Here is a 288,358-nt window from a genome sequence, read left to right on the forward strand (position 1 = left end):
TTGAACCTTTCCTGTTTATATACTTATCCAAATGTCTTTTAAATGTTGTAACTGTATTTGCATCCAGCACTTCCTCAGGCAGTTCATTCCACGCAATACCCATTCTCTGAGAAAAAAAGTCACCCCTCGTGTTCTTTTTAAATCTTTCTCCTCTCACCTTAAAAACATACACCTTAATTTTGAACTCCCCCACCCTAGGGAAAAGACCTTTTCTATTCACTTTATCTATGCCCCTCATGGTTTTATAGCCCTCAATAAGGTCACCCTTCAACCTCCTTCACTGCAGTGAAAAGAAATCCCAATCTATTATTCTACTTTTATAAATCAAATCCTCCATTCCTTGCAACATTCTGGTAAATCATTTCTGAACTCTCTCCAGCTTAATAATATCCTTCCTATAACAGGACGACCAGAACTGCAGAGAGTACTCCAGCAAAGGCCTCACCTACATCCTGTGGAACCTCAACAGCACATCCCAACTCCTATATTCAAAGGTCTGAGCAATGAAGACGAGCATGCTAAACGCCTTCTTAACCACTCTGTCTACCTATGACGCAAATTTCAAAGAATTACGTAACTGAACCGCTAGGCATCTCTGTTCAACAACAGTAACCAAGGCCCTACCATTAATAGTATAAATCCTGCCCGTATTGGTTTTACCAAAATGCAAGACCTTGCATTAATCCAAATTAAACTCCATCTGCCACTCCTCAACCCATTGTCCCAATTGATCGAGATCTCTTTGTAATCGTAGATAACCTTCTTCTCTGTCCACTGTAACACCAATGTTGGTGTCATTCAGAAATGTACTAACCGTGCCTCCTATATTCTCACCTCAATTTTCAATTTCCTAATGAATGCAGCAAGACTTGGACAATATTGAAACTTCACGTTATCAGTGCAAATAATTATTGTGCCAGACTGTTCCAAACAAAGACAACCCCTAACAAAACAGTGTCTTATCACCTCCCCCTAGACATTCAGCAATAACAGCTTATATGTATATAGCATCTAAGTAAAATACATTAAAGTGCTTCATGGGAAAATTATAAAACAAAAATTAAACAAACTTAATGACAGTACTGTTTCTGAAGATCCCGCTGTGTGAAGTCACCATTGATCAAAAACTGAACAGGACCAAACACATAAATGATATAGCTGCTGGAATTAGTCAAAACCTGGTGTTCTGCAGAAGGACTTGCTTCAAACATAAATCCTCATCATGCTCTTCACGGCACTTACATGGATTACCACCAAACAGCTCACAAACTCGCTAAGATTCAACCCTGTATCTTCTTCATGTCAGAGAGTTCCACCACCCAGCTTCATCACATTACCTTCTTCATCCCTTTTATTACTAACAGACCATGTTCCCTTCAGCTGAGCATGTGTGCATGGTCACCCATCAAGCAAACTAAATCTATGTGCACCCTGTGATCGTCCATCCACTTGATGGTCACACACAGATAGCCAAAGGAGGAATCTACCAGACCTCCACTCAGCACATTCCCAAAGGCCATGTACAGAAAGCCCAGAAATCTGAGTCAGAACAAAGCCCAGGCCTTTGGGACTTACTACTCCACTACACAATTACTTCCAGCTCCAGACACATTGTAAAGCCTTGTGAGTGTTGAAGTAGGCACTGGGAAGGAGTAGAAGCTAAGTTTGCCCTGTTCTTGCGCTATAATGGTCTTTGATCTTTTAGACGGCAGATTTAGATAAACGACATGGATCAGCGCAGGCTTGGAGGGTCAAAGGGCCTAATCCTGTGCTGTATGTACTTTGTTCTCTCTTTGTTTACATCATCTCCGGTCAGGGATTCAAGGTGAAAGCAGTAGGAACAGGGTTGGAGAGTCCTGGGGAGTTTACAATCTTCTCAGCTGTGACCAGGAGGATCAGGCATGATGTCCAAGAAGCAGACACCATTTCAGAAGGGACTATTACGTGATGCAAATAGCAAATTACATTTCCTTTCCTTTTTTAAAGTTTCATTTTCTTGATAAGTTTCAAACATATCCAAAAAAATGACTCTTCAATCTCCTTTAAAAAGGAAATCCTGTGCACATAGCTTTCTGAGATCATCAAAACTTAATTACCATCTTTAACACAGAAACAGAACATATGAATTAGTGAGATTTTTACTTATTGTATGCACAACTTGATGTAAGGCAAATGCTGTTGTTGAGTTCAACACTGGGAAAAAAAATGGAGGATTGGAAACTGAACTCCTAAAGCAGCATTTGAGTCAAAAAATGAACATGAATACCAGCGTTAGTTTACAAAACCAAAGCAAAGCTGAGATTATGCCATCCTGTCCTGGACTCTGTCACAAGGGAAACAACCATCTCTTATGGACTAGGCCAGACCACTCAAAACATTCTTAAGCAGGCAGCCCCAGATTATAACTTTGCAATTTGTTTTGATAAGTGTATACCGAAAATTACCCGAAGTAAGATAGCTAGGTTGACGACTAGATTTTAAAACAGGCAAAACTTTATTCACAAAATTACACAATGAATCACAAAGAACAGATTAAAGAACCCCTACAGAACTCAGTCTGTCCAACTAGACTTAATTATGCTGCTCCAAATATACACAACAGTCCCAATAAGCAAACTCCCTTTAAAAACCAGTATAAATGGAACACATGCTTACATTTTGACATTGAAGGGCAGAGAGAGAAAGAGCTAAAGAGAGAGGTCAGACTGAATTAAAATCTGCTCGGCTCAGCTAGCTAAAGAGCTAGGTAAAAACAATGACTGCAGATGCTGGAAACCAGATTCTGGGTTAGTGGTGCTGGAAGAGCACAGCAGTTCAGACAGCATCCGAGGAGCAGTAAAATCAATGTTTTGGGCAAAAGCCCTTCACCAGGAATAAAGGCAGAGAGCCTGAAGGGTGGAGAGATAAGCTAGAGGAGGGTGGGGGTGGGCAGAAAGTAGCAGAGAGTACAATAGGTGAGTGGGGGAGGGGATGAAGGTGATAGGTCGGGGTGGGGGGTGGGTGGAGTGGATAGGTGGAAAAGAAGATAGGCAGGTAGGACAAGTCATGGGGACAGTGGACTTCAATGTGGACTTCAACAGTTTCCTCATTTCCCCTTCCCCCACCTCACCCTAGCTAAAAGCTGACCACTTCCCTTTCATTATACAGGTCACTTCTAAAACATGACCATTTTGACCTGAAGTCTCATCTGTTGACATATAAACCAAAGGACTCTCAAAATCCTTTTCATTTCTGTACAAAATCAGACTGATCGGAGCCCGGCCTGGTTTATTGCCCCTCTGAAAAAAAATCAAGGACAGAGTCTCCTTGAACAAAGAAACAGCTTTTAGCAAAAAAAGAGATTAGCTTTTTGATACTCCTTATCTACCCTAAGAATCCTATATGTTCCAACAAAGTTTCTCTCTTTCTCATTCTTCTAAATGCCAATGAATGTGTTCCCATCCTATTCAATCTCTCTGCATAAGAAAATTATCTCCATACCCAAGATCAATCTAATGAAACTTCCCAGAGTAGTCTCCAATGCCTGTACACCTTTCCTTACATAAGGAGACCAAAACTGTTCGCTGTATTCCATCTGCTCTGATTAGTGCCTTGTATAGTTTAGTTACCCTTCGCTACTTTTATATTCCATTCCCTTTGAAATAGAGACCAACAGTCTATTAGCCTTTCCTGTTACTTGGGAGTCATAGAATCCCTACAGTGCAGAAAAAGACCTACACCAACCCTCTGAACAGCATCCCAACCAGACCCATCCTATCCCCATAACCCCATATTTCCCATGGCTAATCCACCTAGCCAGCACATCCCTGGACACTATGTGGCAATTTAGCCTGGCTAATCCACTTAACCTACACATCTTTAGACTGTGGGAGAAAACTAGAGCACCTGGAGGAAACCTGTGTAGACATAGGAAGAATGGGAAAGCTACACGTAGACAGTCGCCCGAGGCTGAAATCAAACCCGTGTCCCTGGTGCTGTGAGATAACATTGCTAACCACTGAGCTACCGTACTGCCACAACTTGGATGCTGAACTTCTTGTGGTTCATGCACAAAGACCTAGGACCTTACCATACTTGAACCTTAACATGTTTACCCTTGTTGTTAAATTTTTTTATGGCTTCACTTCCTCTCTGTGGCTGTAATCTTCTCCTGCCCCTACCACCCTGTTCTAAACCTCTCCATTCTATTGAATGTGATTTCTTATGCAACTATCCCATTTTGTTTATGCGTTCACTTGTCTAGGCCTCAAATTATGAAATTCTACAAAATTCAAACCTACAAATTGGGGCAGAAATACATCAAGCACTTGATGCGCCATTTGATCAGATCATGACTGATCTGATTGTGGCCTTAATTTCATTTCCCACCTAGGCCTAACCATTTTACTCACTTGTTAATTAAGAGTCTATCTGACTGCCTAAAAATTATTCAAGATTCTAATAAGTTTCTAATGCCATATCATTTGAGTGAAGGCACAGAACTGCCCTTCTTAACTGGATATACCTTGAAGATGAGAACACCAAATGAAATGGAAGCTTTTAGTGAAAATGCAGTTAAGCCAAAAAGACCTAACTACCATTGTTGCAGTTATCTGTGTTTCATGATTTTGATATATTGAGCCATTTGTTGGGCATGCTGAATGGAATTAGATTGGTGAGCCAATCTATTGATAAGATTAGATTACATTACAGTGTGGAAGCAGGCCCTTTGGCCCAACAAGTCCACACCGACCTGCCGAAGCACAACCCACCCATACCCCTAACCTAACACTACGGGCAATTTAGCATGGCCAATTCACCTGACCTGCACATCTTTGGACTGTGGAGGAAACCGAAGCACCGCCACACAGACACGGGGAGAATGTGCAAACTCCACACAGTCGGTCTGAGGTGGGAATTAAACCCAGGTCTCTGGCGCTGTGAGGCAGCAGTGCTAACCACTGTGCCACCTATAAGGACAGCTCCAAAGTGAGTTTTGTGTCTAACAAATTTGGTGGATGTAATATCTTGTAAATATCAGCTGATTTTTTTATTTCAGAATTCTCGAAGTTTGTTTTCCTTTTAACTCTACCATTTCTTTCTTTGATTTCTCTGTATATTTTTGTCACCTTTAAATACCTCCAAACTTTTCCTGCTATTTGATGCTTTTGAAGTATTTTTAATTATCTTAGAGATAACCAGCCTTATAAAGCCATCTGATTTCATTGTTCCAATTCTTCAAAAAATATATTTTTTGTAATAAGTAAAGTGATTAATTCATGGCTTTGTATTGTGTATGTCATTTCTTTTCTGTATTCATTTTGAGGTTTAATGATTCTCCAGCTTCCAATTCTGATGAAAGGTCCACACCTCGAATGTTAACGCAATATTTTTCTGTTTTAAGGTTATGGATTGTGTAATTCCAGATTTTTTTAAAATTTCAGATTTGTACTATTTTCACAAGCAAAAACAGAAATTGCTGAAAGAGCTCAGTAGGACTGGCAGCATCTTCTGCTGCAGCAATTTCTCTTTTTATTTCTGATTTCCACCACCTGAAATTCTTTCGACATTTATTTTGCACCATGTTCTATTTGTCTCTTTTTAAAAGTCGCTAAAAATCATGCCCGAGGAGGATTGACAGCCAACTGATAAGTCCAGGAAAATAATATGATTTCCAATGTCACTTGAAACAAAAAAATCTACAGTTTTCTCCTGCCAAATTCTATGACAATGTCTAGCTATATCCTAAAACATCTTGTCATAATGTCTCGGTGATTTCCATTAAAGACCATAATCTGTTCATCCCTGTGACTGATCACCTCATTAATGGTAGTTTCCACAGCAAAATTGCTTTTCAACAAAGCTGCTTTTCTGTTGTTCTGTGACCCTTAAGCCCCTTTCATTTTTCCGTAGAATATTAGTGTGCACAACCTATTTGTGTCCAATTTCTGCTTGTCTGCAGAGCCCATGGATCAGAACATAAATTCTACACAATGCAGAAATTGAGTGCTTAGAGATGCTATAGTGACCTGTAGTGCAAAGGTTTAATTGTTAGTGATTCATTGAATTTCCTAATATTACCTTTAATTCTGCTGCAGTTGGCAATAAATTGACAAAATGATTGCTGACTGGCAGAAATTAATCTGCTGCTTGACATGCACCTTCTGCCACTGATGGACTTTAAGTCAGTGGGGTACAAAGGATTTGTTTACCATATTTTTACAAGCTCTGCAGTCACCTGATTGTAATAATAATATGATTTTTAATGCTGGATTAATGCCAGTGTCTCTGCAAATTATGAACCTTAAGTAGACAAATGTAATATTAGGACAGGAGTCCACTTTAGGATTATCAGAGCTATAAGACCATCTGTCCAAAAATGATCAGCACTGGTTTCCAACCTTTTAAGCTAGTCTAGTAATTACTGTGGATTATAGTTGTGTTTTAACGATTAACACTTTGGTGTTCATGCAAGTGAAGATGTCATTACTGCATAAGGCAATAAATATCGGCATTGTGCATCCCAGAGTTAGCAATATATAGGTCAGGAACATCACTAGAATCAGTGTGACAGTGATAGTTTGAGAGAAGCAGCTGATTTAAAGATAATTAGTGCAAATTTATGAGCTTTTTTTTGTTGTGGAGTTACATTCATTAAAAACTAGTGAAACCTTGGGTATTTTAAATTTGCAAACATTCCTCCTAATTAGTGTTCTTTAGCCATTTGAAAAATTAATCAACTTTTGTGTGCTGGAAGCAGCCAGCTGAAGTCCACAAAAAAGCACATAATGGAGCATTTTCATTGGGTAACTGTGAAAAACCATTTTTGTTCAATTGTTGAGAAAGATAACTTATGGGCATTGAATTTATAACTTAGCCATTCTGTAAAATGAAAATAAATTATATTCATGTCCAGATGAAACACTAGACTAAGATTTAACTAGAAGTCGATAAAATGTGACATTGGAAAAAAGCATAGTAGGCCAGGCAACATTTGAGGAGCAAGGGAGACGACATTTCAAGCATAAGCCCTTCATCAGAACTCTGATGAAAGGGTTATGCCTGAAACGTTGACTCTCTTGCTCCTCGGATTCTGCCTGACCTGCTGTGCTTTTTCCAACATTATCAACTCTGACTTCTCCAGCATCTGCAATCCTCACTATCTCCTAAAATATAGTGATTATTAAAGAAAGTGCAAACAAAAATTAAGAAAAGTTCACTCACGTTTTTCAAAACATTAGGTTTATTAAAAATTCCTGTAAATTGGTGCTGAAAATAGTAAAATTATTGTCTAAAAAAAAGAAAGACAATAATAGGCATTTTAATCAAGATGTGAGCATTATTAACTCCTGAAAGAAGAAAAGATTTCAATAGCAGGATATGCCCTTGCTGAAACAATGTAGGTTACAGTTTATCAGTTAATTATTACAGCCGTTTTCTCACATTTACAACCATAATTGGTGCGATTAGTTTACAGAGAATGGAGGTGAGATGATGGGATTTGTGGTTACTTGTGTCTATTTTGTTACTCCATCTGAATATGGCTCAGCAGCCTGTTTTAATCCAATGGTACTTTTACAGTGCTCAGTTCCTTCATCATGAACATGTCCAGTACCATACAAATATCCTCTTAGTTTCTTTCAGCATGGGATAAATATCATCTGATTCCAGTAATTTATTCAGAGCCCTTTTAGTCTCCCTGGGGCCTCTAGTTCATTCATAGCAATGTCATTGATTTTATTTGGATTACTGTTTAGTGAGTATGTTGCTCTTGTATTTCCTTGTGAACAACTGGAGGAAGTATTAATTCAGAATATCGATTGCTATGTGCTCATTCTCAGTCTTTGAGAACATTGACACAGGAATAGCTGCCACATTATTATTGTAGTCGGAAATTAATTTCTTGCTGCCATGTTCAGTCTGTTGCTGTATTTTACTTTAGGTCTCTCTTTGCTCTCCAGATCACCTATTTAACATTTGTTCTGCACATGCTGATGTTAATTCCATTAAACCTCTTTTGCTTTCTAATTCTGAATATTATACATTTATAGTAGGATTACTGAAATCAAAAATCTCATTAGATTCAGTAACATTACATTGTACAACTGGTTATATAGAAGAGGCACATAATCTTGTCTGCATTTGCTGGTCAGTAAATGAAAACACAAAATTATTTTTGTTTTAGTCATATATTTGATTACTTGTTTCATGAGTTACAAGTAAACAGTTCAAGTAATAAATTCAGATTAACAATACGAAAGTAATATTTCAAATAGATTATGCTCGTCATTTCCTGTTAAAGATTAGATTTGTTAAAAGGTGTTAATTAAAATACCAATAAAATTAGGACATTATGAAGACAGATTCTTAGCATTGCAGATGCAATAATGTTGCTAGTCAAAACTATTGCAAGCCACAGGATCTGAAATACATCAATACAGTGTTGCAAGACCTAAAGCTGCAAATAATTTGTGCTATAGGATCTATGGTATTAAATGGTTAAGTTGAGAAAAAAATTATCTCCTTGCATAAACTGTAATTATATGCATGATACCATTTCCGTAACAAAGCAGTTACATAGCACATTCGTGACTGTGGTGATCTTAAGTGTATTTGACTGGATGGGTAACTAGGTGTGTGGGTGAGCGATTGCCTAATTATGTTCATGGATAAAACTCGTGGGTGAACAAGTGTGGGCAGATGAAATGTTGACTCTTGTTGATTGTATAGATGTCTGAGGCCTGAATGTATGGAGGTGGATTGGTGAAAAGCTGCATGGAAGAGAATGCATATAATTGTATGATTGTTCAGTGGAGGTCTTTGAATTAAATTTGTTTTGTTAAGATAACTGTACTGGTAGGGAGGGGTTCTTTAAAATATTCTATCTCCTAATGAAAAGAAACATATTCATAAAATGTTCATTTAATATACATTTTTAATGTGCCTAAAAATCCATTATATAATCAGCAAATTAGATTTTGAAATTTTATGAAACAAGAATTATTATCAATTGCTTGGAATATCTGCCATGCTGGGATATGGTTTTCTTTTGTCCACTCAACATGTCGTGCTAGATGGTGGTTTCAAATTTTACAATGTGATAGTGTGATTGCTTCTCTTTGTGGTTATCTAGTCTATTGCTGTCTTTCTTAAAGCATGATGTGGAGGTGTAGATATTGGACTGAAGTAACCTTCACCCTATGAAGGAGCAATGCTCCAAAAGTCTGTAATTTGAAATAAACCCGTTGGACTTTAATCTGGTGTTGTGTGACTTCTGATTTTTGTAAATCAAATTACTGCCGGTATGGTCTGAAAAATGGAAACATTTGCTCGGCTGAAACTTTAATTCCATAGTTTTCTCTAGGATGATTCAGTCCAGATCTCATTACAGCCTGGATCCAAACATGGACAAAATTGAATTTCCGGAGTGAGGCTAATATAGTAACTTCCCTTGACATCAGGCAGTATGCGAGTGTGGCATCAAGGAATCCTAGGCAAACTGAAGTCAACAGGTTTTGATGGGGGAAACTCTTTAATGGTTGGAATCAAACTTGGCACAAAAGAATATGATTCTTTTTGTGAGGCCAAATATCTCATTCACAGAACATTCTTTAGGTCAGCATCCCAGGCCCTCCTACAGTAAACCAAGTCAACTTACCTGCATCTTGAAGTTTGGTGTTCACTGATGACTCACAAGTATTCAGCCCCACAACAGACCATACCCTCATGTAGTAAAACCTGGCCATCATCCAGACTTAAGCAGATAGATGGCAGGTACCATTTCCACCACAGTGCCAGGCAAAGTTCATCTCTAAGATGACAAAGCCTAAACACATTCCCTAAAATACTGTAAGGATAGTGTAGACTTAAATGAGGAAGAGCTCGTGTTTTGGCAAAGGGTGCAGTAAGCACTCTGACACCCTGCCAGGTATTAATTAAGCAACTATTTGAACAAGCAGTAATTGAAGTGTTGCATTGCAGATGATTTGGAGCTGGCGGGAGTGGGGGGGGGGGGGGGGGCAGTGATTTATAGAATGCACATTTTGGTGTCAATAAAAAAGTTGATTGACCTGTGGACTAGTGGCCTGTTATCAATGACTGTCAACTACTGCATGATTGGTTCCCAGGTAACTGAGCGCTTAAATCTGGTAACATGTGACAGAGAAAGAAAGAGAGAGGGAGAAGTGTTCAATTTGCACTCAGCTTGGAACTGGTCTCTTGATTCTCTTCAGTTAAAACACACTTCAAACCTGAAAAAAAAACAGTTTATCTTTCGAGCAACGGTTATTATAAGCTGTTTCTTTTAACCAATAAGCCAGAGATTTTTCAGACGGGAATTGGCCATCTTTTTGTCCCTTACCAACCGGTAGAAGCATTCAGAGAAAGATGTTTGAAGGAACATGCTGGCCATCTAGAAGGTCATAAGGATCATCTCAACCTGGGAGCAAAAACTACAGAACCATCTTTCCCAGTTCTCCCCTCTATCCATAAGCTATTTGACGTTCTCTGTTTGACTGTGTATGTGTGCAAGTGGGGGCTATAAGGGAATTAGAGTTTTAATTATTAGAATTAGAATTCAAATTAGAATTAAAATTAAAATTAGAATTAGGTTTTATTGCCACTTGTACTTAAGCACAGAAGTACAGGAGGACAATGAAAAGTGCACAAAGTTGCCATTCTCCGGCACTATCTTAGGTATAAAGATTTGAGTGAAGAAACCATCTTAGGAACAAAATTCAAAACAACCATCTAGAATTTAAAAAAAACAAAAGGGGAAATACAAAAAAAAAGAGCCAACAATAAAGGGGAATCTTTCAGAACTAAAAGTCTTATCTCCAGTAAGGAAGTTGGTGAGGTAAGTGGGCCTCCCTTGGGCCTTGGGTTTCAGAGCTGCTGCTGTCACTGGCTCTTGGAAGTCATTCCCACTGCCACTGCAGGCCCTAATCAATATCATATTAGCATTATATGTCATGATGAAGGGTTTCAGCCCAAAACATTGACTCTCCTGCTCCTTGGATGCTGTCTGACCTGCTGCTCTCTTCCAGCTTCACATCCATTGATCTTGAATTCCAGTATCTGCAGTCCTAACTGTCTCCTAGTATTATATGCTGATGGTTTATAATTGTTTACTTGTAGCTAGAGCCTAATTACTTGTAATAAAGAGTGACTTTTGTTCAGTACAGAAACCTGGCTTCTGCTTTCTATCAATCTGGGTCTCCGAGTCAGATACAATGAGGAATACTGCATACTTTTAAAAACCTTTAACTTTAGTGATGACTCCAGGAATAGCTGGACTTGATTTCCAGTGAACTATCCCAGTGAGGTGTGACAATTCAAAGATACTGCCAAATTGTCTTTATCTTCGGAATGATCATTCACCAAATACTGAAAAAAGACCAGCCACATAAATGATGTGGTTAACTGAGTAGGTCAAAGGTTAGCTTACTTCCTGACTCCTTAAAGATTTTTTTCACACATCAGGAGTGTGATGGAATATTCTCACTTCCCTGATGGCTTCAACTACAACCACACTCAAGATATTCAGTACCACCTCGAACATAGTATTCCACCTGATTGACACTTCATCCACCACCTTAATAATTTTAGTTCTCCGCCACATGGTAACATAGCTACAGTATGTACCATCTAGAGAATGCACTGTAGCACCTTCCAAATAGATTTGTTTTGGCACATACTTACAAACTCTATCACCTAGAATATCCAGAGCAGCAGGCACATTGGAACACAATCACACGCGAAGTTCCTTATTTAATCACTCACTATCCTGATTTGGACATGAGTCAGCATTCCTTCATAGCAACTAGGTTCAATTCCTGGAAATCCTTGCGAAAAAGCACAGTTGGCACCGCATTACTAAGCAGTTCAAGAAAAAGACCTGCCACCATTATAAAGGCAACCAAGTATGAATAATAAATGTTGATCTTGGCAGGGATGCCCAAATCCCAGAACTTAATCAAATAAAAATGTTGGATTTGCTGATCTTGACCCATTGCAGTTTAACTTTGGCTTTCTGGCTTCAATTCAATGCAGCCTCAATGATTTGGAAATGGAATTAGGTAATAATAGACGTGTACGTGTACTCTACCCACCAGGAATTAAATAAAATGAAGAGCACATGGGAAATATTTCCTCAAGCTTTGACAGTAATAAAAATGCTACAAACATCCAGGACTTTAAAACATGTAAAACTTCCAGTAAGTCTGTGGCAGAGAAATTGGTAGCAGTAAGAAAAAGACTTTTTAAACAAAGTTCGTTGGTCTATTCAAAATAATGGATGACACTTTAAGAAATCTGCATATTAAAATGAACAAGTAAATTAGAGGCAATAAATATGTATTTTCCCAGCTGTGGAATTTTTCACCACAGTTAGTATGTGGTACTGGATTAAAAAATAATATTTTCTAATCCACCTTTTCAGCGATGTAATTACACATTTCTGGAGCAGGTGGGATTTGAACCTGGCCTCCTGGCTCAATGGTAGGGTTACCAGTGACCCACAAGGACTACAAAAGGTTGTTCACTGCCACCAATTCTCCCTTAAATTTGTTTTGTCTCAGATCTTTTTAGGGATTAGTGGTAGAGAATACATCGCAGTAGAGTATCTACAGAAGAAACATTATTCTCAGATAAGAAGAAGGTTTGTTGCACGAAAGCAATAAGTACAAATACATTTCGTCATTACTCATTCATTAGTAGGTCTTTAGGAAACTGGTGCAGCTCCACCTACTCCTTATGAAAGCGAGAATAGATGGCATTGCCTCCATACATGAATTGTGTGTAGCCTAAGTAGAATGGGTGGTGTTAATGTAACATGAACATTAACCAAATAAAAATGAAATAACTATAGATGTAAAACAGAAACATTAACCCCTTGAGAACAATTACCTTATACAACATAATATTCATTAAATCCCTACATTGTGGAAGCAGGCCAATCGGCCCATCAAGTCCACATCAACCCTCCGAAGACTGTTCCAACCAGACCCAAGCCCCCTACCTTATTACCCTGCATTTCCCATGGCTAATCCACCTCGCCTGCACATCTCTGGACACTATGTGCAATTTCGCACAGCCAATCGACCTAAACTGCACATCTTTGGACTGTGGAAGGAAACCAGAGCACTCAGAGGAAACCCGTACAGACTCCACATAGATAGTCACCCAAGGGTGGAAAACCAAACCCAGTTCCTGAGCCACTGTGCCACCTAACATATTCTTCAACAATTAGCATCACTGATATCCAATGAAATCAAAAACAGAAAGAGGTAAGATAAATTGAATAAATTAATATCCTAACAAGTTGGAAGAACTTTAAAGATGAAAAATGTGATCCAAAAAGCAAGTGAATGAAAGCCTTGAAAGAAAGTTCTGATGAAAGGTCTCTGGATTTAAAATGTTAATTATGTTTCTCTCTCTCTCCAGATGCTGCCAGATCTGTTGAGTTTCTCCAGCACTTTCTGTTTTTATTTTCAGATTTTCATTATCCACAGTTATTTGTTTTATTTTTTATGAGTTAAAGTGCTGCCTATGTATCCCTGCTTTGGTTCAATTATTCCTTCTTTCTCTTACCTTTCACTTAAAAACCATACTTAGCCAAGACATATAGTAAAAGTCTTATGTCAGCATACACATCCTGTCATTTTCCAATATAAATTCCTATGAAACTGTCCATAAAAGTTCTGTCCTCCTTTTCCATTCTCAATGGAGGCATTGCACTACCATTTGTAAAATAGAGTAATAGCAACCACCAATAGCATGGTGGTTTAGCGGTTAGCACTGCTGCCTTATGGAGCCGGGTTCGATTCCAGATTCAAGTGACTGTGTGGAGTTTGCGCAATCTCCCTGTGTCTGCGTTGGTTCTCTCCAGCTGCTTCGGTTTCTTCCCACAATCCAAAGATATGCAGGTTAGGTGGATTGGCCGTGCTAAATTGCCCATAGTGTCCAGGGATGTACAGGCTGGTGGGTTACCCATGGAAAATACGAGGTTACAGGGATAGGGTAGGGGGGTGGATTTGGGTTGCATCCTCTTTGGAGGGTCGGTGTGGACTCGACAGGCCGAATGGCCTGCTTCCACCCTGTAGAGATTCAGTGATTCAATGACTGAACTGGAAGTGAATTACATCTGTGCAATTTCAATAAGGCCTCATACAAGAGATTAATATGCAAAGTTAAAGTGCATGGGATTGGAAATCATGTACTGGAATAGATTCAGAACTGTTTGACATACAGCAAACAAAGATCTTCTTCTGAGCGGCCAGCAGTGACTAGTGGGGTGCCACAGGGATCATTACCTGAACTTCAGTTAATCACATTAATGATCCAGATTAGGAACCTTCATGTTATACCTCCACGTTTGCCGATGACACAAGCTGGATAGGATGGTGTGCCGTGAGGAGCATACAGAGGAGCATCTGTATAATGTGGACAAGTACAAGGCAGATGCTGTATAATGTGGACAAATGTGAGTTTATCCAGTTTGTTAGCAAAAACAGTTATGGAGATTACAGTATTATCTGAATGGCAATAAATTGGGAAAGAGAGAAAAATAACAAGACTTGGGTGTCCTTAAACACCAGTCACTGAAAGTAAATATGCAAATATGGCAGACAATGAAGAAGGCAAATGGCATGGTGGCCTTCATAGTGAGAGGTTTCAAGTACTGGAGCAGGGATGTTTTGTTGCAATTGCTCAGGATGTTGGTAAGACCACATCTGGAGTGCAGGTTTATTTCTTTATCTGAGGAAGCATGTTCTGGCTAATGAGGGAATACAATAAAGGTTTATCAGACTGATTCCTGGGGTGGCAGACTGATGTACAGGGAGAGACTGGATAGGTTAAGCTTCATTCACTTGGGTTTAAAAGAATGAAGGGGGATTTCATGGAAACCTGTAAAACTCAATCAGCATTAGACAATGTAGATGTAGGAAAGATGTTCTCAAAGCCTGAGCAGTCCAGAACCAGCCTAAATATAAGGGATAGACCTTTAGCACTGAGATGAGGAAAAGTTTCTTCACCCAGAGAGTGGTGAGCTGTGGATTCTCTTCCACAGAAAGCGGTTGAGGCCAAAACATTGCTAAAGGAATCAAAGGTTATGGCGAGAAATTGGAAACAGGGTTCTAAATTGGATGATCAGCCATGATCACATTGAATGATAAAGCTGGCTCAAAGAGCCAAATGGCTTACTCCTGTTCATATATTCTAAGTTTCTATATAGCAATTGATATATTGATATATAACATAAATATCATAAAAGTGAAATGCACATCCATGAGTATTTTAAAGCAAAAGTAAACTTATTAAAGCACAGTCATTAATTTTGAACTTTGGGGATGTGCACAGAAAAAACAAATAGGGCGTAATCTAGTAATGAGGAGAAAGTGAGGACTGCAGATGCTGGAGATCAGAGCTGAAAATGTGTTGCTGGAAAAGCGCAGCAGGTCAGGCAGCATCCAAGGAGCAGGAGAATCGACGTTTCGGGCATGAGCCATTCCTGAAGAAGGGCTCATGCCTGAAACATCGATTCTCCTGCTTCTTGGATGCTGCCTGACCTGCTGCGCTTTTCCAGTAATCTAGTAATGACCCTGCCTAAGTTTTGAACATCTTTAGAAATAGCATTACACTAAATTGAAACAAGATGAAATCCTATTTGAAGCTCCCAGGAAAGACCAGAAACTAAAATCTGATACAGGAACTGAATTTCTGTAAGCATAAAATAATAATGGCTTTGCAACTGCCATCAGCAATAGGAGCACAGAGGAATCCTTTATTGTGACCTCATTTCATCTCCAAATCACGGTGACTAAATGGAACTAAGGTCACAAAGGCATGGTTAAAATATAGTGCATCAAACAGAGCAAATTCAAAATAGGATCAGGGTTTCACTCTCATCCAGGATATAAAGTAATCATAGAGCTAAGCCGACCCAGATGTTGCATTTTAATCAGTTTCAGCATCAAGGTTGAGACCCACAGCAGCAGGCTGCATTGTGTACGAGAGACATGATTAATGTGGCTACAGTATCCTCCACATTTGGGGACATGTTGTAATTAAAATATTATTTGCTTAGATTAGATGCATAGATCTAAGGTGTAGATCAGAGATATACATAATAGGATAGTTCCTTATACAAAACAAGTCTTTAATGTGCTTTGTTTGTGCTCATGTATATGTGTGTGTGTGAGTGTGGGGTACTTACGGCTGCTAACCTATTGTGGTAATAAATCACTGGGCTTTATGATTGAATTTTCATTAAATTTAGTAAAGAAATAAGGAGTTAATAATTCAATTCTTTAAATTATATTTTTAAATATTATATATTGTATTACATAATTATTCATTTCTGTTCAAATTTGATTGAATAGAAAATGGTTATTTGGCTAAAAATAAAATATTAAGTTGCTGGGGAAGGTGGAATAAAACCTGCTGGAAAATCTCAACAGATAAGGCAGCACATGTGGCTAAAAGAGAAAGATTAGGTTCACTTTATAGGCTGATGTCCTCTCATTGGAATTTTCGTTTCTTGTCCTTTCAATGACAGATAATTGTCTGAGCATATTCATTATAGCCAATGAGATCTTGATTATGAAAGCAGATTGTGAACATCAATCATTTTTAATGGACATTCGTTATTAATTGGAATGGTTGCTGCACAGCACTACCACAAGATGGTGCTACAAAGTTTCTGCAGTAGGTGTGTCCAGTCCAATCAGAAAGGAGATGTTGTTGAATTTATTTCTGGGGAATGGGGTGGACCAGTTGGGAACATTCAGGGAACAGTGATCATTGTATCATAATGTTAAAGTTGGCTATGGGAAGGACAAGGACAATCCTTTAATGAGGTAAGAATGCATCTGGCCCAGATAAATTAGCATCAAAGGATAGCATGCTAAATGAATAATGGGCTGTCTTTAAATAAGAGACAGATCAAGTACAGTTAAGTATATACCCCAGAAAGGTCAACAAATCCTGAGTTTCCCAAAGAGGAAAGATTCTGATGAAGCAAACAAGCTTTGCTTATGACAGAAATCGTGGATGGCATGATGACTCAGTGGTTAGGACTGCTGCCTCAAAGCACGAGGGACTCTGTTCGATTCCAGCCTTGGACGACTGTCTGTTGGAATTTGCGCATTTGCCTTGTCTGTGTGGGTTTCCTCTGGGTGCTCTGGTTTCCTCCCACATTCCAAGATGTGCAGATTAAGTGGATTGGCCATACTAAATTGTCCATAGTGTCCAGGGATGTGTAGTTTATGTGGATTGGCCATGGTGGTTGCGGGGTTACAGGAATAATATCTGGATGGATTGTCTTCAGAGGGTCAGTGTGGACTTGATGGGCCAAATGACCTGCTTCCACACTGTAGGGATTCTATTTCTAATCTCATGTTCTAACTCAAGTCAGGTGGGTAATACAATTGAAAAGCAAGCTAAATGTATAAGGTTCTGAGAGAAATTGAAAAAGGAAATAAGTGAAGGAAATGGAGAGAGTAAGAAAACACTAACAGCAAACATTGAAATGGGAATGTAGAAGTCTTCCAGAAGCATATAAGCAGTAAAGTTTCATAAGAGGAGTGTGGCTGTTCATGGACCATAAATGAGATTTGTGCATGTAGTGAGGGAGTATGGTTGATGCACTAAATGAATACTTTGCATTGTTTTAACAAGGATGAAATGCTGCCCAGGTCACAGTGAAGAAAAAGGTGATTCAGATACTTGAATGTTGTAAAATTGGTAAATGTGGGTACTGGTTATACTTAAACACCAATACTAATTGAGGTGTACCCAAGGATGCTGAGGAAAGTGAGATTATAAATTGTTCGTTGTTTTTGGACTGGAGCAGATTTTATAGTGAAGATTCCCCACAAATCAGCATTGGAGCCTCTGTGCTTACTGATTTATGTTAATGGCCTAGACCATGGTATAGAGGGTACATTTTCAAAGGTTGAAGATTGTAAAGAAAGTTGGAAACATTGTGCTCTGGTGCAGTAATTGGTGCACCTATCAGGACATAATACCCCAGCTCAACTCTCCACACATAGAAACATAGAAGATAGGAGCAGGAGGACGTCGTATGTTCCTTCGAGCTGCTCCACCGCTCATCATGATCATGCCTCATTGTCCAACTCAATAGCCTAATCCTGCTTTCACCCCGTAACCTTTGATCTCATTCATCCCAAGTGCTATATCTATCTACCTCTTGAAGCCATCCGATGTATTGGCATTAACTACTTCATGTGGTAATGAATTCCACAGGTCATCATGCTCTGGGTGAAGAAATGTCTCCTCATGTATGTCCTAAATGGTACTCCCCGAATCCTCAGCCTGTGACCCCTAGTTCTGGAAACACCCACCATCAGGAACATCCTCCTCTCATCCACTCTGCCTAGTCCTGATAGAATTTTATAAGTTTCTAGGTGATCCTCCCTAGGCTTGTATGAACACCATTGAAAACAATCCTGACCTGGTCAATCTCTCCTCAAACGTCAATCCTGCCATCCCCGGAATCAGTCTGGTGATCCTTCGCTGCACTCTCTTAAGAGCAAGAGCATCCTTCACCCCAAGGAAAGCCTTTAAAGATGCTTTTCCAGTTTATAAATTCCTACTTTGGAAATAGAATCAGTCTGACTCAATGTTGGAATACAGACAGACTGTAACTGCACACCTTTAATGCATTGTCTGAACTGAGATGTCACCTTTTTTTAAAATAAAACCTTGTTATCTTTGGAATATGACTTGAAAGAAGTTCTGGAATTTACATATTAATGAATCAAAACTGGCATCCCCATTCGAAGTGAATAAAGACTTAATAGCAATCCAGGTTTGTTCAATATATTGCCTCAGTTGTATGACATTTGATATTTTACTATAAATTCTGTGTCTTATGATCCTGCCCCACTAGCTACTTGACAAAGGAGCAGCACTCCAAAAGCTTGTACTTCCAAATAAACCTGTTGGGCCAGAACCTGGTGTTGTGTGATTTTTAACTTAATCCAGTTGATCAGCCCATTCCTTCTGCAATAGACTGAAAGGGAGATGGACAGGGCCACACTAGCTGTCAATCAGGCAGTGCCCACCCAATTAGAAAATATGAGGGGGTGGGGCATCGGGGGCTGTCGAGCAGGCACAGCCTCGATGGGCGGGATTCGTTTGCAGTCTATCGGACGTCGCCCCAGCCAATAGGATAGGGAAATGGCTTGGACTGCGATGGTTGTCAGGGTAAAGGAGACGACATTGGCTTCAGGGGCTGTCAATCACAATGTGCTTCGACCAATGGTAAAGGAGCATAGGCTGGGCCCGGCGCCTTGTCAATCACGCGTTTGGGGCGGTAGATGGGCGGGGCCACACGTCCAGTCAATCAGATCCCGTCCAAAGGAGAAAGCAGGACCCGACGCACGGGCGATCAATCAAGCGGTACGCCAACGTGGGAGAGGTGGGCGGGGCCACATGAAACGTCAGTCAGGAGACACCCCTGAAGTCGGAGAGGGGGAGTGGGGTTAAAGGCGGTGTCAATCAGGAAGCACACCGGCCAATGGGAGAGGGGGAGCGGGGCTACAGGCGATGTCAGTCAGGAGGCATCCCGACCAATGGGAGAGGGGGAGCGGGGCGGGCCGAGCCGATGGGGATGGGCTGGAGCTGAGGTTGGTGTGCAGCGCGAGCTGGCAGCTCGAGCTCAGGACCGTTAAGAATCAGCAGCGGTAGCGGCAGGGCAGGAGAGTGAAGTGGTACCGGACAGGGAGATACAGGGCACACCGACATAGCTTTACCTGGATGGTTCACAAGGTGAGGCTTCGGGTCAATGCAAGCATGCAGGGGCTAGGTAAAGGGGGGGGTGGGGGCTGTGTTTTTTTTCCTTCTCCTGTTTATTCTCTTTTCTGTGTTCCCAGTTCCTGCAGCTTCTGCTGGGGGAAGGAAAAGTAGTGATTGAGAGCGTGGAGCTGTGTGTGTGGGAAGGAGAACCGGACTAATCCGCTTCTTGTCTCAACATTACAGGCTGAGGGGACAGTCCTCTTGAGTGGGCTCTCAGATTAAAGGATGGCTTGGTGCCAGTCAGCCCAGTGTAGCCTCATGGCTGTCTGTGGCCTTTCTCTGCTTCTCTCTTTCTCTCTCTCTCTTCCCACCCCCCACCATCATTGCAGTCTCTACTTAAGTTTTATGAGAGCTTTGTGCGCTTTCAAATAAAAAAATGTTAACTCTGCCCAGTCTGCCAGCTTTAAATCAGAACAGTGTGCTCTCGTTCTGGGCACTTGTCTCCGTGTGCATCTACAAAGATGATCTGCAGTGCACTGGCATTGCTGCAGATCTTGACATGGGAAGGTTGATTCATTTTGCCACAGTGGCATTTCTTGTTGCCTGGAGATGAGCTGACTAGATCAAAGCTGGTTGCCAGTGGATTGCATGTATACAACTGTGATTGAAATAAATCTCTGATATTTGAGAATTCATGGCAGCTCGAGGATTGATGGCAGTGTTGCAGTGCAGTGGCATCAATTGCATTTTGCAAGTGAGGTGTTACGAGCAGTATTATTACCTTGCTGGGTTAAACTGCTGTGCAATCAAAGGACCTCTGGCTTTCCTCAGGTATTGAGGATGTTATTGAACATGTTGAAGTGTGCAGTGACTTGAGTATCTGGAGGAGTTATGTATAGTTTGTAAGCTGCTTTGTCCAGCTGCACACAGAAACTTAATGACAAGTAAAATTAATCAGTTCTGATGAGAGGAGGAGGTGATGGGAATTGCTGGGGGTGGGGTGGGGGTGATCGTCAGATATACAGTTAGTTTAACTTTATGTCCAGTGTGTGCTAAAAATTAGATTCCCCAGAGTCTTTCATACATTCACTGATTTTTATCTGCTACAGTAAAAATTTCATCAGTGAATTTTGATGTTTTCTACAGTATTTCTTTTACTGTAGTTCTTTTACATTGCTGCATCAGATCTCGATGTCTGTTTCATCATTCTTTTCAAGCATATTTTTGCCATATTTTTTCTTTCCTCATAATCTATTTAAACTTGCATGGCTGCTTTGTGATGCCATTAATTGAAAAAGTATTTTTGCCTCCCAACTACTATTGGGGCTGGTTTTCTCTGATTGGTAGGCTATCATCCTCTTTGTATCTTTTTCATATTTATTACTATCTGCACATTACACTTTGTGAATCCTGCTGTAAGTTTTGCAGAATTCTACATCGGTATATTAGCTGACAACATCCAGGTCTACCCACCATAATCCCTCTTGATTTCTGTTGTTTTAACATAGTTTAACTGCATGTATAATATCATCTAATCCTGGATGAGTAGAACAAATAAATATTGGGAAGACTATTGTCATTTAGGCCCTGAGACCAACTCATTCCTTTGGTGTTATCTTCAGCTTGAATCAGGTCCTCACCACTCAACACCTTGCACCTGCTAGTCTGTGTTAGTACCTCGTTTAAAAATACCTTAATTTTAAAATTATTGACCTTGTTTCCAACTTCTTTTATAGTTTTGGCCCTGTTTGTTTCTTCAGCTCTGTTACCCTCAAATGTCTGTGTTTCTCCAATTCTGGCCTCTTTCACATACCAAATTTTAAGTATTACACCATTCTTTGTCTTGCATCCTAATGTCTCACCCTGAACTTTGGAATTAATATGTATGAGCTCCTCTGCCTGACTTTCAGATGCTTTTGAATCTGCTGATGAAGTCCTCTAGAGGGTGAGAATAAGAACCTCATGGTAGATAATAAAGAAATGGCAGATGGAATGAATGAATGTTGTTCTTGAGGATGGAAAAAAAAATCCCAGTAATAGTTGTAAATCAGGAGGTTGAAGGAAGAAAGGAATTTGGTGAAATTTATTATCATTTAGGGAAGTGGAAGTGAGCTAACCAATGAAGCTCCAGGTTGATAAGACTTTGGTCCTGATGGATTTCATTCTAGGAGCAAACATGAGGTGAGTAATGAGGTAGTAGATGAGTTAGTGCTAACTTCCCAAAACCCATCGGATTCTGGATAGGTTACATCAGATTGGAAAGTAGCAAATATAACCTCTCTACTCAAAAAGGCAGAGAGGCAGCTATATGGTCACCACCACTTCCGCCCTCACCAGCGCCACTCACCTGCATTCTGCTGACATGCCCCCCACAGACCCCACTGTCACTATCCCCACCCCCCAGAACCCCAAGGGGAACACTACTCCTGCTCATGACTCCACCCCCATTCCCCCCACCATCACACCCACTCCCAGCTCTACACCCACACCAGCTCCCAGCCCTGCCGAGTTTTCACCATCCCCCATCCCTCACTGAGGACGAACGATCAGTCCTCAGCAAAGGACTCACCTTCATCCCCCTCCGTCCACGCATCAATGAATTTAATACACGCTGTGACGTCGAACAATTCTTCCGTTGCCTCCGCCTCCGAGCTTACTTTCACAATCAGGACTCCCGCCCACCTTCCGAGGACCCCTTCGCCCACCTCCAACACACTGCATCCACCTGGACACCCCGCGCTGGCCTGTTACCTGCCCTCGACCTCTTCATTTCCAACTGCCGCCGGGACATTAACCGCCTCAACCTGTCTACCTCCCTCCTCCCACTCCAACCTCTCACCCTCACAACGTGCAGCCCTCCAATCCCTCTGCTCCAATCCCAACCTCACCTCAACAATAAGCCAGCGGATAAAGGGGGCGCAGTGGTAGTCTGGCGCACTGACCTCTACACCGCTGAAGCCAAACTTCAACTCGAGGACACTTCTTCCTACTGCCCCCTCGAACATTACCCCACCCCCCCATCACCAAACCATCATCTCCCAGACCATACAGAACCACATCACCTCAGGAGATCTCCCACCCACAGCTTCCAACCTCATAGTCCGGGAACCCCGCACTGCCCGGTTCTACCTCCTTCCCAAGATCCACAAGCCTGACTACCCTGGCCGACCCATTGTCTCAATATGCTCCTGCCCCACTGAACTCATCTCTACCTACCTCGACACTGTCCTATCCCCCCTAGTCCAGGAACTCCCCACATACGTTCGAGACACCACCCACGCCCTTCACCTCCTCCAAGACTTCCGTTTCCCCGGCCCCCAACGCCTCATCTTCACCATGGATATCCAATCCCTCTACACCTCCATCCGCCATGACCAAGGCCTCCAAGCCCTCCGTTTTTTCCTCACCAGATGTCCCCAACAGTACCCTTCCACCGACACACTCATTCATTTGGCCGAACTGGTCTTCACCCTTAACAATTTCTCCTTTGAATCCTCCCACTTCCTCCAGATCAAAGGGGTAGCCATGGGCATATGTATGGGCCCCAGCTATGCCTGTCTCTTTGTTGGCTACGTAGAGCAGTTGATCCTCCGTAATTACACCGGCACCACTCTCCACCTCTTCCTCCGGTACATTGATGACTGCATTGGCGCCACCTCGTGCTCCCGCGAGGAGGTTGAGCAATTTTTCAACTTCACCAACACATTCCACCCTGACCTTAAATTTACCTGGACCATCTCTGACACCTCCCTCCCCTTCCTGGACCTCTCCATCTCCATTAATGACGACCGACTTGACACTGACATTTTTTACAAACCCACCGACTCCCACAGCTACCTGGATTACATCTTTTCCCACCCTACCTCTTTCAAAAATGCCATCCCGTATTCCCAATTCCTCCGCCTCTGCCGGATCTGCTCCAAGGAGGACCAGTTCCACCACAGAACACACCAGATGGCCTCCTTCTTTAGAGACTGCAATTTCCCTTCCCATGTGGTTAAAGCTGCCCTCTAACGCATCTCGTCTATATCCCGCACCTCCGCCCTCAGACCCCACCCCTCCAACCATAACAAGGACAGAACGCCCCTGGTGCTCACCTTCTACCCTACCAACCTTCGCATAAACCAAATCATCCGCCGACATTTCCGCCACCTCCAACCAGACCCCACCACCAGGATATATTTCCCTCCCCACCCCTTTCCGCCTTCCGCAAAGACCGTTCCCTCCGTGACTACCTGGTCAGCTCCACGCCCCCCCCCCCCTACAACCCACCCTCCCATCCTGGAACTTTCCCCTGCCACCGCAGGAACTGTAAAACCTACGCCCACACCTCCTCCCTCACCTATATCCAAAGCCCTAAAGTAGCCTTCCACATCCATCAAAGTTTTACTTGCACATCCACTAATATCATTTATTGTATCCGTTGCTCCCGATGCCGTCTCTACATTGGGGACACTGGGCGCCTCCTAGCAGAGCGCTTTAGGGAACATCTCTGGGACACCCGCACCAATCAACCGCACCGCCCCGTGGCCCAACATTTCAACTCCCCCTCCCACTTTGCCGAGGACTTGGAGGTCCTGGGCCTCTTTCACCGCCGCTCCCTCACCACCAGACGCCTGGAGGAAGAACCCCTCATCTTCCGCCTCGGAATACCTCAACCCCAGGGCATCAATGTGGACTTCAACAGTTTCCTCATTTCCCCTTCCCCCACCTCACCCAGGTTCTAAACTTCCAGCTCAGCACTGTCCCCATGACTTGTCCGGACTTGTCCTACCTGCCTATCTCCTTTTCCACCTATCCACTCCACCCTCTCCTCCCTGACCTATCACCTTCATCCTCTCCCCCACTCACCCATTGTACTCTATGCTACTTTCTCCCCACCCCCACTCTCCTCTAGCTTATCTCTCCACGCTTCAGGCTCACTGCCTTTATTCCTGATGAAAGGCTTTTGCCCGAAACGTCGATTTCGAAGCTCCTTGGATGCTGCCTGAACTGCTGTGCTCTTCCAGCACCAAAAATCCAGAGGCAGCTATAGGCCACTTAGCTTAACATCTGTCATCGGAACGTATTCAAATTGATCATTTAGCTTTTGAAAAATTTAAGCTGATCTTGAAAGGCCAGCATAGTTCTATGTTTCATCTGTTTATTAGAATTTTTGCAGAAGCAACATGTGATGTAGAGAAAAGGAAACTCAATGATTTACTGGACTTGTATTTTCCAAATTACCTTTAAGGTTCCATGTACAATATCCTGTCATAATGTAGTAGCAGCAGTTAGATCCTAAAAGAGGTAGCTGCAGAGGTTGTAAATACATTGCTTGTAATTTTCCAAAAAATGCTTGGAGTCTGGAGAAGTATGAGAGGATTGGAAAACTGGTAATGTTCAAAATAGGAGGGAGGCAAAAAGAAGGTCACTATAGGCTGATTATCTAACATCTATTTTTGGAAAAATATTGGAATCAATTATTAAGGAAGTAATAGCAGCACATTTGGAAAATCATAATCTAATCAAACAGAGTCAGCATGGCTTCATGAAGGGAAAATCGTGCCTGACTAGTTTCAACATTTTCAAGGAAATCTCAGCCAGAATGGATAGTTGTGTTTTATTTGAACTTCTGGAAAATATTTGACAAGGAACCTCACAAAAGATTAAGCCATGAGACAAGAGAACATGGTGTTGGTATTATATTGGCATGGATACAGAATTTGCTACTGGGCAGGAAACAGTGAGCGGGATTAAAGAGTTGTTCTTCAGATTGGCAATCTGTAACCAATGGGGTTACATAGGGGTCAGAGCTGGAACCATAACTATTTACAATGTATATTAATGACTTTGGGGAAGGAAGTGAAAAGTGCTATAGCTTACCTTATAGACAGCAGAAAAAATAGGTGAAAAGGCAAGTTGAGTGGGATACCATCAATTTACAGAGTGATTTATAGGTTAAGTAAAAGTTGGCAAATGGAGTATAATGTGGGGAAAAAAAATGAAGTTCATTTTGGAAGGGAGAACAAAAGAGCATTGTATTATTTAAATGGAGAAAAACTGCAGAAAGCTGCAACAAAAAGATTTGGTGCTTGTGTGTGAAAGCTAGCACACACATGCAGGTAATCAGGAAGGTGATGGAATGTTGCTCTTATTTCAAGGGAGTTGAAGTGTAAGTGTAGGGAAGTCCTACATTCTTTCTTCAAGGTGTTGGTGAGACCCCATCTAGAGTACTGTGAGCAGCTTTGGTCCCCTTCTTAAAAGAAAAGGTATCACTTCATTGGAGGTACTTCAGAGAAGGTTCACAAGGATGATCCCTGGTATAGAAGCTTGTCTTATGAGCAAAGTTTAAACAGTTGATGACTATGCTTCTTAGAAGAATGAGAGATGATCTCATTGAGACTTATTGGATTCTTGAGGAGCTTGACTGGGGAAATGCTGAGAGGACGTTTCCCTTACATAGAGAATCCAGGATTAGAGGGCATAGTCTCAGAAGAGGGTTGCCTATTTAAAACTGAAATGAGGAAGAATTTCTACTCTCTCTGGGACATGAAGTTTTGGAATACCTTGCCACAGCGAGCTGTGGGTGCAGAGTCTTTGTGTATATTTAAGGCTGAGATAGATTCTTGAACAGTAGGGGGATTCAAGGGTTATGGGAAAGTGAATGAGCATGGATGTGAGGAGTGTTGGGTCAGCCATTATCCTGTTGAATGGCAGAGCAGTCTTTGAGGGGCCAAATGGCCTACTCTTGTTCCTATTCCTTATGATCAATGAGCTCATGGTGTAGTGGATAACATCCTAGCATGGATGGCAGATTGTTTTGCAACAGCTAGCCAGAGTGTATGCATAAATGAACCTTTTACAGATTGTCAGGATGGAAGAAGTGGGGTCCTGCAGAGGTCTCTGTTTGACCCTTGACTTTATCCATGTCATTGATATTAATTATAAATTAAGGAGGGCAAAGACATGGTGGCTAAATTTGCAGAGAATGCATAAAAAATATATTGGTTAAGAATATTGTGAAGATGACATAACAAGTAAGCAGGCAGTTACTAATCGGTTGAGTATGCATAAATCTGGCTGAAATATAATGCAGAAAAAAAAGTTTTTCACTTTCGCAAGTAGATTAAATAAGCAGAGCATGATGTAAATGGAGAACAATTGCAGAATTCTGAGGTGCATAATTTGCAGACATCTAGTATATGTGTACATTAAGTAGTTAATGCTAATATAATGTTGTCTTATGAGAGAAATTGAAAATAAAATTAAGATGTTACGATGCAGTTATACAAGGCATTTGCGAGACTACATCTTTAATATTGTGCACTGCTTTGGTCGTCTTCTTGAAGAAAGTGTGTTGGAAACAATTCAGGAGTTTACTGGTTTGATATGTGGAATGATTGGGTTGTGTAATGAGGGAAAATTGGGCAGGCTGGGCTTTTTCTCAATGAGGTTTAGAGGAGCACTAGGTGATTTGCTTGAAGTTTACATAACTCTGAATGGACTTTACAAAATGGATGTGGAAAGGATGTTTCCTTAATTGGTGATTTTTTTTTTTGAGATCAGGAATACCTCTTTTAGAACAGGTATGAAGAGAACCTTAGAGGAGCAAGTTACTGCAGATGCTGGAATCTACTGTAAACAAAAAATGCTGGAAATCAGTGGGTCAGGCAGCATTCATGGAAAGAGAGCAAGCTAATGTTTTGAGTCGAGATGACTCGTCACAGCTTGCTTTGTCTGCATGGATGCTGAAGAGAATCTTTTTGAGAGTTGAGACTTTGGAATTCTGCCTTAGAATGTGGTGGCAGTGGACGCATTTAATGTTTTTAAAGTTGAGATAGATTGAATTTCTTGCCTAACAAGAGTCTGAGGTTATCAGGGGTAAATGCAAATGTGGAATTCAGAACAGAACTGGATCAGCCATGATGTTATTTAATGATTTTAGCAGACCTGAAGTGCTAAGTGGCCTAACTCTGCTCCTAACTTGTAAATCTACCTTTTGAATGAAGCTTTTAGTCTCTTATCATGATTTTGTTACATAGCTTGGTGCCAGATTTTACTTTTTAAAGCTCAGTGAATGTTTTAACGGTACTCTAAGTACATGTTGGGGTCACTTTGTGATTTAAAATTAACCTTGGCAATTTTAGGTGTCTAGTTGAAAACAATCATTGTGCAGTATTAATCATATGTTAATAATATCTTCCATGGGGACAAAATCGCAGTTGTGATCAAGAGGGAGGAATTTATGATGTCATTGGAATGGCTTTATAATCTGTAAAATTAGAATCCTATTTGTACTTTCACTCACTGTTAATTTTTGTAGTTTAAATTACTTTCCCAGCTTCTACTGTTTTAAAAAAAAATACACAAAAGTAGTAGAATATTGTCCATATCCACTTATTGGTGTTGAGCATGACTTAATGATGGTACAACAAAAATGACTTATTTATTGGCAATTCATGAAATCTAATTCATATCCTGTACCTGCTTACTGTACATTTTTTTTTCTCAGCTTTGTCTATTAAGCTATTTGAACAATGTGAAGTTTTTAATATAAATGGTGTTCTGTTATTACAGGCTTGACATGAATAATGGCAAATAGTGAGGAAATAAAGCATTGAACCAATAACTTTATTTTATGTATTTGTTTTTACGCAAGTTGAATGATAAATCAGAATGTAACACCACCTTTTTAAGAGGTGCAATATGCTAGTTGAACATTTCTCACTATTAACTGATTGTATGGGTACACATGAATGCTAAGAATATGGCATTTGTGAGGAACAAACATGATTGTATTTAATATAGTGGATATTATTGTGGAAATCTTCAGTGTATTCTCATGTTCGAATTTTTACACTGGAAGAAAGTTTGAATTACTGTTGATTTCTGGAAATTTGTTGGAATGAATGGATTCGGCAATTTGTTACTGATAAGTATTGAGATAAGTAGTGTCTTAATTTGAAAAATAATCCAATTTAGTTTGGATTGTATTTTGTTGGGTCTGTTCACTTTAGTTTTTGCCAAATTTCTGAATTGATGGTGTAAATATCTTACAACAGTGGTAAATTTCAAGCTGGTTCAACATTTTTGTCATTTTACTCAAATGAATTCTCTTTATTAAAGTTATTGACAAGTTTTGAATGTGCTCGAGAGTTTCATTTTTAGGTTTGAGGAATTTAAATCAGGGTTCAATATTGTTTAACACTTCTTTCACATGGCCTCTACTATTATGCGTCCAGTCCCTCCAGCTAGAATGTAAGTGGTTTTACTGAATCTATCCTCCTCAGGCAAGGAACTGTTTAAATTAAGACAAGTTGACCTATTGTGTATGGCAAAAAAAGTTTTTTTTTAAAAAAAATGTCTGGAGGCAGATTAAATAAGCAAGAAATCATGAAACAAAAGTTTTTTGATCCTTAGAATCTATTTCTTTTATAAACAGATATTGTTTCTTGGGAAAAGTACTACAAAGACTTTGTTTGCCTTAAGAAAAGGTAAATCATGTGTGAATTCACACCCTGATTATCACTATAATGCTAGATTATTTTGTCTTTGAGTTTATGCACAATCCTAGCACATTAGTAAATGTTATGCTTCTCGCAGTATTTTATTTTCTTCTAAAATGTAAAGTCTCTGTAGTCTTACCAGAACGTAATGCTGCTCTTCAGTTAGAGAGGGAGGCAACTGGTGGTGGTTTAACCTGAGGGTCACAATGCCTCCGGCAAGGGGAGAGACTGAGAAAGAGTCCTTCATGGTAATGTTACAGGAATCCAACCCATTCTGTTAACATCACTTTGCATCACTAACCACCTACCCAGTCAACTGAGCTAGCTCACTCCTTCCTTCAATGGAATGTTCTACGCTGGTGGTATCAAATGATGGCTTATAGCTTATGTGGTGGCTAATGGGTGGAAAGTGAAGACTATGGCACTCAATCGTTGTTGTGGGAGGAAGAAAAAGAAGAGACAGACCAGCTTTTCCTAGCTGCTATCAGTTCTAGAAAAGGGTTATTGGCTTTGAAAAATTAACTATGCTATTCTGAAATTGACAGCAACTTCTGAAGTCCATAACTGTGAAGTTAATCAAAGTTGAGAACGTGTTAGTGATCTTCTGCTTTTTCCATCGGGAACCTGTTGAAATATCAACAGACTGCCATGAATTAAAATCACTGAACTGATGCATACTTGTCCTTTTTAAAATTCATTCTTAGAATATGGGCATCACTGGCTGGGTTAATATTTATTGCCCATCCCTAATTGCCCCGACGAAGGTGATTATGAGCTACGTTCTTGAACCCCTTCAATCCTTCAAGTGCAGCGACACCACCTTGCTGCTAAAAGGGAGTTCCAGAATTTCAAATCAGTGCTTGAGAAGGAAAGGCGATACACTTTCAAGTCAGACTGGCATGTGACTTGGAGGGGAGCTAGCAGGTGGGAATCCCATAAATCTGCTTTTTTTTGTTTGAAGTCTTACAAGTTGAGTTTGGAAGGTGCTTTGGAGGAGCCTTGGTGATTTACTTCAGTGCATCTTATTCACTGCTGCAGTATGTCAATGGTGAAGGAAGTAAATGTTGAGAGTCGTAGATAGAATGCTCATCAAGTAGGCTGCTTTATTCTGGATGATGACAAGCTTCTTGCATGTTGTTTGACCCGTACTTGAGGTCAGCGGAGAGAACTTCACCATACTCCTGATATTTGCCTTATTGATGGTGAGCAGGCATTGAAGAGGTATGAGGTGAGTTACTTGGTGCAAATTTCTAGCCACTATCCTACACTTGTAGCCACGTTATTTATTTAGCAGGTCCAATTCCATTTTTGTTGAGAGTGTGTTGGTGGAAAAGCACAGCAGGTCAGGCAGCATTCCTCGGCACAGGATTCTGCCTGACCTGTGGTGTTTTTCCATCACCATGCTCTCGAGTCTCATCTTCAGCATCTGCAGTTCTCACTTTCTCCCAGTTCCATTTTTGTCTGTTTATAATGCTCCTCCATGTTGAAAGTGCTGTTTTATATTATTAGTCTCACTGTTAAAAACCATGAAAAAGTACAAGCTTGTTCAATATGATGTAATTTGGGTTTTAATGGCATGTTACGTTCATAATTGTTGCTAAAAGCTCTGGCCCTGAAGCAATATTTATTTTTATTTCTGGAAAGTCTATTTTTTTTTCTAAAATGACGAAATTTTATAGAGCATTTTTTCTATGTTTATTTCAATTTCTACATGTATATGTCCAATGATTTATGTTGCACTCACTGTAAAAAAAATTATTTTTGAGTGGAGGATAATCAGTGCATTTTACTTCTTGGTTTGCTTTCTGTGGGAATACCTCTTGCATAAGTATTTTTTTAGCGTGCTTAATGATATCACTATTGCAGGGATCCCTGGATATCCTCTTGTCTTGTTCAAACATAAGGCAAATTCATTCTATTACTAGCTATTTTTGCGCTGCTTTATTCATTCATTGTTGACTTCAATATCCAGCCTACAGTCAATGTCGATTTGTTGTAGATTTTGCTCAGGATTTTTTGTGAAGAATTAGATGAAAAATGAATCCAAGTAAACATTAATAATAAATGAGATGTCTTTTCCAGTGTTATGTATTCTATAGAATATCCTGATCAAAGAAACTATCTCATTTTTGACTTATTCAAATTTTAGAATGTCAGGGATGTAACTGAACAGAACAGGAAAAATTGACTTCAAAGACATGGGGGGAACTCAAATTTTGATTAATTTGCTTGCTTGGCTCTTAGGAGACTGCTTTTGTATTTCAGATGTGGTTTTGCTTGGTTCTTCTGTACTTGATGTAGAAATTAGCGAGGAAGGGTATGATCTGCGGTGTTTTATAACAGTTGAAATTACAGGACTTCCACTTGGAGAAATGCACCAGTGAGTAGGTCAGCTAGGAAAAGTCAAGTTTGTAATTTGGTCAATAATGCTATTATAGTCAATAAAGATGAAGGAATTTCAAGATCAAGTTCTGTTCAATGCAGAGGTTTTCAGAACCTTTGCATTGGTTTTTGAAAAGGAAACATTAGAACAATGTTACAAAGGTGGACATGCAGAACTGAAGAATTTTACATTTTGAAACGCTGCCAATTATGTTTATTTACGTCTTTATATTTGTATTTATACAGCTATGTTTGGGCAGCTACCTAAATCATAAATTTACTTGCAAACCACACAGTTTTGTGCACAATTTACAACTGCTTGTACCCAGTACATAAATTCAACTGACGTTTTATATTCATGGTTTCCTCCCACAATCCAAAGATGTGCAGGTTAGGTGAATTGGCCATGTTAATTGCCCATAATGTCCAAGGATGTGTAGGTTAGGTGCCTTAGTCAGTGGTAAATATAGGATAATAGGGTAGGGGAATAGATTTGGGTAGGTTACTCTTCAGAGGGTTAGTGTAGACTTGTTGGGCCGAAGTGCCTGTTTCCACACTGTCTGGATTCTATGAAGACCAAACCTGGTTCATTAAAATATGGTCTACTTTTTACTGAAGTGCTGCTGCACAACTCTTAAGTTCATGAGAAAAGAAGCAGATGTGGGTCACGTAGGCCCATGAGCGTGATCTGCCGTTCATTATGATCACTGCTGATCAACCTCACCACCCAATTTGCTGTTTTATCTTCCTTTGTCTCTTGATTCACTGTTGTGCTCTCAAATCTTTCGGTCTGAGAGTCGCAATTGAAATCCAAAGATATTTCAGTCTAGGTCTTGACTATATTTAACAACTGAGAACCCAAAGCCATCTTAAGTAGAGAATCACTCCAGAAATTTAAAATGCTCAGTAACACATTTTCCTCCTAACTCAATCCTAAATGGTCAACTCTTTATTCTGAGACTGTGACACTTTTGTATTATGCAGTCACAGACAAAACCCCATTGGCATCTACTTCATAAACTTTCTAAAAATGTTGTAAACTTCATTGAGATCATCTCTCATTCTTGTGAAGTCCAGAGGTCATAGAGATGTACAGCATGGAAACAGACACTTTGGTCCAACCCGTCTATGCCAACCAGATATTCCAACCCAATCTGGTCCCACCTGCCAGCAGCCAGCCCATATCCCTCCAAATCCTTCTTATTCATATACCCATCAAAATGCCTTTTAAATGTTGCAATTGTACCAGTCTCCACCACTTCCTCTGGCAGCTCATTCAATACATGCAACACCCTCTGTGAAAAGGTTGCCTCTTGGGTCTCTTTTATATCTTTCCCCTCTCACCCTAAACCTATGCCCTCTAGTTCTGGACTCCCCGACCACAGGGAAAATACTTTGTCTATTTACCCTATCCATTCCCCTCATAATTTTGTAAACCTCTATAAGGTCACCCCTCAACCCATTTTACTCAAACTTTTTTTATAAGATCATTTTGTCCGAGGATTCAATCTGGAGCATCTTTATTACACTCCTCTGCTAGGTTTATTAGGTAAGAGGATCAAAGCTATACTGCTTCAGATGACTCTCCATAAGTTCTGCTTAATTGTAGAAGACTTCCTTACAGTTACATTCCTACGCTCTAATAATCAAAGCTAACATACCACTTGCCTTACTAATTCCTTGCGTTCCACGCTTTTTAACTTTCCTTGATTCATGCACAAGGAACCCAAATCCATCTTAGTACCAACAATTTGTTTTTATTTAAAATGCCTCCAAAGATTTTGCTACCAAAGATTGTAATTTCCTATTTTTCCCCCATATTTTACCATGTTCGCCATCTTTTTGACCACTTTCACATAATCTATCTACAGCCTTTTTTAGTCGCCTTGCACCTCACTTTCCCACCTTGCTTATTTGCTTAAACTATTGTCTTGTTTATTTTGAAGTTAGCCATTTTAAAGGTATATCTGATTTCATGGTCTTGGTATTTCTGAAACCTGCGTTCTCTGAACTTACTTTTATGAAGATATTGTCCAGATGACCTTGCTTCAACTTTAGTTTAGATGTTTCCTATGTAATATATATTCAGTAGATAGAGGGGGAAGAAAACTAGAGCAAATAGGATATCAAAGTGAACAGGAGAAAGTGAGGTCTGCAGATGCTGGAGATCAGAGCTGAAAATGTGTTGCTGGAGAATGCTGCAGGTCAGGCAGCATTCAGGGAACAGGAGAATCGACGTTTCGGGCATAAGCCCTTCTTATGCCCGAAACGTCGATTCTCCTCTTCCCTGGATGCTACCTGACCTGCTGCGCTTTTCCAGCAACACATTTTCAGCTCAGTATCAAAGTGAACAGCAGATTAAACAGAAACTAAATAACAAGGAACATCATTTACCTTGTAAATGTTGGAGGCAGAAAGGGAAAGGGGCCCACTAGACTAAACAAAGGAGTATTGCAGCAATAAGCAAATAATTATAAAAGGCTTGAAAGCTACAATGGATAATAAGTGCAAGACAGTTCATACTTTTAAATGATTGCTTTGTCCAAATATTCACACAGGAAACTGTAAGCTGTATGCTCTCTCTAAATAGAGAGAAACTAAGCTAAAGTGATGACATAAATAAGATTATATGTTTAGACTATCTGAAAGTGCTCAAAGCAAATAAATCGGCTAGGAGAAGTGGTGTTCATCCTCGAATATTGGGGAGAACAAAAGAGGAGATTAGTGAGCATTTTATAACACTGAGGATAGGGAGGCTCTAGCTGATTTAAAATAAATTAATTGCCCATTTTCAAAAAATATGATGAAACAAATCTTAGTTTTTCCTTAGTACTATAAAACATCAGAATTAATTAGGTGTACATTTAAGATTTGTATGCCTAATCACTTGGTAAAAGACAAACATTAATTCAGAAGATGCATATTCTGCCAGTGCTATGCCAGATGTATTTTGCAAAATTCCAATGTGCTATACCTTGACTTACAAAGGCTTTTGATAAAACTTCCTCTTCAAAGGCTTAAGTGGAAGCTATGGAGATTTTGATTGGGTTAGGATTAGAATCTGCAAAAAATTGAATATGAAATTAGCTGGAAAGTAGAAGGTTGGTATTTGAGATATTGTCTGTGAGAGTGCTCTGGGAATTGTTTGTATTTTGCATCAGTGACCTAGATGCAGAAACTGAATACTACTTCTCAGTGCAGTGGGTGAGGGGAGTACCTCTCAGATTGAGTCAGATGACATATTTGTGAAAGTAGAATAAAGGCAGATGAAATTTAATGACTACAAATGTAAAGTGCTGTACATAGAAAGGAAAACCACTCTAAAAGTAGTGTTCAGCATGTTCAATCAGAACCTCTAAGATGGTTGTAATGGTAAGCTTTGAGCATTAATATAAAATGTATTACACGATTAGAATGAGTGTTGTAGGACTACAGCCATGTTTCTCTGAGCCAGAAAACCCAGGTTCAAGTCATCACATCTCTGAACGTGTAGATTAGAAAATATCTAAATTAACAGAACCTTATCAACACATGGAATATGCTTCCAAACAAATTTGTAAAGCAATAACACTCCGCGTTAAGTGACAGCAATGGAGCATTTTGATGAGTATGTAAGATTTTTCTGGATGGATGCACAAGGGTCATACATGCTTGTTTCTCCCATAGTTCAATTTTGCTGTAGTATATTACAAGATAGGTCAGATGTATTGCTTCATAAGGAAACGGACATTATATTGTAGCAAATATAATGTGTGCATTTCCTTAATGTTTGGAGATGTAATTACCCTACATTCTTCTGAGTGTTGGGTTCACATGGAGGTCAACATGTGAATGACAACATTGGCTTTCTTTAGTTGACAGGTTAATTGAGAAGTTGACGTATTATGGACCCATTATTTCTTGGGCAGGGAACTAAAACAGTGTTTTTAAATTGTTTTGCTTTCAGAAGAGTCAAGTGCAAGAAGAATGTATAAATTGTCAAAATCCTAACAGTTACTGCTTATCAAATTGAAAACATTCCCACATTTTACAGTTAGCTTGCAGCTGTTTAATTGTTTCTTACACTCCAGCAAAAAGCTAAAACAAAGTATGAGAATATAAAAGGTGGAGTTATTGTGGTTGAACTAATGGTAAGGCTATCAGCACTTGCTGTTACTTATGTGGAAATTGGACAGCAACCTCCAGTGATTGTGCGTACACAGCTAAATAAGGAAGCCAGACACTTTGAGATGCTCTACTTCTTTAGAAGCTGTGCTGTGATGGTATTTCACTCTCTGACTCATGGTTCAAATGCATTTATCTCGGAGATGAATACTGAACTTGCTAGGAAATAATCAGGCCTTGTCCATTTCAGCATAAGTGCCTGTTATCAACATAATAAGTCTTAATTATGGGCAAACAGCTTCTGTGATATTGAAAATTAACCTATTAGTGTGGAGCTTCATTCCTTCAATATTTCTCCATCTTTGAAGATTTTACCATTGTTATACCATGAGACCATAAGAAATAGGAACAGGAGTAGCCGTTTGGTTCCTTGAACCTGCTCTGCCATTCAGTAGGATCATGGTTGATCCGACATTCCTAATGGGAGAAAGTGAGGACTGCAGATGCTGGAGATCAGAGCTGAAAATGTGTCGCTGGAAAAGCGCAGCAGGTTAGGCAGCATCCAAGGAGCAGGAGAATCGACGTTTCGGGCATGAGCCCTTCTTCAGGCATCAACATTCCTAATGTCAACTTTGCTGTCCTTCTCCCATAACCTTTGATTCCCTTACTGATCAGTCTATCTATCTCCACCTAAATATACACAAGGAGTCTGTCCCCACAGCTCTCTGTTGCAAAGACTCATAACTCTTTCAGAGAAAAAAATCTTAGCCTTAAATAGGCACCCCCTTGATTCTGAGACTATACTCTCTGGTCCTACATTCTCCCATGTGAGGAGAATCATCCTCTCCGTATTTACTCTGTTAAGCCCCTTAAGAATCCTGTATGTTTCAATTAGATCACCTCTCATTCTTAACTCCCAGTGCGCACAGTCCCAATCCGTTTAATCTTTGCTCATAAGACAATCCTTCCATTGTCAGGGATCATTCTAGTGACCCTTCTCTGAATTGCCTCCAATGGAAATATAACTTTCCTTTAAATAAGAATACCAGAACTGTTCACAGCAGATGTTAATTTTCAAAAATTAATCTTCCTTTTTATTTCATTTGAATGCACATTTGATTTTATATTGAAGGTATTCCAACAAATATATCATGGTTAAGACTACATAGCTTATTAATAATTCTCTAATTTGTTTCATTGGGGAGATACGGTGTTACTTGCCTTGGTCTCAACAGGCCTCAGCTGCCAAAGGAAGACCACTTTTCTTTTTGACAGCAAGTTCTGAAACAAATTTCCTGTTGTGTTCTTTAAGCATACCTACACTTCTTCCAATCTGATATTTCTTAGTTTTGGAGAAGGTTTCTGGATATAAGCGTAGCACATGGTTGAACTGGTGGATAACTGGCACTACGGAGAGGCTAGCTCAGGGATGGAGAAAAATTTTATGATAGTACTTACATGTCAACAAACTAAGCATTTGGGGAGAGGATAGTTTGAACTGAATCATGGGTTCTGATGAATGGTGGATGTACAGGGTAATAATAATAGATAATATAATAGATATTAGTGGGGAATTTGGAGGTAGAATGACATCTAAATTTCAGTAAATCCAGCAATTTGAAACAAATGTTAATGATGTTGAACATTTGGTGGTCAGAAGGAAGATCTATTTGGACCAGGGCAATCGCCAAGTAGTACTATGAAAGCATTTCTAACACAGAGACTGACAGCTGCCCTGAAGGAGCAGAGCAGAGGTAGCTAGACGCACCTAATGGGACCAAATAAACATAGGAAGTTTGAGGAGTGAGAGCGATATGGAAGGAAATCCACTTCTAGGAGGAAGACTGAAGTTTGAGGACTGCAGAAAGCAGAGTTATCAGGGCTGAAACAACTGTCATTGAGGACAGGAATGAGATTAGAAAATGGTATTTATTCACAGAAGATGAAATCTGTCCAATTTTTATGCTTTTTAAATTTTTTTTTCGTAGATGTGGGTGTCACTGGCAGGGCTGACATTTGCTACCCATTCCTAATTGCCTTTGAACTGAGTAATATGTTCGGTCAGGGCAGTTAAGAATCAATCATGCTGCTTAAAGTCTGGAATCGCACATAGGCCAGACCAGATAAGATCTCTTTCCCTGAAGAACATTAGTGAACCAGATGAATTCCTACAATAGTTGATAGTTGTCATGGTCACCATGACTAAGACTAACTGGACATTTTCCAGATTTGTATTAATAGAATAAAAATTAATTAATTATACCAGCTTCCATGGTGACTTTTGACTCATGCTCCAGAGCATCAATTTGAGCCTCTGAACTACTTATTATTTCCATTGAATTTATCCCAGTATCTTCCTCTCTGTATCCTTGTAATATAGTGGATGAAATAATAGCTTTTAATAAGCTAACAGTTAACACTTTGGGCTTCAAATTGCTATTTCTCCAAATCTGTTGTGTATTATTGCTGATATGACCATCAAACTTTTTTAAGTTTTCAATTTGGCATGGATTATTTACAACTTTTTTTCTTTTTGCTGACTTCACAGGACATGAGTCAAACGGTAGTGGAACAGAATTCATTAATGAGCCAGGCTTCCTTCCTTGAAGGATATTTGAAAAAAAATGTTTTTGTATTGTTACAAAAATCAATCATAGCAAAATCCCACAATTATTGAATTAAATGATTGAATTTGATCTATCGCCAGTTAGATTTCTGTTCTCATGGTTAAAACACTAGACTTGGAGTCTTAGAGTCATAGTCATACACATGGAACTAGACCCTTCGGTCCTACAAGACCATGCTGAACATAATCCTAAACTAAACTAGTCCTACCTGCCTACTCCTGGTCTATATCCCACCAAACCCTTCCTATTCATCTATCCATCCAGATGTCTTTTAAACGTTGTAAATGTACCTTTATCCACCACTTCCACACACGAACTACCTTCTGTGTAAAACATTTACCTCTTGTCTTTTTTAAATCTCTCTCCTGTTACCTTAATATGCAACCTAGTCTTGATAATCCCCATCTTGGGAAAAAGACCACTACCATCAACTCTATTTATATCTCTCATTATTTTATAAACTTCAATCAGGTCACCCCTCAACTTTCTATGCTCCAGTGAGAAAAGTCTTTCTTTATAATTCAAACCTTTCATATCTTTGTTGAAATCAAATATTAAAAGTGTAATTTAAACACTACTTAAAGTTATGTGGCAGAACCTTATGGACCCCTCTATGCTGAGTTTAGACATGTCATTTAATTGGGGAGAGTGGGGTGTGGCAAGTGGGGACCTGTTAGCTTCCTGCTTCCATCACAACCTTTCCACCCTGACATTAAAGGAGACCCTTAAGTGACCAATTATTTCCTACTTCAAGCACACATCCAACTGGTGCTGGTATCAATCCAGAGGGTTGATAGGGAGCATGACAGACAAATTCTGACACGACTTCTGAAATTCTGTTTGCTTGCAGGCTCCTGGTGAGGTCCCTCATTCAAAGGTATCTGGACACAGCATCCACCATCTCTCTGGTGCTGCTGAGTATAGAAGAGCGTCTGGCCTTTGGCTGGCATCTCTGTGGGCACAACCTCCACCCCTTAAGTTCTCCCTCTTGCGGGAGGGCCACTAATGGGTTGTGAAATGCTTGAATGGAGCATCTTCTCTCAGAAGCAACAGATGTTTTACTGGCACTTATTTTCAAATCCCTCCATGCTTTGATGTTTCCTATACCTGTAATCTGCTGCAGCCCCACATTCCTCTGAGATATTGCACTCATCTAATTCTGACCTCTTGAATATCCCTAACTTCAATCTCTACACCACTGTTGCCTAGGCCAGATGTTCTGACACTTTCTCTGTACATCTCCATCTCTTTTCCTTGCTTTTCTTTAAGACGCTCCTTTTAAAACTTGTTCCTTTAACCAAACTTTGAATCATCTGACTTAATATCTCCTGTATGTGGCTGTCAAAAGTTTTATAATGCTCATGTGAAGTGCTTTGAGATATTTTGTTGTATTAAAAACACCATAAACAGTATGGGTAAATTGTTGAGTTGTAACGATATGATTTAATTATGCAAGGTATACATGTTCTCTACCACTGGAAATTGTAGTCCTTTTTATAGAGGGTAATTAATTATTTTGATTATGTAGTATTACATGCCAATATTAAGCAAGAGTTACAAGCACCTTAACTGACTAGCAAATAGACTTCAGTAAAATGAATACTCTTTGGAAGTATCAAGCTAAGCCTCAGTATTGGGTGAAAAAAATTAAAATCTGGAAAAAGTCGACTTTGTTCGGCTGTAACTCTAATTTCTAAGCATGGTTTGGTTGAAAGACAGTAGCAGTATGAATAGTTTCAGAAGTTTGTCCATAGTAAAAGGACTCTAGTTTGATATAAGCCTTCTCCTAAATACTGGATTGTTTTCAACATTATGAGCCTTCTTTTAAGTTCTGGATTGTTTTCAACTTGGTGAGTCAAGTTTCATAGAGCAGGCACTTATTTCAAGGGCCACTGCTTGGTTACTAAACCCTCCAACAGTCAATCCCAAAATTCTGAAGTTTTCCTTTTTTTTTCCTGATAAATTTGCTAAGAACCACTTTTAGTGATATGACAGCTGTCAGTAAATTTCTACTTCAAGAAATAATACAGTTTTCAAATATGTAGGTTATTGTCAGTTCTGTGATTTCCTTTACGTAAAGAAAGCAATTGATTATGTTCATTGTATTTTCTCTCTTACTGCTTTATCTGAAATATCCAACTGAACATGGTATTACTTGCTTGTCTGATGACTGACTGAAAGATAGCCTGCTCTCATACCAACTTTTAAAAGTAAGGTGACTTCATTACTAGAATAGAATTTTGGCTTTTTGCTTTGATGAGAAAGTGTCTCTCTGAATTATTTCCCTATTTGCTTGTTTGTACCAATTTATTCTACTGTCAGTAACTTTCACTGCTGTGAATGCAAACTAAACCTCATTTACACATCCTAAAAGAAAAGTATTTATGAAAGTGGTAACACACTAAAGTAATGGAAGGAATTTGTATAACTGAGTAACACATCATCGATCTTGTCGTTGTTGTTTAATCAGTTAATTGTTAGTTGGAATCTTGAGAGACGTCTGCTTTGAAATCAAAATAAAGAAAGTTGTAAATGCACAGTGGAATTTTTGATATCTAAAGAGACAGATCAACATTCTGGGTGTAGTTTCTTAGTTGTGTTGGTGAGTATTTCATGACAGTACTATCTTATGTAAGAAGCACTCATTGGCTTGAGTCTGATTTTGTTTTTCTCTTTTATCTATCAGCAATGTGTTGTGGTTTGTGAAATCTTCAAGGATATTTGCCTCGCATGAGCAGCAAAATTGCACATAGGTCAGGTGATTGGCAATTTTACCATTCTGAATATTATGACAAAAGTTCACATTATTCATGATCCATATGCTTGATTATGTTGGTGAGAGCTTCTAATTGGACAGTTGTAAAATAGCCAATCCAGTGGAATATGGATTATTTTAAATACAATAATTGATAGAGTAACAAATCTCTCCAGCTGTTATCTTCTATTGATGACCCTTTGCTTGTAATGTCCTAGAATAATTCATTCCTGTATGTGCTGCTCCCATTGAAGTGAATGACAGCAATGCAGCTGGTACTGCACATTATTGTGGAAATAATGCAGCAAACCTCATTGCAAGCACCATTTTGAATAAGGTTTTTATTCTTTTGGTTGCAGATATGTGGAGAGGAAAGTATCAGTGAGGTCTAAAGTTGATTAACATAACAATGGAATGTGGTTGCCACTCCTTTTGGATTTCCATGCAACAATTCTAATAGCACAATGAAAATACTGTTACTGAACAAAATGCTTTTTGGCGGTTAGCATCTAAATCGGCATCTCTGTATATTTAAGTATTTGTGATTTGGAGTTGCTGCTGTTGGATTGGGGTGGACATAGTTAAAAATCTCACAACACCAAATTGTAGTTCAACAGGTTTATTTGGAAGCACTAGGTTTTGGAGCGCTGCTCCTTCATCAGGTGATTGTGGAGTATAAGACCAGAGTATATATTCAGAGCAGTAGTGAAAGTAAACCGTGAATGAAAGTTGATTTGATGACCAAAAGGGTTGGTTTGAAATTCCCCAACTTAATGATCTATTTTCCAATTCAAGTGAGTGGACACTTGTGACATTTATTTCAACCTGGGGTTTGGGTCAGCAACAGAACTCTTTTCAAGAAAGCTGGTCTTTAATGTTCAAACATCTCTGATACTCTGTCTGTAATCAGGCAAGCTAAACAACCAATCACATTAAAGGATTGCCATACCTACTAAATTGGAACGTAATTAAAGGATTTTATCATTCTCTTTGAATACATTTTGTAGAAAACAGAGCTAATACTGGGAATTACACATGGATTTAAGGTTGAAGCTGAAATATAAACTTTTTAAAAATATATCTATGAAGTTATAATGAAGTATTTGTCAGTTCACAAATACAATTTGTTTATCAAAGCTAGGGTCGTCCAAGGACCACTACCAGGAAAAAGTGAGGACTGCAGGTGCCGGAGATCAGTGTCGAGAGTGTGGTACTGGAGAAGCACATCAGGTCAGGCAACATCTGAGCAGCAGGAGAATCAATGTTTCAGGCAAAAGCCTGACCTGCTGTGCTTTTCCAGCACCACACTCTAGACAAGTACCACTTCCCTCAAGTAGGTTGGCATCCCCTTTTACATTCTCCCACCTATGAAACTGCCTCACCTGATGCTGGTTGAACACCCTCTTAAAATCCTACTTCGGGACTTCTGTTACTGTCCTTGTGGACAAGCCGAAAATACGCTTTCCCACTTTGGATTTAATTCAATGGAGGCAAGATAGCAGTTGGGTCCCCAGGACCACACCCATCTGCTTAAATGTCTCCAAACTTTCCACTGGGGTCTTTAAGTTCTACTGCTGACAGAGCTACTGGTTTTCCATGTTTAACTACAGATAATCGGTTACCAGATTTCGTTAGTTTCATAGAGTAATAAACAAATACTTTTTGGTATCAATACAACTGGAAAATCTAGGTTTTTTCGCTGAAATCCTTCTGACTTTACAGAATTGATTCATATTGTCATGTCAGACAATACAGACATTGTTCATGCATTAATTTAATGTCCGATTCCTACTTTTTGTTTTCAAATCCCTCTTTAGTCAGTCCTTTCCTTGTCTCCATAATCTTGTCGAGCCCAAGCACTTTCTGCACGTTTTTTTGATAGGGTTTGCTCGACCTGAGTTTTTCCAGTGATTTCTGTTTTTTTTTCTGATTTCCAGCATCCACAGTTCTTTGGCTTTTTTCTGATTTTAAAATTGTTGACCTGAAATGTTAACTCTCTTTCAGTCCTCTGTTTGATCTCCTGAATATTTCCAACATTTTTAAAAAATCTCAGATTGCCAGCATTTGCAGTAGTTTACTTTTGAACCCTCCCAGGTAGAAACATAGATATGTAGAAACATAGCAGGAGGAGGCAATTCATCCCTTTGAACCTGCTCCACCATTAATCATGATCATGGCTGATTGTCCAATTCAATAGCCTAATCCTGCTTTCTTCCCATTACCTTCGGTCCCATTTGACCCAGGTGCTATATCTAGGTGCTGTATCTTGAATACGTACAATGTTTTGGCACTACCTCCTCCCTGTGGCAGTGAATTCCACAGGCCCACCACTCTTGAGGTGAAGAAATGTCTCCTCATCTCTGACCTAAATGGTCTGCTCGGAATCCTGAGACTGTGACCCCTGGTTCTAGATGCACCCATCATCTGGAACATCATCCCTGTACCAATCCTGTCTAGTTCTATTATAATTTTATAAGTCTCTGAGATTCTCCCTCACTTATCTGGACTCCAGTTAAAAAAAATCCTAACTTAGTCAATCTTTCCTCATACATCAGTCCCACCATCCCTGGAATAAGCCTGGTAAACCTTCGCTGCACTCCCTTGAGAGCAAGAGCATCCTTCCTATGAAAAAGTGACCAAAACTGCATAGAATATTCTAAGTGTGGCCTCACCAAGGCCCTGTATAACTGCATCAACACGCCCCTGCTCCTGTACTCAACCACTCTCAACGAAGACCAACATACCATTTTCCGCCTTTACCGCCTGCTGCACCTGCATAGATACCTTCAGCAACTAGTGCACAAGGAACCGCGGTCCCGTTACACACTTTCCCCCTCTCAATTTACAGCCACCCAGGTAGTAAATCTGCTGCCTTGTTTTTGCTTCCAAAGTGAATAACCTCCTATTTATCCAAATTATACTGCCTCTGCCATTGATTTGTACACTTGCCCAACCTGTCCAGATCATGCTGAAGCATCTCTGCATCCTCGTCACAGTTCATCTAACATGGTATCATTTGTAGATTTTGAGATGTTCCATTTTGTTCCCTCATCCAAATCCTTCATGTATATTTTGAATAGCTGGGGTCCTAGTACCGATCTCTGTAGCACCCCACTAATTACTGCCTGCCAATTTGAAAAGGACCCATTAATTCCAACTCTTTGTTTCCTGTCTGTCAACCAGTTTTCTTTCCATCTCAATATACTTCCCCTATCCCATGTGCTTTCAGCTTGAACTTGCACAATAAGCGCTTATGCGGGACTTTGTCAAATGCTTTCTGGAAGTCCAAATATGCCACATCGACTGCCCCCCCCCCCCATCAACTCTACTAGTTATATCTTCACAGAATTCTAACAGATTTGTTGAGCATGTTTTCCTCCACTTAAATCCATTGCCGACTCTGTCTGATTCTGCTACTGCTTTCTAAATGCTTGACTATAACATCCTTGATAATGGATTGGAGAATTTTCCTCACTACCGATGTTAGGCTTACTGGTCAATTTTAATTCCCTGGTTTCTCTCTATCTCCTATTTTGATTATTGGAGTGCCATTATCTACCCTGCAATCTGCAGGGACTCTTCCAGAGTCTATAGAATCCTGGAAGTTAACAACCAATGCTTTCAGATGTTGCTGCTTCACTGATTTTAGGCCTTTTTATAATTAGATTAGATTACTTGGCCCTTCGGCCCAACAAGTCCACACCGACCTGCTGACGTGTAACCCACCCAGACCCATTCTCCTACATTTACCCCTTCACCTAGCACTACTGGCAATTTAGCATGGCCAATTCACCTAACCTGCACATTTTTGGATTGTGGGAGGAAACCGGAGCACCTGGAGGAAACCCACGCAGACACGGGGAGAATGTGCAAACTCCACACAGCCACCTGAGGTGGGAATATTGCTAATTTTAATTAGTCCTCAAAGTTTGTGCGAAGATTTGTAGCTCGGGTGCTCGTTGCTGTGGTTCTGTTCGCCGAGCTGGAAGTTTTTGTTGCAAACGTTTCGTCTCCTGGCTAGGCGACATCATCAGTGCTTGGGAGCCTCCTGCGAAGTGCTTCTTTGATGTTTCCTCCGGTGTTTATAGTGGTCTGTCCCTGCCGCTTCCGGTTGTCAGTTTCAGCTGTCCGCTGTAGTGGTTGGTATATTGGGTCCAGGTCGATGTGTTTGTTGATTCATCCACAAACTCCATCAACAAACACATCGACCTGGACCCAATATACCAACCACTACAGCGGACAGCTGAAACTGACAACCGGAAGCGGCAGGGACAGACCACTATAAACACTGGAGGAAACTTTAATTAGTCCTTCCAACTATGATGGCTGTGCCTTAGCTCTGGATTTCTTTCCCTAAATGTCTCTTGCCTCTTTCTCCTCATTTATGATCCAGATTAAAGTCTACCTTTGTTACTAAACCTTTGCTTATTTGTAGTAATATCTCACTGTGTCTCAGTGTCAGAATAGTAATTATGCTGTGGTGGAATTTCAATGTTATGTACATTTAAAGGTGTTGTATAAATCCAAGTTGTTGTAGAGTACAAAAGAATTCACAAGAATCCTGTGATTTGCACAATCTGTACCAGATTACTGACCACCCGAATGCAGGGAGGATGGCATAGATTTAGGTGTTCTCATCAATGCTGATGCCAGGCATTGTCTGGCTGCATAATTTCTCTCAATGTTAATGGCAGAGTTGGGCAATTTGATGCCAAGGTGACCAGGGTTGTGACTCGTGCTGAAACTCCAGTCATCTTTGAAAATGATGGTCCTGTTGTTGAGTTTGAGGGGTTTATTGTTCTTATGTTAGCTATACATCATTTAGCAAAGCGTGCAGCACTGTATTGTGTAAGTAGTATTGCACTACACTTGTCAGGGTGTGCACTTAGAAATAAAAAGTTTCCAGTTATTGGTAAGTCGACTTCACAGGCATCTGGAAACACTTTAATGTATTTAAAAATGCAGTTTACTTTTTTCTTCCGCTTCCTGATGTTTGAAAATTACTTGTCATTTGGTTTCTACTGAAATGTGATGAGGAGGAGTAGGGTAGACAGGCTGTAAATAGAATGAGGAGCTTCTAATTTGTTAAAATGTGACTTAATCTTAGTAATTTGTCAGATGAAATATGTGAAACTTTTAACTTTGAGATAATAGAATGAAAATAAAACTTGTATATTTGGCAGACATTAAACTCAGTAATATTCTGAATCCATTTGTAGTGGTTATTATGGAGTGCAGTGAAATAAATCACCCAGTCTTTTCTCAGTGATTTTAGGGAGGTGATTGCCTAGTGGTGTTATGCTAATCTAGTAACTTGGAGAGAAAATGAGGTCTGCAGATGCTGGAGATCAGAGATGGAAATGTGTTGCTGGAGAAGCGCAGCAGGTCAGGCAGCATCCAGGGAACAGGAGAATCGACGTTTCGGGCATTAGCCCTTCTTCAGGAATGAGGAAAGTTTGTCCAGCAGGCTAAGATAAAAGATAGGGAGGAGGGACTTGGGGGAGGGGTGTCGGAAATGTGATAGGTGGAAAAAGGTCAAGGTGAGGGTGATAGGACAGATTGGGGTGGGGGCGGAGAGGTCGGGAAGAAGATTGCAGGTTAGGGAGGCGGTGCTGAATTTGATGGATTTGACTGAGACAGGGTGGGGGGAGGGGAACTGAGGAAACTGGTGAAATCCGAGTTCATCCCTTGTGGTTGGAGGGTTCCTAGCCGGAAGATGAGGCGTTCTTCCTCCAACCGTCGTTTCGCTGTGGTCTGACGATGGAGGAGTCCAAAGACCTGCATATCCTTGGTGGAGTGGGAGGGGGAATTGAAATGTTGAGCTACAGGGTGGTTGGGTTGGTTGGTCCAGTTTGTGAGAGTGTTGTCCTGAGTTGGGGTAGGTCGAGTTGCAGGGAAGTTTGTGAGTGTTGTCCTGAGTTGGGGTAGGTCGAGTTGCAGGGAATCCTGAGTTGGGGTAGGTCGAGTTGCAGGGAATCCTGAGTTGGGGTAGGTCGAGTAACTTGGAGACCCAGGTAATGTTCTGGGGACCTGAATTCAAATTCTATTTCCCCCCAACAGATGGTGGAAGTTAAATTCAGTAAAAATCTGGAATTAAATGTCAAATAATGACTATGAAACCATTAATTGTCAAAACAAAACCCCATCTGGTTCACTAATGGCAGTTTCTTTCCCAAAAAAGACATCCTTACCTGGTCTGGGCTACATGTGACTCCAGACCAATAGCAAAAATGCGGTTGACTCTCAACTGCCCCCTGGGCAATTGGGAATGGCAAGTAATGTTGTATGGAAAATATCTCTCATGGAAAAGTGTCTTGAGTCCCTGGGAGACAGATCGAGTTGGACTTATTTCAGGATTGTTTGCAGATGGTTTAAGGGGCCACTTGCTGTGACTACAACTGGTCTAATATAATTTATTTTCTGAACTATTAAGTCATTGGATTTTGTGTAATGCAGTTTTATTGTAGAACTCACTTTGTTCTTTAAATGGATTGAAGATACCAGTAATGTTTAGAATTTTGCAAGTCCGTAATTACTTAAGAACAGTTTTTACTGGTGAGGAAAAGAAATTTAGAACAACAAATAAAATAAAAATCATCTCAACCAAAACTCGGGTTATGAAAAAATGTCACTGTGTCTTACACCCACAGTGTAAATCTATGTTAGCTTCTATTCTGGGTTTCCTTTAATCATGGCATCAAACATAAGTTGTAGACCTTCTCAGAAAGTGGCAAATGTGAGGCGGTATGAGATTGGGGTTAGTGGTACATGGCTTGATGCATAGTGTAGGAGAGAGGTTTTCATATTCTTGGCATATTGGGCAGGAAACATCAAATCAAAATGGATGGATTGCCCCTCGAACTGGCACCAGCATCCCTGCCAATATATTTTCCTTCTGCAGGAACCACAGAGATCCAAGTACAGCAACAACTTTGGAACTGGAAGTCAGTGCTACAAGTGGTGTCAGCACGCTGATTACGTGCATGTGCCTCTGTCCTCCATGGGAGATTCATCACTGCCGTTAAGAATGTTTTAACAGTATAATAGTGGAAATAATGAATGACTTGCATAAAGGGATGCAAGTACTGGACTGTAGTTGAGAAGAATAGCTAACCATATTATATAGATGGTTCCTAGTGAACTCCATGAAGAGAAAACAGACCAATTTAGAATTCATCTGTGACTGCGCAAAGTGTTGTGAATAAGGTTAGTGAACTATAAATACTCATAGGCCTAAAGATACAATGTTATGGCAGTTGTCAAATAAGACAAAAAAGCTGATTACCACTGACTGACTGCCATCCTCTCGGTTAATGAATCAGTAGTCCTCCAATTTGAATAATATTTGGAAGAAATAAATATGGCAAACCGTATGGATAGTTGCAATTAACTACAATAGGGCATGGTTAGGCTCACAGAATACACAGACTTGTTAACATTTTAATACAAAGAGGTGTCAAGTAATCAATTTTGACTGCAGGGTGAATCAACCATAATAATTAGGGGCATATTTCTAAAGAGCGTGCAGCACTGAAGACCTGAGGGTTCATGTGTGTTGTGACTGGATTGATAAAATAACTGCTGTCTAATTTATAAATGTGTTTTTCCTTTACAGACAAAATATCTGAACTGAAGAACTTTCCATTTTAAAGCTTATTTAGGGACAAGTTTTGACTGTTTGAGAAGGGTTTTTTAAGCTGTGAGATGTCAGTTCAAATCCCACCTAGAGTGATGTGAAAAACTGTGCCCCCTGCTAATGGTAAAGGTTGTACATAATAGGAATTAGGCCGTTTTAACTTTTATTCTTTGTGTACATGTACACAGTATAAAATTTTTCCTTAAGTTGGTAGTAGATTCGCCAACTTTAAGTGCATTTAAGTTGTCATTGGACAAGCATATGGATGTACATGGAATAGTGTAGGTTAGATAGGCTGCAGATTGGTATGACAGGTCGGCGCAACATCGAGGGCCGAAGGGCCTGTACTGCGCTGTAATGTTCTATGTTCTAAATTGACAAAGGAGAAATGAATGATAGTGAGAGGAATGAGAAAGAGCTTTTTCCAAATAGGATGTCAAGTTGGGCCCATATAGTTTTCAAATGTCTCTTCTGGTGATGCAATTGACTACTATACTATCTTCTGAGATTAGAGAGAGAGAATCTATACAAGCCAGTATGAGCAAAATCACTTTGTTGTTCTGAACAGAAGAGTTAGGTCAGTCATCTCTCATGCATAGAAAGAAGAATTTATTTCGCGACAAACATCCCACTTTGTGACTTGAGCACAAAATAAGTTAAGATTCATTGCAGTACTTGAACAGCGTTTTGAAAGTACAGTCTGAAACTATGTAAAGATACCATGTAAAAACGCACAGAACTGTGGATGCTGTAAATCAGAAACAAAAACAGAAATTGCCTGAAAAGTTCAGCAGGTCTGGCAGCATTTGTATAGAGAAATCAGATTAAGGATATGGTATGCCTGTTTCTTTATTTTGAGTGCCAAAGATCCTGGCACTATTGGAAGAAAGGTGGTGAATGTTTCTGGCACCCTAGCCAGCAATTGACTGTCATGCTATATTGCCCAAAACGAGCTAACTGATCCTTCCAATTTGCAGGATTTTGCTGTATACAGCATGGCTACCTTGTTCATCTAAGCTATAAATCAAAGTAATCCAATCTGTACGAAGTGTTATATGATGATCTTCTTGAGAGTGTGACAAGTTCATTATAACTGGAAGTTCCTACTAAGATTGCTATCAATATGGGAAAGCGTTCATTTTCGTTATCTTTTCCTAATCAATTTGTTGTGGATTATGTTCTACTTCTCCATTTTTCAATCTTAATGTGCCCCTGCTGTTTCTGTTTCTCTCTTAATTAATTCTTAATTTTTACTTCTGCCCGTTGCCTCTTTTTTAGTATGGTAGTCTTTATGACCTCTTATAGTAGCAGCTTCTTTGCCTACATTGCTAGCTTGAAAATCAGTGAAAACTGTAAATGCAGTACAATAACTCTTGACTTTGCTGTAATGCACCTGAATTTATCACCGCGGTCATGAAAATTTGTAATATTTGCCAGAATTGTTGGCATTTTTTTCACTTATTCACTCCAGATTTGGATGTCTCTGGCCAGGTCAGCATTTAACTGTCCAACCCTAATTGCCCAGAAGGGGATTGAATTAACACATTGCTGTGGGTCTAGAGTGATATGTGGGCCAGACCAAGTAAGGATGTTAGTTTCCTTTCTTAAAAGACATTGGTGAGCCAGATGGGTTTTTGTGACAGTTGACAATGGATACATGATTGTCATTAGACTCTTAATTCCAGAATTTTATTGAATTCAAATTCCACCATTTGTCATGGTGGGATTCGAACCCAGGTTCCCAGAACATTACCTGGGTCTCTGGAGTAACAGTCCAGTGATAATAACTCTGAGCCATTACCTGCCCATCTTCCTGATCACCATAAGCATTTGTCAAAATAATTTTATTAATGCATCATAGTGATTGCTTTTATGAACTTTATATGTTGTGCAGGTCACAAAGAAATTTATTCTTCTTGGTCAATGTCAAATCCTTTTGATTTTTTTTCAATACTAGGATATATACCAATGAAGCCAATAGATGCATGTGAAGCTTTAGTATCCCATATATTTTAACGTGAATCAAGATACAGATCATAATAGATTCAACTGTTATGATTTGAGGTTTATTTACCAAAAGGCAAAGCAGTGCACTAGATGTTGGGTTTTCAGACAGTAACAAATTCAACACAGGAGATCTTTTCAAAAAATGATGGCACAAATACTAACGTGGCTCAGTCATATGAAGCTAAGAGTGTTGGTGGACGGCCGTTTATCTAAACTAGAGTGTAGCATTAGGTCTGTCCACAAGTCAATTATGTGTTTAATATTTCTTACAATTGTTACAAATGACCTTTAGTCTTTTTATTTTTGTTCCCAGATCGGCTTCACAGAATTGGAGTTATTCCAGCTCAGTGAACCAGACCTTTGAAAATAGCTTCTTGCGTTTTTAATCTTTTGGTCTTGGATTGTGTGGGATTAAGAAAGTTGGCTGGGGGGGACAGTTTGCTTTGAGGCTTGATCGTTGTGTTCAAAGTTTAAAATTAAGATTATAAAACATGTCTTCTGTTCTTAACCTCTCACTCCCCTTATTCTCATGGCCCATTCATGTTAATCTGTACCGATTTCTCATAGTATCTCATATCTCTGTGCCAATTTATTCTGTGTATCCATTCACCGTGGCTTAATACTCTAATGCAAATCTACCTATCTTTCATGACTCCTCATACCCCAGGTGACCTTGTGTCAGTGTCAACTCAGCTCCTCACTACTACTGCCCTTTGCCTTTCTTTCTCCATGTCAACCCACCTATTATCCTGCACGGCATAACGCAATAGGCATCTTGACAGAAAATAAACTTGTTTGTCTGCTCATGATGTATACATTAGGAAAAAAAGACTAAGTGTCTCAAAAAAACCTCATACAGTAATTAAACCAAAATCCCACTTCAGTGAAAGCAGTGGTCATTTAAATGGCCAGCTGCCTGTGCAAAGCATGCATGCTTTCAGTTCTCTTCCTGCGAAGGATGCGGGGTTCAGGATGGAACATGGGATTCCTGACTTCCCATATTATGACGTGATGGAGATGATCTCTATTTTGGTGAAAATCAACTATAAATTCAAATGCAGGGATTTCTAAATGCTAGCATACTTGGCAAAGTAGTAGATAGTGATTACAATGAAAAATAGGCAGGATGGTGAAGTGTGCAGAAGCTTTTGGGATTTAATGCAGAGAAATATAAGGTGATGCACCCTGGGAAGATTAATATGGAAACCTAGTACCCAAAAATTTTTAAGTATACATAAACAGAGAAGCTTTGGTGTTTATCTACGCATCCTTCCAAATGTGCAACCTCTAATGCCTAGAAAGACAAGCTGCATAAGGATGAGAACACCAAGGGACCTTCAAATTCTTCTCCAAGTACCACACCATCCTTCAATGGTTGCTAGCGCAAAATCTGGGATATCACTAACAGTACTGTGAATTCACCTACACCGGTGGTTCATGACCAATTTATCAAGGATAATTAGGACTGAGCAACATGTGATGGTTTTGCAAATGATGCTCATATCACATGAAAGAAAACAAATACCTAAAAACTTAAGGTGACATTGACAAGATGGCTAAAACAAGTATGCCAGCTGTTTGGGTTTCTAAATAAAGAGGAAGAGAATATAAAAACAAATACCTGTCGATCACCCTCAAAGTTTATAAATTGCTGGTTAGGGGTTCACCTAGTGTAATGTGTAGTCAGTTTTGGACACTACACTTCAAGAAAGATGGAAAGGCCTGAGGATGGGTATAGAGAAAATTTAGCAGAATATTGTAAAGGTTGAGGGATTTTTTTCTTGAGGGGTTAGAAAAATTAGGACTGTTCTCTTTGATACAATTTAAGATTAAGAAGTGACCTCACAAATATTTTAATTGAAGAAATAAAGGAAATAGATCAGTTTCACTCGTGAAAATCTTTCAGGATCTGGCACACGAATAAAGTGGTGGAAGTGGATTCCATAAATAATTTTAAAAGGGAGTTGGACAAGTATTTGGGATTTTGATACTCTTGAACAGTATAAAGGGTGTTATAGGGCATTCTCTCCAGATGGTAAAAACGGGATATGAGAGAGCCTTGGCAAATACGGTTAAGGATAATTCAGAGAGATTGTACAAGTACATGAGCAAAAGATCAACTTGGGAGAAAATAGGACCCCTTAAAGATCAACAAAGTCTTCTGTGTGGAACTACAGGAAATGGGAGAGATACTAAATGAATATTTTGCATCAATATGTACTGTGGAGAAAGATGCAGAGGCTAGGTAATTTGGGAAAATAAATATTGATGTCTTTAAAATCAACCTCATTACAGAAGAGGTGGTGTTGGTGGTCATTTTAAAAAAAAGTGGATAAATCTCTGGGATCTGATCAGGTTTATCATAGGATGCTGTGGGAAGTTGGGGAAGAAATTGTGGGGCCCTAGCAGAGGTACTTGTGTCATCTATAGCCATGGGTGAGGTGCTGAAGAACTGGAAGATGGCTAACATTGTCCCTTTATTTAAGAGAGGCTGCAAGGAGAAGCCTGGGAATTATAAACCAATGAGTCTGACATCAGTGGTGAGTACGTTTTCAGAGGGGCTTTTGAGAGATAGGATTTACATGCATTTAGAGAGGCAAGGATGGATTACGGATAGTCAACATGGTTTTGTACATGGGGAATTGTGTCTAATAAACTTGGTTGAGTATTTTGAGGATGAGGGCAGTGTGGTTCTTCATGGATCTTTATAAAGCCTTTGGCACATTTCTGCATGGTATACTGGTTCGTAAATTTAGACCATATGGGCTTCAGGGAGAGCTTGTCAATTAGGTACAAATTGGCTGAACCGTAAAAGATGGAGCGTGGTGGTGGTGGTGGTGGTGGTGGAAGGTTGTTTTTAGGACTGGAGACCTGTGACCTGCGGTGTTCTACAAGAATCCATGCTACGTCCGCTGTTGTTTGTCATTTATATAAACTATTTGGATGAGAAGTTAGAAACCACAGTTGGAAAGTTTGTGAATGACACCAAACTTTTGTGGACAGATGAAGAAGGTTACCTCAGAGTGCAAAGGGATCAGGAGTGGCAGATGGAGTTTAATTTGGATAAACGCTAGATGTTGCATTTTGGTTAGATGAACAAGGGCAGGGTTTGTAGGTCTCTGGGATTGTTGTCGAACAGAGAGACCTAGGGGTTAAGGCTAGTAGATCTTTGAAACTTGCATCACAGGTAGACAGGTGGTTAAGAAAACCCTTGGCATGCTTGTGTTCATTGCTCAGACCATTGAACATAGGAATTGGGATGGCAAATAACAATTGTACATTGGATGTTGGTGAAATCACTTTGAGTACTGCGTACAGTTCTGATTGTCCTGCTATAGGAAGGATATAATTAAATTAGAGAAGGTGCAAAGAAGATTGACGAGGATGTTACTGGGATTAGAGTGTTCGAGTTAAAGGTGGGGCTGGATAGGCTGGGACGATTTTCACTGGAGTATATGAAGTTGAGGCGTGACCTTAGCGGTTTATAAAATCATGAGGCATAGATAAGGTGAATAGCAAAGGTCTTTTCTCTAGGGGTAGGGTAAGTCAAAACTAGAGGGCATATTTTTAAGGTGTGAGGAAAATAATTTAAAAGGGACCTGAAGGGTAACCTTATTACTCAGAGTGGTTTGTATGTGAAATAAACTGCTAGATGAAGTGATAGATGCAGGTACAATTACAAATTTTAGAAGACATTTGGTTAGGGAGATGCATGGAGTGGCATGCTGACTCAGTGGATGCACCGCTGCCTCACAATGCTGGGGACCAGGTTTGATTCCAGCCTCCAGCAACTGTGTGCGCGGAGTTTGCACCATCTCCGTGTGTCTGTGTGGGTTTCTTCTGGGTGCTTTGGTTTCCTCCCACAATCCAAAGATGTGTAGATTAGCTGAATTGGCTGTGCTAAATTGCCCATAGTTTTCAGGGATGTGGAGGTTAAGTGCATTTGTCAGGGGTAAATGTACACTAACCGAGTAGGGGAATAGGTTTGGGTGGGATACTCTTCAGAGGGTTGATGTGGACATGTTGGGTCGAAGGGCCTGTTTCCACACTGTCAGGATTCTATTATTCTATTCTATGAATAGGAAGGGTTTAGAGGGAACAAAAACAGAAATTGCTGGAAAAGCTCTGCAGTTCTGCCAACATCTGTGGAGAGAAATCAGAGTTAACGTTTTGGGTAAAGTGACCTTCCCCTCAAAACTGGGGAAGTTTTGAGGAAGGGTCACTCGATCTGAAACATTAAATCTGATTTCACTCCACAGATGCTGCTAGACCTGCTGAGCTTTTTCAGCAATTTGTTTTTGTTTCTCATTTACAGCATTTGCAGTTCTTCTGGTTTTGTTTAGATTTAGAGGGATATGGATCAAATGCAGGCAAATGGGACTAGTTTAGTTTGGAAACGTAGTTGGCATGGACGAGTTGGACCAAAGGGTCTATTTCCATGTTGTATGACTGATTCTCCAAGGGATTTGCAGACTTACAGACCAAAAGCTCTAGGTGAAATGCTAAATGTGTGTTCTTTTAAAGAGTCAGCACAGATTTTGTAGGTCGCATTGCTTTTTCAGTGTTATTGGTTTGAATAATTCTATGTATAGTCTTTGTGGAATAAAATACTAGGGCTGTAGTGTCCAACCTATAGCCCGTGAGCTATAATGAGTCTATGCTGTAGCTGGCTGAGTATGCACTATGGTAATGACTGTGAGAATGTTAATAGTGGGTGATCAGGTTTCAGGTGTTTTTTTTTGTGTCAAAATCAGCTGCAGCCCACTCACGTCCAGTAAGAATAAATTGAGCTTTTGCTGATTTAATGCATAATTAAGATGACAAAAAACTTACAGTACAGTAGAAAGTATACAGTAGTGATCCCCTCACCCACAGGGTATACGTTCCAAGACCCATTGTGGATGCCCAAAACCACAGATAGTAGTGAACCTATTCATTTAAATGAGAAACGTACCTCCCTGGCAGCCCCAGGTCCCTGGTTCTGGAATATTACATGTAATATGTTCGGGATGTGGTAAACTGCGGGTAACTGAAACCATGGTAGCCAGACCTGTGGATATTGTGGTTGCCCTGTACTCATTTTGACCGTGCTTAAATTTTTAATGATGATTAAAATAAGAGGCATGTTATTTTGAAATCTAAATACAGATAAATTTCATTTGCAATCAATTTTCTCCATTCTACTTCATATGCTACTTTAAAGAAAATAATCCGTATACGTAATAACAAAAAAAGCTGTAATAATTGTTTTTAGTCATTTTTAACAACATTAACATCCTCTCACAATTCTTTTATCGATCCATAAGATGAAACCTTCCATGTTTCTAAATACTTGCTCCAAATTATTCTATTCTGGATTTAATAGAGCATGAGCATGGAGAGAGAAATCTGCCTGAGAGGCAAACTTCTGAATTTCTTAATAAACTGCAGCACATGCTGCTCGCACCTGTCAAGGTCATACCATTAAAGAAGCTTGCAAGTGACCTTTTGTCACACTATTCTTCCTAACTGAAATAGTCTCTTCAGAGTTTCAGACTTCCTGGGCAAACTTTGCTCAATGCATGTTTTAAGTATTTTGTTCCAGAGGATATTATAAAAATATTTGCCCTTTTAACTTACCTTTTTTGTTACCAGATTGCTAAGGGGTGCTCTCTAATCTTCTCTCTTTCAATCTCAAATACTCTAACGATAAAATGTTTTTGGTTTAAAATCCTTAACCTTGTCATAGAGTCTCAGAATCATAGAGATGTACACCACTGAAACAGACCCTTCAGTCCAAAGCGTCCACGCCGACCAGATATCCCAACCCACTCTAGTCCCACTTGCCAGCACATGGCCCAGGTCCCTCCAAATCTTTCCTATTCATATACCCATCCAGATGCCTTTTTAAATGTTGCAATTGTACTAGTCTCCACACTTCTTCTGGCGGCTCCTTCCATACAAGTACCACCCTTTATGTGAAAAAGTTGCCCCATAGGTCTCTTTTATATCTTTCCCCTCTCCCCCTAAATCTATGCCCTCTAGTTCTGGACACCCCCCAACCCAGGGAAAAGACTTTGCCTATTTACCCTATCCATGCTCCTCATGATTTTATAAACCTCAGCCTCTGACGCTCCAGGGAAAACAGTCCTAGCCTATTCAACCTCTCCTTATAGCTCAAATCCTCCAACCCTGGCAACATCCTTGTAAATATTTTCTGAACCCTTTCAAGTTTCACAACATCTTTCCAATAGGAAGAAGACCAGAATTGCATGCAATATTCCAACAGTGGCCTAACCAATGTCCTGTACAGCTGCAACATGACCTCCCAACTCCTGTACTCAATACTGTGACCAATAAAGGAAAGCATACCAAATGCCGCCTTCACTATCCTATCTACCTGTGACTCCACTTTCATGGAACTATGAACCTGCACTCCAAGGTCTCTTTGTTCAGCAACGCTCTCTAGGACCTGACCATTAAGTGTGCAAGTCCTGCTAAGATTTGCTTTCCCAAAATGCAGCACCTCGCATTTATTTAAATTATAATCCATCTGCCACTTCTCAGCCTATTGGCCCATCTGATCAAGATTCCGTTCTTCAATGCTTAAAGAAAACAATATGCTGGCAAAACTCGGTTGATCTATCATTATCTGTGGGGAGTAAAGCAAAGTTGATTTTTAAAGTGTATTAACTTGTCTTTAATGCTTTGTTTGTGTTTGCTTTACTATAAGTAACCCTAATTCTTAAAAGTATTTTATTTTAACTAAGCCAATTAAACTTAAGTTTTATCTAAATCATCATTCTTCGTACCTTGGGGTTGAGTGTGTGGTGCTGGAAAAGCACAGCTGGTCAGGCAGCATCCGAGGAGCAGGAGAATTGATGTTTTGGACATAAGCCTTTCTTCAGGAGCTTATGCCCGAAATGTCAATTCTCCTGCACCTCAAATGCTGCCTGACCAGCTGTGCTTTACCAGCACCACATTTTCAACTCTGATCTCCAGCATCTGCGGACCTCACTTTCTCCTCGTTGATTCTTGGTACCTTCTCCAGTGACTCTGTTCTCTGTAGGCAGTAAAGTGAAAACAGTGTTCGTAAAATCAGACATAACAGGTTTACACAACTACTTTTAAGTGACTAAAAATCACAGCTTTGAAATACCTGTTACTTCAAGATGCCTGATCTGAAATATGTGTCAAGAATTAAGATGTCTGTCTTCTCACTAATAAATGAACCACATTACTCTTGAATCCATGTGGTCCAACTCCGTTATCAGTAAACTTTTAATGCACTTGAATGAGTGACTCCACTAGTTATCTCCTTTCTCTTTAGCATTCCAGAATCAATGGAGTTAGCTAGAGCAGATCTATTTTTGTCAAACACAATGGTTTAATGCTATTTTAAAAAGTACTTTGAACACAAAGGTGAGGTAATGAATAAAGAAGCAGTTTTGCATCTAAAAATATTAATGAAGATATGCACCCTCCTAGAAATGGCTTTAATATTTGTTATGCCAGAGGAAGTAGTTGAGTTAAATAAATTAACCTGTTGGAAATATTTATATCAAGTTTACTCTATCCATTATGGTGCTGGTGAACATACATGACGGTGAAAGGTTCAAATTTCAAACAGTAATGCGTAGAATACAAAAATGTTCAGTTACACTGCTTTGCAACCATTGAATGTGTGTTGCTCTATTGGGAAAGAGGAGACATACAGTCTTGTTCAAGTGTAAAATAATAGATTTGGTACAGAGTTTTCATGTGAGGAGCTCCCAGTATCATTAACCCAGTGGTGGAGGAGTATGGAGGTTGATGCTAGTATTTGCCTGTTGATATCAAGTCAAGAGACCATATTTATTTTGAGGAGGAATGGTTTGGGGATATTAAAAATGTTGATTTCTACTACCTATTAAACAATTGTCATCTTAATTTAGTACTATTTACCTTTTTTACCCCCACCCCTTTTGACTCTATTCGCTACTATTTTTATATTTGTAGATTTTGTCCCTAACTCTGGGTATTACTACCTTAATAGCTGCCATGCAAAGGTGCAAAACCTTTTGCTTTACAAGCCTATTTATCCCCTCTCCAGACTTAGCCCCCCCTTCCTTCTAATTTGTTTGAAGCCCTATCAGCAGCCCTCTTTATTTGAGTGCCACCGTTACAGCCAGAGTCCCATGGACTGAATCTATTTCCCTCATACCAATCTTTGAGCCACACATTGCATTATTTGTCTTTAGTTACCTTATGCTAATTTGTCTCTGGTTTAGGTAGTAATCCTGAGATTATTACCTTGGAGGTTGTATTTTTTAATCTAACTTCTAACTGTGCAATATTTTCCTATAGGACCTCTTTTCTCATCTGTCCATATCTTTGGTATTAATGTGGACATTGAAGTGGGAGGAGAACAAACCAGTTAAGTTCTTTTCCAGCTCTGAATACGTGTCCTTTAACACTGGCACGGTACAGGCTGTTAGAGATGGCTCAAGTGTCTAGCTTCTGTCCTGATGATGTATAACTTCTTTAGATGCCATGCACAGCAGAAAACTCCAGTCTGTCCAAAAATAAGAATACAAGTAACTTTCTCCAGAGTGCTATAATCCATGTGTGTGCATTCTAGTTTAAAAAATGCATATGTTGTCAATAAGTGTAATCTTGAATGAACTCGGGTACACTTTTGACTTGGATCGTATTTATATGTTGCAATTGGTTAAATATGTGGGATGTTTCATCAGCCAAATTTGATTAAAAGAACCTGAAATTGTAATGAAAGATCTGCTGAACTCCTTATTTGCGGCCGTTGCATCTTGTTTCTTAATTATAGATGACAAAACTTTAATCATTGTTGCTATTGCTGTGATGTGGTTTGTTCTGAAAGTTTGTTTGTATCTTGTGTCAGAACAATACATCAAGAGGGGTAACAGAGGGTTGATGAAGGCTGTGTTATTGATAAAGTGCACACACATTTCCAAGATATTTGATATGTATAAAGACTTTTTATTTTGTATTTTTGTGCTTTTTAAAATTGCAGATTGAAATTAGAGAGAACTTTTTTTTAAAATGTGTTTCAAAAGGATTACTGCATGTTTTGAAAAGCAAGAAACCTGTCACTTGTGGCAGGCACTATGTAAGCAACTGTTTGAATAAAGAGCAATTGAAGTTTGAATTGCAGATGAGCTGGAGCCAATAAGTTATGTACAGATATAGCTAGGTGGCAGCAAGGTGATATTACTAGTCTGTGGACTAGTAATGAGCCATCAATGATTAAAAACAATCTTTTGCCTGCCAACAACCAGGTGATTTTGTTCTCCTGTAACTGAACAACTTAGAACTGTGAATAAGATACAGAGAGAAGTGGTTTGGTCTCAGTCAACACAGGAGCTGTCTCTCTTATTCTCTGCAGTTAGAATCCACTTTAAACCTGAACAAAACAGTTGATTTTTTTTTGAGAAGTTGTTGTAAGCTGAAACTTTTAACTGATAAGTCAGAGATCTTTTTAAAGTGAACTAGCCACCTTTTAGGTCTCGTGCAAACCATTGGGTGCATTCAGTGAAAGATGACTGAAAAGCAACATTCAGACAAACATGAGAATTATAAGAATCATCTCTGCAATGGGCAAATAGGAACCACCGAACTGGTTCCCAGTTTTCCTCTGCTCATGCTCGTAACCTTTTATTTCCCCTGTCTGCCAGTATGTGTCTTATGGTGGAGGTTATAAGTGGTTAGAGTTTTAATTTGTACTGGTATAGGGGGATGGTTTATAACTGTTTACCTGAGGCTTGAGTCTAATTACTTATAATAAATATTAATTCTTGTTAAGCGTAGAAACTTGGTCCATGCTTTCTATCACTCTGGGTCTGAAAATCAAGTAAATTGTTTAGTCTTCTGGAAAGTCTTTAATTTTTGTGACTCAAAAATAGTGGGCCTTAATTTTCCATGTGCTGCCACAGTGAGTCGTGATGTAGTGCTATAAAATGGAGTTACAAATAAAGTAATGACTGTCATGAAATAAAGTAAGTAGCAATGATATGGGTTCAAAATCGGGTGACAAGAAACAATGGTGGTTATTTGATGTTTCTTGGATTGGAGAGAGGTTTGTACTGGAGTTTCTCAAGTTTGATTTGAGCTTCTTGCTTTTCCTTACGTGTGTTAATTATCCAGATGTTGATGTACTGTGCACAATTTCAAAATTTGCAGATGGAAAGAAACTTGGAAGCATTGTGAACTATGAGGTGGATTTGTGTACCATTTCAAAACAATGTATACAATGTTGGAGGAATAAGAAGAAATGTGGCAAATAAAATTTAGTGCAGAGAAGTGTGAAGTGATTCACTTTGGTAGGAGGAAGCCAGACAGTATGAAATAAAGGGTAAAATTTTAAGGAGGTGCAGGAGCAGAGACCTCTGTAAATGCATCAGCCATGGAAAGTGGCAGGACAAGTTGAAAGAGTGACTAATAAAGCACAAACTATGCTGAGTTTTATTAATGTCTACAGAGAATACACGAACAAGGACGTTGTGTTGAAATTATACAAAACATTGGTTTGGTCTCAAGTGAAGTATTGCATCCAGTTCTGAACACTACACTTCAGGATTGATGTGAGGACATGAGAGAGAAGCAGAAAAGATTCATGAGAATGGTCAAGGATGTGGAGTTTCATTTTCAAAGCTTGGAGAAATTAGGGTTGTTTTCCTTCTGAGAAGGGAAGTTTTTGGGGAAATTTTACAGATATTCAAAATGATGAGGCCTTTAGTCAGAGTAGATAAGGAAAACTGTTCTCACTGTTGGAACTGTCAGGAACAAGGTGTCACAGATTCAAGGTAAATGGCAAATGAAGCAAAGCAAACATCAAAATTTTATTTTTGTGCAGTTCATAGTTAAGATCTGGACTGCACTGTCTGAGGATGTGGTGTCAGCAAGGTTATTCAAGGCAATCTCAAGCATTAGATAATCTGGAAAAAACATTTCATGGGGAGAAGGCAGGGGAATGGAATTGGATGCATTCACAGAGCTGGCGTCTTTTTACGCTGTTACACTTATGTAATTTTGAGATTATGCAACATGGTCCTGCACTCCCATGAGGGGAAACATCCTGTCAGCAATTACCCTGTCAAGCTCCTTAAGAATTCTATATGTTTCAATGAAACTTACATCCATCATCTCTGATTCTTCTAAACTCAAGTGGGTAGAGTACCAACCTGTTTGAAACTGTCCCACACCTTCAAACCAGGATTAATCCTAGTGAACTTTCTGAGCTGCTTGCAATGAAATTATATCTTAAAGAAGGGGACCAAAACTGCTCACAGTACTCCAGGTGTGGTCTCACCAGCAGTTGCAGTAAGACTTCCCAACACTTATACTCTAGACCCCTTCAAATAAGGGCCAGTGTTCCATTAGCCTTCCCGGTTACCTGTTAAACCAGTGTGCTGACATTCTCTATACGTGTGTCCTCAGTCCTTTGTGTTGCGGCTTTCATGCCGTTTTTCTCCATTTAAATGATATTCTATCTTTTATTCTCCCTATCAAAATAAACAACTTCACATTTCTCATGTTATAATCTTTGTCAACTTTTTGCCCACTTACTTAATTTACATAGTGATACTGACATGCTATTTGTATTCTTCTCTCAACCCATCTTTCCACCTGTTTTTGTGTTGTTTGCAACTTGGACTACTGTATGTTCTCGTGCAGCCTCCAAGTCATTAATATATCTTGTAAACAGCTGCGGTCTTGCTGTTATCCCTGTGGAACTCTGTTTGTCACAGGTCACCAACCTGAAAAAGAACCTCTTAACCCTAATTGGTGTTTCCTGCCATTACCTAGTTCTCTGTCCATGCCAATATACTGTGTGGGACTGGAAGCAATGGCTCATGACAGCCCATTTATGCAGTTGATACTTTTCGGCAATACCTTCAAATCACTTCAGCATGCAAAAAAACTAATACTCAATCTGAGATATTTATGGAATAGAATTTTCATAAAATTTTTATTTCCGTTTTCTAATATATTAATTTCAGCTTAACTTACTAGGGACACTGCAAATGAAAGGCTGTAGAATAATGAGAATTGTGATGTTGAGTGAATGAAGAACTGTCCAATGTTTGCGCCAATTAAAGCCAATAGCACATGCTATTGAATTACCTTGTTTGCTAATGTTACAAGGCAGTTGGTTCCTAAACTTTTTTTCCTGTGTGACCTAATTTTAAAGCTTGAAAATTACCATAACTTGAGAATGTGTCAAGCTGTGGAAGCAATAGGGAATGCAGGAGTATGTAAAAACGGTAACTGTTTAAAACCTCAGGGGTTCATTAGAGTCATAGAGATATACAGCACGGAAACAGACCCTTCTGTCCAACTCATCCATGCCAACCAGATATCCTGACCTAATCTAGTCCCATTTTCCAGCACTTGGCCCATATCCCTCAAAGCCCTTCCTATTCCATGTATACCCGTCTATATGCCTTGTAAATACTGCAATTGTACCAGTCTCCACCACTTCCTCTGGCAGCTGATTCCATATACTTACCATCCTCTACATCTTAGGTCCCTTAGATCCCTTTTATATCTTTCCCCTCTCACCCTAAACCTATGCTGTCTAGTTCTGGACTCCCCACCCCCACCCAAGGGGAAAGACCTTGTCTATTTATCCTATCCATACTCCACATGATTTTAAAAACCTCTATAATGTCACCTCTCAGGCTCCGACGTTCCAGGGAAAACAGACCCAGCCGATACAGCCTCTGCCTATAGCTCAAATCATCCAACCCTGAAACATCCTTGTAAAGCTGGATGGAAGTTTGCTTGCTGAGCTGGAAGATTCATTTTCAGACATTTCGCCACCATAATACATAACATCCATGAACCTCCAGTGAAGCACTGGTGTTATGGCTCACTTTCTACTTGTGTTTAGGTTTCCTTGGGCTGGTGATGTCATTTGCTGTGGTGATGCCATTTCCTGTTCTTTTTCTTGGAGGGTGATAGATGGGATCCAGGTTGCTGTGTTTGTTGATAGAGTTCCGGCTGGAATGCCATGCTTCTAGAAATTCTCATGCGTGTCTCTGGTTGGTGTGTTCTAGGATGGATGTGTTGTCCCAGTCAAAGTGGTGTCCTTCCTCATCTGTATGTATGGGTACTAGTGATACTGGGTGATGCCTTTTTGTAGTTAGTTGATATTCATTCATAACATTAGTGCCTCACCGGAGGCTCACTAATGATTCTATTCAGTATGGTGACGAAACATCCTAAAATGAACCCTTCAATTCATAGAATCCTGACCGTGTGGAAACAGGCCATTTGGCCCAACAGGTCCACACAAACCCTCCGAAGATTAACCCACACAGGCCTGTTTTCTTCCCTATTATTTCACATCTCCCTGACTAATGCACCTAACCCACACATCCCTGAACACTATTAGCAATTTCATATGACCAGTCCACCTAACGTACACATCTGTGGGAGTAACCGGGGTATCCGGAAAAAACCCACGCCAAGATGGGGAGAACGTGCAGACTCCACACAGACAGTTGCCCAAGACTCGAATCGAACCCGAGTCTCTGACACTGAGGCAACTGTGCTAACCAGCAAGCCACCATGCTGCCCTATATGGCTTATTTTCAAAAGAAGATCTTTGGACTTGGTTTTTCAGAACAGGAATTGGACTTTAAATCAGTCAGTTTTTTTAAAAAAAGTTTAAAGATCTTCTATTACACTTTTGTGTTCTCTTTTTTTTAAATGAAGATAGTGGATTATTATAAGAAAATCTTTCAGGAAAGGAATCTAGCAAGGTGTTTGTGACCTTTTGGTCACTGTTGGTAACATTGGTATCCTACACCCTCCATGGTGACAAATTGTATTTCGCTTTTCAGAGAACATTCATATCCTTTACTTAAACTATTGTGACCTAAAGCTTTATTTAATGGAAATATTAAATCTTTGACCAACTTTGACTTTTCCTCAGCCAGAAAAAATATACTGAAGTTTGCTAATGCAGACATGCCTTCTAATTTATGTTGACGATAAATGAACTATTGTGTCATATTTTGTTGTAACTAATGGTAACTGCAGCTAAACTTTATACATTATATCTCTGAGTTTTGTTAGTTGGAATGTCAACCCATGTATGTTGCTTAAATGTGCATTTAAACCTCTTGAAAAATTCCTGTTGAAGGGTTTATGCCCAAAACGTCGACTCTCCTGCTCCTTGGATGCTGCCTTACTTGCTGTGTTTTTCCAGTACCACACCGTGGGCGGCACGGTGGCACAGTGGTTAGCACTGCTGCCTCACAGCGCCAGAGACCCGGGTTCAATTCCCGCCTCAGGCGACTCTCTGTGTGGAGTTTGCACATTCTCCCCGTGTCTGCGTGGGTTTCCTCCGGGTGCTCCAGTTTCCTCCCACAATCCAAAAATGTGCAGGTTAGGTGAATTGACCATGCTAAATTGTCCGTAGTGTTAGGTGAAGAGGTAAATGTAGGAGTATGGGTCTGGGTGCTATACGCTTCGGCGGGTCGGTGTGGACTTGTTGGGCCGAAGGGCCTGTTTCCACACTGTAAGTAATCTAATCTAATCTAATCACACTCTCGACATTTGAACCTCTTAGACAATGTACCGAACTGCAGGAAAACCTCGTCCCGTATTTTTTTTTAATACAATAGTTTAATTTCCTTAAGTTGTTTATGCTACTACCACCTATCAAGCTTGTAGGGTATTTGTCATTTCTATCATTGTTTCTGCCTGACCTAAGTGATACATAAATATGGTCCTTTTAAAAGATTAAAAATCCATGTGGAACATGTACTTTACTAATTTTTTCTACTTTTGCACTTCAATTAACAATACATTTTCCAAATACATCAAATTTTAATTTAGGAAATGAACAGAATCGTAGAATTGTTACAAAACAGAAAGAAGCTATTTGGGCATTTGAGTCTGTGCTTGTTCTATGCAAGAACAGTTCAGCTAGTAATCCCACTCCCTGTAACCCTGTATTTTTGTTTTCCCTCCAGGTGCCTTATTCAGCTTACATTTGAAAACTTGCATGTTTCAGGTTATAGTTTGATTTAGTGTTATTTGACTACATTCTAAATAAATAAGTTTAGGATTGAGGCTATTTTAAAGCTTTGACTTTCAACACTTTTTTGTGTAATACAGTGCAGTCTGTTTAGTCACGAGGAGAATTTTTTATGCAAGTTCAGAAAAGCTTAGTTGTTTTTAAGTTGGAAAACATTTTACTAAAAAATTAATTTGATTCCATTTATCTGCCTTTTGCAGAGTGAATGTAACAAAAGTGGGAAAAACAATGATTTTAAATAGAAAGCTGCTAATGCTGGAGGCTGCTGCAGCGCCATTGCCATCCAGTATTAAATTTACAATTGCACTGCTGAAATTGTGAGACTGGGATACTTGAGTTTCTACTGTCACGCTGCAAAAGCAGAAGTATAGCACTGTGTATAAACACTACCTTAGTGGGAAAACTAGTTCTTTTGTTTAACCAAAGACGCTGCTTGGCAACTGCATCTTTTGTTAGTAAAGAATGACAAAAAAGGTTTCTGAGCCTGATAATCATTGCTTCAGAAGCCTGTCATTAAATGTAATAAAGATAGTAACACAAAGTATGCAACAAATGCTGGGTAGCAATTTATGGAGTGGGCCAAAATGTCAGGATGGACTCAACTTCTGATGATTGGATTTGTAAATTCCAAATAATGCCAGGTTTTAGTTCTTATTAAGTTACATTTAATTGCCATGGACATATAACAAAGTGTAGTAATACAAGTAAAATAGCCTTTTTTGAATATTATTTCAGGGGTATTCTTAGTTCTGCTGTCTGAAATGATCTGTCACCTTTTCACCCGTACACCAAACCTTACCTCAAAATCTGTCTTGCATCCAACCATCCCTTAAATAATTTTTGAAGTTTTAACATTGCTCCACAGTGAGGTGTGCTGTAATGTTCATTATTTTCATTTTTTTAAAAAAGATGTTATTGTTTATAACTTTGCCAATGAACTGCTACTCAAGTAACATAGAATGGACTTGAAAGGGAATATTATTGCTTGCTGCACTTGCTTCATATTTATTCCAGACAAGTGTTGTAAAGTATGTCTGTTTGTGAGTGATTTTTGCAACTGCTAAATTCCATTCACTACTTATAGAGTTGCCTAAATTGAATTTGTTCTCTTCAGCCTAGTGGGACAGCTCCTCAGATGAGATGCAACGCATATACCCAATTTATTTAGCTTATTACAGCAGGGGTGTATACATGTGGTGTTTTTATATCCATTTGAGACAGATATTCATTTCAACACAGCCTAGCTGTTGTATTAGGAGCTTGCACTCTGAAAGGAAATTAGAGGAAATAACTACATTATTTTACACTCCTCACGTCAGCTACATATTCATCTGTAACTCTTCTGTGTAAAGGAAAAATTATTTTCTGCACTGCTGGCTGCAGTGTGGATGTTTCAGTTTTGTTGAAGCTTCCAGCCAAAACTACTCCCCTGACCTAATTGGCTATTTAGGATGTAAAGTGTCTATTCCCACGGGTAATTTACGACAGTGGCCAGTACAGTTATGACTAAAGCATTGTATTTTTGCTTAAACTAGTATTTTGGTTAAATGATTCAAGTCTGGACAGAATTCTGGATTTTATGTGAAAAATTTGAAATAATGATTCAAAATAAGAGAACCAAAAACATGTATTCTGTTTAATGGAGTTTATTTTATGTGGGATTAAAAACTTGTCAAAAAGATCCTTTTTTAGAAAATAGAATGATGCAGCACAGGGGAAAGCCATTTGGCCCATCCTGTCTGTGCCTGTTCAATGGTAGTGCTATTCATTTAATCCACTGCTGCTTGTTTCCTGAATCACTGTGAATAATGAGGAGTTTGGTCCTGTCAAATATTTATTTATACTTATCTGATTTCCTTTTGAATCTACTTTTATATAAATTCCTGCATTTTAAAAAAAACAAGGATTCTATTTGTTTTTGTACCTCTCTCTCTAATCTCTGTTATTGCTCTCTCAAAATAGCAGTTATTCTGTACGACATCTCCAAACACTTTCTATCAAAATGTACGATGGTACATACCTGATCAATTAATTTTATTTGCCATATGTCTGCCCATTTTGCTAGTCTGTGTCAAGCATAGGATTCTGGATGATCCAAGATGGAGGACAGGAAAACAAATTTGAGGTATTTTAGGTGTTGGAGGTGATTTCCTCGAATTGAAGGTGCAGAAATTACTGTTCTATATGCTGTTGCATTATTTTGATACTTTTCAGAAAGGAAAAGTCAAAACAACGGCACTTTTAAAAGGGAGAACGCGATCAGATAAAAGCAGCACATGGTCAGTGAAGGACACAGCAGCGAATCTGTGCAATTACTGCCTTCAGTGTTTTAATTTATGTATCTCTGGACATCCTGAGTGCATCTAGAAAAAGTTAAACCGTGAAATTCAAAACTGATCTTGGAGGAACCTGTGTGAGAGAATTCGCAGCGCAGGAACAGATAAGTGCACAGTTTTTATAAGTGTAGCCTTCCTGTAAACCTACAGTAGTGTGTAGAGTGGGATTTTTCTTGATTTATGTTTTGATTGTCTATTGATTAAATTTTAAAAAATATAAGCCAGAAGTATTCAGTTAGCCTGGAGCAATTTTTTTTTTTAAAAGAACAAATAAGAGGTGCCATTTTCTGGGTGTATAGATTGTGAAGGAGCAAGATGGCCTTCAGTAGAATGATATGCTCTTACTGTTGGATGTGAGAGTTTAGGGAGAGTTTTCATGTTACTGAGGATTATGTCTGCAGGAAATGTCATTTGTGAATTCTATCAAATCGAATGGATTGGTTGGAGCGACAGTTAGAGACAATGAGGAATTTACAAGAGCTGGTGGTGTGATGGATGACATTTATAGGAAGGGAGAAAAGCTGCAGATACAGTCCCATAGGTGGGTTAACTCCAGGAAAGGTAGGTAGCGCAGAAGTCTTCTGTGGTTATTCCCATTTCAAACAAGTTTGCTTTCTTGGAAAATGTAGAGGGTGATGGACTCCTGGAAGAAATTAACATGAACAGCCAAGTTTCTGGTATCGAGACTGACTACTGCTATGAGGGGTACATCTGATGCCAAGCAATCGATTGTGATAGGGGGCTCTCTAGTCAGAGGCACAGACAGCCGTTTCTGCGGCCAGCAGTGAAAAATCAGAATGGTGTGCTGCCTCCTTGGTGCCAGGATGAAGGATCTCTCGGAGGGTGCAGAATGTTCTTAAAGGGGAGAGGGGCCAGCAGGAGATCACTGGTTCTGCTGTGTACAATGACATAGGAAGGGAAAAGGGTGAGATTCTGAAGGGAAAATATAGAAAGTTAGGCAGGAATTAAAAAAGAAGTCCTCTAGGATAGTAATATCTGGATTGCTCCCAGTGCTCCAAGCTAGTAAGGGTATGAAAAGGAGGATAGAGCAGATGACTGTGTGACTGAGGAGCTGGAGTGAGGGTTCACATCATTTTTTTTTTTTTGGATCATTTGCAATCTCTTCTGGGGTAGAAGTGACTTGTACAAGAAGGATGGATTGCACCTGAATTAAAAGGGGACTAATATACTAGTAGGGAGATTTGCTGAAGCTGCTCTGGAAGACTTAAGGTGTGAGGTGGTGGCACCCAGGGAGGTAGTGAGGAAAGAGATAAATCTGAGACTGGTACAGTTGGGAAATGGAGTGAGTCAAACAGTCAGGGTAGGCAGGGACAAAGCAAAGAACAAGGTAGGACTGATAAATTAAATTGCATTTATTGCAATGTAAGAGGCCTAACAGGGAAGGCAGATGAACTCAGGGCATGGTTAGGAACATGGGATTGGGATATCATAGCAATTACAGAAACATGGGTCAGGGATGGGCAGGACTGGCAGCTTAATGTTCCAGGATGCAAATGCTATAGAAAGGATAGAAAGAGGGGCAAGAGTTGAGGGGGGAGGGGTGTTTTATGATAAGAGATAGCATTACAGCTGTACTGAGGGAATACATCCAGGGAAATTATTTGAGTGGAACTGAGAAGTAAGAAAGGGATGATCACCTTACTGGGATTGTATTATAGACCCCCAAAAGACAGCAGGAAATTGAGAAACCGGTTTGTAAGGAGATTTCAGTTATCTGTAAGAATAATAGGGGGTAATGGTTGGGGGTTTCAAGTTTCCAAACATAGACTGGGACTGCCATAATGTTACAGGTTTAGATGGAGAGGAATTTAAGTGTGTACAAAAAATGTTCTGATTCAGTATGTGGGTGTACCTACTAGAGAAGGTGCAAAACTTGACCTACTCTTGGGAAATAAGGCAAGGCAGGTGACTGATGTGTCATTGAAGAGCACTTTGGGCTCCGCGACCATAATTCTATTAGTTTTAAAATAGTGATGGGAAGGATTGACCAGATTTAAAAGTTGAAGTTCTAAATTGGAGGAAGGCTAATTTTGATGATATTAGCCAAGAACTTTCAAAAGCTGATTCGAGGCACATGTTCGCAGTTAAAGGGACAACTGGAAAATGGAAAGCCTTCAGAAATGAGATAATGAGAATCCAGAGACAGTATATTCCTGTTAGGGTGAAATGAAAGGCTGGTAGGTGTAGGGAATGCTGAATAATTAAAGAAATTGAGGGTTTGGTAAAGAAAAAGAAGGAAGCATATGTCAGGTACAAGTAGGAGAGATTGAGAAAATCCCCAGAGTATAAAGGCAGTAGAAGTATACGAAGAGAGAAATCAGGAGGGGAAAAAGGGTATGTGAGATAGCTTTGGCAAATAGGGTTAAGGAGAATCCAAAGGGTTTGTATAAATACATGAAGGACAAAAGGGTAACCAAGGAGAGAATAGAGCCCCACAGGCTGCCTTGATGATCTTTGTGTGGAGCCGCAGGAGGCGGGGGAGATACTAAATGAGTATTTTGCATCAGTGATTACTGTGGAGAAGGACATGGAAGATATAAAATGTGGGGGAATAGATGGTGTCATCTTGAAAAATCTCCATAATATGAAGGAGGAGGTGCTGGGTGTCTTGAAATGCATACAAGTGGATAACTCCCCCCAGGACCTGATCTGGTGTACCCAAGAACTCGGTGGGAAGCTAGGGAAGTGATTGCTGCGCCCTTTGCTGAGATATTTTTATCCTTGATCGTCACAGGTGAGGTGCAGGAAGACTGGAGGTTGGCTAATGTGGTACCACTATTTAAGAAAGGTAGTAAGGAAATGCCAGGGAACTATAGGCCAGTGAGCCTGATATCGCTGGTGGGCACATTGTTGGAGATAATCCTAAGGGACAGGATTTTACATGTATTTGGAAAGGCATAGCCTGATTAGAAATAGTCAGCTTGGATTTGTGCGTGGGAAATCATGTCTCTCGAACTTGTTTGAGTTTTTGTTTGAAGTAACAAAAAGGATTGATGAGGGCAGAGCAGTGGACATGATCAATGTGGACTTCAGTAAGGTGTTCAGCAAGGTTAAATCTCATGGAATATAGGGAGAACTAGCCATTTGGATGTGGAACTGGCTCAAAGGTAGAAGACAGAGGGTGGTGGTGGAGGGTTGCTTTTCAGACTGGAGGCCTGTGACCAGTGGAGTGCACAAGGATTGGTGCTGAGTCCACTATTTGACATTTTAACATAAGAGGTATAGTTAATGTGTTTGCAGATGACACCAAAATTGGAGGTGTAGTGGACAGTGAAGAAGGTTACCTCCATATAACAGGAACTTGATCAGATGGGCCAGTGGGCTGAGTGGCAGCAAATGGAGTTTACTTTTGATAAATACAAGATGCTGCATTTTGGAAAAGAAAATCAGAGCACTTAATAATAAGGTCCTACAGATTGTTGCTGAACAAAGAGACCTTGGAGTGCAGGTTCATAGTTCTTTGAAAGTGGAGTTGCAGGTTAGTAGGATAGTGAAGAAGGCTTTTGACCAATAAAGGAAAGCATACCAGAGTATAGGAGTTGGGAGGTCATGTTGTGGATGTACAGGATGTTGGTTCAGTCACTTTTGGAATTCTGGTCTCCTTCTTTACAGGAAGGATGTTGTGAAACTTTGAAAGGGTTCAGAAAAGATTTACAAGGATGTTGCCAGGGTTGGAGGGTTTGAACTATAAGGAAAGGCTGAATAGGCTGGGGCTGTTTTCCCTGGAGGTTGGATGCTGAGGTTTATAAAATCATGAGGGTCATAGGTGGGACAAGCAGACAAAGTCTTTCTTTTCCCTGGGGTTGGCGATTCCAGAATTAGAGGGTATAGATTTAGTGTGAGAGGGGAATGATATAAGAGGGACCCAAGGGGCAACCATTTCACACAGAAGGTGTATGGAATGAGCTGCCAGTGGAAGTGGTGGAGGCTGGTACAATTGCAGCATTTAAAAGTCATCTGAATGGGTATATGAATAGGAAAGGTTTAGAGGGATCTGTGCCAAGTGCTGGCAAATCTAACTAGAACATAGAACATAGAAGAATACAGCGCAGTACAGGCCCTTTGGCGCTCGATGTTGCGCCGATCCAAGCCCACCTAACCTATACTAACCCACTATCCTCCATATACCTACCCAATGCCTGCTTAAATGCCCATAAAGAGGGAGAGTCCACCACTGCTACTGGCAGGACATTCCATGAACTTACGACTCGCTGAGTGAAGAACCTACCCCTAACTTCAGTCCTATATCTACCCCCCCTTAATTTAAAGCTATGCCCCCTTGTAATACCCGACTCCATACGCGGGAAAACTAGATTAGGTTAGGATTAGGCATGGATGAGTTGGACTGAAGGGTCTGTGTCCGTGCCATACATCTCTATGGCTCTATGACTATGACTCCACAGACAAGCATAGAATCATACAATACAGAAGAGGCCCTTCAGCCATTAAGAATGTACTGTCAAAACTATTCTAAATCTGCCTTAGTTCCATCTGGCAGCACAAGACCCAAAGCCTTTCTCCTCAGAGTTTGACATGAGTTTTATATCAACTAAGTGCTTGAAGGTCCATGCTGTGATTTTTCTGCACTAATTGCTTTTCCTTGCAATTATATTTTTTATTAGTATCATTTCTGTTAGTTTATTTCTTAAACTGCAGAGTCTTCATAACTGGTATTAAGTCAAGTTTGTTTAGATGCTTTCATGAGGGATTAAGTAATTGTCTAAGAAACTGCATTTTTAAATGAAAAATGCTTGTCAGGTCAGGCGATAAATATGGAGAGCACAGGTAACAGTATTTCAGATGTAGCCCCTTTGTCAGAATTTTCAAAAAGAATAACAATTTAAAAAGAAACAGAATACAAGCAATAGGAGAGGTAAACCACACAAACATAAATGCCAAGAAAATAAATTCAATGTCCTGTTAAAAAGCTTTTGTAGACACAGGAAATACTTGGCACAAGTGATATCAACTTGGGAAAATAGAAGGCTTAATGACAAATCCAAAACATGAATACCATTTGAATACCTGAACAATGTGATTAATGAGGCTCATCACAATCTAGCACAGATTCAGGATGGATTTACAAAACAGAAATTATGCTTGACAAATCTTCTGGAATTTTTTGAGATTTAACAAGTAGAAATGAGGAGGAGCCAGTGGATGTGGTTTTCCTGGACTTTCAGAAGACTTTTAATTGGGTCCCATATGAGATGAGCATATAAAAATAAAGCTCCATGGAATTGGGAACAGTGTACTGACATGGAAAGGGAAATGGTTGACAGACAGATAGCAAAGAGTAGGAATGTTTTTTTTTTCCCAACTGGCAGGTAGTGACTCAGGTACAGAAGGGATCATTACTTGGACCCCAGCTATTCACAATATATCTTATGGAGATACATTTAGCTCCCTCTCTAAATCAATATTTTCAGACAACACAAAGCTGGATGGGAAGGTAAGATGTGAGGATGATGCAGAGACACTTCAGTGTGATTTGGACAAGTTAACTGAGTGCACATTCATGGCAGATGAAGAATAATGGAGATATATTTGAGATTATCCACACTGGTAGCAAAAACACTAAGGCAGGTTATTTTCTGAATGGTGATAGATTGGAAAAGGGAAAGGTTCAACAAGACCTTGGTGTTCTTGTATACCAGTTGCTGAAAGAAAGATGCAGGTGCAGTGGGAGGTGAATAAAGCAAATGGTATTTTGGCTTTCATAGAAGATTAGAGTACAGCAACAAGGATAGTTTGCTACAATAACAGCATCTGGAGTATCTTGTTAAGTTTTGATCGTCTTTCCTAAGGAAGGATGTTCTTGTTAGGGAGGGCATACAGTAAAGGTTTATTGAACTAATTCCTGGGATGGCAGGACTAATGAACGACGAGAGACTGGATCATTTAGGGTTATGTTCACCAAAATTTAGAGGAATGAGAGGGATCTCCATAGTAACCTATAAAATTCTAACAGAACTAAACAGAGTAAATGCTGAAACCAAAAGAGAAAATGCTGGAAAATCTCAGCAGGTCTGGCAGCATCTGTAAGGAGAGAAAAGAGCTGACATTTCGAGTCTAACTGACCCTTTGTCAAAGCTGGAAGGATATTCCCAATGACTGGAGTTCAGAACCAGCAGTCACAGTTCAAAGATAGAAGGTAGGTCATTTAGGACTGAGGTGAGAAGAAATTTCTTCACCCAGAGAACAGTGGCCTGTGGAATTCTCTGCTACAGAATGCAGTTGTGGTGAAGACATTGAATGTTTTCAAGAAGGAGTTAAGTATAGTTCTTAGGGCTAAAAGGAAATAAGGGTATGGGGAGAAGGTAAGAACAGGGTGTTGAGTTGGATGATCAACCAATGATCATATTGAATAGCCGAGCATAATTGAAAAGGCTGAATGATATTTCAATTATCAGTGTAGCTTTCTTGTGGTAGATATCTTCTTGATAACCATCACTCCTGCCCTGCCATCTCCCACCCACTGCCATGGTAAAGGGTTCATAATTATGAGATTTTTACATCTTGAATTTAATCTAGGAACAAGGTCATATATATTAAAAGTATTGCAGTATTTTCTTGTTTTAAGCAACTACCTGCATTGTTGGGTTAGAGATTTCAGCTCCCTCGATGGTGAGAGTTGAAAATTATTAGGCGAGTTAGCCCCATTGCAAACTTGGCACCTTCTCGCCACCAATCAAGTGCTGGGTGTGAAAGTACACTTCAGACTCTTTTGATGTCCCTGTAATTAAGGCTCTTAAGTGGCTAATTAACAGCCACTAAAGGGTTTCAACTGCCATTGTCCTGATGACTTGCCTCCTGAGCAGATGAGAAAAGTGACTGGTTTCCCAATAAGTGACCTGTCTGTTGTTTTGGTAGACCTTTATTTGCTTCAAATATGGGGTAGTTGGAGACACATATGGGGAGTATGGGCCAAGGGGGTAGCCTTTTGGAACCACCTACCTGTCCTTGCCTTTGATTTCTTAAACCTCTTTCTCTACCTGTGAGAAGCTTGCCTCTCACCATTGAATCTGTTAAAGGCTCAGTCTTGGGTGATAGTCTTTAAGACCCAGAGATTTGATTTTAATTGGCCAGTAACTACTGGTGAGATGAGGCTTTATTGTTGAAGCTTGCAATATTACTGTTCCCTCAATATTAATAGGTCAAAATCCTGGAACTCCCTAGTGCGTGGGCCTACACCAAATGGCTTGCATTGGTTCAAGAAGGCACCCACAACCATCTTAAGGATAACTAGTGATAGGCAATAAATGCTGGCACAGCCAGCAATGTCCACATCCTATGAATTTACTCGCATCCCTTAATGAATAAATATTAAAAATAATCATGAAAGGAGGTTCAAATCCAACTTCTCCATCCAGGATGGATGGCCAATCATTCCTTATGAATGCAAGTCATGTTCCAGCAGATGAGAGTTTGATGAGGAGGATGGGGGTATCCATAGTCTCCATCTACACTTATTCTTCAGAAGCTTTAGGTAATGAGCGTGAGGCTGGTAGGTTGAAGCTCGAGTCATTCACCACCACCTTTGGGGATCTTCAGCTGCTGGCTCTCACTAGTGGCTGCAGCAGTCACTCAAGAACCCATCTTTGCTAGGCTTGGTGACAATGTTGTAATTGGTGACTTTTTTTCAATGCTGTTGTCTTATGGTCAGCAAGATCGCAAGAATGTTCCAAGTGTTACTCCATCTCCAGTAAGAGAGCAGTTAATCTCTGGGAACGTAAGAAAGAGTGCAACGTATCAGTGATTGTAACTGATTTGAAGAATCACAAGTACAATGTAACAAAATGTTATGCCCTTGCACAGTGTAGAATAGTGGCTTCACCTCTAAGGATTCCATTGTCATGTCATCGATAAGGAACTCTGAGCTATGTAATCTCATGTAAATGAATGTTGTCGAACCAAAGCCCTGGTGCTGTATTGGGTGAGTTAAATGCAGACATTATAGCACTTTGTTTTCTTTTTAAAAACAAAACAGCTACCTTCAAATATTGCAGATCATGTGATTGCATAATTACAGTTGTGTGGAATATGAACGCTTCAGCATTGCGTTCCTCTGTCAGGTATAAACTGTGATGTAGAAATGGCAAAGTCAGGTGAGACTTTAAATTTGCATTTGCAGAGCTTCACATGTCTACCATTACATGGGACAATTGACGCAAAGTATATCATGGTCATTTTTGATATGGAGGTGCTGGTGTTGGTCTGGATGGACAAATTTGAAATGGCCATTTTTTGTTTGAGGCTTTAGTGATTTAAGCACAATCACAATATCTCTAACATAGAAACGATGTTATTTCTCTTATCAGTTTCTATTCTAATACAAGCTGCTGAAAAGGGGGCCTGAATGGATCAATGGTAAATGAACAAACAGTAAACCAAAATTACTTACCATGTATTATAAACGCAAATGCTTTAGAGTATGTTCAAAGACTGATGTCACAGGAGCTGAGATAATTCAAATGTGACAAACTGGTTTGAGTTGATTCACATTCCTTTGGAATAATGGGCTACATTGAGACTTTGATTTGTTATCATTTGACAAAAGTGCAATTCAAGCATTTTATCACTTACTAAATACATGTCTTCTTTGATAGATGTCTGTATAATGCATCAGCATCTGGTTTTGTGCTAATGGGGAAAGAGAATAAAAGGAGTATGTGGAGATAGAAGCCAGTCGCTGGTTCATGGGGGAGTGGACAGAAGCAGCAGGAAGTCGAAGAGTGAGCACCCATGGATTTGGCAGCATTTGGGATGGGAAAAGAAGAAAACAACTCGTGTAAGACATGCTAAGAAAACAGGTCAGGGTCTGGCCACAAGCTGGAGAGTGAGCAGGAAGGATAAGACTAAGTGGCTGAAACAGTAGAAAGTATCAATTTTTTCATTCTCTTTAATTTTCTGCACTGAGTAACAGTATTCCTGCCAGATGTTTTAAACCTTGCACTTTGTCATTTCATAGTGGAGGTCTTTGTGATTTGATGTTTCTAAAATGTTTGTGGCTTACTAAATAGTTAGCAAGTATTTCATTCATATTGCAACCATTTGAGATTTTAGCAACATTTTGATGAATAAATATTTAAATCTTTTAAAAATAGATTTTTTTTTTCATTCCCCAAACTGAACATTAGTGAGCAGGTATCTACTAAGTAGGTGCTGCTTGACAGCAGTTGAAACCTTTCATCATTGGAGAGAGGCAAATGTAATTCCTCTCTTCAAGAAAAGAAATAGGGAAATCCCCGGCAATTCCAGACCAGTAAGTCTCACGTCTGTCGTCTGCAAGGTGTTAGAAAGGATTCTGAGGGATAGGATTTATGACCATCTGGAAGAGCATGGCTTGATTAAATGCAGTCAACACGGCTTTATGAGGGGCAGGTCATGCCTCACAACCCTTATCGAGTTCTTTGAGGATGTGACTAGAAAAGTTGATGAGGGTCGAGCTGTGGATGTGGTGTATATGATGTGGTGTATATGGAGTTCAGCAAGGCATTTGATAAGGTTCCCCATTGTAGGCTAATTCAGAAGGTCAGGAGGAATAGGATACAGGGAAACTTAGCTGTCTGGATACAGAATTGGCTGGCCAACAGAAGACAGCGGGTGGTAGTAGAAGGAAAATATTCTGCCTGGAAATCAGTGGTGAGTGGTCTTCCACAGGGCTCTGTCCGTGGGCCTCCAGTGTTTGTAATTTTTATTAATGACTTGAATGAGGGGATTGAAGGATGGGTCAGCAGGTTTGCAGACGACACAAAGGTTGGAGGTGTCGTTGACCGTATAGAGGGCTGTTGTAGACTGCAGCAGGACATTGACAGGATGTAGAGATGGGCTGAGAAGTGGTAGATGGAGTTCAACCTGGATAAACGTGAGGTGATGCATTTTGGAAGGTCGAATTTGAAAGCTGAGTACAGGATTAAGGATAGGATTCTTGGCAGTGTGGAGGAACAGAGGGATCTTGGTGTGCAGGTATATAGATCCCTTAAAATGGCCACCCAAGTGGACCGGGTTGTTAAGAAAGCACATGGTGTTTTGGCTTTCATTAACAGGGGGACTGAGTTTAAGAGTTGTGAGATCTTATTGCAGTTCTATAAAACTTTGGTTAGACCGCATTTGGAATACTGCATCCAGTTCTGGTTGCCCTATTATAGGAAAGATGTGGATGCTTTGGAGAGGGTTCAGAGGAGGTTTAGCAGGATACTGCCTGGACTGCAGGGCTTATCTTATGAAGAGAGGTTGACTGAGCTCGGACATTTTTCATTGGAGAAAAGGAGGAGGAGAGGGGACCTAATTGAGGTATACAAGATAATGAGAGGCATAGAGTCGATAGCCAGAGTCTATTTCCCAGGGCAGAAATGACTAACACGAGGGATCATAGTTTTAAGCTGGTTGGAGGAAATATAGAGGGGATGTCAGAGGTGGGTTCTTTACACAGTTGTGAGAGCATGGAATGTGTTGCTAGCAGCAGTTGTGGAAGTAAGGTCATTGGGGACATTTAAGAGACTGCTGGACATGCATATGGTCACAGAAATTTGAGGGTGTGTCCATGAGGATCAATGGTCGGCATAATATCATGGGCTGAAGGGCCTGTTCTGTGCTGTACTGTTCTATGTTCTAATGATTAAGAATAGACTTATAGGATGGTATTTGCCTCAGTTGGATTGTGCATAAGACATTTATCCATGCAATTTTCCATCTTATCAGTGTTGTAGCTGCACTGGAACAGTTTTGCTTGTATAAGGCAAGCTTTTGGAGTACGTATCTTGAGTAGTATTGCTAGAATTTCATTAGATCCCATAGTCATTGCAGTATCCAGTGATCCCAGCACTCACTTGATATCACATAGAGTAAACTGAACTAGCTGAAGACTTCCATCTGTGTTGGTGACCTGTGGAGGAGACTGAGATGGAAAATCCACTCGGCTCTTCCGGCTAAAGATTGTTGCAAATGCTTCAGCCATCCCTTTTACACTGTACTGGGCTCTCGTATCATAGTGGATGGGGATCTTTATGGGGCCTTCTCCAGGAAGTTGTTTAATTGTCCACCACCGTTTGAGACTAGATGTGACAGGACTGCAGAGTTTAGATCTGATTTGTTGACTGTGGAATTACTTAGCCTGTCTATCACTTGCTTATGCTAATTGATGTATGAATAATCTTGTTTTGTATTTTCACCAGGTTAACATCTCAGTTTTAGGTATGCCTGTTGCTGCTTCTGCATGCCCTCCTATGCTCTATTGAACCAGGGTTGATCCCCTGGCTCAATGGGAATATTAGACTGGTGGGTTTGGTGGACCACAAGGTTGCATATTGTGTTGGGAGTACAATTTCTGGAACTGTTTGAAGTCAATCACATTTAACAGGATAATAGTGTCACACAACACAATGAAGAGTATTCTTAATACAAAAAGATGACTTCATCTGCTAAAGAACCTTGTAAAGGTCACTGCTTCCCATACTGTCGTGAGACAAAACAAACTGCAGATGCTGGAATCCAAAGTAGACAGGCAGGAGGCTGGAAGGACTCAGCAAACCAGGCAGTATTAGGAGGTGCAGAAGTTGATGTTTCAAGTTTAACCATTCTTCAGGACTCGGGGGAGCTGCAGATAGAGGGAGAAGTGGGGACAGGATGGTGAAGTGGGGTTAGGTGAAGACAGATAGAATGTATGACCTGGTTGGTCAATGGGAGGAATGAATCTGGTAGATGGCAGAGAGCAGTGGAAGACAGGGGCTGGGAAGGGATTCGGGTGAATGGGAGGGAGGTTATTTGAAATTGGAGAACTCCATGTTGAGCCCTCTGGGCTGTAGGGTGCCAGCTGGAAGATGAGGTGTTGTTCCTCCAATAGGAGCTGTGGTTCGTTTTGGCAATGGAGGAGGCCAAGGATGATCATGTTGGAAAGGGAGTGATTGGGGAGAATTGAAATGGCTGGTGACTGAGAAGTATGTCGGCCCATGCGGACCTGGCTGCGATGCTCCGTTTACTTTCGGTCTCCCCGATGTCAAGAAGACCACATCCCATACAGTCATGAGCAGACTAATCTGCCTGCTGCAAATAGTTGAATTTGTATTTCCTGCTTGCTGGTTCCCTCACCATCTGCTGTAGACCCAGTCTAGCAACTGTGTCTTTTAGGATTTGTCCAGCTCCACCAGTAGTGGTGCTGCCAGGTCACTCTTGGTGATGAACAATGAAGTCTCCCACCTAGAATGCATTCTACACCCTTTAACTATGCTACTGCCTCCCCCTAGTCAAGTAGTCAAAGTCCAACATATTTAGAGTCAGCATTGAGTTGTGGAGAGGTTTGGACCCCGCCCCCCCCCCCTCCACTGCTAATGACAGATGTGTCAAATGAAGTAGCCTTTGTGATCTCAGCCTTTTCGTAACACGGAATGCACATGACATCAGCATTGGAAATAGAGCTCACTATTGACTGGCACAAGCTCGATTTGTTAACTGAGAGAATTCACAAACAATCAATGCTAGAGTTGTTTTGGAAATCTGTCAAACAATGATGTTAGTGTCATAGGTCATGCAGCATTTATATGTGACCAGTTTAATTTATTTAATTAGATTTTCATGTTGGTTCAAAACCTGAACATAGTCTAGTACTGCAAGGTATTTTTTATCAACTTGATTGCCGACCTTGAATTTTAAAGGAAATGTTTGTCTTAATTAGGTTACCTTTCTCCTCAGAAAATATTTCTGCTTACTTTCAATCAAAATTGTTACAAAATGCAAAAATGTCTCAATAAACAGATAATTTGTTGTATGTAATTAAGATTTATTGGTGTTGATTTAAATCCGAAATAGTTGAATTTAAAAAAGTATAGATTTCTGATTCGAAATTGATGAGGCTGATTATTAGAAATTGAAACTTCAGTGTTTTTCTGATGTGATAATGCTGAATAATCTAAAGAACATATTCTTAAATCTTATTTTAATCAGTGAAATGGCTGTTGGCATTTAACTGACAGCTTATTGGGAATTGAAAACAAAAAATGTTGGAAATCACAGCAGGTCAGACAGCATCTATGGAGAGAGAGCAAACTAACACTTCACGTCACCTCTGATGACGAGTCATCTAGACTTGAAGTGTGGAGGGTACAGCATTTATGCAATAGTCTGGGTGGAGTGCTTGGGCAGAACTTAGGGCAAGACCTACACAGTTAATGGTTTGTTAGTGGGTTGTGTTGTTGCACAGAGACACCTAGGGTTTCAGATACATAGTTCCTTGAAAGTTGCTTCACAGGTAGACAACGTAGTGAAGGAGGCATATGGCACACTTGTCTTCATTAGTCAGATCACTGAGTCTGGTAGCCCTGCTACTTGAAAGCTATTAAATTGGAAAGGGTGCAGAAAAAATTTATAAGGATGTTGCTGGGACTGGCGGATTTGAGTTGGAAAGACTGGGGCTTTTTTCCTAGGAGTGTAGGAGGTTGAGCGATGGCCTTATAGAGGTTTATAAAATCGTGTTGGCCATAGATAAGGTGAATAGCAAAGGTCTTTTTCCTAGGGTAGGGAGTTCAAAATTACGGGACACCATTTTAAGGTGAGAGAAGAACGATTCAAATGTGATCGGAGGGGCAACTTTTTCAGAGGGTGGTTCATATGTGAAATGAACTGCCAGAGGAAGTGCGAGATGCAAGTACAGTTACAACATTTAAAACACAATTGGAGAGGTACATGAATAGAGTCATAGAGATGTACAACATGGAAACAGACTCTTCGCTCCAACCCGTCTATGCCGACCAGATATCCCAACCCAATCTAGTCCCACCTGCCAGCACCCAGCCCATAGCCCTCCAAACCCTTACTATTCATATGCCCATCCAAATGCCTCTTAAGTGATGCAATTGCACCAGCCTCCACCACTTCCTCTGGCAGCTCATTCCATACACGTACCACTCTCTGTGAAAATGTTGCCCCTTAGGTCTCTTTTATATCTTTCCCCTCTCACCCTAAACCTATGCCCTCTAGTTCTGGACTCCCCGACCCCAGGGAAAAGACTCTGCCTATTTACCCTATCCATGCCCCTCATAATTTTGTAAACCTCTATAAGGTCACCCCTCAGCCTCCGACGCTCCAGGGAAAACAGCCCCAGCCTGTTCAGCCCCTCCCTATAGCTCAAATCCTCCAACCCTGGCAACATCCTTAAGTCTTTTCTGAACCCTTTCAAGTTTCACAACATCTTTCCGATAGGAAGGAGACCAGAATTGCACGCAATATTCCAACAGTGGCCTAATCAATGTCCTGTACAGCCGCAACATGACCTCCCAATTCATGTACTCACTACTCTGATCAATAAAGGAAAGCATACCATACGCCTTCTTCACTATCCTATCTACCTGGAAATCCACTTTCAAGGAGCTATGAACCTGCACTCCAAGGTCTCTTTGTTCAGCAACACTCCCTAGGACCTTACCATTAAGTGTATAAGTCCTGCTAAGATTTGCTTTCCCAAAATGCAGCACCTCTCATTTATCTGAATTAAACTCCATCTGCCACTTCTCAGCCCATTGGCCGATCTGTGCAGATCCTGTTGTAATCTGAGGTAACTCTCTTCGCTGTCCACTACACCTCCAATTTTGGTGTCATTTGCAAACTTACTAACTGTACCTCTTATGCTCCCATCCAAATCATTTATGTAAATGATAAACAGTAGAGGGCCCAGCACCGATCCTTGTGGCACTCCACTGGTCACAGGCCTCCAGTCTGAAAAACAACCCTCCATCACCACCCTCTGTCTTCTACCTTTGAGCCAGTTCTGTATCCAAATGGCTAGTTCTCTCTCTATTCCATGAGATCTAACCTTGCTAATCAGTCTCCCATGAGGAACCTTGTCGAACGCCTTACTGAAGTCCATATAGATCACATCTACTGCTCTGCCCTCATCAAGCTTCTCTGTTACTTCAAAAAACTCAATCAAGTTTGTGAGACGTGATTTCCCACCCACAAAGCCATGTTGACTATCCCTAATCAGTCCTTATCTTTCCAAATACATGTACATCCTGTCCCTCAGGATTCCCTCCAACAACTTGCCCACCACTGAGTCAGGCCCACTGGTCTATAGTTCCCTGGCTTGTCTTTACCGCCCTTCTTAAACAGTGGCACCACGTTTGTCAACCTCCAGTCTTCCGGCACCTCACCTGTGACTATCGATGATAGAAATATCTCTCAGTAAGAGGCCCAGCAATCACTTCACTAGCTTCCCACAGAGTTCTCGGGTACACCTGATCAGGTCCTGGGGATTTATCCACCTTTTAACAGTTTCAAGACATCCAGCACTTCCTCCTCTGTAATCTGGACATTTTGCAAGATGTCACCATCTATTTCCCTACAGTCTATATCTTCCATGTCCTTTTCCACAGTAAATACTGATGCAAAATACTCATTTAGTATCTACTGAAGAGTCTGTTTGCATGTTGTATGATTCTAAATGGTTGAATGCAGCACAAGTCATATTGTACAAGTGCTGTATGAAGATTTGTCGTCCCACTCCCATATCATCCTTGAAGAACCCCTCATTGTTCACAAGTAGAGACCGCATGCTCAGAAAAAAAGTCTGGCCACTCCAGATATGGCCACAGACATTTTTCATTTACAAGTTGCATGAGTATTGGAAGGCAATTCAGATCACACTTGACACAGTGAGCTGCAGGTTCAGCATGGTAATCACAGCCTCACCCAAAAGCATCCATGTTTCTTTCTTCCTTGCAGAGCCTTTATCCATGCTCATCCCCAACTTTTGACTTAGAGTGTAATATTAAGTTCAAGTCCTGAGTCTTGGCCCTACAGTTTAGTTGTGATGCACAGCTCCCCCTAATGAGTTCAGAGCCAACTGGTAGATGGTTGGTAAAGATGATGTTTGGTTTGCTTGTCAGGATGATCAGTGCATTGAATATAGGAGTCATGTTGCAGCTGTACAGGACATTGGTTGGAATACTGCATGCAGTTCTGCTCTCTCAGCCGTAGGAAAGATGTGAAACGTGAAAGGGTTCACAAAAGATTTATATGGATGTTGGTAGGGTTGGGGGTTTGAGCTATCCGAATAGGCTGGGGCCACTTTCTCTGGCGCATCGGAAGCTGAGAGGTGAATATATAGAGGTTTATAAAATCTTGAGGGGCATGGATAGTGTGAATAGCCAAAGTGTTTTTCCCAGGCTAGGGAGGTCCAAAACCAGAGAACATAAGATTAAGGTGAGAGTGGAAAAACTTAAGAGACCTATGTGCCAACTTTCTGACTTCCTTGTGGATAAATATGGGATGAAAAGAATTAAAAGACCACAATGAAAATGGAATAAATAGACAAGGATGGAGCCTGTTCTCATAATTCCAGATGTACTTCACTGAAAATAATGGTTTATGGATTCTGTTTAACTTTTCTACTATGTGTCTCCTTTTCCTGTTTTCAAATCTTTTTATTACAAGATATTTTGTGCTTCCTGTGGCATAGCTTATCACCAAAACATCTCAGTTGGTTTTAAAAGAGAAGGACTGATTTCATTGTTAGCAAAGTTGGAGTGCAGGGGTCTCCGATTTACAAACATCTAACTTATGAACACTCATACTTATGAAAGCAATCCAATGCTGAAGTGTAATTTTAAAGATGAAATATTAACATTTCTTGCACTTGACAAATGGCTACTTTATATTGTCCTGCACTGTTTTGCCACTTGCATACAAATCAGCTTATGAGCGGACTCAAAAACAGAACTCGTTTGCAACCCAGGAATGCCCATTGATATTTTTCCACTGCAATTATATGTCCTAAGACATTAGAACAGAAATATTAGGTGTATATTACAATTTTCAAGCCAAAGTTTTGTGTGTAAAATAATGACCAAGTCTTAGACTACATTGCACAAGATTACATTTTCAATATGTACACAATGCATCGACATTGCAATCAGTGTGAAAAATTGCCAGTTAGAATTAGCTTTATGCTGTAGGCTATTGCTCATTAGAACCTTGGTCAATAGCTCAAAACATCTCACTTGTGATCAGTTAATAAGAAGACTTTCATTCTGTTTCTTGAGTGGTTTTGAATCAAGATTGTAGAAGTGGAAAAAAAAGTTCATTCCTTCCACCACCCAGTCCCAAGTGCTAATGCCCTTTTACTCTGAATCTTTAGGTAATTGAACCTTAATTTTCCTTTTTACACTTTGCACTTGAACAGTGCATATGCATTAGGAAAATGGAATTTGTGCATAAGTTCCACCTCTTATCTCCATGTACTGAAGGGTACAACTACTTTTGTATTTGTTCATATGAGAAATGAAAATGAGCTTCAGTGGAGGTAGGATGGATTGATTTTGAAATGCCGTGGGAACGTGTTTGCTTATGATATTTTGTTCAAACTACCTGGTAGGGAGCTAAAGAAATTCGGCATGTCTATAAAGACACTTACAAATTTTTATACATGCACCATCAAAAGCATTCTATCTGGATGCATCACAGCATGGTATGGCAACTGCTCTTTCCGAGACCGAAAGAACCTACAGCGTTGTGAACACATCCCAGTCCATCACACAGACCAGCTTCCCATCTATTGACTTCATCTATTCCTCCCTCTGCATCGGGAGAGCAACCAACGTAATAAAAAAACCCCTCCCACCCGGTTATACTCTCTTCCACCCTCTTGTCAGGCAGAAGATGTAAACAAACTGATTCAAGAACTGCTTCTTCCACGTTGTTACAGGACTTTTGAATGGAACTCTGATGTTAATATTGATCTCTCCCTGCACTTTCTCAATAGTTTGAACATTGTATCCTGCACTCTATTCTGTTGCCCTGATGTAGTGCCATAGTATGATCTGCCTGTAAAGCACATAAGACAACAGTTTTTTCACTCTATCTTGGTACTAGTGACAGTACTAAATAAAATCAAATTAAATCTCAAGAGTTAAAATATGCTAAGCAGCACGGTAGCCCAGTGGTTAGCACTGCTGCCTCAGCAGCAGGACCTGCATTCAGTTTCCACGTTGGGTGACTGTTGGACTCTGTGGAATTTGCACATTCTCCCTGTGACTGCGTGGGTTTCCTCTGCGTGCTCTGGTTTCTTCCCACAGCCCAAAGATGTGCAAGTGAATTGCCATGCTAGATTGTCTGTAGTGTTAGGTGCATTAGTTGGGGCTAAATGTAGGGGAATGGCTCGGGCGGGGGTTACCCTTTTGGAGGGTTGGTGTGGACTTGTTGGGCCGAGGGGCCTGTTTCCATACTATAGGGTATCTAATCTAATTTTTAAAAAACTCAATTTGTAGCATGTTATGAATATATTCTCAGCACTTTTTACAAATGTGGCTTACAAAAAACACCATACCTATCCTCTTAATGGCAATGCTGTAGTTCCAAGCCAAGGACTGTATATTTCTCACCGCTTAAAGGAAGGGATTCTGTTCTGTATTTGCATCTGATTGAAAACACAGAAATACGTCTCTGAAAAATCATGTCATTTATAGATGAATATTACCACTGGTCCTGCTGATGTCAGAAAACAGTGCAATATGTATATTGTCAAACTTCTGGTGGTGGATTCTCCATATTTTTTTGCTGATAGTTGAATAATCAAAAGCTTGACCTAAAGATTGGAATTCTCTGTAGCAATTTCATTTGACCTCATCTGTGAAAACTATAGTGTTTGCAGTTGGAGATTGTAAGTTCTTTGTTAACAAAGACATATGACCTGTGATGCTTCATCTGTTTAATTTTTGTTCGTTAATAGTCATGGCATGGTCAGAAATAAAACATGCATATGTCGTAAAAATCTCGTAAAGAATTTGAAGATGTTCTACAAATTGGTGATTCATTTGTCTTGGATTTATTTACTGCTTAGAATTGTGACAAGGATTCATCTTACAGCTGAGTTAACTGTTCTAGGCCTGACACTGAGAGACACTGTTTTTGATTTAATTTTGCTCACTTGAAATGTAGATTGGGCAAAGGGGTGCCGAGGTCAGCTTTTCCAATTTGTGACATTCCAAGTTCCTGGCTATTGAAATAAAATGTCTGGAAAGCTAGGGGCACCATAAGTTTTCATGTAATTTAGTTTCTCAGTTTAATGAAGGGCAGAAGCTGCATTATGTTGTTGTCATCATCAATGTGCATTTTTGAGGTGGTACTTACTCAGCAGTCATGTGTTCGATTTATGTTTGAAGTGGATTAAAATGATCAAAATAACAATATAGAGCTGCATGAATTAAAGCAGAAGACAATATTTTACAAGAATATTGCTTGCATAGAAGTGGCTAAATGGTGCCTTTTGAGGCAAAAAAAGTGCTTAGATGGATAATACTTTTTCTGAATTAGGAATTTTGGCATGATGTTGGCACAATTTTTAATTCTACACTGAAGATCTTCTCTTGTGATAATGCATTTTAAACTTAACCTTTCGCATTTTATGACTGCTATAAAGTACTCCACAGTTCTGCTATTTATGTAATGTTGATGACTGTTCACGCTAAAGTTGGTAATTTTTCAGGATCTTTGAATGACATCATCAGTGAATCACAACGTAAAGGATTGTGCTGTTGCCTTATGTTAAAAATGAATACAGCATTGCGAGGAAACTATGAAATTGAACCAAAATTGTGTAGCTGAGGTCAAACAGAGCTCTCATTTACATAGTTATGTAGGAGGTATAATGAAATGCTGAATTATATGAGAAAATGATACAAAGAACGAATGATTGAATATGCAAACAAGTGGTGGTATGCATGTTTCACATCCATAAGTTGCTGCGTATAGAGTATCCTCAATAGATCTATTGATGATAAAATCTATTACAGTAAATATTGGCTAAGAAAACCTTAAGCATTCAAATAAAAAAGACTATTCCGCATCCCCACACCCTTTTCTATGCCCACACATGCAGTATATTTTCCTCTAGCAAGTTGTCATAGAAACTCACATTTCATCAGGCACTTAAGCATGAATTTAATAAGAAATAGTCCTTTAGCTGTTTCTGTGCTTGGGAGCTATACTGTGGGTGGTTAGGGATGGCTGGTGGATAGATGTGAGCACAAGTGCATATATTTTAATAAGGAGGAATTGAACAACCATTATAATCTTCACCTGCCCTCTTTGATCATTTAAGGTTTAAAGAAAACTGCTTCAATTTTTAAAAATTATCTATATGCATTATCTATAGGCAGAAGTCAATAATTTATTCATTGTGTTTCTTTTAAACAGCTTGTTGTGACAAAATATACATGTTCTTTAAATATCAAGGTGAGAAGTGAAGTCATTTTAAGTTAGAATGTGTGTGCTGCGTTTTGGCACTGCAGACTTCAGAAGGAAAACACATGGGGGGGGGGGGGGGGGGTGAGGGCGGTGCATAGGTCGCATTGTGTTAGTTTTGCATATTGCAATTCAAAGCCATTACATCAGGAAGACTTCTCAAATTTTCCATCTTTCCCATCCACCCCTCTATACCCATAATCCCAAAGTCTAGAGTTAGTAAACCATGTTTGACTGTTTTAATTAGCTTTCATTGGTCCAAATCTTTCAACATCTGGACAGTTGGGGACTGGATGTATCACCATTAGTACGTCTTACTAATGTCTTACTTCCTCAGAGGACCCAGCTGTCTGAACTTCCAACAAGCAGTTACTCTGCTCACACTGACATTGACAGTCAGAAATTTTAGATTGTCAGGCAGGAAGCATTACAGATTAAAACCAAATCTAACTCTTGATTACCTATATAGTTGATGCCCCTTCCCAAAAACAAATCTAAGATTAGCTAATTTGACTAATTTGAAGGACTGGATTCCTAAAGGTTCAGCAGCAGCATCCTTTCAAAAGTGTATTCATTCCACATCTGCCTACCATGCATTTCATATTTGAGCAGATGCTTCTCAATTGCTTGATCATGCAGGCAGCTGATGATTAATTTGGAATGAAAAGCACATGAAAACTTCCTCCCTCTACTCTGTCCTCAGTTACCTGGGATACAGTACCAACAGTGATGAATATACATATGTGAAGATTTCAGTGATTGCTACATAATTATCAGCTTTGACTGTTCTGCATTGAGCAGCATGACATTTTTGCACATAAGTGATGGCATAAATTTGCCAGATGTGTGTAAAGTTCTGGATGCAACATTAAAAACCATTTTACTCATGCAGTAGTTGTAACAATGTCGAGATCAATTTGGACAATAAAATACAAAGAGTTTCAGAATCTTACTCTGACCACTGCATTTTCTCCTTTGGTCTGCTTTAGTTGATAAACCCCACATGCCACACCCATTCCAAATATTATCAGTAGAGTTTTTTTTGAGAGAGGTTTTAATTAAACATTGCACAATATCATATCACATGGATAGGTTGGAGCAGCAGTTAGAGGAATGTACAAACTTCAGGAAAGGTAGGAAGGATAGGCAGGTAGTACAGGTGTCTTCATTTCAAATAAGTATGCTGATTTGGAAAACATAGAGGATGATGGACTCAGGATAAAGTAGCACGAACAGCCATATTTTTTAGTATCGTGACTGGCTCTAATGTATTGAGGGGTACTTTGGGTTCTAAGCGATCGATTGTGATAGGGGACACTAGTTAGAGGCACAGACAGATGTTTCTGTGGCCAACAATGAAAAATCAGAGAATGGTGTGTTGCCTTCCTGGTGCCAGGATCATGGATTAGAATAAAAGATGAAATCCCTACCTTCGGGGTGAAGACATCTCCATACATCCATCAACCCCAACTCGCTGTTCAAGTCCACCAACTGCTTAGATTGCAGAGACATATCTGCAAGACCCCTAGGCATCCTGTCCACCTTGGGGTTAATAATTATGGTTAAAGTCACCCCTATAATTGTATGGCGCACCCAAAGGTCCATCAATCTAGAGAGCGCGTCTGTTACAAATTTAAAGGGATATGCCAGGGGACAGAATACATTCAGAATCCCATACTACTACTCTTGTGTTAAAGCTTTAAGTATAATGAACTGCCCGGACGTATCCTTTATTTGGCCTAGCATTTGAAATGGGAGGTTCTTCCGGATGAGAATAGAAACTCCTCTATTTTTCGAGTTAAAAGATGAAAAAAAAACATCTGGCCAAATCCTCCCTGTTGCACCTTCAAATGCTCCTTATCGGTTAAGTGTGTCTCTTGTAATAAGGCTACGTCGACCTCTTTACTAAGGCTTGGCAGTATCTTTTTTTTTCTCTTGATTGGGGAATGACTCCCCTTAATATTCCAGGTGCACCATTTAAACGAATGGCAAGCCATGATCGTCCGAAACAGTCCGAGACCCTCTGGGAGGAAGAACCCCACTGATAGCGTGCGCCAAGTGAGAACTATAAACAGTTCACATAGTTTTGGAAATTGCATTTTTAAACCTACTGAATCGAAATTACTAACAACCACTTTTACAACATAACCTAAAATGTAACTGAAAGGAGGCTTTCCCCCTTGTCCATAGGGGGCGCTCATACCACTCATTAATCCCAACATGACTCCTTCTCGCTGGAACCATGCCCCCACCCCAGACACCACCAAGTAAGAAAAACAAACACCAGTATCTTATGACAAGAAAGAAAAAAGTGGGTACCCAACTCGTCCCTTCCATTCTGTAACCCTAGGCACTCCTGGTAGAACAATACCATAAAAAGAAAATTAAATAAAATTGTAATCCTGACATATATTAAAAGGGAAACCAAGATCACCCCCCAACAACCAGGTAAACCAGGCAAATTACAGACAAAAGAGGCAGAACAAAATAATTGTCCATTATAATTCAGGCCAATCAGTCTATTTTAAAGCATCCAAGTCCTTTGCCTTTTCCGGCGAATCAAAGTTGAACACGGACCCTCCGGGGCTGAAACACCGTGTTCATGGATATCTCACTGAATGCTGAATATTCAGGTCCCTCAGCCGCATTTTTACCTCCTCAAAAGCCTTCCTCTTGCGAATCATGACCGGTGAGAAGCCCTGAAAAAACATAATTCTTGATCCTTTATATACCATAGCCTGGGTATCCTTCGCCAGTGCTCTAGAGGCTTCTAGCATCATTGGCTTGTCTCTATAATGCTAGTGTTGCACTTGGACCGGGCAGGGGTGCTGGTTCAGTCTGGGCCTGTGCACTGCGACCCAGTGGGCCTGCTTGACCCGCACCTGGCATACCTCCAACCTTAGAAACTGTGGGAGCCATTGCTTCAAAAAGGAAGTGGCTGCCTTCCTTCTGTTGCGGAAGCCCCAGCAACCGGATATTCTTCTGACGACCTTGATTTTCGAGGTTGTCGACCTGCTCCTCCAAGGCCTGACCAGCTCACTGAAGATTCAACAACGGTCTCGGAAGGTGCGGCCCGTTGCTCCGACCCCTGCATGCTGCCCAAGACTCAATCTCCAGGTCATACATCTGCAGCATGATCGACGTCGATTCCCGCCTGGCCCAGGTTTCCTCCATCAATACATCAATCTTCTCTCTGAGTTTTATAAACTCCGAGATCAAACTCTGCTCTGCAGGTGAGCCCTCCGGAACAGCTGTGGAGGCTGACACCGTGGTCATAGATGAGCTGTTGCTGTTTGGGGGAGGGAGGGGTCCTTTCCTTTTTGTCACTTCTAAACTGCACCAAACTGTTTAGAACTGGAGCAAAATAGGCTTGTTTTTAAACAAATTACACAGTGAAGGGCTGGCTGAGTGCCCCATTTTGTCTGGGTTCTGGGGCAGAGCTCAGCAAAAGCAGACCTACTGGGTTGCCGCCATCTTGAATCCCCCTTCAGTTTTTTTTAAGCCTCTAGAGCATCTTCTAGTTGTGCCTTTGGTTGCTTTAACACCGAACTCTGGAATGCTCTCCTTATGTTTTTCCATCTTGCTTTAAGAAGCTCAAAAACATCCTTTGTCATCAAACTTTTTTCCTCATCTGACATAATATCTCCTTCTCTGGCTAGTTGTCATACTTTGCTTTATAATGCTCCTGTGAGGTGCCATGTGATGTTTCATTACGTAAAAAATGATATATAAATAAGTTGTTGCTGCATCAGTAAAACTCGCCTGGGCTTAGAATTGCCTGATTATTCTTCATGTTGAAATTGCCTACTTGCATTTTCTTCCCACACAACAAATACTCACTGGAGCTAACTGAATGTTGGTGATGCTAATATGTCAGTTTAAACATTGCCTTCATGAGAAAATACATAATAAAAACGAAACTTTAATTTTAAAATATGCAAAACTTTTTATATATTTAACTGGTACTTACAAGTGTTTTGTTTTGAAATATTCTTTTCAGAAGAGCAATAAGACTTTTTGTTTTTGCATGTGTGTCTTGTGCAACAGGTGTGAAACTTTCTTTTGAGAGCAATTATTCAAAACACAGCAAGCCAGGAAGTGGTGCGACCAAGAACCATTCATGTTTTGAACTAAGGTATGCTACGATCTAATTTACGAAGTCGTTAGACTGTCTAAAAAGGATGTATTCTGTCAATTTCATTTCAGGCTGTTGTCTCGCATGCGATGCAGTATGACTAAACAACATGCAATGTCTGCATTCATTGGCTGAACCAATTGTTGCTTAAATTTTTCATTTTATTTTATTGCATGCAAGTTGTTTCATATTTGTTATGGAGCCAAAATCCAGTTTATTTGCAGCATTTGAAAGCACTGACAGCATTCTGTTTATTTTTTAAAACCAAAACAGAAATTGCTGGTGAAACTCCGCTGTAATGGCAGTAGCTGTGGGAAGAAAGCAGAGTTAATATTTCGAGTCTGAAGATTCTTCATCAGAAATGAACATTTTTTTTTTTGTTTCGTTATCACGTGTAACTCTGCCATACTGCTTTGCTAAAATAACCTACAGAATGATAAACCATAACTTTCATATTTATATTCCTGGTGTTTTATGTATACCATGTTTGTAATGTTCTGTATTGTATTTGCATGCTGCTGCTGTCTTTGCAGGACAGACTGTATCTGCTTTAAATTGCAGACTATTTCATGTTATTGAGATGTTTTCCAGTCTAACAGTTCCCTGCTGAGTTTTTCTTCCTTATAACTCTAGCCACTGTTATTTTTCTCACTCCTATTGCTTACAACACTACCCTACGTAACAAATATGGTTTAACTCATTCTACAAGTTCAGGCCACCTAGTTATAGCATTCTGTCACTTCCCACATTCCCCGCCCACAGTTTTTTTTAAATTCTGTACTGTTTGTGACAGCTAGAACTCTGCTCATATTTGATTTCTTCAATTCGTTCTCCATGAGAGCTGCATTATTGTTAAGATTGAATCAAACTGAAAGCATAGATTCGATGCTTCCAATCTTTAACTTTTAAGCTATCTAACTTAAGCAGGCAGTTTCCAATCGCTGCTTTTTATGCATTGGGCAGATGGAATATAACATGGAAAACTGTAAGATTATGACCATTTTGGCAGGAAGAATAGAGGTGTGGAATATTATTTAAAGAGAGAGAGAGAGAGAGAGACTGCAGACATCTGCAACAGAGGGATTTAGGATTCATTATGCATGAATCACAAAAAGCAAGTCTTCAGTGGTGATAATTTACTAACAGGCATGATTATCCACCTAGGAAGTTGTGTCAATGATCATGAGTTCTCTGGATCGTTGGATGGCTGATGAGCCCAATCTGACTGCGAACTTGGCCTGTGTTTCCAGGAGGTGGAATTGGTCGAGAGATCACTGGCTTTCCTTTCTTCGGCTCCCTTCTAGGTCTCCTCTTACCGACAGGTATTCTCAAAGAATTGCGTCCCTCAGACAAAAGGCTCCTTCATGTCAGTTTCTTCTGAATGTCTCCCAAGCATTTAACATCCATGTTGGATTTCTTGAGATAAGCCTTGAGAGGGTCTTTGAAGCACTTCCTTTGTGCCCTTTCTCTCTTTTGAAAGCGTTCCTTGAGCTGAGTGAAGAAAGTTTGCTTCGGCAATCGAAACTCAGGCATCCTCAGCACATGGACAGCCTGGTGAGGTTGGTTGTAAATGATCATGTCCTCGATGCTGGTGCTTATTAGGTGCTTCAAGGACGTTGATGTTAGTATGCCCCCAGGTAATGTGGAAAATCTGAGTTGATTGGTATTTTTCCACAGCCTTAAAGTGGCATAAAAATGCAGTCCAAGTTTCGGAGCCATACAGAAGAGCTGAAAAAATGACTGCCTTAAATGCAAACAGTAGTATCAGCACAGATGTTTGTGGTCATCGATGACTCTTTCTTAGGATGTTGAGAGTGGTGCTCATGGATTGGGTGCAGAATTGAAATTGAATGTAGACAGCCTTCGATGTGAAATGGCTTCTCCTATAGGGGATGTATTTGGAGGGATAGACCAAATCTTGCCCTGGGACGTGTTGATAAAGAACTTGAGATTGAGGCTGAGACCAATTCTTTGTTTTTGCTATGCATCTGCAAAGGGTTTTTAGGAAGCTTGAAGATTCTTTTCCTGAGAGTACGGAGCTGGCATTGCCATCTGCATAAAGAAGTTCCAAAAATGATGTCAATGTTTCCTTTGGATGCCAACTGATTAAGATTGTCTACAGGTGGGCAGCAAGCCTTTCAATGTCTATACCAGAGGGAAGCATACTCCTGATGAAGATTGGTGACAATGAACCTTGAGAAAAGAGAATTAGCTGCCTTTAATTGCCTGAGAGAAGGTGGTGGTAAGCCATCTTCCACTGTGGAGTCCAAATGGTGTAGTTAACATCCACTTTGCTGTTAGAAAGGAAATTCCAGAGTTTGGATCTGTAACAGTGAAAGAATAGTAATATTGTTTCAAGTCAGGATCATGTGTGGCTTGGAGGGGAATTTGCATGTGGTGGGCTTCTCATATTTCTGCTGTCTTGTTCTTTTGGAAGGTAGAAGTTGCAGGTTTGAAAGGTGTTATTCAAGAAACCTTGGGAGTTCTGACATTGCATCTTATAGATGGCACACACTGCTTTGGTGATTGAAGGAGTGAGTGCTGAAAGTAATGGATGAGTACCAGTTAAGTGGAGAAACACTTATGGTGTGGTGATGTCACTAGACTAAATGCAGAAAACTTGTTTTTATATCCAGAACATGAGTCAAAGTACCGTAGATGCTAGAGATCTGAAATAGAAACTGAAATTGCTGGAGAAATTCAGCAGGTCTGGTAGCATCTGTGGAAAGAGAAATAAAATTAACATCTTGAGTTTGACATTGAATTAATTTAGAATTGAACTCAAAATAAGATACTTATTAGTCTCAAAATACTACTTCATTTGTGGAGAGAAAAATGGAGTCATAGAGATGAATAGCACAGAAACCGAGAGCCTTCGGTCCAACTCTTCCATGCCGACTGCATATCCTAACCTAATCTAGTCTCGTTAGCCAGCACTTGGCCCATATCCCTCTAAACCCTTCCTATTCATATACCCATCCAGATTCCTTTTAATGTTGTAATTGGACCACCCTCCACTTCCCTTGGCAGCACATTCCATGCATACACCACCCTCTGTGTAAAAACGTTTCCCCTTAAGAACCTTCCAAATTTTCTCCTCTCAACTTGAATCTAAGTACTCTAGTTCTGGACTCCCCCACTCCAGGCAAAAGACCACGACTATTTACCTTATCCCTGCTCTTCATGATTTATACGTCTATTAAACATCTATAAGATCATCCCTCAGCCACCCCTGCTCCAGGGAAAACAGCCACAGCCTATTCAGCCTCTCCCTATAGCTCAAATTCTCCAATCCTGGCAGCATCATGGTAAATCTTCTGAGTCCTTTCAAGTTTCACAACATCCTCAGTAGGAAGGAGACCATAATTGCGCACGATATTCTAAAAGCGGCCTGACCAAAGTCCTGTACAGCCGCAACATGACCTCTTAATTCCTATACTCAATGCTGTGACCAATGAAGGAAAGGGTGCCAAATGCCACCTTCACTACCCTATCTACCTGCACCTCCACTCTGAAGGAACTATGAACTTGCACTGCAAGGTTTCTTTGGTCAGCAATACTCCCCAGGACCTTACCATTTAAGTGTATAATTTCTGCTCTGATTTGCTTTTCCAAAATGCAGCACCTCATACTTATCTAAACTAAAGTCTATATGACACTTCTCAGCCCATTGGCTCATCTGATCAAGATCCCGTTGTAATCTGAGGTAACCTTCTTCACTGTCCACTACATCTCCAATTTTGGTGTCATCTGAAAAATTACTAACCATACCTATTCTACTCACATCCAAGTCATTTATATGAATGACCAAAAGTAGTGGACCTAGCACTGATCCTTGTGGCACTCTATTGATCACAGGCCTTCAGTCTGAAAAGCAACCCTCCGCCATCGCTCCCTGTCTTCTATCTTTGAGCCAGTTCTGTACCAATTTCTCCCTGTATTCTGAGATCTAACCTTGCTAACCAGTCAGCCATGAGGAACCTTGTTGAATGCCTTACTGAAGTCCATACGTCCACTGCTGTGCCCTCATCAATCCTGTTTGTTATTACTTCAAAAAACTCAGTCAAGTTCGTGAGTATGATTTCCCATGCACAAAGCCATGCTGACTCTCCCAAATTAGTCCTTGCCTTTCCAAATTCATGTCAATCCTGTCGAGTCCATCTCTGATCCACGTCTCTGTAATTGCTATGATATCCCTGTCCCATGTTCCCTACCATGCCCTGAGTTCATCTGCCTTCCCTGTTAGGCCTTTTGCGTTGAAGTAAATGCAGTTTAATTTCTCAGTCCTACTTTGTTCTCTGTTTTGTCCCTGCCTGCCTCCATGGAGGAGAAAGTGAGGACTGCAGATGCTGGAATCAGAGTCGAAAATGTAGTGCTGGAAAAGCACAGCAGGTCAGGCAGCATCCGAGGAGCAGGACAATTGACATTTCAGGCATGAAGCCCTTTCCTGATGAATGGCTCTAAGGTAATGAACCTGGCTGTTCGTGTTACATTCCCATGAGTGTCCATCGCCCCCAACATTTTCCAAAACAGCATACTTGTTTGAGATTTGGATAGCCACAGGAGAATCCTGCGCTACCTGCCTCCCTCTTCTATCTTTCCTGGAGTTAATCCATTTACCTGACTGCATCTGTGGCTTTTCTTCTCTTCCCACAACTGCCATCCAGTAAGAGATTATTGTACAAACTAGAATTGACCACATAGGAAAGGAAAAGGAGGGAGAATCATATAAAGTTCTGAGGGAGAATCCTATAAAGTTAGGCAGGAATTTATAAAAGAAGATCTTTTGAGGTTAGTAATATCTGGATTACTCCTGGTGCTACGAGCTAGTGAGAGTAGGAATTGGAGGATACAGCAGATGAATGCATGGCTGAGGAGCTGGTGCAGAGAAGAAGGGTTCACTTTTTGGATCATTGAAATCTCTTCTGTGGTAGCTGTGACCTGTACAAGGCAAACAGATTGCACCTAGCTCCTGTAAATTCCTTATTGCCTCTAACTGCTGCTCCAACTGATCCATATGATGGGATTCACAACACATTTCCTGCACTAATCATCAGTAACATGGAAGCTCTCCCTAATCGCCCACATCTGGCAGGAAGAGTACAGCACTCTACTAAAGGCCATCTTTGCTCCTTCACAATCTACAAACCCAGAAAACAGCCCAGCTTTACAACTCTTTAAAAACTGCTCCAGCCTAACTTGAGTACTTATGGTTAATATTTTTAAAATTTAATCAAGAGGCAGATTGCAATGAAACATATAATCAAGAAAGGATCCACTCTACTTACTTTGTAGATTTACAGCAAGATTACACTTAAAAAGTATGCACTTAACTACTCCTGTGCTGTGAGCTCTCTCTCTCTCAGGTTCCTTCAAGGTCAGCTGTGAATCTCACTTTTTTTCTAGATGCACTCCGATGTCCAGAGATACTTGAACTCAAACAGCAAAGACCGTAACTGTGCAAATTCACTGCTGTGTCAGACAGCACTGTAGGTTTCTTTCTGTGACCATGTAGTCATTACCTTTGTCTGTCATCCTTTTTAAAGTGCTGTTTTTTTGCTGTTTTTTTTTTCCCCCCCAAAGTTCCAAAACAATGCAACAGCATATAAAACAGCAATTGCACTCCACGAATTTGAGGAACTCGCCTCCAACACTGAAAATGCCTCAAAATAGGAGCAGCTCTTACAGCCACAATTTTTTCCTGTCCTCCATCTTGGATTACCCAGAATCTTGCTGCCAGACTTGCTGAATTTCTCTAGCAATTTGTTTTTCGTTATTCATTCTTTGAAGACAAAAGTTCAAGTTCCACTGTTGCACATGATGAAAATTGGAATTCAGAAAAAAGTTGAATTTTTTAAAAATTAGCCTAATGACCACCTTATATTCACTTCAATTGTTGTAAATATACACCTGCTTCACTAAAATCCTTTAGGGGAAGAAATTTGTTGTCCTTACCTGGTCTGGCCTGGTCTATTCCCACAGCAATGTGGTTAACTTTTAACTGTCCTCTGGGCTATAGATGTAGGCCTAGTCAATGGCACAGTCACCTTGTTAACCATTTGGATAAAATAGTTGTTTGGGCCAAGTTGATGTTCAGCTTCCTGTGTGTTCTTGGTGATGTACCCATTCATCATACCCTTGACTGATGCCTTGTGGATGGTGGACAGACACGGGGAGTCAAGAGATAACTTTGTCATCAGAAAATTTAGCTGCCATACATTTGGTCTCTTCATCTAAGTAGATTGAAAATAGCTGAGACTGCAGCATTGATCCCTGTATCCTCCTCTTTGATTTTTCCAATCTGAAAATGATGCATATGTGCCATCTTTGTATTTCCTGTTAACTAACTAATCTTCTGTTCATACTAATGTTATCCCTTACAAAGTAGGTTCTTATTTTGTACAGTGATCTTTGAGATGCGGCACCTTGCCGAATGCTTTCTGCCCCCGAAATCAAAGTACAGCATTCTTATTTCAAGGCCAGAACTGTTGATTCTTATGCTTCTCTGATGCTGCCTGGCCTGTGCATTTCCAGCATCACACCCTCGAATTTGGTCTCCAACATCTGCAGTCCTCACTTCCTACTACACCATTCTTACATCAAGGTAGAGGTAACGTCATTGAAGAAATTGCTGATGATGGTTGTGCCGAGCACACTACCCTGAGGGAATTCCTGTAGTGGCATTCTGAGATTGAAGTGATCAACTTCTTACAACTGCAACCTTCTTTATGCTAGACATAATTTCAACCAGTAGTGATGTGATGTATCAGCCTGATTCCCATTGACTCCAGCTTTGCTCAGGATCCTTGATGACACATTTGGTCAGAGCTGGCTTGATGTCCAGGAGAGTCATCCTCTTCTCAATCCTGGAGTTCAATTATTTTGTCCTGGTGAGAAATCACCCAACTAAAACCCAAATCTCCAATGCTGAGGAAATGGTCCTACCATCTATCCACAGGGTAATGTGGCATATCTGGAATCTCTGTGATAATGATTTAAACTCATTATCCCCAATTTTCCATTTTGTTTTAGGAAAGTACATGAATGATTTCACTGAGACAGGTATAGGCATCAAGATGCTTAGAGATAACCCACTGTTTACTTTTCAATATTGTCCTCTATGGCCTTACACAATGGACATAGGCCACTATTTAATATCTTAATACTTTAGATCTGTTGACCAGATTCTTTGTACCAGATCATGTATCCTAATGAATTGTAAAATTGGATATTCATTATAATTCCTCTGTTAACTTATCAGCTGCTGAAACCTTCATTCATACCTTTTGTTATTTCCAAACTTGCCCATTCTAGTGCTTGGATTAGTGGTGCTGGAAGAGCACAGCAGTTCAGGCAGCATCCAAGGAGCAGCGAAATCGACGTCTCGGGCAAAAGCCCTTCATCTGGAATAAAGGCAATGAGCCTGAAGCATGGAGAGATAAGCTAGAGGAGGGTGGGGGTGGGGAGAAAGTAGCATAGAGTACAATGGGTGAGTGGGGGAGGGCACCTCCATTCTAGTGCTTTCCTAGTTGGCATCTCATTTTGCACCCACTGTAATCTTGAGTTAGTTTAGAACTGTGCAATTCATATCCAATCCTAATTCATTTAACACTACTGGGAGGTTAACCTTTTAGTCACCTAAAGGCAGGGAGTAGGGGTGCAAATACAGGCATCACTTCTCCCAGTTGAGGCAATTTAACTAATTTGAAAACTTGTTGAAGGAGAATATTTAAAGGTGGAATAGTTAAAGTAGTAGTCAAATTTCAGAAGCTAGATTAGAGTGGTGCTAGAAAAGCACAGCAGGTCAAGTAGCATCTGAGGAGCAGGAAAATCGGCGTTTTAGGCAAAAGCCATTCATCAGGAATAGGGCTTTTGCCCGAAATGCCGATTTTCATGCTCCTTGAATGTTGCCTGACTTGCCGTGCTTTTCCAGCATCACTAGTCTAGACCCTGATCTTCAGCATCTGCAGTCCTCACTAATGCCTTGTTAAATTTCAGAAGCTGTCAATTTCTGAACAACTTAATGTGGGGTGCATACACTGTGCAACCAGTCACAACAGCAGAAGTTGCTGGAAAATCTCAGCAGGTCTGGCAGCATCTGTGGAGAGACGTCAATGGAGCCAGTCATGGTCGTTTGAGGGCATCAACCTGCCCTAATAAAAGATCAGGGAGCAAAGTGGAACTCTGCACCTGGTGGGTTGGTACCCTTTTGAGCTATGCATGTGGCAGGACAAATTGTTCTGACATCAGTGTGGTAGAAGAACAGAGGACAAGTTTTCCAATCACAGTAAGACAGCCATTTGCCTAAATGAAAGGTTGCAACTGGAATTGGGGTAGCAGCACTGAGGGGCAACACTGTGGAAAGGGTGGAACTATCGACATCAGGAGTGCATGCTTCCTCCCAGAGATGAATTTTGACCTGAAAACAGCTCCTATTTCCTGACTCCAGCAAAACTTTAGCCCATGATCTCTGATGTCCATTGAGTCAAAGCCCAACAGTACCTGTTTTAAGATGTTCATCTTTGTTTTCTAGTCCTTCCATTACTACACCTCTCCCTGTCCAAGTAACCTCTTCCAGAGCCACAACTCTGAGGTCTCATCACTTTTTTCAGCGTTAAACTGCTGTGAGTCCCCAATTTGAATTGACAGAAGTGTCTTTAACTGCCTGGGCACAAACTATATAAATCTTTCTGCTGACCTCTCTCCTTTTTTCTAACTCAGTCTTCTCCTTTACGATGCTTCTTAACCAATGTATTTGACCAGCCCTTTTGGTCATCTGTGTCTACAAGTGGCTCAATGTCAAATTTTGCCTGAGTTACCTTTTTGAAGTGCTTTAGAATCTTTTACTTTAGTAAAAGGTGCTTTATGAACACAAGCTGTTGTTCTGTGGATTCAGTTTGTATTCTTCTGAACCTTTGAACTGAAACAACCTTAGATTTCCTTTTGTTATTTTTCTATCCTGTTTTTGATGCTGTTCTCTTGCCTCTTGAGTTCCTTCAGCGCTGTTGTTATTTATCTGTTTTAATGTTTGCTGATGCTGCTTTGCTCAACTTGTCCTACAGAACTCTTCTATCACAAGTCCCTGCACTACACTGGATGAACTTGACTGCTCTGGATCAGCATAATTCTTTTCGCATGATAGTTTTATCGTTGGACCAGCCCCCTCATTTGCATTGACATGGATTTACCCTTCAATTACACTTGCCCTAATGGGAGGTATCAAAAACAACAATATAAACCATTTTGCCACTTGTCCAATTCTTAACAACTAACACTAATTCCAGAACCCTTACTGTTGCTTCTTCTGAAATTTTCTAACTCTGCTCAGACCAGGAATCAGTTTTTAGGTCGAGGTGTCTCAATCACTTAGTTAGGTTTATTGTGTCATGTTGTATTTCATAATATATTTTGGAATTTGTTTTTGTGAAAATAAATCTATGCATAGGCCTTAACAGTGTACACTTTACAGGTACTGGTATTAATACATGTAAACAATTCTTCCAGTAAGAAATTGTTTATCTAAATGTATAGCCCACCTTTTGCTAGGCCTCTCTTTTTACAGCATTCAGTTTAGCTCTACTCACGGTTCAGAATCGGACAAGCTAAACTTAATTCTGGCCTCTAAAATTGTGAAATCTTGTTATTAATGATGTGTGATAAATTTAGGTTCAGAACAGCATGCTTTTAGTTTGTAGGTGATAGTTATTCCACTTTAACTGCCAAGCATCGTTACAATTTGGGCATCCTCCCAGCATTGTTTGTTCATGCTAACAACTGCATGGCAGCAGGCCCACACTACCTGTGAACTGCTTCTTCTTTATGTTTCACTAAGATTGACAATTCTGATAACTGTAGATAGAATAGCAGCATGCTGTCAAATTGGATATTTCAAGCTAAGCTATAAATATTGCTGACTGTATGGGATAGGTTTAAACAGAAGCAGTACAAAAGGTTTCTTAAAAACATTTTGCTAGCTTTTGTAATGAGTATTGAATCACTGTGTATCTTTAAGGGAGAACCGGCTCAGCTTCTGGTTGGGAAGAAGATCACTGTCCAGAAATAGATTTTGCGTCTGATAAATCTGGGACAGTGTGGCCTCTTGGGTTACTTTGAGTCACAAAAGGGGAATTTTCTAAATTTTACTCTATAATGACATGCTGGTTAGGGAGATGGCGTTATGATTATAAATGACAGGTCTTTCCTGTTCAATACTTTATATAACAACACTTGTTCTACAGATTTGTTGGACCTTACCTCAGTACAGCTCTCCTTACTGCATCAATTTTACATTTTGTACATATCTTACATCAGTCAGCTTGAATCTGTATAAGATTGCCATTTATTGTTGAATTGAAACCAGTTTTGTGCTGTGGATCTGTGGCTACTCAAACTAGGTAAAAATGTTAAGCTAGTTTTTTGGAGCAATTATCTGCATTTCTTTAACTCCTTCAGCATAGAGAAACATTTAGGTAAGTCACAGAAGCCTAACAAATAATAGATAATTCCTCCTAGGAGAGATTGGTCAAAGATGTGCACAAGAGACTGGAGTCATAGGAGTAGATTTGAAGCAAAGAACAAGAATTCTAGGTTTTGAGTGGCACCCAATGCCCCCACCAGTGCAGGTCAATAAGTTGTTTATGTGGACTTTAGTGAAGCCTTTGACAAGGTTCCACTTAGTAGACTAATTTGTAAACTTAGATCATATAGGATTTGGCTTGCCAATTGGATACAAAATTGGATTGATGGTAGGAGAAAGAGGATGGTGGTGGAGGGTTGTTTTTTGGACTGGAGGCCTGTGAGCAGTGGTGTTCCACAAATATTGGTATTGGGTCCACTTTTGTCACTTATAGACCATTGGTACTGGGGAGGCACAGTGGCTCAGTGGTTAGCACTGCTGCCTCAGTGCCAGGACCCAGCCTCTGTGTAACTGTCTGTGTGGAATTTGCACATTCCCCCTGCGTCTGCATGGGTTTCTTCCAGGTGCTCCGATTTCCTCCCACAATCCAAAGATTTGCAGGTTAGGTGAATTGGCCATGCTAAATTGTCTATAGTGTTCAGGTATGTGTAGGTTAGGTGGGTTAGTCAGGGGTAAACGTAGAGTAGAGGATTGGGTTTGGTTGGTATACTCTTCGGAGGGTTGGTGTGTCTTGTTGTGCCAAACGGCCTGTTTCCACACTGTAGGGATTCTATGATGATTCATTTGGATGAGAATATAGGAAACACTGTTAGTAAGTTTGCAGATGACACCAGAATTGGTGGTATAATGGACAACGAAGGTTATCAAAGATTACAAAGAGATCTTGGTCAATTAGGTTAATGGGCTGAGGAATGGGTTTAATTTTGGTATGTGCGAAGTGTTGCATTTTGGTAAAACAAGCAAGGTCAGGGCTTATACAGTTAATGGTAGGCCCCAAGTGATATTGTAGAATAGAGAGAACTAGTCGTTCATGTACATAATTCTTTGAAATTTGCATCACCGGTAGACAGGGTGGTTAAGAAAGCATTTGGCATGCTTGCCTTCATTGTTCAGACCTTTTGAGTACAGGAGTTGGGACGTCAAGCTAAATTTGTACAGGATGTTGGTGAGGCCTCTTCTGGAGTAATGAGAGCAGTTCTAGTTGCCCTTCTAGCTGCCCCAATTATTGAATTGGAGAGTAGACAGAAAATACTTACCATGATGGTGCTGGCATGGAGGGTTTGAGTTATAAAAATAGGATAGGCCGGGACTTTTTCACTGGAATGTAGGATGTTGAGGGGTGACCTAATAGAGGAGAAAGTGAGGGCTGCAGATGCTGAAGATCAGAGCTGAAAATGTGTTGCTGGAAAAGCGCAGCAGGTCAGGCAGCATCCAAGGAACAGGAGAATCGATGTTTCAGGCATAAGCCCTGAAGAAGGGCTTATGCCCGAAACGTCGATTCTCCTGTTCTTTGGATGCTGCCTGACCTGCTGCGCTTTTCCAGCAACACATTTTCAGGGTGACCTAATAGAGGTTTATAAAATATTGAGAGGCAGAGATGAAGTGAATAGCAAGGTGTTTTTCTCTAGGGTGGGGTGGGGGTGGGGGGGCGGAGTTCAAAACGAGGGTGCATATTTTTAAGGTGAGAGGAGAAAGTTTTTTAAAAAGTCAAGGAGCAACTTTTTGTTTTGAGTGGTTCGGGTGTGGAATGAACTGCCAAAGGAAGTGATGGATGCAGATATAAAAGACATTTAGATAAGTGCATGAATAGGAAAGGTTTGGAGTGGTATGGGCGAAGCACAGGCAAGTGGGACTAGTTTGGTTTGGGAACATGGTCAGCATGGACTAGTTGGACTGAAGGATCTGTTTCCATGCTCAATGACAATGGCTCGAGTCATGGATGATGAGGGAAGTATCGGGATATTCGTGTTTTCAAGTTAAGAAATAGATGGTGGGAAGGCAGAAAGAAACGCATTGGAATAATTGACCGTGGGTATTACTAAAGTATACGCAAGAGTACAAATGTAGGGTTTCAGTGGTGTATGAACTGAGTGGTGGATGTAGAAATGTTGGTAACCTCTGCAGTAGAGTGGAATTGAGATCAGACCTTAGGTTAAGTCAAACAGGATACTGATGTTGCAAGGTTAGGGTTTAGCTTGGGTTGTTACTTACCAATTATTGGTGAAGGACAGAAATTATGGGGAATGTAGATGATGACCTTTGGTCCTCCTTGTTCTTCGTGGGAGAAGCATTGGTCTGATCTGTCACAAGATGGCAGACAGGCAGCCTTGACTTTGCAGATGCAGAAAAGGGGATGAATAGGGAACTACAAATGGATCAGTTGAAAGATATCTCATTGCAGAAGTAGAAAAAAGAACCTTTGTTTAACTATATTGTATGGATGTTGGTGCCAGGAAGTTGCAGACAGCATCAAATGTTTGACGTTCAGGAATGGCACACTGCAGACAGAATAAAGTTCTTTTAGCACTGTTCAAACAAAGTATTTGACCCTGACATCAGCACAGCACCTTTTATATTTACTCATAATCCTAAGCAGGAATACCATGAGTGGCAAATTAGAGTCAGCTTTGCATTTGTGTTCTGATCCACAGGAGACAGTTTAAGCCAATTTTGTCAGTTATTTAAGATTGGAATCTTACGGTCATGAGAGTGTGAGACTTAATTTCATTAATTTAGGTGAAAAACATAATAAAACATGACTATCTGAAATTAATATATGACGTTTGACCCCTTGCTTCCAGGTACCTTTTCCAATGATGAGAAACATAAATTATAAATTATTCTAAATTGGCCCGAAAAAATTGACTAAGGAATTCTCAGAATTCTTCGGTATTTGCATACTTAGACCTTTTCTTTAATCAATCATTGGTGTAATGCTGAAGAGTTGACTTGGTAAAACCTTTACTCTAAGCTTTTGTTTGCATGCTGTCTAAGATTTGAAATCTATAAAAGAGCATTTGAATGCAAAGAGTTTTTCATGCAAAAATGATGATTTAAATTTTGATGGAAGATCTCTCCCTTTTCATTATGTGCAGTGTAATAAAATAAGGCATCTTGGGAGTTGATACTTTAATATCCATGGCAGTAAATGCTATTATATTGCAAAGGATGATTATTGCTAAAGCCTGCATCCTGCAGATGCTAGCTCATGAAATTCAGATTAACATCAAAGTTGAACAGCTTAAGGAGTTTCTTAATAATCGCCTTTTTTAGCTGTGTGGCAGCGTCGGTGGATTAGAGCAGGTTAATTACAGTAAATTAGACAAGGTAGGAAATACAACCGTAGGTCAGTTTAGCTCAGAAGGGTGGTCGGTTTAGCTTAGTTGGCTAGATGGCTGGTTTGTGACGTAGAATAACGCCACCAGGGAGGGTTCAATTCCTTCACCGGCTGAGATTATTTTGAAGGATTCTCCTTATCGACCCCTCTCCTCACCTGAGGTGTGGTGACTCTCGGGTTAAACAACCACCAGTTGTCTCTAATGAGAGAACAGCTCTATGGTCTTCTAAGAGTATGAGACATTACCTTTAATTCCTTCACTCAATTAAGTTAAATGATTCCCATTTACAATTCCTGTCCCCAGTTTGTGTCCTGAGGCTTTGCTTATGTTTTACATCTAATATAAATGAGGAGCTTCTCAGAAAAAAGTTCTGAAGTAAAATCTAAACTCATACATTCATACCTTGTTGGTTTCAAAATATTAAACCTCAGGAACCATTTATTTACCAAATGCCCCCTGCCCCCGCAGGTTCATGACAGTGGAATTCAGAACGATATGACAATCTTTAGCATCCTACAGCATAGAACAAGGCTATTTGGCCCAAGTTTTAATAGAAGTTTTCAATTAGTTGCATTCCCTCTCTTTATTCATAATCTTAAAAAAATCATTTTCAAGTATGTATCAAATTCTTTTTGGAAGTTAGCATTGAATCTGTTCCCATCAAGTACACCTTTCCGCCTTCCTTAAAAAAAAAAGCTCAATGTTCAGACTGATTCTCATCTAAAAAAGGGATTTACAGAATCTTACATGGATTCATGCAGTTTTTGAACAAAATAAAATGTAATTCTGAGAATATAAATCCACCCCATAAACTTGTGTGCGTGCATGCAGATGTGCGGGGGTTTGAGTGTCAATGAGAGCGTATGTGTACGTGTGCGTGTTAAGGGGTATAAGTCTGAGAGGGTGTGTGTGTGTGTGTCTGGCACTGGGGTCACCTGTAGTGTGGCATGACCCCAAGGTCCCGGTTGAGGCTATACCCATGGGTAATGAACTTGGTCATCAGCCTCTGCCCAGCCACTGGGTTGTTGCCTGAAGTCCGCCTTGGAGGGTGGTCACCCGAAGGTCCAAAGTCGAATGTCCCAGACTGTTGAAGTGTTCTCTGACTGGGAGGGAACACTCCTGTCTGTTCATTGTTACGCTGTGTCCATTCATCTGTTGCCGTAGCCTCTGCTGGGCCTAATCCATGTACCATGCCTCTCAGGGCATCCTTGCCTGAGCGTATGAGATAGATAGCGTTGGCTGTGTCGCATGAGTATTTGACATATACATTGTGAGAGGTGCCCCACCATCACACATGGGGACACCTCCCACCTTGTACGTGGCAGGTACACTTCCACACTCTCTCACACACCCTCTCAGACTTGTACCCCTTTACGCACTCACTCACACGCATACACATACAGACAGTCTCAGCCCCTCATGCGCGCGTTAACACATACAAGTTTGAGGTGAATTTGTACTTGCAGAATTACATTTTATTTTGCTCAAAAACTGCATGAATCCATGTAAGATTCTGTAAATCCCTTTTTAGATGAGAATCAGTCTGAACATTGTGGTACAGACAGCCTCACACAGGGTACCTCAAACCTTCAATGCATTTTCTGGGCCAACATGGCACCCATTGTTAAAGTTCACTTGAGAATGTAACTTTAAGAAAGTTCTGGAATTTACATATGAAGGAATAAAGGAAAGCATGCCAAATGCTGCCTTCTACCTGCGACTCTACTTTAAAGGAGTTATGAACTTGCACTCCAAGGTCTCTTTGTTCAGCAACACTCCCTAGGACCTGACCATTAAGTGTATAAGTCCTGCTAAGATTTGTTTTCCCAAAATGCAGCACTTTGCATTTATCTAAATTAAACTCTATCTGCCGCTCCTCAGCCCATTGGCCCATCTGATGAAGATCCTGTTGTAATCCGAGGTAAACTTCGTCACTGTCCACTACACCTCCAATTTTGGTGTCATCTGCAAACTTACTAACTATACCTCCGATGCTTACATCCACTTATATATATACAAATGACGAAAAGTAGTGGAGCCAGAATCGATCCTTGTGACACTCCACTTGTAACCGGCCTCCAGTCTGAAAATCTTTATTATTTCCTGGTTGATATTCTCTTAAAGGATAACTATCTCAGTTTCTCTGCTTTCTCTACAAAAATGAAGGCTTTATTTCTGGTAAATCCCTTCTCATTGAGAATCAGGAAATAGCTTTTGAAGATAGAGAGCATCTTGGATAAGCAGCTTGTGCATTTCCACGTTCATTTATGAGGGTTCTTGAAAGTTACTCTCAGATTAATGTTTGTATCAACATCTAAATCAATGCATATTACTGGGGCCTAATTCTAGACCAAACTAGGTATACAAATTTTGTTTGTTAGAAGTTTCAAACATTTGCATATTACTGAGAATATGTATTTATCTTCATGGAACTGATTACGTTCCTTGCATACAGCACTGCCGAACAGGTATTGAGATCTAAGTTCATTGATGTGCTATAATGGCTTTAATTACATTGCGTGGCACTGCCAGCAATCAATGTCGTCAGTTTTCTATCTCTGGTGCAAGGTGGAATGGGATAGGAGCGCTGGAAGATATTCTCGTTTTCATATTTTCCTTTTGTCCCTCCAAACAATTCTAAATGAATGCTTTGTAGAGGGAACACTAAAGAGAAGTCCAATGACATTGTAGGCAAACAACCTAATTTGCATCACTGTAAGTGGCCTATTGGCCCTAGTGCACAATGTTGTGTCTCTGTTGTTCCCTTGCTGCTTACATCAAGCATGCTGAGCACCTAGTTTAACACTGTAAACCTGAGGCTTTTGGATCTATTAGCAGATGTAATGAATAATGAAATGCTTTTGGTAACCTCTGCACGTTTCCACTTATCTGCTGGAGTTGTGATTTCAGTCCTTCATGTCTGTGGGCTGCTCTCCATTGAAGCAACTTATATTGTCCCATTCTCTCCTGCCTTTTCCCCAAAGTGCTGTGCATTCATTCTTTTCAGGCATTCTTTTCATTCCAAAGAAGTGAAAATTCACATTTAGAACAAGCCCTTTAAGCAAAAGCTTTCCAGCTTGGTTTAAAAAAAAGCAGTTGATCCTTTTCTGCATTTAATGGCATTCCAAGTAGTCAGTTTCACAGCTCTGTCAATCCTGCTATTTTGTCACCTGGTGAGTTTCAACTGCCTCACCCATTGGAAAGTTCACCCACAAAATGCAGGCTAAATTGAATTGGGCTATTGAGCACCCTATAAATCTTTTCTACTGTTCAAAAAGTAAATATTGCTGTCAATTAACTGCACTCTATCAAAAAGTACTTCATTGATGGCTGAGCTTGGGAAGATCAATCCTCCTGCACCAAATGTCAGCTTTTACCCAGATTTGGATATGAGCTGAATGTTTTCACTGTTATAACTTTATAATACCACTTTTTATAGTATTTTTGTGAGGCATGCCCATGAGAAATAAATACTGGGTATCCAAAGCTTGTGTATACTGGATGATTAAGGATAGCAATGAGAAAATAAGGAAGAAAAAGGAGGCATGTGATGCATACCAGAATATTAATAGTGGTGGGAATTACGAAGAGTATCTTAAATGCAGGAGAGAGGCTAAAGCTGGAATAATGAAGGTAAGAGGAAACAAGAGGAAAGGATGACAGGCTGTGCTAAAGTTAGCATTTGTAATGTGTTGCCAAGGAGAGTGATTGAGGTGGGTACCACAGGAGGTTTCAAACAGTAGCTGAATATATATTTGAAAGTGATTGATTTAGAGAGCTCTGGGAATTGGAACTAGCTGGGTAGCTCTTTCCGGAACCAGTGCAACATGTGGGCTGAATGGACTTTTCTGTACCGTAAAACTCTATTCTGCATAAAGCCCCAATTAAGATTGTCTTGTTTATCATTTCCCCATTTGAAAAAAATGTTCGCACATTTTCAAGTATTTCCCGAGAAACACCGCTTCCTCTGAATCAGGGTAATCAAAGTTTTGGCTGTCACATGTTTTAACTGCACAAGGCAGAATTTCCCATTTTCAGTTAATGTTTTATTGAGTGAGATTCATGGTATCTGGTCCACCATGGCTCAGAAGGATTTTCCTCTCACGATCTTCTGCTGTTCAACTCCTTAATTGTACAACTGAGCTTTTTTGTTGCCCATCTCATGGAATCACACTGCTGGTGATGCACAAGCACTCCCCACTGCTGGGGTCATTGTGTTCGTATCGCTGGCACCAAGCACAAAAACCCAGCTGGGCACTATGTGCTCAGTAATAATGACAGTGTCCCATTATTATTTCTGAACACAAGGGCTCAAAAGGAAACACATTTAACCATTAGGCGGGGACCAGGATTGCTGATTGAGTGGAAGGTGTCTGACCATCTAATCCCACAGAAAGCCATGCCACCAGCCCCTGCCAACCTGGACTTTGATAGCGGTCTGAGTCAATTCTGTGTCCTGGATTAAAAGAATCCTGAGGGACAGGATGTACATGTATTTGGAAAGGCAAGGACTGATTCGGGATAGTCAACATGGCTTTGTGCGTGGGAAATCATGTCTCACAAACTTGATTGAATTTTTTGAGGAAGTAACAAAGAAGATTGAGGGCAGAGCAGTAGATGTGATCTATATGGACTTCAGTAAGGCGTTCGACAAGGTTCCTCATGGGAGACTGATTAGCAAGGTTAGATCTCATGGAATACAGGGAGAACTAGCCATTTGGATACAGAACTGGCTCAAAGGTAGAAGACAGAGGGTGGTGGTGGAGGGTTGTTTTTCAGACTGGAGGCCTGTGATCAGTGGAATGCCACAAGGTTCAGTGCTGGGCCCTCTACTTTTTGTCATTTACATAAATGATTTGGATGCGAGCATAAGAGGTACAGTTAGTAAGTTTGCAGATGACACCAAAATTGGAGGTGTAGTGGACAGCGAAGAGGGTTACCTCAGATTACAACAGGATCTTGACCAGATGGGCCAATGGGATGAGAAGTGGCAGATGGAGTTTAATTCAGATAAATGCGAGGTGCTGCATTTTGGGAAAGCAAATCTTAGCAGGACTTATACACTTAATGGTAAGGTCCTAGGGAGTGTTGCTGAACAAAGAGACCTTGGAGTGTAGGTTCATAGCTCCTTGAAAGTGGAGTCGCAGGTAGATAGGATAGTGAAGGCGGCGTATGGTATGCTTTCCTTTATTGATCAGAGTATTGAGTTCAGGAGTTGGGAGGTCATGTTGTGGCTGTACTGGACATTGGTTAGGCCACTGTTGGAATATTGCGTGCAATTCTGGTCTACCTATTGGAAAGATGTTGTGAAACTTGAAAGGGTTCAGAGGAGATTTACAAGGATGTTGCCAGGGTTGGAGGATCTGAGCTACAGGGAGAGGCTGAACAGGCTGGGGCTGTTTTCCCTGGACCGTCGGAGGCTGAGGGGCAACCTTAGAGGTTTACAAAATTATGAGGGGCATGGATAGGATAAATAGGCGATGTCTTTTGCCTGGGGTCGGGGAGTCCAGAACTAGAGGGCATAGGTTTAGGGTGAGAGGGGAAAGATATAAAAGAGACCTAAGGGGCAACTTTTTCACGCAGAGGGTGGTACGTGCCTGGAATGAGTTGCCAGAGGATGTGGTGGAGGCTGGTACAATTGCAACATTTAAGAGGCATTTGGATGGGTATATGAATGGGAAGGGTTTGGAGGGCTATGGGGCGGGTGCTGGCAGGTGGGACTAGATTGGGTTGGGATATCTGGTCGGCATGGATGGGTTAGACCGAAGTGTCTGTTTCCATGCTGTACATCTCTGATTCTATGACTCTACAACTGTTCCACAATGCTGAAGGAAGGTCAACAACATTTGTGCCGTGCACGGCCAAGAGCTCTGATTTTCTTTCTGCTGATTTACATTCACAGGGACACCACTCGTTTCCACTGTGCACACATCTCCATAAGATTCATGGACTATTTCTCTAACTTTTTAAATGCATTATTGCTCAGCGTCAATGGCATGAAAGTGAGAAAGGGATCTTGGCCTCACTCCAGATTCCTCCTTTCTCACAGGGTTACAGGATGGAACCAGGAGGCCCCCACAATAAGGAGCAACCATACACAGAACCCCCAAAACTTTGAGATATTTTAGAGGTGCCTGGCCCTCCATCTCCCCTCTTTTATCTGTGACATAAAACATGTGGAAGTTCAAACTGAAGAGTATGAGCCTCTACTTGAGCAGGATACAGTTAGCAGGCTTATGCCCTCTAGGCCTAAATGCCCTCCGGAATGGCTAGCTAAGGCTTCTAGGCCAATGGGACCAACCACCGATCAGGCTTCCTCCATCCTAGTTCTGGAAATCAAGATTGTACTTAGTTGTAATGGGAGAGAGAGGAAAAAGTAAAATACTGAGGGCATGTCGGTAGCACATTCACTTGCGCTCTTAAAATTGTCTCCAGTGGTATTTAGACAACCCACAGGTGAAAGAACTTGTAATGGCCAAGAATTGCTCATCTCTTTCAAGCACCTGACTCCTTAACTGCAGATGTTACCAGACCTCCGGAATGCTTGAACTGAAGGTTCAGGACTCCAGCGACAGATGATCTGCTTTGACATCCAGAGCAAACAAATGTTGGTCTGATGACATATGTTTTTGAAATAAATGTTCAGCCCTCACAACCATCACAATGAAGCTTCATGTTATGCTCCATCATAGAATGGGATGAAAGTATTCCAAGGTCATTGTCATAAGGAGCACTCAGGTATGTAATCTTGTTCCATTGTACTTCATTAAGTTAAAACTAAAGTTTTAATGCTAGTTTGGGAGTAGAATTCTACCAGTAAGCCATCATTGAACACATCTCCAAACTGGCCCCCTAAAAGAAAACACTTGTAAATCACTTCCTTCTAAATCTTGTCCTTGTGCATTTAGATTTAAGTTTGAGTGTGTGGCAACTGCGAAGTGTTGTCTTCCAGTGCTAGCTATAGAATGTATTTGGGAAACAGGAGGTATAGATTCAACTTTGAAGTATCTTTGCCAGATTACAGTTGCTTTTCTGACATTACAATGTGCATATAAATTTCCTCCATGTGATGCTCCTGAGTTCCTGGACTTCAAAAAGGCATTTATGGACGTCCAGAGTTGTTCATATGGTTCCACACAACCTATGGGGAAAGTTATAACTCATGGAATAAAAGGGATAGTAGCAATTTGGATACAAATGTTGGCTGAGGGACAGAAAACTGAAATTTAATGTTTAGTTGATATTTTTGGGCTGGAAGAGAATTTGTAGTGGAATTTCCTTGGTTTTGGTATGAGGATACTTTTTTCCTGATTTTATGCAAAATCTAGATCTTGGTGTGTTGCGGGCAATCTCAAAATCTGCAGATAACAAAACCTGGGAGAATTGTAAACTGAGAGGAGGATCATGTAGAATTTCAAGAGGACATTGATAAGCTGTTGGTGGATAAGTGACAGATGAAGTTCAATGTGGACAACTAATAACTTTTGTTTGAAGAACATGGAGAAACAGTACAAAACAAAATAAACTATTGTAAAATATCATCTGCAAGAGCAGAGAGACAGTGAATGAAGATGGAAGGACAGCAGAGAAAGTTGTTAATAAAGCATATTGTGTAATATGTTCCAAAGAGGAGATTTAATAGAAGTTTTCAAAATCATGGAATCTGGACATAATCATACAGTCAGAGATGTGTTGCACAGAAACAGACCCTTCAGTCCAACTTGTCCATGCTGACCAGTTATCCTGAATTAATCTGGTCCCATTTGCCAGCACTTGGCCAATATCCCCCTCAACTCTTCCTATTCAGAAACCCATCCAGATGCCTTTTTAAATGCTGCAATTGTACTAGCCTCCACCACTTCCTCTGGCAGCTCATTCCATACACGCACCACCTTTAAGGTGTAAAGGTTACGCATAGGTCCCTTTTAAATCTTTCCCCTCACCCTGGACTATGCTGTCTAGTTCTGAACCCTTTCAAGTTTTGAAAACCCCCTTCCGATAGGAAGGTGACCAGAAAAACTGTTCCCGCTTGTTAATGGATCGAGAGCCTCAGGTTCCTGTGCTGTACTATTCTGTATCTATAACCAGAGGGTATAGTACAAGTCTCTTGCAAAAACAAAATGAGGTGAGACAAAAGTTTTTACACAGTAGATGGTTAGGGTACAGAATGCACTACCTGGAAGTGTGGTGGAAACATGTCCCATTCAGGAGAATATTAGATGACTATCTTAAACTGCAGAGTTACAGGGAAATGGCAGAAGATTGGCACTAAATTAATATGCTTGGAGAGCTGATGCAAATATGGTAGACCAAATGGCCGCCTCCTGCATTGTTACAATTCTGAGATTGTTTGAGGCCAAGATTTGGAATGTACTTTCCAGACTATGAATATTTAGCCAGTGATGTGAAAATTGAACCCAGATGGGTGGCATTACTGAGTTGTCAGAGGCATGATTACTGCAATTACCCCAACGAGGTTTCCAATTCCAATAGTTTTCCTCTATCTCCAAAGAGAAAAGCAGCAACTCTCTTTGCCATGTTGTCCACGGTGAGAGTCATTCTGACATGGCAAGGTTCCAATTTCATGTCCATGTGAGTAAGTTTCGGGCTCTACCTGAGACTTGATGATTTCTCCCTCTGATCCACCCCTCAACCCCATTATGGTGTTGCTGCACTAAAAAGCAATGTAAGATGTAGAGCTGCCTATAACTGTACTAAAGATTCTGTTTGGTAGAAAGTAATATGACTTAGGCAGAGGCTTGCGACCTATAAGCCAGTGTTGAAATTAATGTGTTTGTAGTAAAGGATGCAACGTGCAGTAGACATAGGGTTGGCAGTTTCCAAGTAAGCACAAGGTAAGTGACTACTGAGAAGCAAGCTAGAAGCAAAATGCATAGGTGTCCCAGTTTGTAAAGTGACCTGGCAGAAGTATGCAAATCATGGTGTTTCTGAGCCTTAGAATCAAGTATTGAAGGGCTCAAGTGGTGTTTGAGTTGGTCTCAGAGCAGGTCTCAGAGCATGTGTGATGAAATGGACAGACTAGTGGTTTTCCTCTGTCAGCTTGCAAAGGCAAAAAAGGCCAAGGAGGGTCCAATCTTGGCATACAGCGGGGATCATCACTGAAGACACAGTACATTGATGGTTGGGTCAAGCAAGTAGTGAACTGCAGCTTCCAGGTACCCAGTCTCTTCTCCATGTCAGGAATTAGCACCATCTGGTTTTGTGAGGAAGAAGAGCAGAATTGAAAATTGCATTCAAGTGAAGTGAGTTTATAGTGTTGTTTCACTAAGGTAGCGCACATTAGAAATTAAGCCAAACTGTTCCTACTATATAGAATTTCTCAATTTATCTGTCTTTTAGATACAGGTTGACAGGACAGACCAGGCTTCTGTGCTTAAAATAATTATTATCTATTTTAAATACGGTCGATAACTGCAATTCTGAATCATTGGCATATGACTCTTATAAATACTCTGAACCTTTTGTAAACTCCCTTTTATGCATGTACAAAGTCAGAGTTGGGAAAAGAAAATGGGGTTATGGGTGGAGGAGAAGATTGGGAAGGATGATCAGAGCGCTGTTTTTTGTATTTCTTTGTCCAGATGCTTTCATTTCTTTGCAGGAAGCACAAGGTAACTGGTTCATACTTATGAAGTTATCCAACTTGTTAATTAATACTCACAGCTTTGTGCAACTGCTTAAGGAAAAATGAACTAGTGTTCTTCTTCAGGCTTAGTTTTTACTGTAGGAAACAGTTCCTGACCTCGCAGAGATCTGGTATCACATTCACAGCCTCCAGTTGTTCAGCTGCCTAGGATCTAAACATACAGTTGCTGGCAGGCAGAAGGCTTTTGTCATCAATAACTGACCACTAGTCCGGAGACCAGTCAGCTATATGTTGCCATGTGAATATGCATTTGAACACAGCCCTTGACTGCAGCTCATCTGTAAATCATCTTCCCCTACTTGAACCAGCAATTGGGTAAATAATACTTGCAACAGGTATTAGTTTAGTTGCTTTTGAAAAGGCCAGCAATGAATCAACAATCCTTTGATTTTTATTTAAAGCCAGTACTTTTGCCATTTCATTCCAAAATTAATAATAGAGAAGGCATAATATTTATATTAGCTATTAATGAGATGCAAATGCATGAAAGTAAGGTAGATGCTGTTCAATAACGAGATTCTAAAGTTGCAGTTTAAGGCACAAATGAGAAATTTCAATTCATCTTTTGATTCTGATCCTTTTCATTATTTTGTTGTTATCCCAATTTTTTTGTCATTGCTCATAACACATTAGGGATGCAAGGTTGTTAATCAAGTTTGTACTACATATTGCCATGCCCTTTTTTGCCATTGTGTTTGCGTTTCCAAGTTCAATACTGTGTTATGTGTATATATCAATCCTTTCAATGTTATTAAAATTAACAACATTTTTTGCTGTGAAAAGTCATTATTTAATGACTGAATTTAATTTTGTATAATTGAACTGAATGGCTTGATGTGAAGTAGTTTTAGTTGCACTTGTTATACATTAATACATCGCATCTGCAATTACAGCAGGGCCGCAAGAGTTTTCTAGTATTGTTACTGGAAGATCCTCACCAGTCAAAAGTACATTGAAAATTTGGCCAAGCCCTGTTTTCAATTTTCCAGACTAGTCAAAATTGAACCTTCGCCTCAGGCGACTGACTGTGTGGAGTTTGCACATTCTCCCTGTGTCTGTGTGGGTTTCCTCCGGGTGCTCCGGTTTCCTCCCACAGTCCAAAAATGTGCAGGTCAGGTGAATTGGCCATGCTAAATTGTCCGTAGTGTTAGGTGCAGGGGCAAATGTAGGGGAATGGGTCTGGGTGGGTTACGCTTTGGTGGGTCGGTGTGGACTTGTTGGGCCGAAGGGCCTGTTTCCACACTAAGTAATCTAATCTAATCTAAATTTTGGGGTTTGTGGATTGTGAATTTGCTGTGCTTAACTGAACACCTATTGGGAATTCTTATCAGGACATTCTTACATTCTCAAAATATTTAGAGATATTTGGAAGGAGTACTTGTGTGAAAACTAAAACTCCTCTAGAGATATCTTGAAAGTTTAGCTAAATGTTAAAGACTGCACAAAAAATGTATGTTTGCTTTGACTTTTTGATTACCTTATTTGCTATGTTAACTCTTTTGACTCTGTCTATCTGTGCTATGAAGAAATTAAACTTGTCTGGTAGCATAAAGGTTTTTAAAAAAGGTGTGCACATTGGAATGTTTGAGGCAAGTAAGATTTGCACTTTGGTGTTAATGGTTGAAGAGTATTTTTTTTGCTGCTGTAGGTTTAGAAAATTTATCAAGATTGGTGATCACTTGAGGTCCATTCATGAGGTAGAAAATTACAAAACCTCACCACAGTGCATCGACTTATTAGGGCCATATTTCATTTTGTGCCTTCACAAAGTTTAGGTCAGTGTGCTGATACAATGAAATCAGCAACGCATATCTGCCATTAATCATGACTTCTGAGTGAGCCAGTAAAATCTTGTATGGCTTTATAGTAACAGGCATCATTATGGAGACCACATGTGAAATAATCCTCCAAGAACAGATTGAGTTTTATGCAAGAAAAATGCCTTCCAGTGAATTGGACAATAATCTGACCTGAGCTGCAAAAGGCAAACATGGTACAGAACAGGGGTTAGAGTTTGATAATAGGCAGCTTTTTATATAGGTGGAGAATGTATTTTCAATTTATTTGATTACTTAATAATTACAAGTACACACCACTGTACAAAGAAAATAAAGGCTTGTCATACAAAATAACACACTCTGTTCTCAATCAGACAACATTCAAGAGCACTTGCAGTGCAATTGGAATTCAATTCTCAAAATTAGCAGTACGGATTCTAGAATCAAATGTAATGAGAATAGAAGAATAAGATCCTAGGGAGTGTTGCTGAACAAAGAGACCTTGGAATGCAGGTTCATAGCTCCTTGAAAGTGGATTTCCAGGTAGATAAGCTAGTGAAGAAGGCATTTGGTATGCTTTCCTTTATTGGTTAGAGTATTGAGTACAGGGGTTGGGAGGTCATGTTGCGGCTGTACAGGACATTGGTTAGGTCACTGTTGGAATATTGCGTGCAATTCTGGTCTCCTTCCTATTGGAAAGATGTTGTGAAACTTGAAAGGATTCAGAAAAGATTTACAAGGATGTTGCCAGGGTTGGAGGATCTGAGCTACAGGGAGAGGCTGAACAGGCTGGGGCTGTTTTCCCTGGAGCATCGGAGGCTGAGGGGTGACCTTATAGAAGTTTACAAAATTGAGGGGCATGGATAGGATAAATAGACAAAGTCTTTTCCCTGGGGTTGGGGAGTCCAGAATTAGAGTGCATAGGTTTAGAGTGAGAGGTGAAAGATATAAAAGAGACCTAAGGGGCAACTTTTACACGCAGAGGGTGGTACGTGTATGGATATGGGGCGGGTGCTGGCAGGTGGGACTAGATTGGGTTGGGATATCTGGTCAGCATGGACGAGTTGGACCGAAGAGTCTGTTTCTATGCTGTACATCTCTATGACTCTATGAAACAATACTCAATAGTATTTAAATTGCTGTTCTGGTTGAAAGGAATAGTTATGTACATAAAAGCTTATACAGCATGAATGTAACCTAGAAATTCTGTTGCCTGATAATAGATCTGATAGCATGCAAAAATTCAAAGCTTTGAATGCATTATTAAGTCCAGAATATTCTAAGACCATAAGATATAGGAATAGAATTAGGCCATTTGGCCCATTTAATCTGCTCCACCATTTGATCGTGGTTGATGTTTTTCAACTCCCATTTCCTGCCTCTTTCCGTAACCTTTCAAGCCCTTCCTAATCAAGAACCTATCTATCTTTGTCTTGAATACACTCAATGACTTGACCTCCACACCCTTCTGGGGCAGAGTTCTACAAATTCACCTTCAGGTTGAAGAAATTCCTTCTCATCTAATTAACATTTTGTGAGGAACAATAAAAAAAGTAATGTTTTCCCTTGTGACGCCAATTTAAAGGCAATAATGAAAGCATAATTTGTTAATATGCCAGAATTCTATGTTTATTGTATGCCTAAAAAAACTTCTGCTGTTCAAAACCTCTGACTGAAATACAAGCATTTTCTGATTTGTGCCGTTGAAAATATTTAAGCTAAAAGCACTGGCTTTTCCGTTTGGAAGTAAAAGAAAAACTAAATACACGTTATGTCATAACAGTATTTCCAGTCTTGGAACTCAACACCAAGTTTCAATATGTGGTTGACCTATTTGTATATAATGGACGATTTCTAGATCCTTTTTATAAGATGTTGAGAGCGACAGCAATGCTCTTTGATGTCATCGACACAAGCTATTTCCTGTTTGAATGATTTTTTTTTAGCTGCAGGTTGAAAAGGTCTCTAGTACCAAGGACTGCATATATTAGTACAAAGCCAGCCTATTTAATATCTTTGAGAGGCTTGTCTTTACAGAACACTTCTCATGCCCCCTGCCTCCGTCACACTTCTATGCAGTGCCTATCAGACCCTGACTATTTGCTAATTGAAACAGTTTTTCTCACATCGTCCTTGCTTCTTTTGTGCATCACTTTAGATCTATGCCTTTTCGTTCTTGTTTCTTTGAGGAGGAGGAACAGCTTCTCACAATCTGGTCATGTGGAATCTTTAGTGCCCACCTAAATGATTGGAACAGCCAGGTGAGAAAACGCAAATGGCATTTTGTCATAATTTAGACTGACATTTCAATGAAATAATGTGCTCCCGTCCTGGCATGGGGATTGATTCCACAGTTGTCTGACTCATAAGAAAGTGTGAGATGTGTGAAAGCATTGAGCTATGCCTCATGTGAATGAAGTGTGAAAGTACATACAGCTGGAAATGCAACAAACCAGATGTGGTTCTTTGCAAATAAACCGTTACTGGATTGTTTATACAGAAGCAAGTATTTAAAATGACAATCTACTGCATGCTAAGATTTAGTCTTCAGTAAATTTAAAGGTAGATTGCCACTAAAGCAAAACAAAAGTCTACCGAATTAGAACCTTTCAAGGAAAGTAAGGTTTGACCTCTATTTATTCAACATTGTGGAACAAAAGTCATTGAAGACCTTCAATGATCTTTGTCTGTTTCGACAAATGTTTTACTGTTGGTGTAATCTGATACATGCTTGGGTCCAGTGTCAGCATCTTGTCCTAACAGCAAATGGAGTTCCTTACTTTATGATACAGTAATATTGTCCAGAATGCCTGATCAATTGCAGAAAACTGTTTAAAAAAGCAGTTGTCATTGTCTTTGAAGATTGTTTTTGCATGTACTGCAAGTTAATGCTACTTAAAGAAAATAATAGATTGAGACGTGTTTGAAAGTAAAGTGACCTATTTCTAGAGTCTGAACCATGCGGAAAGATTTATTGAATATTTAGAAGTCATTTAGGTTTGGCAGTTCAATTCATTTAGGACTCAGTTGAGATTATACTGTTTAGTAACATGACTGAAAGACTTTACAAGGAATAACTGAAATCTTACAAGTAACAGTATAATCTAGTTGAATTCACTATTTAAAAAAAAACACATGGTGACATTCTGTTATAAAATTATTGAGTGCCTTGTTTCAAGGTTAGTAAATTTTTCAAGCCAGTTTTGAAATTTGGTGATTTGGTGAGAGAACAGTGCGTGGGAAATAATGTCTCCATGAACTTGATTGAGTTTTTTGAAGCAGTAACAAAGAGGATTGATGAGGACAGAGTGGTAGACGTGATCTATATGGACTTCAATAAGGTGTTCGACAAGGTTCCCCATGTGAGATTGGTTAGTGAGGTTAGATCTCATTGAATACAGGGAGAACTAGCCATTTTGATGCAGAACCAGCTGGAAAGTAGAAGACAGAGGGTGGTGGTGGAGGGTTGTTTTTCAGACTGAAGGCCTGTGACCAGTGGAGTGCCACAAGGATTGGTGCTGGGTCTGCTACTTTTCGTCATTTATATAAATAATTTGGATGTGAACGTAGGAGGTATAGTTAGTAATTTTGCAGATAACACCAAAATTGGAGGTGTAGTGGACAGTGAAGAAGGTTACCTCAAACAGGCCAATGGGCTGAGGCGTGGCAGATGGAGTTTACTTTAGATAAATGTGAGGTGCTGAATTTTGGAAAGGCAAATCAGGGCAAGACTTATACACTTAATGGTAAGGTCCTAGGGAGTGTTACTAAACAAAGAGACTTTGGAGTGCAGGTTCATAGCTCCATGAAAGTGGAGTCGCAGGTAGATAGGACAGTGAAGAAGGCGTTTGGTATATTTTCCTTTTGTTGGTTAAGTATTGAGTATAGGAGTTGGGATGTCGTGTTGCGGCTGTACAGGACATTGATTAGGCCACTTTTGGAATATTGAGTACAGTTCTGGTCTCCTTCCTATAGGAAAGATGTTGTGAAACTTGAAAGGGTTCAGAAAAGATTTACAAGAATGTTGCCAGGGTTGGTGGATTTGAACTATGGGGAAAGGCTGAATAGGCTGGGGCTGTTTTCTCTGGAGCATCGGAGGCTGAGGGGTGACCTTATAGAGGTTTAGGAAATCATGAAGGGCATGGATAGGACAAGCAGAGAGTTTTTTCCCTGGGGTAGGGAAGTCCAGAAGTGGAGGGCATAAGTTTAGGGTGAGAGGGAAAAGATGTAAAAGGGACTGAAGGGGCACCAGTTTTCATACAGTGGGTGGTGCTTATCAGGATTGAGCTGCCAGTGGAAGTGGTGGAATCTGGTGCAATTGCAGCATTTAAAAGTCATCTGAATGGGTATATGAATAGGAAGGGTTTAAGAGGGATATGGGCCAAGTGCTGGCAGGTGGATCTAGATGAGGTTAGGATATCTTGCTGGCATGGCCAAGTTGGACCAATAGGTCTGTTTCTGTGCTGTACATCTCCATGACTCGACAACATTCTCATGTCCTCTTTTCTGCATTGCAGTATTCGGAGTGCATGCAAATCACAGCATTTTTGTGCTACCACTTTATTAATGTGGCAATTCAGAGTCCTAATTCAGAATCCTCCATTCAAATCAACTAATAATTTACATTGTATGACTGCATTCTTTGTTTTATTTTATGTTAGTTAATTTATGTTATTGGATATTTTCTGGTGGGCAAAATAACATTGAATTATGAGAAGGTGACTAAATGTCTGCATTCTGTTTGCTGTTCTGCAGTGAACTGAGTGAAGCAGGGTTGAGTGAATATTCCAAAATCACTGCTGGCCTTTATTCTCACTTGCATCAAATCATGCCAGCTGTGCTCCGTTGGTATCACTCAACTCTGGGCAGGAGGTTATGGGTTCAAGCCCCATGTAAAAGATTTGAGCTCTTAATGAAGGCTGATATTAGAGTAAAACTGAGGATGTGCGGCACGTTTTAGAGAATGCTCTCTAGGATGCAATGTATAGCCGAGGCTCTGGCTACGCTGCACCCCCCTGCCGCATGTAAAAAAAATCCCTCGACACCATTTGAAGTAGGACAGGTCAATTATCCTAAGACTTTTGACCAATATTTATCCCTTTAGTCAACATCACAAGAACTGATTCTTTGGTCACTGTTGCATCTTTGTTTGTGCAAACTTGCACATTAATTGACTGATATCTTACAGCAATGACTAAGTTTGAAAAATACGTAATTAGCTGTATAGCACTTTGAGATGCCATATGATTGTGAACAATGCTGTATAAATGAGACCATTATACTGAAAATGTATATCTCTCCTATTTTCTTCCAATTTGTAACATCATTAACTTAACTTTAATATAGAGGCCTACCAGAAGAGTCTGAAAACAACTTTGGCGTTTATAAGCTTAATGATGGTGAACCCATTCCTAGAATCTTCTTTTCTATGATGTTCCATCCTTGTGTGACTAAAGAAAATGCTTCTCAGTCTGTTACAGGTGGTTCTCCTATAATTCTGGAGTTGCGTTCCAGCAAAACCTTGCTTAACAGAAAAATCACTTAATATAAATAATAGGGCCTCTGGGAAAAGTGGGATTGGGGCAGTTTGGCAAAAAATATCACTAACAATCGCTCAAAAATCACACAAAAGTGTAACACAAAGTAGAGCACAGTCTGAATGAAGGTTTGCATCATATTTATTAATGAAACAAAAGTAAATTTAACACAGTACATTTAAAAAGTGTAAGAAAACTGCTTTCTGAAAGAAGTGAAACTATCACTGTATTCTAACAGATGAAAGGCTTAACAGACAATCACTTCAATGTATAATTTCAGTTACATCACGCTGCAAATTTTTGCTATAAATTCTGTGTTACGATCGAGCCCTCCACAATCACCTGATGAAGGAGCGGCGCTCCGAAAGCTAGTGTGCTTCCAATTAAACCTGTTGGACTATAACCTGGTGTTGTGTGATTTTTAGCTTTCTGTACAGTACTTCTCTCAGAAAGCAGCTGACATTCGCGCATGCACAGAAGGGCATGAAAAGCAGCACATACATCGCGCATGTGCAGAACTACACTGACATCGGCGCACGTCCAACCAGTGTGAACGTCGATGCATACATAGAACAGAGTACACGGACTGATCCCTGCTGGAATTGCATTATTGCCAACAAAGATAAGCATTCTCAAAAATACCATTCCCCAATTCTTCAACAACATTATGGACACATTGTGCTGCTGAAACGCACGTTATACCAGAACTACCTGTTCTTTACAACAGCTTTTTAATAAACGTTACTGAGCGAAGGAAGTATACAGTGCCCATTTATGGTTTGATTTTATCATCATTTATTAGTCAGCTGCGTATTTGCATCTGTTGGAACTGTCATCATGTTTGATCTCTTTCCACACTAAAAATACTACACCCACCTTCGATGTTTCCTTTTGATCAGTTTGGAGTAACAGGTACTCAACTGCAGATAATATACAGGCTGACAAGTGGCAGATAACATTTGTACCATATAAGTGACAACAAGTACTGATTATATTTTTAAAATTCTTTCATGGGATGAGGGTGTCACTGACCAGGCCAGCAGTTATTACCCAGAGGGCAGTTAAGAGTCAACTACATTGCTGAGTCTGGAGTCACATGTAGGAAGACCAGATAAAGATGGCAGTTTCCTTCTCTAACGACATTAGTGAACCAGATTTTTTTTCTGACAATTGACAAAGGATCTATGGTCATCATTAGACTCTTAATTCCAGACTTATTTTGTTTTAATTGAATTCATATTTCCCCATCTGCCGTGGTGGGATTCAAGCAGGGTCCCCAGAACATTACCTGGGACTCTAGATTAACAGTGCAGTGATACTGCCATGAGGCCACCACCTACACTATATTGAAGAAAAAAAGTCTAAGGCGTAAGATTTTCTATGTAGCGATTTTATTGTCAAAAATTACACTACTGTTGTCACAATGACTAATGAAAAGAATTGTTAAGAACATAAGAAAAAACATTAAGGATACCGTACTATATCACGCAATATGACTCTAGTATAGTTTGGGACAGTGTGCTGCACTATTGGTCAATATGCGTTTAAAGTTCTGTACTATTCTTCAAATTTTAAGTTCATTAAGATTGACTATTTGATAACAAAATTGAAATAATTTCCTATAAAATTAGCCCCTATTCTTCAAATGAGGCACATTTTACATGAAAAATATGAAATGCTGTAGTAACATTTGATGATTTTGCTGGATTATGAATAGCAGAAGTCTGACTCAGGCATTTTTGGAAGGGATAGAATGAAACAAGGGCAAGGAGGAAGGATTTACAATTTTGATAGTACAGACAAGTTGACTCTCAAGATCTTGACAATATAATTTGAGAGATTTTAAATGCATGCTGTACATCTTAAAGCCTACTGTGTCTGTAATCGTAGTCCTGAATGCCTTCCTTTCTATAGTTTGTGGTGCACGATAAATTTAGTATAATGCTAAGAAAATGAACATTTTGAATTTTTCTGTAGTTTAAATAATTATTATCCCTGTTATGTCTGAAGGTATTAACTCCTTGCTGGGTTACAGATTCACGGACATTCTCTTTCTTCATCTTAAGTGCCCTTTGTTTGCCCTTACAATTTGTGTTGACAAACTGCTCACCACAGGGGACATATCAGCAAAAGGTTTCTCTCCACATACAACTACTTCTATAAAAGGTCACTGAATAACAATTGGGAGCAGGAGCTCCAGCAATTAATGTCATTGGCTGATTGCACTGCAGCATTACAGACAAATGAACATGACCATAGCCCTGACTGCACACTGCATGGTGGAACTGTTGAAGCAGTCCAAGGCTCACAGCCATGAGTATATGTGTACTTTTATCAAAGTTATCCAACAGAGGGGTTTCAATAGCCAGTGCAACTTTGTATTGTGCCAAATTTTACAATACTCACCAATGTCTTGAACCTATGTCACACCTTATGTTTGCTTTCAAATGCCTTGTAAATTTAATAATCCAATGTCTTGTAAATTTGAATAATCTAATAAATTAAAAATAAACTAATGAAAGAAGGTTTGCATCGCAATTTGCATTTCTGTCGTTCTCCTGGTATAGAAATCGTCATCTTGAAATGATGCACGGGAAGAGGGAACCTAAAAGAGGGAAGGAGGGAGAATAATAATTAGGAAAGAAAAGTGAAAATGTGCAATAGTTGAAGAAGGGTTTAAAGCTTTTGATATTGGAAAATATGTGCTGGAAATGCTGTTAGTAGGAGGCCCAGAGGATGAGAATGGTTGTAGCTGAAACAGCTATTATTGAAAAATAGGTACAGAATGACATGAAGAGCAGCTTCTGTACAAGGACAAAATTGCTGGAAAAGTTTGCAATTACACAATGGATTCAACTTTGAGGGAAATGGTTGTGTAATTAATCTGACGCTTTCCTGAAACTTAGGAATATCGGAGTAGGAATGGGCCATTCAGCCCCTCCAGCCTCTCCAATATTTTAGGTCATGGCTGATCACCTACCTCACTTTCTATTTTTGTGCTATCTTGTATCCCTTTAGGTTATCAGTACATGGAAAAATGTCGATTTCTGTCTTGAACATAATGAATAATGGAGCTTCCATGGTCTTCAGGGGTAGAGAATTCCAAAAAGAGTGTAGTTAGATGAGTTGGCCATTGAGTGATACTTCTCCCTTTCCTTTTCGCCCAGCACTTAATTGCTGAGGTGGAAGGTCCACTGATGACAATAGTTGCCAACAATCCAGACCTATAATTGGTCAATTAGCAACCATTTGATTATCTCAACACCTCACAAGCCCAGTTATATGTCTTATTTCAGGTGAGGAAAATGGCTAGTTTCTCAACTGGGGAACGAGAGTAAACCTCCTGCGTTGGTTGGGGAGGGAGAGAATGTCCTCAATTTATCCCATTCTGGAGCTAATCAAGAACAGTGAATGGGGGATGCGAAGGTGGCAGCTGAATGCTATTTCCCTTGCATATGACTACCACCCATCTTCCCCCATTCTCCTGTCCCCACAATTTGTACTCTGCAAGACTTGAAAGAGAGAGACTACCTTCTTACTGTTAGATGCTCTGAGGTCCAGGCCTCGGCAACCTGAAAGCTGCCAGCCTCTTGTTGACCAGCAGCCTCTGTTGAGATGAGACTTCAACCTCAAGGCCTATGATTTAACAAGTGGTTTGCTGACCCAACCGTTAGCTGATTGGAATGTGATCTGACAGATCTTGTAGTTGGCGAGGGCAGAGTCACCACTGAACAAGCTTGCCCTGCGCTTGAGTGCTGAATAATTAAATCTTTGTCCAAATAGTGGAATTTTAAAAAGGGTCAGGGTCTTGATTGAAGGAAACACACAATTTTGCACCTCTGGCCTCCATGCTACTTCTGCACCGGAAGGTCAATTATAATGAATTGTCCTAGTCCTGCTCCAACTGCAACTTCCAGTCAATAGTGCAGGCAGCTCATGTTGATCTGGCCACATCCACACACAACTGCTCAACGAGGAAAATGATCACCCTGCACAAGTCATTTAGAGTTATGCAACCTTTGATTTTGAATTGTTTCCACAGAAAGGGCCAAGAGACAGGAGAATATTTAGTCTTGACCGAAAAGATAGTTGTCGTTAAGATTAGCTGGCATCAAGTTCATCTAAAACTTTGCAATTAGATTAACTTTAAAATAAAGTTTAGGACACTTAATTAGATGAGTGCTTTCTTTAAGTATTAAGAATTCAGGTGTTTGCAAATATAGTTTAACTTTATATAAAATTTTAACAGTTTTCTACTGTTGAATGAGCCGCATCGCTGATAGGTCTTTCAAGTCTTGCTTCATTCGTAAAGGACTGAAGCACCACAAGATTTGAGGTGAGCAGCTTTCTCCTATCTGCAGGTAAAACAAGTATGCTTGGCTACTAGCAGGATACATCTACAAAAATAGAGAGCTACATCTGAAAGTTAAGTATAAATGAACAGGAAATTTGTTTTTGGGAGACAGCTTTGTAAAAATATGACATTGCTGCCATCTTAACATCTGATAAACTACGTTCTCATTTTTGACGTATTTTAAGGTAAAGTTCTGAAATATGTCATTTTGGTGACCAAAGTAATTTGCATCAGTGTTATTCTGCATATAGCAGCATTTAAACTATCTGTGGTAAGATTCCTAACTGATGTTAGAACCACAAGAGGCTTTAGTTTCTAGGTGTAATTTCTCCATTAATTTCTCTGTGTTTGTGGATTATTTACTCCATTTACCCTGACAGTTTTACTATTTTTGATGAAATTATAGCAAACTATCTATAATGGTTTATATGCACTCGTAATATTGTTCAAGCTGCAAATAAGTTGCTATGTAACAGAATTTCTTTTATTTACCTGGTCACTTAATAATTTGTCACATGAAGGCTATACTTTCAAAGATTTGGCATGCTGGACTTGGAAGGGTCTGACTTCAAAATGTTTGAAGCATATTGGAAGTTCCATTAAACTGTTTGTTTTTGTGGTTAAATAATGTTTCTGGAACAGTTTTATCACATCACTGAACGGAGACCAAGTTTGTTATGCTGGTGGGATGACTGACTAGCTGTGAAAAGTTAACATTATCCAGTTCCATCGTTAAGCATAATGCCAAAGATACATGCTTGGGGAGAGCAAAAGTTGTGTGTTTCCCAGTAGAGAGGGAGAGTAACAGGCAATGAATTGCATGAAAGCTCAGGAACTGAGCCAATTCAAAAATCTTCTATAAGAAGAACCTCTAATGAAACTTCTACATCATAAATGCAATAAGTAAGACAGCCTTTAAAAAGAGGTCTCAGAAAATAAACTTCCACTGTAGGTGATGGAAAGATGAGGACCATTTTAGGTGAAGTGAATAGTTTGAGCAGTATTACTGACTGTACTTTCAGTATTCAGTGTATTATGATGTCAGCTTATTTTACTAATGGATAAGTAAGAACCCAGACCAAAATCTGGCTGGTTAGGTTTATTTTTTCTCTAATTTAAAGGGACAGTCTTTCATTAAAACATAACCTCTCAGAGCTGCAGAATTAGGTTTAACAATAAAATAGAAGTCTAGTACACTCACCAAACCAAGCTATCTAAATATAAATATTTCCAAATGTATGGCTAAAAAAAAACTATCTATACTCTAACACCATCACTTTATACCTACTCAATACCAGACAAATTTCCCTCCCCCATTTAATCTGTAAGTTTTGATGTAACTGCTTTTCAGCTTTGGTTTTGTGAGCTGCAAAGCTCTTTTCCCTGGATATTCACACAACCGAGATCTTGGATTTTCTCTGTCCTTTGATAATCTGCAGAGTTAAAGCAAAAGATTCCTTAATTAATGAAAACACAAAAATAAACTAATGTCTTTCAGTATTTTCTCTTAAACTATTTTCTCTTAAACGTCTATTAGCATTGGAAGAGTTGACAACCTCTCTCCTCCCCCGGCACCCCCCCCTCCCAAGTCATCAGCACCCTAGCACATATCATGGTTCAGGAAAGACTGACCTAGTTAAGTATTAGACTTCTTCCCCAAAATAGAATAACACCCATATGACATTAGTTTAAAATCCAAACTTGTGTGTGTGTGTGTATGATACACCTTCATTGTAAGTGTTGAGGTTTGTAATGGTTAGGTTGACAAAGTGGTAGAGGTACTCCTTGTCAGTCTCCAAATCAAGTGAGAATCTATTTTAAATGAATCACAAAAGCATTTAGGCTGAAGGATTCTATTTAAAAAAAGTACTAGACTGAAGAATTGAGCTGTTCCAATTTCTGAGAACTTTATCTTTGGCATTAATTGTACTGTTGGTCAATTGCACTCATTTTATGTTGCATTAATTTACCTTTTGGGAGTATAGTCAATGAAAGGAAATATTCAAGTTACCTCTGGTAGTAAATCATGTTTGAAACTCTTGGTCTAACATTTGACATTTGATGCTATTCTATGCAGCAAAAGGAATGTTTTACATTACATCTTACTGTTCAATATAAGTAGTAGTTGAACAGTAGAAAGTGTTCTATTGCATGTTGTGTACAGTATTTGAAAAATCACAAGAGGAAATGTTTGCAGATTTTATTTAAGAACATGTCCTTGTTATCAAAACAGCCTTGAAACAACACGACAAGTTTTGGATGGTCTAAGTGATTACCTGGGAGGATGCAGAGATGTAGTGTGGTTAAATCCATGTTGTTGAGACTTAACTCATATTTTGTACTGTGCATTGCTTTCAAAAGGCAATTCTGTTATGAGTGACGACCATCAGAATGGAGTCAATTGCATAAAACATTTGAAGAGGCAGAACAAGCATGACAGGCTGGATGGCCTCAGTTCTATTTATTTCATTCTATAGTTATTTTATTTGGTTTGTCATTATTTAAAATGCATTGCTACCTTTCTTGCTCAGGTGAGAGCAATGAGCTTGCACTCAAGAAATAGAAATCATTGTCTCATCAAATTTAACAGTGTATGTCAGGGAGGAGAATTAGTTTCCAGGCATTAATTGCTTAGCCAGTGAAATTACAAAAGCATGATTTGGACAAGGAGACTTTTGCATTGCTCAAATGCACTTTCCAGTGAACTGAGGTTTTCCTTGCAAATATGTTCAAAGGTTCCGTCCTGTACAGTAGAACAGCATTTGGGAGGAAAAACTAAATTCAGGTAGAATAAAGATGAAGCTGTTTTGTTATTGCAGCAATACATTTGTACTGTGTTACTGCAGTTTGAAGTTAGTCTTGTGAAGACTGAACAAAATCAGACATATATTCTGCATACCAGATATGAGACAAGTTTGCATAAAATTCTCCTACTCCCGAATTATAGTTTGGCTAAAACATGTCACATATGTTGATTATTACCGTGTCTGATTATTCATGTACTTGAGGTATATGTTTACAAGCTGCATTGAGTTCATTTTTCTTCTATACTCCTGGCCTGCAAACCATTTTTCTTCTATCATTAAATACTGGCAGCTCTGCACCAAGTATTTTCAAAGGGTGAGCAAGGTGACCTTTCCCAGTAATCTGCCAGTACAGTTTTGCAACTGAACTTTGGGAGGTGTGAGATTGTAGTTAGTTTAACTTTTTTCCAGTTTTTGACATTGTTCTTGTTGTAAAATGCTTTCTCTGTGCTTGTTATTATTGACAATAGTACTACTGTTGAGTACTACTATTACTACTGAGACAGCAACTCATTATTTAATAGAATCGTAGAATTCCTGCAGTGTGGAAGCAGGCCATTTAGCCCAACAAGTCCATACTGGCCCTCCAAAGATAATCCCATCCAGACCCATTCCCCTACCCTATTACTCTACATTTCCCATGACTAATGCACCTAACCTACACATCCCCGAACACTATGGGCAATTTAGCTTGGCCAGTTCACCTAACCTGCACGCCTTTTAACTGTGGGAGGACTGGAGCACCTGAAGGAAACCCATGCAGACACTGGGAGAATGTACAAACTCCACACAGACAGTTGCCTGAGGCTGGAATCGAACCTGGGTTCCTGGCGCTGTGAGGCAGCAGTGCTAACCACTGAGCCATCGTTCCCCACCCCCCCACATTTGAAGAGAACCTCAAGGGATTTAGGAGGAGAAAAGACTATTTGGCTTATTGATGCATGAATATTTCCTGTTGATATTGGACTGTATTTTGAATCACCTCCAAGAAGACATTAAAGGTAAAAACATTCAGTAAACTACTCCAATGCCCATCAATGTACCCTTAATGCCACTGTGACTATACTTAATCTTTAGTACTGAGAATCAAAAGCTTATGTTTTCTACAGCTCTAAATGCTGCATCATATACAATGTGGTGCTTGTTCTCTCCTGAGGAACCAGGAAAGCCCAATATTTACATTTTCAAAGTACTTTTGGAATAAATAGTTACCGGAGGGATAGAGGAATATTTGATTAACGATGTTTCATATTGAGCCACGAGAATTTTTTTTAAAATTCCATCAAACTATAGCAGTGTAAAGATTTGAAAAGATTCCTTGTAAATTTAAAGTAATATGCAGTGGTAACAATCTCTGTCTTGCTCTCACTTATAGTCTTGTGACTAGCATTCCTAATATTTAAGTAGACAGGCATTATCCTGAAGCAGACCAAAAACAATGGAGTCATCAGTAAACATTTTTGAGCTGGGTATCCTATCAATAATAATGGGTTGAAAGCAAATAAATCTAGAATAGTTTTACCTTATCTTGATCTAAGCAATAATCAGGTGCTCCATAAACTTAACAAAGATTCTTCTAATCTAATTAAGATGCCAGTTTTCAAACTACAATCCACAGCCACCCAAATGAGTGCATGATTTTTTTTCTTCTGGAAAGTGTAATAATTTGAGGTTGTCATATTTGATACATAACAGTTTTGTTTCTGTATTTCAAGATATTGGTGGTCTTACCAATGCCAAGGCATGCAAGGCTATGGGTCAGATGCTGGAAAGTGGGATTAGAATAATTAAGTGGTTATTTTTGACTGGGACAGACTCAGTGGGTTAAAGGGCCACCTTCTAATGCTTTAGATCTCCATGACTGCATGACCTGACTTTATACCATCAAGAGCATTTCAATAGCATATTTCTTTAAGTGGCAGACTATATTTTGGAAGCTAAAATGAATCATAATATGACATTTCAAGCATATCCTCTCAGAAATGTAAACACAATTGCGTTAAGGGTTAATATAATTTGATCATGTGCTTTTCCATTTGTTTTTAAGATTTCTTTCCTTGCAACTATCTTACATTTGTTAGGGTTGGCCCTTACCTCCTTTGGTATGTCAATCTACATGTGATGGAAGCTCTGACAGTGTGCTGATTCTGACCTGTCATTGCTCTTAACCCATTGCACAAGCCAATTCAAGACCATGCTTTACTGCTGCCATCTCTATTAATTAGTTAATTTTGAGTTTGTATAACTAATCACTAATTTCCCATCACCCCTCTTCACCACCTCTCCAATTTTGTACAGAGGGAAGGAGAGATATCTAATGTCGCGAAAACCCCTGCATAACGTGTTAATGGAATATGTAAAACACTCATACTCACTCATTGTGAAAGTAACCTCTGGGGAAACCTGACTCCCATAAATGTGTACAATCATGAGAGGCATGGATAGGGTAAATAGACAAGGTCTTTTCCCTGAGGTGGGGAAGTCCAGAACTAGAGGGCATAGGTTTAGGGTGAGACGGGAAAGATTTAAAAGAGACCTAAGAGGCAACTTTTTCATGCAGAGGATGGTGCATGTCTGGAATGAGCTGCCAGAGGAAGTGGTGGAGGCTTACACTTACAACATTTAAAAGACATCTGGATGGGTACATGAATAGGAAGGGTTTAGAGGGATATGGGCTAAGTGCTGGCAATGGGATTACATTAGGTTAGGATATCTGGTCGGCATGGACAAGTTGGACCAGAGGGTCTGTTTCCATGCTGTACATCTCCATGACTTCATGACCAGCTGTTAAATCTATATTTTATCAACTGTTGAACTCTTATCTGTTAATTAAAGATATTGTCCGTTTGTTGTGGTTCCAACTCCTTGAGTGTAGACTATTCTGCACAGCTATCAAAATACTTTTGTATTTTGTATTTGACCACAATTTGCATGTCTGCTTTTCATTTTTGGTATTGTAAAGTCCAGGCGTTAGCGCTTAATGTAGGTGCCTATTATATTTTCAACTTCATTTGCCACAAAATGCATTTTGTCGTCTTGTGAAAATCAAGAACACAGACTGATAAGATTATTTTTCGAAATCTCATGGCGTTGAACTACCATCAGGTCAGTGTTTTATTTTAATACTGAAATGCATGATGTAGGTGAGAGACGCTCCAAAATCTTAAGAGAAACTAATAGGAAATATCTCGATAGAAGTAGTAAGTGTATATTTTGGGATATTTCCCACTACTCTTTTCAGTAATCGTGTCAAAACAGGGAAATCATGCATTTGGAGAAGTTTAGTAGTACAGTAGAAATCTGTTGAAAAGTGAGCCAATTCTTTGTCAAGACATAAACTGCTTAACAGTGCTGCACTATGCCAGAGTATACAGAAATTAAATTCATTATAAAAACAAACACCGGAAGTACTCATCAGCACATGAAAAGATGCGGGGGCGGGGCAGGGGGGAAAAAGAGCTTAGTTCAGGTCTGTGGTGTCGACCTTCCATGAGAAGTGTAGATGAGCATCTTCTCTTGCGGAAGTAATAACATTGAATATGGAAGGAAATGGGGAAAAGAAACAAAAAATGGCCATTCAGTGTTATTTTTATGAAAGATTAGAATCCTGCAATGTGATTACCTCAAAATAACAAGTATGAATATAAGAGAAATGGGATGAAAAAGATGCATTGTTTAATTTGGATGTTGAAATACAAATGGAAGAAATTGACATGTAAGGGAGAACATTAAAGTCTAAATTTAATAAAAGTAGTGATCGGACATGTTTTGCAGAGAGTTTTGGTCAGTGTTTCCCTTTGGACACAATTGATTAATTGGGTGCAACTTGCACAGAAATTGCAATATCACGTTTTCCCTGAAATTGTTTACCCATTGCCAAATATAAAATCTATAAACAATTGCAATCAACATCATCTATTGCTGCCATCAGGCAGAATATAATTTTTTTTAGAAGAATAGTGGCCCAAAAGTTCCAAAGATCAGACAGTTGTTATTGTAGCCTAGATGGGAGAATGATTGCAAGCTTTAAAGGAATTGTCTAGGTACTTAGAATTTCTGTTGCAAAATCCTTCTGCCTGGAACCCTCTGAAAGTCTCCATTTTAAATTGGAAAGTTCAGACTATCCTGATGAAATTAATTACTTCTGACAAGTTAAACTATTTAAATACATAATCAGTAACTGCTGTGTTAAACTGGTCCTATATTTAATTCACCTCCCTGCCCCCCCCCCCCCAAATATTGCATCACCTACTTGTCCGCTTTCCTACCTTGCGTCCTGGCACCTGATTCAGTTTGCACCTAACCCCCTTCCACCTTGCATTCTAATCCTTTTCTACTTGATATACTGTCCACTTGGCACCTTCCCTGCTACCTATTTGGCATCTACCTCTTGCTCATATGCCATCATTATCCTGGCACACTGCACACGACATCCTAACCCCTGGCACCTTGCCCTTACCCACTTGGCACCCTACTTACCTGATATCCTATCTTGAAGGAATTTTAAAACTATATTGAATTGTTTACTAATTACAGTTCTGTACAACAGTAGTTTTTGTATAAAATAATATTTGAAAGGTTCTTACTAGTGTCTCTATACTGAAGAAGTTTGGTTTTAAGAGTCTTTTTGAAGGCCCATAAATGGGTGCTCTCATCAAAAACTCACCGATGGATATTCACTTAATCTGGGGATGTTATCTGTTAAACTTTGTTTACAGCATATATCACTTAAATAATAATGCAAATTTGCCTTAAATAAAACTTTCCAGCAGATAGAGCCTTCCCACTTGAACCTCAATTGACTACTCGGCGAAGCAATAATACAGGAGAAAGTGAGGACTGCAGATGCTGGAGATCAGAGCTAAAAATGTGTTGCTGGAAAAGCGCAGCAGGTCAGGCAGCATCCAAGGAACAGGAGAAACGACGTTTCGGACGTCGATTCTCCTGTTCCTTGGATGCTGCCTGACCTGCTGCGCTTTTCCAGCAACACATTTTCAGCTCAGAAGCAATAATACAGTAAACTTCTGAAATTTTGAGGTATATCGTTTTTGCCAGTTTGAGTGCCAGCTAAAACAAAGTTTGCTGTCTTAATAAAAGAATCCTTGAAACCCACTGGATAGCTTTAGATTCTGTGATTTCAGAGAAAATCTAACATATACTGACCAAGAGTCACTGGATCCGAAATATTAACTTTGTTTTTCTTAAAACAAATGCTGCCAGACCCACTGGATTTCCCTAGCACTTTGTTTTTGTCTTACTTGTACTTCAGTTTCACTTTGAAGATATCTCAGTAATTTGTGTCAGCCACTTTCTGTACTTGTGGTTTTGAAATTCTACCCATACCATGTAATTAATTTTCTTAATTTTTCATTCCATAATGCATTCCTTCACATTTATTTGTACTTATATTTTACTTGCCAGTCTGCAAGTTTTCTCGTGCTGTTTTGTATTATCTTTCATTCTTCTTTATTGTTGGCCCTAGGTTGGTATTATCTGAAAATTTTAATTTTGGGTTTCTTGTTCCCAAATTCAAATCATGAAAGTAAGTCATGAATTAATGTGGTGCCAGTGCTGATTGCTTTTACCTTCCTGCAATTTGAATAATCACTCTTTATTACAATGTAAAGGAATGATTGTGGAACAAAGGTTGACGGTGATTGATGGCACAGGATGCTCTGCCACGCAAATGTGCAAAGTGCAGAGTATAGTCATTATGCTGAGTATGGGCACGGCATTTCTGACAGGGATCTTATAGTTAACCTGTAGTCCCTGGGACATTGAGCTTAATCATTGTGGTTGAATTCCTGCTTGTTACCCAGTCAGAAACCGTAACATGTAGAATGAGGATTGGATTGAACCAGACTGGATTTAGACAATAGACTATAGCTTTATAGCTTGTTGACTCATGTTGAACTGAGAGCTGACCAAATTCATCCTGTGAAGGTCAGAAAGCTCAAATGGAAGTCTTGCATTTCTATTTGACTCCTTTAACTGGCAGTCTTAACATCACCAGCGCTGCTTATCTGCCCCCTGATCTTCAGTTTTATGCTGGCGGTGTGGGCTGCATAACAATGACTTCTGTCCCTGTTATTTGGCAGACTTTAATTATTATTGGCACAGGCGTCACTGCTTCAGAATCCAGAGTTTTTTGGTCAATAGGAAAACACATTTTGAAAATAAATGAAAAAGCAACACGTTATCATTAGTGTGATACCCTGTATTACTCTATTTTAAAAGCACGTTTATATTTGGCAAAAGAAATACTGGTTGCGACAACAAAAGAAAGCAGCAGCAAGCTCATATTAGAATTTAATTAACATATCAGAAAGTTAAGAAGCTATTTAGAGTGTCTGCTGTTCTTAAAATCTACAAGATATTAATCTTGCGTCATGCCACAATTCTGTTCACTGAATAATATGGAGAACATTCTAGTATAAAGGTACAGTACATGCTACTTGTCAAAGCATTCAGTTATCTTCAAATGCCAATGCTTCTGTATACCTCTTAATTTGGAATATATTTTCAAGGTATGATTTCTATGCGTATTGAGCTACAGTTCATGTCTCCTCGGGTATTCACATAATTAGACCTGTTGAGCAACCTTCTGGCTCTTCTAAAGGATTTTTAAGTTTGATCCATGTAGATGTGGCAATGGTTTTGGGCTATTTCCACATCAAAGTCAAAAAGTGCTTTTTACTTAATGGTAAGGTCAGTAAATCTCAAAGTCTCTGCACTTTGAATTGTCAACAGCACTCTGCAATGGTATGGTCAGTTGGAGTACATCATGATCACCTGTCTCTGTTGCTTGGTCTTTTCTTTAATATTGGAGCAAATGTTGTTCCACCATTACCTCTCTGCTAACTGACCTACATTGGATCCTAGGCTTGATTTTAAAATTCTGATCCTTAATTTCAGATCCTTCAGTAGTCTCACTGTTCCCTATTTCTCTGATCTCCTTAGGCTCCAAAACACACTTGAGGTATAGTTGAAAAGAAATACAGGTTGCCAAAGCTTTTGGACATCTTTTCCTCCTCCTGTTGCCCAATGGATGAGATGGCCCAGATTTGAATGAGCAAGCAAAGCTGAGACACAGGTGGAGTATTTAGGAATAGTATTCATTTTGCCTTCATGCTCACATTATAATGTAACCAAATCTTGGCACTCCCTTACTGTAGAAATTTTCCTAATCAATATGTTGAGAGATGTTACCACGTACCTCTGAAACAGGTGACACTTGAACCTAGGCCTCCTAGCTGAAAGGTAGGGATAATATCACTGCACAAGTGCCCCACCATCCCTGCATTTTCAGGAATTTGATAGCTTTGCCTCATTAGCACCACACACAACAGTGATCTGCTAACAATGATTCTTCATTACCCTAGTGATATCTTTCACCATCTCAAACGAATAAATGAGTTACAGTTAGGCTCTTCCAACTTAGTCCAGGCCATCTCCATTCTTCAATGGTAGTATGAAATAATTGTAACACAACATATAATGCATATCATTCATCACTTCCTCTGTGCATTATCATGATCAATCATGTGAACCTACATGAATTGTACACAATTGCAAGTCTCAACGTTGAAGCACATATATGTAGCATGTTTTGTACCTCGGCTGTAGCATGCGGACGTGATTCATCACTTGGTGTTATTTATGGTTTAGTCAAGCTATGCATGTGTTGGAATGCAACAGGTCTCACTCTTCCACACTGCTAATGTTTTCCTGATGCCCTCACTTCAAGTCAAGTTGTCTTTGTAGTTATTGGGATATTAAGATAGCCTATAGAGGATAGCACTTACCTGTTGCACCTCATTATTGAGGACTTGAAGGTCCTGATTGATAAATCCTAGACCTATTGGTCCCATTATTTGAATTGTGTCTTCTATGTGTGTGACATTCTATGAAAAAATGCAAAAAGGATTGTCATTTTGAATAACATGCTCTCAATTATTACTATTGTGTTTTAGTGGAAAAATTGGCCCTGTACACAAGCTTCTTGCTCTGCATGCAATGGATATGTTTTCAAGACAACATACTGCACACCATAATCACTGACAGCCCTACTAGTATTCTCCTCCTTCACCACTGTGCAGCTGTGTAAGAGACCGCATGTTTTTCCCTTTGGACTATGAACTGAAACAGAAGTCAGACACTGCTACATGATCAAAATACCATGAGAGTTTTGTAAAGGAGCAGCACTCCGAAAGCTAGTGCTTCCAATTAAACCTGTTGGACTATAACCTGTTGTTGTGTGATTTTTAACTTTGTACACCCCAGTCCAACACTGGCATCTCCAAATCATGTGAGTTTTGCATTTTAGAAGTCAAGTGGTGTGCATTTGTAGCTGTACAATAGTATGTACTTTTGGAATAGTGAATTGTTAGATTGTTGAGACCAGGATCCTTTGGGTTAAGGAGAAGCCGCCTGATGACTGTCTTCTGGTCCTGTTGCAGTTGTGACTGACCAGAAATATTCAGAGCTGACAAAGTGAAAATATGTTTCTCTCCCTCCTTTCTGTATGAGTAAATAGACAATAAAGACTAGAAAACTCAAGGTGAAAATTTTAGTACAAGAAAAGATTTGAATCCACGTGATGACTTATCAAATCAAAGATTGGCTGTCGCACTGCAGCATCATAAAGCCACAAGACACAGGAGCAGAAATTAGGCCATTCAGCCCATCTAGTTTGCTCTGCCATTCAGTCATGGCTGATAAGTTTCTCAACCCCAATTTCCTGCTTTCCTCCTATAACCTTTGACAATCAAGAACCTATCTATCTCATGACCTGGTCTCCATGGCCTTCTGTGGCAGTGAATTCCATTGATTCGCCACTCTCTGGCTGAAGTAGTTTCTCATTATCTCCATTCTAAAACTTCTTTCCTTTACTCTAAGCTGTGCCCTCAGATCCTAGCCTCTCCTACCGATGAAAATATCTTTCCAAAATCCACTCTGTCCAGGCCATTCAGTGTTCTGTAAGTTTCAGTTAGGTCCTAACCCCACCCCCCATCCTTCTAAACTACAAGCATAGTCCCAGAGTCCTCAAACAATACTCGTACGTTATTCTTTTCATTCCTGGGACCATTCTCATAAACCTGCTCTGAACACACTCCAGGGTGTAAATACGTCCTGAGATAGGGGGCCCAGAACTCCAAATGTGGTCTGATCAGAGCATTATCAAGCTTTAGAAGTACATCCATGTTTTTTATTCAAGTCCTCTCAAAATAAATGCCATCATTGCATTTGCCTTCCTAACTACTGACTCAACCTGCAAGTTTACCTTGAGAGAATCCTGGACTAGAACTCTCAAGTCTCTTTGCACATCAGACTTCTGAATTTTCTCCCCATTTAGAAAATAGTCCATGCCTCTATTCTTCCTACCAAAGTGCATAACCTCTCACTTTCCCACATTGTACTCCATCTACCACTTCTTTGCCTACTCTCCTAACCTGTCCAAATCCTTTTGCAGCCTCCCTGCCCTTTCAATGCTACCTGTCCCTCTTCCTATCTAGGTATCATCTGCAATCTTAACCAGAATGCCCTCAGTTCCTTTGTCTAGATTGTTAATGTATAAAGTGAAAAGTTGTGGTCCGAACACTGAGCCTTGTGGAACCACTTGTGCTATCATCATGTCTCCATTTTTGAAATGAGTATAAGTGTAGAAATAACTTTTTCTCTAGACTTTTGAGCCACATAAATAGGTTTCCCCTGGCGGGTTTTGAGAAGATTTGTAGCTCAGGTTGAGGTTCTGGATGTAGGTTTGCTCGCTGAGCTGGAAGGTTCATTTCCAGACGTTTCGTCACCCTACTAGGTGACTCTGGAGGCCCACTGAAGAGTCGCCTAGTAGGGTGATGAAACGTCTGGAAATTAACCTTGCAGCTCAGCGAGCGAACCTACATCCAGAATAGTTTTCCCGGTTTAAATGTTTTCGATACATCATTTGTATGCTGAATTGTCTATTTTTTTTTAAATCTGTCTTATTTGTGATAATTAGGTTTTTATCCATTTGTGACAGCTTGTGGAATTGTATTATCAGGACAGTCTTCACAATTAAGTCTTAACAGCTGTAAAAGTTATGGTCCTTCCTAATGAATGGGTGGCAAGAGGGTAATTGGTTGGGATAATGACCATGGTGCTGATCACTGATTTACTGACTGTGTCTTTGGAGCAAACAGCACGACTGCATATTCTCTACAGCAGGTCGTGTGTTAACTTGATGCCATCGCATGGCATCATCTTGAGATATCTCTCCTTTGTTGTAAGTGAATTAGTTAAACTTCAATTTAAGTGTACACCAACAATAACAATTCTCCCATGGCAAAGTATAAGATGGCTATCTGTTTCTGGGGCCATGTTACAGTTGGACACTTACCTGATCCAGACAAGCTGATTCCACCAGTATATGGGCACTTCAACATTTCATATCTGCCTCTCATTTGAACGAGATCTGCTTAAGTCTCGAGTCACCCAACTTATGTTGATCCACTTTGAAGCTCTCAACAATTGTAGGGTCATCTGACCTAATTCCTACTCCAATCTGCCCCTTCGCAGAAAATGGGCAGCTATATTTAAAGGTTGGATTCCTGGTGCTGGGAATTCTCCCATCTCTATGCACTCAAACTGGGAACAAAATTAGGACTAATTACTGCCATATTGAGGGCTGGCCCCAATTTGATGTAATAATTGCCTTCTCAATGTAGTGTCTTTTATTTAATAAAATATGTTCCATAATTATAATTTAAAGTACATTTTCCAATGTTTTATATTCACGCACCACTTTTTAAAAATAGATTATTATTGTGTAGTAGGCATAGCTATGCAGGAATGTGTGGCATGCTATCTAGTATTATGATCTCATAGTCCTGTTGAAAGTACTAATCATTTTCTGAAGTGAATATTAACATTGATAAATGGATAAACCATTCAAGAAACAGGATTTCAGAATACTCCAGATTGTTTACAATTCAGCAAAAAAAGTCTGTTTCTGCCTGGAGGAAGCAATCTGCATCAGTTAATCAAAACTTTATTTTCCATTAAAACTGAGCTGCAAGTCTCAGAATGAGAATATTACTACTTGCTCCTAAATATATTTGTCATTTAAAACAGCAGAGGCCAATTCACTGAGGTGTTGGTTAAAAGAGCCATCCAATAATGTTTGGTGAACTAATTCAACACAGATTTGAGATTTCATAAGTGAAACATTGATTTAGTCAGGAATCTGAACAGACGTCTCTCAGCTGTTGGCTTTAAACTGTTATAATCCAATGCATCTGTCTTGTGGGTTGGTGTCTTGCCACCTATTGAAGTGCTCAATACTTGGAGAAATCTGAGAGCTGAACAACCATGGTTGTTAAAACATTTTTGAAAAAGACTCCCATCTGTAATTAGATGTAAAATCCTTTTTTTTTATTTTTGTTTTTAATTTGTTACTACTGCAGGATTATTTGGGCTGCTTGTGTATATTCTAATATAAATTTCTAAATTTATTGTAATATTGATATAGAATAAGCCAGTCCTCATGCAAACATAAGAAATAGGAGCAGAAGAAGACCATTCAGCGCTTGATACTAATCTGCTATTCAATAAGATCATGGCTAATTTATTTATCTTTCAAATTCCACATTCCCATTGTTCCCAATAGCCCTTGATTTCACTGCCTAACAAGAATCTATATACCCCTGCCTTAAAAATTTTTGATGACCTCCACATATTGAGGCAGAATGTTCTAAACCCCCACAATCCTCTTGGAGAAACAATGTCTCCTCATTCTTATCCTGAAATGGTGACTGTTGATTTTAGAACAGTACGCCCTAATTCTGGACTCCCCACAAAAGGAAGGATCTTTTCCATGAACAACTGTCTAGGTCAATCAGGATCTTATCACTTCAATCAAGTCACCCTTCACTCTTTTAAACTCCAGTGGAAACAAGGCCTACCAGTCCAATCTGTCCTTACAAGACTGATTCCACGTACCGTCCTCGTAAACCATCTCTGAACAGCCTTTAGTGAATTAACATTATTTCTTAAATAAGAAAACCAACACTTCACACTCTATTTAAGATGAGGCCTCACCAATCACTTGAAGAACTGAAGTATAACATCTTTACTTTTATGTTCAATTTATTTTATAATAAAGGCTAGCATCTTATTAGCTTTCTTGATGTATATGCTGTACCTGTGTCTTAACTACTTGTGACTCATGCAGCAGAACAGCTAAATTCCTCTGCATCCCAGAATTTAGTGATCATTCTCCATTTGAGTCATACTCTGCTCATTTATTCTTGTTGCTAAAGTGAACGACTTCATGTTTTCCCATATTGTTTTCCATCTGGCAGATTTTTACCACTCACTGAATCTATCTCTGTACATGATCCTTAGGTTGTCTTCACATCATATTTTCCTGTCTATTTTGATATTATCTGCAAATTTAGCCACCTTGCCTTTGTACCCTCATCTACATCAATGATGTAAATTTTAAGAGGGTGAGGCCTTAGCAAGGACCCGTGTGGGGCTCCATTCATCACATTGCCATTCAGACAAGGGCCCATTCATGCATACTGTTTTCAGCGACCCCAACCAAACTTCTATCAATACTAACTTGTTACCCCACGAGTTTGTTTCGCAATTGTCTTTTTATGTGGTACCTTACCAGATGCCTTCTGGAAATCCAAGTATGATATATTTGCAGTCTTTTTTTATCAGTAGTGAACATTATTCCAAAAAAAGCCCCAATAAATTGGTTAAACATGATTCTCTTTTGATAAAACTATGCTAGCTCTTCCCAACTAACTTGAGGTTATCAAAGTATTCAGCTTTAACCTCTTTAATGGCTGTTTTTAGCAGATTACAGTAATTTAGAACACCAAAACTTATTCAATGACAGCAGACCCACCTCAATTAAGACTCTGACTGCACACACATATGATCTCAATATTCAAATTCTGAAATATACCCTACTCAATGGATCTGGAAAGGAGGGTGCACCCTCTGGTACCTTGCTTCTTGGGCTTCCCACATGGCAAGTCCCTCCCTGCTTGATTCCAGGTTCAATATCAGCAGCAGCAGAATGAGGCATTATCTGCCCCCTGAACAGCCTCTATTAGCAGTGGAAAGAGGATGTCCTCATGCCTACCTTAGATTTAATTGGCTCAGAGGTGTTAAGGGAGCAATGTCACCACTCACCACCTTCAAACTTGATTTAATTGCCCCTTCCAACTATCAAACTGTCCTTGAGCACGAGGATTAAATTTTAGCCTATACTTCTAAAATGTAAAAATTGACAAATGTCTTTAGTCAGCACAAACAATTTGATACAGTTAAGGTATTGATTTATTTGAGCTTTGAGTCATTTGTAGTGTACCTATCTCTTTAGATATTTGTGGCTCTGGCTATGCTTTAAGAACATCAAACATATATTAATTTTATTTACAGTTCTATTCTTGAGATACACTCAGTTGACTATTTGCTAAGGCATTTAAAAAAAATAGTGATGCTGGTATATCTGACAGGTTTACTTTCATTTCATTGCCAGCTGCTCAGTCCTCTTGTTGGAATCCAAAACGACAGAGTGCAGTGTAATACCAACACTAGTCTTGATTCTATATGTAGTGACAACACAGTGATGATGATACTGGACAAATGGTCCAGAGGCATGAGTTCAAATCCCACCCTGGCAGCTGAGGAATTTAAATTCAGGTAATTAAACAAAGCTGCAATAAAAAGCAATTGTTAGCAATGCTGACCACAAAATTGCAGATTTGTTGTAAAAAAAAAAATTCTAGCTTTTTCTCTGAAGTTGTTTAGGAAAAGGAATCTGCAGACTTGTTTGTGACTCCAGCACAATAATTGACTCTTAACTGTCTTCCAAAAGTCACTCAATTTTATCGAAATACTATGTGATTTCTGATAAGAATAAAATTGGGCAGATGACTAACATCATCAACCAAGACACTGGATATGACAAATGCCTAACCAGCCTAGTCCTCCTGCTTAAGATTATGCACGTAAGCTAAAATTCTGCAATCCTGCCACATGGAAAGCCCAGGACTCAATCTCATGGAATCACTAATGGCAGAATGTTCCACTGGCTCTAGTGGAACTAGTGATATGCAGCCAGGAGGAATGGCCCTGGGAGGAGACCTCAACATTAAATGTGGATACCATGTAGTCTGACACCTAGCCAAACGTGGGCAAAGAAACCTGCTGATTACCATGTAGTGCCCTTCAGCTGCTGAGCTAGTACTGTTCCATGTTGAACACCACTGGGAAGAAGTAGTAAGTAGTTAGGGCACAGAATATTGGGGTATTCAATATCCATTTTCTATCAAGCTACATAGCATCACAATCAACTGAACTTGCCAATTCCTTAACGTTAAGTGCTTAAGGCAAGCGGTAGGAAAAAAACAAAATGTGGGGAGGCCCTTATTAATCTCATCCTCTCTAATCTACTTGTCAAATTTCTTTCATGTTGGTACCACCATCATGCTGATTGTGAATGGAATCAGCACAAACTGAGGCATCCATTAAGTGCTGTGGACTATCCACAGTATTCCATCACAATCTCAAACTTTATCACCTATTTTGTCCCTCACTTTACCACCACCATCAAGCCAATGGATTGTCTCTGGTTCAGTGAGGAGTAGAGGAGACCATGTCAGGAGCCACACATCACCAGGTTATAGTCCAGCAGATTTATTTAAATCACAAGCTTTGGGAGTGCTGCTCCTTTGTCACGTGGAGTGACTTCACCTGACTGAAGGAGCAGTACTTCAAAAGCTTGTGATTTCAAATCTGGTGTCATATGACTTCTGACCTTGTCCACCCCAGTCCAACACTGGCATCTCCACATAATGTCAGAAGCAGCAGTGGGAGTATTTAAAAATGAGGTGCCATTCTAGAGAGGATGCAATGCTGGATTACATGCAGTATTAACAGCTAAAGTAACATACATTATAGCCAAGTGATTTCACAAGCAATGGATAAGATTAAAGCTCTGCAGCACAGCTGCATCCAGTTGTGAATTATTGTGGGCAGTTAAACAAAATAGGAAGAACGGAAGAAGCCCAACACAACAGCATAAAAGATGAGGCTGAAACATTTGCAACTATCTTCAGTCAGAAGTACCAGGTAAATGATCCACCTTGTTATCTTCCTGAGATTGCCAACATCAGTCTCTAGCTAATTCAATTCACTGTAGCCAATTTAGGTTTTACCAAGTAGCACTTGCTCATCAGTAAGGTAAAAACAATGATTGCAGATGCTGGAAACCAGATTCTGGATTTGTGGTGCTGGAAGAGCACAGCAGTTCAGGCAGCATCCAAGGAGCAGCGAAATTGACGTTTCGGGCAAAAACCCTTCATCAGGAATAAAGGCAGTGAGCCTGGCCTTGCTCATCAGTAACCTATTCACTGATGTTAAGTCTGCGGCCAATCTGCTTCATATTTTATTACATTTTTTTTCCAAAATTGGGTAAAAGAGACAAATGCTAGAGATGAGGTGAGAGTTGCTTCTATTGACATTAAGGCAGTATTTGACCAAGTGTGAAATGAAGAAGCCCAAGTAAAATTAAAGTCAAATGGAATTATGGATAACTCTCCAGTGATTGGAGTCATGTTTTGCACAAAGGACGTTCATCATCTATAAACGGAACCAGTTATTCTGGCCCAGAGGGTATGATGCAGGAATGTCTTGGGTAGTGTCCTCAGCCAAACTAGATTAAGCTTATTCATTGATGACATCCCTCCCTTATTAGGTTAGAAATTGGGATTATTGCATAGTGTTCAGTACAATTTACAAATCTTTCTATAATAGAGTACCACATGCAACAAACCAAGACAAATGTATGGCTGAGCTTGGTGTGTGGCAAGTCACAATCATACCACACAAGTGCCAGGCAATGATGGTCACCAACAATATTTTCTGTCTATAAGGCACACTGCAAGAGCTAGGCACTTTTGACTCTATATACCAAACCAGTGACCTCTAATGCTTAGAGCAAGGGCATCAGGTGCATGGAGACAGCACTAGCTTCTTGGGAGCATTTGGGGATGTTGGAGTAAATGCTAACCTCAGTAGTAATGTCCATCCCACACGGAAAAATAAAAATGAAACTGTTTACACTTCCAAAAAATGGTTACACATACAAGTGATCTGTGTGTACGATCTGTAATGGAGTGCGGATAGTATTAAGTATCACTCAGTACAACTTTTAAATTTCTGAATGAAAATTAAGTTTACCTAATGACAGTAAAAATGTGCTTGATTGTTTACAACAGCCTCAACACCCTCTGGTCATTTGGAGATACCATGCTCTTATTGGATTGTGACATAATAACAATGTCCTCACTTAAAGTCAGTGTGATATTCCTGAAAATCTCACCTTTAAGTGAAAGGACATTTTTATTCCCAAGAAATCAGTTTTAGAACTAGAGTTGGGTTTTATAGAAACATTGCAGGCTGTGAAGTGGCTGGGTCAGGTCACAGCGTGGTCCGGAGCCAGTTGGGGAAGGGATGCTCTGGAAGTGGTCTCCAGTCTGAGGTCCAAGACTAGTCATTCCAACATTCTACTGATTAAGCCAGGTAAGATATTGGTGTATAGTAACAAATGTTAATATGACTCTCACGACACTCAATGGTGTTTCTAGCTCTAATTTAGCAATGTTACAGCAAAATAACGCTAAAAGGGTAACATTAAATGCAGTCACCCTGGTACATTAGTACACCTTCTGTGTGCCAGATTTTAAGGGATGTTTTTGGATGGTTTAAACCCAACTGGCAAGACTGCAACCTTAGACCAGGAAAGGTTGTGTATAGGAAGGCAGAAAGATAATTCAGTACTGAAGAATCAGATTGGGTTAATTAACTGCTGCCAGTGTTTCTGGAAGTTGTGTCAGACTTTGATAGCTGGAATTCAGCCAAATAAATGTTGCCTATTCAGCTTGTATAATGCATTTCATCTAAGAGACTCCATTGTCATACCTTATATGAAATCAATGTTGCTGATGATCGGAAGGATTTTAGTATAAAGCCAGACCTTGCAGTCATAGAAGTGTCCAGCACACAAGGCCTAACAAACAGTCATTTTGGATGATGTGGAAAGGAAAAACCCAGATATGATATTGCAATCAGCTTATGTTGTGCATAATCTACGAAGGACTTCTGTCTTTATCAGGTGATAGATGCAGTTTATACGTTGCCCAAAGAGAATCAATAACACAACTAGGCAAGTGGAAAAACTCCTTGTTAAAATGTAATTTTTCTCTCAATATAACCTGATGGTGAATTTGTAACTACTTTTTCTCCTTGCCACTCTTAAAATGCATTAGAACCATTTTCTGTTTGATTTTACCCACCATCTGTTGCGATATTTTGATGATAAATTGTGTACCCATGAAGAGTTTTTTTTATGATAAAGTTAATAGCTTGAAATAATAATCAATTGTTAATCTTCCCATGCGCATTCATAATACTGAACTCGAATATTTCGTTATTTTAAATAGGACTCGTTTTAGCAGTATTAATCTTTATTCAACAAATGGAGAAGTAATTATTTTATATAGTGAATGAAGTTGACTAGTTATATAGTGAATGATAGCTTGCTTGCCAATGTTTACAGCATCAAAGGAAATGTCCAAACTCTAAGCTTTGTGGTGCATTGGTATTGTCCTAAATTTGACCCAGGAGGCCCAAATTCAAGTCCATCTGCTCCAAAGGTCTCATTTTGACCTTAATCCAAGGTCGATCCTTCACTCGAGCATTACTGGCCTCCGCTAAGGTTTGACACCTTGATAACCTGCTTTACACGGAGATGAATGCGGTGAGACCTCTGATTTAAATAGAGAATATATCTGGTCATCAAACCAAACTATATTATCACAGAAGCATCTGACCAACCCTTCTGCCTCTACTCTTGTTTTTTATCAACATTAGCTTATTTCTCAATCCTGTTAGATGAACAACTATGCACAGGATTTGAATTGTTCATCAGTGATGCAAATGGACTATAAACAGCACCATTGTACGCTTATATTTGAATAGAACAGCTTTAATAACAGATCAGCACTCAATACACTAAAAATAGGTTCAGCACGGTGGCTCAGAGGTTAAGGACCCAGGTTCGATTCCGGCTCCAGGTGACTGTCTGTGTGGAGTTTGAATATTCTCCCCGTGTCTGTGTGGGTTTCCTCTAGGTGCTCCGGTTTCTTCCCACAATCCAAAGATGTGCAAGTCATGTGAATTGACCATGCTAACTTGTCCATAGTGTTAGGTGCATTAGTCAAGAGTAAATGTAGGGGAATTGTTCTGGGTGGGTTAGTCTTCGGAGGGTCGGTGTGGACTTGTTGGGCCAAATGGCCTGTTTCCACACTATAGAGAATCTAATCTAATTTAATCTAATCAATGCCATTTGAACGATTTGTGTCCCAGAAGTACATCAGTCTGAGGTATATATTGTTTCCATCTGCAATTTTATAGACTAGCTGTGAACAATTATAGCAAAATGAAAATCTAAAGCATGTACTACTGACCCAAATGTACCATTGTTTCCACATGAATATTGTGTGCTGCAGTACCAAATCTCCAATCTCCAAATGCTTTCTTATTGCACTCCACTGTTTACATTTCTCTCAAACTATTTTTGGTAACAACATCTATGGAAATGTGGCAGACACCCATTAAATTGTGACATTTGTAAAAGACTCAGAACATTATCTGAAGGGTGAAAAAGTTGCAAGACTAGTGAGTTGGTCTTGCAGGGAGCCATCACAAATGATGGACCTAATGACTGTGTCTTGATTTGTAACTAGACTATGATTCAGTGAAAAGCTCAAAGAAACCATTGACATGATAACAGCTGTATTATTGGGTGAAATTATTGACAAACTTTTTTACCAATCAATGTCACAAACATTTAAATAAAGATAAAGAATTGCAGATGTTGGAACTCTGAAGCACAGAATACTGAAGAAACTCAGCAAGTTTGGCAGCATCTGTAGAGAGAGGAGCAGTGTTAATACTTCGAATCCAGTAACTCTTTACTGATTATGTCAGATGTGCTGAGTTTCTCCAGCAGTTTGTTCATGTTTCAGGAACATTTAGTTGTTATTGTGGAGGAAAGAGAAGGTCCTGCTGTACTACATTGATTGAAAGAAAAACCAACAGAGTCCAAACTGCTTATTAACCTATGGGGAAATACATTCCTGATTGTTGACCACTTCTTGTAGAAAGAATTTGTCACTTGAAGGAACTCCTATTGAGGCTGCACCTGGCCTGGCCATCAGTTGGTACAGGCAGCAAGAGGTCAAGGGAATTATTCAGTGTAACCTCTTGTCCATCTTCTGCAGTTACATTTGTACCCAGGTGTCATGAGGAAGGGAGCATGCAACAACTACTGGTATGCTTGAGGTCTTCTGTGCACACTTGGGACTGGAATGCATTATTGATTATCAGGACATGGTAAATTTTCTTCACATTTTATGTTCTTAACTTACTGATTGTAACAGATCAAGTAGTGACATTTGTTACCTATTTGAAGTGATAAATACCTGTGATAAGTCAAAATGTGATAGTCTATAGAAAATTGTCCTGTTTAGTTGTATAATGAACATCATATTTTTAATTCTAATTTAAAATATCTGTATTTGTATTTCTAGATTTTGATGCATTAAACCTTAACACCTGGCTGTGTGACAAAAAGCATTTTTCTCCAAAGTTGTTGCCAGGTAGGTGGAAAGCTTTTTTTGTATGACTTAATTTTGTAAGAACATTAGAGCATGCCAATTTCATTTTGAGTTACAGCTGTTAGCCAACGTGAATGTTGCATGCATCTGCTCTGTGATTTATAGAGTACTCCATAGCCTGCCTGCCAGAAGCCTGTCTGGTATGCTTTATACGTAATTAGAATTTCACTCCAATCCTGTGCTCACGGATGTATTTGGCATTTTTAACGGCAATGTCCTAGCCACCTGCTTACCCATTTGTGAACCTTGGCTATTAAGATGGAATTACTGTCTACAAAACAGTAGTGAGTAAATGCTTGAGTCTCGTCCCAAAAAAAACTTTTTTTTGTTCCAAGCCTTTCCTCCCCCCAAATAGGAATGATCCTATGTGGACACTCGCAATCTGTGATATGCAGTCAGTATTTCTTTTCTGAAATGCCTCCATATTTGTCCATATGTTTAAGAGCTTGTTTCATTCATATTTCTTTTAAAAGGGAGCTTGATTTTACTTTATAAATTGATATTTGCTAATTATAATGAGAATTTACAAAAAGTCTGTTTGCATGAACAATGATGTACGCAATAAATCTGTATAGCACAACTTCCCTGTTAGTTATAATGGTACTGCAGTGTTATACTGTGGGCAGCAATGCTGATATAAAAATCATGCGGTTCTGTAATCACAGAACATTTAAAAATTGAACAATGCCTCTAATCTTCAATAACATCATTCTAATTCCTCATATGATTGAATACAACATAGATTTCAGCAAAGTGTGTCTTTTTTGTTTCTGTTTATGGAAAGGCAAAGCCGTCAGTAGCTCAGTGGTTAGCACTGCAGCCTCACAGCGCTAGGGACCTGGGTTCAATTCCAGCCTCCGGTGACCGTCTATGTGGAGTTTGCGTATTCTCCCCGTGTGTGGTGGATTTCCTCCGGCTGCTCTAGTTTCCTCCCACAATCCAAAGGTGTGCAGGCCAGGTGGATTGGTCTTGCTAAATTGTCCATAGTGTTAGGTGCATTAGTCAGAGGGAGGTGGGTCTAGGTGGGTTGCTCTTCGGACAGTTGGTGTGGACTTTTTGGGCACAAGGGCCTGTTTTCACACTGTAGGGAATCTAATCTAATCATCTGCATTATTTTGAAATTCTGATTGTTCTGTTATTGCAACTGTGCTGCCACTCAAATATGGAAAAACTTTATTTTAGAACGTCCAGCTCTAATTTGGGGTCCTATTAAAAGAAGGATACTTGAGCTCTGGAAATGGTCAAATGAAAATCCACTGAAATGGTTCAGAGAATGAGAGTTATACTTAAGTTTATCTCAAGTTTTTTTACTGGAATGGGGAAAACCAGAAGAATTCTAATAGAGGGTTTCAATGCAAACACCTTTAAAGCGTAAATATGAAAATTCATTCCTCTGTTTGGCAACCACAGTGAGAGAGCATGGATTCAGCACGTTCACAAGAAAACCATAGGGAAGTGTTCGAAGAAACATTTAACTACAAATGGCTATTCGTAGGGAATTTATGATGTCATTCAGAGGGGAATTAACAAAGAAAGGGATAGGGATGAAAGACGAAGCAGAAGAATAACATTGGAATAGATTGTTCTAATTGAAGAATTATCACTGGTAAATGTACAGGGTGACAAATGAGTTTTATACATTTTGGTGTTGTATTAAATTTCATAGTTTCTAAGCTTTTTTTTGCTTAGTTCTTTCTTCCTCTTTTTGTTTCTCATTTGATTTCTAAATTTATACATTTATTTTATCTTTTTTCTTCTTAACTGTATTGCCTTCCTTTTATGCTTTGCATACAGTCTGCAGATTTGTACTGTGGAATCCATGTTGGTAAAATGTTGGCTGAATCCAATAACAAAAGTCTTTCTCAGGCAATAAAATCTACAACACTTCAGATTTGATCGGTTGGCACCTTAGATTTCCCATTTAACATTTAACAGTACCCATGCTCAAGGAAATATTTCAAAGAAAGCCTAGGCAGCTGGTAATGCCTGAGGATGAATAATAAATCTGCACACTTTAATGGTGAATGAGTGGTTTGGCACACCTGAAAAGGCTGATTATGTAAAAAATACAAAAAATACATGTAATATACTATCAATTATTTCCACTTGTCTCCTTTGATGAATAACTTGTTGGGTATGAGAAATGCTGCGTGCTACTATTAGCAAGAAGCCATGATTCAGAATGCATCACTGGCAAACTTGGCTGTACCCTTACCTGAGGTCCATGTGCACAAATTTTAAACAAATGTCTTGGTAGAATAATTAAGAGTATAAATGCAGGCTATTTTCTTTTATCTTTCCATACTCTGAAACCATAAGTCTTGTTAAGAATTTTGCCTCTGAGCAGTACTTCTACTATGACTAATCTGTATGTCTCAACTGATTATGCAGCTAACCCTGTGAGCCACCTGGGGAGGTGCACACAACACTTGATTATATTTATCTATTTAAAACATGCAAAAATATGACTCAAGGTAAAACAACAATCGTGTGGAACAATTCTACACATCAGTTCCAAAGTGGGTGGCACGGTGGCACAGTGGTTAGCACTGCTGCCTCACAGCGCCAGAGACCCAGGTTCAGTTCCCGCCTCAGGCGACTCTGTGTGGAGTTTGCACACTCTCCCTGTGTCTGCGTGGGTTTCCTCTGGGTGCTCCGGTTTCCTCCCGCAATCCAAAAATATGCAAGTTAGGTGGATTGGCTACACAAAATTGCCCATAGTGTTAGGGTGAAGGAGTAATTGTAGGGGAATGGGTCTGGGTGGGTTGCACTTGGGTGGGTTGGTGTGGACTTGTTGGGCCGAAGTGCCTGTTTCCACACTGTAAGTAAGTAATCTAGTAAAAAAAGCCACCTTTTTTGTACTTTCATAAATAAATGTGTTCTGAATAAATATTCGTGATTTCCTAGAAAGGTGTTGAAGTGTTTAAAATATTCCATAAATGAAGGCTCTTTATATCTTGTTATAAGAGTCTTTCTGTAAGTAAGAAAGATAATAGTCTTGTTATATTTCTATGTAAATTTCTTATTCTTACAAGGAAAAACTCAGCACCAAGACATTAAATTTGGTTAAGAAAAATTGGTAAGTAAATCTATACTGACCTCTGGTGGTTAGGTTGGGTACTGCATTTGATGGGGCATATTGAATGTGAGTAACTGACTTACTAAGAAACTTGCATATGAAATTGGGTTTTACTTATAAGGCAATAATATTTAAGTGCATGATCTTTTACAACATGCTTATACAAATTCTTGTACATATACTTGAGGCTTTCCTCTACTCTTTTATTTTTTAGCCTTTCTTATTTGCCCACCCATTCACTCCACTGCTACATACCAACTGAGGATAATTAGGTTATTGTTCAGCATTCTTTCACCACCATTGCACTGGTTAGCTGCCAGAAGGTACATAAGCAATCAAGGCATCTGTCAAAATGCAGCAGCATTGCAGGAACTCATTAAAATAAATGCTATGTATATTCCACTGTCCAGTGACGTTGCGTATTTTATTTCACTGTTTGCTCATTGTATTGTACATTTTTTTAAACAAGTGATAGGTTTAATTGATAGCATAAGTATATTTATTGTTATTAATGTATGCTATTTGTTATCAGTCAACTTTTTTAAGAGTCGAAAACGTAAACTTGTGTGGGACTTGAATCAGAGCAATGTTAAATTACAGAACCTATTTATGATGAGGCATCAACTTATGAAAATCTGAATATGCTTGACTTACATTAGATTGTTGATATTAAGGTAAATTTTGCAAGGATTTTGTCAAAGTTTGTTCTTGATCTCAGATTTATAATTCCTTCAAACAAAACTGAAACAATAGTTTGCGTTTCATTTCACAAAATCATATCTTAAACTAGTGGATTGACTCTCTATCTCTATTGTGTGGTCCGATTAGAATTGCAACCTTAAGGTTTTGTACTTGCTATTAGAGGGTAACAGACTGAGTAAATTATAATAATTTGCGTTCTGATAGTGTCGTAAATTCTGAGGGCCAATTGTGAAGATCATCCAAATTCTAATTTGGATATGTGCACTAAATTTATTTAGAAGTGTCTATTTTTAATATAATAGTTATCATGTTATTGTGCTGCAGATTATTATTTAATATTGAAGGTATTTTGTTGCCATTTTTAAAAACATATTTGACGTGACATTAAATAAATATTGACTGCTTTTATTATGTAAACCTGAAAGTATTTTAGATTGCAATTGTTGTTTTTATCTAGATTGTACAATAAGATGCAAAAATGTTTAAGATACACTCTTGTAAGATTCCTCGTTATCAGTGATAGCGATGCAGAACAATAAAGGCTCATAGTTTCAGTTAAAATGTGCACCTGCCATGCATTTTGCAATTGTTCTTAGTCAGTCGAGCCCTGACATAAAGCTTAACCCAATCAATGTTGCAGCTGTGAATGCTACAGAGGCTCTCCAGTTTCAGAGATGAAAAGGGAGTCAGGTCAGATTTAGTGCCTGGTGGCCTCTTGCTTATTGTTTATTTCTTAAGAGGTCTGATAACAAACTTCCACCTTGTATCTGGCAAACTGGAAGTTAGCACAACTATTTTCCTGTAAGAATGAAAGAGAACCATTGACTAACTTTTGGCTTTTTTCTCTTTAGTGCAGAAATAAATTATCTGCTTTTAAGGCTCAAATCAATTTGCTTTATCTAAAGTATACAAATGAAATATGTCAAACATTTAGATATCTCCAGAGAACCTGATTTCTTGTCAGGTAGTACTGCAAAATGATAGGTGATAAACTTAAAATAACATGTTGTTTTCAAACCATTAAGGTATACTATGTGCTACAAATTTGCTTGGAATGTATCAAATCTACAGTGTCTTCCCTGCAGGTAGTTTTGCTGTTTGTGGCTTTCACCTTAAGATTAATGATATGATGATTTCCATCAAGAGAAATTTATCTAATGTGGACAAATCATGAAAATACTTCTGGTGATAATCAAAGCAATTTCCCAAATTTCTGCTGAGGCTCTATATTTTTGTATTATGTGCATTCTTCTTGAATTATAGTGTGATGCAAGATGCAGAATATTTTTAAAAATGGATGTCATTTGGAACAGTGACCAGAGCACATCAATTCTAAGAAAGCATGTGATTTTGCATTCTTGTGCCTGGTAGGAACCCCTGTAATGTTAATAGATGAAAAGTTTTTATTGTTCAGTTAATGACTGACTGGCTAAAATATTTAATGATGTTCTGTCAGTTTTGATTTCAGAAGATTCGAGGAACCAAAACAAAAATTGCTGAAGAAACTCAGTGGGTCCTGCAGCATCTGTGGAGAGAAAGCAGAGTTAATGTTTTGTCTAGTCACCCTTCTTCAAACTGATATTAGCTATGAAAGGATGATATCTATGCTGATAATAGGAGATGAGGAGTGTTCAAGGTGTGAATGGATGGGTGGAGACAGAGCTCAGAGAGAGAGAGACAAAGAAAGTTTGACAAACAAAGTGATGATTGGTAAGCCAGGGAAGAAGAAAAGCTGATACAAGGGACAGTGAGTAGGTGAAAAATGGGCTGGCTGAACAGTAAAGAAGATTCAAGGTCTCAGTTCTGACAGTAGAATACTTTCTCCTGGGGAGATAATCACCTTAGTTCAGGGAATCACTCCCATTAACTGAAATGTTTTAAACTAAAGCTTCAAAGCCAGGAGAGCTTGGATAGAAATCTTCAAGTTAGTAAAACTAAAAATGTTGGACGTAGGTTTGCTCGCTGAGCTGAAAGGTTCATTTCCAGATGTTTTGTTACCTTGCGAGGTAACATCTTCAGTGGACCTCGTGTGAAGCAATGCTGAAAATTCCTGCTTTCTATTTATATGTTTGGGTTTCTTTGGGTTGGTAATGTCATTTCCTGTGGTAATGTTATTTCCTGTTGTGAAGTCACTTCCTGTTCCTTTTCTCAGAGGATTGTAGATGGAGTCTAATGGAGTTTGTTGATAGAGTTCCGGTTGGAATGCCATGCTTCTAGGAATTCTCATACGTGTCTTTGTTTGGCTTTCCTAGGATGGATGTGTTGTCCCAGTCGAAGTGGTGTCCTTCCTCATCTGTATGTGAGGATGCTAGTGAGAGAGGGTCATGTCTTTTTGTGGCTAGTTGGTGTTCATGTATGCTGGTGGCTAGTTTTATGCCTGTTTGTCCAATGTTGTTTGTTAAAATCCTTGCATGGTATTTTGTAAATGCTGTTACTTTTGCTCATTGTCTGTATAGGATCTTTCAAGTTCATTAGCTGCTGCTTTAGCTGCTTTTCTGAACCCTTTCAAGTTTCACAACATCTTTTCGATAGGAAGGAGACCAGAATTGCATGCAATATTCCAACAGTGGCCAAACCAATGTCCTATATAGCCGCAGCATGACCTCCCAACTCCTGTACTCCATACTCTGACCAATAAAGAAAAGCATACCAAATGCCGCCTTCACTATCCTATCAACCTGCGACTCCACTTTCAATGAGCTATGAACCTGCACTCCAAGGTCTCTTTGTTCAGCAGCACTCTCTAGGACCTTACCATTAAGTGTATAGGTCCTGCTCAGATTTGCTTTCCCAAAACACAGCACCTGTCATTTATCTAAATTAAACTCCATCTCCCACTTCTTGGCTCATTGGCCCATCTGGTCCAGATCCTGTTGTAATCTGAGGTAACCCTCTTCGCTGTCCACTACACCTCCAATTTTGGTGTCATCTGCAAACTTACTAACTATACCTCTTATGCTCAAATAATAAATGACAAAAAGTAGAGGGCCCAGCACCGATCCTTGTGGCACCACCCTTCTACCTTTGAGCCAGTTCTGTGTCCAAATGGCTAGTTCTCCTTGTATTCCGTGAGATCTAACCTTGCTAACCAGTCTTCCATGGGGAACCTTGTCGAATGCCTTACTGAAGTCCATATAGATCACATCTACTGCTCTGCCCTCATCAATCCTCTTTGTTACTTCTTCAAAAAACTCAATCAAGTTTGTGAGGCATGATTTCCCACGCGCAAAGCCATGTTGCCTATCCCTAATCAGTCCTTGCTTTTCCAAATACATGTATATCCTGTCCCACAGGATTCCCTCCAACAACTTGCCCACCACTGAGTCAGGCTCACTGGTCTATAGTTCCCTGGCTTGCCCTTACTACCCTTAAACAGTGGCACCACATTAGCCAACCTCCAGTCTTCTGGCACCTCACCTGTGACTATCGATGATACAAATATCTCAGTAAGAGACCCAACAATCACTTCCCTAGCTTCCCACAGAGTTCTAGGGTACACCTGATCAGGTCCTGGGGATTTATTCACCTTTATGCGTTTCAAGAAATCCAGCACTTCCTCCTCTGTAACATGGACATTTTGCAAGGTGTCACAATCTATTTCCCTACTTTCTATATCTTCCATATCCGTTTCCACAGTAAATACTGATGCAAAATACTCCATTAGTATCTCCCCCATTTTCTGCGCCTCCACTCAAAGGCTGCCTTGCTGATCTTTGAGGGGCCCTATTCTCTCCTTAGTTATTCTTTTGTCCTTAATGTATTGGTAAAAACCCTTTGGATTCTCCTTAACTCTATTTGCCAAAGCTATTTCATGTCTCCTTTTTGCCCTCCTAATTTCCCTCTTGAATATACTCCCACTGCCTTTATAGTCTTCTAAGGATTCACTCGATCTCTCCTGTCTATACCTTACATATGCTTCCTTCTTTTTCTTAACCAAACTCTCAATTTCTTTAGTCATCCAGCATTCCCTATACCTAACAGCCTTTCCTTTCATCCTAACAAAAATATACTTTCTCTGGATTCTCGTTATCTCATTTCTGAAGGCTTCTTATTTTCCAGCCGTCTGTTTACTCCCGAGCAGCTCGAGCAAATCTCCCTGCCAGTATATTAGTCCCCTTCCAATTTGGGTGCAAACTGTCCTTCTTGTACAGGTCACTTATATCCCCAAAAGAGATTCCAATGGTCCAAAAATGTGAATCCTTCTCCCATACACCAGCGGGGGAGAAGCTGTTCTTCTTTTGACAGGAACAGAAATGAATGCGTACACCAATTCGGCAGAAGAGCAAGTTATGAGTTATGGAACTGTTTGAAAAAGACATTCTCTATGCTTATGAGCTTGACCATTTCATAAAATTTATGAGCTGAAGATAAAACTCTGTTTTAAGAAATGGGAATAGAGGTTTTGGTTAATGAATTTAGAGAACAAATACTTGAAAATGTGAGAGAAATCATCGATTATATAACAACTCAGAAATGGCATACTAGTAAATCTTGAGTCTTAGTTAAATGAGTGTCATGTATCAAACATCAGAGAGATCACAGCTCTGGAAGATACCTACGATATCTAACACAGACAGTTACATATGGAGGAATGGTCATATGGGCATTCACAAGGAAATTGGGGCCTCAGAATTTTTCAGGATGAGGAAAGAATTAGTTTAGCAGAGCAAACAGAAGGATGCTGAAGTAATGAAGGAGAAAGGCTAAAACATAAATGAGATACAAAGAACAATATGCTTCACTTATAATACGCTGGACATATTAACGTGAATTGAAACACCTAGACCAATTTCAGCAGTATAAATGGCATCAAGAAAGGAAATGGATATTAAAGCTGTTGCTGTAAGAAGAGAACATGTTTCCTTAGAATGTATTATAAAGAGAGAGATGACTCAGTACAGAAATCTTCTTTCCTAACTCTTGATGAAGAGAATCAGGCCATTGTATGTTCTGAATATTTTATCTCAAAGGAAGAGATGTTTCCTTAAGCTTCAAATCAAGAAGATAAACTAATTAACATATTGCAAAATAGTCCTTAATACAGGTTGATTGATATAGTTTGTTATACAGAAGAGGTAATGAAGAAGAAAATATGCCTTAAAGGTATGGTGATGACAAACTGGACCCACTATATACCATGGATTAAAGCATGACTTAGTAAATGGAGAAGTCATGCAACAGATCCCAATAAAGAAATTGATATTATCTTTAAGTTGATTCAAAAATATGGGCTTCACCAAAATTGGTCGAACAGCCATTAAAAATAAAATAGTGAAATATGGGTCTGAGGTAAGCAAGCCACTTAAAATCATCTAATGTTTTTAATCAACTTATCAAAAGAATTAGACAAGCGTGGTTCATCATAAAGATTGCCTTTCCAGAAGAATATTGCCAAGCTTCATGAATGATACAGCCAAAGCTTTTGTAGCACTGGATGGACCTTATTGATGCAAAGTCATGTTGTTTGGAATGGAAACTGAGCTTTCCAATGATTCATCAAGAAAGTCACTGAGGGATTACTTAACTGGATTGTTTACATTTGTTGGTAATGTTCAGTGAAATCTGGAAAGAACACTTACACCAGCTGAATGACTTGTTTGATTGTTACCTGGCACAAAGTGAATTTGCCAAAGTGCAATTGACGTATTTGGGTAGCATTGTGGAAGAAGTCAAGTCGCAGAGTGAAGTGAGATTTTCCTGTGCCTAAGACAAAATGCAAAATTTTGAAATTTTGGCATGAATACATTTTATCAGACGTTCAGTCCATGTTTTGAACTTATTTTGGCTCCTTGACAAAATTTCAAAGGACAGAAGAATGTCATAATGCTTTTGACAGCTTTAAAGCTGTGGTGAAATTGACACCAGTTATACAATATTAGTAGGTTTGCAGATGACACCAAAATTGGATGTGTAGTGGACAGCAAAGAACATTACCTCAGAGTGCAACGGGATCTTGATCAGATAGGCCAATGGCTGGGAGTGACAGATGGAGTTTAATTTAGATAAATGCAAGGTGCTGCATTTTGGAAAGACAAATCAGAGCAGGACTTATACACTTAATGGTAAGATCTGAGGGAGACCTTGGAGTGCAGGTTGAAAGTAGAGTCACAGGTAGGTGGAGTAGTGAAGCATTTGGTATGCTTTCCTTTATTGGTCAGAGCTTTGAGTACAGGAGTTGGAAGGTCATTTTGCAGCTGTACAGGACGCTGGTTAGGTCGCATTTGGTATATTCCATACAATTCTCGGCATCTTCCTATCAGGAGGATGTTGTGAAACTTGAAAAGGTTCAGAAAAGATTTACAAGGATGCTGCCAGGGTTAGACGATTTGAGCTATAGGGAGAGGCTGAATAGGCTGGGGCTGATTTCCCTGGAGCATCGGAGGCTGAGGGGTGATATTATAGAGGTTTATAAAATCATGAGGGCCATGGATAGGATAAATAGACAAGGTTTTTTTCCCCAGGAGTGGGGGGAATCCAGAACTAGAGGGCAAAGGTTTAGGGTGAGAGGGTAAAGATTTAAAAGGGACCTAAGGGGCAACATTTTCATGCAGAGGGTGGTACGTATATAGAAGGAGCTGCTAGAGGAAGTGGTGGAAGCTGGTATAATTGCAACATTTAAAAGGCATTTGGGTGGGTATATGAGTAGGAAGGGCTTAGAGGGATATGGGCCAAGTGCTGGCAGGTGGGACTAGATTAGGTTAAGATATCTGGTTGGCATGGACGGCCAGTGACATTGGTGTGGGTGCTGTTTTACTACAAGTCAATACTGTTGGACAGTAGTTATTTTAATCAAAAAATAAATGTGTATTTAATAGACATATTCAATGCAGAAAGACCCATTGAACATTTACAAAAAGTTGAAATTTACTTTGATCAAAATGGGCTTTCTGTAAGACATCATTATGGAAGTCTGTGTGTGATGTAAGCATAAAATTACTGTCAGTATAATAGAAATGGTTATAAGAATTTTTGTTAGAAAATAGAAATGCCTTTTAATGATACCTTTCCCTTTTCTTTGCGTCAAGATGTCTTGAAAATTGGATAAAATATATATGGTATATTTTGGGGTTTAAATTGCCAAGAGAGGCAAATGGATGTGGGTCAGTTCTATGGAGGCAGTTAGAAAACTATTTGGAACAGTGATCTAAGTGCATTAGTTCCAAGAAAGCATGTGACTGTAATGAAGTGCCATAGTGTGAATGGAGAAAATGTTTTGCCCTGTTGAATTTAAGACAGAGTAGCACTTTAAACAATTAGTTTAGTTTTGACTTCAGAACAAAAGGTTCAAGGTATGAGTTCAGGACCTTAGCAGGAGAATCAAGTCAGTTCTGGGGAATCAGTCACCTTATCTTATGTGTTTCAGTGTGAGTCTTTCAAGCTAGAAACCTGAAAAGTTTGGGCAGTCAGAATTGTAAGTTATTTCCAGCAGACTTGAAAACTGGTCATAAAATTATCTTTGGAGCAGAAATTGGGTGGAGTAATTGAAGTAAAAATTTAGAGCTGAAGTAGGAGTGAACTTGCTCTGGAATCGAACATCTGTGGTTAGCATGGACCAGTTTGGGCCAAAGGGCCTGTCTGTGTTGTAGGAACTTCTGACTCTATAAAAGAATGGCATTGGGAAACTGTTTGAAACTTTGTTACAATGCTTGTGTAAAGATCTTTGTATTTGTCTTCCGTATATATATATATATACTTTTTTTTCTTGTGTAAAGAATTCTGTTGTGTTAAAGAATATCTGAAGCCTCGTGAATATGTTTCAGTGACTAACCACCACATTAACCAATTGCAAACTGAACCAACAGCTGAAGAGCCTAACTTGCCCTGATCTTTTTGTCACTTGCATTTTTAAAGTTATTTAATTTAAAGTGCTCAGGATTTATTTGATTAACCTGTACATTTCATCGTGACATCGAGATCTATTTTGCTGAGAACTGATTCATGTCAATGGCATAGAAACAGATGCTGGATGTATTTGGAGTACAGCATGTACAGACTATGCTGATTTTCAGCTGAGAGAACAGTAACATTCTATTAATAAGGAAGAATGGCCTGTACACCATAAGAGTACATGTTAAAGCAGGTAAGTTTTCATATATAGGATATCTGCTTGAAGACTGATGGGTTCAAAATATTGGTGCAATAAGTCCCAATTGGAAGGCCAATGCTATGGTACTGTGACAGGAGGATCTAAGTGAAAGAGTGACCAAGAGCAGGAAGTTATTGGGGTTAGCAGATGAGAAAGTATAAGCAACCTGATTAGAACCACTGACTGCCTACCTCCTAGCAATGTACTTATAGCACTTAGCCACTAACATGAACTGCTTGGGCAGGGATCTGGTAAATACAGTCCAAGTTGCTTCCTGCGGAGGAAAAAAAACTCCGGATACTAGCAAGTTGCTGAAAGCCTTTTGGAAGCAGCACAAAGAGCAGCACTGGTTGTGATCTCAAATCAGTTCAGTTATTGGCCTTTAATTGGCCCTAAAGGATCTGTGAAGGGAAAATTAGAGGAAATCCAAAGGTCATGCTCCTTCAAACTTTTATTTAAATTTAATTGTGTTACTTTCATATAGCCTGTGCAGAGTCTGTAATTATGTGCTATATTCAAAAGGAAACTGCTATTTTTCTTGCTGTGATTACTGAGAGCCACTGCTGTCAAACTGAATTTGGTCAAGAGTTTATACTATCATTTTCTTTTCTTATTCTGTCATTTTCTGTTTTGAAGTTATTAAGCTTTTATTTTATAAAATCAGCAGTTACGTCATTTGTAACTCCTCTTCCTACCACCTTTGCAACCCTTATCCCCAAAACACTTACACCATCTGCAGCTTCGTTTTAGTTCCTGTTATTATTGCTGTGAATGAGTTCACTTCTTTTTTTCTTCTACCTCTTTACTGTTCAATCATCCATAACGTTATTCTGTTTATCACAATACAGCTGGATATTTTGTGCAGATCCAGAAATCTTTTGTTTATTCAATAAACTACCTGACTGGAAGCAAGTATTGAATGGTGTGGGGATAGCTTACTCTGACTACTATTTAGTTCAAAGTATTCAACTGAAAAAATACCAAAACTCATCGGTTCTTTGAGAATATTGGTCTAAACTAAATATTTTTCAGAGCTGCCAATATAATCTTGTACAGTCGTTACAAAAAATGTTGTATTTTCCATTAATATCATAATGATGTAACCAAAATCCAGTTTAACATTTTGAAAGTGTTTATTTGATTTTATTACTAACTAAAATATTTTTAAAAAGTAAAGATAACAAAGAACATGTTGTCAAATGGACATACGATAGGATCTCAGCCTTTGAAGGAGGCATGTTTTTAAGGGGGCCTCATATTAAGGGAAAATGAACCTCAATACCAGCTTTGTATTCTGTAAAGTCCTATGTTGTAACAGCTTTGCAACAGAGTATTTAACTGATTGTAAAGTGTTTTATGACATTTGGTGGACATGTAAGCTGCTGTAAATATGTATTTTCTGAAACCTTCTTCACATGCAATATATGAATTTTGCAATTCCTATATAAGGAGCCTATATTTAACATGGGCACACTCAACACTGTTTTTCTTTAGCATTACAATATTGGGAGCTAAAATCTTATTTAGCATCATGGGATTTATTTAACATGCCATTTGGTGTGACTTCCTACTCTGAGACTTGGGTTCAGTCCGAGTGACCAGCCTTTAACTTGCGAATTCTTGCTGCGTTGCTGTGAGAGGTCCGAACCAGAGATACATTGCTCATCAGGCTCCAAACAAGTGGCCACACTGCAACCCATACCCACAGTAATTCCCTAAGAGGAAACAGTGCCCCCTTCCCCCTCACCCCACAAACCCCTTGGAGATCACCACTGCTCAGACAAAGGGGAACTGCCCCTCCTGGCCAACTGCAAGACCTTGCCTACAGATTGCTGGCCATGAAAAAGTTCAGCAACTTCCACAGTCCCTTGTCTCAACCTGATAGACAAATCACAGGAGACTCTAGTCTGAAGCTGGTTGGAACAATGGAGATGATCCACCAAACTCCACTGGATGAAAGTAGCCAAAATCCTAAACCACATAGGATGGACGAAACCCAGCAGGTCCATTGTGCAATCTCACTGGTGCAGGGAAGCCCAGGGAGAGCGAGAAGGAACAACCACCAGTCATAACAAACAACTAGTTAGCAGATGAATGAAGGAATTCTGGATTGGTGGTGCTGGAAGAGCACAGCAGTTCAGGCAGCATTCGAGGAGCTTCGAAATCGACATTTCGGGCAAAAGCCCTTCAGGAATAAAGGCAGTGAGCCTGAAGTATGGAGAGATAAGCTAGAGGAGGGTGGGGGTGGGGAGAAAGTAGCATAGAGTACAATGGGTGAGTGGGGGAGGGGATGAAGGTGATAGGTCAGGGAGGAGAGGGTGGAGTGGATAGGTGGAAAAGGAGATGGGCAGGTAGGACAAGTCCGGACAAGTCATGGGGACAGTGCTGAGCTGGAAGTTTGGAACGAGGGTGAGGTTGGGATTGGAGCAGTGGGATTGGAGGGCTGCGCGTTGAGGGTGAGAGGTTGGAGTGCGGGAGGGGGGTAGACAGGTTGAGGTGGTTAATGTCCCGGCGGAAGTTGGAAATGAAGAGGTTGAGGGCAGGTAATAGTTTTACAAAACCACCGACTCCCACAGCTACCTGGATTACACCTCTTCCCAACCTACCTCTTGCAAAAATGCCATCCCATATTCCCAATTCCTCTGCCTCTGCCGTATCTGCTCCCAGGAGGACCAGTTCCACCACAGAACACACCAGATGGCCTCCTTCTTTAGAGACCGCAATTTCCCTTCCCACGTGGTTAAAGATACCCTCCAACGCATCTCGTCCACATCCCGCACCTCCGCCCTCAGACCCCACCCCACCAACCGTAACAAGGACAGAACGCCCCTGGTGCTCCCCTTTCACCCTACCAACCTTCGCATAAACCAAATCATCCGCCGACATTTCCGCCACCTCCAAAAAGACCACATCACCAGGGATGTATTTCCCTCCCCACCCTTTTCTGCTTTCCGCAAAGAACGTTCCCTTCGTGACTACCTGGTCAGGTCCACGTCCCCCTACAACCCACCCTCCCATCCTGGCACTTTCCCCTGCCACCGCAGGAACTGTAAAACCTGCGCCCACACCTCCTCCCTCACCTCTATCCAAGGCCCTAAAGGAGCCTTCCACATCCATCAAAGTTTTACTTGCCCATCCACTAATATCATTTATTGTATCCGTTGCTCCCGACGCAGTCTCCTCCACATTGGGGAGACTGGGCGCCTCCTAGCAGAGCGTTTTAGGGAACATCTCCAGGACACCCGCACCAATCAACCACACCGCCCCGTGGCCCAACATTTCAACTCCCCCTCCCACTCTGCCGAGGACATGGAGGTCCTGGGCCTCCTTCACCGCCGCTCCCTCACTACCAGACGCCAGGAGGAAGAACGCCTCATCTTCTGCCTCGGAACACTTCAACCCCAGGGCATCAATGTGGACTTCAACAGTTTCCTCATTTCCCCTTCCCCCACCTCACCCTAGTTCCAAACTTCCAGCTCAGCACTGTCCCCATGACTTGTCCGGACTTGTCCTACCTGCCTATCTCCTTTTCCACCTATCCACTCCTCCCCGACCTATCACCTTCATCCCCTCCCCCACTCACCCATTGTATTCTATGCTACTTTCTCCCCACCTCCACCCTCCTCTAGCTTCTCTCTCCACGCTTCAGGCTCACTGCCTTTATTCCTGATGAAGGGCTTTTGCCCGAAACGTCGATTTCGCTGCTTCTTGGATGCTGCCTGAACTGCTGTGCTCTTCCAGCACCACTAATCCAGAATCTGGTTTCCAGCATCTGTAGTCATTGTTTTTACCTAGATGAATGAAGGAAGTCAGGGCTCTGTAAGCTGCCAAGAGGAGCAGCAGATCTTAGTGCACTGGAAGCAGCAGTGACCTGCAAGAATGGACACTATAGACTCCCAAAAAAATATCGCCAGGCAGTGGCCAAGACATGGTCAGTAACAAGCCATGGCCATAGAAGGTCGTCCAGAGCGTTTTGAACATAAGCTTCCATGGATAGCAGCACCTAGGCTGCACTCTTAAGAGTCCATAGGAGGAGCTTCTGTAAGTAGAATGTTATATTTCTCCTCTTTATTTTTACATTTTATATTTACAGTCAGTTCGTTTACCAATGTATGAATTTAGCCATTTAAAGGACTGCCTTTCTGCAGGTAAGGTACAGGTATCAGTAGATCCTTCTCTGATAAGGAACACTTCATGCAGGCTAGCTCCAATTTTAACATTGATTCCTGCAGAACAGCCTCAGTGGGCCAAGTTGCCTACCTCTGCTCATATGGCTTAATGTCTTATGGAAATGATGCTTCACTTAAAGCATTAACAGGATTAATAGGAATTCAGCCACAACTTTAAATGAGCATTTTTTGTGTTCTCTCCTTTTTTCAGAGTAAAGATTGCTAACATTTGCATGAATATGGCAAAATAGTTGACTAATAGTCTTCGCTAAAACTCTAAATTAAGAGGCAGTTTGTATGTTTCCTCTTTGCTCATAATTAAGAAGATTGAGTTAATGGAGCTTCGTGCTGTGGTGAACTGCAGTGAGCATTCATAAAGGTGCAATTATTTTTGTGAAAATTGTGACTGAATGGAAATTTCATTTGCCTATGTATATGTTTTATGGATTTGTGCGGTGTTTGATTTAAGTAGAATAAAAGAGTCCCATGCAACTGAGAATTATATATGTAGTTCCCTGAAACTATGGTGCCATAGATGGAGGCCATACATCCAAATGTCTGATAAATTATGTAAAACAGTTGGCTGTTTGCAATATGGAAGTACTGATTATACTCAACCAATTTGTGTTTGCAAAACTCAGACACAATTTCTAATTTTAGTTGTGTTTCTGTGATTGGGTTGCACTTGCTGAAAAATTCAAAGTATGCTAAGAATTAGACTAACAGTCAATTTAGGATTATCAAATGAGTTCACGTGCTCATAGCCCATGCAGATCTAGCTCAGTAGACTCAGTAAAAGCTATATGTATTCAAATTAAACACAAGCATAGAGGATAGTCACTTCCTAGTGCTTTCTCCAGCAGTGCATCAACCAATCAAATTCAGCTTCCCCACCAATCAACATCCTTTTTCTCAGGTGGTAGAGATTATCTTCATTTTAAATTTTACATTATCTGATGAGTGCACAATGAAAACCTTCGACAGCATGTTCCTTTTTCCAGCAATACTCAAGCTCTGTGCTTTCAAGTAACTATTAAATCGAAAGATTTCACTAGTCTACAAAAGGTATTTTTAATTATGGGGCCAAGAATTGCATAATATATTTTGTTATTATTTCCATCCAGTAAGGAGATCCATAGTAATTAGGAGCTGTGGTTTTTGAAGCTTCATATGTGAAGGATTCTCGACAACAGTTAACATGCTCCTAACGAAGTTTTGTAAAAATATGTTGGCTATGTATATGTTTTATGGATTTGTGCGGTGTTTGATTTAAGTAGAAAATGGCAGGAAACATTTTGGTACAGAATAACAGAAGTAACACACAGATTAATCACTAATGTACTTAAATGAGAATTCTTGCAAGGTTGTCTTCATCCCAAGAACAAACTGTTAATGAGTTTTTATGGATTCTTATGTCAGAGGCAGAAATTGGGAGAAGGCACGAGACCCATATTCCCTTGCTTCTGTTTTGAGACTGCCAAGAATTTGGATTTTCCTGTGGTTCAGGCCCAAAATGGCTTGGAGATTGAAAGACAGGCTCAAGATGAATACGGAGGCTGGTGGAGTTCAGAGAAGGAAAACTAAAAGCCTCAGCCTGGTGATCGCAATACATTCTGTAGCTTCTCCGTGCATAGTTGAACGTCTCCTGACCAATTTAACTCCTCTATCACAGACTACCCTCTTTACTCCTGCACTTTCTCAGCCTACTCACTCATCACTTTCTTCACCACTTTACCCATTATATAGTTTACAAACAGGACTCACAATTCCTATTGTAATCGTTGGGACATTGAATGGTCTTTAAAATTCCCCAAGTAAATAAACAGACTTTAGAATTGGTAGTCATCAAACTAGCTCTGGGGACACAAGTTTGAAACCTACCATGAAATTTGAACTCAACTAATACATCTTCAATTAAAAAGATAGTCTAATGGTGACTATTGAATGACTGTTATTAAAAATAAATCTAGAAAAAGATATTCGGTTGAGGCTACCACTACGCAGTCTGATATTCCAAAAGATGTTTGTGCTGCATCCATAACAGCAGTTATGAAACAATTTGTAAGAATTTATATAGCGATACTTTACCAGTGTAAAATACACTTTATCAATTAGCTGAACTTTTAACTCTTAAATCTTCCACATATTTATAATATTGATCTTTTACTTGACAGTTGACAGAAATTTCAACCTGGTAAGAACATTGTTAAAAGGGCAGTTATGTCTCCATTCACAGCACTGATATAGTTCATCTTTCGGAACACAGTTACAGCTTAAATTACAGCATAGCCTGGAATTTACTTTTATGCAGCATTACTTAAAATTGAGGGACACCTCAACCCAATGAAGCTACGACACAGAACTACCTACCTGCCAAACAGTGGAAGCAACACGGACAGGGCTAAGCAATCCCACAGCATACAAATCAAGTCTAAGCTCTCAAGTGTTACCACATCCAGCATTAAAACTGGGCGATTAAACAACTTAGTGGAGGGAGACACTCCTAACATACCTATCCTCTACAATGGAGGAGCTCAGCACATCAGTGTAAAAGACAATGCTGAAGCATTTGCAATCATCTTCAGCCACAAGTGCTGAATGGCTGATCCATCTCTGCCTCCTCCTGAGATCACAGATGTCAGACTTTAGCCAGTACAGTCATGTGATACTTAGCTGTATCCAGTGTCTTCATCCATTTCTAAGGTTATGGGTCCTAATAAAATTCTGGAAATAGCACAGAAGATTTTCCAATATGGCTACAACATTGACATCTATCTGAAAGTGTCTAGTTATGTCCTGTCCACTAAAAACAGGGCAAATCCAATGTGTACAATGATTGCCATATAAGTATATGCCTAGGAACCCTCCAACCACAAGGGATGAACTCAGATTTCTCCAGTTTCCTCATTTCCCCTCCCCCCACCTTGTCTCAGTCCCAACCCTCGAACTCAGCACCACCTTCCTAACCTGCAATCTTCTTCCTGACCTCTTCGCCCCCACCCCCACTCAGCCTATCACCCTCACCTTAACCTCCTTCCACCTATCGCATTTCCAACCCTCCCCCAAGTGCCTCCTCCCTACCTTTTTATCTTAGCCTGCTGGACACACTTTCCTGATTCCTGAAGAAGGGCTCATGCTCAAAAGGTCTATTCTCCTGCTCCTTGGATGCTGCCTGACCTGCTGCGCTTTTCCAGCAACACATTTTTAGCATATAAGTATATTGTCAATCAACAAAATGGGAGTTAACAGTGCTATTATGTGGCATCTATAATGGAATAACGTTCAGTTTGGGTTCTGCCAGGGGCACTCAGCTCCTGCCTTTGTTACAGCCTTGGTCAAGAAATGAACAAAAGAGCTGAATTCCAGAAGTGAAGTGTGAGTGGCTGCCTTTGGCATCAAGGAACCCAAGCATAACAAGAGTCCATGGGTTGGAGTTGTAACTAACACAAAACAGGGTGGCTGTGGTTGTTAGATGTCAATCATTGCAGTCCCAGGACATCACTGCGAGTGTTCTCAGAATAGTATCCTAGGCCCAAATACTGTTAACTGCTTCATTGCACAATGTTTAACAGCATCCATGACTCTGATAGTGCAACAGCCCATGTCCACATTCAAGAACTGAATTCAGTATTGGCCTGATTAATTCCAAGTTTGAGTCACTCAAGTGTCAGGCAATGACCCTTTTCAGCAAGAGTCAATGGAACCATCACTCCTTGATATTCAGTGGCTTTACCATCACTGAATTCCCCCCATCTCAGAGATTTACCATTGACCAGAAACTGAACTGAACCAGCTGCATAAATACTATGGCTTCAAAAGTAGTTCAGATACTAGGAATTATATGACAAGTAACTGACCTGCTAATTCCTCAAAGTCTGTCCATCATCGGCACAGTAGCTCAGTGATTAGCCTGGGTTCAATTCTATCCTTCGGTGAATGTCAATGTGGAATTTGTAAGTTCTTCCCGTGTCTGTATGGGTTTCCTTCCGTTGCCAAAGATGTGCCAGTTAGGTGGATTTGCCATGCTAAATTGCGCAGTGTTTAGTGATGTACAGGATTAGCTGTGGGAAATGCAGCGATAGAATGGGGGAGAGTCTGGGTAGGGTTCTCTTCAGAGGGTTGATTTGGATTTGATAGGCTGAATGTCCTGCTTCCACACTGTAGGGATTCTGTGATTTCTATGATCTGCAAGGCAAAAGAGTGGAATGAAATACACTCTATTTTCTGGGTGCATTTTTTAGAGACTCAGGGAAAATCAGCGTCATGTTTTATAACTTACTTTTCCTGAAGTATTTGGCTTTGTAAAGATGGAGGAGCTAATAATTGCAGGGGTACAATGACCTCATTCACTGCAATACACTATAGTGTATTGAAGGGCTGGAAATCATGGAAAACCCCCAGGCTGTACATGTTACAGAGTATTTAACATGAAATGCATATTGTATTCAGTCTGTAATAGTAAGTGTAGTGAGACACCTTGTACTGTTGAAACAAAGAAATCTGTATTGCATTTAATATAATTGTAAATTTGAACTGTTACTTAGTGTACCCTTGCGTACCTTTGCAATATTTATGAATAAAGCACATGGGAAAAGTGTGCTATGCAGTTTCGGCTCAATGACAAGTGTGCAAAAGGGTATTAGTTGCAATTAATGACTGAAGTGCGTTTCCCTGAAGGTGAGGTGTTTGCTAGCTTAGGTTTAAGCCATGCATAAAGAAATATGCGAAGTGCGTTTGCTATAGCTTGCTCTTGATACCAGCGCAATTATTCCTTGTGTCGTGCTGCCCTGATATATAATGTAAAGGTTGAAAAATCACTTCAAGCCCTTTTCATCTGTCACACATTATGCAAGTTATCTTTGAACATGAGTTTTTTACTCCACTCCAGTCTGGCTTCTCCATTCTCCTCCCATTTTCCACTTGTTCAGTGTCAAATGCATCCATTTCCTTTATTGTGAATTGCTCTCGACTCACCTTGCAACATGCAAGGAGTGTGATAGAACATAGAACATAGAAGAATACAGCGCAGTACAGGCCCTTGGGCCCTCGATGTTGCGCCGATCCAAGCCCACCTAAACTACACTAACCCACTATCCTCCATATACCTATCCAATGCCCTCTTAAATGCCCATAAAGAGGGAGAGTCCACCACTGTTACTGGCAGGGCATTCCATGAACTAACGACTCGCTGAGTGAAGAACCTACCCCTAACATCAGTCCTATATCTACCCCCCCTTAATTTAAAGCTATGCCCCCTTGTAATACCCGACTCCATACGCGGGAAAAGGTTCATACTGTCTACCCTATCTAACCCCCTAATCATCTTGTACACCTCAATCAAGTCACCCCTAAACCTTCTTTTCTCTAGTGAAAACAGCCCCAAGTGCCTCAGTCTTTCCTCATACGATTTTCCTTCCATACCAGGCAACATCCTGGTAAACCTCCTCTGCACCCGTTCCAATGCCTCCACATCCTTCCTATAGTATGGCGACCAAAACTGCACACAATATTCCAGATGCGGCCGTACCAGAGTCTTATACAACTGCATCATGACCTCAGGACTCCGGAACTCAATTCCTCTACCAATAAAGGAATTGTGATGTAATTGATGCCTTTTGTTGCCATACTGTTTTTAAACTTAAGCTTCCCAAGTCTAAGTTGTAGAAGCAAACAGGCCATAACATCATTCCTGAAATTTTCCAAGAACATAATGTGGGAATGACATCACTCACCAATCGCCAGACAGGGATGTTCCCTCCTAGGGAACACTTCAGCGGTCAAGGACATTCAGCTTCGGATCTTCAGGTAACAGTCCTCCAAGGCAGGCCTTGGGATATGCAACAACGCAGAGTTACTGAGCAGAAGCTGATAGCCAAGTTCAGTACCCATGAGGATGGCCTCTACCAGGATCTTGGGTTCATGTCACAGTACAGGTGACCCCACTGCGCACTCACTCAAACACGTATACACACACACACACACACACACCCTCTGATATATGTGCTGTCTCTCAGACACACACCCACCCCCACACACACTCTCATTCCTGCATATATCCTCTCACAGGAATATACTCTGTCACACTCGCGCACACTGTATCAAGCACACGCACGCACACTCTCCCTTTCTCCCACACACAGCTCGCTGTCTCTCTTTCTCGCACGTATACGTCTGTGGGGTGAATTTGTATTTGCAGATACATTCTATTTTGATTCAAAAGCTCACAAACTGTAGGCAGTCAGTCCAAGTGACATTTTATAAACCTCTACTTTGGAAATAGAACCGGTCTCTTGCAAGGTTGGGATACGACCGACTCTAACTTCACACTTTTTTAATGCATTGTCTGAGCTGTCAGCTTTGTTTATAAAATCTTAAGTTATCCCGGGACCCTGACTTACATGAAGTTCTGTGGTTTAATGTTAATGAATCAAAACCTGCATTCCCATTCAAAATGATTAAAAACTTTACAGCAATCTAAATTTGTTCAATGCATTGCATCAGTTGTGTGACACTTCGATCTTCTACTGCAAAATTCTGTGTCCTGTGATCCTGTCCCACTAGCTACCTGATGAAGGAATAGTGCTTCGAAAGCTTGTACTTAAATTAACATGTTGGACTAAACCTTGTGTTGTGTAATTTTTAATAATGAGAAGCCTTGCCCACTCACCATAGACATGGGACAATAATGGATGCACTCCACCTGAGTTTCTCATCCAGTGATTCCAATGGAGTGACACTTGCAATGTGTATGTCAGCAGCAAGTGCTTGGAAAATCCACCACCTGTTTTCAGAATAATCAATTGTAATGACATTGTTTTATGCATGGTATCTTGTCATAGAGTCTGTGCATCTATTATAATGTCCTGCAGGTGGCACTGTTTGTTTGTTTTTAGCTGCCCAACTTGATAAAATAGAATTCGACCAGAACAAGTAATTGCAATTTTGAACAGATGTCTGAGCTGTTGGTCTGTGACTGCTACAGAGGAAGTTGACTGTAACTTTGTGCTGCACGTTCTTTTTTGCAACATAATGTTCATTTTCATGTATTTATTAAGCTTATGCTTAATCCCTGTTGAGCAGCATTTGTAAGAATGTGACTTCTGCAGCCAGTGCATTCTTCAGTGATGATTAAACTAACTTCTTTTCAGCATCATTGTTGACAATTAATTTAAATTTTCATAAAGTATTTAGGGAATAATGCATTGTCTCAGTTTTTGTTTGGATTAATGTAGTTTTAGTAATGAAAATCTGAGAAATTAAGCCTCTGTATAAATAGAAAATATTTGAAAGTGCCAAGTATCTTGGGTTTTAATCTGGCAGAACCCATTATGCTGTTGGACAATGTTAAACCTTGTGTATCAATAAAACAAATGATTTGATGTGGCAAAGATCATAGGTCTTTGTTTGGAAAATTACTTTAAGGGAAGGAAGCTGCAAGCAATATTTGTCCTGTAAACCCATTCAATCATTTGTTTCATCTGCACCGAAGCAGAATGTTTTAAAGTATTCTGCGTCTCTCACAGGACATTGCCAACTAGTTACTGTAACAGCTGTTGTTGCAGTAAGCAAGCAAGCTCAGTACTGTGTTTTAGAATTTGAATTCCGTGTCTGTAAGCATAGTACGTGCTGACTGTGAACAGCTGTTACAGTAACCAGGTCGAAATTGTCCTCACTGTTTGGTGGGCTAAGAGACAGACTCTTGATTTGAACAAAATAATGAATACAGAAACTAGCAGGGAATGTTGTTCCATTGATTTAAAATTGCAAAAAAAAATTGTCAATCACAACCTAATGTGCTGATTTCCTCCGGTTTTATTGCTTATTTAGAATTGGAGAAGGATACAACATACAAAGAGGTCATTTGGCACGTACTGTTTTGTTGGTCAAGTTATATTGCAGTCTCCCTTACCACCGTGTCCCTGAAGCACCATTTGATTCTTGGGTACAGTTTCATGGATGATGACCTTTTGGTCATCTTGTCAAAGAAGCAACTTTTCACATACAATGCTAAATGCAGGGTGTTGCCAAACTAATTGACCATTCAAGAAAGTCAAGGCTATATATTTATTTTTGTCCTTTCAGAACATTCTTGCATTCAGATTTTCCAGTGTTCATTTGGCTAATAATCGAGCTCAGGAACCATGGTATTAGTTCTGGCCCAAATTGGTGTCATCCTTTTACTCTGAAGTAGATATTAGCTGTCGATGTCCCATTCTTGAATTTAAGCACAGAAATTCACTAGTAAATGCAGCACTGTTGAAAATCCTCTTTTGAATGAGGCATTAAGGTGAGATCTCATCTGCCCCCTTCTGCTGAATATAAACAATCCCTTTGCATTGTTTTGAATAAGAGCAGAAGAAATGATTATTGCATAGTGTTCTGCACCATTTACAAGTTCCTCAGACATTGAAGCAGCTCATGTTCATATGCAGCAAGACTTTGACAACATCCGGGCTTGGGCTGATACGTGTCAAGTAACATTCACATCGCCCAAGTGCTAAACAATCTCAAACAAGACAGAATCTAACCTTTTGCCCCTTGACTGTCAAGTGGTATTACCGTCTCTTGATCTCCTGCTATCAATATCCTGTGGTTGGTATTGACCAGAAACATAACTGGATTAGTCAATTAAATATTGTGGCTACAAAGCCCATCGGAGTCTGGAAATTCAGTAGTGACTAAGCCACCTCTTGACAGTGCCTGTTCACCACCTACAACATGCAAGTCAGGAAATGGGGTAGAATGCTCTCCACTTGCCTGGATGGATGCAGTTCCAACATCACTTCCAAAACTTGACACAATCCAGTGTGAAGTAGTCATTTGCTTAGCATCAAATCCACTGTCATCTAATGCAGTAGATACCACCTACAAGATGCACTGCAGGAATTCACCATGGCTCCTCCATCAGCACATTCCAACTGTAATCTTCACCATCAAAAGGACAAGAATAGCGGATATATGAATACAACAGCCTACACGTTCCCTTCCAGTTCACACACCACGCTGACATGGAACTATAATCATTTTTCCTTCATTGTCAGTTTGCAGATACATTCTGCAACATTATCTTTGTCCATCCCAGTCCAACACTGGCACCTCCACCTCATATGTTCTTAGACTGTGGTTAAACTCTTAACTGTACGTGAAAGGGAACAGCTCAGAGCTGGGATTTTAATTCCAAGCTGAGATCTTCCTGGGCATTTGAGCTCAGGTGAGGAGTTTCAGGGGACATACTGCTTTGAGATTCAGTGCTTTGGTACTTTTTGTAGTTTGCTGAACCACTGGGTCAAAATTCTGGAATTCCCTCCAAACAGCACTGAGTGTGCATTATACTTCAGGGACTGCAATGGTTGAAGAGGGCAGCCCACCAGCATTTTGTCAAGGGCAGTTAGGAATCAGAAATAAATATGGGCCAAGCAAGGAACGTCCACATCACATGAATGAATTTTTAAAAAAATACTCCAGGTGACATGGCCAATATTTATCCCACAATCAGTACCTCAAAAACTTGTAATCATTAGTACATTTCTGTCTGTGTGCAAACAGATTGTTCGGGCACAGGCCCTGAAGAAGGGCCTGTGCCCGAAACGTCGAATCTCCTGTTCCCTGGATGCTGCCTGACCTGCTGTGCTGTTCCAGCAATAAAGTTTCAACTTTGATCTCCAGCATCTGCAGACCTCACTTTCTCCTGCAAACAGATTGTGTCATATTTCTAACATTGCATTTCAAAAATTCTTCACTGTCTGTAAAGTACAATGGGATACCTGAGATCATTAAAGGCTCAATGTAAATGCCTATATTCTCTTTATAGCTGATTTTGTCAAGTGTTTCCTCCAGCCAGTTGCTAAAAGGGGAGAGATGTAAAGAGTTACGTTGACATATGTATGATCTACATATTAATTAGTTAAGGTTTACCTTCCAAATCTGAGCCACTTTTTTAAAAAGCTAACTTTTTAAAATTTGCATTAAACATTAAGAGTGTTTAAAAACTAATAGTTTTCCAAAATTATAAGATAAACTATAGCCATAAGGCCATTCAAATCGTGCATGCTGAGTAGTAATACAGCAAGCAGGCTTTGTTCAGGTCTGTTTATACTGCCTCCTGTTAATGCTGCTTCTGTGACTGAACATCAACTAAGGATTGTCTAAGTTTCAGGTTGAGGGCCTCCACTTCCCTTACGACTGCCCATGTCAAATCATACATTTCCCATCACCTTCAAACTTGGTTATACATTCGAATGTCCCACTTTACTGTTGAACTTACGATGAGGAATTTAATTATCGTGGAAGAAAGGTGCTTGCTACTGCCTCCTTTTATTTAGGTTGCTTTTTGCATTATCCCAAAATTGAGAGTCCACGATACCTAGGTACCTTGGCAGTTTGCAGTGGCTGCCTGATATGGGGTGTTTCCCTGCTTTCACCATTTGCTGTAGTCTATAATGTTGTCATGTGCCATGTCCACTGGAAAAACAATACAAATAATTGAGTGTCATGTTCATGTCAGAATGAACTTTATTTCATCTTGCTACCCTTCTGCTATGAGGGAGTGAGAGGCAGTATATCTAAAGAGGACTTCTGATCAAAGATCAGTTTCCTTCCTGCAATTGAGGCATTAGTTCAACCTCATCCAGTAAATGATGAGAATTAACAACCTTTTGGACTCGTTGAGGTGGTAGACAAGTAGACTGGTGTGATGTTAAGCACATACTAGCCAAGGATACCCTATGTTTGTGCATGTTCTATGTGAAGGTAATTGATGGCAGCTGGTAATGACTTGACATAACATTTGATTCAGTATCTTGGGCTCATGAATCTGGAGATCAGCTGGAATTCCTACACCTATTAATGTTTAGTAACTCTCCCAAAAATGCTTTCAATCTGAACTACAGGCCATTTTGGTAAAGAATGGAGTAGCATGTAGTGTATTGGATATCTTTTCATATAAAACATAAGTTCACCATCATCTGGAGTATTTATACAGTTCTGGGTGCCACACATGAGCAATGATTTGAAAACTTTGGAGAGATTACAGAAGGTTTACAACAATAGTTATAGGGTTTAGGAGTGTCAGTTATGAAGATAGTTAGGAGAAGGCTGGGGGAGATCATATTCAATCATAGAAGGTCTGGACAAAGTTAAACAGGGAGAAAATGTTTGCACACATGAAAGTATTTGAAATACAAGGGAACAGTTTTACATTAATTAGCAAAAGTCATATGAGGGAAAGGTTTTTCATGCAGTGAATGGCTAGAGCCTGAAATCCATTCTCCAAAGTATGTGCAAACAAGGTAATCAAAATCCAAAAATGTGCAGGTTAGGTGAATTGGCCATGCTAAATTGCCTGTAGTGTTAGGTGTAGGGGAATGGGTCTGGATGGGTGCGCTTTGGTGGGTTGGTGTGGACTTGTTGGGCCGAAGGGCCTGTTTCCACACTGTAAGTAATCTAATCTAAAAAAAAATGAAATTGGTTGGTTGTTTGAAAAGGAACAATGTGCTGGGTTGAAAGCTGAAGGTAGGAGATGGTATTAGGTGAGGTTTTTGGGAATGTGATGGAATACTCCCACGTTCAAGCATGACATCATCCCAGACAAAGCAGCCTGCTTGATTGGCGCACAATTCTGTCACCTTCACCGTTCATTCCCATCACCACTGAGACACAGTGGCACCACCAATGTCTCAAGGGCAACTAGAGATTGATAAATGCTGTTCGAGTCAGTAAAGCCCACATCAAATGAACTTTTTTTAAAAAAGCTTATTTGGTGTCCTGGCACAGATATGGTGGGCTAAATAGCTTCCTTCTGCACTAAAACTATTCTGTAATTCATTAGTTGTTTATCTGCCACATAAGTTGTATAGCTTCTGCCAAAAAGAGAAACCAGCTAAAGCAGAATGCTGAATCTTAGGATGTTTTGTTAAGTTAAAGCGGTACATGAATGTTATATATTGATGTTTCACCCATTTCCTTCTAAGGCAGTAAATAAAAGTTTACTAGTACTGAGAAAGAGTCATCGGACCTTAAATGTCAACTTTAATTTCTCTTCACAGATGCTGCGAGACCTGAGCTTTTCCAGCAACTTAATGTTTCTTATTGTTCAGTGTTTTGCAAGGAGTTATGTTACTAGGTTGGTGAAATGACCTAATACAGTGGAAGTAGCCCTGACTTTGGGTTGGAACATTGTAATCCTCTAAATGCACTTCTGTTCTGTATAAAGCTTTGTTTTGCTCACCTGATCTTGCAGTGTTGTTCGATGTCCACAAGCAAACTCTCATTGGAATTCTTCCCACTTCAATGTAAATATCTGAGCTCCTAGAAAACAAAAGTGGTATGAAATAATTGTGGAGCACGTTATGAAGTCCTTAGAATATCTAATTAAACGTAATACTTGGATATTGCAAATCCAAGTCTTTTAAATAATCCTTATATAGAGCTGGAACATGCCTTTTTATAGCTAAAAATCATACAACACCAGGTTATAATCCTACAGGTTTATTTGGAAGCACTAGCTTTCGGACCACTGCTCCTTCATTAGCTACCTGATGAAGGAACAGCACTCGGAAAGCTAGTGCTAGCTCGTGTTGTGTGATTTTTAACTTTGTCCACCCCAGTCCAACATCGGCTCCTCCACATCATGTCTTTTTATATGTGAACTTCAGAAATCCTGAGCAATTGCAGAAATCCAGTCAATCTTCAATAGAAAATCTTAACCTGACAGCAAGAAAAAAGCTACTCTTCTGTAATCTGTGCCATTTTTGTAAATGAGAGAGCAGCGTGTAGAACATTAGGTATCTTTTCAACAATTATTCACTATCTAACTTGTATAGCTTGAGGAAAATGATAAACTAAAGCAAAATGCAGAAATGTGAAAATCTGGAGCTGACAGCAACATTTATTTTATGAAATTATAGTACATTGATAAATTTTAGGAAAGTATATTATGTAATTGTTCAGATTTTACATTTCCATTTTACAAAGTGCAATTTGTCTTATTCAATTTACTCCATGTGATATCAAAAAGATTGGCTGAACGCTGCATGCCCTGACTTCATCCTGGCTGTAGTGCTGACACTGTTTGCTAAACTGTTCCAGCATATCTATATTAACTTGTGTCTATCTGACAATGTGGAAAATTGCTGATCCATAAAACATGGCAAATCTAATCTGGACAATTAGCATCCCATTACCCCATACTCTGTCATCAGCAAAGTGATGAAGATGTTGCTACTGGGTGACGCTTGCTAACCAATGTGCTAATCAGTGACAAACAGTTTGAGTTCTGTCAGAGCCACTCGGCTGCAGATTTCATGACAATATGCACAAAAAAAGGCAGAATTCCAGAGGTGAATCAAAGTGAGTGCCCTTGAGATCAAGACAACATTCAACAATGTGGTATTGGTGAGCCCAAGTAAAATTAGACCTCTCTATTGGAGGGCACAAAGGAAGATGTTTAGCCTTCACTATCACAATCATCTCAGCCCCAGTACATTGCTATAGAGTTTCTCTGGATACTGTACAATGTCTCCCATATGGGATTGGCTTCCTATCCCTCCATGGTAGCCAGTGGAATTTAAATTCAATTAATAAACCAAAAAGCTGGTGTATACAGCTAGCCTTAGCAACGGTGGCCATGACAACTATCTGGCATTAAAGCTTGTCTCGACATTGGTGACTGTGACAACTGTTATTAATTGTTGTAAAACCTGATTTAAATTATTAGTGGCCTTTGGGGAATAACATTTTGCATCTTTACCTGGAAGAGACCCTAAACATCTCCATGTAGGACATTCACTGGCCACACATTTTAAATCAGATATACACTGCTCAAAGAAATTAGAGAGCATATTGATTCAGATATCGTCTGATGTTTAGTTTGAACATCACTACTACTCAAGTAAGAATCTAACCACCTCTTGACAATCATTGGTATTAATATCTTAAGCAAGAGAATCCAACCATTTATTCAAAGGCATTATCATCACCAAGTTCCCTACCATAGAGAGTCACCATTCACCAGAAACAAAACTGGACTATTAATATAAATACGATGGTTGCTAGAGCAGGTCACAGGCTGGGATTCCATGACCAGTAACTCACCTCATGACTTTGCAAAGCTTGTCAACCATCTACAAGACACAGGTCAGGAGTATGAGTGAATAGCCTGGCCTTGATGAGTGCAGCTCTAACGACACACATTGTCTTGACGAAAATATTTTCAGTTCCTCCATCACCACTGGGTCTAAATCCAAGTAATTCCTTTTTAACAGCTTTTTGAGAGTAACCTATGCCACACATACTTGTCACCATAGTCTCAAAGATAATTAGGGATGGGCAATAAATTATGACCTTGCCAGTCATGCTTATTTCTCATGAGTAAATTTAAAAAAAGGTATCTGGGTTGACCAGCTGTAATATTTATAACAGAGTTTCCTTTGTTTCTATATGAAGTTCCTCAGCTATCTTAATTATCACCTATTCATCACAGCAGTGATAATCAAGCCGAGGAGCTTGGCTGAGTGCAGTGGTTAAGCTCAACATCTCCAGAATGTAGTATCCCACTTGTTGAGCAGTCCCATACATCATCTTAAGCTTTAACTTCCTTATCACACTGGTGCACCATGGCAGTACTATATTCCCAATTCCAGCAAATCATCAGGTCTGTGATGGTAGCATCTTCCATATTCGTAACCCTGACCAATAAGAATAATCTGGTCAGGAGAAACAAGGGAACACTACCGTCTACCTTCTCGAGGGCAGTTGATGATGGGCAACCATCCTGGCTTAGTGACTGCTGACCAAATCCTACGAGAGAATTAATTTTAAAAATTAATTGGAGATTATTATATATTTAGATAATATAAAAATCTGTTGGAGTTAATGTTTTAGGTTGACTTTCATGAGAATTTCTGTTTATAAATTTACATTCTTTAGAACAAGTAGAATACACATGTGCTGCTGATCCATTTAGGTACTTGTCCACTGTCAGATGGTCACATTTGTTGTGATGATTAGAAAATTGTTTTGATAGAAAACAAAAGCCATTTGTGAGATCAGTTGTTTGCTGGATCTATTTTACAGAGCTTTCAATGTAATTTCTATTAAATCAGTGAATGAAATTCATCCATACATGGAGAATCCCATTTTCTTTTAAGTATGTTACAAAGTGAATGTCAAACTGAAGCTTTCAAATGTTATGTTATTTGATGACTTGTGTTGGAAACTTAATGCGTGTAAACAGCTCATTCTTTCTGTCTGATGCCTGTTTAGTTGATTTCGCACATTGAGGATGGCAGCTTGGATCTCAATTTTGGTCAGAAAGCCTTTAGGATCATTTCAGGAAGGGGAATGGTGCACTGAATGCTGCACTGCTTTTGAAACTTTTCATGCTGGTGATCTCATTGGGGTATCTTGATATGTTCTCATGATCTTACTGCAAATCCATTCACTCCACAAATATCAACACTCACTCTTTAATCACAGATTTATCATGCAGCATTTCATGCCACTACCTTCATGGAAAATATGCTTTATTTGCATGCAATAACCAATAATGTGTTACAAACCAAAAAATCTGGGACACCATAAAAATCTGATGGGATTCCTCTGATTCGCCATTGCCTCCCGTATAGTTCACATGTCCCTATTTAAACCTATACTATGCTTAGTTCAGTCTTTGTTTAGTCTTAGCACAGAGTTTTTGGTGACTTGTTTGCCTGCTAACCGTGGGCGGCATGGTGGCACAGTGGTTAGCACTGCTGCCTCACAGTGCCAGAGACCCGGGTTCATTTCCCGCCTCAGGCGACTGACTGTGTGGAGTTTGCACCTTCTCCCCGTGTCTGCGTGGGTTTCCTCCGTGTGCTCCGGTTTCCTCCCACAGTCCAAAACGTGCAGGTTAGGTGAATTGGCTATGCTAAATTGCCCGTAGTGTTAAGTGCAGGGGTAAACGTAGGGCAATGGGTCTGGGTGGGGGCGGGTCGGTGTGGACTTGTTGGGCCAAAGAGCCTGTTTCCACACTATAAGTAATCTAATCTAATCTAATCTAATACTACATTTGTGCAGCTTAGGAGGCATAAGCACCATGATGATTAAAATAAAGAATAGAGTATTCCACCCCCATGTGAGCTAGTTTGAATGTAAAACATGTACTGGATCATACTTGCTCCATCAAGGATTTTACCTATTTTCTTTTAACTGTTCATCTGAGAAAACAACAATACAACTTTTGGGAGGTTGTTGGCATGTCCACACCATTATCTCTGGCTGCAACATCGTGAAAGGTAAGCTAGAAATGACAGCTGTTAAATTCTTTGCTTCCATTGTAGGTATAAAACAAAAGTCAGGTAAAGTATGTGAAAGTTTTTTTTATTAGCCAAAATATGCTGCTCAGGTCCTAACATCATGAATGGTGATTTGGAACTTGCCAGTGCATGTGGAGTAACGTGCAGGATGAACATCGTTGAATAACTGCTTTCAGAAAAGTTGGAGAGAATTTGCTGTGCTGTCGAAGAACAAAGACTTTATGTGCACCTTTGATATTTTTTTCATTGTATAGATGTATTAGTAGTTCATCTTTAAATCTGAGTATTACCGAGAAAATCATCACCACTTTCTGAGCAAGGTTTTCAGTGAATTCTTGGTCTTAGTTGGCATGATGTGTTTCATATTCACATGTTGTAATTTTGTTTGTTTTTAGAGTCAATGTATGCAAATATTTTCTAACTGCTGTGAAGGGGAACGGAATTGGTAAAAAAAAAAGATACCGAAGGCAGTGTAATGAATTTGCTATTCTCTCCAGTTTACCTGCATGGATCAGTGAAAAATGATTCTTCTTCAGAAATTATAGAATCATAAAGCACTGAAGATAATTTACTGATCTTGCCTCTGCCAGATTTTATTCTGTTGGATTACCAATGAATCTCACTCCTCTGCTCTTTCTCGCTAGACTTGCGACTAGCTGTAACTACTGTTGTCCAGCTTGAGTGAAATATTTACCTTAGTCACATCATGAAGTTCATAAAATCTTGTAGCATACAATGAGGCTATTTGGCCCACTGTGTCTCTGCTGACTTTTTGAAGAGTTACCTAAATGAGCCCCATTAATTGACTGGGGGACTATGGGGTTTGGAGATCATGAGGGAAAGAAACCACCCTGTTCCTTCAGCCTATGGCATATATCCCACTCCATTCATAGGAAATTCAGTGGCAATACTTGGGCTGGACCTCTTGAGTACTATTGCAGAAGCCGTCATACCTGATGGTTCTCCTACAGTGTATATTACTGCTGGCTTTGATTGGCTATCAGCTCTTTGCAACATTATTACCACCCTTATTTGCATAGAAAGCCTGATGTTGGCAAGTTACGTGTTTTCTCTTGTACTCGTGCACCATTTCTGTGATACAACTGGTTCTCCAACTGTTGTATGGGTCCACAGTCAATGGCACTGAATCTCAGCCTGCATGTCAGATCAGTGACCAGTCATCAGAATCTAGTTTTGCTAGATAAGCAAAACTCCCTCCCAACTAAATATTGGGAGGACCAAAACCATTTGGACCCTGATTCCTAGCTACTGAATCCATCTTTCTGCCGGGGAATGAACTGGGATTTAATCAGGCTGTTTATAGCCTCACTGTCATTTGATCCCAAGGTAAGCTTCTGTTTACATATTAACTACCTCACTAAAACAACTGATTTCCACCTCTAACCTATCTAACTTCACCCTTGCCTAAGCTTGTCTGCTGTAAAAAAAACCCTCTTCTGTACTATTGTCACCTCTAAACTTGGCCAGAAAAATGTTGGAGTAGTCAAGTCCCAAATTCCATCTTTGTAAACTCAAAGTCAATAAAAACTGTGTTGCCCATGTCCTAACTTGCACCTATTCATCTTTCACTACAGTGCTTATTGACTTAGGTTAGCTCCTGGTTAAACAATATTTTGATTTTAAAACTCTAGGTTTTCAAATCCCTTCATGGCCCCTCTCCCTATCTCTATTTTGTTCCCACAGCTCAGTATTGATTTATTCTCCTCTAATTCAAGCCGTCTGAACGTTTGTAATTTTAATTGTTCTAGCATTGGTTGCTGCAACAATAGCTGCCAAAGCTCTCAGCCCTCGAATTTCCGCACTAACCTCTCTGCTTTACTCCCTTATTCTACTACTTAAAGATGCATTTTTAAAACCTACCTTTTTGATCAAACTTTCAGTCATCTTTTCATATATTTCATAACATGAATCATTGTCAAATTCTAGTTTAAAATGTTCCTGTAAAGAGCTTGGAACATTTAACTGTGTTCAAAGCTTTATGTACACAAGTACTTAGCAAAAATTATCATTTTCATTCTACTTGCAGTCCAAAAATTGAAGATACACTCCTAATGAGTATATCAGCACAAAACCAAAAAAAATGTTGAAGAATGAAGACCAGTTTCATGATGAACAAAATATAGGTTTATCCTGCCAGGCAAGAATATCCTATCAATATTTAATCCCTCAATCAGCATCATAAAATGTTTTTAATCCATTGTCATTACATTACTGTTGTTGAGGGTTTGCTGTGCAAATTGACTGTGTCAGTTCTTAATTTGGAATAATAACAATGCTTGACATTCTTCATTGTAAAGTGCTTTGACAAATCCTGTGATTGTGAAAGGTGCTTTCTGAATGTAAATGTTTCTCCTTTTCTTTGAATTGTTAATATTTCAGAATAAAAATCTGTTCATTTCAGTCTGCTCTTATGGGAAAGAGAGGATTAAATATTCCCTGAAAATAGCCTCTTCTTCAGGTGATCCGAAGAACAGCACTTTTGGCCTGACCCCACACATCTGCTCATCAAAGATTTTTCTGTTTTCAATAGGTCAGTTGTGGGGCTATTTGATGATTACCCTAGCATGTTCTGTTCCAACCAAAATAATATCATTAATGAACTAGCCCATTATCACCCAACAATAAGATCTAAACAGCAACAAGACTTCGAAGATGAACATGAGAAATAGTAACAGGAATAGAGAAGGTGGTAATGATAATGCAATGGTGAGAACACCACCATGCTCCTGATGTATACCTTCTAGACGGTGCAGAGGTTTTGAGGGTGTCAGAAAGTGAACAGTGCAGACTCGATGGGCAAAAGGGTCTCTTCCATGCCGAATGATTCTACGATTCATTTGTCAAAGTACATAATCTCAGTTCTCCTCTAACAGTAAATGATAAAATGACTCATCCAGTCTTTAGTGATTGTAATGAGGTCAGTCAGGTGGACCTCGTGGATCATGTGTTCTCTGATTGGTGCTGTTAATCTGGTCAAATCAGAGAGCCCTAGCTAACAGATATGGGAGTGTCAGAGGCTCTGTTCACTCTGAAAGCTGATTCTGAGGGAACTGGAAGACTATCAAGAATTTCCATGTGTAAATAAAGGGCGACTTGGTGACAGGATACCAGCCTCGGAGGAGTTATTCACAGTTAAACTCCTAATCTTTGATGATCCTCAGGAAGATAATGCTAGATGAAAATAGCATTGTCTGTAAAAGTTGGGAGTTTAACTGTGAATAACTCCTCCGAGGCTGGTATCCTGTCACCAAGTCGCCCTTTATTTACACATGGAAATTCTTGATAGTCCTCCAGTTCCCTCAGAATCAGCTTTCAGAGTGAACAGAGCCTCTGACACTCCCATATATATCTGTTAGCTACGGCCCTTTGGTGCTGTTAATCTGGTCAAATCAATCAGAGAACACATGATCCACGAGGTCCACCTGGCTGACCTCATTACAATCACTAAAGACTGGACCAGTCATTCTATCATTTACTGTTACAGGAGAACTAAGATTATGTACTTTGACAAATGAACCGTAGAATCATACAGCATGGAAGAGACCCTTTTGCCCATTGAATCTGCACTGTTCACTTTCTGACCCCCTCAAAACCTCTGCACTGTCTAGAAGGTATGCATCAGGAGTATGGTGGTGTTCTCACCATTGCATGGATGCTGGAGCATCAGTTTTGAAACTTTATTGCTGGAACAGCACAGCAGGTCAGGCAGCATCCAGGGAACAGGAGATTCGACGTTTCGGGCACAGGCCCTTCTTCAGGAATGAGCAGAGAGTGTTCAGCAGGAGAAGATAAAAGGTAGGGAGGAGGGACTTGGAGGAGGGGAGTTGGAAATGTTCAACCTGCTGGAGCATCAGTAATACTCAAGAAATTCAATGTCATCCAGAACACAGCAATATGCTTGATGAATGCACCACCGCCGTGGAATTTCTTTGCATCACCAGTGCTCAGGCAACGTACCATCCACAGGCTAGATGACCACAACTCACCAAGGTTCCTTTGACAGCGCTCCCATGATCTATCATCTCTAATACTCAACAGGAAAATGTTTGGAACATAATCCCTTTTAAGTTCTCTGCAATGCCAGCCTGATTTGGACTAATATCAGCTACTTCATTATCACTTTGACAAAAATTGGAACACTTTATACTTGAGAGAAATAGCTCACAAGAGAATTAATGATTCAAGAAGAAAGCCCTGATTCCACCTTTTTCGAATACCTGAAATAGATAATAGAAGCGGCTTGCTGGTTTTGCCCACATCCCAGAGTATTTTTTTTACATTCTCCATGTGTTATTTTTGAATGCTATTATCTGGTGTAATTTGTATCCCTTGGTTAGATTTCATGTAATTGCTGTTATTTTGTTGCTAATTTTTTTTCTGTTATAATGACCTTAAAATATTAGTAACAGGCAATAGTAGTGTTCCATCTTTATGGATGCAGCAGCTGATGTTTTCTTTAGTTCTGTTGTTTTGAATTTCTGTATCAGTTGATTTTTTTTTTCAGTCTCTGTTGGTTTGTGTTATGGTTGAATTTGTGATGTCAGGTGTTCTTTCTTTAAAGCTCCATTATGTGGCATATCATATTTGTAAGCTGTTGTGTTGATCTTAACTCTATATTTAATCTGTTTTATTTCTACCTTGTTGTTGGATCCTAATACCTTAAGTAAGTTTAATCAAGTTTTTCTTATGAAGGCAGTCTCAGGCTAAGGTATAGTTTCACCAGTTCAGACGAGCTTAGAGCACATCATCTATGTAACCATACTTTAGTGTAAGCTTGGATAGTATCTCCAGATTGTTTAACTGTGGAACCATCACAAATAATACCTGAACACTTTCCACTATGTATCATTGGATTGTAAATAGAAACAATTACTATGCTGATTTTTACTTGCATTCTGCTTGACACATGAAAATTAAGTCAGTCTCAGAATTCAGAATCAGAGAATTACCAGATTGTTTCAACGTAGGAGGTCATTTTGCCTACTATCTCTGTACTGGTTTCCAAAATATACTGTTGCAGTTTTTTGAAAACTTGAGATGTCAGTTTGAAGATGATTGCAAATACCTGTTTTGACCTTTTGCACTCTGTGTTCAATGCTACCATGGTCAACTATAGGAATGTTTATGGCGCCCAGTGCATAATGGAGGAGTTGGACTTTGGAAAGCATTGGGACAGGTATCTGTTGAGAATCACCTTGCTGCAAATTACCCCTGCACTCCTTTCTCTCTTGATACCCCCTGCAAAACTCTCCTTCCAAAATTACTTAACTGTAGCCCAGGTCACTCAATAATCCTGGGACTCTGGTGTCTGTTCTCTTGATAGTACCCACCTCCTCCCTGGTGGTGCTGCTGAAAACAAGACCTGTGAATCGTTAATTGGCCAACAGCTGTCAGTCGGCGAGACTTCTGCCCTCAAGGAATTGATTCGATTCCAAGGGAGGGCCTGCAGGTGGCCTCGTCACAGTCCGATTGGTTCATGGTTCAGCAGGCCTTCGTGTAAAGAGGGAATGTATATTCTGGCTGACTCACCAGACTCCTGATGCCTCAACAAGATTCTGGCCATTATTTTAAATCAGGATGGTCTGCAACTTGGAGGGGAACTTGCAGGTAGTGTTGATGTCCATGCTCTTTCTCGTTGGTTGGGACCATGGATTTGGAGAGTGTTGATGAATGAGTTGGAGCTCCTTGGATTAATTGATTCAAGAGACGGACAGTAATGAGGACTTTGCCAGACTAGGTAAGAATGACAAATTTTCATTCTTGAAGATCATTGGTGACCAAGTAAGTTTTTACAAGCTGGTTATTCGATGGTCACTATTACTGACATTTTAAATTGCAGATTTATTTGATTTTAAACTCCCCAGATATAATGGTGGGATTCGAATGCATGTTTCAAGCATCATTAGTCCAGTGACTTAAATATTATGTTGTGCTGTTCTCATCCCAATGTGCCCAATGAAGCTACCTGCATAGAAAAAACTGATTTATTTTCTCCTCATCAAAAATAATCCATTCTAGTAACTGGCTGAAGCATGCTTTTTTAAGATTGACTGATCAAGAAGGGGAGGAGATGGCCTCCTATCGCTACCGGTTAATCCAGAGATCCAGACAATGTTCTGGAGACCCAGGTTCAAACCCTAACTTGGTAGATAGTGAAATTTTTAAAAATCTGGAATTAATAATATAATGGTGACTGTGAATCCATTGTGGACTGTCGGAAAAACCCATCTGGTTCACTAATGGCGTTTTAGGGAAGGAAACTGCTTTCCTTACCTGGTCTGACCTGTATACGACTCCAAACCTACAGCCATGTGGTTGACTCTTAACTAGCCTCTGGGCAATTAGGAGTAGGCAGTAAGTGCAGGTGTCAGTGACACCATCATCCTGTGAATGAATATAAAAAAAGGAATCACAAAAACATTTTAATAGGATTCACTCTCTAAGGTTGCCCTGTTTCCGTCTCCGACTGCATTCTTGCTATATTCCTAATATACATGTGAAATATGTGCCAGTTCTTCTATTCCAATTGTTAGAAAGCTTTCTCGTAACATCTTGACTTTTTTTTCCAACTTACTTTCTTGAGTAGACTATGGGCTTTAATTTGCAAATAGAGTATTGGCTTACAACCTTTTATGTTTCGTGGAACTTTAACAAAAAAAGAAGTCCTGCCTGGCTTTGGCTAATCATGAAATTCAAGAGATGCATTCAGAGATGACCTATGACAGCTGGCAGACTCCACTTGGTTGTGCTCTGGGCATAACAGCAGCAGTGAAAAGCAACAGAATGACATCTTGTTGCCATGGGAAAACTTGTTACTTTGTTCCTGAATATCTATTTTCTTCCATTGTTACATTTTCTCATTTCAAATAAACATAACTTGGTATCCTTGAGTTAAAATCCATGCAAAAGAAATAGGAATTATAAACCCATAAACAATGGAAATCTTAATATTCTGAAATATTTCACTTTTTAAAAGAAAAGGCACCAGTGAAGTTACCAAACAAAAACAGCAAAACAAATTCTTCCCTCTGTTTCATCAATAATTACTTCATGACTGGTAGTCTTCCTCTCTCCTTTTGCCCTGCAAATTCATTCCGTGACCAAACATTAATGGAACTACATTATGACACACTTTTTCAGTTTCAGATTTCTGTCTTGATGCATACTTGAAGTTATTATGAAGGTTTTGTCTCTGAAGGTGAATTGTCATATTAGTTTCTCTCTTAAGTTATCATTATTGTTACTATGGGAAAGCCAAACACCATGCAGCTGCAGAAACCAAACCAGTTTTGTTGGAGTTCCTGTACAGACAATTCCAAGTTACAAATGGGTTCCATTCTGGAGTCCATTTGCAGTCTGATTGGTGTATAAGTTGGAACGCAATGTAGGACAGTGTAAAGCAGCTGTTTGTAAGTGTGCGCATACTAAATCGGACAATTGTAAATCAGGGATCCGCTGTATTACTAAAAACAGAAATATGATAAACTCAAGAATACCAAATTTCAGTTGATCACAATTTACACTACAGCAGAGAAGGATTTGCATTGGGTGGCATTTCAACCCTGGCCCAGGCATTGCCTGGGAGAAACAATGAGAACATGGAAAAAACATTTGCAATATTTTATCTTCAGAGGCTTCTGGAAGTAACTGATATTTGCAGCTACAATACAAATTATAAATCACACCACATACCATGATAATTCAAGGAGGTGTAGCAGGTTCTGTTAATCTCCAGGTTTATGTCTAGCTGCTTTACACTGTTTAAGGCAAAGTTAGACAATATTTGCTTTGAGTGGTTATCTGCATCTGCTGACCTACACTATGTAGCTGTTAGTGTGTTGTAAGTTAATGGTACCTAACTTGTGGTCAGTAGGCCACGTACGTTCTACTAAAGCATTTCTGACCATAAGATGGAGGAGCATAATGAGGCCATTCAGCCCATCATTCAGTCATGGCTGATATGGTTCTCAATCAAAAAATGTGGCGCTGGAAAAGCACAGCAGGTCAGGCAGCATCAGAGGAGCAGGTGAATCGATGTTTTGGGCATGAGCCCTTCATGAGGAATGTGGGGTTGGCGGGTGGGGCGCGTGGAATACAGACATAAACGTGGAGATTAACAGAACCTGCTTCGTGCCCTTGATTTATCATGATATGTGATTTGATTTATTTGCAGCTACAATACAAATTACATCAGTTACTTCAGAAGCCTGTGAAGATAAAATACTGCAAATGGATTTTCCAACCCCCACCCCATATTCCTGATGAAGGGCTTATGCCCAAAACATCAATTCTCCTGCTCCTCGGATGCTGCCTGACCTGCTGTACTTTTCCAGTGCCACACTTTTCAACTCTGATCTTCAGCATCTGCAGTCCTGACTTTCTCCTGATATGGTTCTCAACCTTATTCTCCTGCCTGCCTCCCCATAACCTTTGACCTCTTACTAATCAAGAAGCTGTCTATCTCTATTTTACATGCACTCAATGACTTGCCTCCATATCCTTCTGTGACGATGAGTTCCACAGATTCACCACCCTCTAGCTGGAGAATTAGCTCCTCATCTCAGTTCTAACAAGTCATCCCTTCACTCTGAGGCTGTGCCCTCTAGTTCTAGTCTCTCCTACTAGTGGAGATATCTTTTCCATGTCCATTCTATCCAACACACTCAGTACTCTAAGTTTCCATGAGATCCCCTTAACCTTCTACACTCCATTGAGTGCAAACCAGAGTCCTCACAGCTGCTCGTATGACAATCCCTTCATCTGCATAATCATTCTTGTAAAATTTCTCTGAACCCCTCCGAGGCCAGTACATCTTTTGTCAGATGGGGAACCCAAAACTGCTCAAAATATTCCAGATGTGGTCTGACCAGTGCCTCATATGGCCTCAATAGTACATGCAAGTTCTTGTGTGTTATGGACTAGGCAAGACCCCTTAAAACCTCTTTAAGCAGGTAGCCCAGACCGTAACTTTGCTATTTGTTTAGCTAGGTGTATCGTGGATATTCCTGGTGTAAATTAGCTGGGTCGACCGCTAAGTTTTAAACAATCAAAACTTATTTACAAAATTATGGAATGAAACACAAAGAACAGAAAATAGAATACCCGTTAACTTATCCTATCCAAACCCGACTTAATAATGCTGTTCTGAAAACACACACACCCCTTAGCTCACATAATAAAACATGGCACAGCCACTCACAGTTCGAAGTCAAAAGGGCAGAAGAAGAGAGTACCCAGCTTTATTTACACACAACTGCTGAACTGAATCAAACCACCTCAGCTGCCTGGACTGGCCACTCCCGTTTCGATATGCAATGTTACTTCTAAAACCTGAAAGCCTTTGGCCTGAGGTATCATCTGTTAGGGATAAACAAAAAAAGGCCCCAATAAAACATTCATCTCTGCACCAACTCAGCCGTTTCAGACCCCTCGAAAGAAATCAAGGACACTAACTTCTGAGAAAAAGGGCCAGCTTTGTGACATATTCTCGCCCCCTCAAAATGAATGCTAACATTTGTCTTCCTAACTGCTAACTGAACCTGCGTGTTAACCTTAAGAGAATCTTGAACTAGGACTCCGAAGTCTCCTTATGCTTGAGATTTCCAAAGACTTTCACCATTTAGAAAATAACCTACGCCTGTGTTCTTTCTACTAAAATAGCCTCACATTTTCTCCATATTGTGTTCCATCTGTCACTTTGCCCACTCTACTCCCATGATAGAAGACCCTACCCTGTCTAAGTCCTTCTGCAGACTCCCCACCACCTCCAACACTACCTGTCCCTGTTTGTAATTTTACAACTTGGCAGCAATGTCCTCCATTCCTTTGCCCTGATTGTTAATGTAAAATGTGAACAGTTGTGGCCCCAGCACTGATCCTTGTGGAATTCCACTCATCACCAACTGCCATCCTAAAAAGACCCCTTTAATTCTGCCAGTTAGCCAATACTCTATGCCAGTGCATGAGGTCTTCCATTTCCCAACATTGAGATCCCTGACTGACTTTGCCCGGCCAGTGTATTTTCATCCCAAAAAGTTGGGGATAGAGTCGGAGCTGCCATTCCTCAAGCACCTTGGAACCATAAGTGGCAGTGACGACTCAGCTTGGAAGATTCTGCTAGACCTGCTCCCTCGGCAGGTCGCTGCTCTCTACCAAATCAACTTACAGCAGGTCACACTGCTCAACAAGTGTGCACAATAGTCCACTTTGATATTATAGTCCAAATGCAGATTTCAACTCTATCTCTCCTCAGCACTCTACCCAGCCTGCAATCACGAAAAAGGAGGCTAGACACTGGAAAAATTGGGAGCAGGTGGGATTTCTCAAAGAAATCTAATAATATATTAAAAATAAATAATAGTTTAAATTGATCACCCTTAAAAACTAATTGACATCTAATTAGCTTTTGCATTTGTGTGAAATTTTCCCAAGTATAATGTGATCTGGGTGTTCTTGTACACCGGTCAATGAAGGCAAGCATGCAGGTACAGCAGGTAGTGAAGAAAGCTAATAGCATGCTGGCCTTCATAACAAGAGGGATTGAGTATAGAAGCAAAGAGGTTCTTCTGCAGCTATACAGGGCCCTGGTGAGACCGCACCTGGATTATTGTGTGCAGTTCTGGTCTCCAAATTTGAGGAAAGACATTCTGGCTATTGAGGGAGTGCAGTGTATGTTCGCGAGGTCAATTCCTGGAATGGCGGACTATCTTATGTTGAAAGATTGGAGTGACTGGGCTTGTATACCCTTGAGTTTAGAAGACTGAGAGGGGATCTGACATATAAGATTATTAAAGGATTGGACACTGGAGGCAGGAAACATGTTTCCACTGATGGGTGAGTCCCGAACCACAGGACACAGCTTAAAAATATGGGGTAGGCCATTTAGGACAGAGATGAGGATAAACTTCTTCACCCAGAGAGTGGCGGATGTGTGGAAAGCTTTGCCCCAGAGGGCAGTGGAGGCCCAGTCTCTGGATTCGTTTAAGAAAGAGTTGGATAGAGCTCTCAAGGATAGTGGAATCAAGGGTTATGGAGATAAGGCAGGAACAGGATACTGATTGAGGATGATCAGCCATGATCATAATGAATGGTGGTGCAGGCTCGAAGGGCAGAATGGTCTACTCCTGCATCTATTGTCTATATTGTTGTAACTCATGTAAGGTTATGCTTTGGTGTATGTATCCAGTCAATGCAAAATGGTCAGGCAACCCTGGCATAAATCATAAATGAAAATATTCCGCAGAAAAATAGATCCCAATATAAAAATTCCATTTACCTTATTTTATGGTTAAAGAACCTGTATTTACTAATACATGAAAATATGAATTGGGTTTTAACTGTTTCAGCTTATTTATTTTACATTGACTTCTTCAAGCAGGCAACATCAAGATGAAATGTTGGGAAAATTTCATTCCATTTGTATATATATATAAAATACCTCAGCTATGTATCAGTGACAATACTTTTATCTCTGAATTAGAAAATTGTGGGTTTATACCCTATTCCAGAGACATTCATGCATATGTAGTTATGATGAGATCTTCAACACAGGTTTTGTCTGCCCTCAAGTTAGATGTTAACAATCTCATGAGATAATTCAAAGAGAGGAGAACTTTCCATGGTGCTGTGGCCAATACTAATCCCTTTATCAGCACTACATCTGGTCATTAACCCATTACTCATTGTGGGATCTTGCTCTGCACAAATTGGCAGGTGTATATCCTAAGACAGTGACTATGCTTGTAAAGTACAGTCATTCCCCCATATCCACAAAGGGTCTATTCCTGAGAACTCCCGCGAATGATGGAATTTCAGAGTGCTGAGCTCATTTTTAAAAAAGGTTAAAAATTGCGGATATGCAAGTTTTGCCCACGAATTACTAATTTTTGGTGTTACTTTTTTTGGTGCAGACAGGCAAATTTGCAGTTTGTGGTTACAGAGGATTTACTGCATAAGGAGTGTTCTTAAGTTTTGATGTTGTGAAAAATACTGCAAAGCTGTTAAGTTTTTCTATCTGTACTGACTGAAATTTGCAGTAGTAATCCACATGATAAAGTTAAAACTTCCAGCATTGTTCTGGTAAGTACAGCTTGGAATCACAATGTCTCAGTTAACAATATAGGGAAATGTTCATAGTAAGATTCACTGTTAGTTTGAGTGCTGCAGGGTGCACAGCTATCTTTAATCCAGCCTAATCTAATTTTCTTCAGTTATTTTAAATTCTTGAAAAAGCCAGCTAATTAATATTTTGATGACTGAAGGCACGCAGGATTTATGCTTAAATTTATAACATTTCTTGTCATGGCCATTTACATTGTATTCTAGACATCTTGATTTATTTTTGGTTAGAATAAATCAATTTTATTTTACAATTTTGAGCTTATTTAGTTTGGCCCAAACTCTGGACAATAGTAAACACTTGTGAACTGTAATACTTTAATTGCTTGCCATATTTATGTTTTGGAGCCTTTACATGATCCTTATTTCCAAAGTAAATCCAATCCAAAGCTAATGGATTTATACACACAACTGGGACAGTGCTTTTGCAAACTTTTCCTGCAGTTTGGGAGGAGACAGATATTTAATTAGTATCCGGACATTTTATCATGAAAACTTGCACATGACCAAACACCTGTAAAACCATGTTGCATCTTCCTCTGTTGCTTGGATGAATTAATGTTTTTGAAAATTTATTAGAATTTTGTTATCTATTAAGTTATTAGTAAATATTAAACCTTATTTTGTTCACTTCCCTTTGCTCAAAAAGTCATGTACACAAGCATATTATTCATGTACTATTGGCTTTGCACAACATCCTGCTGGAGAGAAATTTGGGAGATAGAAAATTTACATCTAGCAATCTGATAGCTAGACTCTGTTTAAATACTTGTTATGTCTTATTTTTAGCAAGGGTAATTTAGTAAAGTTACCCTATCATGACAGCTGCTGTATCAATATAATGGTCAAGTAGCTATTGTGTTGATTGCATTCAACGGGCCGTTGTTGCTTCTTTGAGTTTTTGGAGCTTTGTCCAGTTTCTGGAGCAGCCTGTTCTTGAAAAATGTCTTGAACTACAATAACAGATGGTGGAAAAAGTTTGTGGTGCAAGAGATGCTGTGTTCACTATAATACAAGCCTCTAAAATGAGGAACTTCTTACTAACCTTTTTGATGTGCCACATCTAATTAAATATATGATTCATGTTTTAGTTGCAAAAGTCAAAGTCCAAGCCTTAGCATGTTTGCAAAACATATGGAGCTTTAAGTTTTTAATATGCATTGTAACTTGAAGCTAAATTTTTCGATATTTTCAATCACCTTGTTCAAAGATGTTAATATGCAACTCTGAGGCAGATGGGACTTGAACCCAGGCCTCGTGGCTCAGAGTTAGGGATACTGCCACTGTACCACCAGACTCTGTGCAATGTATGTAATGAAGATTTTTGCAACAGTGGAGTTCTGTTTTTGCAAATTACAAATGTGATTTGCGGTCAGATATATCTGCCTCATTTATCACTTGTTATTTTATGAAGTTCAAGTGTTATAGGCTGATCCCATTTACCTAAGCATGAGAACAGGAGAGCGCCATTCAAACTGTCAATAAACATGTTATGTCATTCAGTTAGTTTATATTTGATCATCTACCTCAATGCTACTTTCTTGCAATCTATCTCTATAGCCTTTGTCAACAGAGCTCAATCAATTTCTGTCTTGAATGTATGCAATGGATTAAGCTTCGAAAGCCGTCTAAGGTAGAAAATTAGTGCATAGGGTGATTCTCTCTAGTTGAAACCACCCTCTGCGTGAAAACGTTGCCACTTAGGTCTCTTTTATATCTTTCCCCTCTCACACTAAACCTGTGCCCTCTAGTTCTGGATTCCCCGACCCCAGGCAAAAGACTTTGCCTATTTATCCTATCCATGCCCCTCATAATTTTGTAAAACTCTATAAGGTCGCCCCTCAGCCTCCGATGCTCCAGGGAAAACAGCCCCAGCCTGTTCAGCCTCTCCCTGTAGCTCAGATCCTCCAACCCTGGCAACATCCTTGTAAATCTTTTCTGAACCCTTTCAAGTTTCACAATATCTTTCCGATAGGAAGGAGACCAGAATTGCACGCAATATTCCAACAGTGACCTAACCAATGTCCTGTACAGCCGCAACATGACCTCCCAACTCCTGTACTCAATACTTTGACCAATAAAAGAAAGCATACCAAACGCCGCCTTCACTATCCTATCTACCTGCGACTCCACTTTCAAGGAGCTATGAACCTGCACTCCAAGGTCTCATTGTTCAACAACACTCCCTAGGACCTTAGCATTAAGTGTAAGTCCTGCTAAGATTTGCTTTCCCAAAATGCAGCACCTTGCATATAATTGAATTAAACTCCATCTGCCACTTCTCATCCCATTGGCCCATCTGGTCCACATCCTGTTGTAATCTGAGGTAACTCTCTTCACTGTCCACAACACCTCCAATTTTGGTGTCATCTGCAAACTTACTAACTGTACCTCTTATGCTCGCATCCAAATCATTTATGTAAATGACAAAAAGTAGAGGGCCCAGCACTGAACCTTGTGGCACTCCACTGGTCACAGGCCTCCAATCTGCAAAACAACCCTCCACCACCACCCTCTGTCTTCTACCTTTGAGCCAGTTCTGTATCCAAATGGCTAGTTCTCCCTGTATTCCATGAGATCTAACCCTGCTAATCAGTCTCCCATGGGGGACCTTGACGAACGCCTTACTAAAGTCCATATAGATCATATCTACTGCTCTGCCCTCATCAATCTTCTTTGTTACTTCATCAAAACCTCAATCAAGATTGTGAGACATGATTTCCCACAAAGCCATGTTGACTATCCCGAATCAGTCCTTGCCTTTCCAAATACGTGTACATCCTGTCCCTCAGGGTTTCCTCCAACAACTTGCCCACTACCAAGGTCAGGCTCACTGGTCTATAGTTCCCTGGCTTGTCCATACCATCCTTCTTAAACAGTGGCACCACGTTTGCCAACCTCCAGTCTTCCAGCACTTCACCTGTGACTATCGATGATACAAATATCTCAGCAAGAGGCCCAGCAATCACTTCTCTAGCTTCCCACAGAGTTCTCATAAATCAGGTCCTGGGGATTTATCCACCTTTAACCGTTTCAAGACATCCAGCACTTCCTCCTCTGTAATCTGGACATTTGTAAGATGTCACCATCTATTTCCCTACAATCTATATCTTCCATATCCTTTTCCACAGTAAATACTGATGCAAAATATTCATTTAGTATCTCCCCCATTTTCTGTGGCTCCACACAAAGGTCGCCTTGCTGATCTTTGTGGGGCCCTATTCTCTCCTTTTGTTACCCTTCTGTCCTTAATATATTTGTAAAACCCCTTTTGGATTCTCCTTAATTCTATTTGCCAAAGCTATCTCATGTCCCCATTTTGCTCTCCTGATATCCCTCTTAAGTATACTCCTACTTTTTTTATACTCCTCTAAGGATTCACTCGATCTATCCTGTCTGTACCTGACATATGCTTCCTTCTTTTTCTTAACCAAACCCTCAATTTCTTTAGTCATCCAGCATTCCCTATAGCTACCAGCCTTCCCTTTCACCCTGACAGGAATATACTTTCTCTGGATTCTTGATATCTCATTTCTGAAGGCTTCCCATTTTCCGGCCATTCCTTTACCTGCGCACATCTGCTTCCAATCAGCTTTTGAAAGTTCTTGCCTAATACTGTCAAAATTGGCCTTTCTCCAGTTTAGAACTTCAACTTTTAGATCTGGTCTATCGTTTTCCATCACTATTTTAAAATGAATAGAATTATGGTCGCTGGCCCCAAAGTGCTCCCCCACTGACACCTCAGTCACCTGCCCTGCCTTATTTCCCAAGAGTAGGTCAAGTTTTGCACCTTCTCTAGTAGGTACATCCACATACTGAATCAGAAAATTGTCTTGTACACACTTAACAAATTCCTCTCCATCTAAACCTTTAACACTATGGCAGTCCCAGTCGATGTTTGGAAAGTTAAAATCCCCTACCATAACCACCCTATTATTCTTACAGATAGCTGAGATCTCCTTACAAGTTTGTTTCTCAATTTCCCTCTGACTATTGGGGGGTCTATAATATAATCCCAATAAGGTGATCATCCCTTTCTTATTTCTCAGTTCCACCCAAATAACTTCCTTGGATGTATTTCCGGGAATATCCTCCCTCAGCACAGCTGTAATGCTATCCCTTATCAAAAATGCCACTCCCCCTCCTCTCTTGCCTCCTTTTCTATCCTTCCTGTAGCATTTGTATCCTGGAACATTTAAGCTGCCAGTCCTGCCCATCCCTGAGCCATGTTTCCGTAATTGCTATGATATCCCAGTCCCATGTTCCTAACCATGCCCTGAGTTCATCTGCCTTCCCTGTTAGGCCCCTTGCATTGAAATAAATGCAGTTTAATTTATTCAGTCCTACCTTGTCCCTGCCTGCCCTGACTGTTTGACTCACATTTGTTCTCGGCTGTACCCGTCTCAGATCGATCTCTTTCCTCACTATCTCCCTGGGTCTCACCCTCCCACCTTACTAGTTTAAATCCTCCCAAGCAACTCACACTCCCACACTCACACATGCACCCCCTCACAGACTTAAGACTCTCTGCACTTACTACACACACACTTTCTCATACTCACAACCCCCACCCCAGCCAGACACACTTGCAGAGTTACATTGCACTTTGCTCAAAAACTGCATACATTCATGTAGAACTCTGAGCTCAAAAACTGCATGAATTTATGTAAAACTCTGTTATCTCACTTTTAAGATTAGAATCAATCTAAACATCAGGTCATAGACAGAGAACACAGGGGGCTAACACCTTCAACATATTGTCTAGCTATCACCATTGTTAACAGCTAACCCGAGAATGCAACTTTTTTTAAAAAAGGGTTTTGTGAGTTACACATGAAAGAAGTGAAACTATCACTGTATTCTAACAGATGAAAGGTTTAACAGGCAATCAATTTTTCGATGTATAATTTCAGTTACATCACACTGCAAATTTTTGCTATAAATTCTGTTACGATCGAGCCCTCCACAATCACCTGATGAAGGAGCGTCACTCCGAAAGCTAGTGTGCTTCCAATTAAACCTGTTGGACTATAACCTGGTGTTGTGATTTTTAACTTTGTACACCCCAACCCAACACCAGCATCTCCAAATTATAAATTCTGTGTCTGTGCTTCTCTCTCTCTTCAACTGATGAAGGAGCTACACTCTGAAAGCTTGTGATTTCAAATAAACCTAGTGTCGTGTGACTTCTGACTTTGTCCACCCCAGCCCAACACCAGGGATTCCACATCATATCTTAGAGTCAACATTATTATCAAAGATCATTTAGTTGTCATGTTGTTGTTTGTGGGCCTTCTCTATATGCAGAATTAGCAGCTGAGTGCTTTTGGATGATCTGAGATTGTGAAAGATGCTATTAAACATGTAAGAGTTACTTTCTTTGAAATAATGACCTTGATTATAGGCTTCATTCAGGAGTTTTTTTGTTTGTATTTTGCTTTGAATGTTCAATTTTCCCTAGTTTTCTAGTTTGGCACAATGTACATGGACTTGAATTTAAAGAGTTCTTTTGGATTGCTATGTCCATTCAAAATTTCCATGTTCGTGCAACACAAGGCTTAGCTGACTGGTCAAGTGTGAGTGACTCAATTCATAAATTCCAAGGAGCAGATTCAATGCCCAAATAGTCTTCTGCCTGGAATTTTGCCTAATCTAGTCGCCTGGCAATAACTAAATCTAGCAACTGCTAGAAAATGTATGTGTCAGGACAACGGCCTCCAGCTGCAGCAGTCTGTTGTTTTTCTAACTGGCACCTAACAAGGGCTGCAGTAAAAGTGCTAAGCTTAGCATCACCAACAACATGTTGCATAGAACAGCCATTGACAAGTTCAAAGATTTGTGAATCGAGTCTTGGCAAAACACCTCTGTCCCTGCTACACAAGCTGGCAGTACCAAATACTGGGAACATTGATAGACTTGTCACTCTTAAATGTCCACAGTGTCTCCACATGGTCTGCCTCAGATATTTCACAGAAATTACAGTATAGAACAAATGAATGAATTAGCTTTATTGCTACATGTACTCAGTGAGTACAGTGAAAAATTTACAAGTAGCCACTTATAGCACCATCTTAGGTACAAAGTACCTAGGTACAATCCTTAGTTGCAGAATAGAGAAATGAAAGAAAAGTTACCTGACAGCTACCATAAGTCAGAGAAACAGGAGTTAAAAAGACAAACATTTCAGTCTCTCTCCAAGGGCTCTCCGAAGCAGACCATGCAGGGGGCTCCACGTGGTTTGACTGCTGGTACGCTCTGAGCTGCATCACTCTGGTTGCTGGTCAACAGCATCTCCCCTCTAGCTCCTAGCGGCTGGTGGAAATGGCAAGCCAGCCCACCAAACTAGATTGATATTCATCCTCTACATGAGCAGTAATCCCAATCATGTTTCCATAATCCCATTATTCCTGTTACCTTCAACTACCGATCTAACCTGTGATTAAAGTTGACATAATGTATGGTTAACTCTAGTCATGCATCCCTAATCCTGTAAACTGTGTTTTTTAAAAATGTACATTTACGGTGTGCTATATTTCTCAATTAATTGTGCATTGATGTTCCTGCATTCTTGTCCCAGTTCAGTGAATTGAGAACAGTTCAGATAGACACTGAGGGAATGCTGCACGATCAGAAGTGCAGCCTTTCAAATTAGCTGATAAGCTGTGGTCCCATTGCCTTTTCAAGAATTTTTGTGATCCCATTGTATAATTTGGAAATGAGCTTGTGAATCTTATTATTTATCTTCACTAGTGTTCACAGGACCTTTTCAGCCAGGTCTTCCTACACTATGACAGTGACTATACTTCTAAAGACTAAAAACAAGACTACACTTGTTTGTTGGTTGTTAAGTGCTTTGGGATATCTTAAAGTTATAACAGCACAGCACAGGCCCTTCGTCCCTCGATGTTGCGCCGATCTTTTATCCTACTCTAATATCAAACTAACTTACATACCCTTCATTTTACTATTATCCATGTGCCTATTCAAGAATCGCTTAAATGTCCATAATGTATCTGACTGTACTACCGCTGCTGGCAGTGCATTCCACATACCCACCACTCTGTGTAAAGAATGGTGACCTCTGACATTTCCCCAAAACCTTCCTCCAATCACCTTAAAATTATGCCCCCTCACGATAGCCATTTCCATCTGGGAAAAAGTCTCTGGCTATCTACTTGATGGGCGGCACGGTTGCACAGTGGTTAGCACTGCTGCCTCACAGCGCCAGAGACCCGGGTTCAATTCCCGCCTCAGGCGACTGACTGTGTGGAGTTTGCACATTCTCCCCGTGTCTGTGTGGGTTTCCTCCGGGTGCTCCGGTTTCCTCCCACAGTCCAAAGATGTGCAGGTCAGGTGAATTGGCCATGCTAAATTGCCCATAGTGTTAGGTAAGGGGTAAATGTAGGGGTATGGGTGGGTTGCGCTTCAGCGGGTCGGTGTGGACTTGTTTGGCCGAAGGGCCTGTTTCCACACTGTAAGTAATCTAATCAAATCTAATCTAATCTACTCTATCTGTGCCTCTCATCATCTTGTACACCTCGATCAAGTCACCTCTCATCATTCTTCGCTCCAGTGAGAAAAGCCCTAGCTCCCTCAACTTTTCTTCATAAGACATGCCCTCCAGTCTAGGCAGCATCATGGTAAATCTCCTCTGCATCCTCACTAAAGTTTCCACATCCTTCCTAGAATGAGGCGACCAAAACTGAACACAATATTCCAAGTGTGGGCTAACCTTAGCTTTAGAGAGCTACACCATAACCTCACAGCCCTGAAACTCACTGCCCCTACTAATGAAACCCAACACACCATATGCCGCCTTAACAACCCATCAACTTTGAGGGATCTATGACCTTCTAAAATGAATCACTTCACACTTTTTCAGGTTGAACTCCAACTGCCACTTCTCAGCCCAGCTCTGCATCCTATCAATGTCCCATTACAGCCTACTACAGCTCTCCACACTATCCATAATTCCACCAACCTTTGTGTCATCCAAGTCAGTTATAAAAATCACAAGGTGCAGAGGTCCCAGAACAGATCCCTGTGATACACCACCAGTCACTGAGCTCCAGGCTGAATACTTTCCATTCACTACCACCCTCTTTCTTCAATGGGTCAACCAATTCTGTATCCAGACAGCCAGATCTCCCTGTGCTCCATGCCTCCTCACTTTCTGAATGAGCCTGCCATGGGGAACCTTATCAAATGCATTACTAAAATCCATATACACCACATCCACTGTTCTAACTTCATCAATATCTTTTGTCACATCCTCAAAGAATTCAATAAGGCTTGTGAGCTGTCCCCCAAAAAGCCATACTGACTATATTTAATCAAGCTATGTTTTTCCAAATAATCATAAATTCTGACACTCAGAGCCATCTCGAATTTGCCCACCACTGATGTAAAACTGACTGATCTATAATTCCCAGGGTTATCCCTATTTCCCTTTTTGAAGAGGGGAATAACATTTGCCACTCTCCAATCATCTGGCACTACTCCAGTGGATATTGAGGATGCAACGATCATTGACAAAGATGCAGCAATCTCTTTCTTCACTTCCTTTGGGTATATCTCGTCTGGCCCGGAGGAATTTATCCATCCTCATGTTTTTCAAATTTCCAGCACATCCCTCTTCTTAAGATCAACCTGTTCGAGCGTATCAGCTTGTTTCACACCGTCCTCACAAACAACAAGGTCCCTCTCACCAGTGAATACGGAAGCAAAGTATTGATTAAGGACCTTTCCTACTTCCTCTGACTCCATGCACAAGTTCCCTCCACTATCCCTGATCTGCTTATCCTCATTCTGGTCATCCTTTTATTCATACATAAGTGTAGAATGCCTTGGAGTTTTTGTTAATCCTGCCTGCCAAGGCTTTTTCATGCTTCCTTCTAGCTTTCCAAAGTCCATTCTTCACTTCCTTCCTGGCTACCTTGTAACTCTCTTGAGCCCTGTCTGATCATTGCTTCTTCAACCTTAAGTAAGCTTCTTCCTTCCTCTTGACAAGGTGTTCCACATCACTTGTCATCCAAGGTTCCTTCACCCTACCGTCCCTTCCTTGCCTCAGTTGGACAATCTTATTCAGCACTCAGAAAGTGCTCCCTAAACAATGTCAACATTTCTGTTGTGCATTTCCCTGAGATTATCTGTTCCCAATTTATGCTCCACAGTTCCTGCCTAATAGCATTGTAACTCCCCCTGCCCCAATTAAATACTTTTCCATACCATCTGCTCCTATCCCTCTCCATGACTATAGTAAGGTCGGGAGTTGTGATCACTATCACAGAAATGCTGCCACGCTGAGAGATCTGACACCTGACCAGGTTCATTGCCAAGCACCAAATCCAATATGGCCTCCCCTCCAGTCAGCCTATCTACATATTGAGTCAGGAATCCTTCCTGGACACACCTGACAAAATCTGCTCCATCCAAACTATTTGAACTAAGAAGGTTTCATTCAATATTAGGGAAGTTGAAGTCACCCATATCGACAACTCTGTTACTTCTCCACCTTTCCAAAATCTGCTTTCCAATCTGCTCTTCTGTGTTTCTGTTGTTATTGGAGGATGGTGTATCGAAAGCTCCCAATAAAGTGACTGCTCCTTTTCTGTTTCTGACTTCCACCCATACTGACTCAGTAGACAAACCCACCTCGACTACCTCCCTTTTTGGAGCTGTTATACTATCCTTGATTAGCAATGCTACTCTCCCACCTCTTTTCCCATCCTCCCTATTCCTTTTGAAACATCTAAACTCTGGAACATCCAATAATCATTGCTGCCCCTCTGATATCCACGCCTCCGTAATGGCCACAACATTGGAACTCCAAGTACTGATCCGTGCTCGAAGTTCATCACCCTTGGAATCCTGTGTCAATCACCTATCTCCCACCAGGCTAGGACTGATGTCAGAACAGGGAGAAAGTGAGGACTGCAGATGCTGGAGAATCAGTCAAAAAAATGTGGTGCGAGAAAAGCTCGGCCAATCAGGTCGCATCTGAAGAGCAGGAGAGTCGATGAAGAGCTTATGCTTATGCCTGGCCAGTTGTGTTTTACCAGGACCACACTTTTCGACTTTGATGTCAGAACAGGGCTGCTCCCAGGATCGCTGCCATTTTTGATATATTGAATTGTTTCCAGCTTAAGCTTTTGGTTTGAAATCTTGTGCTCAAATAATTTGAGGTTTTGGCACTTCTGCGTATGTGCCTGTCTATTTTAACATCATCTTAAATCTTCCTAGATTCTGTAGGAATTACATGCCACTGTGTCTTATTTATTACAAACAGAAACTTCTGGAAATAGTCAGCAGATCTGTCAGCATCTGTAAAGAGAGAAATGGGCTGAAACTTATGTTTTATTTGTCAAGTGCAAGATGTGTTAAGGTTTTGGAGGGGTTTTCATCAAGAAGCCATGAGTTTTCTCATTTTACCAAACGCACCTTAGCATTTACCACCCTACTCCAGTGGCATCCCTCCTGTCTGATTCTGTTTTGATCTTTCCCCACGCCATCTTTAAAAGTCCATTGGGCACCGAGACAAGCACTGATAATCCAGAGTTGCTCTGCATGGTTCCTGACATTTGCCTTGGGAATTGTAAACAGGAGGAAATTAATGTCCTGGCTTGGAGGTCCTGCTGGACAGGGAGACATACACGCAGATTCCTCTTTCTTCAGGACCAACTTGATCCAAGTTTGCCACCTAGGTTAGTCAGTCTCACTCCAGCAGCATAAGTGCCACCATCCCCTCTGTTATCTCCCCTTATCTTTGTTACTATATCCAACTCTCACCAAAGCTTATAGTCTACCACTTTCATTATAACATTTTCCTTACTCTCACTCACCCCAACCCCAATACCACCAGCTCTGCATGCCCATGCGCTGCCTAGTTATTCACTTGTGATACCGCCCCAGCTGCACCAACTGCTTTCATCTCCTATACCATCACCCACTTTCTCATTCCAAGAGGAAAATAGCCCAGAATAGGGTAGGAAGAGTCAAGACAGATGGTGGTTTCCTGACATTCGGGTCCTCATCCTTATGTGACGAAGATCCTGACTCTGACTGTCAATTTGGCTAACTGACAGTATGCAAGCCCCTGTATCAGAAGCTGCCCAAATGCAGTGTCCCTTGACTTGACTGAGAGAAACTTCCTGGCTTTGACTGCTTTAAAAAATCAGACAAATTATATTAAACTAGTGTCTCTGGTTGAGCTGGAAAAACATAAATTGGCAGGCATTCCAAGACAGGGATGCTGTGAGCTTTGAGGTAAGATCAGAATGAATGGTCCGTATGAGAATAAGTGCAGAGATGCAGCCTGATCCAGCCAATGAGGTGCGTACATGTCCCTGAGGGCAATATCCTTGCTGCAGCATTACATTGATTGTTGCTGCTGCAGCTACAGCACATCATAATAATGCAGCAGTATCCTGTAAGTAGATTAGAGTATGCCGCAATACTTGTCAGAGGCTGGCAGATGCCAATGGCCATGAGTGGGAGGTGTGTGTGGAGACTGCCAATGGAGCATGTGCTGAGCTGTTGGTACCCAGTGTCCAACACAGTGGTCCTTGGAGCCAACAGTGAGCTGACCTCCAGATATGTGTTCTGATTGACATATCAAGATTTCTCAACATCCACTCTATTTGGTCAGACAAGAGGCTATGTATTATTGAGGCATGTTTCAGCATCAATAAACTGTTTAACAAACTATTGTCACAGTAAATTAGCAATTCACCATGCAACTTCTGAAAAGTGCTAAGAAGGAGGCAAGATGCTGCAAATGCCAAGACGAGACTTGCCGGACTTCTCAGCTAATTTTGCCACAAATCTCGCCATAACTTTCTCGGGATTTATAAAATTCCACCAACTGTTTCAGGTCAAGGACCTCTCTGTTGATGATTCTTCAAAAGTTCTGAAAGCCACGAAACCTTGAGCAGAGTTTTTACTTGCTCTGTTAGTTAACAAATTGATGGACAATACATTGCCAATACTGGTTGCCCCATATCCATACAATACTACAAAGGCCTTTTAATTACCTCAGATCAAATCTGCTATCCTGATCTGGAGAGGAGCTTTTCCCTTAGAGAGCTATTGTGCAATCTGATTGGATGGCAGCTCTGTAGTCCCAGTCATGACTGGTAATCTGGTGCTCATCATTGTGACTACAGTCAGTTATGGATGCTCTTAACATCAGGATTGTCCAAGGTATTGGTGGGGCTCAGCTAGCAGGCCCCAGAGAGAGCAATGGGTACAAGAGGCAGAGGGTGAAAAGTTAAAGAAAGGCATGACCACGTTGGGAAGCTGAGGATCGAATCCTCCGAAAGTTCTCCAAAATAGGTTCTCATACAGTCTCCCACCTGTCTTCCGCCATGTAGTTAAAGTTGCAGGTCTACCATCATTTTTCTCTTACTATAGGTAATATAATGACCGGGCAGAATGCAAATATGTAAATATTCGTTCACTAACCCAGTTTCTCTCTGCTCAGATGTTCGTAGCTATGACTTGGAAGTGCCAGTGTTGGACTGGGGCGGACAGAGTTAAAAATCACACAACACCAGGTTATAGTCCAATAGGTTTATTTGAAAGCACTAGCTTTCAAAGTGCTGCTCCTTCATCAGGTGGTTGTGGAGAATAAGACACAGAATTTATAGCCACTGTAGTGTCATGGAGATGTAATAATACATGGAACAATTTTAAATTCAGTCTTTCATCTTTTAGAATGGGATGAGCTAATTTCTGTTCTTTGATATGTAAATCCTAGAACTACTTTTAACTTACGTTCTCAAAATATTTCTAGCTTTTCTAATGATAGGTGCCATCTCAGCTCAGACAATGCATTAAGGTGCGAGGTCTGTCTGTGTCCCATGTTGAGTCAAACTGGTTCTGTTTGTAAAGTGGGATTTACAGAATCTTACATGGATTCATGCAGTTTTTGAGCAAATTGAAAAGTAATTCTGCAAAAACAAATTCACCCCATAAACTTTTTTGTGTGCATGTCAGAGAGACAGTGTGTGTGTGTGGGTGAGAGTGCTTGTGATGGTGTGTGTGTAAACATGATTAAGTGTGTGCGGGAGTGTCATGGGGTGTATGCCTGTGAGAGGGGGGGTGTATGTGCGTGTGTATGAGAGAGTGTGTGTGTCGTGCAGTGCAGTGGGGTCACCTGTAGTGTGATACGAACCCAAAGTCCCATTGAGGCCATTCCCATGGATACTGAACTTGGCTATTCGCTTCTGCTCAACCACTCTGCATTGTTGCTTGTCCTGAAGTCTGCCTTAGAGGATGGTCATCTGAAGATCTGAGGCTGAATGTCCCGGACTGCTGAAGTGTTCCCCGATTAAGAGGGAACAGTCCTGTTGTGGTTGTGTTCACCGAGCTGGGAATTTGTGTTGCAGACGTTTCGTCTCCTGTCTAGGTGACATCCTCCGTACTTGGGAGCCTCCTGTGAAGGGCTTCAGTGATCTTTTCTCCAGCATTTATAGTGGTTTGAATCTGCCGCTTCCGGTTGTCAGTTCCAGCTGTCGGCTGCAGTGGCCAATATAATGGGTCCAGGTTGATGTGCTTGTTGATTGAATCTGTGGATGAGTGCCATGCCTCTAGGAATTCCCTGGCTGTCCTCTGTTTGGCTTGTCCTATAATAGTAGTGTTGTCCCAGTCAAGCTCATGTTGCTTGTCATCTGCATGTATGGCTACTAAGGATAGCTGGTCGTGTCGTTTCGTGGCTAGTTGGTGTTCATGGATGCGGATCGTTAGCTGTCTTCCTGTTTGTCCTGTGTTGTATTTTTGTGCAGTCCTTGCAGTGTCAAGACACTGTTCAAAAGGGCCACAACACACTGCAGCACACCAGAACTGCAAAAAGAGGAAGAAGAACACCTCTACAATGTATTCGCCAAAAACGGATACCCCCGCAATTTCATCAACAGAAAGACAACGGAATGAGGACATGCCACAACTCAAAGGACTAGCCACTTTACCATACATCAAGAACATTTCTGAACTGACAGCCAGACTACTACGACCACCAGGACTCATAACAGCACACAAACCAACAGCCACTCTTCGACAACAACTCACCAGGACAAAGGACCCGATACCCAGCATGAGCAAAACCAACGTAGTATACAAAATCCCATGCAAGGACTGCACAAAACCCTACATAGGACAAACAGGAAGACAGCTAACGATCCGCATCCATGAACACCAACTAGCCACGAAACGACACGACCAGCTATCCTTAGTAGCCACACACGCAGATGACAAGCAACATGAATTCGACTGGGACAACACTACTATTATAGGACAAGCCAAACAGAGAATAGCCAGGGAATTCCTAGAGGAATGGCACTGATCCACAGATTCAATCAATAAGCACATCGACCTGGACCCAATATACCGGTTGTACGATGGTGTTGTCCTGAAGGCTGGGCAGTTTGCTGCGTACAGTGATCTGTTCAAGGTTTGGTGGTTGTTCAAAGGTGAGGAGTGGAGGCAAAGGGAAGATCTTGGTGGGGTGCTCATTCTCATCGATACTGTGTGCAGTTTGAACAAGCCTTCTTTTCTGCACAGGACCTCCAACCATCACTACACTAGATATGTTGACAACATTTTCTTCCTCTGGAGCCATGGCGAGGAGTCACTGAAACAACAACACAGTGGTATCAACAAATTTCATCCCATGATCAGACTTACCATGGATGACTATTTAGTATCTGTCTCATTTTTGGACATGTGCATCTCCATCAAGGATGGGCACCTCAGTATCTCACTCTACCGCAAACCCACAGATAACTTCACGATGCTACACCACTTTAGCTTCCACTCGAAACCTATCAAAACAGCCATCCCCTACAGACAAGCCCTCTGCACACACAGGATTTGTTCGGATGAGGATGAACGTGACAGATACTTGAAAGTGCTCAAGGATGTCCTCATGAGAACAGGGTATAATGCTCAACTCATCGATTGCCAGTTTTGACGTGCCATAGTGAGAAACCATAATGACCTCAGGAGACAGACACAGGCTGCAACAGATAGGGTACCCTTTGTTGTCCAGTACTTCCCAGAAGCTGAACAACTGTGCTATGTTCTTTGTAGCCTGCAACACATTGAGGATGAGCACCTCATCAAGACCTTCCCCACGCCTCCACTTCTCACCTTCAAACCAGATCATTGTACACAGTAAACTGCCCAGCCTTCAGGTCAACAAAATCATACAGCCTTGTCATGGCAGCCACTGCAAGGCGTGTCAGAGTGTCGACACGGATGCCACCATTACACATGGGGACACTTCTCACCATGTACACGGCAAGTACTCATGTGACCTGGCCAAAGTTGTCTATCTCATACGCTGCAGGCAAAGATGCCGGGAGACATAGTACATTGGCGAGACTGAGCAGACACTATGACAACGGATGAACAATCACCAGACAGGACTGTTCCCTCCCAGTCAGGGAACACTTCAGCAGTGGTGCGGGACATTCAGCCTAGGACCTTTGGGTGACCATCCTCCAAGGCAGACTTTGGTACAAGCAACAACGCAGAGTGGCCAAGAAGAAGCTGATAGCCAAGTTCAGTACCCATGGGAATGGCCTCAATCAGGATCTTGAGTTCATGTCACACTACAGGTGACCCCACTGTACTATTCTCTTGTGCTCTCGGGGGCTCTCTCTCACACCCCTACATACTTACACACCCACGCAGGCCCCCTCTCATGCACAAACTCTTTCTCCTACTCACACCCACGCATGCCCCCTCTCACAGGTATATATACCCATGACACACACACACCCACTTCACCAAGCTTACACACATGCATGCACATACCCGCTCTGTCTCTCCTATATGCAAACGCATATAAATTTATCAGGTGAATTTTTCTTTTTGCAGAATTAAATTTTATTTTGCTCATAAACTGCATGAATCCATGTATGACTCTGTAAATCCCACTTTAGAAATAGAACCAGTTTGACTCCACATTGGGACATGCACCTCACACCTTAATACGTTGCCTGAGCTGAGATGACACTTATTGTGAGAAAAGCTAGAAATATCTTGAGAATGTAATTTTAAAGAAGTTCTGGGATTTATATATCAAAGAACAGAAACCAGCACATCCTGTTATAAAAGATGAAAGACTATATATAAAATGATTTAATGTATTTTTATATCTCCATGACACTACTGTGGCTATACATTCTGTGCATTATGGCCTTGTTCTCTACAACCACCTGATGAAGGTGCATCGTTTGAAAAGCTAGTGCTTCCAAATAAACCTGTTGGACTATCACCAGCTACTGGTAGACCTTCGGAGTGTTTCCAGAATTTTCTGTTTTTATTTCATATTTCCAACATCTGCAGCATTTTGTTTTTGCTTTCTGTCGTTGAGTCTCTGTCTCTTCCTGTGCTGCCACTCTTACCATTGGTGAGAAGTAGCAACCAATGCTTTAGGTTTAATGGGACTATTTCTAACCACTGCACAAACCTCTTGATGGCTGCTTGTGATTTTATTTTGTATAATATTCCTGATTTTCGCCACGTCTCATTCACAGTTTCTCTCAAAACATGCCAGACACAATCGTGTATTTTATTGTATACTCTTTGATATTTTCCTGCTGAGTGGTTTCATTTTATTTTGAAAATGTGGCTTCCCATAATCTGAAAAATGAATCTGAACAATGATTGTTTTTAAACTAGTGATACACAGTTTGAACAGTTTTTGTGTTTATTATAAGCCCTCTGTTGGAAGCAACTAGGATAAATAATTCTGTATGAGAGATGTTTGATGTTAAACGTTTTGACTATATGATTTACTTCGTTTTTAAATTGAAATTCACAGCTACGTGTATTAAATGTTCTACTTTAATTAATGTTCATTTAAACTGTGTTCCATTTTAATCAGGTTGCTGGGATGGGTAATCTGCTTAAGGTCCTAACCAGGGAGATTGAAAACTATCCACATTTTTTCCTGGATTTTGAAAGTAAGTTGTACTGCCGGGCAGCAACGAGCACTATAAGTCTAGCTTCAGCTGTTTTAAATCAAATCCTTCACACAAAATGTGGCTGAGGAATGAAATACTTCTGGAAATTATTCACTTCTACCCATGCAGCAAAGTTGATGGCATATTTCCCCTCAGTAGCTTTTAATATTCACCACATAGTGCATCTATCTCTTCCCTTTTTTTTCTTTCAGGAGCCAAATGGGGAATCTTCTAAAAGTTCTCACTTGCACAGAGTTTGATCAAGGGCCAAATTTTTTTCTTGACTTTGAAAGTGAGAATAGACTCTTGCTTGGCTTTTACCACAAAACCAATCTGCATGTGCCTGTAGAATAGAGAAATTGGGGTATGAAAGGAACTGAAATGGTGTATATCTGGGTATCTACAAAACTACAACTTGCCAAAATCTGTTCAAATATTATTAATCTTTTCCACGATCAGTTGCCACTGCACCCAAGGACAACAATAGAGCTTCGTAATCGTAAAAGAATCCAAAACACAAAGTCAGTGAAGGTGTTGTTTATGGTCATTTGGTCTAGCAAGTTAATCTCACACTCTGTGCTGCTGAATCTACCCAACAACACACTTCAGTTGCATCCAATTAAAAATAGTTTCTATCCACTAAAGTTAGAAATATTTCCTCCATGATTGGACATGATTTCAAGCAGTTTAAACAACTGACGAAATAGGTTGCCACATGGTAGATCCAAGAGTAAATCTAAATATTGTAATTTGTCCATAACTTATTGTTTATTAGCACAATTTTCTCTTTGAATTAATCTAACTACTTTTCTGAAATTATGTGCATTTTAAATTCTCGAATTTTATGTGGAAAAGTATAGTATTCAGGTCACTGCAGTGCATAAATGGTTTGTTGATGTACGTAAGACAATCTTTAAGACTATTTTAAGTAGTGGTAGTAACAATTTGTTCCTTGCATGCCCCTTGGATGGTACTTAGATGACAATATGCAATGCATGATCTTTCAACTGGAATTTCTAACTCTGTTGAGTTAATTCTTAGAATGCGTCCATTTTAAAGAAATACGTATTATCAGTGTGGAAAAGTGGGTTGAGGCTTGCAATATGAATCTATTGCTCTTCACCATTTACTGTTGTACAATTTATTTAATTATTTAACAAATTTAATTAAAGCAACATGAAAGCTTTTGATGAGATACAAAATATAGTTTCTAATCACCCAGTAAATATGCATCTAAACTTAGTTTTGCTGTTTATAAATCTTTTCTTACAATAGGTTTGAACATAAAATTTAGATTCCTATCATTTTTTTCCACTCTGATTTTGAGAACCAGTTAGTTATATATTCCTGCATGATTTTAATAAGCTGTTTTTCTTTGTTAGTTGGCTATAGTATATAGTGGTACTGGCAGAAATCACTCACAGCCGATGTGGCTTTATGCTTTATATAATATAGAGGGTTATTCTAATTATGCTTATGAGACAGTAATGTACTGCTTAGAAATGTACATAATTACAGGAGTCTAATTGCTGTGTACTAACCCATTTGGTGCATGATGCATTGAAGTTATATTTGCTTATATACTGCTTATTTACTTGTAAATTGAGCCCACTGAAGTTTTGCTGCACTTTACTCCCCTCTCACACAATTCTAGATTAATAATCAATTTCTTCTGCTGTTTCCAAGGCCGATTTTTAAAACCTCATTCCATTGTAACATTTGCTCAAACTAAATAAAAGCTAGCAAAAACGGTGCTGTGAAATGGCTTACAAAGTCTTCCTGCCTACTGCTTAGCACAATGTAGATTCCAGTTAAACTTCATTAATTTAGCTTCTTAATACACAATAAATGATATAAAATTGGTTATTTACATATATTTCCATTTTCCTATTGCATGTTGAGTTGCATTAATAGTAGAATTGTAATCCTCTGACTACAATTTTTTTTATTGATTATGGATTACAAGATGAAAGTAACACAACATTGAACAATTTGCAGAGATCTTGTTAGAGAGTTTATGTAGACTAATGGCAAGTTACTGATCACTTTGTTGCTTTTTATCTGCCGAGTTAGGAAATGAAAGGTACAGGCTTGGACAAGTTCGTTTCTAGGTCAGGTGAAAGGATTAGAAGGAAGAGATGGTTGCTGGATTTGATCATGATTCAGAGGCACACATGGAGTATGTATTATACAGACTGTGCAAAGAATAGGGAAGTGAATGGTCAGAGAATGGGGAAAGAGGGTTTTATGAGCTAGCGAAAGAGGAGTTTTGTATCAGTCACAATGTTATCTCCTGCAAGAAATTGAAATTGACAGGAATTGTCATGTGGCTGTGCCATTTATTGTGGTATTTAATTGCTTGTCTCATCTCCTAGAATAAAAGTTTATTTGTTCTATCAAACCTGCAGCAAATTGCATTAAGTCAAAATTAACAATATAATTGGTGAAGTTTTGCATTTGAATAACTTAAGTTAAAAATTACTGATCTTGGTGCAAATGTTTTAATTTTTTTAAACTTTAATTAAAGCTAACACTATTATGTGAGTCACTGTTGTATTTATATTCAGTTACTGTATTAGAATCTGCAGGCAGTTTAAATTTGAGATGGAATTCAATATATTTCCTGAATATTTCCTTCATGCCAATGATGCTATTATTCTGAAAACCTTTCCACTTTGAACATGTTAGAAAGTGATTTGTCATTCACAGGGTATAACAAGTATTCTAAGGAATTTCAAGTGGCTTTATAGTAAATAATTCTGGTGATTATGCCATTGATTTTTTTTTAACATTTTTGTAAGGGTGATAAAACTGTGAAAGATTGTTCAGGCATAATTTGTGACAAGACAGTGCTGGAAGGTTATTTCTGCAGAATTGACCCTCTCAAATGAGGTGGGCGTGTGTAGGGGGAAAAAATAATCCTGAATACTTCATATGGTATGGATTATTTTGTATGATCTAATACACCGTGCTTATTATGTCTTGCTATTGTGTATTGAGGTTAAAAATAATTATCACCATTCCTTTTTTAGTTTCAAATTGAACATTGCTGAAACTATCTATCTGGAGTATAATACATGCTTTAAAAAGTTACTGTGAAAATCGATGTTAGCTTTCAGTTGCGAAAAATTCTAAATTATGAGCGCTAGTTACCTCTTGTTGCAAGAGTTTACAGTTAAGTTTCAGGTACTCAACTACTGTAACATGAGGCATGTCATTTAAACATCCAGCAGAATTCAATGCAGTAAAAGTAAATATTATTAGTTCTGGCACATGTTGAGTTGGATCTTTCTGCCTGATTCTAATGTGAGGATGTGTTATTTAGTTATTTAAAGTTTTATTATTTTGAGATAAATTGAATTAAAAATTTTAGCACTCAAACTGCAAATTGAGAGTACTTAACACATTTTTTGAAAGCTTCAAGGGAATACATTCAGGTGTCTGCTGGCAGCTACATGCCTTTGGTTGAACAAAAGTCCTCCCATGCAAGTCAATAGTCTAAACCGAGAGAGAAAATCTTTATCCATTTAATATATATGAATGAAGAAATGAAATATAAAAGCATACCTTGACTCTTTCAAACATTGATATCAATAATTAGCATTAGTCAAAATTCATGAGAGGTAATACTGACTTAGTACAGCACCACAAGAAACTGATAATTTTTATTATTTGAATCTGCTCGTTAACTGGAAGTTGCAGAAAAATAGGTTTGCAATTGCTTACTCCATGTAAAGGATATAAACATTTAAAATTATCAAGCAGCTATATCTGCAACTCTTTTACTAAACGCATGCTGCAGTGTAACAGCATTCAATTAAAAAGATAATTAAAGCATTCCTCTTGAAATCTGACTTTATCTTTCTCTTAATAAATTCACCTTGGTGACAAGTTAAATATGTACAAAATCTTGTTTCATTTCGCAATAGAATCTTCTCATATTTTTGTAGATGCACAACCTACAGATGGAGAGCGGGAGATTTGGAACCAGGTGAATGCTGTTCTGCAGGATTCTGAAAGCATTTTGACGGAACTGCAAGCTTATAAGGGAGCTGGACAAGAGATAAGAGATGTATGCCAGCAACATTCATTCATTTATAAGTGTTGATTTAACTTTGAACACAAAGGCGTTGAGTGTTAATGATTTATTTTGAATTCTGTAAAAACAAATTATACCATTCTGTATTTATTAAAAACATGTACAGAAAGTAATAGAATGAATTGGCTTTTTATTTGACTCCTTTTAGAAAGCTATGTACCCTTTTTAACCATACTCATGGTGAAATTTCTGAAATACTATGGCCCCACAGAGAAACCTGATTAGAATCAATTATTATTAAAGTACATCCTAGGAGTACTCCAGTGCTTAAAGATGGCAATGCTAATTTCAGGGCTTTCCAGTATAGTCTAATGATTTATAGTGAACTCAACTCAATATTGGGAATAAAGTAGTAAAAGCAAATTATTGCGGATGCTGGAATCTGAAACCAAAAGAGAAATGCTGGAAAATCTCAGCAGGTCTGGCAGCATCTGTAAGGAGAGAAAAGAGCTGACGTTTCGAGTCTAACTGACCCTTTGTCAAAGCTTCGACAAAGGGTCAGCTAGACTCGAAACGTCAGCTCTTTTCCCTCCTTACAGATGCTGCCAGACCTGCTGAGATTTTCCAGCATTTCTCTTTTGGTTAGGGAATAAAGTAACTATATTGCCCAATTTGAACTTTCAATAGAATCAGCATTGTCATATGACATTTCAATTTTACATAATATAAAATGGTATCATAAGTTATTAATATCCAAAAGTTCTAAGGTGTGATACCAATGTGCAACATTTTGTTTTCTCCCAGGCAATTCAAAATCCCAGTGATGGCCAGCTGCAGGACAGAGCATGGAGCTCTGTCTGTCCATTAGTTGGAAGGCTTAAGAGGTTCTATGAATTCTCTATAAGATTGGGTAAGTTTTTAAACTGTCTATGTTACTTTCTATTTTTATGCAGATGGGGTCTAGGGTCAGATACACTGTTACACTGTACCATCCTGATACAACATAGAAAATCACGTTTACTTTGCAGAGTTGCTACCAATGGGATACATGCCATCATGCTCAATCCCATTAAACAAACTAAGTTACGATCATTGGCATTAGATAGTCTGGAACTGCTCTGGAAAGTGACTTTTCCTGTGTAAATGCATTGGTAATAGTAAACAACTGCCAGAGGACACAATTAGATCAGGCTTTCTATCTTGAACTTGGAGGCAAATCTCAATCCATCAAATAAATCAACAATTAATTTGATATTGCGGGTGTGTGCAAGTGTTATTCCTAAAAGTGGAGAAGATCCTAACCAAATTCACAGTTATGTCATACCTTATATTCAAATGCATAGCCCATTTGAAGTTAGTGGCTTGAGATCTACTAGTCTTATCTAGTCTTATGCCTGTGCAATTGTTTTGCCTGTCCAAAATCTGTTCAAACTGGATGTTAGCATGGTTTACTAATCATGATAATTTTTGAAACTCATTCCATTACCGTTGCAAACTTTAAGTTGTGGTGGGAAAATGCAAACTCCTTTTACAAATTATTTTTGTATTGTCAATACAGAGAAAGCATTGCAGAGCCTTTTGGAGTCTTTAACCTATCCACCTTACACGCCAACTCAACATCTGGAACGTGAGCAAGCTCTGGCCAAACAATTTGCTGAAATTCTGCATTTTACTCTCCGCTTTGATGAGCTCAAGGTTAGATATACAAAATTGCATGTTATCTTTTTCATAAAATGCAAAAATTATTATGAATTACCATATCCTGTTTTCTTTCCTAGATGAAAAATCCAGCCATCCAGAATGACTTTAGCTATTATAGACGAACAATTAGTCGTAACAGAATTAATAATATGCATGTGAGTAGAGTATGTCAGAGACAAAATGTAATTAGTGAAATATGGTTTACATGTCTTTGAAAGTAATCCATGCTCTTTTTATCTTGCTTGAGTAGTTAGATGCTGAGAATGAAGTGAACAATGAAATGGCCAACAGAATGTCCTTATTTTATGCAGAAGCTACACCAATGTTAAAAACATTAAGTGATGCAACAACCAAATTTGTATCAGAGGTATGTACACCAGATATGGTACTGGTCTAAATTGTGATATAGTAATAATTACCTTTTTTAGATGATTACATAGGATCCCAGGGAACTAGCCAATTGGATATAAAAATTGGCTTGAAGATCAGAGACAAGATGGTAGCAGAGGGTTGCTTTTTGGATTGGAAACCTGTGCCCAGTGGTGTGCCACAAGAATTAGTGCTGGATCACTGTGTTTCATTATTTATATAACTGATTTGGATGTGAATATAGTAGGTATGGTTAGTAAACTTGCAGATGACACCAAAATTGATGGTGTTGTTGACAGTGAAGATTATCTCCAAGAACAATGGGTCCTTGATGAGATGAGTCAAGAATTGGCAAATGAAATTTAATTTAAATAGATGTAAGGCAAACAAGGACAGGATTTACACAGTTAATGATAGGGCCCTGGAGAGTGTTGCTGAACAAAGAGACCTAGGGGTGCAGGTGCATCATTCCTTGAAAACTGGATTCTCAAATAGACAAGGTGGTAAAGAAGATGACTGTTAAGCTTGCCTTCATTTGTCAGAAAATTGAGTGCAAGTGTTGGAATATCATGTTGTGGCTGTACGGGATATTCGTGAGGCTTTTTTTAGAATAATCTGTACAATTCTGGTCGCCCTTCTATAAGATGTTGTTAAACGTAAGAGGGTAAGGAAATGATTTACAAGGATGTTGCTAGGATGGGAGGATTTGAGCTATAGGGAGAGGCTGAAAAGGTAGGGGCTTTTTTCCCTTGAGTGTCGGAGACTGAAGGGTGGTGACCTTATAGAGGTTTATAAAATCATGAGATACATGGATAGGGTGAATAGCCACGGTCTTTTTCCTAGGGTTGGGAAGTACAAAATTAGGTTTAAAGTGAGAGGGAAAAGATGTTAAATGAACCTGAGGGGTACTTTCTTCACGCAGAAGGTGGTGTTTGTATGGAATGAGTTGCCATAGGAAGTGGTGGAGGCTGGTACAAATGCAATATTTAAAAGGTATCTGGTTGGGCATATGAATATGAAGGGTTTAGAGTGATATGAGCCAAATGCTGGCAAATGGGACTAGGTCAGATTGGGATTTCTGTTCAGTGTGGATAAGTTGGACCAAAGGGTCTGTTTCCGTTCTGTGTGGTTCTGTTACCTCGCCTGAGTATTAACAGTATTGATTATTGTTCAGATGAGATAATAATTATAAACTTTTGTACTATTAAAAGGAGTAGAAATTTGATTTTTCTTTTAACCAAAGCCATAAAAAGTTATGCATGAATTCCAGATAACATTAAGGCACTATGTGATGACGGTGATAACAACCGGTCTATACACTTAAACATATGTTGACTTGCAGGAGTCTTTGTTGTCAAACACTCACGACCAGAGTTTGTGCATAAAATAATAAGTTGGTACCACTAATTTGGTATTGAATCTCCTCATCAGTCATAGTCTTTAGAAGTAAATGACTTCCAAGGTATTTGTAATGTTTACCATACTTCAGAATGGTTTCGTTAATGTAAATGGGATGCATGACATTCGGTTGACCGTCGGTTGAGATCAGTTTTGTTTTGGCAGTGCTCGAGGCTAAGTTGAATTTCTTCTATTCAGAATTAAAAGAGACTGATAACAATATGTAATCCTGTTGGAGTGATCAATGTCACTGCAATTCTCCACAAACAGTATTTCATAATGGCTTTGATATTTATTTTAGTTTTGGCATGGAAACAATTGAGATTAAATGATTTCATCTATGCAGTACTTGATACTGGCACTACAGGACAATTAACCTTTGATAAATTGAATGAGCATTATCAGGTAGATTATAAATAATTTCAGGCTATCACGTAGCTTCAGTTAACCCCAGTTTGGATTTTGAAGGCATCAGTTTTCAGGTGTTCCACTCAAGATATTTCTGGTTCCATCACCATGACACAATTACACAATTGTGAAAGCGTTTCTTGGAGTCCCCAGAGCCTTGTGATTTGCTGTAATAAACGCTTGGGTCAGGTTCATTAATGCAATGAAGTGTTGTATACCAACATAAGCAACTTTAAAGTTTGCACCTTCTTCAAAGCCTCCACATACTACTGGTAGTGTGGCGACCAGAAATGTATACAATATTCCAGATGCAGCTCACTAAAGTTCTGTACAGCTGCAACATGATTTGAATCTTTTTTTATTATTCTGTGACCTGATCAATGAATGCAATATTGCGTGCTGTGTGCCTTCCTGACCACCTTATGGCCACTTTCATGGGACTGTTAACCTGTATGCCTGGGGTCCCTTTGTGTTGATGCTTCTAAGGATTCTGCCATTTGTTGTATACTTCACTCCTACATTAGATCTTCGAAGATGCATTTGTCCGGAATAAACTTTATCTTCCATTTCTCTACCTAAAATCTCCAACCTGTCTGTATCCTGCTGTAAACTCTGGCAATCCTCCGCATTATTCGCAGCACTTTTAATGTTTGTGTCATCCACAAACATCATAATCAGGCCAACTACATTCTCCTCCAAATCATTTGTTTATGTTACAAACAACAGGGGTTGCTCCATTGATCCCTGCAGAACACCTCTGTTCACAGATCTCCAGTCGGAAAAATACCTTTCCACTGCTACTCTGTCTTCTATGACCAGGCCATCCTACCAGCTCACCGAAGATCCTTTTTTAACAGCCTGCCATTTCAAAGGGCTTTCTAAAGTCCATATAAGCGTTACCTCCCTGCCCTCATATCTTTGTCTTTGTCATATCCTCATATGATTCAACCTAGTTTGAGAGACCCAACATTCCCCATGCAAAGCCATGCTGCCAATTGCAAATTAATCCATATATTTCCAAAAGTAGGTAAATCCTATCCCTAAGAATCTTTTCCAATAACTTCCCTACCACTGACATAAGGCTCACAGGCCTGTAATTTCCTGGATTATCCCTGTTGCCCTTAAACAAGGGAACAATATTGGTTATTCTCCGGTCTTCTGGGATCTCTCCTGTGTCTAAAGAGGTTACAAAGATTTCATATAAAGCCCCAGCAATTTCCTTACCTGCCTCTCTGTATTCTGGAATGCTGGCCAGCCAGTGACACCCACATTCCATCAGTGTTTCTTTTAAAATACAGGGTCCGGGAAATCACAGTGTGGCCCCTGGAGAGGGGCAGGTGGTGCGGCAGTATCTTCATTTCTGAAGGGTAAAGTTCCAAATCCATAAGCCCTTCTGCTGCTCTATATCAGATCCAGCTCCACCTGGACCTGGATCACTTCCAGAAGTGATCCAGGTCCAGGTGTCCAGGCCCCAGCTATGCCTGCCTCTTCGTAGGGCCCCAGCTATGCCTGCCTCTTCGTAGCCACTTTCTCCAAACAAAAGGAGTAGCCATGGGCACCCGCATGGGCCCCAGCTATGCCTGCCTCTTCGGGTATGTGGAACAATCCATCTTCCGCAACTACACTGGCCCCACCCCCCATCTTTTCCTTCGCTACATTGATGACTGTATCGGTGCTACCTCGTGCTCCCACGAGGAGGTTGAACAGTTCATCCACTACACTAACACCTTCCACCCCGACCTCAAATTCACCTGGACAGTCTCGGACTCCTCCCTCCCCTTCCTAGACCTTTCTGTTTCTATCTCAGGCGACCGAATCAACACGGACATCTACTACAAACCAACCGACTCCCACAGCTACCTGGACTACACCTCCTCCCATCCTGCCCCCTGTAAAAACGCCATCCCATTCTCCCAATTCCTTCGTCTCCGCCGCATCTGCTCCCAGGAGGACCAGTTCAAAATACGTACAACACAGATGGCCTCCTTCTTCAAGGACCGCAATTTCCCCCCCGACGTGGTCGACGGTGCCCTCCACCGCATCTCCTCCACTTCCCGCTCCTCCGCCCTTGAGCCCCGCCCCTCCAACCGCCACCAGGACAGAACCCCACTGGTCCTCACCTACCACCCCACCAATCTCCATGTACAGCGCATCATCCGCCGTCACTTCCGCCACCTCCAAACAGACCCCAGCACCAAGGATATATTTCCCTCCCCTCCCCTATCAGCTTTCCGTAGAGACCACTCCCTCCGCGACTCCCTTGTCAGATCCACACCCCCCACCGACCCAACCTCCACTCCCGGCACCTTCCCTTGCAACCGCAGGAGGTGCAACACTTGCGCCCACACCTCCCCCCTCACTTCTCTCCAAGGCCCCAAAGGAAACTTCCATATCCGCCACAGATTCACCTGCACCTCCACCCACATCATCTACTGCATCCGCTGCAGCCGGTGTGGCCTCCTCTATATTGGGGAAACAGGCCGCCTACTTGCGGAGCGATTCAGAGAGCACCTCTGGGCCACCCGGACGAACCAACCCAACCAACCTGTAGCACAGCATTTCAACTCCCCCTCCCACTCCACCGAGGATATGCAGGTCATTGGACTCATCCACCGCCAAACCACAACAACCCGACGGTCGGAGGAGGAGCGTCTTATCTTCCGACTGGGAACCCTCCAACCGCAGGGGATGAACTTGGACTTCACCAGTTTCTTCATCCCCCCTCCCCCCACCTTGTCTCAGCCGGATCCCTCCAGCCCGGCACCGCCTTCCTGACCTGCAGTCTTCTTCTTGACCTCTCCGCCTCCATCCTACTCCGACCTATCACCCTCACCTTGACCTCTTTCCACCTATCACATTTCCAACGCCCCTCCTCCAAGTCCCTCCTCCCTACCTTTTATCTTCTCCTGCTGAACACTCTCTGCTCATTCCTGAAGAAGGGCCTGTGCCCGAAACGTCGAATCTCCTGTTCCCTGGATGCTGCCTAACCTGCTGTGCTGTTCCAGCAATAAAGTTTCAACTCACTTCCAGAAGTGCCAAGTCAGAGACTGTCTGCACCTGTTGTGAAGTTCTAAATTTAGGTAGTGGACCTCTTCACGCATGGACGTTCCTGGTGCCAGTTACTGGAAGTGTTCACAGCACTTGCAACCACTTTAATAAATTGTTCGACACTTGTACCTGGTCCAAAGTAAAATGTGTCTCCCAAAACAGATCAAAATGATGGTTAACTATAAGGATTCAGTCTGACTGCAATGGATAGAGAATGAAGTCTTTTGACTGTGAATCACTGTTGATAAAGTTATAGGGAAAGCTGAGCTTCACAGTGGTCAATAAGTGTTTTTTTTTACAATATTCAGCTTATGGATTTGTTCTTCTGTTTTAAATTATCGCTGTTTTTCTATTTTAGAACAAGACCCTGCCTATAGAAAATACAACTGATTGTTTAAGTACAATGGCTAGCGTGTGCAAAGTCATGTTGGAAACACCGTAAGTACGATTCAGAAATTCCTATTTTCAAATTATTGTGTCATCTATTGATTAGACTTCTATGTGAGATTTGTACTTTGTCCAAAGATCATTTCCCAAAAGGGACCTGATGGGCAGTGAGATCCACAATTCTGAATGTATAAACTAAAATAGTCAAAAGGACTAGAATCATTCCAGTCTTTTCTGTCTATTTGCAAAAAGTGTACTCGTAGCATTTGGGCTGTGGAGTCATGGGGAAATGCAGTGAATTACAGAAAAACAGTCTATCATAATGAATAAATCGTGCTTCTTAAATTAGCAGTTAAAATATTTATGCATCAGGCATGTTACAATTTTTGATGCCCTATGATGCTGAATATATGCTGGTGTGTGTATCTCTTTTTTCACCTGCTGGTGATGATTATTTTTAATTAACCAATCAGCATTATCTTGAAAACCAGAGAAACTTGAAATGTACCTTGTAAACATATCACTTCCAATGGTAATAATGAAAATACTGTAACACAGTTTAATATTCAATATTGTAATAACTATTTGTTACTTTTAAGTTTGCATTTTAATCTTTTTCCTTTTAACTAGGGAGTACAAGAGTAGATTCACCAATGATGAAACTCTGCTGTTCTGTATGAGAGTGATGGTGGGCGTCATTATACTCTATGATCATGTACACCCTGTGGGAGCATTCGCAAAAACATCAAAAATTGATGTAAGGAAATATATGTGGGAGAAAATAGGCGGCATTATTTGTTGAATAAGAATGAAAAATAAGGCTGCCATGTTTTATTGGACTAAACCACATTCTCACTTTAAGTGGTTGATTTTTATTTCCATCAGCTACCTTCTCTAGCTTTATTTGTAAAAGTTAAAAATGCTGATTTGCATGCTTTGTGAAGTATTGATCTATCCCTGCTTCGCATTCTCTATACGCATGATCATTCTACCGAATCCAGAAGCCAGGTTCTTTGGTCTATATTTAAGACCAGCTTTAACGTAATGAGGAATACAACGGGTTCCAAGTGATCAATTGTGATAGGGGACTCTCTGGTCAGAAGAACAGATAGACGTTTCTGCACTCAGCAGCGAAAAATCAAAATGGTGTATTGCCTCCTTGGTGCCAGGATCAAGGATGTCTCGGAGAAAGCGCAGAATGTTCTCAAAGGGGAGAGGGACCAGCAGGAGGTCATTGTACACATTGGAACCAAAGACATAGGAAGGGAAAAGGAGGAGATTCTGAAGGGAGAATACAGAAATTAGGCAGGAATTTAAAAGGGAGGTCCTACGAGGTAGACAGTGTAGGAATAGGAGGATAGAGCAGATGGATGCGTAGCTGAGGAACTGGTGAATGGGAGAAGAGTTCACATTTTTGGATCATCGGAATCTCTTCTGGAGTAGAAGTAACCTGTACAAGAAGTTGGATTGCACCTGAATTGGAAGGGGACTAATATACTGGCAGGGAGATTTGCTAGAGCTGCTTGGGAGGATTTCAACTAGTAGGTGGGTGGTGGTGGAGGAGATGGAGGACCCAGGGAGATAATGAGGAATGTGATCAGTCTGAGACGAGTATAATTGAGAAAGGGAACATGTCAAACAGGCAGGGACAAAGCAGAGAACAAGGAAGGACTGTTAAACTGCATTTACTTCAATACAAGAGGCCTAACAGGGAAGGCAGATGAACTGCAGGCTTGAGTAGGAACATCTGACTGAGATACCACAGCAATTACACAGACGTGGCTCAGGGATGGACAAGACTGGCAGGCTACAATATTCCAGGATACAAATGCTACAGGAAGAATGGAAAGTGGAGCAAGAGAGGAGGGGAAGTGGTGTTTTTGATAAGGGATAGCATTACACATGTGCTTAGGGATGATTTTCCTGGGAATACATCCAGGGAAGTTATTTGGGTGGAACTGAAATAAGAAAGGGATGATCACCTTATTGGGATTGTATCATAAACTGCCGAATAGTCAGCGGGAAATTGAGAAACAAATTTGTAAGGAGATTTCGGTTATCTGTAAAAATAATAGGGTGGTTATGATTGGGGATTTTAACTTTCCAAACGTAGTTTAGGGCTGCCATAGTGTTAAGGGTTTAGACGGAGAGGAATTTAAGTGTGTACAGTAAAAGTTTCTGATTCAGTATGTGGATGTAACTACCGGACAAGGTGCAAAAGATTGATCTACTCTTGGGAAATAAGGCAAGGCTGGTAACTGAGGTAACTGGGGGGGAGCACTTTGGAGCCAGCAACCATAATTCTTTCAATTTTAAAATGGTGATGGAAAAGGATAGACCAGATCTAAACGTTGAAGTTCTAAATTGGAGGAAGAAAAATTTGAAAAGCTGATTGGGGGCAGATTTTCACAGATAAAGGAGCAACTGGAAAATGGGAAACCTTCAGAAATGAGATAATGAGAGTCCAGGGACAGTATATTCCTGTTAGGGTGAAAGGAAAGGCTGGTAGGTGTAAGGAATGCTGGATGACAAGAGACATTGAGATTTTGGTTAAGGAAAAGAAGGAAGCATATGGCAGGTATAGACAGTAGTGATTGAGTGAATCCTTAGAGTAAAAAAGGAGTCTGACTGTACTTAAGAGTGAAATCAGGACGGCAAAAAGGGGACATGAGATAGCTTTGGCAAATAGGATTAGGGAGAATAGAAAGGAATTTTATAAATTCATTAAGGATAAAAGGGTAACTAGGGACAGAATAGGGCCTCGCAAAAATCAGCAAGGTAGCCTATGTGTGGAGCTGCAGGATTTGGGGGAAATACTAAATGAGTATTTTGCATCAGTGTTTACTGTGAAGAAGGACATGGAAAATATAGAATGTGGTGACATCTTGAAAAATGTCCATATTACAGAGAAGGAGATATTGTGTGTCTTGAAATACATAAAAGTGGATAAATCCCCAGGACCTGATCAAGTGTACTGTAGAACTCTGTGGGAAGCTAGAGAAGTGATTGCTGGGGCCCTTACTGAGACATTTGTGTCATTGATGGTCACAGGTGAAGTGCTAGAAGACTGGCGGTTGGCTAACATGATGCTATTTTTTTAAGAAAAGTGATAAGGAAAAGCCAGGAAAGTATAGACCAGTGAGCCTGACATCGATGGTGGGCAAATTGTTGGAGGGAATCCGGAGCGACAGGCTTTATATGTATTTGGAAAGGCAACGACTGATTAGAGGTAGTCCGCATGGCTTTGTGCGTGGGCAATCATGTCTCATGAACTTGATTGAGTTTTCTTTTGAAGAAGTAACAAAAGAGGATGAGAGCAGAGCAGTGGACGTGATCCATATGGACTTCAGTTACGCGTTCAACAAGGTTCCCCATGGGAGACTGGCTAGCAAGGTTGGATATTATGGAATACAGGGAGAACTAGCCATTTGGATGCAGAACTAGCTTGAAGGTAGAAGACAGAGAGTGGTGGCGGAGGGTTGCTTTTCAAACTGGAGGCCTGTGACCAGTGGAGTGCCACAAGGATTGGTGCTGGGCCCACTACGTTTCTTAATTAATAGAAATTATTTGGATGCGACCATAAGAGGTATAGTTGGTAAGTTTGCAGATGACATCAAAATTGAAGGTGTAGCGGACAGTGAAGAAGGTAACCTCAGAGTACAATGGGATCTTGATCAGATGGGCCAATGGGCTGAGGAGTGGCAGATGGAGTTTAGTTTAGATTAATGTAAGGTGCTACAGTTTGGAAAAGCAAATCAGAGCAGGACTTACACACTTAATGGTAAGGTTCTAGGGAGTGTTGCTGAACAGAGACTTTGGAGTGCAGGTTCATAGTTCCTTGAAAGTAGGTAGGATAATGAAGAAGGCATTTGGTATGCTTTCTTTTGCTGGTCAGGAGTATTGAGTACAGGAGTTGGGAGGTCATATTGCGGCTGTACAGGACATAGGTTAGGCCACATTTGGAACATTGACTGCAATTCTGGTCTCCTTTCGTAAGGATGTTGTAAAACTTGAAAGGGTTCAGAAGGACGTTGTCAGGGTTTGAGAATTCCCGCTATAGGGAGTGGCTGAATAGGTTGGGGCTGTTTTCCCTGGAGTGTCGGAGGCTGAGGGGTGACCTTTTAGAGGTCTATAAAATCATGAGGAGCATGGTTAGGATAAATAAACAATGTTTTTTTCCCTGGGGTGGGGGTGTCCAGAACTAGAGGGCAAGTGCTGGCAAATGAGTCAAGAGTAGGTAAGGATATCTGGTCGGCGTAGATGAGTTTGACCGAAGGGTCTGTTTCCGGGCTGTATGTGTCTCTGACTCTAAATGTATTGATTAAGAAAAGCAGATTCATTTCTGATAGTTTGAAATTTTCTCACCTACTCCTGTCAAGTGGAATCATTTTGAGGGTCTCAGGGTCAGGTTGCAGGAAATAGGGTTTCACTTTAGGAAATGTTATTGAAATTGAGAGTGGTTGAGTAAGGAACTGTATACATCAAATGCTTCACTCTGACAAAGTACTTGAGTGACTAAATATTGGCTCCAGGAGTATCTTTTACCAACTGGCTTTCTGGATTCTGATACATTAGACCGCCATATCGTGTAACTGGGTTCAAATTTGAGACCAGGTCAGTGGTGCAAGTACTCAGTAGACAGGAATAGCATGTTGCCACTTCTGTATTGCCAGTCAATTGCCAAATGCACTTTTTTTTTTGGTGCAAAATGCTCTTTGCTTACTTACCGCTTGATATTCAAAGTTAACACAAGGATAGACAGCACTATATTAGCATTTTGCATGAAACAGCAATGTTGGTGGCTCAAGTAATGATAACCATAATAAACTGAAAAAGAGAACTCACTCTGAAGTAAAGGGACTAACTTGTAATTACAATGTAACAAAATTTGTCCACTCTACAAAAATTAAATCTGACTTAAATATGGAAAAGCAGCCATCTTGGGAAGTATTTTTCTTCAGCAATAGGAAATGAAGACTGATTTCTTTTTTATATGATATATGCTCCAAGACCCTTTTTCTTATGAGGTCGTTCAGTCATATTTTTGCAAATTTACTAGATAGAGACATTAAGTTACTGTGAAGCAGCATGAAATACACTTGGGATTATACTTTTTTTATGCTTGCTGTGCATTTGTTTTGGTTTGTCAACTCATTTGATAAATTTATTGTCAAGATTATTAGCAGACATTAAAATCATTAAGTGGAAATCCAGATCATTACTAACAAATGGCTGATTCCAACTGAAGATTCATATGAACTCTGAGCTTCATTTTATGACATTTTAATGGGTTTGTAATAGATTGCATTTGATTTGAAGCAAATTCTTTGAAGAGATGGATGCTTTAAACAGACCATTCAAGGCCACAACAGGACATTATGTTAAAATATGCCAACAGTGTAAAGAGATAATGGTGTAAAGCTTCAACAGAGAAATATAATAAATGTTTGTATTACTTACTGAAACTTAACCATTGCTTATGTTATATCTCAGATGAAAGGATGCATAAAAGTGTTGAAAGAGCAGCCACCAAACAACGTGGAAGGTCTTCTGAATGCGCTCAGGTAAGATTTGATTTTTTTCCTAACCAGATTCTTTTAAGAATTAATGTGAGTGCAGTCTGCTTTATCTGCAGTTGATTTGTAGCTCATATCTAATGGTCGTATATCTAATGTCTGGCCAGTTATGTATAGTTTTAGCCTTGAGGTATGAAAATGATGTTTTTTCCATTGTATTTAGTAAGTACTGATACTTGAATTTCACTGGATAAAGTAAAGTAACTGTTCATTCCAAGCTGTTGTATTCAATGAAATTCCATGTAGAACCTAACCTTCCTTTGAATATAATCATAAAACCATTTGTACATTGCATTCTAGCTTAATATTCTTGAACTGCTCAGTGTTTGAGAGTGAGTGCTTCCATTTCATGTCCGGTTTCTGATACTTGTCTGTAAAGGGCTATCTTGGGTATACCCTATTGTTATTAATATACTGGGGAAAACTTTGTACAGTTATGTTATGGATTTTGGTGGAGGTCAAGTTGAGTGGCTTTACATTTGTGAGGTACATCAGAGTTTGAGAATTAGTGTCCACTTCACAGATAGCATGATATACCTTGCTAGATGAACGAGTATTTACTTGAAAGGATATGCCTTTATCCATGTCCAGCAGTTGGTGGTGTTCCATCTCATATAGGGTTTGAGGCCACTTGAAGATTAAGACTTCTGGATTTCACTTGTGCTATATTAAGATATGCAATGAACACATTGTAGGGCAGGCAAATTAAGGACTTCTGTCCAAATTAAGAAACCAGTTTCCAATACGCACCAGTTTTATATATATTTTGGACTTTTGCTGAAATTTTCTGCTTTACAGATGAAAAATGTTTCTACGAGAGAAATGAGCATGTTTTTAATTCAAGTGCCCATGAGTAACCTTGCTCACTCTGAGGACAGGCACTACATGTATTGGGTATAATTTACTTGAGTAGAAAGGCGAGGTGGTTGGCCATCATCTCTGTTCTGAGTAATTCACTGAAGCAGTGGGCAAGTCAGTCAACTGTGGCTAAAAAAGCAATTCAAGGAATGTATAAGATTAAGAAAAGGTCTATAAAATTGCCAGGGATGGTAAGAAGTCTGAAGATTGGGAGGTGTTGCCTAAAAAGGAGTACACTAAAGTGTTCTTCCCTTGTGTGACAGACAAAAGGCCGAGAACAGATTCAGAATTTAATTAAATAACCCTTCTTTATTTTATCTCTTTAAGTACCAATACTTAATATAAAACCGACATTCATTGCAAAATTTACTTCTTCAATTCACTTCACTTCATTTCACTTCACCTCACTTGAATTTAATTCAGGTTTAACCCTAACTCTAATTGGCTTGAATCAATTACTACCCCAATTTGAATAAAGTGACCAACTTTGTACTCCATGTAGATCGCACCTCATGGTTCTTCATTTTCTTTGGAGGTAACTTCAGGACATATTCTTCTCAAATATTGGTCTCCTAGCCTTCCCCTGAGAAAATCCTTTGTTCTGCTAACTTACCTCAAAATATGTTCAATTTTCAGAATGTCTTATGGCACTCAGCACATGAATTGATCAAATCTCGATCATGTTGTTCAATCCCGACCAATGAAATTTATGGTAAATAACTCTCAAGTGTTTACACCAAGTTGTAAACAGCTACATTCCAAGCTCTCTATAAAGTTGTATGGTGTCAGTATATTTAGAGACACATGACACTTGCTTTATTTGGTCAACGCTTTGAGGTCAGAGTTTAAACTGGCTTGACCAAAATTCCAAGTATGCTTGATTGTAGCTCTTAACCAGTCTAGTAGCCATTTCTACTGCTGGCCACCTGACCGCAGAGGATTTTAAAATGCAGCAAAGGAAGACCAAGACCAAAAAACTGATAAAGGGAGAACATAATATGAACGTAAACTCACAAACGTAGACAGTGAAAGCTTCTACAGATGCAATGTTTGACAAAGACAAATGTGGGTTCATTGCAGGCAGGGTCAGAAGAATTTATGATGAGGAATTGTGAAATGGCAGAGAAGCCAAATACATCCTATCTCAGACCATGACCTCATCACTGAATATCACTATGTTGTTACCAGGACTACCACTATTGTTTTTGAGACTATCCAGCATCTGCTGTACTTTATCCATGATTAATTATGTATGATGTATCTACCTTCATTGAGGAAGATACGAGAACTGTCCCAGAATCAGAAGTCTAAGGAACTTGGGAGAATTATGAAAATTACTAGTAATAAGAAGGTTGTGTTGGAGAAATTAATGGGATTGAACGATGATAAGTCCCTGGGACCTGAGCTTGAAAGAGAGAACTTGTTTGTCCACCACCCTCATAGCTAACATCTTCCAAAATTCTATAAATTCTGAAATATATCCCGCAGATTGGAAAATCACTGCTTTGTACCATTGTAAATGTCGCCTCACTATTTAGGGAGAGGGATAGCAAGGAGCCGTAGATCTATTGGCCTTGCATCAGTAGTAAGTAAAATGCTGGAACCAATTATAAAAGATGTGGTAAATGGACACTTGGTTAATAATGGTCTGATTCAACATAGCATATCCTTGTGAATGGAAATTCATGTTTGAACCTGTTAGAGATTGTCGCAGCTGTTAATAACAGAATTTATAAAGGGGATTCAATGAAAATATTGGACTCTGATTTTCAGATGCCTTTTGATAAAGTGATCCCTATGAGTTTGGTCAGCAAACTTAAAGCACCAGGAATAGGAGATAATGTACCAGCTTGAATTAAGACTAACAGGCAGAAACAGTAGGTTGAAATAGGTCATTCTGTCACTGACAGTTTGTGACTAATGGAGCACTGCAAGGATCAGTACTTGGGGCCCAGCTGTTCACAGTACATATCAATAATTTGGATATGTCCTGAGAGGAAATCCAAAGTGGTTTCAGAGAATTTGTCATCTAATGAGTGGTCAAGACCATGGCAGATGGAATCTACTTTGGAAATGTGTGAGATTATCCACTTTGATAGGAGGAACACATGTGCCCAGTAGTTTTTTGAGTAATGATTAGAAAGTGTAGATGTACTAAGGGACCTGGGTGTCCTTATTGGTGAATCACTGAAATCTAACATGCAGATGCAGCAAGCATTCAGGAAGGCTATTGGTATGTTCGCATTTGTCATTTGAGGAGTACAGGAGTGGTGAAGTTTTGCTTCAGTTGTATAAAATCTTGGTCAAACTGCACCTGAAGTAGTATTTGCAGTGTTTGCCCTTTACCTTAAGCAGGATAGTATTGTCATTGAGAGAGTGCAATGAACATTTACGAGACTTCTCCCCAGGATAGCGGGACTGTCCTATGAAGGGAGATTGGAGAAACTAAGCCTCTATTCTGTAGAATTTCGAAGAAAGCTATCAAATACCTAAGAGATAGACAAGGTAGGTGCATGTAAGATATTTACTGTAGTTGGAAAGTCTAAAACCAAAGGGTACAATTTCAAAATAAGGAAGAAAACATTTACGTTGATGATGAGTGAATTGTGAGTGAATTTTACTCAGTGAATTGTGAATTTCGAAACACCAATTAAGAAAATATATATGGGCCTAGTTTGAGAAAAGGCATTGAAATAGATGAGCACTCATGATTGTGTTGAATGAGAGAGCAGATTCGGAGGGTTAAATGGCCTACTCCCACTCCGATGTTCCCATGAAAGGTGGAGGTGGAAACACAGCAGGACAAGGAAGAGATCTCCTCTGCCATGTGTGGAGATATTCAGTAAAAGCTGGCAGAGGGGAGCGGCCTACTATTGGACACTCTATGATTATGGAAGAGGTCCCAGCAAGGACAGCAAATGCACAAACATACCCTGATCTCACCACTGGTTCCCTGAGTTACCTCTCTCAGTGGCCCTGTTGGGACTGAAGACCAGTCAGCCCTCTGATTGACCAACAGTTCTTAGATAATCTGCAACCTTTAGGCATGGGAGTTTTGATGCCTGGCAGTTCATCACATGATGGCATCGATTGGGGTCACTGCTCCAAGAAATAGCTGAGATCAGGTTTGCTCCAGCTTTTTGACCCACTGAAAGCACCACCATCACCTTCCTCAAATTCAGTATGTTAAATGCAGAACAAAATTCCCAGCAGTGTGCCTTAGCAACGTTCCTTGGTTTCTAGGAGTTGAGGGGTCATCTTATTGAGGCATTTAAAATCATAGAGATTTATTAGTTTACATTTTAATTAAGTTGGGTATATTGGGACCTTTACTGCAAAGGCAAATAAGTGGAGCTAAGGTACAGATCAGCCATTCTTTGATGCTCTGGTGCAGTTTGAAGGCCTTCTACCAGTTTATGCGATTCTCAGACTGATCTCTCCAGGCACTCCTGCTGTACAGTATGCTGTTTTCCACAGCAGCCCTTTCTTTAATATCTTATTTGAATGAAGCTACTAACAGTTTTGTGTTTCATTTGAAGCCCAACACCTGAAATAAAAGAACATCACAGTAATCCAGTATATCTTTTTTGGTGGTTTGTGTTAATAATTTGATAAATATATTGCATCGGTTAGTAATCCAGTACTTAATTAAACTTTGACAAACGTGTGGAAAGAAACTCTGTGGCAGATTAAATAAAGTTGTTTTTGACTGGGGTGTTTATATCTATTCATATTAATTAAATCCAAGAGAGCCCTATTGAATTGTTTAAAAACAGCTGTTTTGTTTATATGGGGCAGTACTGCCCATAGGAAAGGGAAGAAAAACTACATTTATGAATTGACATTTTGGACCACAACACCCCAAAGATATGGTCATATACTGTCAAACATAATTATTAAAAACTTTAACATGCAGGCAATAGTTTTGCCGACTGTGGATGATTAGTTCCTTCAATAATATGTGTATACTATTAAATAATTTTTAGGTACACCACAAGACACCTGAATGATGAATCAGCATCCAAACAGATTCGAACCATGCTTCAAGTTCAGTAACTGCTTGGGCAAGAGGATCTCTGTCCTGACCTCAGAAGATGTACATGTTTACATAATTTAATACAAGTTGGTGTTAATACTTATTTGTCTTATTTACCATAACCATTCCCTCCTCATCACTTAACATATGAAGAAAAGCCTTTATAATAAAATTGATGAATGGCATTTTTTTATTTTTACATAGCATAATATGAAGCATACCTGCAGCCTTATATTTGATGTTGCAAAGTGCGGTTTGTTTTTGGCAGAATTGATGTACAATGCTGTTTTGCTCCAGTATGAATTTCTCTATATTACTATAAAGATCCGGTACATTTGCAAATCTTTGTGTAAATTTTGCTAGTGTTTTAGTGTCTTAGCATTCAGGGAAACAGTTCTTACTATGACAAAGAACAACACAAGCTTGCTGATTTTTCACGTTGTCTTACACATGTTTGGTCAGTCAGCTACTATGGGCATAGATCATTGAGATCTGCACCTTGTTCCATCTGGTGCTCATATTTGGTTGGAAATATGCTTTTGAGCTTTGAAGAGATAACATCTCTTTTACTAGCCTGCAGCAATGAATTTAAGAATCACTTTTACACTCTACTAGTTTATCTGTCATTAAAAAAAATGAACAGAACATGAAATGTTAAAAAAAGGCCGTAACATTAAGAAGCCATACCATTTTGACTGCACAATTTCTGTGCTAGCATTTTAAAGCAGGCCATTAATAGATTACAGATGATTTTCTTCTCTGAGCTTCACAACATGAACATAAAAATAAGATTATATGTCTAGTCTGGACTTATTGGGCATTTTAAATTTGCCAAGTTGTGCATTTTACATTATATGCACTCTCAGTTAAAAGAAGGGGAATACTATACACTGGCAAAACGTGAAGTATGCTGATAAGCAACAGGCAGCATTGGTACAGGGTCACGTGCTTTTGAATGTATTTATAGTCATTGCTAAACACTTACTACGGACTGATAAATCAATCTATACAAATTTTATTACATAAGAGTGTTATGCTGCGAAATAATAGTCAAAATCACTTTAATAATTGAGGGCAAATGTTGAACCTGAAATGATATCTGCAAAATATAGCTGAGGGAAGCAAAGTGAACCGAAGGGAGAATAAACAAAAAAACATTTTAAGGAAAATTATATAGGCCTATAAGAAGAGAGGGTATGTTTCTTTAACGTCTTCATTGATGTAAAACTATATTTCTATTTCAACATATTTTTTATACAAGCAATAAAATTTCACGTGTTGCATTCTATGAATGAAGTGCACATAAATTAAACGCAATTTAATAAGAATTCTAACAAAATATATCACACCTGTATTCTGCAAGTAGGGGATATGTCACAGTAACCCACATAATTATATTTGTTTCCATAATGTGATTGAATGAATAATCCACAATTGCTGAAGTTTTGAATAGTCAGCATCATGTGTGAAAGTATAAATTATAGTACATGCGTGCCAAGATATATTCTCTTTACACCACAGGTTTACCGTTGTTCGTTTTTAAGAAAGATTTTCGCTTAATAGGGTAACAATGGTAGGGATTTTCTAAAGCTGCCTTCTGGTCATGCAAGCTGGCTCTCATCTTGAAGAGATGATTAGCCAGTATCATGAACTGAGGAAAATATCCTTAGGGCAAGTACAGATTTTCCTCTTGAAGCATTGTATTTTACTTGTACATTTGAGATTCTAACTCAGTGGCCCTTTGTCCTTGTGGATATACTATAAAAATGTGAGCAAACTTAAAGTTCACAAGTTTAATTTTTATTGGCAATCAAAATGCTCCAACTATTATTTTGAAGCATTTCTATGTATTTGAAGCCTTTCCATTACATCTGGAGTGTCTGACAGAGTACACGTTGGAGTTAGTTGAGTATTAAAATTTTATAAAACATTTACTTTTTTAAAATCACAGCTAGAAAACTGAGTTAAAATCTAGGATTGGTCAGTTGTTTCCGTGGCAGTGTTTTTTTTGGGAAAACGACAGCAATGAGTTAAGTGGATCGCGAGTGATTGTATAGTAGGATCAACCATTGAAATTAATGTCTTGTACTTGTGGAAAAGTGAAAATAATTTCTTGGATTGTTACAGCCACCACTAGTACAAGTTGACACTTGCATAAATAGTGTACTGAATTCAGTGGCAAAATGGCCAGTATGGTGGTTAAATTTGATTGATTGCATCCACATCACATTAGGTGCCTTGAGAGATCTGCCGCAACAATTTGATACAGTTGAATACTGTGACCAATTTGAGCCAGGTGAATCTGTTACTGCACTGTAGACTATTATAAAGGACCCAAGAATATTGTATTTTTTTAAGTATATTGGCTTGGATTTAATTGCAATGTCGGATTCAAGAATGTCCTTTCACACAGATGAAAAAATTTACATATAAGCCCATAGAATCTCAATTCCAGCACTAATGAGATATAACTATCATAGCATTGTTTTTGCATTGCAGCCTTTCGTTAAAGTTGCCAAGGTGAGAGCACAGTAATAGAGAGTCAGCAACTTCTGTGAACACTTGATCATCACATTATTAGCATTAATTATAAGTTTCAGAAGATTTATTCGGCAAGATTGTTTGTGAACGGTATTTTGAATGCACTGGAAAATGAAAATGTGGCTTAATGCATTCCCCAAAGAAGTAATATCTGCCACTTTAAAATCTGTTTAAAGTTGGTTTAGAGATCAGGCCTTTTAAACGGTGGCATGACACTTCAATTCCATTGTACTAAAACAGTGTTCATCCTATGTGAGATTTGCTATTTTATTCCACTATGATTTATTGTTGCAGTTTAATATGAGTAATAAAAGCTTTGATATTGTTTGTGATACATTGTATATTGCTCTGTATTTTGAATTCTAACTTAAACTGGATTAAAAATTATGAAAAGTCAATTGGTCTGATACTGCTATTAATTAAGTAGACAGGCAAGAGGCCGGAGGAACACAGCAAAAGGTGTGTTATTGGAAGCATCATACTGGATGGGTTCTTCAAAAGATATTGCAGAAAATTTGCTCATTCAGAATCTAACCAACTGACTGAAATACAGATTCTGAATACAGTCTGGATATTTCTTTGTTATGCATGCGTGAAATCAAAATAAAACTAGAGTGTGCACTTGTTCCTAAATGAACTGATACGTGAGTATTATATGTACTGCACAAAGAAAGTATTGGTAGTTGGTGTTCTAATTACGTCAGTAATCTTAACAGGCACTCTTTTTAAAAAGTGTGCTAATAAGTCAAGAAAAGCAACTAAATCAGGTCAATATCTGAAAGGAAAGGAAGTGTGATTGAATATGTTTTCAGGAAAACCTGCTCAGTCAATTATACTTGAGATTCTTTATATAATAATTAATGCCACTACTGAATCCCCAGAGCCCATGGCTTTGTAAATTGTCATGCTCTTGTTGGATCTATACTTTCATGTAGTATTGCTGTGGCCTGTTAAAACTCCCTCCTCCTGATCCCATCCTATGTTTTGAGATCCTTCCCTTTAATAAATTTACTGTAATCATTTGTTCCGTAACCCAGAGCAATGAACCCCATCCCCAGATTTAAAGTTTCCACTTTCCCCAGGACTCCATGGACATCACCAATAAGCCACTGGTCATTATGCCCACGCGCCAAGGACTGCCTCTGTCCTACTTCCTGGACTGACGTGCTAGAATAGCCTGGAGTAAGAATGACCCACCCCGGGGACCAGGTCTCTAGAGCATCTACCTGTAATTCCCTGGCTGGTTGCATTTGACTTGTAAAGACCGAGTAAAGCCCAATTCCTGTACTGCAGGGACAGAGATCTCCAGACACTGGGTGGACCGAAAGCCTAACTGACTGTGGGCAAATCACTGAATCAGATGAGCCCATAACCTTGAGTGTAGTTCCCTTTGACCCCATGAAGGATTGCTCCCCTTTGACTCAGATTTGGTCATTTGATTGAAGCACATGCAGTGTATTTGTCATGTAAACTGCTGACACATTCTGCAAGCTGCTGCAGTACTGTGCCTCACTCATTCCATTGATTACTCAGTGCTTGAAGTGCAGAGGGGAAGGTGGCCTACTTGTCACAATGAAGAACAATATAAGCAACATAGACTGACAGACTCCAACCAAGTGAGTGAGCATGAAGAAAGTAAGTGAAGAGTTAGAAGATATGTCCTATGTTAATGCATGAATGCCCCTGCATGAAAAGTGACCTGGTAGAAGCATGCAAGTCATAAGTGATTCTGAGCTCAAGTCAGGTGTCAAAGGGCTGAAATGGCGTGAGAGTTGCTTTGAGAGCAGTGATGATGTGGTGAGGCTGGTGGGTTGCCAATGTTGGCTTGGGTGGACAACATGTAAGGGAAGATGGTAGCTATGAAACCCAGAGGAACAGTGTGCTACACCCTCAATTAAATGTCTGGTTTATTCATTTGGTGAGTTGTGGCTGCCAGGATGATTCAGTGAATTTTACTTCAGGGATTTACACCATCTAATTTCTCGGGAAGAAGAGAATTGTGAGTGACATGATAAAGCAAGTTGAGCTAGTAATGAAATGTAAATGCATAGAATACGGTAGTTGCCACTCTGATTCTGATGCCACCATTTAAAGCTTAAAGGGAGAATCTCAAAACTTTTCTCAACAAATAGATTGAGCATCAGCTGCAAGTCAAGCAGGCTGCTTTGTCTTGGATGGTGGCAAGCTTCCTCAGTCTTGTAGCTACACTCATCTAGGCATATATTCTATCACATTCATGACTTGTCTTGTAAATAGTGAACAGACTTAGGGAAGTCAGGAGGTGAGTTGCACCCAGTGGAATGCCCTGTCTGAGTGGCCTTAGTAGCCACAATATTTACGTAGCTGATCCAATTTTATTTCCCCCAGGATGCTGATATGGGGGATTCAACAATAGTAAAGCCATTGAATGTGGATGGTTAGATTCTTCCTTGTTGGAAATAGTTATTTTTGGCATTTGTGTAGTGCAAATGTTACTTCAACATTCCTTCAGCGTTATTGAGGCTTGTGTTATCTAAGCTATTTATACAGGCACACAGTCTTTTATCTGAAACCTGCTGGACCAGCTGGTTTTCAGAATTCGCAACTTTTTTCAGATTTCAGAATAAGTGACAGTTTAATGGTGAAATTTGAAAAAGTCTTGCCCAACAGCAAAAGTACCTGTGAGTACTGCAAGCTCTGAGACAGAATTGATGCCTGCTAGTGCTGGGCCACGCCCCCACGTCATATCTGAGTAATAGTCGAGTGGGTGTGGAGTTGGGTTAAATGTTTGCATGCCAAACAACTTTGTTATGAAGGAAAAATACTTGACGAAGATAACTTCGGATTTCACAGCTTTTTGGATAAAGGATAAAGGATTGTGCAACTGTACTTCACCTGATGAAGGAGCAGTGCTCCGAAAGCTTGTGATTTCAAATATAACCTGGTGTCGTGTGATTTCTGTCTTGACATAGTTTAGTTATTCTATCGTAATACTGATGATATTATCTTGTCTGAGGAAATCATCGGAAACGTGAAAAATATCCATTTCGCCTCAGTTGAAGAGTGCCGTAGTGTTATTGAAAAGTGACAATCCACAGATTCCACAGTCTCCACAGTCAAGTAGCATTTCTATGCTGCAACCTATGGAACTAAGTACGTGTACTGTTAGGTGTTGACAAGCCTATTTTTTGATAAGGAAAGTTGATCATTGTTAACCTGCCGCTGACCTTTACTTAGTTACTGCAAATCAAACAGTAAAAATATTATTTCACTAAAATGATAGAAAATAAATTGAGATAACTGAGAGCTTAAATTAATTCTATTGTACTTTGTAGGATGCATTTGTTACAACTTCCAATACAATCTTTTTAATAGATTGCAGTCATGTATTCTTTGAAGTCACTTCTCAATATCATTTGTTGGAGAGTTAAATGTCATCACACTTATACCAAATAAATCAGTTGTATGTTTACGAATTCCTCAAATTGATTATTTTGTCAAAATCCCCTCAAGACTGTTAATGGAACGTGTAATTAGGATGTTGTACAATCCTAAAGTGGATCATAAATGTTAGTTTGGCAGTAGTCAAAATTTAGATATTGTACAATGAATACTTTGTGTAGCACATAATCCTCCAAACTGTTAAATTTATAAAGACAAAATTAATTCCCTTCCAGTGAAAGTTAAGGTGGAAACCCACAGAGAATGTGCAAACTCCACAAGGCAGTCACCTAAGGCTGGAATCAAGCCTGGGTCCCTGGCGCTTGGGGGGTGGGGGGGGGGGGGGGGGGCAGCAATGCTAGCCACTGTCATTGTTCCACCGACAAACCATTGGGAACCATTAAATAATGTGAAGGCTGAAGGGGGTATTAATCTGTGTCCATAGGTTTTATGGAAATTTGTACTTTTGGCAGAATGTTGAAATTAAATAGACTTTTGCTAAGTATGTGTTTGTTGGATCCAATGTAGTGATCTAATGGCTTTATCTTCAAGTAAAATGTAAGATTAAAATATGTTTATTGTGAAGTCCAGGGCTCGGTGTTGAAATATAATGTGAAATTCACCCAAGATCCTCAGACGAGCACCTTCCACACTCATGATCACTTCCATCTGACAGGAGACAAGAATAGAAATTGCTGGAAAAACTCAGCAAGTTTGGCAGCATGTGTGGAGAAAAGTCAGAGTTAATGTTTTGTGTTGAGCTTGACCCAAAGCATAAACTCTGATTTCTCTCCATAGATGCTGCCAAATGTGCTGAGCTTTGCCAGCAATTTCTGTTTTTGTCTTTGATTTACAGCCTTCGCAGCCCTTTTGGTTTTCATCTAAAAGGACAAGGGCAGTAGATACATCAGAACACCACCATTTTCAAGTTCCACTCTAACCACTCACCATCCTGACTTGGAAATATATCGCTGTTCTTTCACTGTCACTGGGTCAAAATCCTGGAATTCCCTACCTAATGGCATTGTGGATCAACTCCCAGCACGTGTACTGCAGCGATTCAATAAGGCCACTTGCCACCACCTTCTCAAGGGGAACTAGGGATGGGTAATAAATGCTTGTCAGCCCACATTCCACAAAAAGTTTGAAAAAGCATAAAACTCTTCCCCCTCCATGTGGTGAGAAAGATGGCAAGTAATTGAGTGAATTGTCCCTAAACACAGACTTAGCTCCTATAATAACTTCAAAGCTTGGCTCTATCATTACGTTATAAAGCACAACAGTTTAATACAACTAAAAGCACTTATTTAACAAATACATGACACAGTCTTTACATGCCTCATGCCCGAATGCATCTGTTGAGGAAAGTTCCCACATGCTTTGTGCAGGTTTCCCACTCCCTTGATTGGACTAGCAGGTCACATGATTCCTCAGTCAGAGTATGTCTTTTAAATGTCCAATAACTGCATTCCTGGCCCTTTAAGTCTGTTATAACAAATCAGAATAATTAAATTAGAACATTATTAAACATCAAGGATAAATATTTTTACAATAGTCTATCATTTAACTCAGTCTGTTATGCATGACTTCTTTTTCAGAGAGCAGCATAGTTCAACTGACTGAGGTTCTTCTAATGAGACAGCTACAGTTAGACTTAGTTCACATGGACTTGCTGCTTGTGCCATTTCACAATTCTCTGTTTCCACTATGAGATAGCACTCTGAGCAGTTACTCGCTAATCTGACAATTCATTCCCCAAAATGCGTCCTACTGGCATCATTAGATCAGGTTGTGACACTGGCTATTGGTATGGCTCTCACCCACCCAAGAGGTCGACATGCTTTTTTTTTTAAAAAAAAGTCTTTGCTCTGTATGTTAACCTCATGGGACACTGGCTGTCTTCTGGCCATGATACCACCTGAAACCCAATTTGGTCTGTTACTGAAGTTCACCGGGTCATCGATCTCAAATGATCTTACACTTTTAAATTAATCATGTTGGCTCTTCTTATTTTCTGGGAGATGGTGAGGACTGCAGATGCTGGAGTACCAGAGTTGAAAAATGTGGTGCTGGAAAAACACAGCAGGCCAGGCAGCATCCGAGGAGCAGGAGAATCAACATTTCGGGCATAAGCCCTTCAGGAATGAGGCTAGTGTGCTAAGCGGGCTGAGATAAAAGGTAGGGGGGAGGGAATTTGGGGGAGGGGCACTGGAATACGATAGGTGGAAGGAGGTGAGGGTGATGGGGCGAAGAGGTTGGGAAGAAGATTGCTGGTCAAGAGGGCGATGCTGAATCAGAGGGTTGGGACTGAGATAAGGTGGGGGGAGGGGAAATGAGGAAGGTGGAGAAATCTACATTCATCCTGTGTGGTTGGAGGATTGGCCGGGGTCTGGTGATGGAGGAAGCCAAGGACCTGGATGTCATTGGTGGAGTGGGAGGGGGAGCTAAAGTGTTCAGCCATGGGGCGGTTGGGTTGGTTGGTGCGGGTGTCCCAGAGGTGTTCTCTGAAACGTTCTGTAAGTAGGCGGCCTGTCTCCCCAATGTAGAGGAGACCACATCGGGTGCAGCGGATACAGTAAATGATGTGTGTGGACGTGCAGGTGAGTTTGCGACAAATATAGAAGGATCCATTGGGGCCTTGGAGAGAGGTGAGGGGGGAGGTGTGGGCGCAAGTTTTGCACTTCTTGTGGTTGCAGGGGAAGGTGCCGGGAGTGGAGGTTGGGTTGGTGGGGGGTGTGGACCTGATGAGGGAGTCGTGGAGGGAGTGGTCTCTCCTGAATGCCGATAGAGGTGGAGAGGAAAATATATCCCTGGGGTGGGGTCTGTCTGGTGGTGGCGGAAATGATGGAGGATGATACGATGTATCTGGAGGTTGGTGGGGTGGTAGGTGAGGACCAATGAGGTTCTGTCCTGGTGGTGATTGGAGAGGCGGGGTTCAAGGGCGGAGGTGCGGTAAGTGGAGGAGATGTGGTGGAGAGCGTTGTCGACCAAAGAGCGGTCTTTGAAGAAGGATGCCATTTGAGTTGTTCGGTAGTGGAATAGGTCCTCCTGGGAGCAGATGCGGTGGAGGCGGAGGAATTGGGAATATGGGATGGCATTTTTAAAGGAGGCAGGGTGGGAGGAGGTTAATCCAGGTAGCTGTGGGAGTCGGTCGGTTTGTAGTAAATGTCTGTGTTGAGTCGGTCGCCCAAGATAGAAATGGAGTGGTCTAGGAAGGGGAGGGAGGATTGGAAGGAGAAGTTGTTAAGAGTGAGGACCAGTTCAGTTAGTCGAAGGAGGGTGTCAGTGGAAGGGTACTGGTTGGGTCGGCGGGAGAGGAAGAAGCGGAGGGCTTGGAAGCCTTCGTGATGGGGGATAGAAGTATAAAGGGACTGGATGTCCATCGTGAAGATAAGGCGTTGGGGGCCGGGGACAGAACTGATCCTCACTCTGAACAACTTCTCCTTCTAATCCTCCCACTTCCTCCAAACCAAAGGAGTAGCCATGGGCCCCAGCTATGCCTGCCTCTTCGTTGGATATGTGGAACAGTCCGTATTCCGCAGCTACACTGGCACCACCCCCCACTTTTTCCTCCGCTACATCGATGATTGTATTGGTGCTACCTTGTGCTCCCATGAGGAGGTTGAACAGTTCATCCACTTTACTAACACCTTCCCCTGCAACCGCAAGAAGTGCAAAACCTGCGCCCACACCTCCCCCCTCACCTCTCTCCAAGGCCCCAATGGATCCTTCTATATCCATCGCAAACTCACCTGCACCTCCACACACATCATTTACTGTATCCACTGCACCCGATGTGGTCTCCTCTACATTGGGGAGACAGGTCGCCTACTTGCGGAACGTTTCAGGGAACACCTCTGGGACACCCGCACCAACCAACCCAACAGCCCCGTGGCTGAACACTTTCGCTCCCCCTCCCACTCCATCAATGACATGCAGGTCCTTGGCCTCCTCCATCGCCAGATCCTGGCCAACCCCCCCCTCCAACTACACAGGATGAATGTAGATTTCTCCACCTTCCTCATTTCCCCTCCCCCCACCTTATCTCAGTCCCAACCCTCGGATTCCGCAACGCCCTCGTGACCTGCAATCATCTTCCCGACCTCTCCGTCCCGAGTCCCGAATCCCTCTCCGGCCTATCGCCCTCACTTTCACCTCCTTCCATCTATCGTATTCCCAGTGCCCCTCCCCCAAATTCCCTCCCCCCTACCTTTTATCTCAGCCCGCTTGGCACACCAGCCTCATTCCTGAAGAAGGGCTTATGCCCGAAACATCGATTCTCCTGCTCCTCGGATGCTGCCTGACCTGCTGTGTTTTTCCAGCACCACATTTTTCAACTCTTCTGATTTTCTGGCTTGTTTCCACTCTCCCTGCTAAATTTGGGATCTCCAGGCTTAATCGATGATGCATCAGCAGCTCAGCTGCAGAGACCTCAGTAGTCATATGCAGAGTGATCCTATATGATAGCAAGAAACCAGTCAACTTGGTATTTAAAGATGCAGGTGGTTGATTCTTCAAGCCAGGCTTGATCAGCTCTCTCGACTAATGTATTGGATAAAGGTTGGTATAGTGCAGTTCTGATACATTTTGTTCTGTTATAAGTCATAAACGTCTGAAACCTAGCTCAGGTAAAACATGTTTCCTTGTCCGAAACAATGACCTCTAGTGGGGTATCCCAAAGACTGTGAAACACTGGTGTAATTTTTAAATGGTGGCTTCCAGAGTTGTGGATCTCATCTCTCATGCGTCCACTTTAACGGGTGACCACTAACAACAAAGCATCATGTACATAAACAGTCCCATGTAGTCAAGGTGGACTCTGACGCGTGGTGGATATGGCTGTTCCTATGGATATAGTGCAGCTAAAATTGGCAATGATCATAGTGTATTACCCCTTTTTTAATTGCTACATCAATGCCAGACTAGCAAAAACACAACTTATTTTTAGACAAGCCCAGAGGTGCACTGAGTAGCTCTTGTAGTAACAATTCTCTTCCTGGCCCAGGCATGACCAATCCATCATCAGAGGACAAAACCATCCTCACAATTAAGCTCATTTTTCCTGATCTGTTAAGGATTAATTTCTTCTGAAAGTCTTTCATGTGAGTAACCGTACAATATCATCTGTTTCACCTTCAGGTTTCTGTTAGTTCAGTACTTAACTTTTTAGCAGACATGGGCATGGTGTCGAGAAAAGTCATAACTATTCTTATTTCTCTCCGTATCATCGAGATTGTACCTTTCTCTGGTAATGGAATACAACTCGGGGCACCTGTGTTGGCTATTTGTATCCCGGGGCGATTTTCAATGGTCTAGTCGTAAGCTGACAAGAATCCAATGTTTTATCTGGACTATTAAGTAGAAGCACCTTATCTTCTTTGAATTGTGGTCTGCCATCAAAGTGAAATGTGCCCTGTACAGATAATGATGGAACTTTTTGATGCCACAAGTGACTACCTGGCCCTCCTTATTTCCCCTCTGTGGCTGTAAGGGTTCTTGACACATATCCTACAGATCTCACTGATCCATCATACATTCCATGTGATAAAATTGCCCCGACACCAATGGAGACCATGTTAGTATTATCTTATTTTCTGAGGTCAGAGACTTTACTCAATCCACAAAACCTGTAATTTTAAATTACTCTTTTCCAAGAACTATTAACTTCATGTGCTCATGCCAAGGAATCTGCCATTTGAGCATTTGCAGTGTAGACTTATTGTATGCAAGTCCATCTTGCTGCATGCTATTATAGAGTCATACAGCATGGAAACAGACATTTTGGTCCAACTAGTCCATGGCGACCATAATCCTAAACTAAACCAGTCTCATCTGCCTGTGCTTGGCCGATATCTCTCCAAACCCTTCCTATTCATATACTTATCCAAATGTCTTTTAAATGTTGTAACTGTGCCCACATGCACATATGAACCATTCTGTGTAAAAAAAAAAGTACCTCGTCTTTTTAAATCTTTTTTTCTCTCACCTTTGAAATATGCCCCCAGTCTTAAAATCCCCCACATTAGGGGTATTTTTCACCTTTATCATTCCCCCTTATGATTTCATAAACCCCTCAACCTCCTACGCTCCAATAAAAAAAGTCCAGCCTCTCCTTATAACTCAAACCCTCCTTTCCTAGCAACATCCTGAATCCTCTCCAGCTTAATAATATCCTTCCTGTAACAGACCCACCAGAACGGGACGCAGTACTCCAGAAGAGGTTTTGCACAACCTCAATTCCTATACTCAAAGATCTGAGTAATGAAGGCATGTGTGCTAAACACCTTCTAAACCACTGTCTACCTGTGACGCAAATTTCAAAGAATATGTACCTGAACCCTGAGGTGTCTCTGTTCTACAACATTGTTTTCTTTTCTTCTCCAGAGGATTGGAAAGTAAGCTGGAGAATAATTTTAAACATTTTTCCAAATAAATTTCAGATTTAAAATGTTATCAGATTCTTTATTTTTACTGCAGAGAGAAAGCTCAGCTTAAAGAAGGAGATATACTTGGTATTTATTGTTTATTCTGTTTTTAATCCAGACTTCCAGTATTTGCAGCTTTTCTTTATTACTTTGATTTAGAATTTGCTTTTGTAGTTGCTGAGGAGATTTTGTCCAATAGTCTCGAGTTTCCTGATGTTCAACCTCCCAGCAGGAGAAGGACAGGCTTCCTTTTCTTTGAAAGTTCCTTGGTTTGAATCTGTGCCTGCCTTGTATAATCCACCGGAAAGCATTTATCTAATGTTCTAAAGACAGCTGCATTGTTGAACTGGACAGGTGACTGATGCCAATTCAAAACTTAAGACACTTCTGTTGAGGTACACCTTAAAGCATTTCTATTTGCTAAAACAAATTGTATCATTTTGAAATCATTTTTACTCCAATGAAAACACGTTCAGTTCTAACTGTCTCTCTTTCTCTCCCTCAATCTGAAAATCATTGGAATTTTGCTTCAAGTTCCACCTAAATATTTCTTCTAAACATTTAGGATGACCTAAATATTAAATGATATTCCAAATGTACACTCAGCTACAGGTTACATGGGACTAACTTGGCAGCAGCAGCTACTACTCACTAATGAGTGTGATTGTTCAGCTTGAGGGAAGGCTGCAGCAAGTCTTTGAACGGTTTCCTTTGTCCTCCCCTCATTTGAATGCCTTCCTTGAGCTGGGTGAAGAAGATTTACTCTGGCAGTCAGAACTCAGGCATCCTAAGCACTAGGACGGCCCAGTGGTGTTGGTTTTGGATGATCGTGGCCACGATGCTAGTGCTATTGGCTGATGTTATTACGCCTGTCCTCCTAGCTGATACAGATTAAGCAATATTAATGGTAATTCTCAAGGGTCTTGAACTGGTGTCTCTAAGTAGTCCAAGTTTTGGAGCCACAGAAGAGTTGGAAGGATGGTTACATCTTACACAAGGATTGTGGTGTCAGCATGGATATTAAAGTAATCAAATACTCTCATCCTTATGTGTTCAAAGGTGGCGCTCACAGTTTGGATGCGATGTTGCATCTCAACGTCAATGTCAACTTTCGATGAGGGGTACCTTCCCAGGTAAGAGAGATGTTCCATGATTGGGAGGATTTTTCCATTGATTTTAATGGAGGGATGGACTGAACCTTGACATGTGAAGGACTGATAAAAGCGTTTGAGCCTTCTTGAGGTTGAGGCTGACGCTATGCAACTGTCAAGGTATTATGTAAGACTTGATGACTCTCTTCTAAGAGCCGAGATAACATTGTCATCCATATATTGAAGTTTCACAAGTGAGATCGGTGTCATTTTCTTCTTGGATTTCAACCGATTGGGTTTGAGACGTTCTTCTGTTGACAGTGCCCACAGCATTGGGAAGCTTGTTTTTGACAAGGCAAAGGATGGTGGCAATGAAGATGGAGAAAAGGGTGAGGGCATCACACATTCCTGCTTGACCTCTGCTTGACAGCTCAAAGAATTCTGTCACCTTAACATGAGTGAGAACCATCACTGACATCTTGTCGTAAAGGAGCTAGAGGATGTTGATGAATTTCTCTGAATAGCCAGCCTTTCAGAGGGATCTTCCATAGCACTTCCTGAATGACTGAGTCAAAGCCTTGGTCAGATCGTTGAAGACCAGGTACAGTGGCTGGTCTTGTTCTTGGCATTTCTCTTGGAGTTATTGAGCAGTGAAAATCATGTCCATATTTCCACTATTTGGTCAGAAGCCTTTCAGGAAAGATTTCCTCAGGGACTGGGAGAAGGTAACTAGTGAGGATTTTGCTGATGATCTTCCTGGTGATGGAGCATAGATAGATTCCTCGAGGGTTCCAGCAGTCCACTTTGTCTCCTATCGTGAAGACAGTGGTGTTGGCAGCACCCCTGAGATTGGCAAGGATTTCTACTTTGGCCCAGATTTTCAGAAACAGTTGATGGAGATGACAGGTCAGCTCTGCTTCTCCAAGTTTGAAAATCTTATTTGGAATCCTGTCTACTTCCATGGCTTTCCTATTCTTCATGGTGTCTAATCGAGGCTTCAACTGCTGCCACACCAGGTGGGAGTCCAAATCGTCTTTGATGGGGGATATCTTCAAAAATGACCTTATTGATGATTGCATCATGGTTTAGGAGTTCTTTGAAGTTTTCTGTCCACTGGAGGCTGATGTCTCTCAAAAGAGCACTATCCTTACACCGCAAAGGTTGGCGGTCGCGAGTCTTGGATCCATATAGTCCTTAGAAGGCACTAAAGAAACCTCAGATATCATGCTCATCATCAAGACCTTGCAGCTTTCTCAGTCCTCCATTGGTTTTTGCTTTCCCTTGTTCTTCTTTATAGCTGTGCCTTTGCTGTTTGATGAGATCTCCTTTTTGACCCACTACTGATATAAATTTACCAGGCCAGAGCTTTCCTTTGCTCCTTGATGAGGTTTTGAATGATGTGCTCATTCTCATTGAATTGATCTTGGTGTTTCCTGAGGGTTGTAGCTGATGGTTTCTTCACGGTATGAAATGATGACTATCTTCAGATTTCCTTCCCTCCATTAAAGTGAACTCTTTGAAGATTTTGATGAAGACCTTTTTGGAAGCTTGCTAGGCTGCTTGGTTCTTGAAGTAACTCAATGTTTAGCTTTTTTCTGAACTTATTCTACAGGCTCAGTTGCTTCTGATGGCATTTGATAGACATTGAGGAGTGGACGAGCCAGTGGACGGTCCAACAATTGTCTGCACTGGTCATCGCCTTGTTAATGAGGACATCCTTTTGGTCACAGGATCAAGCAACAACATAGTTGATAATGTGCCAATGCTTTGAACATGGATGCCTCCAAGAATTTTTGAACTTGTCTTTTTGGCAGAACTGTGCGTTGGCGACCAACTAGTGTTCCACACCCTTGTCGAGCAGGAGAATCCTGTTAGAACTGCAGTTCCTGAATCCTTCTTTTCCAATGGCTCCTTTGCAGAATTGGCCATCTTTTCCAACCCTGGCATTAAAGACCCTGTGGATGATCATTTTATCTTCCTTTGGGATGTCAGTGAGTATGGTATCCAAGGTGCGCAGTAGAAGCCTTCTTTGCACTCATCTAGTAATAGTAATAAGAGGAATAGTATTACTAGTAATAGGAGGAATAGTAGTAGTAGTAATAATAGTAGCTCTTTATTTGTCATGTCTACCATATACAACTGATACAGTAAAAAAAACAAGACAGCCTTCCTCCAGGACCGAGGGTGCTATAGCATAGGGGTTGGAGTGTTGGCACGCATGACCATCGCCTGATGGTTCTTGTCAAGTTGTAGATAAAGAGTCATGAGGCGATCACTGATGCAAAGAAGGAGCTCAGAGTCTCGGTTCACACGTTTGTCTTCGGTAGCGAATCTAATTTCATGTGTCCTGGGTTGATCCTCAGGATATCCTCTCCAGCAGAAGGTGACAGAGCTTCCCTGCTCTGCAGCTGCTGTTTGAGTCCCCTGCAGGGCAATGACATCAATATGAAAGTGCTTGAGTTCACAGGCAACAGGGCAGCTCTTCATTCTGAACTACATTATGCTCATTATCCGTGAGGATTTGTACATTCCATTGTAGGCTCAGAGATTGTGTTTGAATTTGGTTTTTGCACTACAGGTAGATGAGCCACTAGATGCAGTTTTCCAGCCAGATTGATGGTGGAAATGACTAGCCCCTTCCCTTTGCAGGGTGAGCAGTGCAGGTCCTGAAAGGTCATTAAGAGAGCTGCTGAAACGCTCTCCTGTTCCTATTCCAAGAGCAAAACGACGGAGTCAAACTTCCCCACCTACATGCCGGTCCACAGCTAGAGATTTCCAAATCTCTCAATCCCATCCCCGTCATCACTCGCTAGTCACCACAGTAGTTGTGCTGTGTTGTGCTGTATTGTGGGTTGGTTTCCTCCAGGTAAATGCCTTGTGATTTCCAGGACGTCTTTTAACATAGGAATGCTGTTGCATATCAGCAGGCACACAGTCCCTGCCAGACATTAGACCCAGTTCCAGTAGTAAGGAAGCCTCAAACTGGGGAACTCCTGGCTGCTGCAGCCTTCTCCCACCATCATAGCCGTTGCTATCACACGAGTATCTTCCACCTGGATCACCACTGAGGACTCGTTTTGGATTGTGCTTTGTCTGGTTCCTCTCCTCCAACCTTTTGGTCATGAGTGGACCTGCCAGGAGTTGAAAACTCCTGATGGCATCACTCGCTGGATCAATGGAACACTCTAGCCTCTCCCCTGCAGCAAGGGGGCCATGCGCGGACAGGGCAGGACCACATAACTATTTTGTGATTGAATAAAATGACCGCAGTACTTAGACAAAGGCACAAATATGTTTTTGAAATGTGCTAATTTGTTCTATTTTGCACATCTACAGGTATTTTATTTGGTGTTTCCCAATCATAATCAAATAGCAACTTAATATTTGCTCATTTTTACATTTACCAGAACAATTAAACTACAGTTTGCTCAGTAGACGCTAACCTTCATTATAAGCAATAGCACTCTCAGGACAGTTGATTGAGCTGTGTTTAGCTGATTGACGTCAATCAAAGACTGTGCACAAGGCTTCTGTGCCTCTTACTTGAATGTTTATTGATGTATTTCATGAGCCTAATTTACACCCCATGTCAATATCTAGAAAGTGAGACATTCTTGCTCACCAAATCTATTTCCACACATAGCTATCATTGTTGTAACCTGAACATCCAACAGTAATTTGATTCGCTTTTACTGAACAAGTTATTTGTAGACTGTTATCAGTGTTGACATTCACTGTGTATGAGAAACATTTTGCTTTCAATGAGGGAGGTGACACATTTGAACTGGTGAGGAAGCATAGTTGACCTTAATTTGTGCAGTTCATCTTCTCCCACCTCGATTTATAAGTAAAAACAAAGCTCATAAATCAGGTTGACCAATATTATGTTTCTTTTTAATGCACTTATTCCTGTATATTCTCTGACTGCTGCAAGATTGAAATGACCTGAGCACAGTCAGATCAGTTAGATGAACTGATCACCTTGACTATCACCAGTTTGTCTCCGTACTGTCAGTAACAGTCACTTTCGAGAGGCAGAATTGATTGGTTTTGTCCTGGATAAAATGAGTGAACTGCTTCACAGGAGTGTGTATAGTGGCTCAGCTTAGAACCATCACGGTGCCCTTGCAATTGACACATGTATCAACTAAGGGTAGAATTTGAACCCATACTGTGTGAATAAAAGGCAAGCTTTGAGCTTGTGAAGATTGCGTTAGCGTCTTACCACAATAATGTTAAAACCCAAACACAATAATTCAGAAAAAGGACTGATTGACATCAACTATTATACTGTGAGCACATTACCAGTAACTTCCCTCCATTAATAAAGCAAGTTACTGTGGATGCTGGAATCTTCCCTCCATTGTTTGGTTTGCTGTAACTAATGGGAAGAGCGACCTCATTTTATTTATTAAATTTTCATTTATGACAAGAGCGTGTTGTTGCACCTGAAAATGGAAATTGAAATGAAGCAGATGCTGTCCTTGACTATTCTTGAGCAACAGTTGATGGACTGATATTGCCCTCGTTAAGTATCTTAGTAAGTTAACAACAACCACAAGATGCAGAAAACAAAACTATTCTTCAATTCTACAATGTTGGGATGCAGATCGTTGGTTTAAATTTCCTTATATAGAAGAACAAGATGCTGAAGAATTTGGACTGTTCCCCAGATGTGGTTTTGAGCCCCAAGGTAAGCAAACTAAACTGTTTCATATGCCTTTTTCTCTCAATTCGGTGTAAGTTGAGCTTATATAATCAGCAAGGAATTCTCTCCTAAGGCAATGTCTTGGGCTATTTTTTGATCACAAGCCATTCTCCAGTCACAGGGAACATATGTTAGTCTTTTTTAAAGTGTCAGTGTGGTAATTTAAACTGATTCCTTCACAAATATAATATTGTCTTTTGCTTTTGAAGTTTTTCCCTCAATTCGATATTATTAAACAGAAATCTGGACTGAGTCATGGAGTAACATTGCCATCAGCTGAGTTGGATCAGGTCTGTCAAATATGACATTACGGCCCACATAAAGAATGATTTCTGATGTCCATAGTCAAAAGCTAGTAAACAGTATGTTGGGAAATGCTACATTTAGAATCATTCCTTTCACAATTCAGTGTAAGCAATGTCAAGATTAATCATCAAGGAGATTGTTCTTTTCTGTAACTCGGTTTTGATCATGTAGCACCATAAATGAGCAGGAGATGTAACTTTTGTAACAGCTACATCCAAGTCCATTCCCTGCGTTTTGTTTAGTTCCATTCCCCTGCTCCATTCTATAATTATACCTGTCATACTTGAGAAGGAAATGGCCAATCCTTTCAAATAGTTCATTCTAGATCATAGCAAGTCAGAAATGTTACAAAATACTTACAGCACAAAAACAGGCCCGTGGCCAAGCCAATGTTAATGCTCCATATGAATCTCCTACTCCATTCATCTAACCCACTAACGTCCATGTCACCTCATCTCTCTATCTGACCTTGGAGACCTCAAAAAGCCCAATGTGGATCGTCCATTCTGGTTAAAGCCGGCTGCAAATACTTTGGCCTTCTATAAGAGTGTAACATTGTCTGATTCTAGGTCAACTTCCAGGTATATCCATGTAGGAGATAAACTGGCTTCTGCTTTTTCTGTTAACTGACAAAAAGGCTATTTATTTACAATCTCTCAAATTTGAGGAACTCCGGCTCAGAGTTGATGAGTTCAGAGTCTGCACTTTGAACTTTGTGACACATCAGGGATGGAGGAAGAGCTACCTGGATGGTGTGTGATGCTTCGATTAACTGCCTAGAATTCAGTCAGAGGTCTGAGAAAGGAGAATGTGACTTAACCATTTGAGCTTCTCTAATGGGTTTGAGATTCTTGCACCCTGTGTGGATGAGAGTGTGGGGTGTAGGGAGGATGGGCAAAGCAACAGAGTACAGGGAGTTTTTCAAGGTAGGGAGAGAGAAAATAGAAATGTGGTTGTGATTGGCGATTGTATGTTCCAGGGAATAGATACGTCTTTGTGACAAGGATTAAGAATCCCAAAGGCTCTGCCTGCTGCTGCTGCCTGGGTTCAGGATACCTTGGCTGCTTAGGAACTTGGAGTGGGTGGGGAAAGACCTAGCTGTTGTGGCCCACGTAGGTACCAACAATACAGGGAGAAACATGAGAGAGGTTATAATGAGCAGCTAGGGCTGAAAATATAAAGCAGGACCAAAAAGATGATGATCTGCCTCAGCTACAAGCTAATTGGCACAGAGTCAGCAAGACTAAAAAGGTAAAAGCATGGCTCAAAGATTGGTGTGGGATAAACAGATTCTAGTTCATGGGACATTACATTAAAGAAACTGTAGAAGTATAGTGAAACTCAATAAAAGAACAAACTTAAAGGCTTTGTATCTTAATGCACAAAGCATTCAGAATAGGGTAGACAAACTGATGGTACAAATCTAGGTATTGACTGTATTATATTGGCATTGATAGTGAATTAGTTCATGGACAGGAAACAGCAAGTGGAGGTAAGGTTGGTGACCTGTAACCAGTGGGAATCCACAGGGATCAGTGCTGAGATCATAGTTGTTTACAATGTATATTAATGAAAGTGAATATACTGGAGTCAAAGTTGCAGATGACACAGAAATAAATGGTACGGCAGGTTGTTAGAGGGCTGAAACAGTTTACATAGATATTAATAGGTTAAGTAAGTGGGTAAAATGTTGGCAAATGGAGTATAATGTGAGAAAATGTGAAGTTGTTCATTTTGGAAGGGAGAACAAAAGAACAGAATATTACTTAAATGGAGAAAAGCTGCAGAATGCTGCAAAACAAAGGGACTTGGGGGTATTTGTACATGAAACACAGAAAGCACACAGGTGCAGCAGGTAATCAGGAAAGCTAATGGATTTTTGTCCCTTATTTCAGGGTGGTTGGAGTAGAAGAGAAAGGAAGTCTTACTGCAAATGTACAAGGTGCTGGTAGGGCCACATCTGGAGTACTACCCTTATTTAAGGAAATATATCATTTCATTGGAGGGAGTTCAGAGAAGATTCACTGGGATGATCCCTGGTATGGAGGGATTGTCTTATAAGCAAAGGCTAATCAGGGACTCTACTTTTGAGAAGATTTGTAGCTCATGTTGATGTTCTGGATGTGGGTTTGCTCGCTGAGCTAGAAGGTTCATTTCCATTGGATCCTCTACGCACTGGAGTTTGGAAGAATGAAAGATGTTCTCATTGAAACATATAGGATTCTTAAAGGGCTTGACAGAGTAAGTGGTGAGAAGATATTTCCCATCATGGAAGAGTCAAGGACCAGAGGGCATTGTGTCAGAATAAAGGAGCACCAATTGAAGACTGAGATGAGGAGGAATTTCTTCTCTCAGAAGGTTGAGAATCTTTGGAACTCCTTGCCTCAGTGAGCTGTGGGAGCATGTGTATATTCAAACCTGAGATAGATAGATTCTTAATCAGTTCGGGAGTCAAGTGTAACGGGGAAAGGACAGGAAGGTGATTGTGAGGAATGTTCGATCAGTCATAATCCCATTGAATGGCAGGGCAGGCTTGAGAGGTCGAATAGCCTGCATCTGTTCTTATTTCTAATGGTCTTTTCTGCCCTGCCTCCAGTGCCAGTTTAGCTTTCTATAGACAAAGGGACCAAAAACTGTTCATAAATTCCAGCTGTGGTCTGACTAGTGTCTTGGTCAGCTTCAACAACACCTCCCTTTTGTTCTTCTTTCCTTTTGAAATGAAGGCCAATGTTCCATTTGCCCTCCCTATCACCCAATGAACTTAGAATACTGGCTTCTTGTGATTCAAGAGCGAGAACTCCCAAAGCCTTCTACTCTGCAGTTTTCTGCAGACTTTCTCTGTTTGAATAACATTCAGCTTTTCCGTTCATGCTGATCAACATGCATCAGCTCACGTTTTCACACATTCATCTGCCAAGATTCTGGTCATTTGTTTAAGCTGTCTGCATCCGTCCACAGACGCTTGGTGCCACCTTCATCACATCCCTTTCCATTCTGGCCTTTGGTAACGTAGATATACAGAAAATCCATCCACTTACATGCAAAACCAGAGCTGGCGACTGACTAAATATAATAAAAGAGAAACATTACAGACGCTGGAGAAGTAATTTTTGTTTTTTTTGACAAGTGCAGGGTAAATCCAGCAGATCTGGCAGCAACTACAGAAAGGCAGAAACGGTGTTACTGTTTTGGGTCAGACAAGGTAGTCACTGCAAAAGAGAATTCAGGAGAAACTTCTTTACCCAGAAAATGGTTACAGTGTGGAACTCCGCATCACAGAGAGTGTTGAGGTGGCTACCACAGAGAGATTGAAAGGGAAGCTAAGCAAGTACATGAGAGAAAAATAAGTGGAAAGATATGTTGATATTGGTAACTGAAGAAAGATGGCAAGAGGCTCTGATGGAATATAAATGTCAACGTGGATCTGTTGAGCCAAATGGCCTGTACAATGTGCAATTGGAATACTGGAGTGCTGCTGAGACTGGGAGAACTCTTTCAGCCACCAAATGAAAAAAGGACAGGAGCAGAAGGAGTAAATTAGAAGCCAAAACCAAAAAAGTGGATGACAGTAAAAATTGTAAGCTGCATAAGTATGTGGAAGAGGAAGTGAAAACTGTAAAACAAGCTGAAGTTCTGGGAATTGAGGAAGCTGTGGTATTAAAAAATTGGGGAGCTTCCATTTTAAGCTGTTAACTGATAGCACAAAGTGGTCAGAGTTCACAGCTGAGTTTAATTCTCATAAAGATTGTTTTAATATTCTGATGTCTTTGTTCATTTGTACTGACAGTCAGTCGATACAGTTTGTGAAGCAGTTAATAAGTTGTGGAGTGGTTAGCAATGTGTCTGATCTGGGAGCACTTGTAACCCTGAGTCTCCAGCAGAGTTAAATCTCAAATTTGGTTTTCACTGGTATGAAGAATTTACTGGTGAACCATATAGTTTATCACAAAGACTGTGTCTACCCCCAGTCAAGCAGCCTATAAGGAGCATTTTAAAGACATTTACATGGCCTAACATCTACTAATAATTCCTTTGGATCATAAAACCTGCTTTCCCAGAAGGGAGAAACGCAGTAAAATGGGTCAAATGGGACATACTGTCCCAACTCACTTAATGTACTTCAAAATGGAGCTCCAAAATAACCTCATCATTAATTTAAAACTTTTTTCTGTTTTATCCCTGTCTGTCAGTAACTTGCAATTGCCCAAGTGAGGCCCAGGATCTTTTTCTTCAGACTCAGGAAGGAAAATAAAACCAGAAATGGTGAAAATCTCATGAAAAAAAATATTCCTTTTGGTCAGAAACTTTACAGCATCTTGTGAAAAAGCATTCCCAATACGGACAGTAAAAGCTGTCCATGGTGCTTTGCTTGTCCCTTGTTAACTTATAAACTGTTGCTCTTCTGTTTGGCAAATTACACATGCCACACCATTAGCAACTACATCTGGCCAGCATATTAGTTAAAATATCCTTGTTTACTTAGAGCAGTCCTGATTAAAGGCCTTTTATAAATTCAATATAATTCCTTGTTATAGTGCAGTGCTTAGAAAATCCACCTCTCAATGCTGCAGTACAATAAAGCAAACAATCATTTCAATGCTTACTGTCTTGAAGAATTCAGAATTGGTACTTCTTTGAAGCTGGGAAAAGATGATTACACTCTGTTATTATAAACATCTATCTATATTTTTCTCAAATCTTACAAAAAGTGTGCAAACTGATAATGAAGTCCGATTTTTTTTGAATGAAAGAGTACTGCAATTTTCAATCATACAGATGTTTTGTGTATTGATACATAAGTAATGAAAGTGAAATAAAAGAAATAAAGGTGTTTTAAGGGTTTACTAATTCTGATTAATATCAGGAATGCATTCGTTGGATTTAATTGCATGAGAATTGTTGGAGTTTCCTCAGTTAATTCTTTTATATGAGAAAAAGGTGTTTCTTGTCTAGTCAGACTTAACTTCAGTTTTTCAATGACAAAAGAAAATCACCGAAATTATTTGGGACTGTACTTAGGCTTGTGACTGGGATGCTTTTTTGAGATGTTCGTTACAGAGTCATACAGCATGGAAACCGACCCTTCGGTCCAACCACTCCATGCTGACCATTATCCCAAACTAAACTAATCCCATCTGCCTGTGTTTGGCCCATACCCAGCCAAACATTTCTTATTCATGTATTTATCTAAATGGCTTTGAAATATTGTAATTGTGCTCGCATCCACCACTTCTGCTGGAAGTCCATTCCACACATGAACAGCTCTCTGTGTTTTGGAAAGATTTTCCAAAAATCTTTCTCCCTGCTCCTTAAAAATATGCCCCCTAACCTTGAAATTCCCCCACCCTCAGGGAAAGACACCTGCCATTCACCTTATATATACCCTAATGATTTTATAAACCTCGATAAGGCCACCCCTCAACCTCCTGCAATCCAGTGAAAAAAGTCCCAGCCTGTCCAACCTCTCGTTATAACTCAAACCTTCCATTCCTAGCAACATCCTGGTAAATCCTTCTTATAACAGGGTGACTGAAACTGCACACATTATTCCAAAAGAGGCCTTACCAACATACTGTGCCACCTAAATATGGTGCCCCAACTCCGGTACTCAAAAGGTCTGATGATACCTTCACGATAATGTGTATGGATGCCTGCAGGAAAGAGGATATTACTGACCCTGAAAACTGCTGAGTAATCTTCTTAATATTGATGGCTCTTAAAGTGGCAGTTGTGGTGTTCTCTCAGAAGAAAGTGTACCAATCACACTTCACATCCACCTTGACAACCACCTGATGAAGGAGCAGTGCTCTGAAAGCTAGTGCTTCCAAATAAACCTTTTGGACTATAACCTGGTGTTGTGTGATTTTTAACTTTGCCCACCCTAGTCCAACACAGGCACCTCCAAATCATGATTAAAATGGATGTACTGGCAGAGCATTTAGAAATACATAATATTTCGATTTCCAAAAGGTAGATAAGGTACCCGCAGATGGCTACTTTATATAAGAGTCTGTGGTGTTTTGAATAGTATGTTAGCATGGAGATTAAATTAGCAAATAGTTCATAGAAAGTTAGGATAGGGAGTGGGGGGGGGGGGGGGGGGGAAGGGCCTTGAGGGTGGGGCATATTTTCAGGATGGTCACCTGTAACTACATGTTTATTAAGATTTTTAGTCTTGCAGCTCCACTTATTTGATAGTACAATGTTTCAGTACGACAGGGATCAATGCTAGGGCCACAATTATTTTACAATATATTTTTGTGAGTTGGATGAGGGAAGTGAGTGTTCTTTAGCTGCATTTGCAGATGGACTTCAGTAAGGCATTCGACAAGGTTCCCCATGGGAGACTGATTAACAAGGTTAGAGCTCACAGAACACAGGGAGAACTAGCCATTTGGATACAAAACTGGCTCAAAGGTAGAAGACAGAAGATGGTGGTTGAGGGTTGTTTTTCAGACTGGAGGCCTGTGACCAGTGGAGTGCCACAAGGATCGGTGCTGGGCCCTCTACTTTTTGTCATTTACATAAATGATTTGGATGCAAGCATAAGAGGTAAAGTTAGTAAGTTTGCAGATGACACCAAAATTGGAGATGTGGTGAACAGCGAAGAGAGTTACCTCAGAATACAACAGGATCTGCAGATGGGCCAATGGGATGAGAAGTGGCAGATGGAGTTTAATTCAGGTAAATGCAAGGTGCTGCGTTCTGGGAAAGCAAATCTTAGCAGGACTTATACACTTAATGGTAAGGTCCTAGGGAGTGTTGCTGAACAAAGAGACCTTGGAGTGCAGGTTCATAGCTCCTTGAAAGTGGAGTTGCAGATAGATAGGATAGTGAAGAAGGTGTTTGGTCTGCTTTCTTTTATTGGTCAGAGTATTGAGTACAGGAGTTGGGAGGTCATGTTGCGGCTGGACAGGACATTGGTTAGGCCACTGTTGGAATATTGCTTGCAATTCTGGTCTCCTTCCTATCGGAAAGATGTTGTGAAACTTGAAAGGGTTCAGAAAAGATTTACAAGGATGTTGCCAGGGTTGGTGGATTTGAGCTATAGGGAGAGGCTTAACACGCTGGGACTGTTTTCCCTGGAGCGTCGGAGGCTGAGGGGTGACCTCATAGCGGTTTACAAAATTATGAGGGGCATGGATAGGATAGGATAAATAGGCAAAGTCTTTTCCCTGGGGTCAGGGAGTCCAGAACTAGAGGGCATAGGTTTAGGGTGAGAGGGGAAAGATGTAAAAGAGACCTATGGGGCAACTTTTTCACACACAGGGTGGTTCGTGTATGGAATGCGCTGCCAGAGGAAGTGGTGGAGGCTAGTACAATTGCAACATTTAAGAGGCATTTGGATGAGTAAATGAATAGGAAGGGTTTGGAGAGATATGGGCTGGGTACTGGCAGGTGGGACTCGATTGGGTTGGGATATCTGGTTGGCATGGACGGGTTGGGCGAAGGGTCTGCTTCCATGCTGTACATCTCTATGACACAAAAATAAGCAGAAAGAGAAGTGCTGAGCATTATGGACCACACCAAATCCTTTAAATTATTCAGAAGAGAGTCTAGATCTGACCATCACTTATTTTAAAGATACATGTAAGGTATTGCATTCTACGTGCAATTCAATTGGTCAAACTGCTGGATTTATAGCAAAACACACTTTGTTCATTCACTATAGTTAAAAACAACAAATGAAAGAAGAAATTGGAATAACTTAATTCTACTGGAAAACTGAACAGAATACTAGATACAGTAATTAATTTACTGTTTCAATGTAGTAATATCCCATAAACACACCCTAGCCAAAAGGGAAATTCAGAAAACAGATCGTCTCACATGCAGTTCTTCAATCCAAGAGGAAAAAACATCAAAAGACAATTTGAAGAGAGAGAATGCCAGCTTTCAGCTATAGGAAAGAGAAATGTGGCAGCTTTTCACAACCTCAGTGAATTCTGTTGAAAGCTAAAGCTGAAGTTCCTGGTTCTGTGGGAGTTTGACCACACCCCTTCAGGATGCTTCTATTAGATTAGATTAGAAACAGGCCCTTTGGCCCAACAAGTCTACACCGACCCTCCGAAGAGCAACCTATCCAGACCCATTCCTCTATATTTTACCCCTTCACTTAACACTACGGGCAATTTAGCATAGCCAATTCACCTAACCTGCACATTTTTGGACTGTGGGAGGAAACCAGAGCACTCGGAGGAAACCCACGCAGACAATGTGCAAACTCCACACAGACAGTTGCCTGAGACAGGAATTGAACTCGGGTCTCTGGCGCTGTGAGGCAGCAGTGCTAACCACTGTGCCACCGTGCTGCCCATTGTTCCAGATTAAAACAAAACCCCAAGGCCTCACAAGCTATTCACTTGGTGGTTCTGGAAGTTTGCTCAGCATCTCTGCCTTAAAACATCTCTTAAAAATAAAACAGAATAAAATAACCGCTTAAATTCACCATACCATCACATGTTGATGACACCATAAGTGTGCAGAAGGATATGGATGAGTCAAGTATGTGTTCAAAAACTTGACAGATGAAACGAAGTAGAAACATGTGAGGTTATGCACTTTAGCGGGATGAACGGAGGAGGTGTGTATTATTTTAATGGAGAAAGACTACAAGAAGCTGCAGCACAGAGATTTGAGGGCTCCTCATGCATAAACCACAAAAAAGCTAGTATCCAAATTCAGTGGGTAACAGGGAAGCAAGTGTAATGATTGTAATGAGGTTAGGTGAATGTCATAGAATACGAGTTCCTTGATTGGGGCTGTTAATCTGGTCCAATCAGGGAGCCCTGGCTGACAGATAAGGAGTGTCAGAGGTTCTGTTCACTCTAAGAGCTGGCTCTGAGATCAGTGTCAAGGACTCTCCACACCTAAATAAAGGGTGACTTAGTGATATGATACCGGAGTCTCTGGAGTTATTTCCGTGGCAGTGAGAGTGGGTTTAATGACATAACCATGCAAAAGAGACTACTAGCTGAAATCCAATTGGACTTTAAACAGACACTAACCTGGCTTTATCATTGAAAAATGAGGCAATTGGAACATATGGGTTGCAGGGTATTTAGATGTAAGTGGACACCCTTGCCAGTCTGACTGAGTTCAGGGAACATCATTTAAGTGAAGGCAATTGCGCAGCCTCACTCAGGACATACCCTGAACAGAGTGACTCTAGGTCAGCCCAAAGCAAAACCCCAAAACAAAGTCAAGCCTTGGCCAAATGGTGAAAATTATTTTCAGGATCCAGGCTGACAAGCCATTGTAGTTGCTGCTAGTATGTGGACTCAACTCAGCAAAAGAATCCCACTGGATCTAAAAAGAGCAAGGGAACCCATAGGCTGGTATCCAGGAGGGTGCGCACTCTGGAAAATCCTCCTAGTTTGGAACAGTTAAATTGCTTAGCAGCATCCAAATCAGAACCAATCAAAATAAATGTCTAATTAAATGGTCACCCAGTTCTAATGGAGATCGATACTGTGCATTTGGAAGAGTGATTGTAGAACCAGTTTTTACCAAAATTGGCTCTGGGTTCCAACGCTTAGGCCAGGTTGCGAACCTATACCAGGAAACCCCTTTCCATTAAGGATACAATGGTTCCAGTCTCTTCTGAGAAGCAGCTGGTTCAGTTCCCACTGACTGTAGTAAAAGACTCAGGCCCCAAGCTTGATGGGGTGAGATTGGTTGAGAAAGGTTCAACTTGATTGGTTCAACAATTTTCCATTAGAAAATGGCTGCCTGACTGAAGTCCTAATTAAATACCTGGAAGATTTTTGGGAAGGTCTGGGAACTATCAAAGGAGCCAAGGCCACCTTTGCATGTTGACCAGGAAGCAATTCCATGATTCTGCAAGGCCCGTCCAGTGCCTTTTGTCTTATGGGTAAAGGTAGAGGCAGAAATCAGAAGGCTGGAAAGTGAGGGTATCATCAGACCTGTCCAGTTTGCAGAATGGACAGCACTGGTCATCGAATTGTAAAGTCAGATGGATTGGGTTGCCTTTATGGAGGTTTCAAACAAATGTTAAACTGGATAAATATCCAATCCTTCACTCAAAGGGTTTATACACAAAACTGGCAGGGGTTGTGTGGTGGGGTGAAGCGCACTGCCCTTCACAAAGCTGGACATGAGCCATGTATACTTGCAACTGGGAATAGATGAAGATTCCCAGAAGGATTCGACAATTAATACCCATAAGGGTTTGTCCCAATATACGAGACTGCCTTTTGGTGTGCCTATTTTGGAGAACAATTTACAAAGTCCAGCCCCAGATCGCCATTTATCTGGGTGACGTGCTAATAACTAGAAAGACCAATTAAGAGCATTTAGAGAACTTGGACATAGTGCTCAGATGTTTCTCCCAGATGTCTGTATGCCTTAGTAGGAAAAAATGTGTTCCAGGCACCCCATGTGACCTACTTGGTCCACAGAGTTGACAAGACTGGGTTCTACCTATTGGAAGGTAAAGTGAGGGCGATCAAAGATGTCCAGCTCTGTACTGGAGCTTAGATCTTTACTTGGGCTGGTGAATTATTATGGAAGATTCATATGTAACCTGTGGCACCCTTATATCTGCTCCTGAAAAAGAATCAGTCTTGGAAATAGTCTTGTAGCCAAGAAATAGCCTTTCGGGAAGTGAAGAAGCAGCTATCATTGCCTACGGTGTTAGTACAGTACGATCCCAAGTGAGATGTGGCGCTGGCATGTGATGTATCAGGGTAATGTGTCACCGGTGGCCCAGTGGAGAGGAACACCCGATAGCATATGCTTCCCAGACTTTTGCTGATGCCGAGCGAAGATATGCCGATACAGAAGGAACATTCTACGGTCATCTTTGGTGTCTACACCAATACCTGTACAGGTGTAAATATATAACAATGGACCACAAATCCCTGGAAGAGCTACTTAAAGAGGACAGAGCCATGTCATCCATAGCTTCTGGTTGAATTCTGGGCTCTTATTCTGAGTGCGTACAGTTTCCGGTTGGCACACTGACCGGGAGGCCAAGTAGCAAATCCAGATGCCTTGAGCCGCCACCCGCTGGCAGATACACTGCTGGTGGTGCTGCTACTGGTCTGATTTTAAACTTTCTGGGCACTCTCCTAGTCACCTTTGACAATGTCAGACCATGAATGCAAAAACTTCCCGTCCTGCTAAAACTGACATAGCTGGTAGCAATGGAGGAAACAGAAGGGCTTTCACAACCAGTTTTAAACCCTTTCTGCACCTGGTGTGACCAGATCAGCTTAGGGAACGGCATATTATTACAGGGAGCAAGAGTGATTGTCCCAAGCAAACGTCGCCACCAGGTACCAGCTGAACTTCACTAGGGTCATTCATGGGTTTCCAAACTGAAGATGTTGGTAAGACATTATGTCTAGTGACCAGGGCTTGGATATTGACATAGCCACACTGCTGGAATACTACACAGAGTGCCAACAAGAACAATACGACTACCAGCAGCTTACCCACATTCATGGGTATGGCTGGGTAAACCCTAGACTCAGTTACATGTCAACTCTGTGGGTCCTTTCATGGGTTGAATGTCCTTCGTCATTGCAGATGCCCATTCAAAGTGGCTGGGTGTGTATAAAGTTCATTCTTCAAACACGAGGATTCTGGGCAATCCAAGATGGAGGAGGGGAAAAATTTCTGGCTGTAACAGCTGCTCCTTTTTTGAGGTATTTTAGGTGCTGGAGGTGATTTCCTCGAATTCCAGGACCAGCAAATACTGTTTTATATGATGTTGCATTGTTTTGGAACTTTGGAAAAAAAGAGTCAAAACAACAGCAGTTTTAAAAGGGAGAAGAGCAGACAAAGGAAGCACATGGTGAGGACAGTGCAGGGGAGAGAGAGAGAGAGAGTTACTGACTTTGCTGCACAGTTACTGACTTTGCTGTTTTGAATTCACGTATCACTGGACATCGGGGTGCATCTGGGAAAATTAAGAAACAGTGAATTTCACAACTAATCTTGGAGGAACCTGCTTGGACGAAGTTCACAGCACAGAGTCAGGTAAGTTAGTTGTTGTTTTAAGTCTGTCCAAGAGAAAGTCTGCAGTAGTGAGTAGAGTGAGTTCTTTCTTGATTATATGTTTTTGGAAATATGTCTCTTGATTAAATTTAAAATATAAGCCATAACTATTCATTTAACCTGAGGCAGTGTTTTGTAGAGGAATAAGACGGTGTTATTATCTGGGTCTGTAGATTGTGAAGGAGCAAAAATGACCTTTAGTACAGTGATATGTACTTCTTGTCAGATGTGGGAGTTTAAAAAGAATTTAAGGGTTACTGCGGATTGTATCTGCCTTAAATGCTGTTGGATGTGGATCTTATCAGATCGAATGGATCGGTTGGAGAGACAGTTAGAAGTGATGAGGAATTTGCAATAGCAACAGTATGTGATGGATGGCAGTTATAGGAAAGGGGGAAAGTCTCAGATACAGTCACAAGATGGGTTAGCTCCAGGAAAGGTAAGAGAGGTTGGCACCTAGGGCAGGAGTCTTTTGTGGATATACCCATTTCAAACAGGCATGCTGTTTTGAAAAATGTAGGGGATGATGGATTTTCAGGGGAACGTAGCAAGAACAGCCAAGTTTCTGGTATTGAGACTGGCTCTAATGCAACGAGGGGTACATCGACTTCCAAGAGAGCAGTTGTATTAGGGGATTCTGTAGTCAGAGGTACAGAGAGACGTTTCTGTGGGCAGCAACGAAAAAGCAGAATGGTGTGTTGTTTCCCTGGTGCCAGGATCAAGGATATCTCAGAGAGGGTGCAGAATGTTCTCATGGGGGAGAGGGGCCAGCAAGAGGTCATTGTACACATTGGAATCAATGACATAGGAAGGGAAAAGGTTGAGACTGTGAAGGGATATTAGAGAGAGTTAGGCAGAAATTTAAAAAGGAGGTCCTCAGGGTAGTAATATCTGGATTACTCTCAGTGCGACGAGCTAGTGAGGGCAGGAATAGGAGGATAGAGCAGATGAATGCATGGCTGAGGAGTTGGTGTATGGGAGAAGGATTCACATTTTTGGATCATTGGAATCGCTTTTGGGGTAGAAGTGTCCTGTACAAGAAGGATAGATTGCACCTAAATTGGAAGGGGACTAATATACTGGCAGGGAAATTTGCTAGAACTGATTGGGAGGATTTAAACTAGTGAGGTGGGGGGGTGGAGGGGGGGGGGGGAGGGGAGTCTAGGGAGATAGTGAGGAAAGAGATCGATCTGAGACTGGTACAGTTGAGAACAGAAGCGAGTCAGTCAGGGCAGGCAGGGACAAGGTATGACTAATAAATTAAACTGCATTTATTTCAATGCAAGGGGGCTAACAGGGAAGGCAGATGAACTCAGGGCATGGTTAGGAACATGGGATTGGGATATTATAGCAATTACAGAAACATGGCTCAGGGATGGGCAGGACTGGCAGCTTAATGTTCCAGGATACAAATGCTACAGGAAGGATAGAAAGGGAGGCAAGAGAGGAGGGGAGTGGCATTTTTGATAAGGGATATCATTATAGCTGTGCTGATGGAGGGTATTCCCGGAAATACATCCAGGGAAGTTATTTGAGTGGAACTGAGAAATAAGCAAGGGATGATCACCTTATTGGGATTATATTATAGACCCCCAAATAGTCAGAGGGAAATTGAGAGACAAATTTGTAAGGAGATCTCAGCTATCTGCAAGAATAATAGGGTGGTTATGGTAGGGGATTTTAACTTTCCAAACATCGACTGGGACTGCCATAGTGTTAAAGGTTTAGATGGAGAGGAATTTGTTAAGTGTGTACAACACTTTTCTGATTCAGTATGTGGATGTCGGTGATGGGCAAGTTGTTGGAGGGAATCCTGAGGGGCAGGAAGTACATGTATTTGGAAAGGCAAGGACTGATTCAGGATAGTCAACATGGCTTTGTACGTGGGAAATCATGTCTCACAAACTTGACTGAGTTTTTTGAAGAAGTAACAAAGAAGATTGATGAGGGCAGAGCGGTAGATGTGATCTATATGGACTTCAATAAGGCGTTCAATAAGTTTCCCCATGGGAGACTGATTAGCAAGGTTAGATCTCACAGAATACAGGGAGAACTAGTCATTTGGATACAAAACTGGCTCAAAGGTAGAAGACAGAGGATGGTGGTGGAGGGTTGTTTTTCAGATTGGAGGCCTGTGACCAATGGAGTGCCACAAGGATCGGTGCTGGGCCCTCTACTTTTTGTCATTTATATAAATGATTTGGATCGAGCATAAGAGGTACAGTTAGTAAGTTTGCAGATGACACCAGAATTGGAGGTGTAGTGGACAGCGAAGAGGGTTACCTCAGATTACAACAGGATCTTGACCAAATGGGCCAATGGGCTGAGAAGTGCAAATGTGAGGTGCTGCATTTTGGGAAAGCAAATCTTAGCAGGACCTATACACTTAATGGTAAGGTCCTAGGGAGTGTTGCTGAACAAAGAGACCTTGGAGTACAGGTTCATAGCTCCTTGAAAGTGGAGTCACAGGTAGATAGGATAGTGAAGAAGGAGTTTGGTATGCTTTCCTTTATTGGTCAGAGTATTGAGTACAAGTGTTGGGAGGTCATGTTGCAGCTATACAGGACATTGGTTAGGCTACTGTTGGAATATTGCATGCAATTCTGGTCTCCTTCCTATGGGAAAGATGTTGTGAAACTTGAAAGGGTTCAGAAAAGATTTACAAGGATGTTGCTAGGGTTGGAGGATTTGAGCTATAGGGAGAGGCTTAACAGGCTGGGCCTGTTTTCCCTGGAGCATCGGAGGCTGAGGGGTGACCTCAGGCCTGAGGTTTACAAAATTATGAGGGGCATGGATAGGATAAATAGACAAAGTCTTTTCCCTGGGGTCGGGGAGTCCAGAACTAGAGGGCATAGGTATAGGGTGAGAGGGGAAAGATGTAAAAGAGACCTACGGGGCAACTTTTTCACGCTGAGGGTGGTACGTGTATGGAATGAACTGCCAGAGGAACTACCAGAGGAGGCTGGTACAATTGCAACATTTGGATGGGTATATGAATAGGAAGGATTTGGAGGAATATGGGCTGGGTGCAGGCAGGTGGGACTAGATTGGGTTGGGATATCTGGTCGACATGGACGGGTTGGACCGAAGGGTCTGTTTCCATGCTGTACATCTCCATGACTCTATGTCTCTGTGACTCTAATTTAGAGATGACTGGGGTGTACAAAGTTATAAATCACAAAACACCAGGTTATTGTCCAACAGGTTTATTTGGAAGCACTAGCTTTCAGAGCGAAGGAGCAGCAGTGTCTTTTGCAACACAGACTCCCAGAGGTATTGGTCGTAGACGATGGGACACCATTTACCAACAGGGAATTTGAGCTTTCCTAAAGTCAAAAGGCGTTTGGTATGTAAGGACAGCTCCATACCATTCACCATATAATGGTCTGTCAGAAACAATCCAAATGACGAAGGGTGGCTTTAACAAAAACCTACAACTTCACTGGATGCCAACCTCTCCTGCTTCCTGTTTGGTTATTGAACTACCCCTCATGTAACTACAAGGACAGCTCCAGCAGAGTTGCTGATGGGGAGAAGACTCTGTTGAAACTTTATTGCTGGAACAGCACAGCAGGTCAGGCAGCATCCAGGGAACAGGAGATTCGACGTTTCGGGCACAGGCCCTTCTTCAGGAATCCTGAAGAAGGGCCTGTGCCCGAAACGTCGAATCTCCTGTTCCCTGGATGCTGCCTGACCTGCTGTGCTGTTCCAGCAATAAAGTTTCAACTTTGATCTCCAGCATCTGCAGACCTCACTTTCTCCTCGGAGAAGACTCTGCACCAGGTTAAACCTGATCTTCCCGGACATGGTGGTGGAGTGGGGAGGGTGAAATGGCATCAAGAATTCCAATACCAGACACAAGACTCTTCTAAGCAAGAGAAACAGTTTACTGCAGGAGATGACATTTAGTGTCAAAACTACGGAATGGCCCTGCGTGGGTAAGAGGCATGGTCGAGGTGGAGTGAGGTCCCATGATGTACCAAGTTCAGGTAGCTGAGGTTATGTTGAATGAGCAAGCTGATCACATGAAAGCTGCCACCTCTCAAACGGGCAGGAGCAAAACATAGCCAGTCCCGCAGAACGTCCAGCAAGGCTGTCAGAACCCGTGGGATCTCCCCCTCCGTCCAGCGTGAAAGAAACCTCTGAGGAAGGGATGGACACGGCAGATGTCACAGCCTTGATGCTGTTTACCGCTGGACAAAAAAGATGAATTTCAGCCCAGACACCCCCCACCCCACCCTCCCCCCGGGGAAAAAAAGTGGGCTACGGTCTGGTACATGTCTCCTGTATCCGAGGCAGAGTTGGGGGAACCAGATCTGGTGCAAAACCAAACCAGGAGAAGCTATGTCCCAGGACTTAGAGTGGAGAGATGTAGCAATTATACCTCATAGAATATGAGTTCCCTGATTGGGGCTACTAATCTGGTCCAATTAGGGAGCCCTGGCTGACAGGTGTAAGCAGGAGTGTCAGAGGTTCTGCTCACTCTCGGAGCTAGCTCTGAAATGGCTGGGTCAGTGTCTTGTAAATAAAGTGATGGGCCTTCATGGACTTAGTTCCGTTCCTATTAAATATCCTTTCTATTTTTCTATTCATACCACCAACATAAATTTCCCATATTCCACTCCACCTGTCAATGTTTTATCTGTTGACCTAACACAACTCCATTTCTTTGCAGACTGGGCGTGATCTCCAGTTGCATGGCTTTTTACCCGTAGTGTGGAGGCCATGTGAACCAGTGTGGGTACCACTCCAACACCTTCCTTCACATCCCCTGCCTGTCCCCCAGTGGGGGACTGAAATCAATACCCTGCTGCCATTTTGAAATGAATAATTAAGACCATAGTGTTACCTGTCCCTGCCAGAATACATAGAACATAGAACATTACAGCGCGGCCCTCAATGTTGCACCAACCTGTGAAACCAATCTGAAGCCCATCTAACCAACACTATTCCATTCTCATCCATATGTCTATCCAATGGCCATTTAAATGCCCTTATAGTTGGCGGGTCTACTACTGTTGCAGGCAGTGTGTTCCATGCCCCTACTCCTCTCTGAGTAAAAAATACAATTGACTTAAACAGGCCACAGTGGGCAGCCCGTTACATTTTCTGTTTTTAAAAGGGCAGGAAGAGGGTGGAGATGGTACCACTTTTACATCGGGACCATCTTGATGATGGTATCTCTTTCCTCCCCTTTGAATTTAAAAATCCACCGTTCAGCCTCGTTGCGCCCTCCTTCCCTCTCAAGCTCCTCAAACCTTCCCTGCCAATATCTGGGCTGGGTCCAGGATCCATTGGGGCCTCCGTCCAGGCATTGGTGGCGGTCCCAGCACACTTGGTTATTTTAATACACTTGTGAACGGTTTCCAAATTTTCATCCTGCGCAAGCCAATCTAAAGCACTCCTGTACATAGTCCAATTCTGAACAAGCCCTCACGCTTGAGTTCAGTGATCTACACTGTTTCCCATCTTATCATTCTTGTCCTCGCTTTTCAAATCTCTTAACTGCCATGGTCCTGGTTTCCTACCTTCACCCAACTGTTTCTAACCTCCTCTGACCCTCCAAGATATTGACACTTCCCTCAATTCTGAGCAATAGCTTCACCATTGTTTGCTGCTGATGCACTAACCCTTCCTCACCGTCCCAAACTCTCTTTCCCCTTTCAAAATATTACTGAAACATTCTGTCCGCTTTTATTTGATCATGCTTCTGTGCTATGACATGCTATGACATGTTTCACTATCATTCTATAAACATTCTCTTTTCACTGGGCATCGACATAAGATGCTAAAGTCAGCTGAATCAATGCATGCACATCATTGGGTGCAGAGTATCCACTTAGTAGCACAGCAGTCGGTGTGTTTGTAGAAGGCAGTGGCGTAGTGGAATGTCACTGACTCCTAATTCAAACCCCAAGCTAATGTTCTGGAAACTTAGATCCAAAGCCCACCATAGCATATGGTGAAATTTGAATCAATACAAAGTTCCCAAATGGTGAGCATGTGTTTGTTGTGAAATAATAACCCATTTGGCTCAATAATGCCCTTGTGGGAAGGAAATGTGGCATCCCCTAACTGACCTACATTTGACTCCAGGGTTGACTCTTACCTACCCTCCAGGGAATTTGGAATATGTAATAAATAGCCTTGTCCACATCCTATGAGCAAATTCTTACAGAGGCCTACTGGTTTTCTACGGCGAGGGTAAGGACTGGGAGGTTTATGTTGGAAGGCAGCAACAAAAGATCAGGGTTCATCTTCAAGGTCTGTTCCAACAAAGGCTGTGAAAGGTTGGTCAGGGCCAATGTTAGAAAATTAAGCTTTAACTGGTCAGATCACAACTTGACATTGACAAAAAAGGACGATTCAACTGTACATTCAGGTCACTATTCAAATAGTGCCAGAGACTAAAAATAACTAAAAATATTTACTTTGTCTGTCATGTATTCTGCAAGGATGCAGCAAAGTTTTAATGACAGGTAGTTTGCATCGAAAGCTCACTATTCCACTTTAACCTGCCAGAATGCACAGTTGCACATCGAGATTCTGGGTGGTAAATTAAACTTATGATGGACACAGGTGGACTTACAGGAGATATTAAACCAAGAGACCATCTAAAGGGTAACTGAGGGATTACACCACCTGCAACTAATAAAACTGCCACTTCTTCCCAGCCTTTGTTTAACAGCATACATTTACCTTCAAATATGCATTGGTGCTTTGAGTTTGAGGGGATTCTATTTGTTTGTCCAGGCCACAGATATTTAAATTTGCTTAATAGCATAACCTAATGGTCCCAGAGGATGCAAACCCATGTCACTCTGAATGGAAAGCAATTATATTGAACATCATTAATAAACATTGGGTTTTGGGTTACTGTGCTAACTCCAGCTGCTGTGCTGAATATGACAGTGTTAATCCTACGTCATTCTTAGCCTGTACTTTGTTAAACAGAAATATACACTGTAAATTATGCAATTTTTTTTTGGTCTTCACTCTTGTTACCCTGAATCTAAAGTAGATTCCGGTTAAAGTAGTTCCTACTAATTCCAAAATCATGATTTATTTTAAGATTTAATTGTGTCCTTGCTTCGATAGTAGTCAGTGTAATGCAGTTACAAATAAATAAACCATGAAGCAATATCAGTCCTCAAAAAGGAGTAACTAAAAGAAAACAGCACGTGTACCTTATCGGGTTTGGAGTATTATTGTGGCATCTATGAAGGTGGTCTCTTGGTGATTACTGATTAAAACATTTTCACCATTTAACTGAGTTTTAGTGACTTAAATCACAGCAGTGAAGGTGTACCACTGGATGTCTGTGGTAAATCCTTCATGAATAAAATTTGGTGAGATATATAAGGGAGACAATTCATTAATGTGCAGTCTTGGCAAATTATCAGCATGTTTCCAAACTCGATGTGAACTAAAGTACCTATTGCATATGATAATTGCTCAGTGCAATGTACATTTCCCATGGATTCACTCCTGCAGAGAGTTCACACACCATATGCTTGTTTCTAATACATGCTGTCAAATTAGATTCAGCAATGAGCACTGAGAGGATTAATGGACTATTATTACATAAGGTAAGGCGCCAAATCCCCCACAACACTGTGGTCATTCCCTGTAGTGTACAGATAAGCTGGGCTTTGTCGGAGAACAAAACCAGCTAAAAGCTTCCCTTGTGAGTATAAATTATACATATACATCAAAAGTGTTCATGCTTTAAGAGCAGAGGCAGAGGATTCTTTGTGTTGAGTGTTTGTTATTATGATGTCCACTCAGCAAAAACCACTTTCTCCCTTCTTACCAAAATGTCAAAAAGAGCCAACAACATTCTGCAATGATTTTCCACTGACTTCTCTCACCTGGATTTTGAATGACAACCTGCTGAACCTGAGAATAACACTATTTAATTTTATTCATTCCCAAATGTTCTCCAAAATATTCCATCTGTTGACCTTTGGTGTTTTTTTTTTAGATTAGATTAGATTAGATTAGATTTGTAAATTTCTTCAAAAGTTAACAATTACACCAATCTGTTATTTTACGCTGTGTGTTCCTATTTTTTCAGCCTTTAGCAGCTCAGAATACCAGCATTGTTCAATATTTTAACCCCAATTTACTCATGGAACTATTAACCTGTGTGTCACATGTAACATTAATTCCATTCAGTGACTGATGCTTGTGCTACTTAAACACAACCATTCAAAATTGGAATACAAGGTGATTCAGCTGCGCACCAAATGGGCAATTATTTATTTAAACTCTCCAGATGATGTCAAAGGGAGGTTAAGCACAATGTGTCATATTTGTAGTAGTTTCTTGAAACTTTATAAAAAATTTTTTTGATTGGAAATGCCACGCCTGTCCAAGGCAGTAGAATGGTGCTGAAATGTTTAACATGGAGGGGTTAATGTGAACTTGAGTGCAAGGTCAGATGTGATGAGCTGTGACAATCTCAGCGCTGTCCCAACTGCTCAGGCAAGAGCTCCATGGCCTCATTTGGCTGGTGGAGTTTTATATCCTGGGAATTCTAAGGCCATTTACCGCGCCCACCCCATTCGCCACCTTCAGAGTCTGCACATTGACCAAATGCTATTCTTTTTTCTATTAAATTATCTGTTGCATTGGCAGACGTTTGTATTATTAAACATAAATTGACAATTTTCAAGCCACGCTACAACTGTTATACATTTCTGACTGTCAAAACCTTTGTGATTAACAGGATAGTATAAAATGCATGCAATTCTGTTATATTTCATAGTATTGGTTTTGTAAAATCATATCAAGCTTTTTGCAATATTTTACATGGTACAGTTATTGTCTTACCCAAATATACAGATCGAATACTGTAGGGGTTTCCTCTTCTCCAAACCTATTAGATCCAATCTGACTCTGTTATATTCACCTGGATTTCCTGTAGCTGCCCTAGTGGTGTATTTGTGCTTGCACCTCTGAGAATCAGCGCTCAGTTACTTTCACATCTGAGTCAGAGGCTTGTGGGTTTAAGTCACACCAAGGTTACAGCATGCTGTGCTTGCCCAGTATTTTCATTCATTACTGAATGAGTGCTGCATTGGTAGAGATGCAGTGTTTAAGATGAAGTTTTAAACTGATGCCTTGTTGGTCTTTCAAATGGTTAAAAATCATGTCTCTATTTAAAGAAGGGCAGAGGATTTGCTGAGTTGTTCTGGCCACTACTGCTTCCTCGTGGTTTACAGAGCAGTGTGATGCCAACAGCATGGGTTCAATTCCCATCACCAGTTTGAGGCTACCATGAAGCATTCTCCTTCTCAACTTCTTCCCTTGCTTGAGGTCTGGTGGCCCTCAGGGTAAATCACCACCAGTCACTTCTCTCTAATGAGAGAGCAGTCCTATGGTCTGGTAAGACTATGGCAACATAACAACAACTTCTCCCTCAAATAATATCACTAAAAGTACAGATTAGCTGATGATTGTTGACAATACTATGGCTTTAAGAGGTGTATTTGTCCTTTTTTTTAAGAGAGGTATTAAATCAGAGGTCGCGAGCTGTCTGTTGAAATCTCATAAATGAAACAGCTTCCGAGACTAAGGTGTTTGGTTTAAAGTTGGAACAATAGAAGCAGCATGAATGGGTGGTTGAGCTCTCACAGAATCAGGATTTTTCGTTTTAGTTTTTCAGTAGCTGTTCTTAGGGTCTTGAGGCTGAGTTGGAAAGCTGCCATACATCTCTCCCTGCTATTCTATCTCTCAGCATTTTCTCTTGATGCTTTTACCTCCTGGACTGGAGAATTGCTTGTGAGACAATCTATTTTACTGAATTTGCCTTTACCAAGGGTGTGTTTATGAGATATTACTATATTGGAACAATTAGTTAGTAGTAGTTAATACATTTACTTTTTTTTAAAGAGTTTCAATAGAGTTACAGTTAAGTCAATTCTTTTATTTTTATTTTGGCTGTATTTTAACTGTAATGTAAAAATAAAATGTGTTTTGCTTAGCGACAAGTAGTTTGGCCATTCCAATTGCATCTGGAGTGCAACACCTTACATTTACTTTTAAATAAGAAAAGGTTAGGGTCTAGACTCTATTCTGAATATATTTTGAGGGGATTTAGTCTTGTCCATAACTTTATCAAATTGCTGTTTTGACGGTGCCACATTTTTCCTAAACTATAACAATTACCTCTTATATTTCAAAAACAATTTAATTAGCATTAAACCTCAGGACATACTGAGGTCAGGAAAAGTCTGATGTAAGTGCAAGCCTTTCCTCTTCTCCTCCATGTACTCCCTTTTCATTTTCACAATGAACTGGATGGAAGTGTTTTTGACTTTCCCACCTCACTTTGCGCAGGCTCAGCAAGCTAGCCAAGAGAGGAGCTCCTGTACAAAATATCTAGCAGGCCTGCAGCTTAAGGAGGGTGTGCTTGGAAGTCATAAATCCTAAACTCTTGTTCCTATCAGCCTTCTGAACCTCTGATAAACCAGCTATCCTGATCTCTTCAAATAGCTGTACATCATGGAACAGTTCTATTGCAAATTGTTACTGGGTGAGTGGAAATGGAGGATACATGGGATCATGAAGGGGGGCTAGAGGGCCAAATAACCAGAATAGATCTGGATTAAAGCCCGAGTGGATGGGGTGGGCTTCCTGACCTGATAGCCTTGGCATCCGCTTGCCAAAACATGTTTATGCTTAACGTTCAGAATAATATCAGGGATGTTATAGTGTGAGGACGTAATTGAATTATTAGGATTGTTTCCAATACGGCAACAATGGTGAGGAAAATTAATGGCGTTTTCTTTTTCATATCTTCCGAAGAGTTTTGATCAGGTAAGAAAGACTATTTTATCTGGTTAGGGAGTCAATGTTGAGGGGTGTGCAATTTAATAATGTTGCTGAGAGAGCGGGAGGAGACAATTGCACTTTGCTCTGTGGATATTTGGAGCATTGAATGCTTTGACACATGAATGGTTAAGACAAAGTTCACTGAATATTTTGAGCAGAAGTGAATAAACAGTTGAATCTGAGGAAGACACAGATCTTCACTGACGCAGCAAATTCTCATTCTCTAGAAAGATCCAGCAGAGCCATGACAGGGTAATGGGCCACTCAGTGCTTTAAGATTCATGGATTTTGGATCAGTTTATGTGTGTGTGTGTGTGTGTGTGTCAGAGAGAGAATGTACATGTGTGTCTTTGCATGTGTGAGTGTGTGCGTGAGAGTGAGAGTATGTGTTTGTGTGGGAGAATGTGCATGTGTGTGTGTGAGAGAGAGTGAGTGTGTGTGAGAGAGAGTGTGAGAGTATGTGTCTGTGTGTATGGACATCTAGTCCTGATCCTCCTCCATAATACTGGATTGGGATCTACCTTCTGCGGGTGATTGGTGGAATCCATTAAAAATTGGTTCAGATCTGACTGTATTGGGATCCCAGAGAAAAAGAAAAACTACAAACAAAAGGCTGGATTTCCATCTTTGATTCAGGAAACTTGAGTGGGACAAACTCCTGACATTAGATTCATGGTTTTGGAAAGTCAGCTCATTCATTTGGAAATGTGGTCTCTGAGAATTGACTATGGGCTGTAGTTGGAACTGTTGGTGAGGCCTCTTCTGGACTACTGTGTGCAGTTCTGGTCGCCCAGTTACAGGACGGGTATTATCAAACTGGAAACTGTTCAGAAACGGTTTACCAGGATGTTGCTGAGAATGAAGCATTTGAGATTAAAAATAGACTGGAAAGACTGGGGCTTTTTTCACTGCCGTGTAGGAGGTTAAGGGGTGACCTTATTGAGGTTTATTAAATCATGAGGGGCATGGATAAGGTGACTGACAAGGCCCTTTTCTCTAGGGTGGGGGAGTTCAAAATCAGGGGCATATTTTTAAGCTGAGAGGAGAAAGATTTAAAAAGGACATGAGGATCAACTTTTTTACAAAGAGCGTGGTTCGTATGTGGAATGAAATATCAGAGAAAGTGATGGATGCAGGTACAGTTACAATGTGTATATGACATTTAGACAAGTTCGTGGATTGATAGGGCTAAACACAGGCAGGTGGAACTAATTTTGTTTGGGAACATGGTCAGTATGAACTGGTTGGACCGAAGGGTCTGTTTCTGTGCTCTATGACTCAATGACTGCTGATGCAGGTCTGAGGTGACAATGTAGGCAAGCAGATGCCAAGGCTAACAGATCAGGAAACCTGCCTCCATCCAATAGGACTTTAGGCGCAGATGTATTCATGATTGCTAGGCCCTCTAGTCCTGATCCTCCTCCATGATACCAGGAATCTCCCATTCCCACTCACCCAGTAACCATTAGGTATAGAATTTATAAGCCATATAATAACATTCCTCATGCTCACTAACTTAAAAACAAATTCTCAGCCATTCAACATCCCCTTAGAAAACAAATTGTTTCTTACAAGTTCCTAAAGCTCTCAGTTAAACATACCATCTAAATCTAAATCAAAAAACAACTTAATGTATCCAGCATCTATTAATCTTGTCCATTAAACAAACAGGCATTGAAAAGAAAACTTCAAAGAAAAATAAACTTATTACAAGCTCATGGAACTTCGAGTCAAACAAATCTTGCAGCAATATAAACATTCTCCACAGCACTCAATTCATTAAAATGTGACCTAGAGTAAAGCTAAGCATCAATAATGAGGCCATCAGTCAAAATAGATATCAGGTCTCTGTTTAAAGTGCTTTGTTGTGAGATGGAATCACATTATGAAAGTCTGGCTGAGCTCCAAGACTCAAATTCGTACTTTCTGTGAGTTTGAGATCATGCACAGGTTTACTAACTGTCCTTATTTGCACCAACTCTCATTTACCCATTACCACTATGAAGCATAATCTCCAATATCTTCAAGTGCAAAGAAAATTAATCCTCATTCATATTATCAAATCTATCTCAATATGTGTTTCCTGTAAGACCCTCCTGCTCTATTGTTCTTTAATTCTGGGCTCCCAGACATCCTCAATTTTCTTCATGTCACCATTGTCAGGTATACTTTCTACTCACAGAGTCATAGAGATGTACAGCACAGAAACAGACCCTTCAGTCCAACTCAGCCATGCTAACCAGATATCCCAACTAATCTAGTCCCATCTGCCAGCACCCAGCCCATATCCCTAGCAAACCCTTCCTATTCATATACCCATCCAGATGCCTTTTAAGTGTTGCAATTGTACTAGCCTCCACCACTTCCTCTGGCAGCTCATTCCATACATGTATCACCCTCTGAGTGAAAAAGTTGCCGTTTAGGTCTCTTTTATACCTTTCCCCTCTCACTCTAAACCTATACCCTCTAGTTCTGGACTCCCCCACCCCAGGGAAAAGACTTTGTCTATTTATCCTATCCATGCACCTCATGATTTTATAAACCTCTATAAGGTCACCCCTCAGCCTCCGACGCTCCAGGGAAAACAGCCCCAGCCTGTCCAGCTTCTCCCTATAGCTCAAATCCTCCAACCCTGGCAGCATCCTTGTAAATCTTTTCTGAACCCTTTCAAGTTTCACAACATCTTTCCGATAGGAAGGAGACCAGAATTGCATGCAATATTCCAGCAGTAGCCTAACCAATGTCCTGTCCAGCCACAGCATGATCTCACAACTCCTGTACTCAATACTCTGACCAATAAAGGAAAGCATACTAAACACCTTCCTCACGATCCTATCTACCTGTGACTCCACTTTCAAGAAGCTATGAACCTGCACTCCAAGGTCTCTTTGTTCAGCAACACTCCCTAGGACCTTACCATTAAATGTATAAGTCCTAATAAGATTTGCTTTCCCAAAATTCAGCACCTCATACTTACCTAAATTAAACTCCATCTGCCACTTCTCTGCTCATTAGCCCAGCTGATCAAGATCCTGTTGTAATCTGAGGTAACCTCCAATTTTGGTGTCATCTGCAAACTTACTAACTGTACCTCTTATGCTCGCATCCAAATCATTGATATAAATGAAGAAAAGTAGCGGACCTGCTAGGCATTCTTAAACTTCCCTATCTCCTCCTTTAAGAAGGTGCATGACATCAGCTCTTCGACAATGTATTTGATCATTTGGCTGAATACGTCCTTGTTTGGTTGGTGTAACATTTTGTTGTTAAACAGGACAGGATGGACTAGATGCAGGAAGATGTTCTCGATGGTGGATGAGTCCAGAAGCAGGGGGTCGCAGTTTAAGAATAAAGGGTAACCTTTTAGAACAAGATTTGAGAAGAACTTTCTTCACCCAGAGTGGTGAGACGATTGAATTCATTACCACAGAAAGTGGCTAAAGCCAAAAGTTTATGTGTTTTCAAGAACAAATTAGATACAGCACTTATTACTAAAGAGGTCAAGGGATAAGGGGAAGGGCGGGATTAGTATTGAGCTCGATGTCCAGCCATGATTATATCAAATGATGGAGAGATTTCAAGAGTTGAAGGCCGACCCCTGCTCTTATATGTTTCTGTTGTTGGTTGTTCCTGCGAAATACCTACATTAAAGATGCTATGTAAATACAAGTTGTTGTAAATAAGGTGAGGAGACCTGACATTATGAGATAAATGGGAATATCAGAGTTCTGTCAGTTTATACAACAGCTGCAAATAGTTTGAAAATGATTTTAATCTTTCAAAAGGCTGTTGGAAAGAGGTGGTGAGGCAATGGTCAAACTGGTAGCGAAGAACAAGAAAGGTAATCAAATGTTTGGGAGAGAATGCTTTCTGGCAAGTCATGATGTATGGATCGTATCTGTACTGTGGAAAAGAGCAACGGAGAGCCCATGGTTTAGTGATATTGTTGCTAGACTAATAATCCAAAGGAGAAAGTGAGGACTGCAGATGCTGGAGATCAGAGCTGAAAATGTGTTGCTGGAAAAGCGCAGCAGGTCAGGCAGCATCCAAGGAGCAGGAGAATCGACGTTTCGGGCATGAGCCCTTCTTCATTCCTGAAGAAGATTCTCCTGCTCCTTGGATGCTGCCTGACCTGCTGCGCTTTTCCATCAACACATTTTCAGCAGTAATAATCCAAAGACCTAGATTTGAATCTGGGTTTGAATTCCATTCTGGCAGATGGTGGAATTAAAAAGCCTAATGATAACAATGACACCATTATCAATTGATGTAAAACCCAACACATTTATTAGTGCCTTTTAAGAAAGGAAGCTGCCATCCTTACACGTTTTGATCTACATGTAGTTGACACATAATTGTCTTCTTAGTTATATCAGCGACTACAAAGTCTAAAGAAAGGAATGAAACTGGATGGACCAGTTGGCATTGACTAAGGTACCAGAAATGATAATGACAAATACAGTCTTTTCAATATGCAAAGTTCTCCTTACTAACATCTGGGGGTTAGTGCCAAAATTGGGGATACATCTCATAGACTAGTCAAACAACAGCCTGATGTAGTCATACACATGGAATCATATCTTATGGACAATGTCCCAGGCACCACCATCACCATCCCTGGATATGTCCTGTGCTACCAGCAGAAGGACCCAGGAGAGATGGTGACACAATGGCATCCAGTTGCTCTTGGAGTTCATAAGATTGACTTCAGATCCCATGAGGTCTCATGAAATCAGGTTAATTATGGTTATGGGAAGGTGTAGCTCATTTTACATTTTCTTTGCATACTGATAGTAATTCTATTTTATAAATAGCAGGCTTTTGCATAAAGAGAAATGGAGAAATTGCTCTGTATGACTGTTTGATAAAACTATGCACAAAAAAAAATTGCCAGGATTTTGTAAGAAGGGTTGTACAAACCAAAATAATAACCAGATCTAGATTATGGAAATGAAGACAATCACTAATTTAACCAACATTTAAACTGCAGTTAACTTTATTGTTAAAATAGTTCTACTTAGATTAGATTAGATTACATTACAGTGTGGAGACACTGTTATAATGCAAACATCGTTTTCCACTGTAGGGTATTTTTGTTAGTTTCCAAGGTTCCACGAGTAACATATGATTACCGATTCGTCAGTTAATTTGTAAATAATTATTCCTTTCCAGAGATATTCGTGAGTGCTCTAATAGACACCCACAGTCTTTACGATTGATAATAAGGCTGGATTTTCTGCTTCCTACCAGTGGATTTGAAGGTAGGGGAGTCTTGTAAGACATAGCAGTTGGTCTTTCTACCACCAACCCATCTCTCTCCAAGACCTATCTAAGATTTCATTGGCAGTAGTGAAAGGATAAGTGGTCCTTGGTTCTATTTTACCTGGAAGTGGGAGGAAGTCCATGTTGTCATCCAAGGGGATGGTGTTGGTAGAAGCTCCTTTGAATTTCTCTTTGCCCATCAGAGGTGCCTTCAAGGTCATCTTCTCCACTCCCCTCCCCTACACTACCATTCAGTGAAGAAGTTGTTTGATATGCTTTCTTTTATTGGTCAGAATATTGAGTATATGACTTGGGAGCTCACATTGTGGCTGTACAGGATATTGGTTAGGCCACTTTGGAATATTGTGTGCAATTCTGGTCCCCTTCCTATTGGAAAGATGTTGTGAAACTTGAAAGGATTCAGAAAAGATTTACAAAGATGTTGCCAGCGTTGGAGGATTTGAGCTATGGGGAGAGGCTGAACAAGCTGGGGCTGTTTTCCCTGGAGCATCAGAGGTTGAGGGGTGACTTTATAGAGATTTACACAATTATGAGGGGCATGGATAGGATAAAGTCTTTTCCCTAGGGTGGGGAGTCCAGAACAAGAGGGCATAGGTTTAGGGTGAAAGGGGAAAGATATAAAAGAGATCTAAGGGGCAACTTTTTCACACAGAGGGTGGTACATGTATGAAATGAGCTGCCAGAGGAAGTGGTGGAGGCTGGTACAATTGCAACATTTAAAAGGCATCTGGATGGGTGTATGTGTAGGAAGGGTTTGGAGGGATATGGCTGGCTGCTGGCAGGTGGGACTAAATTAGTTTGGGCTATCTGGTCGGCATGGACGAGTTGGGCCGAAGGGTCTGTTTCAGTGCTGTACATCTCTATGACTGTATGACTCTATTCCAACTCTCAGCTCTGACCCCCATACCTGGAGGCCACCTCAGACCTAACCTTAGAGATGTCCCTGATTTACTTCTCGCTCCATGTTCCTCTTTGTCAGAATGCCTGAGCTCTCAGGAGTGGCCATTACCTCTGTCTGGTACTGCGGGGATGACAGAACTGATGGACATCTGATTGGCCAGCAGCTCCTTCTGAGAAGCCCTCTCCTGAGGGAGGTGGGGGAATCTCGCCTGCCAGGAAGTGACACTCTTCTAGTATTAGCTTGCTGTGGGACAAGTTCACCACCAGTGTGGTGAGGGGTCTCAACACTGAGGTGTATCTGAGAAGTGAGGGTCAGTCAGGAGCATAGCACACTGTAAAAATCCAGGGCCCTGATCTGACATTTGCAGCTGTTCAGAAATGTTTTCACACCGTTTACCCTAAAGACGTTGATTTCTTATTCTAACAACTCATAATTTCTGGTGGAGAGGTTGGTTAATTTAGTTGGATGGATGGCTGCTTTGTGATGCAGAGTAACGTCAACTGTGGGGGTCTAAATTCCTAAATCAGGAGGAGTTGTCACTTTCTCAACCCCTTGCCTCACCTGTGACATAGTGACCCTCAGGTCAAACCACCACCAATCATCTCTGTCTCTCTTTCATGAGAGAGCAGCCCCTTGGCCCCCTGGAACAATGGTGACTTTACCTTTACATTTTCTATTGTGATCATGTGATCAAGCTTCCAGTCTGAGCATCATCAATGAGTGTTGACGTGCTTTACTGGGAGGGAGCATCACATCTGATATTTTATGATATAGAAGATGGTATTAGTAATAACATTAGCAAATTTGCTGATGATACTAAGCTGGGTGGCAGGGTGAAATGTGAGGAGGATGTTAGGAGATAACAAGGTGACCTGGACAGGTTAGGTGAGTGGTCAGATGCATGGCAGATGCATTTTAATGTGGATAACTGTATGGTTATCCACTTTGGTGGCAAGAACAGGAAGGCAGATTACTACCTAAATGGAATCAATTTAGGTAAAGGGGCAGTACAAAGAGATCTGGGTGTTCTTGTACACCAGTCAATGAAGGTAAGCATGCAGGTACAGCAGGTAGTGAAGAAGGCTAATAGGATGCTGGCCTTCATAACAAGAGGGATTGAGTATAGAAGCAAAGAGGTTCTTATGCAGCTGTACAGGGCCCTGGTGAGACCACACCTGGAGTATTGTGTGCAGTTCTGGTCTCCAAATTTGAGGAAAGACATTCTGGCTATTGAGGGAGTGCAGCCTAGGTTCACGAGGTCAATTCCTGGAATGGCAGGACTACCTTATGCTGAAAGACTGGAGCGACTGGGCTTGTATACCCTTGTGTTTAGAAGACTGAGAGGGGATCTGATTGAGACGTATAAGATTATTCAAGGATTGGACACTCTGGAGGCAGGAAACATGTTTCTGCTGATGGGTGAGTGCCGAACCAGAGGACACAGCTTAAAAATACGGGGTAGACAGAGATGAGGAGAAACTTCTTCACCCAGAGAGCGGTGGCTGTGTGGAATGCTCTGCCCCAGAGGGCAGTGGAGGCCCAGTCTCTGGATTCATTTAAGAAAGAGCTCTCAAGGATAGTGGAATCAAGGGTTATGTAGATAAGGCAGGAACAGGATACTGATTAAGGATGATCAGCCATGATCATATTGAATGATGGTGCAGGCTCAAAGGGCAGAATGGCCTACTCCTGCACCTATTGTCTGTTGTTTATTTATCCCTGCCCTCCTGAGATTCTCTGTTCAAGAAATTCCACACAGTAAGAGCACTGCTTCATTATCCCTCTACTAACACTCCACTGGCAAGCCAACTTTAAAACTCTCTTTTCCACACCTTTGTGTCTCTTTCTGCGTGTGCAATCTTTTTCTGCAAGATTACATAGTCCAGGCTTGCTGTGATCTCCAGCATTTGTTGTTTTCCTGATATTGGTTGACTACACATCTTTACTCCCTGTTCCTACACTGGAGGCAGAGTGTTCAGCCACCATGTCTCTGCATCTGATTATCTCCCACCTAATATCATATCATTGCTCTCACCTTTTTCAAAATACACTTTCCAAACTGCAACTTGATCAGCTCCTGCAGTTTCTCTCCCACTTCTACAGTTCCTTGAGGTACTGGCTCTGTGAAAAGACGCTACTTTAATGTAAGTTGTTGATTCTTTCCTGAACTAGCGTAAACACACGAATGCCTAAAAACAGGGTGTAGCTGCGGAGGAGGAGGGTCACTTCATAACTATTGTCAGCATTTTTCTTTTGTCTTTTTGAAGATTGTTGGGATAAATCATTAAGTCTTTGCTCACTCTATCTCAGCCATCATCTGCTCCATTCTGTCCCCTCCACTCACCACCCTGGCAGAGATCAGTCACTGTTTGAACATTAACGTGAGCTTATTGTAACATCCACCTACACTCTGGAAGAATAAGACGTATTTCAGGAGAGTGAAATTGCTGCTCTGCGATTTTGTTTCGCGTACTGAAATAATTTGTCAGAGCTTGCTGAAAGCCTTTGCAACCACATCAAAGGTAATGATGTAGTGGCTCATGTGGTGAAACATTGATGTGGGCCAACTTGCTGAGTGGTGTCCTTGATTGTTCTGGCAGTTACCAGGTACCTGGTGGTAGTAGATTATTCTTGGCTGGCTGTGACAACCTCAAGGTAATTCATACCGTCGATGCAGTTTTTTCTGATTCCCAGACAATTTTCATTTTTATTAATCTCTTAGCAGCTTCTGCAGACTGAAAGAAAATTATCTCTATGATAGAGTAATCTTTACATGCCTCACAGCTAACATATCCAAGTTCAGCTGGGAACCTTTTCGGTGGGCACTCATTCCATGTGGAAACAAGTAACCCTATGCACTCCATGTAGCTCCACACAGAATTTAGAACCTTATCTGTTTTGAAACAGATCAAAAAGTTATGGACATTGAATGAATATGTACTAAGTACAGTTTAAGCCTAGCATGACAAGGGGTGAAGACAGGGAAGAAAGATGGACACAATGTTTACTTATTAATAAGTCACTACAGTGGCTTAATCACTTATAAAATTAACAAGTATTTTAGATAATTAATATTAGAAAGCACAAAAGATATATTAATGGATAAATGCACTGCATAGGAAAATACTTTTAGGCTAGCATAGTTTCCTTTCTACCATATGAAGCATTAGTGGCAATTGTCAACAAATATTTCCCTTTCCGATAAGTGTTAATTGACTAGAGATGGAACTCCAATCTCAGAGAGTTGCTTCCAAGAAAACACATCCAGGCATTATGGCACTACTGAAGCAGTCCATGTCAAATGCAACAAAATCTAGACAATATCCAGACTTGGGCTGACAAATGGCAAGGATCATTTGCATCACACAATTGTCAGGCAATTTCCAATAATAAACGATCTAACCAGCACCATTCTCTGGCATTACCATCACTGAATCCCTCACTAACAACATCCTGAGGCTTACCATCCACCAGGATCTCAAGTGGACTTGCCACATAAACACAGTAGCTACAAGAGCAGGTTAGAGGCTAGGAATACTGCAGTGAGTAACTCACCTCCTGACTGTGCAAAGCCTGTCTACCATCTACAAGGCTCAGGAGTGTGATGGAATACTCCGCACTTGCCAGGGTGGGTGCAGCTCCAGCAACACTCAAGAAGCTTGATACAATCCAGGACAAAACTTGATTATCCATAACTATCCACTCGTTCCATCACTGACGCTCAGTAGTAGCAATATGTGCTATCTACAAGATGCACTGTCGAAATTTACCAAAGCTCCTGAGACAGGACCTTCCAAACCTGTGACTACTTCCATCTTGAAGGACAAGGGCAGCAGATATATGGGAACATAGCCACGTGTAAGTTCCCCTCCGAGCCACTCACCATCCTGACTTGGAATTATATCGCCATTACTTCAGTGTGACTGGGTCAAAGTCCTGGGAGTCCCTCCCTAAAGGCATTATGGGTCTATCTATAGCAGGTGGACTGCAGTGATTCAAGAAAGCAGCTGACCACCACCTTCCCAAGGGCAACTAGGGACAGGCAATAAATGCTGGCCAGCTAGTGATGTCCATATCCCATGAGTGAATAAAAAAAGTTGAGAGAATTCTTTGTGAACATACAAATTCAGAGGGAGTACACAAAGCTCCTAACAATTCAAGTACCACTTGCCCCATGGGAGCTCTCATTCCTTTAAAGGGATGAGTCAATGGACAACAGCCCGTTAACTGCAGAGGATGCTTATCAGCTGGGGCTGGATTGCTCTCAGCTTTTCACACTGTCGCTGGGGTTACCAACATCCCAGCAAAATCCAGAATCCCTCTCAATGTGTCGAAATTAAAATCTTCACCTGAGGTAAATTTGGAGGCAGGAGGGGGTGTGACACCATCCCCTCCCCCACCCCCCAACCCACACACATAACATTTGCATTAGCACTAGTGTCAATCTTGGCATGTAGTCAACGTTGTCCATTCCTTTTGGGATATGTCATTTGAATGGAGTTGGAGGCTTCAGCATTTCTAACAGTGTCCACACAGTGTGTCAAGTCTACCATGTGTACTGCCTGACTGGGATCTGAAAGCTGTAATGTGGGGTGGCTTGATGGCTCAGTGGTTAGCACTGCTGCCTCACAGCACCAGGGACCTGGGTTCGATTCCAACCTTGGATGACTGTCTGTATGGAGTTTGCACATTCTCCCTACGCCTGCGTTGGTGTCCTCCCAGAGTCCAAAGATGTGCAGGTTAGGTGGATTGGCTATGCTAAATTGCCCATAGTGTCCCGGGGCATGCAGGCTAGGTCATAGGAAATACAAGGGTAGGGGAGTGTGTCTGGGAAGGTTGCTCTTCAGAGGGTTGGTGTGGACTTGATGGGCCGAATGGCTGCCTTCCACACTGTAGGGATTCTATGATTACATCTGCATGGACAGAATTTTGGAAACTTCTTTGAACTGTTCTCTGGTGTAAAGTTCCGGTTTGCAATCAGTAATTTGCTGATTTTAGGCAGTTCAAATCGCCCCAAGATCCCTGGTTCCATACACTGGACTTATTAAGGGAATGTGAAATGAAGAAGGCAGTGGACAGAGGTTTCATGGCACAAGAGTCTCTGTGTTTGTTTAAGTATGAAAAGGTAGGTATAATACTAGTAATACAGGTAAATGCAATGAACAGTTATATAGAGGACAGTAATTAAATACAATTGGGATGTAAACAAGGGTTTTAATCACAGCAACTTTAAATCAGGCTTCCTACCCTTGGGGTCCCTGCACTTTCACCACCCACTTTCCTCTCCCAGCCAGCTTGCTCAGAAACTTTGGGATCTCAGAGGTTTAAGCTCACCACTGGGGAAAAATGTGATTTTGAAGTACAACTGACTGTTCCTGCTTGCCGTACCCAGTGCCTGGATGAAGACTTCAGACTGTGCAGGCCTTCAGTCAGGGTTGAGTCCACTGATGCGGTAAGATGCCATGTGGATGGATAAGGTAACTACATGGTTTTCTTTACTCTCTGGTGGTTTTTGTAGGCCTGGTTTTCACCTCAAGATGTGTCTGAGGCCTTGTGGCATCGGTCGGATTGGTGATTTTTGGAATTTTCCGGGTCAGAAATCTGCTGGCCGTGGTTGGTTTCTGTGGTTCCCCTGGTTCAGAGCAGGCCTGTGTCAATTGCTCTGGGATTTCTATTGGGTTTCCCCTTCTGGAGAAAGCTCTTGGGAATAGCTGCTGGAGTTAGCTGTTGGCTCCTTTCTGGGGAACATTTCTGGAAATAGCTGTGGAAATCGCTGCTAGGGAGTTGCTGTCTCAGTTGAGATCGAGGCCTGCAATTATATTAATTGCGGGCCTCTTATCCTCGCGGCAAATCTGTGCTTGTCATCGTGTCTCCGATGGTCCCTTTGAGCTCAGTTGGCTTCCTGGTAGTTTAGGGGATGTGTGAAAGGATTTTGATTGAAGTTGAATGTTCAACCCATAGAGCCCATACTGTCTGTGCTGGGTAGCCCGAGATGTAAAAGTTTCGGTCAGAGTGTTGGGTTTGGTTGATTGTTCTCAGAGAGTGGAGGTGTGAATTGGAATTCCAAGCTGAACAATAGTCTCGGACAGAAATCACTCTGAGCTCTGTGTTGCAGCTTGAGCTCAGACTTTTGTCCAGTATTTTAGATATTAGAAAAGTCCAGGGTCTTGCCTGATATTTTAGACGATGGGGATTTTTGCTCAATCTTACATTGGTAGCTCTTCTTCACATGCTTTACAGAGTATTGTGTCTGAATTTGTGTTTCACTGGGTGATTGGATTTCCCACACATTTAAGCTTCATATAGCTTGAATATGTCAGAAAGTGCTGGACACTGTCTTTGTGCGTGAGACAAGTCACATCCCATGCAAGATTTTGATGTTCTACAAAACCTGCTAATGACTGCAAAAGGTGTTCAAGGGTTGAGCACTTACAGATACTGCTGGTCTGCTTTAATGGCTTTGAAACTGCATCTTACTTCAAGCAGAATATCAATAGTATATATTTTGGAAACAAAAACAGAAGCTGCTGGAAAAGCTCAGCAGGTCTGGCAGCATCTGTGAAGAGAAATTAGAGTTAACATTTCGGGTCCAGAGACCCTTCCTCAGAACTAGGTTTTTTTGGGTTTGTCTTGAAGTGCTTTCCTGAGGAATGCAGAGGTGGGCTGTAAAAGGCAATGACTATTTCCATAAGTCTCTCATCTAAGTTAGCATGGGGAAAAATAGCATTCCATACTTTTGCAGCAACATCTCTCTATGAATTGATCGATTGTTTCACCTGGGTGCAACATGACCTGAGCCCTGTGCATCCTGAAATTGACTCAGATTTGAAGGTTATCTTTGGAAATCTGAAATATTTTGTCAGGATCTTTGTCGTCATTGACAGAAATATTAGAGAATTTTATTCTTCTTAACCATTCAGTTCCTGAAGCAGGAAGGAGTTTGACGGTCATTTTTGTTCAGCTTTCTGCTGTAAGTAAAGTTGATTCTTTCTTTAATTAACTGAATTTCTGGCAAAACGTAATGGAATGCCAATCCATAAATGCATGTTTACTTTCCATTTTTTGCTGTTTAAAATGCCAATGGAAAAACCCATGTCACAGTGTACTGCTTTTTTGTGACTTTGTGTATTCTCTGCTCATTTATTTATTTGTTTATTTATTTACTTACTTATTTACACACACACACACATGCACACATACGTTTGTGGGGTGAATTTATACTTGCAGAGTTACATTGTACTTTACTCAAAAACTGCATGAATCCATGTAAGACTCTGTTAACTCACTTTTTAGATTAGAATCAGTCTAAGCATTATGGCACAGACAACAGAACACGGGGGGGGGGGGGGGTGGCTAACACCTTCAACATCTTAACATCTTATCTGGGCTGACACCAATTGTTACAGTTAACCTGAGAATAA

At 40.4% G+C, this 288,358-nt stretch overlaps 1 protein-coding gene across 10 annotated transcripts; it reads left to right on the forward strand.

Moving 5' to 3' along the window:
- Positions 1-19,628: 19,628 nt before the first annotated feature.
- Positions 19,629-236,338, forward strand: LOC122541001 (CYFIP-related Rac1 interactor A). 10 transcript variants are annotated; one of them, XM_087977589.1, is made up of 16 exons: positions 19,629-19,773; positions 92,422-92,509; positions 119,868-119,970; positions 137,365-137,497; positions 150,057-150,125; positions 184,894-185,022; positions 211,501-211,579; positions 215,530-215,651; positions 216,423-216,528; positions 217,177-217,313; positions 217,397-217,474; positions 217,570-217,686; positions 222,901-222,980; positions 223,560-223,686; positions 228,423-228,493; positions 233,350-236,338. In XM_087977589.1, exons 7-16 carry the CDS (start codon positions 211,510-211,512, stop codon positions 233,417-233,419), a joined length of 978 nt encoding a protein of 325 aa, XP_087833715.1. In that variant the 5' UTR covers positions 19,629-19,773; positions 92,422-92,509; positions 119,868-119,970; positions 137,365-137,497; positions 150,057-150,125; positions 184,894-185,022; positions 211,501-211,509; the 3' UTR covers positions 233,420-236,338. The 10 variants fall into 10 exon arrangements, with proteins under 10 accessions (XP_087833715.1, XP_043533377.1, XP_087833716.1 ...); XM_043677442.2 differs by lacking the exon at positions 184,894-185,022; XM_087977590.1 differs by lacking the exon at positions 137,365-137,497.
- Positions 236,339-288,358: the final 52,020 nt, after the last annotated feature.

This window comes from Chiloscyllium plagiosum, unplaced genomic scaffold, assembly GCF_037043375.1.
Source record: "Chiloscyllium plagiosum isolate Xiang-an unplaced genomic scaffold, Cpla_swu_hap1 HiC_scaffold_3, whole genome shotgun sequence".
NCBI lineage: Eukaryota > Metazoa > Chordata > Chondrichthyes > Orectolobiformes > Hemiscylliidae > Chiloscyllium > Chiloscyllium plagiosum.

Coding starts and splice junctions, on each gene's coding strand:
- LOC122541001 (XM_087977589.1), top strand. CDS start 211,510: ATGGGTAATCTGCTTAAGGTCCTAACCAGGGAGATTGAAAACTATCCA. Junction 216,529..217,176: donor TGAATTCTCTATAAGATTGG/GTAAGTTTTTAA, acceptor TTGTCAATACAG/AGAAAGCATTGCAGAGCCTT. Junction 222,981..223,559: donor AAAGTCATGTTGGAAACACC/GTAAGTACGATT, acceptor CCTTTTAACTAG/GGAGTACAAGAGTAGATTCA.